Source organism: Ctenopharyngodon idella, chromosome 1 (genome assembly GCF_019924925.1).
Source record: "Ctenopharyngodon idella isolate HZGC_01 chromosome 1, HZGC01, whole genome shotgun sequence".
NCBI lineage: Eukaryota > Metazoa > Chordata > Actinopteri > Cypriniformes > Xenocyprididae > Ctenopharyngodon > Ctenopharyngodon idella.
In genome coordinates this window covers 29131056-29397700 of record NC_067220.1, presented here as the reverse complement: position 1 = coordinate 29397700, position 266645 = coordinate 29131056, and the positions used below count along the sequence as shown (strand labels likewise).

General features: G+C 37.1%; 3 protein-coding genes and 1 long non-coding RNA gene across 7 annotated transcripts in view; 1 reads left to right on the top strand and 3 right to left on the bottom strand.

Annotated features, from left to right (window-relative positions):
• slc5a7a (solute carrier family 5 member 7a) overlaps positions 1-4242 on the bottom strand; it is a 10656-nt gene extending 6414 nt beyond the window's left edge. The window contains exons 1-7 of the mRNA XM_051909422.1: positions 3804-4242; positions 3285-3535; positions 2651-2764; positions 2370-2525; positions 2055-2203; positions 1466-1615; positions 959-1112 (exon numbers count right to left, since the gene is read on the bottom strand). Coding sequence (XP_051765382.1) covers positions 959-1112; positions 1466-1615; positions 2055-2203; positions 2370-2525; positions 2651-2764; positions 3285-3468 — 907 coding nt within the window. The 5' untranslated portion in view covers positions 3469-3535; positions 3804-4242. The remainder of the gene's footprint in view (positions 1-958; positions 1113-1465; positions 1616-2054; positions 2204-2369; positions 2526-2650; positions 2765-3284; positions 3536-3803) is intronic.
• A 4767-nt stretch (positions 4243-9009) lies between these two features.
• arl6 (ADP-ribosylation factor-like 6) lies at positions 9010-17558 on the bottom strand. Of its 3 annotated transcripts, none has more exons than XM_051907717.1 (8): positions 17467-17558; positions 15454-15599; positions 15272-15333; positions 15089-15157; positions 14349-14443; positions 14107-14236; positions 11092-11147; positions 9010-10476 (listed from the first exon to the last, which is right to left on the bottom strand). In XM_051907717.1, the coding sequence occupies exons 2-8, from the start codon at positions 15574-15576 to the stop codon at positions 10451-10453; spliced, it is 561 nt and encodes a 186-aa protein (XP_051763677.1). In that variant the 5' UTR covers positions 15577-15599; positions 17467-17558; the 3' UTR covers positions 9010-10450. The 3 variants fall into 3 exon arrangements, with proteins under 3 accessions (XP_051763677.1, XP_051763657.1, XP_051763667.1); XM_051907697.1 differs by having other exon boundaries at positions 17338-17504; XM_051907707.1 differs by having other exon boundaries at positions 15454-15596; positions 17467-17495.
• A 5954-nt stretch (positions 17559-23512) lies between these two features.
• Positions 23513-164158, bottom strand: epha6 (eph receptor A6). Of its 2 annotated transcripts, none has more exons than XM_051901662.1 (18): positions 163443-164158; positions 141601-141665; positions 124419-125088; positions 64594-64749; positions 61426-61761; positions 37340-37464; positions 37077-37239; positions 36516-36624; positions 35091-35161; positions 34859-34984; positions 34167-34352; positions 32848-32909; positions 30871-31080; positions 30285-30449; positions 28040-28233; positions 27667-27816; positions 24975-25083; positions 23513-24706 (listed from the first exon to the last, which is right to left on the bottom strand). In XM_051901662.1, the coding sequence occupies exons 1-18, from the start codon at positions 163537-163539 to the stop codon at positions 24671-24673; spliced, it is 3030 nt and encodes a 1009-aa protein (XP_051757622.1). In that variant the 5' UTR covers positions 163540-164158; the 3' UTR covers positions 23513-24670. The 2 variants fall into 2 exon arrangements, with proteins under 2 accessions (XP_051757622.1, XP_051757629.1); XM_051901669.1 differs by having other exon boundaries at positions 30285-30434; positions 163443-164157.
• A 48999-nt stretch (positions 164159-213157) lies between these two features.
• On the top strand, positions 213158-225652 carry LOC127521465 (uncharacterized). The gene is made up of 3 exons (XR_007932364.1): positions 213158-213716; positions 213803-213938; positions 225232-225652. It is a non-coding gene; the product is annotated as an uncharacterized LOC127521465 (long non-coding RNA).
• Positions 225653-266645: the final 40993 nt, after the last annotated feature.

Sequence of the window (266645 nt, the reverse complement as noted above, 5' to 3'; positions counted from 1 at the left end):
ACACACACAAACAAACATTTCAGTATTTTGAAAGTGTATAAGGAGATCGACCCAATTGACCCTTTGCAAAGACCCGCCCCCCTTAGTTACTGTTGCTTTGTCCGACAAGCCATGGCGCTGTCACGCCACACAGAGTGAAAAATACATCGCGGAGCAAAGAGGACACTGACAACACGTCGACAGAAAAGACAGAGCAGGTGACTTATGATATTAAACAAAGTTTTTAAAAAAATTTTTTTTTAAGAAATTCGAACAATAAAAAGCATCAAATAAACATGAATGAACATGAGAAGGAATGTTGTTTCAAACGCGGAAAGACGTCAGTACACACCATTTTTCAAGTTCAAGTCCACCGAAGTTAATCTTCTAACTCCTGACTGCTCTGTCGGACAAAATGGTGGATTCGGCATTATGATTGGTTAGATCGCTTGTCAATCAAACTCCCGGCGAAGGGTCAATTACGTCATTTGCTGTTTCATGGGAGTGGGTGGAGCTAAAGAGCTTTTTTTGGTGCGTACTGCTTTTTTTGACTCTCTGATTGCTGTAATTTTCTCTACAGCATTATGGGTAATGTAATTTTTCACCAGAAATTCCACTGTTAAACAACATTATTTAAAAATAAGCTCAAATAATGCAGGCTGAGCAGAAGCAAATACCATGGATTAGCAACCTCGTAGCTCATAGAAGTACTGTCTTTAAAGGTTTATAAGTAATTGTTCAAAATCCTTTTCCTTATGGAGAAAATGAATGTTTTTACTTCCGGAAACCAACTGTTGAGTTTAATGTTGTTTAAACATTATGAAGGCACATTATTTCATATATATATATATATATATATATATTGTATATATGTATAGATGTATTTATTTACCACAGCTGCGCCTGTTAACCATTCCACTCTCATTCAATTATGATATTGTTGTTAAAATATCAGGTTTCTGATGGAGGTTTGTCTTACCTGTGGAAGCCCCTATTGCTCCAATCAGGACGGAGGGAATAGCCATGATGATACATCCAAAGGCAGCCAGGAATGAGAGGACTTGAGCATAGGTAGCTGAAGAGGCAGAAAGAACCCTTTGAAAATACACCTGCCAGGGAATCCCCCCCAACATCTAAAAACAGAAATGTCAATGTAAATACAGACACCAAACATCATGATACAGATGCATTACATCAAGAGTGTTATAAATCTGGCAAAAATTACACTACAAACATTAAAGCTAATTTAAATATGGCAACCTACAAGAGAAGAGTGACATAGCTGGGTCAGTATTACACTTTATCCTCTCTCTCTCTCTCCATTTTTTTTTTTTTTTTTTTGGCCTTATTTAGTTTTCCTCCCTACGAATGATTGCATTGTTCAATAAAGTGAGAAATTAGGTTTGGCCCTTCAGAATCAACAATCCTCCATTGGCAAAATTATTGTGTCTCCATTCCATCATGCTACAGTGAGTTGTCCACTCACCAGAAGGCAGAAGTTGTCAGCCCACATCCATTTGTCAGGGCTTTCTATCTTCCCAAGCCATGCAGTCTGATTAGCATGGAGCTGCTTCACTGCTGTCACTCCGATGTCAGACACAGCTGGGTTTGAGAGTGCAAAAGGGACGCTCACCCACTATGGAGAGAACATATCCCACTCTATTACCATGTAATAAACTATCTATAACATTGTAACACTCCATATTTAACTTAATGTGTAGCTAGTGAATAGATCTGATTTTATGCATTATACATTTTTACATTTTGTGAAATTTTATATATTTTTTTTGTTTTAATAAAATTATAAAATTATTAAATTTTAATTTCCATGTTATTTAGTTGCTAATGTTATATTAGAAATGTTATTAAATGAATGTAGCAATAATAAATACATTTTTTTTTTAATTTCTATTAGTTGTATCTACAAAGGGTGATTGATGAGTCGTTACTCCTAACTGCATAGCTGACAGCCCCTTTGATCAATCACAGAGTGTTATATGCTGCTGAAGACACGCAGTCCTGAATTAAATGACATCACCGCGATGACTTCATCATGTGGCTCTGTGAATCCTTACCAGTCCTAAAAAAATGCAGAAGAGCTGGACAACATCAGTGTAGGCCACTGAGTAGAGTCCTCCCACCAGCGTGTAGAAAATGGCAATAAGAGCCGAAATAATCACAGACATATTGATGTCGATGTCAATGATCACACTTAGTGTGGCCCCTGTGACATAAAGAAAGATATTTTTCATTACGTTTATGTAACCTTTACTGCAGTATTTAAAATGTATTTGTTGAATTTGTCCAACCAAAATATGGAAGAGCTTGCAAAAGGTACTGATTGTTTGAGAAAAGGTCTGTCTAAGATATCATTTCCCTCCTTTTCTTACCAAGGGCAGATAAGATGGCGGCTGACCAGAACATTTCCCCCATTAGAGCAGGGATGAATAGCAGACCACCCATCCTTTTTCCATACAGTTGCTGGAAGGGGTCAAGCATGGTGACGTAACCCCGGGAGCGCATGGGTTTAGCAAAGAAAAGGCCACCTTGACGTGAATCAATTCATAGAAATTATATGATTGACAGATATGTTACTAGTTCTGCATGTCAACTTGAAACACTGAAACATGCCTTTCACCGTTTATCAAAGCTGCATATATACACAACATACCCACGACAAGGCTGAGCGCGTATCCAAAGGGAGCCTGTGCCCAAGCCAAGCCGTACCCGGGAAGATACACATTCTCTGCTGTGCCGTTGATATAACCCCCTCCGACCCAAGTCGCTGGAATGAAAGTGGATTTTAAAATTGTCTGGTCTTGAAAGAATATTGTTCTCTCTCTCTCTCTCTCTCTCAATATATATAAATATATATATATATATATACACACACACACACACACACATATACATTTATGTAAATGGTTGTATATGTGTGGAGATACCATATGTGGTCACATAAAGTACTACATAATTAGTAACACGATACAATACATGCTCAATGGAATATTTATTTATTTTTATATTTAATTTAAAGGTTATAATGCCAAAAACAGAACCATTATTATTCAACTGAAAAAAAGGAAACGATTTTATTAAAAAATTTCGTTTAAAGTAAACGCCTGTCTTTATTTCGCCTGTCTACTTTAATGTAGAAAGACATCAAGAAAACTTTTGTATACATTATATATTATTTGTTTGTCATCTCTAAAGAATGTAAACATAAAACGGCATTCATTTTATAGACTATCACATAAGCCTACATTCAGTAAAGGCTTTTCTATTCATTTCTTTCTGAAACTCACCGGTCATGGTAAATGCGCCGACAAATAATCCAATATCCCTTCCGCCGACCATAATAGTCTCACTGCGATCAGTTCCCTCCACCACTCCGGAATTCTTGTTTTTCCATGCTGCCCAGATTCCCACTACAAGGATCAGCAGGTAGAAGATGACAATCGCCACCAACCCCTCCACATGGATGTTCATCTTCTCTCTGCTAAAGTCGTTGTATCTCTAAAGAACCGAAATACATTGAGACCTAAGGAAAAGAGACCTAAAGAGGTATGTAAGAAAAGAAGGAGAATTAAACTATATATATAGCCTAATCAAACAGTCTATTTTGCTTCTCAACACAAAGAAGATGCAGGATTCAGAAATGTTGTTGCACAAAAGATTTGAAATGCGTAGCCTATATTAGTCTAAATCAGCAGGTTATTTCAGTCACTCCAAGCTTCATGCTCAATTAATGGATTTCATGTATCTTGTTGAGATGGGAAAAAATGACATTTTAATAACTGAAAATCACATGAAAGGTGCCTCACCTTTGTGAATCAGCCACCAGCCACTTAACTGCCACCAACAGTGCAAAAAGAGCCCAACTGTCGCCTCAGGAGAGCACACTACAGCACATTTCAGAGTGAGCCAAACTTACTGTGAATCTTATAAGAGCAGGTTTCGTCAGAGGGTCGATGAACGTCAGAGAGATGTGAATGGGGGCTATTTATGAATAAAGATGTCAGATCGTGCAAATGAGCCGCGCGTCACAGGAGGTTATTAAGTCAACTGAAAATCGCGAGATGGGGGGGAAACCGCTGTAAATCAAGTGTAGTGAAATATATCGGTTCCATTCATGTTTTTCCTGACTGGTATTTTATGGCAGCCTGTTTGAGTATAAGCACACTCTCTCTCAGCAGCGGAGCAGCAGAAGTCAGGCGCTGTCCAGAGTGCTGAGGACCTAACCAGCTCTCGCGCCACACTCAGAAAAGGGCTTTTCAGACGCCACCCAAACGCTCCAAATTCAAGTGTATTGAGAATACAAAATAAAAAAAGTCAAGAGGGTTGTGTTTACTCAAACTGAACAGCACTGGCACACTAATTAACGTTGAACACGACAGTAATCCAGCACAATAGTGCGTTTTTCTTCGTTGTAGCCTTTTTACCCTGCTGTATTTTCACACGTTCTCTTTGTTTTTAACTTTGCTATATACAACTATTTTCATAAAGCGTTTAATAAAACTGCATTTTTGTTAATTTTGTTTCGTAGAGAATTTTGCAAGTAGGGCCTAGGGATTAACCAATCAACGAATTAATTTAATTTAGGTAGCCTATTCAAAATATTAAAAGACTTTTAGAGCATTTAGACCTGTTTTTTTTTTTTTTTTTTTTTTTTTGTAGGAGTGCTCTGTTTTTCTGGGTTCTTTTAATTAAAATTTGCAAAGAACTACAATTCTGACATTCTGCCACCCAGTGGCTAAATTTTACGCTGTTGGCCACTTTCCAAGTGGCTTAAATTGATGCTAATGTTAGTTAGCTTTAATGCATTGTTCCATCAAGGAAGAAAGAAAAATTCCGAGGAAAAACTGTATAAAAATAGCAAAAGAAAAACATAGCCTAGCCTACATAAAATGAATAACACAGTTTGGTCATGTGAGCTTTTATAGACACTGGACATTACTTGAGATAGGCTTCCCGAGAATAAATCTCCAGAAATTTGAGACTTTTTAGACGCTAATTGCACGTTTGACAGCAGGCTATTCTAAATAAAATCTTATCAATTTCCTTGAGAAATAAGAATCTGATAGCTTGCTTAAAAGAAAGAATGCGACTCTCCAAACGAGCCAATTTAATTGAAAAACGAAGCCAGATATCTTCTACCTATAGGCTATCAGACAAGTCGACTAATTTAACTGGTAACATTTTGACAGCTTGCCAAGTGAGTCCCAATTATAAGCAGACGGTATACTTCCTGTACAGATGCTGAAGTTCTTTGTAGTTTAGAAAAGGGCCTGGTCAAGATCCCTCAGCAATTTTTTAACAGCAAATGTGGCACAGGTTATGAAAAAGTAATAGACCTGGCATTTTTCAGAAAAAGTTACTTGTCCGAAGAGACAAGTTAAAAAGTCAGATAAGGAGGATGCCTATAGGCTTTAAATTTAAATTTCTTAAAAAGTTTATCTGGAATCACTTGAAATAAACCGTTGTATCTTGATGTTTTCTTCTAGATCCCTTGGTGCATGGGAACAGTCATGGCGCGCAGATTTTGCTCAGCTAATGAGCTTACTTCACATCTGTTTCGTGTTCTTTGAAGTGTGTCACCGAGAGATGAACATGTAGTTTTTCATGGACAAATGAACAGCAGATTTGACAAAACTGTCAGCAATAATAATAACGAACAGCAAAACAATATAGGCTATATTAAACGTTAAAATGTAGGCTACACCTAGGTCTAGCCTACAACAACGTGCAGTGAACTAATAAAAGGTATTATCTACAAAATGCGACTCGGATACATTTGTGAAGAAACATTAACTTAATAGTTTAAAGGGAAAAAAAATCTAGGAAGGTAAACTAATTTATATTGTGTGTATTTAATCACCTGTTCAGCTACCTGTTGTGGCTTTCAAAAGTGAATTAGAGTAGACTGCTGCTGCCACCTAGCGGCAGAAGGTAACTGCAATGTGAGCGGGTGCTAATTTCATTTGTCCGTATGTAATACGGCTATTGTTGAGTGGAAAGTTCGACGAAAAAGAAACTATAGCCTACTTCTGTTCAGGGACTGTAGCTCAAGCAGCGGAGAAAACTCGGTATTTACCAAGAGAGATGGTAACTGGCAAGCAATGGGCACTTGTAAGCTACAGGGTCCCGCATCAGCGTCACGTCTGTTACGCATGGCTAAACGAGAAGATCTGACACTACGCACGGAAGCTCGGAGTCAGAGTAGAGTCTCCACTGTGTTTTATATCTGCTGTCATTTCTTCTCGGGGATCTGTACAGACTGTCTCTGGCGCTGTCCCTACACTTCTTTGGCACCAGACGGTGATGGAAATGCAGCATTTTCCCTTTGCAGTTAAATTAAAGAGATAGTTCACCAAAAATAAATAAATAAAATCTAAAATTCTTTCATTTACACTCAATTTATATAAAAACAAACTTATAGAAACACAAAAGATGGTAACCAAACAGTTTTTTTTTCTCTCTCTCTCTCAAAATATCTTCTTTCGCATTCCACAGAAGAAAGAATGCCATACAGGTTTTTAACGGCATGAGAGTGAATAAATGACAGAATTTTCATTTTGGGGTGAACCATCCCTTTTTAAATTAACTTAGAATTAACTTATGAACTAGGCAATATGCTTTGCAGTGCACACAGACAACTATGGTTTTTGAGATCTACTTTTGTTAGGTCTAGGTAAGAAATAATTTGTAAATAATATTGTTTTGCTCCTCCACCTGGTCTCAACAAACATACGTTAAACAAAAAGAGCGAAAGAGCTGCTTTCTTTTTATTGGCATATTACAATAGGCACAAAAGATGCCAGATCCAATTCCTGCACAAATGCTGTTTAGACTACAACATGTAATATAAATAGGCCTAATAATTTAAAGTTGTTTCAGGTGTTCAAGTGATGTTCCAAGAGTGCTGATACAGGCCAACAGCACTGGAAATTTTCACTGTTTATATCACTTCGCTTTACCATGTTTGTGGTGTTCGGACAGGCTGTCACTCTGTACATTAGTGGTGAGGATTTTTCAAAGACGTTTCTGCAGTTGACATGATTACACCAGTAGGTGGCGACACTGAGAGCATCATTGAATCATTCCTTCAACCTACTCATTCAGAAAGGAAACACTGTGACGTGCAGTGTTGATCCTGCTTTGTCTGTTTTTCTCTGTCAAAAAGAGAAGCCAAAGTAACTGCCAATATTGTGTCTAAAAAGTAAACTATACTTATCTTTTTGTATACAGAACCACAGCAATATCACACTCGCAATAATGCGGTTGGTAACGCTTAAATAAATCATTCTCATAAACATAATTAAATGAGATGAAACTCCAGCTGAAGTCTCCATTGACAGCACATCACAGTCTTGGCACCACCAAGTATTTCAGTGACTGGAAAAGACATAAATGTGTGTGATTCCATAAAAACGGCAGATGGCCCTCTGATTAGATGAGACTCTGCCATTTTCAGTAGCCTACATGACCGAGCTGGTGTTGCGGTCTTAATGAGCAAGGGCATTGGATTTTCCACAACTATAATTGGTTCAGCCACCCCATAACAGCTGTCCCTCACACAGTTCAGATTCAAAGAGCTCTGGCCAGACTGATTATTTAAAGAGAAAGAAAGATGACGCTCTGTCCACACTCTGGCATTGACTGGTCAGTTGACTACTGAGAAAAAAAAAAAAAAAAAGTATATATACACTGCCATTCAAAAGTTTGGGATTTTTGCTGTTTTTAAAATAAGTCTCTAATGCTCACCAAGGCTACACTGTAAAAAATCAATGCGATTTTAACGGTAAAATATTGTAAAAACAGTACGGAAAAAAATTGTAAATGGGTTAACAGTAAGTTCCAGTACTATATACAGGGAAAAACTGTAAAAGCTATTACCAGACATTTTATGTAATTTTCACAGTAAAATGCTGTAAATTTTAGAAGTAAAAAAGAACAAATCAATGTATAATTTACAGTAAAAAACTGTAAACTGATATTCCCACAATTCCCTGTGTGACACTCCACATTTTAAAGTATTTTGTTTAAATAATCATGTTTCTTAATAGTTTTTGTTATCAGTTATGTACATTAGGGTTTTATGTTACATCTTCTGTTGTTTAATGAATGTTTATTGCATTACTTAAGTGTTGTGGGTTACCATGATGGTGTTTTGCGTTTGCGTGAATGACTCTTTGCACCCTCTTTACATTAGTATATACTTCAGCTCGTGGAAAAGCTACTTGTGATGAACTCTGATTCTTCATGTGGCTTTCTCTTTTACCACCTGCATTATAATGGTGGTTGTCAGTATATGTTAAAGTTACAAAACAGATTTTAGTAGTAGTGTGCATTGTTTAATTTACTGGTTTACATTCAGATTTCTTGTTTGTAAATTACAGTTTTATACTGTAAAATTTACAGTTTGTTCTGTAAATGTGTTTACAGTTTTTTTTTGTATTTTTTACAAAATTATTCTGGCAACCGCAGCTGCCAAAATTATTTTGTAAAAACTACAGAATTTTTTTTTTTTTTTTACAGTGTTTTTATATATATATATATATATATATATATATATATATAATATATATATATATATTCTAAAATATATTTTAAAATTTAATTTATTCCTGTGATCAAACCTGAATTTTCAGCATCATTACTCCAGTCTTCAGTGTCACATGACCCATCAGAAATCATTCTAATATGCCGTTTTGTTGCTGGATCAAAACCTTTCATCAAAGTTGTCCTAAGACCTTCTTCTTATGATGAACTTTTTAGATCCACTTCAAATGTTGACTACTGTATATACGCACACAGTATGTATGTATATACTGTATAATATATATATATATATATATATATATATATATATATATATGCACACACACACACACACACACACACACACACACACACACACACACACACACACACACACACACACACACACACACGTGTATGTGTATGTGTATGTATACAGAGAGAGAAAGAGAGATTATATAGACAGAGAGACTCCCTTCATACAGAGACTAAGCCCCAGAGTTTCTGTTTATTCTTTAAACATTCTATTACAAGATCCCTTGATGATGAATAAAAACAGCAAGGAAAAAAACATTGCTATATATCAGTCAAATGTTTAGAAAATAAATTATTTGGTGAAAATGTACCATCTAGACAAAACACAAGACAAAAAAAAAAAAAAAATGCAGCAACAATTCCTTTACATTTAATTTTAAAACAAAACGTTTATGGAAAATAAATAACTCCAGAACAAAAAGGAAACGTTTCCTTTGTGACGGTTTGAGTTGTCATTTACTTTCTGAAACAAAAAAACACTGTCATTTTTGTACGGTTTCAGAGGCAACATGCATGCAATGCATGAAAAAGTGAATCATAGCAAAATAGTCAGCACCTTACTACATTACTACAGTAACAAGCTTTGACCAATTTTACATTACAGAGCAATGACATAAACACTGCTCGAGAATGATTTCTATTGATAAACAAACATAGCTAAGATATAAAATATTAGCTGCTATGCTTTGCTGTCTGATAAACAGTAAGTTTCTCAACAGAATTAGTCTACAGCATTGGCAGCCAAGAAGAGTAGTGTAAATATTTAAAGTTTAAAATATGTTGTACTTTGACAAATTTAATGTATATAGTATATTTATTGTTGTGGAATATTTCTGAAAGTAAATTCATCAAGAAGGTGCAATGACCAAATACTAGACGAATTGTCACAGACCATTTTACACCTGATATTAACATCATAGCTCAGGTGGTCAAAAGTGGTCAGCACTAAATGCAGGTATAAATCTGGTCAATATGTTTTGTGATTTGATCACTCATTTGGAGGTAGTCAGAAATGCATATGGACACATTGCATTTTTAGTGTAGATTCTAAAGAGTTTTTATGCATCCTGTACAACAGGGAACCTGCCAATCAATCATTGCGCTAATAGGTTAAACGCCTTTAAAAGAAAACAACTGTCCGAATATTGTTTGTGGCAAGATTTAAAAAGAAAAAATGATCGATTAAAGTCTCGATCAGTGGCCAGTTGCATAAACATATTAAGATTGTGTCTTAAGAACTAGTCTGACCCACTAGCAGTTAGTTAGGGGTTATCAGCCCTACTTTTTGGATTCAAATTAGACAAATCTACACACTTATGTAGCTGACTTTTGAAAGTTGAGAAAAAAAAAAAAAGACTGGCTTTTGAAGAAAAAAAAAGGAGATGACTAACTTGTAAGACTAGTCTATGCAGTTTATGCAACCGGCCACTGAGCAACTGAAACAGATGTTCAAACCTAGTGCAAACATGGCCATAATCAAAGCCAAACAGTTTATTACTCTACCACTCGAACTGATTTTAAAGTCAGCACAGACACCGTTATTGTGTGAAGATCCGTTTTGTCTGGCTCCGCCACTGCAGCAGGTGACCTTGACTGTTTATTTTTCAGGAGGGTTTTACGTTTTCATCGCTCTGATTTGATCTGTTAATGAGACGGGGGAAAAAAAGAAAAAAACAGAAGAATGATTTAACTCATACATTTTGATAACTGCATTTAAAGGTTTCAAATAAAGGTAAGACCCTGAATTGCTGGATTGATTGGGATAAACTACTGGGTAGAGGAGAACAGACATCTGTGAACTTCATTTATTCATTACTGACTTGACAGAATATTCAAATGCACCTCAAACAACAAGAAGGAGAGGGGTCTGAAATAGTTTAGCATCAATTTGGGCTGTATCCCATCTTTGAGATATAAATTTTAAAGGATTATTTGCCTTTGAATTTCTCCCAAAAGGCCAAAATGAAATGTAAAAAGCTACAAGAATAAATACAGCCCAAAGGTGAGTTCTAACAGTTAAACCTAACCGAACAATTTACTAAGAATCACAACACATCTGGTAATTTCAACTGCAGTACTTACTGTGCAATTTGTTCTATGGATGAAATGGAACACAAGAATAGAAATGGCATTGAACATTTTAAATGACACAGTTCTTTTAAAACCCTTCTTAAACAGCATTTGAGCTCATCTCTGAAGAAACAAACAATTTAAAAACAAACAGAAAATCAGACAAACCATGGAATGCGTATTTACCTTGCAGCCAGTCTACACCCTCCTGAAGACCTTCTCCTTTCACTGCATCGCTAGCACTGTAAAATTCATTTATTTAATATTAATTTTATGTATGCTTATAATATATATATACACACACACACACGATTACAATACCATTCAAAAGTTAGGGGTCAGTGTGATTTTTTTTTTTTTTTTTTTGAAAAAATGAAAGGGGTAGTTCACTCAAAAATGAAACGCCGGAACTCAACTCCCTCTTGAACATGCGGATGGACGTTACTGGAAGCTAGTGATTATAGTCTATAAAGTTATAAATATGGATATCTTTCTTACAAAAACGAATCGCTTCACTTCAGAAAGCCTTTATTAACCTCCTGGAGTCGTATAGATTACTTTTATGATGGATGCATGTGTTTTTTTAGGGCTACTATTTATAATACTCCATTATAAAGCTTGGAAGAGCCAGGATAATTTTTAATATATCTCCGATTGTGTTTGGCTGAAAGAAGATAGTCATATACACCTAGGATGGCTTGAGGGTGAGTAAATTATGGGATAAAACTAAACCTTTAATACATTTACTAAGCAAGGACAACATCAAGTTTATATATAATTAGATTCTGCTTGGTCCAAAAAAAAAAAAAAAGTTGGCTTTTCATGTTTTATGGGTCTTTACATAGACATAATGATTTTTATACTGTACAAACTGTATATTATATATATTATACAGTTGCAAGAAAAAGTATGTGAACCACTTGCAGAATCTGTGAAAATGTTAATAATTTTAACAAAATAAGGGAGATAATACAAAATGCATGTTATTTTTTATTTAGTACTGTCCTGAGTAAGATATTTTACATAAAAGATGTTTACATATAATCCACAAGACAAAAAAAATAGCTGAATTTATTAAAATAACTCCATTCTTAAGTATGTGAACCATTGATTCTTAATACCGTGTGTGGTTATCTGGATGATCTACGACTGTTTTTTTGTTGTGTGATGGTTGTTCATGAGTCTCTTGTTTGTCCTGAGCAGTTAAACTGAGCTCTGTTCTTCAGAAAAATCCTCCTGTCCTGCAGATTCTTCAGTTTTCCAGCATTTTTTGCATATTTGAACCCTTTCTAGCAGTGACTGAATGATTTTGAGATCCGTCTTTTCACTCTGAGGACAACTGAGGGACTCAAACACAACTTTTAAAAAAAGGTTCAAACATTCACTGATGCTCCAGAAAAAATGATGCATTAATAGATGGGGGGTGAAAACATTTGGAATTTGAAGATCAAGGTAAATTGTATTTAATTTGTCTTCCGGGAAACATGCAATCTTCTGTTGCTTCCGAAGGGCAGTACTAAATGAAAAAAAAAAAAAGATATTCAAGCGAAATAAGAAAAATTTGGACCTCTTCATCCTGTTCAAAAGTTTTCACCCCCCTGACTCTTAATGTATCGTGTTTCCTTCTGAACTATCAGTGAATGTTTGAACCTTTTTTAATAGTTGTGTTTGAGTCCCTCAGTTGTCCTCAGTGTGAAAAGATGGATCTCAAAATCATTCAGTCACTGTTGTAAAGGGTTCAAATATGCAAAAAATGCTGGAAAACTGAAGAATTTTTGGGACCTGGAGATTTTTTCTGAAGAACAGAGCTCAGTTTAACTGCTCAGGACAAACAAGGGACTCATGAACAACCATCACAAAACAAACAAACAGTCGTAGATCATCCAGGTAACCACACACAGTATTAAGAATCAATGGTTCACAAACTTTTGAACTGGGTCATTTTAATAAATTCAGCTATTTTTTTGTCTTATGGATTATATGTAAACATTTTATGTAAAATTTTATGTAAAACATCTTACTCAGGACAGTACTAAATAAAAAATAACATCCATTTTGTATGATCTCTCTTATTTTGTTAACATTTTGCACATTTTCAAAGATTCTGCAAGTGGTTCACATACTTTTTCTTGCAACTGTATATCATCACTTAGTATGATTTATAAGCTGTTTTACTTACGGGGACCAAAAAATGTCCCCACGAGCTCAAGGATTTTAAGATAATTCCATCTTTCCCCATAACATAGGTTTTACCAGGACCACACACACAGGTTCGTTTGCTATCAAAGTGAGAACATTCCATAGGCGTAATGGTTTTTATACTGTACAAACTGTGCATTTTATCCCCCTACACTACCCCTACCCCTAAAACTACCCCATCACAGAATTTTTTTTAATAAAACATTGTTTAGTATGTTTTTAAAGCTATTTTAAATATGAGGACTCATGAAATGTCCTCATATTTCATGTTTACGTCATAATACCAGTGTAATACCCATGTCATTATACAAATTTGTGTCCTCATAAATCACAAAAACAAGCACACACACACACACACGCACACACAGCTCTATTCGGATGAGGCAGGTTTACCCTGAGGAGATCACAGATGTACTTTGTGATTGTGTTATGCCCATCTGAATTGAACACGTCTGTAAAAACCTCATGCAACCTTTGTAAAAATTAAAAAGCAAATTGCCTACCCAGGCTAGCTCAGGGTTCCTCTGAGAAATCTAATTCTGTCCAGATAGGAATGCTTGTCACTGTGGTATGTAAGACCTTTCCTCATTTATTATGACATTTATTGAATACTGTAACTAAAGCTAAATCTCTTAATGTGCTGCCTGGTGCATTAGCTTGGTGATTTATGTACTTCTGACTTCCCATCCAATGTACAAAGAAAATTAAATCAATAATTAAGAGTCCCTTAATTGTGTAATGTAATTAAAGAGTTCCCTTTATTACATACATAATGTTAGAATTATTTCACTTATATAAACCTTGTTTATTTCACATGACCTTCCATTTCGCCCACATCCAGACAAATAGACCCTTCGAACTACAGATGTGCTGGTAATAACTGTAATTCGAACACTGTTTAGAAAATAAATCCTGTCAGAACGGAGCTTTGGACCTATAAATTATTCAAATTATTTCAATGCAAGCAGAAAATTCGAACTGAAAATAATTTAGTTTTCTTACCAGATATGCCATGGCTTGTCCTTAATGTTTTCCAGACACAAGAGCTGAGAGACCTTTACTGCTGATAACGCATCCCTGAGGTCCATCTTGTTGGCGAAAAAGAGTATAGGTATCCTTCTGTGCTTAATATCTGCATACACCCAGAAAAACATATATGGGTATTAGGGTGTTTTTAATTCAGATTTGAAAATTATGACTAAAATATTGATAAATGAAACAGACAGAAATAAAGAAAGATATACCAGGGTGATTCAAAAGGGTATCCAATTCCTCTTTTGCCACCACCATTCTTAGTTTATCTCCACTGTCAATCACAAAAATGATGGCCTGACCCTCCCTGAAAACAACATAACACTGATAAACACAAACCACACAGCTCGATTCCAAAGTGGGCGATGGCACTGCATTATGGAAGCTTGTAAAAAATAAAAAAGGTAATTCTGACTTTATAATTCTAATTTTTTTTTCCTCAGAATTGCGAAATATAATCTCACAATTGCGTCTTATAAAGTCAGAATTGCGACTGACTTTTTTTCTCAGAGTTGTGAGTTTATATCTCGCAATTTTTACTGTCTAACATGCAATTGCAAGTTATAAAGTCAGAATTGTGAGATATAAAGTCTTTTTTCCCTCAGAATTGGACAATATAACACGCCATTGCAAGTTTATATCTCACAATTCTGACTTTATATCACACAATTCTGACTTTAAAACTCACAATTCTGACTTTGAAACACAATTCTGACTTTATATCACGCAATTCTGAATTCATAACTTGCAAATTGACTTTATATCACGCAATTCTCACTTTATAACTCACAATTGTGAGTTTATATCTCGCAATTCTAAGAAAAAAGTCAGAATTGTGAGATACAAAGTCGCAATTACCTTTTTTATTTTTTTATTTTATGGTGGAAACAAGCTTCCATACTCCATTAGCTCAGTAAACATAATAAAATAAGCTTGAACAGGAGAAACTCACTTGTAATAGTGTTCCCACAGATTTCTGTATCTTCCCTGCCCTGACATGTCAAACACTGTGAAAGAAAGACTTTGGGGAGAGGTATGTGTTAGTTACTGTGTTAGTAAGATTTTGAAAAAAGACAACTGGTTTTCAGAGACTAACCCCAAACACTATATATAGTTAGCTCTTTTAAATATTCACCTTGAGGTCCTAAACTTTTCTATGCTGAAGCCTATGGTTGGGACAATGTCTTGAGCCTGAGCCTGCAAAGAGGGAAAAAAAAGAAGCTATATCACAACTGTGAGCTCACACACAAAACAGAAAACAAAGAAGAGAAAGGAAAATACAAAAACATTGGGTGTACAGACAGGACAGTAACATACATTGGATGGCTTTAGCTGGTTGATGATGGTAGTTTTTCCACTGTTGTCCAGACCTAAACACAGCACGTTCACTTCCTTCTTCTTCAGACCCAACCACCCTGCAAGCTTGTCAAAAAGCCCCATTTGCCTAGTTGGAAGGGGCGCTTCTGGAAAGAGATCACATCAAAAGCAAGCTTGATTAGATTATTCGTTAGATGCATCCAGAGGACGATAAACACTTGGGACAACAGAAACATCTCTTTTTTTCCACAGTCTACGTCAGGACACCAACTGCTGTGGGGAGATCTCAGCTGCTTAAATGAAAAAAAATAAAAAATAAAAATTATATATATATGTATAAAATATAGCTGGGAGACTATTATGCTATTAATTCTTTTGATAACACTTTATTATGAGGTTCATTTGTTAACATTAGTTAATGTATTAACTAACATGAACTAACCATGAGCAATACATTTATTACTGTATTTGTTAATCTTTGTTAACGTTAATGAAAATACAGCAGTTCATTGTTAGTTTGTTCACAGTTCATTAACTAATAGTAACAAATAGGACTCTTGATTTGAATAATGTATTAGTAAATGTTGAAATTAACATTAACAAAGATTAATAAATGCTGTATAAGTGCAGTTCATTATTAGTTCATGTTAACTAATGTAGTTAACTAATGTTAACTAAAGAACCTTGTAAAGCGTTACCATTCTTTTATGCTTACAAAGGCTGTAGTGCATTCATTTGATCAGAAAAAAAGAGTGATGTTTTCAAATATTATTACAATTAAAAATTAAATTAAAACTGTTTTTCTATTTTAACATGTTTTAAAATGTAATTTATTCCTGTGATGGCAAAGCCTAATTTTCAGCATCATTACTCCAGTCTTCACTCTTCAAGAGTTTCATGATCCCTCAGAAATCATTCTGATATCCATTGAGAAAAGAAACATTTCTTATTATTATCAACATTGAAACAGTTGTGCTGCTTAATATTTATGTGGAATCAGTGATCTGTAATCTGATTCCCCCCCTATACGTTTTTATATAGTATAGACCTACAATAGTAAACAATTTAACAACAACACTGATTTATTGTTTTAATATTAAAGGCTGTTATAATCTGAAAGTGTTCAAATATTTGATGGAGATGGGGGCACTGTTGGCTCTCAGGGGCCAGAAGTCTGATAAGAAAATAAGCTTATTTGCTTCTTTTTTTTTTTTTATAATAATAATAATAATAATAATAATAATAATAATAATAATAATCGGATTTAAGTGAATTAACTTGAGCTGCGAGCAGACACACAGCTAGTAACATGCACTAAAATCTGTAGTACATGAACCCAATTCTTTACGTGCATATATTAGTCGAATTTGTAAATTCGGGGTATTTGTATACCCGTATCTTGGGTCTAAAAAAACAACCACCTGTTGTGTCGGACTAAATGAAAATGAAATTTCAGTCGCATAACATAGCGTTACACAACCATCTATTCATCAATCAATCAGTCCAATGACAACAGCGAAACTTACACCGTTTAACGTATTTATCCACATCTCTCATAGTGTCGTAACGTTAGGTCAGAAACACATGAACGGACAAGAGTAAAAGCGTAATCTACGACAAGAGCCTGTAATCCTCTGAGCTCATTAGCACACGGGCTAGCGCTTCACATGTACGAGTACAGTTATGCTAAAATAATTCAAACATTTCTGTCTTCTGACGTCTATTCCATTAAACACTCAAAAAATCCACATAAAGACAACACAAGGTTGGCATATTTTCTTATAATTTAAGGTTATTGTTTACATATCCGTTGCGGATGACGACTAGCTGTCTGGCTGGCTAACTTGCTCTATCAGTCTGCTGTACATGGAAAGAGCTTCTTACTTTTCTGCTCCGGCTCGGCTCAAGTTGTATGTTGACTGCGTCTTGGTTAAAAATTAATTTCGCATACAAAAGTCTCACTCATCTGATTGATGTTATGTCCAGTGCAGATGGAGAGACGTAAACACTAACCTGGCGTCGTGGAAACTCTCACACGCCGCTGCTAGGAGACCGATGACGCTTTTTGACTGGGATGATTGCTTAATAGCGCCATCCGATGGACAATGTCAGAACAGTAGAGAACAGTAGCTTTGTGTATAACTTTATACATTATAAACATGATTTAAACTTTCAAAAATATATGGGTATTTCTTCATCTTATGGCACTTTTATGTCCCACGCAGCAGGGGATGATTTTTATTACAAGATAGGCTATGAGACCTTTCTTTCTTTCTTTCTTTCTTTCTATATTAGCCTATAATTAGTAGTACTAAAAATGCCTTTTATGATTTTGTTTTTACCCTTGTCCAATACCCAGGTTTTCAATTATAAAAATAATTTACTTTTTAAACTATGACAATCTAACATAAGAGTAAACATAACCTCAATGTTTATTGTGTGAAAATGGTTTATATTATTGTTTGCTATATATACCCAACAATTCAGTTGTAACTCAAGACAGCGTTGAAAAACATGTTTAAGTTTGAAAAGAGTATTTAATTGTGTGCATTTAGGATACATAAAATATGAGCTGTTTAGATGTGCCTAAGCAAATAAAATGGAAGGGAAATTCATGATGATGTTCATGACTTTAAAAGAAAAATTACAATTCTTATGCTGTATTGTATATCCATGGCTAGGCATTATAAACAAATTAAACATATTAAAGTGTTTTAATAGAGTTTGAGAGTTTGTTGTTAAGTCCACAGGGCTAATCTTCTGAGAGTCGAATAAACCCTCATTATTAAAAATGTTAAGTTTGGTTTATTAAAATAATAATAATAAAGGACTGTAACATAGGTTAACAGAAACAATACGTGTTGCACATGTTGTCATTAATGTATACTTAGCAGACCAAAGCAACTCACGTATTAGTCAAGGTACAGTAGTCATTTGATCAGATTTTGCATTCCCTTGCATCAAGTCCATTACCCCTGCATTCTTAACAGGAATACATTTAGGAATACAATATTACAAGTTAATATTTTGATAGCATTAATATATTTATTATTATTATTATTATTATAAATTAATTAATGAATTTATTTTTCTTCATGGTGTGCATTTTATTCATGATAATCTCAAATCATTATTTTATAACAGCCCACAAAATAGTTCCTGAAAGGGGTGGAGAGAGAATAACAGTTTTTGAAAACCAGTGCACTCATTATTTTATGTCTCACTTGTGTCACAATTGAGTTTCAGCAGACATTTTGAAACGGCTGCTGTTGAAGACAGTAAAGTCTGTTGTTATAACCTGGTCCAGTTGCTTTGTCAGATTGGGCAGATAACAAAGATTTACAACAATGGAAAGAGAAATTCTTTGTAGGCTTAAATGTCCAAATGGAAACTGTATTAGATGTTTGCTTCTCGGTACACATTATACCAACTAACTTGCATTTAGCATCTTTATGATTTTGTATTGTGATATTGGTAACACTTTACAATAAGGTCTCATTTGTAAACATTATTTAATGCATTAGTTGAATTAACAATGAGCAATATGTGTTTTACAGAATTTATGAACCTTTATTTATGTTAAGCCGCGTTCCCTTTCATGGGAACTTCGAGCTGCATCGAGACGCTTCTGCATGATTGCATCATGAAGCACTTGTGAAATCGGTCCAATGGCGTGACGGAACGTCATAGGCGGGTGACGTCACAGACCAGTAAACTATAAAGCATCCCCAGAACAAAGGACGCCAGCTTCTGTGTCTTCAGCAAGCGCTCTGTGTTATCGTGTGTCTTATTTGGTGTTTGTCAGTTACACATACAGAAACAATCTCTTCGTTTGATGACAAGAGTATCAGTGCAAAAACCCACTATATATATATATATATATATATATATATATATATATATATATATATATAAAGACACGATTATTGCGAGCAAACAGCAGTTTTCAAAGTGTGTTCATCCCTGCCTTCGTTTCATCACGGGTGGGGATACACATGACATGTGTGTTGTTTGTTTATAAGTGGAGCATGCCCAGTCATCTCTCGAGGGAGCTGACTGTTTGCATTGCGAAAAACTATCATTAAAAACACTCCGTTCTTGCCAGCCGCTCTTTGATAAAAAGGAGGGCGCCTTGGCTGGTGTTCCCCGCTGATCGGGTCCCGCTTCTGCCGAGGCAGAGAGAAGGCTTCATTCGTGGGGATCACAAATGGATCTATCAGAGGGGTTTGAGATGGGCCCAGCCCTTTCTTTACCCTCACCTGGCAGACCCAGTGTCTCTCCTCTGGTGGCGGAAGCAGGTGCTGTGGTTTCTTCCCCCCAGAGAGAGTCACCGGTGCTTCAACAGTCCAGCTCTGAGGATTTGAATGTTGTGGATGTTGATGCTGGAGATGAGGACTCGCCATATCAATCTCCAGCATATAAGAAGCTGCTAGAGGTTGTGACCAGAGCAGTAGAAAAACTGAATATTGAATGGCCAGCTGAAAAACATGAGACCCATCAGAAAAGTAAATTAGACAAGCATTTTCTTCACGGTCACAACCTCTGCGTCGGGGATTACTGTTCTTTCCTGATCTCCACACCGAGGTGTTGACGCCGTGGAAAAGACCGGTTCAATATAGAGTTTTCAGCACCCAAACATCTAACTATTCCAACATTATAGGGGTGAAACAGCATGGTTATGGGGCGATGCCACGAGTTGAAGAGACGCTTGCGGGCTATCTCTCACCTGAATCAGCATTGTCCCTTAAACCCCCGACGCTACCCACCAAGCCGCTAAGAACTACATCCACGCTGGTGGGTAAAGCATATTCGGCAGCAGGTCAGGCCGCGGCATGCCTTCACACAATGTCGATCCTTCAAGCATACCAGGTTGACCTGCTGGGGGAAATTGATGAAAGTGGGGAAGCGAGCTTTGATGTCATTCAAGAGCTACGTCGAGCTACAGATTTATCTCTCCGGGCCACTAAGGAGATGGCCAAAACAATCGGCCGGTCTATGGCAGCCCTGGTGGCCACGGAGAGACATCTCTGGTTAAATCTATCAGATATAAAAGATAGAGATAAGAACATCCTTCTCGACGCGCCGCTGTCTCCTCAGGGCCTGTTCTGCGATTCAGTTACCTCGGTCATAGAGAGGTTTCAGGAGACTAAAAAACAGTCAGCGGCGTTCCAGAGATTTCTTCCCTGCCGTTCTCAATCCCCCGAGGCTGCTGGGTGGGAGCAACCTTGGCCGTCTGTCAGCTCCTCACACCGAGCGCAACAAAAACAAAGTGTTGCCACTCGTGCTCCCCCCAGAAAGCTTGGGGACAGGGTCGGTTGGCACAACCGAAGCCTTCAAGGGATAAGACAGATCTGAGGACTGTTATTATCGCCAAGAAGGCTTCGAAGAGGTCCTGACGCCAGAAGCGCCAGACCTCTGAGGGCAGCCCCCTCCGAAGAGGGACCTATATCACAGTATATGGTATCCGCTCCTCTTCGGTGCCCTCAGACATCCTGTAGTGGCAGGGGCCGAGGCCCGGGGAATGGAGACTTCACCCCGAGGTGGTGGAGCTCCTATGGAAGAATTTCGGCCGAGCAGAAGTTGACCTATTTGCATCAAAGGAAACAACACACTGTCAGATGTGTCTCTCTCTGTCACATCCAGCCCCTCTGAGTCTGGACGCTATGGTACAGATGTGGCCGAGGCTATGTCTGTACACGTTCCCCCCGATTGCTCTGCCCCCGGGAGTTCTGGAGAGGGTTCGCCGGGACAAGGTCCGTCTCATATTAGTAGCCCCTTTCTGGCCAACCCGAGTTTGGTTCTCAGACCTAGTGTTTCTCTTCGACGGCTGTCCTCTGGAGATTCCTGTCAGACAGGACCTCCTGTGTCAAGCAGGCGGCTCAATACTTCACCCCCGCCCGGAGTTGTGGAAACTGTGGGCCTGGCCTCTGAGGGGGCTAGGTTCATAGAATCCGGTCTCTCAACTGAGGTTGTGGAGACCATACTCCAGTCCAGAGCTCCCTCTACGAGGAAATTGTACGCAACTAAATGGAAATTGTTCTCTTCTTGGTGTAAACAACATCAATCAGACCCTGTCCAATGTCCTGTCAGCTCTGTGCTAAAATTTGTGCAGGATAGGTTCTCTGATGGATTATCTCCTTCCACCTTAAAAGTTTACGTGGCAGCTATATCTGCTTACCACGCTCCGATAGGTGGCTCATCTGTGGGGAGAGATCCTTTAGTGATACGTTTTCTTCGTGGTACTCTGAGGCTGAGGCCTTCACAGCGTACAAGGACTCCGGCCTGGGACTTGGCGGTTGTTTTGGAAGGATTATCATCTGCTCCTTTTGAACCTCTGGAAGAGGTTTCAGAAAGATTTCTTACGCTAAAGACTATCTTCTTGCTGGCTATATCATCTCTCAAAAGGATGGGAGATCTTCAAGCACTGTCAGCTGCTCCTTCATGTCTGGAATTCGCACCTGGTATGGTGAAGGCTTTTCTTCATCCTAGACCTGGTTATATACCTAAGGTCCCCACCAATGTCCCAGGGCCTATTGTGCTGCAGGCCTCCTCCTCCTTTTTCTAATCCAGATCAGGAAAAACTTAATCTGCTTTGCCCTGTTAGGGCATTAGACACTTATGTCCAGAGAGCTGCCCTGTGGCATAAAACAGATCAACTTTTTGTCTGCTACGGGTCTCCTAAGAAGAGAGGTCCTGCGTCTAAGCAGAGTATGAGCAAGTGGGTGGTTGAGGCTTCTCCCTTGGCCGTCCGGGCACATTACTTTTATTAGGTTTTATAACCTAGACTTTGGCTCCACTCCGGGGTCTGTTGTGCTTTCGTCTTAGAGTTACAGACAGGCACTTGGCATTATGGCGTAGTTGGGATAAGGTTCCCATGAAAGGGAACGTCTCGGATTACGTATGTAACCCTGGTTTCCTGAATAGGGAACGAGACGCTGCGTCGCTTTGCCATACTCCCTGCGTGCCTGTGAGCGCATTGCTTCAGCCTATCAGAAGCTGGCGTTCTTTGTTCTGGGTATGCTTTATAGTTTCCTGGTCTGTGACGTCACCCACCTATGATGTTCCGTCACGCCATTGGACCGATTTCACAAGTGCTTCATGATGCAATCACGCAGAAGCGTTCCCAATGCATCTTGACGCAGGGTCTCGTTCCCTATTCAGGGAACCAGGGTAACATACGTAACCCGAGACATTTCCACAACAGGAACTTTCCCCAGGAACTAGGAACTTTGTAGTGGTACTCGGTGTGTTTCCACCACAGGAACCAGGGTCTAAATGAAGTTCCGGGTAAAATAATTCCCCCTCTGTACCGAGTATGAGGTGTCTGCGGAACAAAAGTGGGCATTTCTGTATTTGTGGGTGTTTTCAAACTGGTGGGTGTTTATATATCATGCAATGAAAACGATCCTCTTCACCCGACCCCACCCCTAAACCCTACCCACACTCTGACGTGGGCAAATCAGGTAACGCTCTCAAAAACGCCCCTCTGTTTATGGCCTTGCTCACTGATCATTACTGTCCTGCAGAGACCTGTACTTGTCTGTACCTGCCCACTTTTTTCAAAGTTCCGGAACTTTCGGGGGTGGGACTTGAGCGCTGAACATGCTGATTGGTTGAGTTCACGCACCATTTTGATTGGTTGAATCCACGCAGCTTTTTATTTCAACCATGTTTTTTTTAAGTCTGTTGCGGTGCGTGCAGTAAGGGTTGTTTGCTATTCGAATCAACAATGGATACGAAAAAAAAAGTTCCTGGGACAAATTGTTCTGGGTAATTTCGGTGGAAACACGGCTTTAGTTAATGAAATACTATTGTTCATTGTTTGTTCATAGTGCATTCCAGCATTTGAGTTTAAAAATGTATTAAATGTTTAAATTAACATGAACTAATATTATTAAATGCTGTAGAAGTTCATTGTTAGTTTATGTTAACTTATGTAGTCAACTAATGTTAACAAATTAAATCTTATTGAATTGTTACCGTAACATTTTAGAAAGCAAACCCGCAGTCCATATTTTAATATTCTTTGATTGTGGTAGACTCATAAAAAACACAAAAATATCTGTTATCATTTATTTTTACAAACATTCAACCTATATCACCTTTATCTCTCTGTACTCTTTATAAATTATAAAAAATAATGTACAATTAATTTACTATGAACAATACATTATGACCTGATTACCCAGAGATTTCCCTTGCCCTGCTTGAAGTAAGCACTCTGTTCTCTTGCGCTTTTGACATTTGCACATTGCAACTTGAAGTTTGTCAAGTGGCCTCAGTGTCCCGAACATGTGTTCAGGTACAAAGAGACAGTCAAAGAATGGGGTCATACTGTATATCAGCTAATGAACATGGTAGAGTATTGTGCGTTTGTTTGTCTGGTGGAAGCGAAGGAGACTGCAAATGTGTACAGTATGTTGCCATTGAAGTTATGTGTGTATGTAGGCCTGCTGCGTTGGGAAAAAATACTTGCCAACATGCAGAGTGCTATATTGTCATGCTCTCTATATGAGAACATTTTACTGCAACCTGTTACCTCAATGTTTCTCCACTGACAATAGTTTCATAGTCGCAAGGCAAACTGATAAAATATCAGAGGTGTCTGTAGATACTGTACACCATAGCAGACTGAACAAATGTGTGCAGGTCTCAAATCTCGGTCTGAGTGGATTTGTATAAGTTTGTTCAATTTGACTGTGGTGCACAGGAGTAAGAAAATGGCTTACAGTCTTCTGAAAGGTCAGACTTTTACCACCTCGCTGACAGCCTGAGGAAGTCAATGGTTTGTGTGGCATTTTTTTTTTAAAACAGAGCAAGATAAAGCTCTCAACTCCCTACCTTGGCTCTTTTCTTGGTTATCTAAAGACTGCACATATTGCTTAGAAAAAGAACTAAACAAAAGGCAACGAAAAAAGAAACAAAGTCACATATACATATAAATATCAGGATAAATATCAGATGTGATAAACAATGTATAATAGCCATTTAAAGCTGAAGACATTCAACAGGATCCACAGTCTCTCGTTTTAGAGGCTCAGGAAGAAGCTTGATGAATAAACCAGAAAAATCTCTTAAGACACATAATTTAATACATTAAAATAGCAAATATACTATTCAAAGTTCTCAGATTTGGAGTCCAGTCAATCACAGAACTTGCAGGAAGATTGACAGATGACATCTTCATAACAATAGAATGGGGCCATTGTTCCATTGATTACTGTGGTTCCTCTGGGTAAATGGTCCAATTTTCCTGTTACACACAGTTCATCAAGAAGACAAACAATTCATGACATTTAGCATGTTTCTTCAGGGTCTTTGAGATTGCTTTCTCATGTATGTGTTTCAACTGGAAATCTTCATTGGATTTTGATAGAAACTGACGCTGTGGAGCACTTCTCGTGACAGTCAGTCAGTCCAGACCTCTGAGGTGTGTGTACGCATGTGTTTTGGGGGTCTAGCGTTGCTGGGATTAGCGTTTGTATGAGTGTATGTGTATGTGTATATGTGTAGTTTCATACATGGAAGCCACTCTGTTGAACGTGGAGGAACTGCAGTCGTAGTGCTTGTATGCTGCTCACTATCCTCCTCTGGTGGCCAATCAGAGACACTCCGATTCGTCTTACATCACTGTTTAGAAAACAAAGGGTGTGAGGAATTTCAAACTGGGCTACATAATTGGCAAGATCATGAGATGATTATAAAGGGTGTGAATATGAATATAAAAGTAATTTAATCCATTAAAAACCAACAAGCAATTTTTAAATTTCAAATTTTAGATCTACTCTATGTCTACTGTAAAGTGAGGGAGATAGTTCACCTAAAAATGAAACTTCTCTCATCATTTACTCACTCTCAAGTTGTTTCAAACCTGTATTCATTTCTTTCTTGTGCTGAACACAAAGGAAGATACTTTGAAGAATGTGGGACCATATTCTGGTCCCCATGAACTTTTTTCCCATCATATTTTTTTATCACATTTATATACCATCATATTTTTTTTTTCTATACTGTGGAAGTCAAGTCGAGTGGTGCAGTTATGACATCAATTTGTAGGCCAAAACACAGAAACAAGTTAGCATTTTAGCACTTCCGGTTCCATCGCCCCAAAGTTTTTTTTTTAATGGGATTTTGGTTAAATGGCTGAAATAAGGTCTGTGGTAAACACAAGCTCAAGACACCTTCATGTTTTATTCTACGACATAAAATACATCAGTATTACCCCTCTCATTTTTTTAAGCTGTTACGTGTCTTGAAAAAGGTAGTTGCTAACAAGTGGCTAAATGGGACTACAGCGGCTGTCAAGGATAATCCAAAAGCCTATGGAAAAATCCTACTGGGTTTTTGTCGAGGGAACCAGGGTGATGCTAACTGCTGATTGGCCTACAAAGTGACATCATACCTGCACCACTCTTTGGGGACCAGCAACTGTTGTGTTTCCAACATTCTTTAAAATTTCTTCTTTTTATCTTCAACAGAACAAAGAACTTTAAAACAACGTGAGGGTGAGTAAATTTTCATTTTTGGGTGAACTATCCCTTTAAGTTGAGCAGGTGCTTCTCCTATATATGGAAAGAACTAATGAAAATTAATTAGCTTGTGTTAGGTTATTTTCCGGCTAACCATTCACGTTATTATTTTAATAATTCATTGTAAATAAATAATTACAAATACTATTATTTTAACCCTATAAAACCCTAATGCCTCATTTAATACATGCATTTCTAAGGCTCATAAGACTGATTAAATATTATGTTACAATGTATCTATCAAAGATAATACATTTTTTGAGGACATGTATTTGCACATCTCTCAATCATCATTGTATTGCATTGCATTATATGTTTTGCCCCCCACAACAAAACTACAGAGCTTTGAACATAAAACTAAGAACTTAAATATCATCTTATTAAGAAATATCATTGGGAGATATGGGCTTTTCACACTTGAAATAGTTAACCCTGGGTCATTTTAAACCCCAGGTAAATGGAATCCTGGGTTATCTTGCTTCACGTTTCACACTGCTCACACTGCTACGGGGTTAATAATTAATCCTGGGTATTCATAAGATGACGTTTCGCATTATACATTTCTAAACCCTGGGTTAACCCTGCTTATATTAGCATATTTGCAGTGTCAGTATCATTGATTGGATAAACGCAGCACGCGACCTGTTTACATACAGTAGCTCTAGCATTGCGCATCCTTGTATTGCCGACTGTACTATCGAGTTTATACTGAATGGACATTTCGGACTATAAAGGTAAGAATGAAAAGGTCTCTTCTTCTCTCAAATTGCAGCGTTTTCTGTCAGCATTTGACATTTTTCCTCTCAAACGCTGAATTTGTTTATATACAATGTGCAGTGTTTCCGTGACTGTTCAAAGCAGGCAGCTATGAGTATGTGATTGGTCGTCTGTTGCTAAGCATCTAGCTGTAACATTCTAACACCACATTGTTTTACACTGTACAAGTTTGGCACCACAATGCAGGGTTAACACCACAAAAGTGGTGCTAACCTTGTTCTGGAGCAGGGTTTCATAACCCTGGGTAAAAAGTGGTGCTAACCCAAGCGGGTTACAAGTGTTACAAGTGTAAAATGTTCCTTTACCCGGGGTTAAAAGCAGTGTTTTAGAATAACGATAACCTGGGGTTAAGCACAGTGTTAAAAGCCCTATAGAGTTACAATTGATTTTTTTTTTTTTCATGTAGTCTGCTATACTATTACAAAAAATCTCACTGAATTATAGTGAGACCAAGCTACCAGAATTTCATTTTACTTTATGGTCATATAAATAACAACACCGGCACCAAATTGCACAATTTTGCTCCATTTGGGCCTCTGAATAAAATCAATGAATTTTTTCCTCCTCAAGTGTGAGTTCCATATTCTCACTATATCACACTGTATGGGCCATAAAAGCCTGAGGTATGATATAAAACATAAAAAAAACATATACAAACATTTTTCCTTTTTTTATTTTGTCTAAAGGTTCAATAAACCTGTTTTATTTTTATTTTTTTTTAATTAAGAATATTAAAAGATTTTTCTGACTATTGCTTTATACAGCGGATATAAAAAGTCCACACACCCCAGATTATTTTAACTAAAATGAATTTGAACCCGCTGCTGAGGGTGATCACACTGTACCTAAATGGAGAGTAAAAAAAGCAATGAACAGAACTTCATGCAGTAGTTTTGACTTCACTCACTCAATACTCATGGTGGATATTGAATCCAGGGTTGTGTACCCTGCTGCTATGAAGTTGTTCTTGTATTGACTCATTTTAATGGAATCCAGCCAATCACCGATGGATATGAAGAGAGGGTAGTCTGGCATATCCTCAGGGGATTCTGGGAAACTGTTTAAACAAGCAACACATTCTGTATGTGAAACAACAGTTTGGCACACAAGGAATTTTTGAAATTCATTTATAGGCATTTCCCACGAGGCAAGAGACAGTTTTCTGTACATAAATACTAACAATTTCAGTTTAAAATGGTCATTTCAATACTGGCACTCATTTTAATTCTAGTAAGCAATTAAGTAAAATGTAGATTTTATAATGTTGTTGTGATCGTTACCCATTTACATCCTCCACCAGTGTGAGCAGGCTGCTGGGATTGCGGATCAGCTTGTCTAGAAAGCTGACCACATCGCTAAACCGTGGTCGTCGACTGCGTTCCTTCTGCCAGCAGAGAAGCATGAGCTGGTGCAGGGCCACGGGGCAGCCCATGGGCGCAGGGAGCCTGTAGCCCTCCTCTATAGACAGAATTACCTGCAGAAAGACACACAGAACCTTCCTGGGATACAAATTCTACAAGACCATTTTATTAATGCAATTTTAGGGATGCCATCAGTGGTATGAAATACTTAAGCCAGTTACTGGATCCCCCAATGTTTGGGTGTATTAATTAATTATAGAGAACAGTAATTAATAAACTAAAAGCATAACAAGGAAACTTTTATAACAAGGTTTCACATTTTACAATTTAACAGAATATGTGTTTAAAATTGAATTAGAAGATGATTTAAAATTGGAATTAAAACAAATAGAATTACAAATTCAGAGAAATTTAACAGGAAACAGCATTCTGGGAAATTAAACATATTTTCAGATGTATTTTAGATATATCTCTAAAAATATATGAAAATGGCCAAATAAATACATTGCTAAAGATAGATTTTGAAATATGTTTACATAGTTTCATGTCATTTCCTCATATATATTTATATTGTTACAAATATATTTTAGAAAATACATTTTGCATTTAACCAAAAATTGACTAGAAATGTATTTTCATGGCACATTTTGTAATATAATGAAAATGGCAATATTGTGCAAAAGTCTTAGGCCACCACCATCTTTGTTGTTTTAGCAATGACCATCCATATTTATTTTTTGGTCTTTATTACGATACAAACAGAAAACACAGGAAATATCTACACAAAATGTAAAAAAATTCAGAACAAAATGGCTTCTTTAAAGCCGCAGTCCGTAACTTTTTTTGGTTAAAAATTATCCAAAATCAATTTTAGAGCAAGTACATAACCAGCCTGTGTAAAACTATCTCCTTACCTTAGCCTAATTCACAACAGCAAGCTTGTAATAATGTTTTATAATAAAACTGGTACTGGTGGGTTTCCGTGGGAAATTCGAGCGTGTGGCCGTACCTAGTTGCGTCATTAAGTCACGTCTGTAAACAGAAAGGAGTCCCAGCTAGTAGACTATGCATATAGGATGCTGCTGGTAGCGGATCATTTATAGCGTCTTCTCACAGCAGCTGGAATAATTAAATTTATCATTTTGATGGTGGATTGTAATCCAGAAAGGTCCAAATGACAATCATCAGTGACAACAGGAGATTCACCCGTAGTCAAAAGCAAACGACTTCAGACTGTGGATTGGCTACAGAAATTGAAATCTACAAGTAATGCTAACACACACTAAATACATAGTCATGCAATGCTGATGTTGTTAACATTAACAATTTGAGAAACAAAGTATAACAGTAATAACAGTTTGCACGGTTTGACGTGATCCAAGCTAAGCGATCGTTAGATTTAAATCACCAATGGCAGCGCGATTTATTGTAGGCCTAATCCTTTTTTCCTCAGTTGGTCAGAACAAAAGTGGCAGAGTGGCATGTTACTTTACTTGTTCAGACATTTTCCGGTGAAAATTCTTATTTTGGTCATACTTCCAAGACGTAGAATGTGATTCCGAAGTACAGTATCCACACCGGTGCGGTGACTGACAGCAAACATTAGATTCATCCACTCTGAGGAGCCGTGCCAATGCACAACTCATGTAAAGATGATAATTCCGCATATAACTGCAATTGCAGGTTTCAAGCAGAGATGGCGACAAAGAGGCAAAACTTACGGACAGCAGCTTTAAGCAAAAATCAGCATTTAGTGTGACCTCCTGGACAAAGAAAAAAATCTGAGAAACTTCTCATCATATTTTGAAAAATTTCTTGGGCTTCCAGTCCTTTTCTGTTACATTTAGGTTTAAGAGAGCCAGATTCTTTTTTTTAATTTCTTGTATTTTCTGGTTATATTCTAATAAAGAGACTGAGAAATAATTATATATGGTCATTATACCATTGCTAAAACAACATCGAATGGTGGCCTAAGACTTTTGCACAGTACTGTATATATATATATATATATATATATATATATATATATATATTGGAATTAAGTTGTGGATATGGAGTTGTTTTTTTGTTTTTTGTTTTTTTTTAGGTCAGACCAAAGTCTAATTATGGGGGGGAAACTGCCTGCCTAGAATTTAGTAGAATAAGAATAGCCCAAGTTACTCACATCTTGATTGGACATCTCCCAGTAGGGCCGTTCCCCATATGACATCACTTCCCACATGACAATACCATAGCTCCAAGCATCACTGGCCGAAGAAAACTTTCTGTATGCAATTGCCTCCGGAGCTGTCCAGCGGATAGGGATTTTACCCCCCTGACAAAACAAAATCTATTCTTTTCATGATAATAGCAAGCAGTCAATAGCTTTGTGTTTCCTAGGCAATCTAAGGAGATGCTGATTGCTTGTTATGTAATGATGAGTCATAATTGAGTTTTCTGTGGAATGTGATGTATTGTATGATGGAGTGACACACTAAGACCCCTGTATAAAAAGTTCAGAAGTATTCAGACACATTTAGCATCTTATTATAAATCTAATTACCCAATCACTCCTCAGAGTAAGCCCTTAATCTCATGATATACTGCTTAGATCAACTCAATCCCATTCAATAACATACAACAAGTAGAGTAGTGCTAAGCTCCAGAGATTCTGGATCAGCTTTGGCTGTCTAAGGAGCACAGATTGTTATTAACTCTGAACGCCCCTGAATTTAAATGAACCAATATTGAAGTGGGTGTATGTGGCTTACTGTGGTGGTGTAAGCTGCCTCCGGGTCGTCCTCCAGCACCCTGGACAGACCGAAGTCCGACACTTTACACACCAGGTTGTCATCCACTAGAATATTTCGGGCTGCCAGGTCCCGGTGGACATATCCGATGTCGGACAGGTACATCATACCTGAGGCAATGCCACGCAGCATACCAACCAGCTGGATCACGGTGAAGTGCCCGTCATGCTTCTACAAAAGGCAAAAAGAAGAGCCAAAGGATGGAAAAGAAGAGTTGGAGAGGTCTATATTTTATCACAATGAACAATAAACATATTTAACTTTAAACCAGACCTGACAGCAACAACAAAAAAGAACATTAGTTTGTATTTTTGATGCATAAAATGTTCATTGGCCATTTTTAATCAACATATAAAAGTAACAGGAGTTGAAAACCAATAATACAAAGAATAAGAATCTTTTTCACAACTGGTTCCATTTTTTTCAAATGATTTTAATGACGTTCAGTTCGTTTAAGGTGTGTTTGTGGTGGAATGTGGATGAAACACCATAATGAAATACTTTCACCATTTTTCCTGCACTGCTTTTCAACACAGCTCTGCTACTGAATCTAAAGCCTGGAACATACAGTGACCAGTATAGTCCGATTCCTGAACAAATGACCTGTATTAGCAGGCTTCTGTTTAGTAAATCTAAAGCAGAAACATTTAGTCTGACAAACAAATGACTCTTATGAACTGGATCTTTTTAGTCCATTAAAAATACTTCATCTGTATTTCTTCTTCAAAAGAAATAAAAGAACCATTAATATAACAGTTAAGAAACAAGAATCATAACCAGTTCTCATAGTAACATAATTAGCAAAATGGCGTTTGAAATAGATTCAGTTTTTCTCAACCATTTTGACTCCAAGAACTCCCCCCGTCCAAAACAATTCAAAGACCCCATGAGTTTTCCAGTCATTTGTGATTTACTGTATAAGGATTTTATTTCTACCAGATAAAATATCTTAGAGCTTGGCACAGTTAGAAAAATGTATGTACATATGTTAAAGGGTTCGTTCACCCAAAAATGAAAATTACCCCATAATTTACTCACCCTCAAGCCATCCTAGGTGTATATGACTTTCTTCTTTCAGCCAAACACAATCAGAGTTATATTAAAAATATCCTGGCTTGTCCAAGTTTTATAATGGGAGTGACTGGAGGAGTTTTTGAAGTCTAAAAAGTGCATTCATTGATCATAAAACATACTCCACGTAGCTCCAGGGGGTTTAATAAAGGCCTTCTAAAGCGAATCAATGCGTTTGTGTAAGACAAATATCCTTATTTAAAACTGTTCCGCAAAGTAGTACACAATGCCGTGATGTTCTACGCTACACCATAACGTATTACGCTATGCGATAAGTTATAATGCATAGTACGTCATGTCATTGTGTACTACGTTGTGGAAGTTAACACTTTTTGGGCATACGTCAAATGCATTTGGCTGTCGCGCCAGAAGCTTGTTATTTTACTTTATATTTGTCTTACTCTGATTGTGTTTGGCTGAAAGAAGAAAGTCATATATACCTATGGCATGAGGGTGAGTAAATTATGGGGTAATTTTCATTTTTGGATGAACTAACCCTTTAAATAGTCTTTGATTGAACTCTGTTTGCATCATTGAATCATTATTTTCTTGTTTATCCCTCTAAAAAAAACAACCTATATTGTATAAAGCACTACATAAATAAAGTTGACGTGACTTGACTTTACAAATGCAAATGGAGAGCAAAAAAAAAGGATGTTGAGGAGCGATTTTGTATTATTTTAATGCTTGTTTTATCTTAGTTTGCTTCGGCCCCCTGGTTGAGAACCACTGTTTTAACACGTCAACTTTACAAAAGCATTTCATATCAGCTATCCATCTGCTGGCAAATTACAAAATGCTCTCTGTAGTTAGAAGCTGTTAATGAGGAATGTCAAGTGTGGCATGTCATATTAATGTTGAACGTACCCTCAGAAAAGAGTCCAAGGAGCCATTCTCCATGTATTCCACCACTATCATCACAGGCCGACCTACAAAGATGAAAACAGGACACCTGTAAGTAATGGACTAAGTTACAGAGAAAGAAACAGAGGGAAATGGGACAGACATTGCCACATTACTCATATCTGTCTTTGTATGACTACAAGTCAAACCCAAATGTTCACTTTTGCCTTCATCATCAGTGCTTGGTTTCTATGAAACTAGCGTCTAATGCTACATTACTATCTGTGTCTTTCTAGTAGCGGTAAAACGGCCTGAAAATTTAATTTAAAGTTAATCTCTAGTAGCATGGTAGTGAATCATAAAATAGATGAAAGACATGAGATAAAACTGAGAATTGTTTTCTTCCCTTTTTATTATGGATGTTGAAGGCAGTTTTGTGTGTAGGGGGAAATCATTGATTGTGTGCGTGTCAGACAGAAACTGTGGGTGTAACAAACGTAGCGGAGAAACGTTGGTTTCTTACAGAGAGAAAACAGCTTTTGGCTGATGATGATACAAGTTATTCTGTAATCAATTTCATCCAAACTATTAGTATGCTCCATAAGCAATATCAATTTTTCACAATTTCCTTATCTGTTTTATTTATGAATTTATTTATTTATTGCCTGCCATACTTTTTAGACACAGCTGTGTTTGCATTAAACTCATTACTGAAGGGCATTATTATACTACAGTTCAAAAGTCAGATTTTTTTTAAAATAAATTAATACTTTTATTCAGCAAGAATGAATAAAATTGATCAAAAGTGACAGTAAAGGCATTTAAAGTTTTCTAACGATTTCTATTTCAAATAAATGCTGTTGTTTTGAACTGTCTATTTATCAAAAAAAAAAAGGCATCACAGTTTCCACAAAAATATTAAGTAGCCCAACAGTTTTTAACATTAATGTTTCTTGAGGACCAAATCAGCATAGTAGAATGATTTCTGAAGGATCATATGATTTTAGTAAACTAAACTTAATTTGCTGTGTTTACCCAAGTGATTTTTCCAAATGTATATGAATTGACAAAATTAAAAAGTTATCTTAACTTTTGGAAGTAAAAAAAAAAAAAAAGAGTTGAGATTGTTTTACAGTAGAGTAATGATCACAAAAATAAATTACATTTGAAAAATGTTTAAAATAGAAAACAGTTATTTTACATTGTAATAACATTACATAATATTAACATTAAAAAAATCTTATGGACCCCAAACTTTTGAACAGTAGTGTACATGTTATCAATGACATATTAAATAGCTGTTTGAATCTTCAGAACGCAAAAGAAGGCAGAAAGTTTCTTACTCTTCGTGACCACACCCTCCAGCCTAATGATGTTAGGGTTATCAAACTGTCCCATGATGCTCGCCTCTCGCAGGAAGTCCCGTCTCTGACGTTCAGTGTATCCTCCCTTCAAAGTCTTTATAGCCACAGGAATTTCTTTCTTTCCTGGGATACGGAGACGGCCACTACACACCTCCCCAAACTCACCTGCAGAACACATTCAAGTCCATACTCACTGTTGTAATATTTAGGGTTACTGCTTGCACTTGTATATATTAAACACTAGGTGGCAGTCAAACTATATCAATCAAACATGTTCACTACACAAGGGCTCTCCTCGTGACAATTATTTCCCATTGAATTATTTCCTACTTATCTCACTGAAGATTAGATTCTAATCATTTTGTCTTCTGAGAATAACAAAGTGATTTTTCAGAGAGACATTTAAGAGCTTAACAGTGAAAATGGTCTGAAATATATTTTAATTAGACACATAAGAGAAACCAAAGCCTAGATCTAGAGACTAAAGGAGAGAAAGATAAATGAAGAAATCTGAAGCATTTTTTAAATGTATTTTCGAAGAACTTTATCTTCTAACTATTTTATTTTAACCAATGACACATTTTAATTTTAGATCACGCGGTATAAGTAGCTGGAGTGGATTATGGGCTGCTGAGGCACAGACTGAAGTGAGCTGTAAAAAGAGCTCTGACCTGCTCCGATGACCCTTTCGATTCGGATACGAGATGGATCGATTTCCTTGGCAAACTCATGAACGGCCTGTGAAGGGTCCTCGTAAGTGTCCGGGTCAATGTAAGTCTTTAATCCTGGGAATGGCACTATTAAAACATGTCAAAGGTTGGAATCTGGATTTTTATTTTTTGGGGAAAATCTGAAAATGCAGTATGTGTATATGTGAGTGAGTGGGTAATTAAGGTCTCATACCATGTCCATTTTGATACTGCGTTCTTTTTTTGTCTTCTGACTTTATCTTAGATTTTATGTACCACTGACACCTGTTCAAGCAAAGAGAAATGTAATTGATCAGTGGTTTTGTTGATGTACTGGTTACATATACTGTAACACATTTACAGTAGAGACTTTAGCACTGTCCGTGGTTCTGAATTCAGTATCCCTGTCCATGGTCCTGAATGGACAGCACTTGTGATCGGTAACCATAAAAACTCAAGACATATGGCTGAATGGCTCCTCAGAACCCTCTAATGTTGAAATTAAAATGATGCTCCTCCAGGGAGAACTTCTCAAAAGTGTTCGTTTGTAATTTAATTTCTTTTCTCGACAAATGAGGACACTGATTCTGTCCGTCAGCATGAGCACTTGATTTATTTGAGAGCTGCTCACAACAGCCTCCCTGCAAATCTGCACAAGCAGCTGAACACGGTGCCATCAGCCCCTGCAGCTGTGCGAGGATGTGATGGCACAGGGGCTGGCTGACTGAGGTTTCACACAGCGAGCTGCACATGCTGATATTGCGAATCACAGGACTGTGTGGCATGTTTAAGCTTGCTGTCAGTCTCACAGCAGGCCATTTCATGGCAGCAGACACGGCCGCTGCCGGGAGGCTGCAGCATTCCGACTAATTAGGCAGCGACATGGCTCAGCCAATCGGAAAATAGAAAGGTGCTCCGTGGCCAACAGGCCTATTAGGAGATGGCTGGATAAGCAAGGAGCTAAATTAAGGGTAAATTAGTGAATGAGAGAAAAGACATATCCATGACATCCACAGACAGAAACACAGAGAGGATAAATAGATAGATAGACAGACATACAGACAGAGAGAGAGACAGACAGACAGACAGACAGACAGATAGATAGATAGATAGATAGATAGATAGATAGATAGATAGACAGACAGACAGACAGATCGATAAATAGATAGACAGACAGACAGACAGACAGACAGACAGATAGATAGATAGATAGATAGACAGAAATACAGACAGACACAGACAGACAGACAGACAGATAGACAGATAAACAGACAGACAGACAGACACAGACAGACACAGACAGACAGACTGACAGATAGACAGACAGACAGACAGACAGACAGACAGACAGACAGACAGATAGATAGATAGAAAGACAGAAATACAGACAGACAGACAGACAGATAGATAGATAGATAGATAGATAGATAGATAGATAGAAAGACAGAAATACAGACAGACAGATAGACAGACAGATAGACAGATAGATAAACAGACAGACAGACAGACAGATAGATAGATAGATAGATAGATAGATAGATAGATAGATATATAGATAGAATTTACATATAAACACAACACCTGCTCCTCTATCCTGGAGCGTATTTACCTGCTCTCTCATTATTTGCTCCCTCATTACCTGCCAGTGATGAGAAGGAAGAGGGTGAGAATGACGAGGAGAGAGAAACCCCCCACTGTGGCTGTAACAATCACCAACACCTGGCCCTGATCAGCTGCCTCCTCAGAGTCTGACATAGTGAAGGATAGTGAGTGTGTGTGTTTGTGTGCATGTGAGAGGGAAAGAGAGAGGGAAAGAGAAAGAAGCACAAAACAATGAAGTCACTTTTTCACACAAGTTCATGTTCTGTGATCAGCTGGTCAGTGGGGCTGTGTAACAGTTGCAGACTGTGATGGCCAAAAGCTTGACTCAGAAATAGACTTAATGCCAGGAGAGAGGTTGGTAGGTATTTACATACATTCTGTGCACTAAGATAAGCCAAACAGCAGTTAAAAAAATCATTGAAATCATAGGGCACTTAAGGTCATTCATGGTAAACAGAAAATGTTCCCTTCGAACATTTGTTTAAAACTCTATTCACGCAGCTGACATGGTATGACCACAATTTTAGAAAATTGGACATAACTACAGCGTTTTAGGCTAACAGGTATTGAAATGAGGCATTTTTAGAGAAACACTTACTCTCGTCTCCTGTGGCGAACTCAAACTTTGGGCTGTAACTGCTGTAGCCAGCGAGGGTACGAGCGCGCACATGGAACGCGTAAACCGTTGAGGGCTTTAGTCCTGTCACTATTACGCTTGGAGACTTTGTACGTGTAGAGGAGTAACTTAACTGTTCCTGTTCCTAAACATAAAGAAAGTAAGAAAACATTTTTTTTAATGTAGCATAATGTTCATTATGTAACATTTATTATGTAAAGATGTGTTCAGTCTTGGTGAGTTACCTTTTCATAATATTTGATCTCGTAGTCCAAGATGGCAGCATGTGGCTGTTCAGTTTCCTGCCAGGAGAGGGCGATACTAGTTTGAGATGCCCAGTCCTTTCTCACGACACCTACCAAAGACGGACCTGAGAGGCAAAAACAACTAGTTAGTGAGGTTGACTCACTAACTAAAGCAATGGGGCTTTTCTATACAGGTCACTTTATTACCATCTGTTGCTCAAAAAGATGAACAGCACCTACAAAGCCATTGTCCCATTATTCCAGGTTCTATAATGGGTCTTTTTACAATATACTTAAAAAAAAATAAGGCTATTAATATGTTTGGGTGTCTCTAATACAATTGTATTTTACCGTATTGTTCCGAATATAAGCTTTTTTCTTTTTTTTCGACTGTGCCAAGAAATATGGTGTGACAGAGTATAATGTTAGAAGATTGTGAGCGCAAAAAGACAGTTTTAAAAATGATAACAGTCAAAGAAAAGCTTACCATCTAAGGTCTGCGTGACTGTCATGTTTGTGTGCCTTGCTGACGGGATCGAACTTCCCCCGTACATGATTTTAAAATGTAAGACGGTACCCAGATTTCAAAACTACAATAAGATTTCACTTCTACTGTTATTGAAATTTTGGTAGGCTACATGGTTTTCACTATGAAATGGATAGCCTAATTGTTATATAATTCAGATGGGCTACAGGTTATTTTTATTGTATGCTAAAAAAAGTGTTTACTGTATTTTTAAATGTGATTGTTGGTACATTTTACCAGTATTTACCACACTTTCAATATAAAAATTAAAATATGAAAAATATTCAATTATGATCGAATGATTGATTGATTTATTTAAAACAGTGATTTATTTAATTTTTGTGCTAATACATTGTTGAATTTATATTAAAAACACAATTTAGCAACATTTGTAAGAAAATTTGCTACAGCTACAAGTAAGGGTACATGGTTGGTTGGTTGGTTGATTGATTGATTGATTGATTGATTGATTTAAAACAGTGATTTATTTAATTTTTGTGCTAATACATTGTTGAATTTATATTAAAAACACAATTTAGCAATATTTGCTAAGAAAATTTGCTACAGCTACAAGTAAGGGTACATGGTTGATTGATTGATTGATTGATTGATTGATTGAAAACAGTGATTTATTTAATTTTGTGCTAATACATTGTTGAATTTATATTAAAAACAGAATTTATCAATATTTGCTAAGAAAATTTGCTACAGCTACAAGTAAGGGTACATGGTTGATCGACTGATTGATTGATTGATTTAACACAATGATTTATTTAATTTTTGTGCTAATACATTGTTGAATTTATATTAAAAACACAATTTAGCAATATTTGCTAAGAAAATTTGCTACAGCTACAAGTAAGGGTGCATGATTGATTGATTGATTTAAAACAGTAATTTATTTAACTTTTTGTGCTTAAAACGGATATAACCGGATCAGTTAATCGGATATAAGGAGTTAATATGGTAATATGGTTTTCAGCCAAAAAGCTTTGGGCATCATAGCACCTGTGCTTGCAAAACAAATCAAGCTCTGATACTTTGTTTCAATTAAAGTGAAATGTGTTTTTTCCCCCTTTTAACACAAGCTTTGAAACTTTGAACATCTAGGTAATTAGCCAGCTCTGCCTATGTACTATGTGAAGATAATGCACTCAATCATGGCTTAGTCAGGTGGAAGAACCCAAGAAAAAACACAAGGAAAATCCATTAAGGCTCTGTGTCTGAGGCCATTTACAATTAGCACAATTAGTGAAGTCTATAAGTCTCTACACTTAAGATGGTGGTGCGTGCACATTCATATAACACGCTCGAACAATTACATACAAAAACTGTTTTTTTACTTCTTTTTTAATACTGTACACTTTAAGAGAAACCATTTTGCTTCTTTTTTCCCCTTTCACCTCAGCGACTGAAGTAACGCCCACAGGTAGGTGGAGCTGATCTCTAATTGAATCCTGGAGCAGATTAAAGTAGTGGGTGAATGGCATTAGCCAGCCTGATTGAATTTCTCCCAGGTAAATATTCACTCTGGAAGCCCACAGAGACTGCCAGCACGGTAATCACTACCTCTGTCAAAGTAATCAATCTCTCACAGTTAAAACAGCTGAGAAAATATAAGGGGTGGACAGGGAACGGGAGGGTTTTAGGGATAGCAAGTTGCAGAGAGAGAGAGAGAGGATTTAGGCAGCTGGTAAACAGCAGAGAGCAGCGTTCAGTGATGTGCAGTATTGGCAACACTGCCTGAGGTCCTCTGAGATTTCAGCGAAGTGATTTGGAGAGAAAATAAGAGAATAAGACATTGGTTTTGCTAAGGTTACCACCTGTGACACAATCTCTCTCTCTGTCTGTCTCTCTCGGTAACCACAAGGGCTTTATCTAAATGTGCAATGCTGTCTATCTTCCATCCACTATGTCTTTACAAATTTGCGCATTGGAGAAATATTGGAACGGTGTTTGATGAAACCCCCCATGTTGTTTGTCTTATTTGACTCTGCAGCGGGAGAAGATACGTGCTGAATATCTCTCATGAGAGACAGCTCATCTTTTATTGAGAAAGGACGGGACGGTGCAGCCTGTGACATCTGACTACTTTAGACATGCGTGAGGAGGAAACTCGTAGGTTTGCACAGAAATATTGAAGTCAAAGCGACTGTAGAGAACAGGCAGTGCCTTAATAAATGATGAAGTTTCATCATGTCGCTATTTACAGTGGTAGAGATTGATTTCAGAATGGAATATTATACAGGAACAGAGAGGGCAAAAAAGTCTTTTTCTGATTCTGTGACTGCCTGAACTTAGCTGGAGTTGTCAGCCAGTGAAAGGGCAGGAGAATGAACTTGGCTGCAAAAACAAAATGACATTATGACTCAAAACAGACCCAGGGAAGGACAGCAGAGAGTTTGTTCACAATTTATTCAATATTTGTCTTTATCTATCTTTAAATCATTAATGACATGTTAGACAGTAAGTTGGAAATCATTGTGAAACACGTACACTACCGTTTAAAATTTTGGGGTCAGTAATTTGTTTTTTACATTAAAACTTTTATTTAGCAAGGATGCAATTAATTGATCAAAAATGACAGTAAGACATTTTGTCACCTTGAAATTATAAGGTTCTATCTGATATTTTTGTCCAAATTGTGTTATTGGCATTTTGGAATATTGGATCATGTGGCACTGAAGAGTGGAGAATGGCTTCTGAAAATTCAGGTTTGTCATGAAAGGAATACATTAAATGACATTTTAAATTATATTCAATTAGAAAACAGTTGTTTTAAATTGTACTTGTAAATTATTGTATTTTTTATCAAATAAATGCAGTCTTGGTGAGCACATTTGGTGTCATTTTTTCATTTCCCCCCCCCCATATCTTGAATTTGGGGGGCATTTTTGTTAATTTTTCTTTTGTCATTTTTTCATTTTTTGCCCCCATATCTTGAATTTGGGGGTCATTTTTGCATTTTTTGCCCCCATATCTTGAATTTAGGGGGTATTTTTGTTAATTTTGGTGTCTTTTTTTTTTTTTTTTTTGCCCCCATATCTTGAATTTGGGGGGCATTTTTGTTAATTTTTTTTTTTTTTTGGTCATTTTTTCTGTCATTTTTGCCCCCATATCTTGAATTTGGGGGGCATTTTTGTTATTTTTGGTGTCATTCTTGCATTTTTTGCCCCCATATCTTGAATATAGAGGGAATTTTTGTTAATTTTGGTGTCATTTTTTTTTTTTTTTTGCCCCCATATCTTGAATTTTGGGGGGTACTTTTGTTAATTTTTTGTCATTTTTGCATTTTTTGCCCCCATATCTGGAAGTTGGGGGGCGTTTTTGTTAATTTTGGTGTCATTTTTGCTTTTTTTTTTTTTTATCAAATAAATGCAGTCTTGGTGAGCATAAGATACTTCTTTAACATTAATAGAGGTGTAAAGTGTACCTGAAAACCATAGTCAAGTAAAAGGAGAGATAACATAAAGCAAAATTGACCCCATTTCAAGTTACAAGTCACCAATTCCAATACCACTTAAGTATTTTATTGGTACAGAATGTAGGCTTAAAGATGCACTAGGCCTCAAAAGTGTTGAGGAAAGTTACTTTTAAAAGTAATGCATTACAATATTACGTTACTCCCTAAAAAAGTATTTCTGAGATTGCATTTCACTGTTTTTATTCATTTTGAGAAATACTGAATGTTTTCAAAAGTGAGATGAGTAAATGCATGTTCACATTTAGTCTAGAACTACAATAACCATCATGTTGTAACGACTGAGACAAATCAGACACAATTATTTGTTATAGGTAACCAATAATTGTTTAAAGCACTCTGGGGCCTGTCCCCCATCCCCCGAGAAGTTCTCAGTTACAAGTTTTATTGCGCTAAAGAATGTGGTTGCCACATGGAAGAGCAGAGAAGAGACACAGAAACGTGCATCTTTCCTGCATTTTCCCCACAGAACACAGACTTTCCTGCATTAATTTATAGACAGACCGTTCTATAAATGAACATGCACATCCCTAGGAAATGGTATCCATTATTGCTGTTGTTGTATTGCACTCATTGTATTCGCATGTTTTATGATACATTTAAGGTAACTTCAATTATGCCATGTTTAGTGTCTATGGGTTCGTATCGAGAAGATTTAAATGCTTGTGTATGCGGTATGTCCATACCTGTGCAACACATCAGTATTACAAGAATCTTTAATAGTTCTTCTTCAAAACTCAGCCAGTAAATCTTGCTCGATCATAAAAGCCCCGACAGGAGGCGTGTTATCACCCGGAAATACAACATCTTCATTGGTCCGGTCAACAACTAAGAGGTGTGACTTTGACCAGAGGTTAAAAGCCAGTGAACAATGCCACTCCCTCTCTTTCCTTGCTTCTTGGACGACTGAAGAGACCCCCTTCTTGCTGCAGGCCTGCAGGCCTCGGCCTACAACCCAGCCATGTGCTCATCTATAAGTTTTCATAGTACTTCATCTAACGCAGAAGATACTGGCAACAACTTCAGACCAAACCATCAAGATTACAACCCAGCCGGCAGATCCAATGCTCCTCAGCCTAAATGCATCTTGCAAGTATCGTACATTTGAACACTAAACAGCGATTTAGCATTGATTTGTAAAACTTACCTTTGTCAGCAAAGGTGTTTATTACTGAGGAAACTGATGATTCTTTTCCAGATTGTCTATGACTTTTTCCTATAGCTCTATCAACAGTTCCACTTCCGGTTCAACTCTCATTATCATATCATTGCTCATTCTTACCAATGTATGTGTGTGTGACCTTCGTGTATGTTATGTGTCTGTTAGTTTAGTTATGTGTTTGTGAGTTAGTTAATAAAGATTGTGCACAATACATGTTTGGTTCTGACTCCGTCTGCTAATAAATTGCCTCTTAAGTGATTTAGATCCTGACTACATGCTCTGAGTAGTACTGTACAATACGAATGTTGTTTTTCCATAACCTGGAAATGAACATTTCTTAGAATTATTATAAACAATCAACACTGAGTGTTCACTGGACGAACAGGTTAATTGATTGTAATATTAATGTAGCTACATCCAGTTAATCTGATTAACTGATTTATATATACATAATTAATCATAATTAATAATCATAATGAGTTATGAATAATTATTAATATTTCCCCTTTGAGTTAATTCGCTACAATGTTCACACAGCACACACAACACCTCTGCACTTTATTTCTCTCAACATGAGGACAGGAGAGCTGTCAGTCAATAAATGTGAAAAAGTAACTTGTGTTACTTGTTTGAAAAAGTAACTTAAAGATATTTTGTTGTAAATTGGAAAAGTAATGCGTTACTTTACTAGTTACTTGGAAAAGTAATCTGATTACGTAACTCAAGTTAATGCGTTACCCTGGTCCTCAACACCTAAGAGGCATGCCAGTGAAGAGAGTGGGGAGAGAAATCATTTTCTAAAATAAAAAAATAACTGAACATCTCAATACTGAAATAAATCAAGGTTGATACAACAGCCTCTTGAACATCTCCAAACAGTCTCAGTTAAGCTCAAGTGCTCAAAAAGGGCATAAGTAAACAAATCTTTCAAAAAGTTCTCTTCTGTATAAGGGATAAATAAAATAATGTTAAGTAAAATTAAACAGTCAAAGCCAACTTGCACTGGTCGTTCTGGTTTCGGCCTCATCACTGGCTGAAGCCATGTCCTCATCTCATATATGTGATTCAGCAACTATGTGCTAATGCACTCACATTCGTGTAAAGTAGCCTTGTTGACAAGTTTGGGTGAGTAAGAGCAAAACGCATAAGATGTAGTACCTTTAATGCCCTTTAGATCACCTCTTTTGTAGCAGAAATAAACTGCTGCAGAAAAAGTTAGGTGCCATGCAAAATCTAGGCTGCATCTGAAAACTTAAAACGCTGCCTTCGGAGGACGCATTCTAAGGTAGGAAGGCATCAAGGCGAGTCCGAATCCAAAGCTTCACTTCCTGTCTCCTGAGATACCTTCATCTGTTCGATTTTTGAAAGCAGCATAGATGTATCTTTTACTGCCCTGTATATCCCACAATCCTGCGCTTCCCATTCTTTTTACACAGTTACACACTAAAATAAAAATGCCATCAGAAAGTTGTGGTTGGTGGTCAGTTTGTGTCTAAAATGTACATTTTCAACTTGTGATGTCATTTCTAGTGAGAGATTACTAATGTAGTAATTAAATATTTGCTTAGTTTTCACCAAAGCTCATTCTATTTTGCTGTAGATCATTAAAGCGATACGCTCCCTCCGAAGTCTGTCTGAAATCAGTTTCATGAGGTAGCTTCGTAAGCAAATGCTGCCTACAAAGTAATTGCCTGATAAGGCAGCGAGGCAACAAGTCAGCTGCCTAAGTTTTCAGATGCAGCCCTACTGGCAAAATGTAATGAGTAACTACATTAATCATTAAAAATGTATTGGAGTAAAGAGTACATACTTATTCAAAAATGTAGTCAAGAAGAGAGTAAAAGTTGCTAATATCTTTGATACTCAGTCAAATTACAAAGTAGCCAAAAAGATACTTTTTTAATATTTTGATATGGACATAAAAGTCTCTTTTTGAACTATTGATTGGTTTTGCACACAATCCAAAAAGAAAAAATATGTTTTTTGGCATTATTTTGTCATACATAGTCTTGTTTTTCAATATAATTACATTCAGTTCACACAATTCAACTTAATTTTAGGTTATTTTGGTACTTTTTATTGAGAAAAAAGAAAAAAAAAAAGAAATGAAACTTCCAAGTTCAACATGTCAGAAACTTTCATGCTTACTGCTAGGCCGTGATTCTGAAGTTTTCAAAAAGTTTTGATGATGTTTCTGCCAAAAACATAAGCATTTTTGCTAAATGAATCGTTCATCCGCCTCTGTGGTATGTTGAATTGTCATAACAAGCCTTAGTTAGTAATTAGCCTGAAGCAGCAACGATCCCGCAAAAAGAAACTGAAAGGAGAAACTGCTAACACAAACACTTCCAAACATATACGTTCAAAAAGAAGCAAAAAACTGAGGCGCTAATGTACAGTCATTATGCAGAGCTGACCTGCATTTTTATTTTAATTAGCTTTCCTGCTCCGCTTAAGGGGATCTTCCATTGACTCTTACACCCAAATCATTTCAGACTCTTTATGGATGCTGCACAATGCCTAAATGATGACTTTCCCCCATAATCAGCAATCATACCACACTAGTGAAGCAATCACTAAAGCCAGATTAAGAATAATTGGATGTTGCTTGTTTTCGCAGGATGCATTTTTACATTGCATTCTCTCGGAGAGTTTACCAAAATGACAGTAAAAGGAAATGTGGCACAGTTTAATACAAGAGGCACATAAAAATGCACATGCACACGCTTGTGGGCACACAGTGAACATGCAAGCTAAGTTCTTGTTTTATCGAAGTGGCTCTGGAAAGGATATGCAAATGGAAACAATCCTTGAACCTACATTACTTGGTGATTTCAAAAGATTTCTTACATACAGAGAGGAAGCGAGGTGAAAAGAGAGCTCTGTTAATGCACATTCTTCTTCTATATCCCATTGCTGTTAGACAGATTTCACTCCCCCCACCACTTCCTAGAATTACATACAAGATTAAAAAGAAATGCTTCCCTATAGCTCCTATAATCTTCTCCTCTAAGTGTATCTCATATAGTCATGTTACAATAAGTGAACACACTCTTCTGAGAGTGCGAACCTGAGCTCACCACAGCTAAGCAGAAATGTGTAGGTGGAGTTGTGGCATAGTGGTTAGCGCACAGGCTCCAGACAAGTTGAACTGTGGTGTGCATGTGAGGGTTTTATCAGCAATATTTATGTTTTTGTAAAGTCTCTTATACTCATCAAGGCTGCATTTATTGGATATGTTATTAAGAAGTCTTTCTAATATGGTGATTTGATGCATAAGAAAATAACTTTTTTAACAATTATCAATACTGAAAACAGTTGTGCTCAACATTTTTGTGGAAATCATAATAAAAAAAAAAACTGTATTCTTTGATGAATACAAAGTAAAGCTTTTTTTTTTTTTTGTGACATTCTAATAGTGTTTATGGTCACTTTTGATCCATTTAATAGATCCTTTCTGAATAAAAGTATGAATTTCTTTTAAAAAAAAATACTGACCCCCAACTTTGCAGTTGTGTAAATACAATGAATTGCGATTGATTTGATTAATTAATCATCATATAATGTAATTAATAAAAAAAAAATAAAAAAAATCGATTGACAGGACTAGTCCTAATATTAAGGGCTTGTGCCCTACTATTAAATTGATAGTTCACCAAAAAATGAAAATTCTGTCATCATTTACTCACCCTCAAGTTGTTCCAAACCTGTATGACTTTCTTTCATCTGTTGAACACAAAAAAGTATTTTAAAGAATGTCGGTAATGAAATAGGCATAGGGCCCCACTGACTTCCATAGTTTTTTTTTTTTTTTTTTTTCCAACGGGGTCCATCAACTGTTTTGTTTCACACATTCTTCAAAATATCTTCTTTTGTGTTCAGCAGAAGAAAGAGAGGGTGAATGAACTATCCCTTTAATAAAACAAAATCAAGAATATGAAGTTAATTTTCTAAGTGCGTCAGTAGTCAAGCCATGCATTAACAATCTGGGTTAATCAAGTTTTATAGTGTAAGACTGAATTTAAACATGTGGAATGTTTGCTTTCTGTTTACAGCAGCTGAGGTTTTATCTGTCTGGCAGTGAATGAGTTTACCAGGTGCTCTGAGAGAAGGAAGATCCAAACACAGAGTTTGACAAGGCCATGTTTGATTTGTTCTCAGCAATGAAAACAACTCCAATTCAGATTCAGAGATGAATAATGAGAGACGATCGAGTATTTGTCTAAACACACTCAAAAATCATCCACCCCCAGATACACAAGCGGGTCTCTCAGAGGCTCACAAACAGCAGCAATTAACTGGAGAATGAAGCAGCTGCAGTAAATATGCAGTCGATACGACACAACTCAGGATGAGTGCAGACCATGTGAGATGTGCACACGCTTATTCTTTCTTTAATGACTGTGTGCATGGATGCATGAGTCGTTATATGTTTATAGAGTGCGTACAGGGAGTATAAAAGCCTGGGTGTTTGTGTGTTTGTATGATTTGAGAGTCAGAACAACTGTTTATAGGCCAGTCTGTATTTGTTTCAATTAAACTGGCTTTTTGGTAAACGCAGTGAGGCATTACGACATCGAACACAAGCAGTTTGAGCTGAAGAGAGTCGGGTCATCATAATCAATATTAATTCACTCTTTTGTAGTTCAGGGGTAATTAACAAGCTACAGTGAATTAGCGTCCCACCTCTGTCTCTTCAAGCTCACTGGCGGTGATACGCTTCAGTACAAATGTGAAATTTGTATGTTTCCGATGAATAGGACAACAGACGGTGTGGCAGCAATGTGCTTGAAAACTGGAAAGCCAATCAAAACATCAGCTCAGTTCAGCTCCTAAGCCAGCTTTAACAAGCAAAAATAAGATGAAAAGAGCAAGAGAGAGGCTGGAAGTGAGTGAGAAAGTAATAAAAAAAAAAAACCAGTCGATTGTCTCTAGGAATAATTGTTAGTTCCGGTAACAGATTTGTCTTGGAGTGCGGAAAAAATAGATGATATTCTGTTCCCCTCCCCTGTCCAACCAGATCTTAATTACAGCACCTATATGGGCCATTATGTGCCAACACCTGGCCTCATGGGGAAAATTTGTACATTGCATAATTTTTCACTTCGAGCTGTTCCCACTGCCAGGAAAAATAAATAGCTAAATAAATAAATAAATAAAATCAGAGAGACACGGTGAGAAAGTGAGAGAGTGAGGGAAGGAGGTGGTAAAAATAACATAAATAGGCTCTCTAATCCCCCCTTTCTCTCTACTCTGGGTAAAGACAGAACAACAAAGATTAGAAGAAAATTGCAGAAGTGTAAATACGTTCACAAAGCTAGATGTCTAGAGAATAAAGTGAAAAAAAAAAAAAGCTTAGAACATTATTCTAAGTGAACAGAGAGAAGAAAATAATGACTTGAAAAACAATGTACTCTATATCACTGTAACAGAAGCAGGTTTCCCTTAAACTACAAAGGAATCAAAAAAAAAAAAAAAAAAAAATCCATGTATATTACCCAGGTAGCAATCCTTTGGCCTGCAATGATTAATATATAATTGTAATATACAATAATAACCAAAAGAAGAGTCCAAAGATCAATATTCTGAATTACATGTCTGAATTTACAGACTAGAAAACATGCAACCTGGTCTCATGGAAACACATACCTGTGGGAACGTTTCGCGAGTCGCTAAAATACGTACCAACACGTACATATCACTGCAGTTTCCAACAGAAATGAACACTAGAGGCAGTAAAACAGCGAGCGCTTTTAATCGTTTTCATTTCAGTTACGATTACAGGGTCAGATTATGGATTTATGAAGACTCGTTTTTACGTCTCCTAGCACAATATTATGTTATGACTTCAAAACACTTTTACCAAAGTGCATGATTTGTAAATGAATATATTTTGGACTTTGCATCGCTTGACCAGCTCCATATGTTTCGCTTTTACGACATAACAAGCTTGCTTGGTAGCTTAGCTGGTACGGAGTTGTACTTAGGACGAGGAAGCCTTGGGTACGAATCTGGGGAAAACGAGTCACAGTAAAAGAGCTCAAAGATGAGAGACCAAAACAAGGTAGAACGGCACGATTACAGATGCTTTTTATGTCACATTTGCTTTTGTTAACACTATTGGGTAGTGACCACCAATCAAAACACCTTACACAACTAAAACCAAAAATAGCTTTTGGAAAAGTCCTTCAGTGCATGTCCATGAACAAATGCAAAGTTATTAATGGTAGGCTCACACAGACTTTTTCAGATTTTCTGAGATTATTTTGATGGAGAATTCTACACAGTAAATATGGTAAAATGTGTTAAATGGAACTGAGACTACAACACTGTTTTGTGTAGCTTTCTGCATTATACAGTAGCATTACAAAATTAACTGGTAACCCTTTACAATAACACTGTGTCTACACTGGGCATGACCACTGTCCTGTTACTTTGTGTCATGCCACAACAAATTATGACTGTCTACACTGGATGCGTCAAAGCTGTATAACTTAAATTTATTAAAATAGTTATTGCCTTAGGTATATGAAAAAGAAGTGTGCTTAATTGTATTGAATGTGAACTTGTAGCAAACTTCAAATATTAAAAGTATAATTTAAAAAGAAATCGCAGATAATATAACAAAATTAATGAAAATTTCATTAATGAAATAAAATACCATACATTCATGACTGTATCTTATCGCAGTCAAATGTACCTATGTCATATAAAAATACTTTAAAGTATATTTTAAACGATTACAGGGTCATTCCGTGTCAAATCAACCAAATTTCAGAAACTTTCCCGGCTCAAATTTTTGATTTTGTTAATATTTTTTCTGTAGAAAGACATAAATAGTGATGGAAGCCAAAATAATAATGACACAGATGTATATTTTCTGAGTAATCCAGTATTTTGTAGAGGGAGGTCAAAATGACCATTTTCACCTGAGATTTGGAACCAATTAAAAATGACTTTAGAAAGATGGCAGCATCATTATTTTATTTTTACACAGAGATTGGTAGGTCTATTAGTAAAATCTGTTGACTTTAGCAATCTTTTGTTTCATTATTATGACAATGGTGATGGTTCAAAAATGGCAAAAAGCACTTTTTGTGTTTTTGCCTTAAGTTTACATGACTGTAATTCAAGAAATATTAAAGATATCTTAATATTCTTGTAGATTCTGGTTCTTAACAAACTTAAACAACAGATTTTACTAATAGACCTACCAATCTCTGTGTAAATATCAGTAAATATACATTCATGACATTTTAATATTTTGGCTTTCATCACTATTTATGTTTGTCTTTCTACAGAAAAAAATATTAACAAATTCAAAACTTTAAGATGGGCACCTCTGGTTGAGTTGACATGGAATGAGCCTATATTTTAATAATCTTTTGTTGTGCTTTAATAAGTGCAATTATTTTAATGTGTTGACTAACATACTAAAGATCATGTAAAGCACATAACTTATAAAATACAATTTTAACTGTGGTGTGTTATTCGCTATTACATGCAAAGTTAATATTGTTTGAACGTATTAAATTGCAACTTCATCATTACTAATTACACTTTCATCAAATAATGTTAACATTTTGCAAATAATTAAAGAATAAGTGAATGGTTAATAAACAAATACACAAGGGGCAGGGGATTTGCAGAACTGTATGAATGACAGATGTTCCAGTTTTACAGAAATCTGCAGAGTTCTATGCAGGGCTCAGGTTTGGCGTGGGCCTGCTCACAGGAAATCACACTGAATTACAGAAACATCTGAATAGGCACAACCTGAGGAGGCCAATTTCATATTTTCATAGACTACAATCATAAGGACAAAATCATTATGATGTCTGACAGGATTAATCTGGGCTTATTAAGTTCATAATTGCATATTAATATGCAGTTTCGCCAATGCTATCAGTGGGCTAGCAAATAAATCTTCATTAGAGTTTAAACAGGTGACTGCCATTTCACTCTTATGGTCTGTGTTGTTGACAGAAATTGTACAAGAATTGCAATCCATCATCCTCTTAAATTCGCAATGGAAAACAAAAACAGAAAAATTGGGGAAGAGAGGGAGTAAGAGAGAGAGAGAGAAAGAGACAGATGGCACCAAAATTACAACAGTTCTTGCGTCTCTGTTCTCCAATTCATTGACAATGCTCAGCACATATACATTAGCATTCCACCATTCAAACAATATGTGAGCAATCACCATCAGCCTGCCACTCACTTGCAAAGACACAGTGCAGTTAACTCTCCATTATAAAGCCCTTCAGGGGAGTAAGAAAGCTCTGCACAGTCCCGAGTGCTTTCAGGGCTGCCGTGGGGGTCAGAAGTCTGGATGTCTGTCTCTGTGTTCTGTGCCGCACAATCTGTCAAAATGGAGACAGTCACCCTCCTCTTTCCCCTTTCCCTCTTTCCTTGTATCTTTCTATCTATCTGTCTATCCCTGGGGGACAGCGAAGTGTCAGTCTATGTCTTTGCCCCTGCTTGGCTCAGTAAGGGCTATGGACATTTTGGCCTCAGATACATTTAAGATACATTCTTTCTCCCATACAGTCAAATATATTATTTTCAATCAATTATGAAACTGGTAGTAATAAATGCACACGCTATCCTTGTGGGCACAGGGAATACCAGGTACACGCACACACACACACACACACACACAGCCCAACCCCCTGTCACTTATCTATCCCCTACCGCTGGTCTGAGGTGCTCCGAGCCTCCCAGCTCTGTCTAAAACTGACAATGAAGGGCTCCGTAGAGGCCACTGTGGCTAAAAGCCCCCAAAACACACTGGGATGTAATGTTAAATAAATGACAAACGGCTCAGGGATAAGGGTCTTCGGTCAGTATACTCAGGGGCCATATTGTCTGAATGAGGACAGCTTGAGGAAGTAGTGTAAACATCACAGCATTAAAGAATCTAAATGACTATGGATCTAAATAAAGTAACTTATCTTACGAGAGATTGCCGTCAATTGCCAGCATGCAAAATGCAATAACTTTCAATTTTGCTATTTATTTTCCCTTTTCTTTATTAAAGTTGTGTATGTTTGGAATGGTGTGTATTTGAATTACAATATCAAAGTGCATTATTTGTCATTTTTTCATGTGCAGTCTCATCACTAAAGTAGATTACGCCTGGCTGAGTAATTTTTTGAAATGAGATTTGGCCAGCTAGTTTAATATCTTAGATTGCCATTTTATTAGTGTGGGTCTTATTGGTGACGTACGAAGCTTGAATAATTTACGTTTTTTTTATTTATTTTTTTTTACACATTTTCTTTATGAGAAAGCTTTTTATTAAATAACCTCTATATTTCAGTGCAATGGACATTTTTATACCAGAACATCTGAGAGTGGGACTTTCATCAAAATAACAGACGCCGCCTGAAATTGATTTGGTCTGAAAATCTACGGATAAGTATAGACAGATGAGAGAAAATGAGGAGGCTACAGATATGGACAATCACACAATGACAGCAGAAATATAATTATACTGTTATAATTCCCTATATTTACAGATTTTTTTTTTTTTTTTTTTTTTACAGAACTATTGCTGTGATTTGATTAGCCACGCAAGTTAGTACAGCAAAGCTGTTAGCATTACAAACATTTACCATGGTAACAACCCTACATGAAAAACTGAACAAACCATCATGATTTTTTTTTTTTTTTACTAGTTTATCTTGGATAGTGGCAGACCAACACGACTAATGAAACTGACTGAACAATGAAATCTTGCTAGGTATCAAAACAATATATTACAAATTCTTTAAGAATTATACTTAAGTAAAGTTCAAGTTCAAGTAAAGTTAAAGTATTAATATCAATGTACTAGAAGTATAGTTGTACTACTTGGGACTAAATTGGCCCACTTTTTAGTGTATAAAAGTATACTTTAAGTGTAACAGTACTTTAAGTGTAACAGTATTAAACTTTGAGTGCACAACTAGTTTACAACTAAGTTTTTCATTTGTACTGCAAATGCACACATATAGGTATACTGATAGTTTACTAGTCAAATAGCTTGTAGGTTTTCTTTAAGTGAACATAACATCATATTTATATGTGCACTATACTACTTGTTCCTATGTTCCTATTTAAGTATTAATTTTTCATACTTGAGATATACCTTTAACTGTACTTTAACTCATTTTATTAAAAAAAAAAACCCCAAAAAAACCCATTTTATTCTAGCTTCATACATCCTTTTTATCAACACTTGAATGTGGGTAAGTTTCATGCAAAAAGCAACATTTTAAACAAAAAGCTGAGAAAATCACAATGTCATGTCTAAGACTAGCCTACACAAAAAATCAGATACTTAGAGTTAGTAACATATCTGTTTTCTTTATAAATCATTATTTTCAAACAATGTAAGTTTACAATACAGTGTGCAAAACTATGTGAAAAAATAAAAAATACAATAAAAGGCTACTCAATCAAAAGAGTAAACACATCTACAAGCCAAGTATACTTAATTATACTTTTAAGTATATCTCGATCAAAAGATTGAGTAGTATAGGCCAAATATAGTTAGACTTTTCTGTCAGTATAAGTCAAGTATACTTAAATTGGTAGTTCACCCAAAAATGAAAATTCTGTCATTACTTACTCACCCTCAAGTTGTTCCAAACCTGTATGAGTTTCTTTCTTCTGCTGAACACAAAAGAAGATAGTTTAAAGCATGTTGGTAATCAAGCAGATGACCATAGCCATTGACTTCAATGGAAGTCAATGGAAGATTTTAGGGGGAAAAAAATACTATGGAAGTCAATGGCGACCGTCAACTGTCTGGTTACCAACATTATTTAAAATATCTTCTTTTGTGTTCAACAGAAGAAAGAAACTCATACAGGTTTGGAACAACTTGAAGGTGAGTAAGTGATGTCAGAATTTTCATTTTTGGGTGAACTATCCCTTTAAGTGCAAATGTAAGTATATTTCTGAGAAGTACATAAAAAGAATAGACTGAAGTATACTTTCTTCTTTTTAGTTTAAAAGAAGTATGCTAATAGCACACTTGAATAAACTTCATTTTCATAAGGGTAGGACAAAGTTGACTAATACAACTTTATCACAGATTTATTATAGTATTAGTACTGTAGCAACTATGGTAGTTATGTGAAAATTGTTGTTATTATAATACAATTTTAAAATTCCTGCTGGGGGACAAAATGCTATTGGCTGGTTTTAGAGGGGTTTTGTGTGCTTATCAACTTGGCCAAGCTGGAAGACCAGCTCAAACCAGCTAAGACTAGAAAATCTAACCTGATTTAAGCGGTTATTTTTTTAACCGGAATGGTGTGGGAAAAAGGTTACATAACTACACTGTGGGAAAACAAAACATTAGCACCGCAAGAAACAAGTGGCAGCATTGGTAAGCTGTTTCAGAGAATGAACCTGTTAAAAACCCGCACTGCTGGCAGAAATGCTTGTGAGTGAACGTGTATAAATGCTGGAGGACTCGGGGGGAATGTGTGTGCGTGCTTGTCTTGTCGGCCTGCCAATGTGTCAGCAAAGTGTGCAGGTACACATGGATATGCATGCATTTATCAATCTGTCCAAGCATGTGTGTGTGTGTGAGTGTGTGTGTGTGTGTTGAGTAATTTAGAGTTCCTCTGACATTATGCAAGCCCACAAACATTCTGACAACTTGCTTTTGACGATTCTATCCAAAGCCTAAAAATAATAAATAAATATATATTTCAGAGTTAGGAACTGCACAACATGTAGCCTCTCAGCCCCTGGAGAGAACATTTACATTTGATATGTCTCACACACACGCTCATCCACTCTCCAGAAATACCTCAAACACACATACCTAAAACATGCCATCCACCCACCCATTCAAAAGCAACGCTGTTCAGCATTAATGTCTGTAGCACTTTCAGTTCCCCACTAGTATTTCTAACATAACATTTCAGTCTGACAGTATATTTGTGCTGTAACTTACTCTGGCTGTGGGCTTCTTCTTCAAGACATAGCTGGGTTAAACTACACCTGCCAACCCCAATATTGCTTTATGTTTACAGTGAATGACGGCACAGTGCGTTGACCAAAAAATGCATTGAAAACTCCACCATAGAGCTTAACACATTCACATTACTCTACAGTTGCATCATACTGTGAGCTTTAAGCTCCTATATTGGCTGAGCTTATTTAAAATTGCAGCTTGTGATTTCTGTGCCATTAGCAGGACCAAAGATACATACATACATGAATAAATCTTATTTTCATTTAGTGAACTTGATGTATATATAAAATATATACATCATATAATAACTAAAACTGAAGAAAAAAAAACTATGTAGACATATTTAATAAAAATTGCAAAAACAACAAAATTCCTAAAACTTCAACTAACTGTAGTTTTAATTGGTATACGAAACACTGACAACTTCTGCAAATTGACTGAAGACTTTTGTATTCAACTAACCAGTGCGGGTTAGTTGGGGTTCACAGAGAGATAAAGACGTTACAGATCTATTAAACATGCTTCCATCACTCTGTGAGCAGCTGAGGGTCTGATATTTTTGATGTAATATGAATGTCTCTGAGTGGCAGTGAGAGTTCACCATTAAGGCTTGTTTGGATCTCTTGAATCATGATTCTTTGGCTCAGCCCTCTCCATGGCAAGAACCTCCAGCTCATTAATACTGCACTGGTTCTGGTTAGTATGGGTGGTTGAGCTGGAGGTTTGTTGGCCCCTTGCCTCATCATCACCCTTGTGGGGTTCTCCGCAGAGCCCAGCCCAATCCCAGGGTTACTCCCCTCAATCCGACCTCTATTAACATTTCATGTAAGGCTAAATAGACATCGGAGAGAAATATTCATTGTACTCTGAAACTTACTGAGATTACTATCGTAATGAGTTCTGGGTTTTAACTTTGGCTACTTTGGTGTGATCTTCAGTACAGGATGTTGTGAATTTATAACATTAAGGTTACATTTGTGTAGATGTAGAATAACATATAAATACTGTATGCACTGTCATTACTGAAGCTATTGTAAACATGCCATTGAATACTGCAACATATTATGTGGGACTTTTACATATTTCCTAATATGTAGGATCAGGATCACCTTGCTTACTCTAACCTTAACTTTAACTTATTGCATTAAATAATAAAGCATCGAATCAAGTATTTACAGTATATTAAAGTAGCAGAACTTTCGAATCTTTCAAGTAAACAAAATGAAGTTTGATAGGTTTTAAATTATAAAAAAAACAACAGATATACTCTTCAGAATGACAAAATGTATTTGGATACCAAACCTAGTGGAACATTCATAGTAAGCAAGTAAGTAAATAAGTAAATACATAGCAAATATTTATGGCAAATATTAAACAATGTCAATAATTTAATTGTGTTCATCAGTCTTAATGTAATACCTCTACAACTTAAGCCTAATAAATTATGTGAATATATTAAATGGATAGTTCACCCAAAAATGAACATACTGTCATGATTTACTCACCCTCATGTCATTTCAATTTAAACCTGTATGACTTTCTTCTGTGGAAAACAAAATAAGATATTTTGAAAAATGTATCCATAAATGCAGTCCAAAACAACATTGGACTCTATTGACCAGTGTTGCAGTACTCAAGACTAGACTTGGTCTTATGTCCAACTCAAGTCCAAGACCATATACTCTATTCATGTTCTTTGTCTTGTCATGTCTTGACAACTGTCTAGTCCACAAACTACATTTCACAACCAAACACACGCGAGAAAAGATAAGGAAATAACGTGAGTTCCCGCGCGAGACTGGAATTGTTAATGAAAATGTTAGCCCGCAAGAAGCCTGCTTTTCAAATGGTCTGTGCGCTAACTTGCAGCAAAAAGGAGAAAAAGAAAAAAAGATTATGGAGGAGGAAATGTTTGGGCATACGTGGGTCTATAACTCCTCCCCGAACTTCCCGCTGCCCTGTATCTTGCTCTCTCATTGGCTGTAGGTCATCGTCGATGTCATTTTCAGTCAGAAGGACACATTTCACACATCAGGATTATAAATTGCAGACAGGTCCAGATATTTAGTATGTCAAATATCTCACGGGTGTTGACGACGTATCGTCAATTCTCTCAGATCGCGTCTTTGATAATTCACACTGCGTGATTGTCACTCATGTGAACAAGCACCGATTTGCCTCAGATTTTGGGCATTTGTCGGCAAGTGAAAATCTGGCCTAAAATCGTGCAGTGTGAACTCGGCATTAGGAACTAATGCTGCAGTCCAGACAGATCGGGATTTGGAATTTGGATTTTTCCTACCTCCTTCTTGGAAATAACGTCTGGAATGCCACTCAAAGTCAGACATTCGACCTCTGAACTTGAGGTACATCGATCAACCCCAACCTCATCGAGACGCGTCATTTGAAGTCCTGCTTCTAATGAGCATAAATGTAAAAACAAATTTTAACATAAGACATTAAAGGTAGGGCAAGTAGTTTTTCAAAAAACGCTGTTGAACATTGTTGATATTTGAAATCAACCCAAACAAACCCACCCCTCTCTTCATTGCTCCGCCTCCAAAACTCACCATCCAATACTAAACACTCTGCTCCAAGTGTCAAACCCCAGCCCATTCGCTGCTGGCAGGAGAGGCGAGTGCACTGACAATGGTGCTAAGCACCTCATTCTCTAGCGGTAGTCAGTGTGCAGTGGTTTACCTGCACAACTCTCACTATCAGGCCACTGTTACACACGCAATGCGATAGTGGATGTCTGTTTATCACGGCTGATGTGCAACAAAATGCTTCAAGAAAAATAAAGTGAAGATGATGAACGAACGACAAGGAAGCACAGAAAATGAACGTACAGTACACAAGAGTAAATACAAACAAGTGCTTGTTGTTAGTCGCCAACAGCACAGCAGCTCCAGACAATCATGACACTCAAACCCAGTTTTACTCACATGTGAAGCGGAATCAAAGCAGCCTCCACATCTGTTTTCAGGCCTTCCCGCTTAGCTCTGTCCAGTGCTGGAAAGCTTTTCTAATATTAACGTGGGTCCTAAAGCGCTTGCCCAGTCATAAACCTTCATTCCAGTGATATTCTTTTGAGCTGTTTTGTATTGTCTCATCTCTCTTTCTGCAGTTTTTTTTTTTTTTTCTTCAAATCTCCCTCTTGCTCCCTCGAACGTTAGACCGTTATACTAATGCTGATTGTTTACATGTTTGTTGTTGGTGTCAGCCTGACTAATTTCCAAACAGTGTTTTTGAAAAACTACTTACCCCACCTTTAAGTTTATGTAACGATACCTTTTATTTTGACTTTTGACAGCTGTTTTTAAACTGATTTTGTTATTTTTATTTTGTTTTTGGCATGTTGAGACTGTCATTGTGTCGTGGTGACATCATGTGATCAACATGTGAATGTGACGTCTGATTGACTGGAACTCACTGAGGTCTGAAGTGGGACATTTAATTTGGGATATTCCCATGTCCAACCTCGTCTCGAACGCAGCAAAATTCCTCCCTGTTTGTTACCTTGGTTTGATTAGTCCCACCTGTGACTAGTTTAGTCACTCTGTGTGTTTATACTCCCTGTGTCAGTTATCATCATGTGCATTTGCTGTTTCTGAAGAATCTCATTTGTATTTTGGTTTTGTGGATTAAAGAACATTTATATCGTCATTCTCAGTCATTTGTGCTTGGATTGCACAGCAGCATGTCATCGGACAGGACTCAGACTCATTGTAAGGGCAAAAACAGCAGAAACTCAAAATATTTTATTTTGTGTTCTGCAGAAGAAATAAATTAATACAAGTTTGGAACGTCATGAGGGTGAGTAAATGATGACAGAATTTTAATTTTGTGTTTCTATCCATTTAGGGGTCCCCGCTCTAAATCAGTGAAATTCATATATTTTAAGTCTCAACATCATTGCACGCTAAAACGGCTCTGAATATTTTAGATGCTATATATACACTGTGCAGCTCCATTCCTTCCCTACACTCTGCATCTCCTTCCCTCTCCACAGGTGGTAGATTGAGGGCTTGAAGGAAGGGAAGGGAAGCTCTTCAATGTGATTACAGCTCATGAAGGAGATTGATCATATCAATCAATCATTCTTGGTTTCTCACTGATATTGATGCTGATGAGCTCCCATCTTTACAAAGAATAAAATTACCCCATCAACAGAGTATAAGACCACCTGGTCCAAATATGACTTTTGACCGCTCACACTTCTCCAGACATAAAATCATTCATCATGTTGCAGTACTTTATGCAACAAATCCTGCTTCACACTGTTCTTTTGAAGGAAACATCTGGATAACCCAAAAATGAGGAAACAGTTGACTCGCTTTGCTTTGCCAAAGCACAATTCAGGCAATGAAAGTGAGCAGTAAATCATCAGTTAGAGCTCAGGAAATGGGCACACAGAGAAAAATTGATAAATACGGTGTGAGAATAAGTCCTGAGAGTCGAAAGAGCTGTCCTGTGGAGACTTGGGCAAATTCTAATAATGAAGTTTGGCCATATCTGTGGATACGGAATCCAGATAGAGGAAGACAGCAGGCTTTTAGATAAAGCCGTGTGTCTCTATTAGTGTGAAACTGAGCTTAGGCCAGGAGACATCCCGCATTTGATGTGCTGAGACAATGCCTCTCCAGGATGAAATGAAATTTGCAGTTATCATCATTATCATGATGAACGATGAGAGTCTGGCCAGGATGGCAATAGTTATGAATACGTTGTGCCAATGGTTTGTTTTTTTACAGACTGGGAAAACATGCTAGCAGGTCTATGGCCCAGAACATCAGGAGATAGAGGCTGGAATGAGAGTCTGTAATTTAACCAGTCAAGATGCTGACTGCAAAAAATGATCAAAAACACAGTAATATTGTGAAATATTTAATCAAATGATTTCTATTTTTTTTATATTTTAAAATGTAATTTACTCATTTAGTTGCAAAGTCAATACTCCAGGCTTCAGTGTCACATGACCCTTCAGAAATCATTCTAATATGATGATTTGGTGCATGAAAAACAATTTTTTTTTTAAATCAAATTTATTAAAAAACGTTCAGTTGTGCTGATTAATATTTTTGTGTAAACTGTGATACATCTTTTTTCAGGATTGTTTAAATTGAAAAGAATAGAAAGTTCAAAAGAACAGCATTTATTTTTAAACAGAAATCTTTTATAACTTTATAAAAGTGTTTACTATCTCTGTTGATCAATTTAATGTGTCCTTGCTAAATAAATGTATTCATTTCTTACAGACACCAAACTTTTGAACAGTATACTGTTTCTATCATGACAATGTTAATGTATTTGGTCTTGGCAGAACAGATCTGCTGCTGCTGCTGATATTGTTGCTGCAGAGCAAGTAGAGGAACTTGCCACTGCCAATACATACACCGATAAGCTGCTGTGAGCATGTAAGACATACTGCTTCAGCACATGCAGCATAAAATCACCCATAGCAGATCTATACAGGTGGAGCTGGGGGAGGTGGAGGGTTTCAGAGGAACTCTAAAAAAAAAAAAAAAAAGTGCACTGCAAACTGCTATAGTGAACGCTAACCAGCTATTTAAATGTTGAGCAGCAAGCTCATTGGCTGCAGATGTGACATGAACCAATCAGCTTGTGCCATGTAGTTAAAGACGTAAATATCATCAGCTTGCATTAACCATCAGCCTGTGCCATCTAGAGTTTCATGATAGAGCTTGTTATTTATTTATTTATTTTTTTAAGTAATTTGCCTTAAATACTTGAGCTGGTGGAGGACTTGTCACAGGCTGCAGAACAACATTCCCAGGTGTCCTCCCATGAAGCCCTCCCTACACTATACCAGTTATAACTTTATGTATCAGGGCCCGTATTTATCAAGCTTCTGAGAATTACTCACAAGAACACTGCTAAGAATTGACTTAAGAGTAAAAAAATTCTTGGCTCAAAGCTGCGTTTAAAAGTTAGTTATTAAGCATCTCAGTCATAATTTAAGTGAAGTGTATTACTAAATCTTAAGTGTCAGTCTTAAGATAGAGATAATTCACGACACTTTGCTGTGCCACAAACAGGATTTTGGATGACAACATAAGCATGGACCAATCACTGAATAGATTTCCTTATTTAAGAATATTATCAGATAAATTCACATTGAATGGTTAAATTTCTAAGAGGAGTTTTCATTCAACACACATTTGACAATAAAGAATTTTCAAGAGAATACATTATGATATACACATTGGAAATGAAAGATAAACACGTTTTCCACCATGTTTTAATTGCAAATTTTAAACCAGTGTGCTGTTAACTGACCTGCCTATATATAGCCTAGATTTTATGATATAATCAGTCACCATGGATTCCAAAAGAAAACCGAACTGGCTGGAGGAAGAAGCGCTACTGCTTGCTGAATTCAGCCCAACATTAACCAGCGCTGACAAAGATGATGCCTGCTCTGTCCAAACGATACTGTTTGATTAACTGCTCATCGTCAAACATTTCAAAAACATTCTTGCTCCCCTGAAAGATTTGCGCACATCTCTGTCTCTTCAGTGCCATCACAAGCCCCTACTGGCAACTCCTAACCACTTGAGAGACCTCTCAAGCTGTCTTAAATAACTGGGAGAGTAAGAGTGATTCTTAGCTTTAAGAAATTTGATAACTTGCTTTTATACTTAAGTTTAAAAGTAGGAGTAAATTTCATGAATTCTCAGCACTTAAGACTAAAATGGCACTTTGAGAAACTTGATAAATACGGGCTCAGATTTCTTTTTTATTAATGTATAATTTTTAATGCACCAGAATCACATGCAGAAATCTATTTAGTCCATTCCTATATTCCTCTGTAATGTGAGTCTTGTCTGTGATCATCATGACATAACATTATACACATAAAAAAAGCCTAGAAATTTCTAGAATGATGTCAGTTCAGTGTTAAAACAGCTCTACTCACCAGCCTGCTCTGTGCTGACAGTGATATTGGCAAGCTGTCTCACGGATCTGCCCAAGCCTGACACTCCATTCAGAGCCTCGATTTGGAATGTGTAGTTGGCATGCGCCACAAAGTCCTGGACCACCACAGAGGTGCTTGCGAGGCCCGTGGGTTTGGGTACGAAGCGCACATTGCTGTTGCATGGCTCGCAGGCCTGTCCATCAGCCCCACATCGAAGACATAAGACATTATAGGTTATATCCTTCCGACCACCTGTGTCACTGGGCGGAGTCCACTCCAGGAAGAGGGCAGTCTCATTGATGTTAAAACCCAAATTTCGAGGAGGGGAGGGTGGTCCTGAAAGGAGAGACACCTGACACATTAGCAACCATAATTATCATGCTGACAGAAATTCATCTGCGAGAGAGAAAAAAAGTCTATTTGCGCAAAATATTATGCAGATTAACTGTTTTTATCTTTTTTTCCCCCTCTCTCAAAAACGTGCATATGCTTTAACTAATGAATCCCATTAATGCCTTAAAAATCACATGAGAGCTTTTGCCATCTCTCTTTCACACCCTCCCTCTGGTTTAGCTGATATACAAATGTCTCTGCTCTAGTACCCCGGTTCTGCTTCCTATAGAACCCCGGCTCAGAGCCAGATACAGGGAAGTCTGCGTTTATCTGCTGTTTCCCAGACTCAGCTAATGATGATAATGAGAATATGTCCTAGACATGATTATCATAGTTAATGATAATTGCACCCACTCGTGAATAACAAGGAAGTAATTATTCCTCCTCTCCTGTTTTTAATGCAGATTGCTGCTGGTGTTGAAAAGATTGAGTTTGGTGAATAATTTGAGTAAGCATGATGGGGGGCAGAAGGAGGGAATAAGAAGAGGATGATGAAGCAGAAGACTGAAATAAGAGAAATTCTGATCAATAAAATCAGAAACAATAACAAGAAGACGAAACAGAAAAGAGAATGAGAATGATGAGATACTTATTTTTGCCTTTTGAATCTTATTTTATATGTGTATTTCTCCTCTGGGTAACTCAAACCAGTGCTATAAAAACTTTCACACCTCTTGTATCACAGCGCTGACTTGTTCTCTCACATTTCATATAATACAGCTGGAGTCATCTTGCGTCTCAGTTATAGATGGTATTGAAAATGACTTTGAAGAACTTCAATATTAAAGGGGTCATGACATGAGAAATTTACCTTGACCTTTTGGCATATAAGAGGTCTTTGAACTATTAAAACATCCTGCAAGTATAGCTTAAAACATCCTCCTCATTATAAACAAAGCATTTATTTAATCAAGCTCCAAAAACAGCTTGTTTTGATATTGTAAGATTTGTGATGTTACACTGGCAAATACATGCATAACGACTGCTTCCAGAACAAGACATTGACGAATAGTTATAGATCATCTCACCATAGGCCCCGCCCACTTACTTCAGTCGCTTAACTACTGACATTTGCCTACACTAGATGTGAGTGCCGGGTCGTGACAAAAGCAAATACTAATGACTGAAGCTGTACATTGAATTCAGTATACAGGTACAAGTTCAGTTCCTGTATACTGAAGAGTGCAAGAATGTTTGATTTGATGTGTCCAGTTTGGACAGCTCGTTTGCATCTCTGTACAGACTTCAGAAGGATCCCAGCGTCGGAAACAAGAGAATGGCTTATTTTAATGGTGTCCTGGATCGTGTCGGAGGATTGTATGTTTGTTCAGATCATGTATACATATATATTAGAGATGCACTGATACTAAATTTCTCTGCCAATTATTCAGAATGATATGTTATGAATGATTCAATGCAGATACCGATAGTTTGATTTTTCTTAAGGAAAAAAAATCTTTCCCAAATAATGCTGCAAACTATACAGGGAACCCTCTCCTTTGGTACACTATAATATCAGAGGTTACAATTAACAACAAATGTATTATATTCAGCTGCTATTTATTTTAAGATATAATAATTACACTCAAATAAAAACAGTTTACAATAGTTTTCATAGGCACTTGTCTTCATAAGCAAATTTATTCAAACATGTAGTTAACAGTAAATAAGCTTCTTTCTATTGTTTTTTTTTATTTTATTTTTTTATTTATTCTTTTTTTTATTTTTTTTTATAGTTAACTATGGAACTGTGAGCATTGGAAAACATTCCTGAGGTAAATGTCACATTATGGCCCGGTTTCACAGACAGGGCTTAGCCTAAACCAGGATTAGGCAATAGTTCAATTAGGATATTTAAGTAGCTTTTATAAACGTACTCTAGAAAAAAAACAAAAAAACATTACTGTTATACATCTTGAGACAAAACAATGGCAGTGACATATTTTAAGATATGTCAGTACAAGTTGCTTTCAGGTAAAACAGTTCAAACATGCATTTTAGTCTAGGACTAGCTTAAGCCTTGTCTGTGAAACCAGGGCATGTGACATATTGTTCACAAGCTGTTTTATTGACCTCTTTCCATGGTTGAAACACAGATTAATTGATTATATGAGACATGCTATATTCTGTTAAGTTGTACTATATCTTTCAACCAACATACCTTTTGATGTTCATACATGTTTTTTGAGATATAACTTGTATTAATGTGGAAGAAAAGACTTGTGCTGCCGCATGAACTGAGGCACTACAGCGATCTGTCACGTCACATTTAAGAATGTCAAAATGGCATTTATTGTATGAATTTCGTCATAAAATTGACAGAATTTGAAAATTGGGACTTTATTTCTTATCAGAAATAACAAAGCCCAAAGCGGTTTGTGATTATTGGATGGGAGGCACTACAAATAATGTAGCAAAAAAAAAAAAAAAAAAAAAATCTATTTTTTAACTGTTAATTCGTTATTGTCGTGTTAACTAAATTCAACACGAGAGATTTTCTTCACAGACAGTATGAGTTGCAGTATATATATATATATATATATATATATATATACACAAAAATGAGACCATGCACTGATATTCAGTACAACAAGGCTCTTGCTTGTGTAAAAATGCTTAAATATTATTTGTTTCTTTAAAATATTGTAATTTTTTTTATGCTGTAACCACTTTGGAAACTCAAATGTGCAATTTTTTCATTGCATTTAAAGCACATTAAAATTGACACTGGGAAAAAAGGGATAAGAATGAAAACAAAATAGTAGGCTGACTAACGTGTGCAGGCCATGGTGGGAGGGTCCTTGCTGGATCTGTAGTAGCTCTTCTCGCAGTGACACTGTGCCGAACCCTCTGTGTGGCTGGAACTGTGTGGTGGACACTTTGAACATTTGATGTTTCCTGCAAAGGCTTTGTAGAACCCAGGTCTGCAGGCTGTGGGGAAAACATAAGAGAAAAGTTAAGGCTGTGCATTCCAGGGTTTAGTGATAATACAAACAGACATATTTCTAATTAGGGCTGTCAATCAATTAAACATTTAATTGAACCTTAAAATTGAATTATAAGGTATGGCAGTTATTTAATCAAATAATTCACAGTTATTCACACATATCAATATTTGCTGGAATAACACCCCCACAAATTTGAAAAAGGCTTTAGAAACAGAAAAAAATACAATATATTGTATTATTTATGTGTAGTATTATATGTGAGCACACTACCATTTAAATGTTTGGGGTCAGAAAGATTCTTAAAAGAAATTAAACTTACTTTTACTCATCAATGCATTACATTTATCAAAAGTGACAGTAAAGACATTTATAATGTTAGAAATTATTTCTATTTCAAATTAAACATTCTATTCATCAAACAATCCTGAGAAAAAAAAATAAAAATATCATGGTTTCCACAAAAATATAAAGCAGCACAACTGTTTTCAACATTGATAATAATAAAAATGTGTAATAAAACACAGAAGACTGGGATAATGGCTGCTGAAAATTCTATTTGCCATCACAATAATAAATTACATTTTAAAATATATTACAAGTGAAAACACATTTTAAATGGTAATAATATTTCACAATATTACTGTTTTATTGCATTTTTGAACAAATATATGCAGCCTTGATGAACATAAGAGACTTCTTTCAAAAGCAATAAACAATCTTGACCCAAAACTTTTGAATGGTAGGGTATAAAAATTCACTTTGCAATCATGTTCACACAAGACACATAGCATTCCATCTATGAGAAATGAATTTTCTTTGTATGTTATAAAAAAGTGTTAAATGCAATATTATATTGTTTTAAATTGTTGGTCAAAATACACATGCAGATGAATATGAAGTGAAGTGACATTAAGGCCAAGTACGGCAACCCATACTCGGAATTTGTCCGATGCATTTAAACCCATCCAAGTTAGTGCATACACATTAAGAGCAGTGAGTAGTGAACACACACACACTGCAAACCGTGGACACACACACCCAGAGCAGTGGGCAGCCATTCACTGTGGCGCCTGAGGAGAATTGAACCTGTGACATTCAGGTTACAAGTCTGTTTTTCTAACCATTAGGCCACAACCGCTCCTAAAAATATCCCTAAAAATGACCAATTAAAATATGGACACATGAGGCAGATAAAATGTGAGGTGATGTTTTCAATCTTTGACTACCCCTGTCTGTCTCAATGGAACTGCTAGCTTAAGAGATACATTAAAAGCTTCTCCTTCTCCCTCTTTCTCTCTCTCTCTCTCTCTCTCTCTTTCCCTCCAGTGTGCAGCCTAACTCATTTGATCTTTTCTATGCTCCTAACCATAGCAGTTCTTAAACACTCCGTCTTGGACTTAGACTCCACACTGAAAGACTCGCCGAGGCCCAGGAGAGCAGCCAGACGAGACTGAGTTAAGTGGTACACACACAAGCATACATACACACATCATAAATGTAAGATAGCAGATCTCTTTCTGAAGTCTCTCTCTCTCTCTCTCTCTCTCTCTCTCTCTCTCTCTCTCACACACACACACACACATACACACTAGTTTTACTTTTATTTAAATTTGCTCCTCAGAGGTTAGTAATTCTCTACAGCCACAACATTACAGGCATTGATCTGTTTCTCTCTGACTCCAGACACCTTCTCCTGTAACAAGGCCATTCCCAGAGAGCTTCGGAGCTTCCCCAGCAGCCTTTCGTCCTTATTGTGATGCAGAGAAACAAGTTCTGTGCACAGGACCTCTGTTAGCATCTTTTAAAATCGGTATAGGCGTTTGGCAGCGTTCCTAGCAAGGAAAACAACTCCAATGTATAAATCATTAATGAGGGTTCTTACTTTTATTTAGATCTGTTGTAAACAAAGTCAACTTCTATTTTATGGAAATGGAGAGCATATGTTATGGAAGCACAAATACGACAAGTAGTCAAACAAATGAGCCACCATCCACATCTGAGAAGTTTTATAAAGAAGAAAAAGAAAGATCTTTCATGATTTGCACATTAAAGTCAACATGAAATGCTAATTGCAACCTATTTTATTTCTGCAATAAGACATATTATATAGTGAAACAGGGTTTTACACAGGAGTAAATGTAGGCTGGGTCTTTTATCTTTTGGGAATTGATTGGAAAAGCATGCATTACATCCCAGATAGGACCAGGTGGTTGAAAGGGCGTAGTTAACCCCTTAGCATTCCAGTAAAATTTGCCTAAAATGCCTAAAAAGGGCATACTTTCATTTAAAGTTAATTGCATGCTGTTCTTGAAACATTTGGAGTATATGCTTGGTTTTGGTCTCTTTTGAAAGGTATGTGTACCACAGGCAGTACTAACAGGTTAAAAATTCAGAGAGATTCGTGACATCAGCTTAAAAGGAGGGGTGAGCTAGTTATTATTTTTTGTTAAATAAGTTTTAATGAAAAAAATAAAAACAAATCCAATTTGGAACACTGTTTACTGATGATGTGCACTTTAATGTGAAGTAGAAAACAATAGAGTGATTTTTTTTTTTTTAACCATTTTTTCCCTAATAATGTCAGACAGTGGATTTACATCACAGGAGAATTTTTTTTTTCTTCTTCTTCTTCTTTTTTCCCTCAAAGTCATAAAAAATTCCACTACAGTGTTTTGTCCATCACATCTCAAATTATATATTGTGTTTCAGACATTTTGGAATAAAATGCCAGACTTCTTTGTCTTGTTAAAGGGTTAGTTCACCAAAAAATCTAAATTCTGCCATTAATTACTCACCCTCATGTCGTTCCACAGACCTTTGTTCATCTTCTGAACACAAATTAAGATATTTTTCATAAAATTCTATGGCTCAGTGTGCCCTTTATTGCCAGCAAGACAATTAACACTTTCAGATGCCCAGAAAGCTACTAAAGACATATTTAAAACAGTTCATGTGACTTCAGTGGTTCAACCTTAATGTTATGAAGCAACAATAATCCTTTTTGTGTGCCAAAAAAAAAAACTAAACGACTTTATTCAGCAATATCTAGTGATGGACGATTTCAAAACACTGCTTCATGAAGCTTTATGAATCTTTTGTTTCGAATTGGTGGTTCGGAGCGCGTATCAAACTTCCAAAGTCACATGATTTCAGTAAACGAGGCTTTGTTACGTCATAAGTGTTTCGAAATTTCGGATGTTGAGCACTTCTGTTAATCTATGATGATTTTGCCTGATGTCCCTTGGTCTGTCTGTCTGGTTTTCTTTTCCTTTTTTTCTTGTCAAAAAAGGAATAAAAATAAAGTATAAAAAAAAAAATAAGTGTTTCGAAATTTCAACGGTTCACCACTGGGGGGCGTGACTTTGGCAGTTTGACACACGCTCTGAACCACTGATTCAAAACAAAAGATTTGCAAAGCTTCGAAGCTTCATGAAGCAGTGTTTTGAAATCACCCATCACTATATATTGTTAAATAAAGTCATTATTTTGTTTTTGGTGCACAAAGAGTATTCTCGTCACTTCATAACATTAAGGTTGAACCACTGTAGTCACATGAACTGTTTTAAATATGTTTTTAGTAGCTTTCTGGGCATTGAAAGTGTTAATTGTCTTGCTGGCAATGCAGGCCTTGCTGAGCCATCAGATTTTATCAAAAATATCCTAATTTGTGTTTCGAAGATGAACAAAGGTCTTATGGGTGTTGAACGACATGAGGGCAAGTAATTAATGACAGAATTTTCATTTTTAGGTGAACTAACCTTTTAAAGCTAATTTCGCAGCTAGCTTTTTATGTATCCCCAGCACACAACTAAAATATATTTTTACCCTTTCTTCATAAATTTATCAAAAAAAAATTATTTTAATCCAAAGCATGCTCTCCACTGGCACTGCTGTCATCTTGGTAAACAGGTACAGTAACTTTTGAAAAGAAAAGGAAAAAAAAAAAAAAATGTTACAGGATTTTTTTTTTTTTTTGTGGTGGAAATTATGCCACAACTGTAGGGCAATCATTTTTGAACTCTTTGTTTAGATTATAATAATTTTAAACATTATAATTTTTTTTTTTATAGTTTAAGATTGAAATTGTGAGTTTGAGACAATGGTCAAACAATAAAATATATACAGAAGCAAAAATAAATAACATATATAAACATATAAAACAAACAAAATATAGAAACAAAAATAGAAAAATAATATTGAAATCTTTTTTTCAAAAAAAGAAAATCAACCCCTAGGATATGAGAGTGCCCAAAGTTAAAGAAACACCTATTTATATGCATTCATTAGATACCAGTATTGCTCCAACTATTTATGCTCCAACTATTACTCCTATTATTAGATCAAAACCACAAGTATTGACAATTTTACAAGGCCCATAGCTGCTCTAATTAGGCCAACAGAAGAAGTAGATCTGCCTCAGTGAAGTGAAGACCAGTGATACCAAGAACGGTACGATTCTGCAGCATTTACCTTTCCCCAGAGGATCCACAGGCAGCCATGCTGCAGAACGGTTCAGCTCTCAATATCAAAGGATACAAAGCAGGATGAGGCAGCGCTGGAGGCAGGCGTGATAACAAAGTGGTCGTTTAGATCTAGGAAATTAGTTCAATTTTAATTTGCTCACATTGTAAAATGACTCCCGGTATGGCTCTTTGCGAAGCTTGTAATTACACAGAGGGGAAAAAAAATAACATTGGTATGGGTGCACTGGGAAAATAAAAGCAAAAAAACATAAAAACAATACTACATTCACCTTTAATTAAGCTTCATTTTCAGTACAGTTCATTTGGCTTTATTTGTTTAATGATTTCTGTTGTATTTAGAACAATTAAGACTCATTCATATACCAGACTCATTTTCAGGTGCTAAAAGAGTCGTTTTTGCTACTTTCACCTCAAAGCAGTTGCTGGATCCAGCAATGCCCACCATTCAGGCATCTACCTTCTAAAAAGCCAATTAAATACAACCATCAGTGCCAGTTAATGGACTCCGTAATGGCTATGTCAATATGAATATATATTTTCCCCTCAGACAGACATGTATTGAGTATCAGCTGACATACTGTCTGAGCAGGGGTTAGAACAGCAGGGAGACAGTAATTTAGAAAATCGATCCAATTCCCTGCAACCACGCTTTAAACTTTTCTAGAAAACGGCCGTGGCTTTGGGAACGAACCTGAGGAAAGTTGTTCGGTTGCCTGACCTCCAGTTCTGGTTTTGCCTAATGGTCATGTAGCGCATAATAACAACAGCGAAGAGGTTTAGGTGGTCCATTTGGAAGAAAGTGAAGGGTTTTATTATTCCGAGTGTGTCTGAATTGTTACAATGACAGACAGCGTAGAGAGTAAGTCGTTCTCTCTCTCTCCCAGCAATCATCCCATCTCAATGGCACTTTGCTTGCCCCCAAGGACAAGACCTTTATGACAGGAGGACAAGAGAGTGTCTGTGTGGAAGATATAGTTCTAGAGATTCCTTCCCTCCTCTTCTCTCTTCGTCTTTTCTCGGTGTCTCTTTTCCTCTCTTTCGATGACAGTTTTGGGGCATTTTCCAGCATCGCTGTGTTTGTGTGCATGAGGTGTAAGGGTAGGAGGACATGGGAACTAAGAGAAAGAATTTTAGGAGAGAGAGAGAGGAAGAGATGTAGTCCCACAGGTAAACAACTTCATCGTTAGCACAGGGGACTGCCGGTTGAAAATGCAATTATGATTTCGTATGCGGTTTAAAATTCTCATTCGCCTTTAATGAATGGTCTCAGAGCTAGTGACCTGACGGGGCAATGCAGTCTAGGCCTCATCATCTCTCTTTTCTCTCTCTCTCTCTTGCCTTTTCTTGGTCTCTTTATCTCTATCCTTCATTCTCTCTCTTTGTCCCTCCATCCGCCCACCTCCCTCTCTGTATCTCTGTACTCTCTGTTGACAGTCTATCTGGGTATGGAAATAGGCGATGGAGATTGCCTCTAGCAGTCAGTCCCCAGAGGAGGAAATAGACCCATGATAGCACAATTACTTAATACGCAAAAAAGCTGAAAATAATAGCTTTGGTGTGTGACGGAAAACAAATCGGGAAGCTTTGATAGGCAAAAAAAAAAAAAAAAAAATTCAATCAGAGGTCCATTTCAGGCAGCCCGGGATCCTGCTGATTCCACTAATTTGTGTTATTCCCTCCACCACCTCCTTCCCCTCAGCATTTAGATATACAAATCCTACTGAATGGTCTTCCTGAATGCTAATCATATCTGTCAGTTAACAGTTGGCAAACAAAGGGTAGAGTGACAGATTGCTGGAATATACTCAATGCTTCCTCACATGACAGTTTTACAAAACGCAGAGTATTACCAGTCATTATTCAATTTGGAAAGGCAGTCTATAGTGAAAATTGTAATAGACTGCTAAATGTGCTGCCCGACTCGCCGCCCGGAGCGAATATTGAAAAAAGAATTATAAGCATTGAGTTTTAGGACAAATGATTCATTTTTAATCTCCGGTTGGTATTTAAATGTTATGAATGTGATTTTCTACCTCTGCGAGTGGAGACGCGTGTGTATTTTCTGCCTTATGCAGAGCAGTAGGCACTCATTGAGCGGAGGAGGAATTCTGCTTTCCATTTATTTGTGTCAATTTGATGTACATTTAAATGGCTGCTAATGCAGCAGTTGCAGTTTTGGTTCTATATGTAATGTTACTGTGGTACTGTGGAGTTGATATTGCAATCTTTCTCTATCACCATGTGCCACTGAGCAAGACACTTAACCCTGGGTTGCTCCAGGGGGGCTATGCCTACAAACAGTTTATTCAGTAGTAGCACTGAGTGGAATGACATGCAGTATATAACATATAGAGTTACAAAAGTGTCAAACAGTAGAGATTATGCTACATATAACATTTATTCTATGGTATGTCTGCAGCAAAAAAAAAAAAAATAAATAAAAAATAAACATGCATAAAACAATAGCAAAAAGTGTAGACAGCTTACTTGATTTTAAAGAGAACACATTCATTTTGGCGTATCATGCCACACTTCATACATAAGATATGACATAGACTAGATACATAACAGTGGGTTGTTTACGGTTGCCAAGTAACATCACAGCTTACCTAATAAATAGAATATAATTCAAATAAATTAGAAATAGATTTAAATTGATCTGTCATGCAACTATGATTTCAAACTTGGGGCTCATCCAGTCAAATTGAGCAATTTATTACAGTTTTGAATATTGTCTCTAATTTGAGTATTGTTACAGTGTACTAATGCCAAAGTTAATCTATTATAAATTAATGAGTGGTAAAAAAGGATCAATCCATATGATGAAGTGCCTTTCATTTTGTCAAAAAAAAAAAAAAAAAAAGTTTTATGGAAATTATGGTTCAACACTTCCACATTTTTTGAGCAATATATTTCCACAACTTTTCATTCATTCATGATTACTGTAATGGTGGCTGTAGTAGCGCACAATAAAGAGGGAAATCCAAACTAACAGTCTTTAATGACAAAATTCAAGGAATGCAGGAGAACACGGGAAAGCTATAAACAACAACCAAGTAAAACTAAGTTGACACAGAACAATGAACAGAGGAAACTAAGAGTATAAATACACAGAGATAACAAGGTAACTAAATGAACAACAGGTGAACGTAATCCAATCAGAAACCATAGAAACTAACTAGCAAACAGAAAAGTAGCACAGGGAACAGAATGAAAATGAAACCAAAACAGACCGAGACTTCTAGATTAGAAATTATTTTTGCAGAGCAAAACTAGTAACATTTTTGTTCTCTATAGAAATTTGTCTGCATTTTAAAAACGTTTTCATTACTTTTCATAAATCTTAAAATTACCAGATAGGATTACATTTTTTTAATTAAAATTTAGAATATTTAAAAGATTTCAATGCCGATCAGTGTCACAATTATGGACTCTTATTTTGATATTCTGTTTTGTTTCCATTAGTTCATGTATACCTGCTTTGTTTAGTTTCTGTTTCCTTTGTTTCTGATTATGTCCTCATTTGTTCCTATGGTTATATACTATCTGCACCTGTCTGTCATTATGCCTTGTATTTATACTTCCTGTTATGTTTAGTTCCTTGTTCGTTCTTGTTTACATTTGCGTGGTTGTGTTTTATTGTTACTCTGCGATTTCTAGTGTTTTCCTTGTTTAATTGAAGTTAAAGTTTTTTCTGTGGTAATCTCCTTCATCGTGTGATTTATACAACCATCCGTTACAGTGGGAACCATGTATATTAAATATTTTGGCCTAAAAAAAGCCTAAATTCAATCTGTTCATCATATAAAGCAAACATGTCTCTTCAGAAATTTGGACTAAAATGCTCAATTTGTATGGAATAGTTTTACGATCTCTTTATGAACTTTTTGAAGCATCAAAGTGGTAGTTGCGTTGCTGTCTATGGAGAGACAGAATGCTTTCAGATTTCATCAAAAAGATCTTCATTTGTGTTCCAAAGATGAACGAAAGTCTTACGGGTTTGGAACGACATGAGGGCGAGTAATTAAAGACACAATTTTCATTTTTGGGTGAACTAACCCTTTAACTAACAAGAAACTCTGATTGATTAATTAATTAATTAGTAAGTAATAGCGCTCATTTGAAAAGAGGGTATACACGTGACGTCACTGTCGGCCGGAGTGACTGCGATTACACCCACTGAGCGGCAAAAAGACTGAGAGACACCATGGTTTTCAGGGTGAATGCTGCGAAAAACACAAACCACATCCAAAACAGGAAAGAGCTTTGTGATTAATTGTACAAATAGATTTGTCAAGAAATCTGAGGTGTATTTTTACAGACTGCCGAAAGCTACAGAAAAAAGAAGCAAATGGATCGCTGCAATTCACAGAAACCACTGGATTTGTTGATTTGCAGTTATCATTTTTTGTGGCAATATGTTGGATTTTGGGGTAAAATCATATATATTGTATTGACAACTCATAAATTAAATATTTACCATCTTATATTCTGCATAATTGGGTCTTTTTAAATAAACACTGACAAAAACTACATGAGTTTTAGGGCTGGATGATATGACTATATATATATATATAACATTGATATAAGTGATCACTCGGATTTAGACCTACCTATATTGTATAAAGCGTTCACAGGCAGATTTGCTTTATGTATTTCCCCGGGATCGAAATCAGGCACATCTAAATGTCAGGAAACATGATTCCTGGCTGCATGTCAATATCCATAGATTAGGTTTCTTTGACAAGATGTAAGGAACTCTATCGAGCCCAACCTTTAGTGTAATCGTTTGTTTTACTCGTATTTTTGCAGTTTCCCCTATTAAACCCAGTCATGCATCAGGCTCTTTTGCCACTCAGTCCAGCTGAGGGACTGTGTTCCGGCGAGAAACTGACGTCAATGCATACCCTCTATAACGTAGTTCACTATTAGCTAATCAGTAACAACTATTTTTTTCGTACCTCCCAGAGGACTACTAAGAACTACTATATACAGGTTCATAATTAATGTGAATAATGCATAATGTATAATTAAGATCAATTAAGTGAAGATCATGGCATCTCACTTGTGAGGATTCAAGTATTTCTAAATCCTTCATAAGGAATTACTAATTATTTTGTATAGTTTTTTAAACAGAAAAGCACAATAACTCTCTAGTAATGACTGAAGTTAAGAGGTTTTTGTAAGGTTTTGGATAATATTGCTTCTGACGGATTTGGTAACACTTGAGTCATTACTAGTGGGTTACCATGATCTTTACTTTAGAATACTGATCCAAATAATTAGTCATTCCTTCTGAAGGATTTGGTAATACTTGAGTCACTACTAGTAGGTTACCATGATCTTTACTTTAGAATTAATTATACATTGTGCATTACTCTCATTAAAGGCAGCAATTTGTTGTATGAACACTTTTTTGTTATACTGGTTGAAACTCTCTTCACATCCTGATAGCAATCAATAATAGAAGTGGTCTAAATATTAAAACATGTACATATATCTTCTGTGGAAGTCTCAGGACCAAAAAAAAATGTTTGTCCAATCATTGCATTCTGTCTGAATCTTTTACAGTTCCTCCTGAACCAAAACAAAGCAGCAGCTTATGCCGCGTTCACTCCATTTTGTAACCGTAATTACAAGATGGCTACCTGTGACATTCTACCTGGAGGTGTTCTCATCCTCAGACTTGGATTTATGTGTTTCTTTGCCAACACTACTGTAAACCCAAACAGTACTACTAACTTATAAAGATTGAGTATGCTGCAATTAAATTCTATTAAATTACTGATGCAACTTAAAACAATTACATTTTCTGAATGAGGAGTTTAGTTTTATTTTTGTGTAGCTCTACATTTTTGAGTAAACCCTTATACTTAAATGACCATTTTTAAGTTTACAGAGCGATATAAAGTGACGTCATCCATGTCACGTCGTTGCCGATGTTACCGACATAACCAACGCTATCAGAAGAATTCATTCAACATTACACTGAGTTGCAGCAGATTTCAAGTTCTCAGCATGCTTTGTGTCACACTCTAGGGAGAATAAATGTTGAAATTGAGTGTTATTTTGTGCGTTTTTGCACAAGATTAATACAGGGGAAGATGTTTTATTGTTTAATGTTCTTTTATTGTTGAATGATTTGGCATTTAAAGGTGTTTCTGTGATGTTGAAGTTTTTAGGGTTACCATCGTGGTGAAGAGTAGTGCCTGTGGTTAGGTTGAGAATGGGCTGTGAAACTTCCAACCCGGTCTTATAGGAAAGATGTACCTGTGGGAACGTTTTCGTGAGTCGCCAAAATGCGTACCAATGCGTACATATCACTGCAGTTTCCAACAGAAATGAACGCTAGAGGCAGTAAAACGGCAAGCGCTTTTGATCGTTTTCATACACAGTTGCGATTACAGGGTCAGATTATGGATTAATAAAGACTGGTTTTCACGTCTCCTTGCACAATATTATGTTATGACTTCAAAACGCTTTTTTACCATAGTGCACGATTTATAAACGAATATATTTTGGACTTTGCATCGCTTAACCAGCTCCATATGTTTCGCTTTTCTAATATAACAAGTTTGCTCGGTAGCTCAGCTGACACGGAGTTGTACTTACAACGAGGAAGCCCTGGGTACGAATCCTGTGAAAGGCGAGTCACAGTAAGAGAGCTCAAAGAGAGATCTAAACAAGCTAAAACGACACGATTATGGATGCTTTTTATGTCACGTTTGCTTTTGTTAACACTATCGGGTAGGTTTAGGTGTAGTGTTGGTGGTACGTTATTTTAAAACGCAATGGAGTGCAAATTTCAAATCAGGACTGCGGTGATTCGTATAAAAAATTGCCTACCCTACCTTTAAGTATTTATAGTCATTCTTAGTAGTCTTCTGGGAGGTATTAAAAAAATAGCAATTACTGATTAGCTAATAGTGAACTACCTCATTCAACTGAATGCTGTTATGTATTAATTAATCAGAGTTTCTTGTTAGGTAATAGTAGTTATAAAAATGTTAATATTGTGTTACTCATTTGTTCCTGTGATGTTATTTATTAATGACGGAACTGTATTCTAAAGTGTTACCATGTTACTCGATAAAAATGTTCATGTTCATGTTAGTTAACAGTGCATAAACTAGTTAACAAATACAACTTTTGATATTAAAATGCATTAATAAATGTTGAAATTAACTTTAGCTAAGATTAATAAATGCTTTAGAAGCATTGTTTATGCTAGTTCATGTTAACAAATGTAGTTAACTAATGTTAACAAATGAAACCTAATTGTAAAGTATACTTTACACCATCAGCTTGATATAAAATGACTTTATTGTGATCTGGTAAGATTTTAATATCCCACCCTTATATCATTATTGTATGAATAGGGGCTTTGGATTAAAAAAGTATCTTAAAACTACTATGGCCACATCCACAGTTCTCTGGAACTACCATTGGCAGATGCTGATGGACAATGTTTCTGATGCAATGCTCTTGCACTCCTTCAGATCATAAACATGTCTTCGTCCTTTCTCTAAATTTCTATTCTGCTCTTTTTTCCTTTGTTTCAACACCTCTTTTTCCCTGGTTCCTCTATTTCTACCTCACTCTCTTCCTCTGTCGCTCCTTTCCTCTTCCACCACCCTCACCCCACTCTCCTTCCGTTTCTTTTTCTCTCACCCTTTTGCTCCCTCCATCATTAAACTTTAAGCTCTCGTTGTATTTTTTTCTTCCTTTTTTGACTATGAGTCCCTTTTTTGCTGTGTGGAATTAAAGAGAGGAAAAACAAAGTTAATGAATTCTTAATGAGAAGCACCGAGGCTGGAGGTGACACAGGGGAAAAATACTTCCCTCCCCCTGATTGATGATCATAAGAGCACATTCAAATAAACCAAACAGAGTGATTTATTTCCTGCTGTGTAAGACTTCAGCCACTGGCATATACAGGAAACATATTTGACAGACACTGAGAGACAAAGCGCTCGACTGCAGCCATCAGTTAAGGCTTAACTGCAGGGTCCTTAGGCTGCCGTGGATGGACATTTGCTTTTGGCAGTTCAAGGAAGTGTTCGGGTCATATGGCAGAGCTAAGACAGCTTCAAGGGTTTGAAAGATGGATACACACAAGCCATGGGAATGTAAGTGCGCTTAAGTATGTATGACAGGTTAAACGGTGACCTGATGCTTACCCTATTGCTTAGCAGTCTCCACCAATTAGTTTAATTATCTTAGTGGCCAGCCTCTGACCTAGATGTAAAAGTGCTATCCCAGAGAGAAAACACTCTACAGCACAAAGTTCACCCATCTGACAAGCTTAATTAACATGTAATAGGCTTAATGAGCTCCTCCACACATACTGGCATTCAATCGATTTGGATTCAATTATCATTTATGGTGCAATCAAATCTAAGCCTGCTTAGAGAGTGTAATAGGCTCCTAATTGAGAATGATAGTATTATGCATTGGGCATTTGAACTTTATGCTGTTAAGACATTTAAAGCCACCATTAGGCATGTAAAAATGAGCAAAATACAACTTTAATTAAAATAATCTGAATGTGTGAGCATTGTGATGTTTGGTCTTGAGACAATATTGTACTTTAATGTCAGCTTTTTGTGTCTGCTGAATCATACAGAAGCAATATTTTAAGGATTTTTTTGTATCTGTTTTTATTTACATAAAAAGAACACTGTGCAAAGTTGTAAGTTTCACGCAGCTATATATGATATTTAATGCTGTTCCCTAAACAAGGAACATTCTCTCTTCAGTATACTGAACTGTTTTTTTGTTTTGTTTGTTTTTTTTTGTTGGAGAATTGGGCATCCTAACTGTGGATAGTGAGATAACTGATGTATCAATCAAAAATTTTCCCTGAGGTGCAGAATTGTCTAAATGGCCCCCGTTCTCTGTTTTCATGCCCTGTGCTCAGTACTCTTTACTGCAGGGCTCAATCCATAGAGAACAAGGAGAAAAACAAGATGAGGATGGCAACTGAAATGAGTCCAAATAGATATCTCTGCCTGATGATCTGCAAGTTATTTCTATATAAAAGCAAATGAATAAATGAAACAGAAATGTTTACCTCTAAGCACGGCAAGCTTGAGATATTCCTAGATGTTAAACTTCAAGTATGTTGACTGAATCAGTTTAGTTAGAAGCAAGAAAAGTTTTATGGGGGTTAAAAGCGGTTACAGAAGGATAAGCAATGTTTACAATAACTCCCTTGAGGAGTGAGTGGCTACGTTTACATGCACCCAAAAAATTTGTTTATTGTTACGGTTAGCAGGGAACAGGAGAGGGCAGGATCTAATCGCAAACAGTATTTATTAAATAAACACACAAACAAAGATAATCCAAACGGGGAAAGCCGATGACTATAATCCACACATGAAAAACATAAATCCAACATGGAAGATGAGAATAATCAAACGAGGAAACAGGGGATGCAACAGCCTTGCAGAAACATGTTAAGACAACGACCAACAAACAAAGACTGGAACACAGGGGTATATATATATATATATATATATATATATATATATATATACACACCGATCAGGCATAACATTATGACCACCTTCTTAATATCCTTTCGCTGCCAAAACAGCCCTGACCAGTCGAGGAATGGACTCCACTAGACTCCTGAAGTTGTGCTGTGGTATCTGGCACCAAGATGTTAGCAGCAGATCCTTTAAGTCCTGTAAGTTGCGAGGTGGGGCCTCCATGGATCAGACTTGTTTGTTCAGCACATCCCACAGATGCTCGACTGGATTGAGATCTGGGGAATTTGAGGCCAAGTCAACACCTCAAACTTGTTGTTGTGCTCCTCAAACCATTCCTGAACCATTTTTGATTTGTGGCAGTGCGCATTATTCTGCTAAAAGAGGCCACAGCCACCAGGGAATACCATTTCCATGAAAGGGTGTACATGGTCTGCAACAATGCTTAGGTAGGTGGTACATGTCAAAGTAACATCCACATGGATGGCAGCACCCAAGGTTTCCCAGCAGAACATTGCCCAAAGCATCACACTGCCTCTGCTGGCTTGCCTTCTTCCCATAGTGCATCCTGGTGCCATGTGTTCCCCAGGTAAGCGACACACATGCACCTGGCCATCTACATGATATAAAAGAAAATGTGATTCATCAGACCAGGCTACCTTCTTCCATTGCTCCGTGGTCCAGTTCTGATGCTCACGTGCCCACTGTTGGTGCTTTCAGCGGTGGACAGGGGTCAGCATGGGCACCCTGACTGGTTTGCAGCTATGGAGCCCCATACACAACAAACTGTGATGCACTGTGTATTCTGACACCTTTCTATCAGAACCAGCATTAACTCCTTCCATATAATTTAAACTGCAACTGACAGATCTCACTATCCGAACTCACTTGTTTCATCCCACCACCACCCCATTCTCCTCTTTAGATTTTAGATATGTTAATCCACTCTCATATGTTTGCTATGAATGGGAATTTACTGCAATGGCAAAAGCTGTTTTGAATCACTTTTATGCTTTTCTGAGGTCAAAAAGTCTTGTGTGGGGGCCCTGGAATATTTCCTTATGGGGGGCCTTGGGGGGCAAAAAGGTTATCTTTGGGAAATACATTGTATTTAATGTTGTTGTTTTTTTTATCATTTACCCAACTAAACTAAGAGACAGAGAAACTTTAAAGAACTATACAGGGGATTAACGGGTTCTTTGTATGGTAGTGGTGCTATATAGCACCTTAACCACCCCAAAGAACCGCTAAAGAACCGCTGAAGAACCATACTGGGCTTAACAGGTTCTTTATACGGTAGTGGTGCTATATAGCACCTCAACCAACCCAAAGAACTACTGACGAACCTACATTTTTTTTGTGTGTGTGTAACAGAATATGAAAATAAGAGTGATTGAACACAAAACACACAAGAGAAATTGTGACATTTATAATTGGATTGATGGCTCAATCAGACTGAAACCGGAGGAGCTGAAGCAATGGCTCTCATTGGGTCGGGGAGGATGGGGGGCAGGGGTAGAGGTTTGACTCTCTGGATTGTGCTCACAGAAGGTGGCGGTAATGCATGAGATTTGGTGCAATCCACCAATAAACTGAAGAAGAAGAAGAAGATTTGGACTGAAAAGCCTTCATGTAAACACCTCAATCGATCCAACTGAGCTTGATCCAAACGAAACTTTTATCAGCTCAGACCAAGGGGTGGTCTAGACCTGAAATAAGCTGATCAACAAGAAAAAAAGCATGTAAACACTTGAATCTGAATCATTTTTAAAAAATACCTTGTGGCCATGCACAGTTCCATAATGCATATGTTTACATACAGTACGTTTTACGTCATACGAGCATGCGTATATTTATTTAAGCCTCATGTCTTACAAACTGGGCAGTGGATAAAACAGAATATTTACTAAATATCTGGCAAAAAAGCTAATTTCTCATATTTATCAGCTCTCTTTTTTAGATACGTCATCAAGGCAAAAACATACCTAGTGTATTTGTAAATGCTGGGAAACAGTGACACTTGCCTAGCATCCAAAAATGCCTACTTCCATACTGTCTTTCAATTTTGACTTCAGCAACCAAACACATGTTTAAAACTTTCCTCTCTATTTTTAACATGGTTACCATGTTTAAATCTAGTCCACTGATTTTTCCCTATAGATCAGCACAGATAATGTGAAAACAGTCAGCAGATTCCATCAGAGAAAAAAAGAGTATAAAACAGAAATCTAACCAAGAATTTTATCCAGTAATCAAACAGCTACTGCAAAAGAAACAACCTGTAATACAGAAGAGTAAATACTGCTGCATATTCATCATATTGTTTCTCCCCATTTTAGTTAGAGTACATTGCATTTTATTACTAAAATATAAATAAATAAAGTTGTTGTCCATTATTAAAAAAAAAAAAAAAAAATAGCAAAGAGCCACTGTTAGGCTTATGCTAAACAAGAAAGAAAAAAGTGGACCCTCTTAACACCAAATCCATATCCACAGTCTTAAAATGTTTTTGTGAAGGGCCTGTCTGATGGATGGACAGGTGTAAAAACAGTTTCAAGTGCCCACAGGCAGAACGTATTATAAATACTGTCTTAATGGCAGTTATGAACTAGAGCGAGAGAGACTGGATGACTATTTAAAAGTCAGCAGCGTGTGTAAATGAGAGAGATGTGGAGTGATTCTGCCCGTGTAAAGGTTTAAGAGAAGAGAGGGAGGCAGACAGAGTGATGAGAATGCCTCTAAACGTAATCATTTCAAAACGATGAACTGCCACTCAAAGGAGAGAGAGAGAGAGAGAGAGAGAGAAAGGGGTAAATGGGTGTCATTTGCAAGTAATTAAGTGAATCTGAATGTGTGAATTCAAACGTATGCAGATTTCCTCATTAACAATTGTCACTGGAAGTGAAGAGCTCAATGAATCAGCATTGTCTTTGTGTTTTATATACTTTTAAGCAAGATCTAAGATCCCCAGTCATGCTAAATACCACAAATGAGGTACTGTAATGTGTTTTTGCGCTTTCTTTTAATTATAAATGTCTCTTCAGGCAAAAGGGCAGTACTGGCTCTTCATTTATATTGGGATTTGAGCATGCCAAAAAAGAATGAATCAATAAATAAACTTATATTTATTTATTGATAATTGATGATAATATTAAGACCATGGTGGGGATACGCCTACTGCGATTCTTTCATATTTATCGGCTGTTGATGAATTTGCTGCTTAATTAATCAAATTAATTACTTGCATATTTCAATATTTGCTATGAAAACCCCACAAATGAAGGTAATTTAAGAGATTACACTATTGTGGCAGACACTGAACAAACATTACAACAATATCAGCATGGCTGTGATTTGGCCGTAGGTAATCACCATAAACTGTAAAAAAAAATATGGACGTAGTACGGGTGACGTCCGTGACGTCACCCATAGATTTCTGAAGAGCATTTTTGAAGCGAAAATGAGGCTGCTGCCATCTTAGCAGCGCGTCACCGCACGTCACTCCCGGATAATTGAAAATGGGCAAAGAGGCGGGACGTGGTTGGAACTGAGGTGCCTGGTTGCTGAAACCACGCCCGCCTAGCTCGATGTGATCATGTTAGCAGGCTAAAGAAGCTATCTGTGTATCTTAGACACTATCTAAAATATTAACCCTTAAATGCATACCTCGGGTCCTTAGTGACCTGGAACGTCATTCACTACCCTCCTCCTCGTTTATTTTTTAAAGTTAGACATCAACCTTCTTGGTATTCCTCAATCAATTAATTATAAAGAACATAACAAGAAAAAAATCATAAAATTATAAAAGAATGTCTATTTTTGTATTCATTTTTTGTAAAAATTGTATAGGGTCGCTAACGACCCGAGGTGTGTATCAGTGTATGTATATTTTTTTCTGCACAACAATAACTGAATCTTAGATGATGGAATAAGTGCAATTCACCTTTATTCCACAAGGTGGCAATGTCTGATATACAATGATGAAGTGACGATTCATTCATACAAAAAACGAAAGAATAAGCAAAACATGAACTGGCTCAGCGATTTACTGCAGAGCAAGTACTGAACGCAATCAGATATGACTGTAACTGTCACTGGACGGATCTGGTGAAGCTGTTAGCGATCGAAATATTGATTTTGAAGATGTTGAAAATTATATAGTTTTGAGAATATTATTGAGATCGCGAATGGGCTCATATTCGTGAACTCAAACATAAAACTAGCCTATTATTTCTGAATTTACTGGGAAATGAGCTCTGACGAGGACTGTGATGATGGCATAAAACATCTGCTCAAACTGAGCCCTTTCAAGCTCCAAAAGGTAACAGATATATATAGATCCGGGTCGATAAAGACCCGAATATGTAAGAATGATTGGCGAAATAGTCATGCATTTAAGGGTTAATAAAGACAAGTTATATCATTTGAAAGTTCTAAGGTTTACTATCTACGGTGTCTTTTTTACGATATAGATGCTCCAGCACCAGTAATTGTAATTTGTGTCGGGTGTGCAAATGATAACACGCAAAATTAAAACAGGACTCCATACCTTTGTAATGAAATAGTGATTGCGAGATCAATCCAATCCGTTGCACTTGGGTAAAATGTCCATGAGCATCCATTAAAAAAAATAAAAATAAAACAGCACTTTTTGTTCACAAAAGCGTTAAATCAAGGAAATTGTTTGCATCATATTTCTTCTGAATGATCTGCTCTCCATCATCGTTCTTCAAGAAATTATGCAACCACAATATGGAAAGAGGAAATAAAACATAGTTCGTTAAGAGCATGACTTAAACATGCTATTAATGGGCTTATTCAAGTCTCCTTTGACTATGTTCTGGTCCGCCATCTAGTAGCGAAAATTTTTTTTGGCCCCATGCCAAACTTAATTGCCGACCCCTGCATTAGACTCTCACAAACAAATAAGCCCGTGTCCAAAGAATAATTTTTCAAAATAGTGCAGCAGTTTTAGTTATAATATCCAAGCAGTGCTGTCAGATTTTGTGGTGTCTTGAGAGGCATATTCTCTAGCCATTGTCATAGTAAATCTCACGAACAAAACGTTTAGCCAATGCCAAGACGATCCAACAACGTGTGTTCTGTTTATCTTCCACATATTGTACACAGACACACATTTGTCTCAACCATATAACCGCACAGCAAGCCATATTTGATAATTGTATAAAATAATCCAAACACGGCAGAGATGCCAAATTCAGTGGCTGGAATTAGCTGAGGTAAAGTGACGGCTCACAGACAGCGGCGGCAAACCTGTCACTCAAGTGACAATGCCCTTAATTATGCAGAACTTTAAGGCTTAATATAATTTAAACAAAAAAATTCACCCCCCTCAGAGTTGTCATGAAGGGCAAAATTAGCTGTATAGACCAAAACCACAATTTGATCCAGGCTGTAAACATGTTTTTTCTGCTGTAAAGTTGGGCATTTTAATATGGGACTCAATGAGATTCTGCTCTCTTTTGGAGCCTGTCCCTAGGGGACACTGAATCGCAGTTTAAGTCACTTCAGTATTGGCTTCAAGAGAAACTGGGGGAGGTTGCCACTTGGTAATTACAGAGTGCTGATATAGAGCCGTATAACACGACTACTCGTGTGATATTGCATTTACACAACAGTTCGATGGCACAAGTGAGTAAATCAAGTAAGAAACATCAACGGAATGTCTGTAAAACTCTCTTTTGTGGAGAACCACTTCCTTCCACCATGTATTCAAATCTCAAGTTGACAGATTAACAGTTGAGCCCAAGCCTCTGTTAATAATTCTAAAATGTCACTTTAGAACTAGTAATGAAGGAACGTTGAGTCACTTTATTGAAGCTTATTGGATTATGTAGAGTAGACTATTATGTTATTATGGGAGAGAGATCGACTAAACAAGTGTATCACAAGTGCATCTGATATAGCAAACATTCTTCAGGTCGATGTCCATAATATTACAGTATATCCATTATAAAAAAATCAGTTTGAATGTCCACTGAGGTAAGCGATATCTTTGTCCTTTTAAAAGATTTCCCATAACAGCGCTCAAACAACTTCCTTGTTTACAACCAGTCCCTTTCAATTTGCTACTGACTCATAAAGACAGTCTTTGTCGCCATCTAATGGCATAGTAACTTTCACTGAAATCCATATCCGATCACTAACGAACCCTTTCTCAATATCAAATACAGCATATTGTTTATATAAAATAATATTTATTGAAAAATAATTTAAATTAACAACAATAGCCATTATAAAAGACAATAGGAAATAAACAAAAGCAAACAATTCAAATGTACAAAATCAGCGCATGTAGCTAACATCTCTGAAAGCATCTAAACAAATTGTATATAGGCACTATGTTTATATATATTTGACACATTTGAGGTCTAAATAACTATATTATTGCCTAAAAACTCTTAAAACTACATTCCGTGACACAACAGTAGTATTTGTAAAAAAAAAAAAAAATGGTGGATTTGCTTGACTGTCATGACAGTCGCCGCAAGCTGAGTGATACAAACAGTGAAATGGTTCAGGTGCTGATACTGAATATCGCACGGCTGGGAAAGGCTCTCAGCTAATAAGATTCGCGAACCAGAACGAACTGTTATATAAATGTACTGTCATGGCGGTCGAACAAATCCATTATATTTTTTACAAATACTACTGTGCTATATCAGATGCAGGTAATACACTCGTTTAGTTGATCTCTCGCTCATAATACCATAATACTCTACATAATCCAATAAGCTTCAATGAAGCGACTCAACGTTTCTTCGTTACTAGTTCTAAAGTGATGTTTTTGAAATAGTAACGGAGGCTTGGTCACAATTGTTAAACTGTTCAATTGAGATTTAAATCCATGGAGGAAGGAAGTAGTTCTGCACAAAAGAGGGTTTTAAAGACACTCCATTGTTGCTTCTTATTTATTCACTCACTTGTGCTGTCGAACTGTTGTATAAATGCAATATCACATGAGTAGCCGTACAATATGGCTGTATATCAGAGGCTGTAGGTAATGTAAGTTGGGACATTTTGTAAAATGTAATAAAGTCTATGTAATTTGTTAATTCTCTTTAACCTTTTCTAACTGAGAAAAGTACAAAGAAAAGATTTTCCATGTTTTCAATCACCAACTTAATTATATTTTGTAAATATAAACAAATTTTGATTTTGATAGCTGCAACACACTCCAAAAAAGTTGGGACAGAGGCATGTTTAGCACTGTGTCACATCAACTTTCCTTTTAATTACACATTTTAAATGTTTGGGAATGGAGAATACTAATTACTGCAGTTTTGCAAGTGTCATTTTTGCCCAATCTCACTTGATACAAGACAGTTGCTCAACAGTCCATGGTCGTCGTTGTCTGATTCTCCTTTTCATGAGGGGCCATACATTTTCAATAAGAGACAGATCTGGACTGCAGACAGGCCAGTCAAGCACATCCACTCTATGGTGTAGAGTGGCTAAAAAAAATACTCTGTTGAAGCAAGTGCAGAATGAGGCCTGGCATTGCTTGCTTCCCAGGAAAGATGTCAGCTTGATGGCAGTGTATGTCTCAACGTCAATGGTACTTTCACACATATGTAAGTCACCCATGCCATTTGCGCTGATGCACCCCCATACCGTGACAGGTGTTTGCTTTTGCTGCTTTTGCTGATTAAAGTCTGGATGGTTCCTTTCGTCTTTGGCACTGAGAACTCGATATCTGTTTTTCCCCAAAACAAGATGAAACGTGGACTCATCTGACCACAGCATACATTACCCACTGTCTTTTAGACCATCTGAGATGAGCTCGGGACCAGAGAACTCGGCACCATCTCATTATTGAACAGATGTATAGCTTTCTTCTTGTGTAACAGAGATTTGAGTTGCATTTCTTGATGTAGCGGTAGACTGACAACGGTTTTCCAAAATTCTCCCGAGCCCATGTGGCTATATTTAACACAGCAGCATGACGGTTTCGCAAGCAATGCCATCTGAGGGCTCGAAGGTCACGCACATTCAACGGAGGTCTCCTGCCTTGCCCTACATGGCCTGAGATTTCTCTGAATTTCCTGAATCTTTTCGCAATATTATGTATGGTAGATGGCGAAAGACCTAAAAACTTTGCAATCTTGAGAAATGTGATTTTTGAATTGTTGGACAATTCTCTCATGAAATTTGGCATAAATTGGTGAGCAATAACCCATCTTTGCTTACAAAGACTGATCTTTTGGTGGATGCTCCTTTTATACCCAAAAATGATACCCTCACCGATTACCAATTCACCTGCTAATTGTGGACTGTTTCAAAACAGTTTAACTTGGATATTCTATAATCTTTTCAGTTTTATTTTGCCTCTGTCCCAACTTTTTTGGAGTGTGTTGCAGCCATCAAAATCAAAATTTGTATATGTTTACAAAATATAATTAATTTGGCCAGTGAAAACATTGGAATATTTTTCTTTGTACTTTTGTCAGTCAAATAAAGTTTAAAGAGAATTAACAAATCGCAGATTCTTGATTTTATTACATTTAACAAAATGTCCCAACTTTTCTGGAATTGGGGTTGTATACAACAGTTGATAAACAGTACATGTTATGTTAATGATACATATATCATTAACATTACATAAGTCCACAGTATTTGTTTGTGGAATTTTTCACCATCTTGTGTCAAAAGTGCCACACAACTGCCACACAACAACACATTATATATTTTAATTAATTATTATTAAAGTTTTATTTTATTAATTAACTAAATGAAAATGTTAAAAGTGACAGTTCTAATATTTATACTTTTTTCTCCATTTTGTCTTAATGGTTTGTGTTGTATGATCACAAGCACTACATAGGCAACACAAAGTTGTCTTAAATTCTTAGGTGCTGATCCTGTCTCTGGCTCTTCCTTTCTGACTCGGTTACCCAATAACCCTCCCCACCAAACCCTGGATGCATGCAGGCATGCACAGGGATCATTTCAGCTCCCATCTGCTTTTAGTACTGCAATATGAATTCTAAATATTGCCTGGCCAGGAACAATAAGAAGGGAAAAATCGTCTATATTTACATAAACAGCCTGGACCCATCACATTTCACAATCCAGATATATATTTTACAGAAAGCAATTCCATTTCTTCTGAGAACGACATTAAGGGAAAACTAATCCAAAACCCTACTTTTTAGGTTGCACTTTTTCTAATTTAACAGTTTTAGTGGAAGGGAGGTGACGCAGATGATAATCATTGCTTATTTTGAATATGAGTATGATGAAAGTTATGCATTTAGAAATTGCATTTCTTGTTTATCTTTCCACCCAAAACTCACAATCATCAGTTTGAAAGTCTGACTCTGCGGCAATGAGTGACGGCTGAAGCGAAGCCAAGGCTTCCATCCGGAAAACAAAGAGAACATATGGGACAAGAGGAAAGAGCGGATCATTCATCAAGAAATCCTGATGTATTCTGAGGAATATCCATCATACCCTAAGGACAAAATGCTGCAAAGAAATAAATGGAAAGAAAGAGGAAGGTTGCAGTTGTCTATTCCATAGAGGAGATTTCCCAAGGACATACCTATGGATGTCTCCTAATTTATTGATCTCTGATTCTGATGACAGCTGGATGATTAAAAAAAAAAAAAAAAAAAAAAAAAGAATAAAATGAATCTGAAAAAGCAAGGAGATTATGCTTTGGAATGTTTTTTTTTTTTTCAGCACATGGGCATTTTTCCGTGATGAACAGGTCTGCCTAACAAAATAGTCTGGAGTGCTTTTATTTAATGGCTTGATCATGTAAGGTTGTCTTTGTCCATACAAACATGAGTGAGTGTATGTTATCACAGAAATTTTATTTTAATTATATAATGATCTATCTGATATTCCGATTCTCAAATATGTGTAAGTGAATGTGTTTTGTCTTTTAACCATTTGATGTGTACGTTCACACCGGTGTGACCAGTCTAGGCTGGTCCCTGGAGCATATGATCACAGCGGTGTGATTAGAACATTTAGTGCATCACATGATCAACTGCTAAATTCAAATGTGCTTTCGCATCTTGGCTGGTGCTGAACCAGAGACGGAGCGCTCAGCGCTTGTCATATATATCATAACTATTTAGTGTCTTCAACCACATAATGTTTATTTTAGTTTTCAGTCATTTAAATATACACAAGTACTAGCAAAACAATACATATAGTTTGTAAAACACAAACTGATGTCTATGGAAGCAACAATAACAATCCTTTCAATTATAATTTGATGACGTGTTTTATTCATATCAGATACACATTGTGTAGGTAACTACAAAGTTTACTCTATTCTTCTCCTACTTCACCGGCCACTTACTTAAAGTGAAATGAAGGAATTGATGTGTTGTAAATCCGACAGATATGATTCTCTGAATTGCGGTGCAGACTAACATGGCGTTGTTATGTTATAGATCAGCTAACATGATCATTATAAAGGTTTTTAAACAACAAAACACATGCACTTACACATATTTGAGTGTGTATCTGATATGGATAAAACATGTTGTCAATAATACTTAAAAGCATTATTAGTGCTGCTTTCATAGACATCAGTGTTTATTTAACAAACTTTATATGTATTTTTTGCTAGTAGTTATGTGTATTTAAATGTCTGAAACCTAAAATTTTGATTTTGTTTTTAGAGTCTATTATAATAGACTTTCATGCTAGAATTCACACATTCATTTTCACATATTTTACATTGTTGCAGCACCTCTCTTCCCAGTCTGTAATGCTCTGTTTATTCCTGTCACAGTTCCTGTGAAGCACCTGCTTGAGAAAAGTGCAATGTGCTCCGATCGGCTGGACCAGTCTGTTGTGATTGGTCAATGTGTTTCAGAAAGAAAAAAAGAAAAGAAAAAAAAACAAAAAAAAAAAACAGCGTAACTACTAACGTAACTCAACCAGGCTTTTTTTTTTTTTTTTGTATATGCCAGAGGCAAATTATTTAAATGAGGAATACTGTGACTATTCCGGAAGAAATCTGAAGACAATTAGAGGCGTTTCAGGGTGTTCAGAAACTGAGAGAATTACTCTCTTTGGAGTTTACTTTGTGCTTTGTAATTTTGCAGACATTTTTTTCATACTCAAACAGCAAAATTAAAAGTTAAAAAAGTAAAAAACAACAACAACAACAACAACAAAAAACCCCAAAACAAAACAAAAAAAACATAATAGGTTCTCTATAAAAATATCATGTTAATACTACATATGATAATATCATAACCCAGCCCCAGTAATACTGGTTGACACGCAATGTGGAGCAACTACTGCCACACAACATCATGTCTGAGGAGATGATAGATGAAAGCAAGATACTGTACCTGAAAAAAAGGTTAGCTTGCCAGTGTGGGAGATTTTTGGATTCCGTAAAAAAGACAGGGTGTTAGACACCACAGTCAGCAGAAGCTGCTGGTCAACAGTAAGTTATTTCATGTATTATTCGTCCTACTACAAATTTGACATATCCACGAAGATAAACAGTTTAAGCTTTACAGAAAATCTTTTATTTCCATCTGGAATGTAAGAGCAAAGAGTCTCAGTTACATTTCCACAATAAAAAAACTTTCTTCACCTCTTAATGATACCACTTTGTTATATCTAATTTGGCACTCTCTTGTTCGAGCTTCACTGATTTAAACTATGCTCAAGTGTCACCCTCTGCATTTAAACAGTAGAAATGATGTAACTCTAATCACAAGATACACGGATTATGCAGCATAATAAAATGCTTTTAGAGAAAACAGGACAAAAAAGTTACAGTTCATAATTATCTTCTGATCTGCTGCAAGTGAGAGGATGGGAAAAAAATGTCTAAAGGAATATCCAAATAAGCCTTCAACCAAATCAGACTAAAGTACCCACATAAACCATTTGGCAGGAGAAGTAATGAACAGCAAGTCAGTGAGTACCAGTGATACTTGCAGCTCTCCTTTTTGCAAAATCACAATTTGACTGGTTTTTGAAGGCAGTTGTAAGGCATTGTTCAGAAACTATTGAATTCACAGAGAAAGACATAACATCTCAAAGGACAGAAAAAGTGTGGTGGTAATTAGGCACCATGGTAATAGTCATTAGCACTTGCTGTTTCATTACAATTTAGGAAAGAAAACAAACTGAAGCAATTTCATGAAGCATGGATATTTAATCCTAAAAATTCTGTAGTAACATCCAATTCCATTCAGTAAAATCTAAACAGCAATAAAGAAACATTAACAGTGTATTCAGTAGCCTCAGATCAAGCAATGATATTTATTGATTTTACATTTATTCATTTAGCATTTTATCCAAAGCAAGAACATACTGCGAAAAGACCCAGTATTTACGTCATTCAATTTAATCCTCAAAATATGTTTATCTCTTTTATGGGCCCACAAATTTAGAAATTTCCAAAACTAAACCAATTCTTCATGGTGATTTAGACCAGTCACCAAAATAGATTGAGAAAAAAGAAAAAAGTCAGCTTTGATAATTTCTGTGGATAGGAGAACAGTGATGCAAACTCATCAGAGGTGTAAACAGTGACAAAGATGTGACATGCAAACCTCTCGAGAAGATAATTTTTAAAATACCTGCTTTAAAATGTGGGTTTACAGTAAATTTTAGTATGAGGATATAGGGAAATGCGTATAGATGCAGTCTCTGCCACGGTCTGTACCATGGCATCCAAACCCAGTGGGGCTGGATGCGTAAGGGAGAACCAAAGAGGTCAGTGTGATGTTTCTTGAGAAGTAAACATGTCCACTTACACCTGGCAGAACCTCCTGAACCTGAAATCTGGAAAGAAGCATTCATCAACAGCCATCATCTGGATGCCCTGGAGTCACAGCCAAGCCAGAGCTGGATCTATGCACTTTGTCAAGGTGGGGGGTGACAAGGCTGGGTCGAAAGGAAGAATCCGATACTGGTACACTTCGTCCCCAAAAGTGAACCTGAGGAATTTCCTGTGATGTGGAAGAATGAATATGTAGAAGTATGTGTCTTTGAGATCTATTGTGACATACCAGTCCTCAGATGTGCAACCCCCCAACCCATGAAATACTGGCTGTAAAACCCAGAGTCTCTCTTTCTGGAGGAGGAACAAATTCTATGGCCTCCTTTACCAAAAGAGAATTGACCTTTTGTTCCATCACCTAAGCCTGCTAGGGACCAACCACTGTGGGTAAAATCCCATTGAAGTGAGGTCGACAAGAACCAAACTGGATTCTGTAACCTCTTTCTATAGTCTGCAGGACCCATTGAGACACATTTGGCAGAAGTCTCCACGCTGCCAGATAGTCTACTAAGGGAACCAGCCTCTCGAGACTGGTCTCTGGCATCTTTCGAGTAGTCTGTTTGGTGCCCTGAAGCAGATGACCGGAAGGGAACTCGCTGGAAACCCCTGTGCCCTGAAGCACTGGAGGTGACAGGGTTGTCAAAATGGCTCCCTAAGGGCACAGACAAGTGGGCACCCATTGGTTTGGTGTGAGCCACTTCTCCCTAGAGGTGCCTGCCCTCAGAGGCCTGTCCCATGAAGACTTAGGCCCTGACCCCCATTCTTTTCGCAGTGGGGTGTGGGGTGCTCTGCTGTGCTCTATGTTAGGAGCTGGTAGAAGGCTGGGGCTGTTTAGCCAGGTACGTCTGCAAGGTGGACATAGTATGCAGACATGCACCGGCTTGACCTGTTGCCTGTAAGCCTTACCCACCAAGGCCGAAGCTGTTCTGCATGGCCTGGTGGGTAATGTCAGGGCCTTCAGGGATGATGCAGAGTCAGGGGAGAGATATCTTGCTAGCGTCTCTTCCACCTTAGTCATCACCCCCATACCCATGTTCATTCAACCCCAGTATAGACAAGTAGTTGGAACTTGTGGGTGGAAGACACGGGTGGAAAACGGTTTATTCCATGATCTCGATATCTCAGTATGGAGATTGGGAAAAAATGGAAGGCCCCATCGTGAATATTGTACATTGCTTGGCAGGAAGTATACATCAAGCTTCCTTCTTCGACTAACCTCCTGCCTCTCAGCCGGCCATTCAATATTTAACTTGGCCACGGCTCGAGCAACAACATCTACGAGCTCCTTCTCGGAACTGGATAGCGTCAGTACCAGCGCTGAATCTAGCGGGTGAGGGTTGAGAAAAGGCTGAGCCCGTCTCAAACCCCTCCACTAAATCCATCTGTTATCCCACTGACCTGAGTCGCCGCTCTGCCTCGGTGTATTGTATGTATCCCCACCTGTGAGATAGAGTGGGCAGGGAGGAATGATTTGAAATGCTGTTTGCTTGCCATTCTAATATATATTTATATGTTCTATGGGACAAACAATAAATAGGACAGACAATACCCACAGAGCATTTGCTAAAGGCACAGAAGCTGACATTGTTTGGTCAAGGTCTGCTTTATAGCTTCCTGGTCATTATGTCACGCTAAAAGATGATGTCCAGCCATGCCATTGGACTGATTTTCACATTTTTCTTCAAGACGCAATCACATAGAGGCATTCCCATAGCATCAACATCTGACGCAGTGTGTAGTTCCCTCAAAAGGGAAACTCACCCTCAAATATTGGAGGAAAAACCCCAACATTTATAATATTTCTTTGCTTTCCAACGATAAACCATAGAGCTTTTATTTTGGTAGAAAAACGCAGGGAGAGTTTAAAGCTTCTCTTTGTTGATTGGATTTGTAAACAATTCTCATTACAAATTTGTGAAGATAGTTGTCGTGTGTTGTGTTTTCAAACGCAAATAACCCAAAATCAGTTTTTCACCCCTAATAAAGAAAAAAAAAAAAAAAAAAAAAAAAATGACCTACTCTGGATTCAAAAAAGTGATTTTTGCTGAAGGGTGATGAGTTTGCATCAATGGAGAGAAGGGAAAAAGCAATAAAGAGTTGAACAAAGAAGTTCCAAAAGTTCCTTTCGAATGTAAGACAGTTTAAGAAAAGAAGATCAAGTTGCCCTAATAAGAATCAGAGGAGTTTGAGAGAGTGAGTTTGAAGGACATGAGATGCGTTGAAGTAGGTAGGAGCATCAAGTGAATATTAAGATCACCAAGAAGGATGGGTCTTCTGGGACGAGTGTAAGAAGTGTATCAAGTTCATCTATAATGTATGGCCATAGCATTAAATTCAAAGGAGTGGATGGTTAGATCAGGAAGGGGGAGATATGGAATTTCCAAGATGATGTGATAAGACCTGCACCCTCTCTATGACCTAAAGTGAGAGGCAGTGAGAGGAAATGCAGAAGATATAGTATTGCATGCAGTAGCCAAAGTGACTTGACACTTCATTCTTATTACAAAACAGAAACAGCAACCTTGCACCCTGGTGAATCTCTGTTTCACAAAGTTCAAGAGTATTGTTTTCATTTATTTATTTATTTTTAAAATGACTTTAATGTTATTAAAGGGATATTCCGGGTTCAATTCAATTAAACTCAGCAGCATTTTTTGGCATACTGTTGATGAAGTTACTGTGAAGATACTTACAATGGAAGTAAATGGAGCCAGTTTTTGAAGGATTTAAAAGTAAAAATGTGAAGCTTATTAAATATATACATAAAATATGTATTATAAAAATACATACATTCATTCTTCTGTTAGAACTTGTGTATTGTTTGTTTTGTTCTCCACACTTAAAATATGATAACCTGCATAGATGTTTTTTTTAAAGTAATTTATTTTTCTTTTCTTTTTTTTTTTATCAAAACCGTCACAATTGCTGTTGATTGAATTTAAAAAGATAGCCAACTCACCCTCATGCCATTCTAAACCCATAAGATTTTCTGTCATCTTCAGAATACAAATGAAGATATTTTAATGAAAAAGACATGATCACTTTATATGATGAACATATTTAATAGGCTTTTAATCACATATATATGATCATGCTAAATGATACTGTAATATGAGTAAAAAGGAATTAATTCTGGTTTGGTGTCAATGAAGGGATACTTAAGCCCTACCCAAGGGACTGTGGAGGGTGCATAAGACAAAGGGGTTTTAGATTTTGGCATTTTAAAACAAATTATAATTATTTAAAACAAAGTATCCAATGTTATTTCCTCAGCTGTCATGAGACATATCTTTAGCAGCATGGAAATTTGCCACATAATTTCACATTAAGTATTTGATCACACATTCAACTTAAGTACTAATTTATGTTACTGAATCTGAAGTTGGAGTTGTTAGGATATTGTTTTAATGCTTCTATGGTTGGTTTGAGTCTTTCTTTCTTTCTTTCTTTCTTTCTTTCTTTCTTTCACTTCCAATGTGTAGCTGTTAATCCTAAGTCACCATGTGCACGCACACAGCCAATTGTATTTTTTCTACCAGCCTCAGCTGTTTTTACTTCACAATCACTCACAAGCTCATTCTGCTAAGGCTGCATGAGAACAGAAAAAAAGAAAGAAATAAAGAGAAAAAAAAACAATCCCCAAATATCAATTACTAGTTATAGAGACAGAGAGGGGAAAAGAGAGAGGGAGGAAAAGGGAAATGAAATCTATTGGCTCCGTGTTAAAAGGTCTCCAGCATTCTATGAGAATGATACAGATTTATTGGGTTTAATCCTCAGCTATGAGTAAGGAGGCATTAGTGGAATTATTTGGGCATTAGTGTTAATGGAACAGGAGTCTGAAAGGAGCTGAACTTGAAAAGGTTGAAATAACCTCTACCCGGATAGAGGAGGGGCCAGCGATCACCTGGCTATAGACGAAGTGTATTTCATGATTATAAAGTCAGTGTCCCGTTACGTTCTCATATGATTGTGTCACAATGTATCTTTGCTTTATAGTAGCTTTCTTTTTCTCTTCTATTACATCTTTCTTTATCCTCTACACGTCAGTCTATATATCATGTGCCTTACTCTATCTCTCTGACATGAGGGCAGTGAGAAACTAGCTGAGTAGAAAATTAAGAAATTGCTCTCTATCCCCATTCACTCATGCTCTATCTTTTAAAGGGACAGGGAAATAAAACTTCTACCATCATTTACATGTATATTGCATTCATTTGATCGCAACATACACAGACGATTTACTCGCATAATTTATTTCTGTGGAGCACAAAAGAAGATATTTTAAATGTAAATTGAACCCAATTAACTTTCATTGTATAGAAAAAAAAAAAAAAAAAAAAAAAACAGAACAAAGAAATGCATACAGGTTTGGAACAACATGAGGGTGAGTAAAAGATTTCTTTAAGTAGTTATCCTTTTCAGTCTTCCAACAGAGAGTAAAGAGAAAGAAACAGACCCGAGACCACTGAATCGAGTGATCAATACCCTAGTAAATGAGAATCACATGTTCACAACAGGCTTATTGGTCAGGTTCGTGCAGCTGACCCGTGTTTAGTGATTCTCCTATAACTGTCTTTCCAGGCCTCACTTTACTCTCCAGGGGCCCGTGAGCCTTATTTAAGAGCCCTGTAGACACAGATCTCTCGGTGGTGCTGACCCAGAGGGAAAATAAAAGCTGTGTAGGCGCTTCCATTTTAGGTTTCCATAGGCTGTAGTTCCAGTTTTGTTCTTATTTTACAGTATATTTCAAGTTTACATTTAATAATTTGGTACACTTTCATCCAAAGTCAAATCAACAACAGTATTTCACATAATTTAATATTTCACATAAAATATGCCATTTAATTTTGAATACAGTACATGTACAATTATTCCAGAATATGTTTACTCACAAATAATACATGCCTTTTGATAATTATTGATCATTTCTTCATTAAACACATGGTACTGTCTTTAATAAATGTATTTCAGAGCAATATAAGGTGGGTGATTCATTAAAAATTATGCTAGATCCAGGATTTTCTGGCACAAATTAAACCTTGGAAACAGGTTATGGCAAAAAAAAAAAAAAAAAAAGGTCTCAAGGTCTCAGTAGACAGTGTTATGGAGTCAGTAGGTGAAAAGAAAGCCCTCCAGTACCTGTAACTGGGTCAAAGTCCACAGACAATTCTGGATCAGTTTAATTATGAGGAATTGATGTCCAATATCTGTGCTACTGCTTAACAGAAAACTGTGAGCTCATGAAGACTCCTAAATTACAAAGTTCAAGAGGAACTTTATGGTTAAAGGGTTAGTTTACCCAAAAATTAAAATTCTGTCTCACCCATGTCGTTCCACACCCATAAGACATTCGTTCATCTTCGGAACAAAAATTAAGATGCACTATACTGCCAAAAGTATTGGGACACCCCTCTAAATCATTGAATTCAGGTGTTCCAATCACTTCCATGGCCACAGGTGTATAAAATCAAGCACCTAGGAATGCTTCTACAAACATTTGTGAAAGAATGGGTCACTCTCAGGAGCTCAGTAAATTCAAGCGTGGTACCGTGATAGGTTGCCACTTGTGCAATAAGTCCATTCGTGAAATTTCCTCACTACTAAATATTCCACGGTCAACTGTTAGTGGTATCATAACAAAGTGGAAGCAATTGAGAACAACAGCAACTCAGCCATGAAGTGGTAGGCCACGTAAGATCACAGAGTGGGGTCAGCGCATGCTGAGACGCACAGTGCGCAGAAGTTGCCAACTTTCTGCAGAGTCAATAGCTACAGACCTCCAAACTTTGTGTGGCCTTCAGATTAGCTCAAGAACAGTGCGTAGAGAGCTTCATGGAATGGGTTTCCATGGCCGAGCAGCTGCATCCAAGCCTTACATCACCAAGTGCAATGCAAAGCGTCGGATGCAGTGGTGTAAAGCACGTCGTCACTGGAGTGACGAATCGCGCTTCTTTGTCTGGCAATCCGATGGATGAGTCTGCCAGGAGAATGGTACTTGCCTGACTGCATTGTGCCATGTGTAAAGATTGGTGGAGGGGGGGTTATGGTGTGGGGTTGTTTTTCAGGTGTTGGGCTTGGCTCCTTAGTTCCAGTGAAAAGAACTCTTAATGCTTCAGCATACCAAGACATTTTGGACAATTTCATGCTCCCAACTTTGTGGGAACAGTTTGGGGATGGCCCCTTCCTCTTCCAATATGACTGCGCACCAGTGCACAAAGCAAGATCCATAAAGACATGGATGAGCGAGTTTGGTGTGGAGGAACTTGACTGGCCTGCACAGAGTCCTGACCTCAACCCGATAGAACACCTTTAGGATGAATTAGAGCGGAGACTGCGAGCCAGGCCTTCTCGCCAACGTCAGTGCCTGACCTCACAAATGCGCTTCTAGAATAATGGTCAAAAATTCCCATAAACACACTCCTAAACCTTGTGGAAAGCCTTCCCAGAAGAGTTGAAGCTTTCATAGCAGCAAAGGGTGGGCCAACTCCATATGAAACCCTACGGATTAAGAATGGGATGTCATTAAAGTTCATGTGCACGTAAAGGCAGGCGTCCCAAAACCTTTGGCAATATAGTGTATTTTTGATGAAATCCAAGAGGTATATGACTCGTACATAAACAGCAATATAATCAACACTTTCAAGGTCCAGAAAGGTGCTAAAGACATCGTTAAAACAGTGGACGTGACTGCAGTGGTTCAACCTTAATTTTATGAAGCAACAAGAAAACTTTTGGTGCGCAAAAACAAAACAAAAAAAATAACGACTTTATTCAATAATATCTGATTAACTGCAAAAAAAAAAAAAAAAAAAAAGAAAAAAAAAAAAGAAAAAAGGTGCTTTTTGTGATGATGCCATGTCAGATGAGCATACCTTCACAAAGTATTCAACATTCCACAGAAAGCATTTGCTTTTCTTTTAAAACACATGTACATTATCATTAACAGTCACTTCTAGCATTCATGTCAGGTCATAACTTGGGCAATCTGTTAGGACAAGTGGGCTTGGAAAAAAAAAAAAAAAATCACAGGCTGTTCTACCAAAGAAATATTTTAATTTACCTTGAGCCCTTCATTATTACAACACCCTATAAAGCTCAGAGCCAGATGTGCTCCTTTAAGAGCACAACAGAGTGTCTTGGATCCCATGTTAATTGGCTGTAATTTCCTTCCTATAATCTTGCACGACAGTAGTCATACATTAGTATTCAAAGCTGTCTGTACTCCTTCTCACCTTCTGAGAATGAAAATCAAAGACATCATGACTGTTCACAACTGCCTGTGTGTTGAAGAGGGCGGCATATAAGTGATATATTGTTTGCAAGCATTGTGTGTTCCTATTTGTTTTCTTAGTCTACAGGGAAGCAATTGAAGGAATGCAGCAGTGTTTGATTAAAATGTTCTGATATAGTTATAATTTTAACACTTTTTACTGCTACTTCAGTTTATATCATTTTTTATTTTTTTTACTCAAACACACATATATATATATATATATATATATATATATATATATATATATATTCTTGGCAATACACAGCCCTAGTGTCCACATAGCTACAGTAAACTTTATAACCCGTAAGCTCATGAAAACGTAACGCAATGCACCTACTGCCGCTCTAATGACAAAACATGCCTAAATTAGCCAAAATTTTGAAATTCAAAAACTTCGAAAACTCCAAATGACCTTGGTTTTGATAAAATGTTAATAATATAATGACTCATGCAAGTGACCATATATGAAGTCACAATATCAACTTTGACAAAGCAGTGTTTAATTATTTAAAAAAATACAGTGTTTTTCCATTTCATAAAAAGTAGCATTTTTGGAGATACAAGGTTTGCTATCTCTGGCAATCAGTGAGAAACGAAAGCTACCCTGCCATATGTATAAACGCTGTTCTTCTTCATTTTTAAACATCACCATTTCAAGTTTATCTCTACTGCGTCACAGGCAACATGATGTCTTATTTGGGTCATGATAGAGCTGCTACATTATGCACTCGAGCTTGGGGGTCTGAAATTGAAATGACGACAGGGAGAGAGAGCGTCAATTGAGATGTTGAGTCTGTCTGACAGAAATTTTGCTCTGATGAGAAAAAAGAAGGAGCGAATTTGTGGTGCACTGCTTTTGTTTGTGTAGACAGCCCTGTTTGCGCATTCTTCTGTTCGTTTGGGAGTTTTCATTCGTTTTTTCTTTCCCTGCCTCTGCCTCCCTCCCTTTCTCTCGTTCAGACTGCTTTGATCACTCTGGCCTTTGAAGCAGCGCTCGGGAAAAAAAAAAAAAGAGAAAAAAAGAGGGGGAAGCAGAAGTCATCGTAAGTTCAGGCTTCAACTTGGTGCGACGCAACTGCTGGCAAACTGCAAATCTGCATAAGCTGAATATTTTTGCATATGTTCACCTGGGTGAAGGAGAAAAAAAAAAAAAACAGTTTGCTCTTATTAAACACCTTAAAATTAAACACATTATACGTCGGTTTGTCATTTCAATCAGGAGCGCCCAGGCTCAGGTTCCTCAATGGCACTAAACGTCTGGATTTCGTCTTGTTTTAGCATTTGTCTCTTGCGATAAACGTTACGGTTTCTTCCGCTCTCTTGCATATTCACCTGTCAAAAGACTTTAAGATTATTTGCAGAGAAGCTCTGCAGGAATTGAGCTACTTGCTGAGTAATTTCTCCACTTTAAAGGCTAAAAACTCTACTTCACCCAGCTCAATTAGAGCCGCACAGTTCTCTCATTCCTCTGCCTGACATGTGCATGGGTAACTTGGCTACTGAATTATTCCACACCTCCAATTACTGCACAGCTACAAAAGACTACAGCATTCCTTAACATTTTCGATATATGGCTCTCGAACTCAATTGATGACAAAAACGAGGGTCTTTCTGCACATCCTCCCCATTCTGCTGGTTCTCATAAGCACGAACCATGAAAGCATGAATCACTCTAAAGCTTCCTCCATTTATCCCTTCACCTCTGTCAATGTCATCTACTCAGCAAAGGGATGCCTGCAGTGTGCAATTATCACATTGGAAAGTTCTCCAGCTCTGCATCTTCATTCGCAGCTCTGAAGAGTCTGGCTGAGCTTAACGAATGAGTAAGCCGAAGTGAGAGGATTCTTCCGCCCCCGTGCCGCCTGAAGGAAACAGGTGCCTTGTAAACTGAGAGATTACTCAGTTAAAAAGGGTTTGGGTTCTGTCAGACGGAGGGAGGATCTGGAGCTGCGGGCTGGCATGGTGGTTTGAATACTATACGGAAGCTGAAGGGTCGAGTGGGGAGCGCAGATCCACTCACAGTCATGAAAGCTCTGCAGGGGCAGGATGGAGCAGCACTCCAGCTTGTTTGTGCAATGCAGCGCTGCCTGTGATGGATGGCCCTACAGCAGAGAGTGCAGAACAGGTACAAATGGCGAGAGGAGAGAGGAGAGCAGGGCTTTGAATACTATACGGAAGAAGAGGAGGAAAGGAGGGGAAGGACACAGCCAGACAGTGCAAGTCTATCCGGGAAACATATCCAGTGCTAAATCAATCCATACAAGGTTAAATTCACTCTCACACACTTTTATTCAGTTAAATTCTACTCTAAAGAAGTTAATTTAATGCTGGTACATTTTAGTATGTAGACTCAACTGATCTAAAGTCTTATGTTTCTCAGTCAAAGGTTCTCCACAGCCAGACTGATTAAATGCAGGATCACCTCAATTGGAGGTTAACGCGTGTGATCCAGACATGTTGAGATGTGTTGCTTTTGTGAGTTAGTTTCAGACTGGCTTATTATGTGTCCTTATCGTATTCCCCCTTGGTCCACCAAACAGCATCCTGTACTAGACATACTGGGTCATTGAGGATTTTTTAAGATAAACTCATGGAACAGAACACTAATGGAACATTTATCCTCAACTTACTGAAGGCTATACTAATAATACAGTAAAGCTTGATACGCTTTAAGCTTGCCACTAAGAATGGAAAATTACAAGTTAGCGAGAAATCATCTGGCTAAACAAGAAAGCATTTAAAATAAAGTCTCTTTTAAAGCCAGAATAATTCCAGAACAAAGCAATTAAAGGGATAGTTCACCCCAAAATGAAAATTCTGTTATTATTTACTTGCCCTCTTGTTGTTCCAAGACTATATAACTTTCTTTCTTCTAAGGAACATAAAAGAAGATATTTTGACAGAATCGTCCCGTTGAAATTATAAGGTTCTATCCGGCATTTTTGTCAAAATTGAGTTATTCACATATTCTTATTCTGTGACAACTTATTTACATTATGTGATGGTTTTTTTTTTTTTAATGTTGTGTACATTTTGGGATTTCTTATTTAGAAAAAAAAAGGTTTTATCTACAAAGTCAAATGGAATGCAAAAACTTTGAAGCTCAATATCTCAAAACTGCTCAGAATGCAGATAGAACCTCATATTTCCAAGGGGGCTAAATGTCTCAGTGTTTTTGTCTGTTTGGTTACCAACAATCTTCAATATATATATATATATATAAAATATATATATTATATTCCATAGAAGAAAGTCAGACAGGTTTGGAACTACATGAGGGGGAAAAAATGATGAAAGAATTTGAAATTTTTGGGTGAACTATACTCTAAATATGTCATAAGGTGTAACCATCAAGTGAAAAGTAATAACACATTTTTCTTATTTTCCGTACACCTTACATAGCGTTGCTGTCGGACAGAAACCTTGTATGTCCAAAACTGATACTTTTCAGAAAATAAACACTGTATTTTTTATTTATTTATTTATATTTTTTAAATAATTAAACACTATGTTGTCAAAGTTGATATTGTGGCTTTATATATGCTAAGACATTTGCATGTGTCATTCTATTATTAAAATTTTAACAAAATCAAGCTCAAATGGAGTTGTGAGGTTTTAGACGAGCACATTTCTGAGAATAATGGTTTTGTCCATCATAGCATTATGGTTTCATCAAATTACAGGTTATGAAGTTTATTTTAGCTATGTGGGCACTCAGTTTTTTTCTGTCATTTGGTCAATATATCATGTTTTTAAAGACGAAGTGCTATGCACAGGCTATTTAAGACAGTATTGGCTTTCACTCGATGACAAATGCTGTTCTCCGCTCCTCAAATACATAAAATATTAGCCTTTGTTTTATCTCTTACAACAAGTTTACATGCAAAGTCAAAAAACACTTTTCTCATATTATACATTTAAAGGATTATTTCACTTCTGAATTCAAATTTCATGATAATTAACTCACCCCCATGTCATCCAATATGTTCATGTCTTTCTTTCTTCAGTCAAAAAGAAATTAAGGTTTTTGAGGAAAACATTCAAGGGTTTTTCTCTGTATAGTGGACTTCAGTGGGGTTCACTGGGTTGAAGGTCTAAATTGCAGTTTTTGTGCAGCTTCAAAGCACTATACACGAGCCCAGATGAGGAATAAGGCTCTTATCTAGCAAAACGATCGGCCATTTTAAAAAAATAAATAAAAACAAAATAAAAAATTATATACGTTTTAACCACAAACGCTCGTCTTGAACTAGCTCTCTTCTTCCTCTTCTTCTTGTAGAATTCCAGCAGTGTAGATGCTGCTAAGTGTATTACTGCCCTCCACAGGTCAAAGTTTGAACTAAATTGTCATATACAATATATAAGAATTAGTTCAAACTTTGACCTGTGGAGGGCAGTAATACACTTAGCAGCATCTACACTGCCGGAATTCTACAAGAAGAAGAGGAAGAAGAGAGCTAGTTCAAGACGAGTGTTTGTGGTTATTTTTTTTATTTTTTTTTTTAGAAAATGACAGATCGTTTCGCTAGATAAGACCCTTATTCCTCATCTGTGATCGCGAAGAGCTCTTTGAAGCTGTACTGAAACTGCAATTTAGACCTTCAACCAGAGGCTTATCAATTCTCAAGAAACTGAATACAATGTATGGACAGAAAGATGTATTGTAATAATAAATACGCAGAAAAAAAAACAAAAAAAACCAAAACATTTTTGTTTTACATTCATGTAAGTGAACCGGGCCCACAGCTAAACACCCAAACAATAATGGTACATACGTTAGCCGAGCAATGATGTGAATGACTGATAATGCATTACAGTTTGTAAACCAAAGTCTTGCTTCATCCTTTATCATTACTCCAAGTAATAAGACAGACAGGCAATCTGCATTAATCAACACATTTTTAGACAATAGTGAGCCAACAGCCGGAGAACTACAGCTGCACAACATAACATACAAAACTACGTATTTTGAACAATCGATAGAAACATCAATTATTAATCATACTGACAGGTTGTGATTCAGAGGAGCAAGCTGGCCCATATAAGTGGGTACTGACCCATCTTTCAAGAGCAAGCGTTTTGCAAATTTAGTTGCATTTCCCGAAATTTGAGAAGCAGTCGTCAGTAAAATGACAGGAACAACAAAAGATTGGGATGGTACTGCTGTGGTATCCTTGAAAAAAAAAAAGAATTTTAACCACTGATTCTTTAACTCCGAAGTGAAAATAAAACATATTTACTTTCACAGCATAGGACACAGCTTCTTCTCAACATGATGTTAACCACACAAAAAAGCTACAGTGTTTGAGGGTGGTTCAAGTTGTTCACAGGCAGACAATGTAAAACATAGGTGGGCATTATAGGCAAATGTGCTTCCCAGCAATGTGTACCCATCACGGAAGTGGGATTCGAATTACTGATGACTCGTTTAGGCTGTTCAGAGTCAATTCTTTCTTTTGAGAGACAATAACTTTATTTATCGTGCACTTTCGGCTTCACAACTTTGCAGATCATTTACATTCACAGACAGCTACATTACACATTGCACGAAAGGTAATATTCGATAAAGCATAATAGGGGCACTTTAAACTTGCACTGCAAACAAGCAGAGATGGTCCAAAATGTGTGCAGCAGTTCATTCACGATAGAGGCCGGGTGAAGTTTTACAGTGAGTTTGAAGATCTAATGGACTTATGTGGTTTAGTCACAAGCTCTTTTTAATACTTTTCATTTGTTAAATATTTGCAAAAGTGATACAAGGTTTTCACTCAAAAACAAGGATAGAATTCAAGTGAGTGCACACATCTCAATCTGACATTTTTAAAGACTTACTGACTTTGACACAGTTAGGCCTGCAGGGATCCTCTCTATTATATCATTTTCTGTTTTATGTTTCTTTTTCTACATGATGGTTGCACCTCATGACATTGATTTGATGTTTTTTTTTTTTTTTTCAAATATTTACAATATTTAAAAAAAAAATTCTTCACGAGAAATACAATATGCAAAACATCAATAAATCATGATGCTCAACCTCCCCTAATAAATCAGAAACTGGTGTTTTTTTTCTTGAGTTTTTCTGTCTGTCTGTCTGTCTGTCTGCATCTATGTTTATCTCTCTCTCTCATTCCTGATGCTATTCACCACACCAGCTCCATCCCTAAACACTGCTGCTAATATTTACACATCAGATCAGCATGATGAATGATGCAAGTTTGACGGGGCAATAATGGATGGGCGAGCTATGATGGCCTATGGCCAGCCGTTTATCACTCTGAGGGGCCTGAGTGGGTCTTCTGAATATCAACACGAGCAGCTTTGAAAAGGAGCAGAACTGCTTCACATTCTACGTCAGATGACTATATGGATTTATACAGGATTTATGAGAGTGGCTTCAACAGGATTTGGTGAACAATGTGTAGGAGTCTGAGGGGGGATGTGTTGAGTATGTGCACAAGTTTGGCATCTGTATACATCTGGTTTCCCACGGAGGTGTTAGATAGATGAGAAGAACCAAAACAAACAAGTTATTCTGTAGCTACTGTGTCTTGTGCTTGTGGGTAAACAATGCACAAACAATGTCTGAGTGCACATTTCATTTCATACGCATCACTTCACTTGTTGAGAATTAAAGAGACAGCGTAGACAACAGACAGACATCCTACGGCAATGATATTCCATTAAAGGTAATCAACTTGTATTTTTTTTAAACAGCAGGCCAGAGGGAACATTTACTATCACCTATCAAACATGCCAAGATATCCTCTCCTCCTCATTAGAGAGTACACAGCCGGTCGAAGTTTGTTGACAGCCTTTTAAAAATAAACGAATCCTTATGTAATTTGCATTTCCATATGCAATTGCTCTCCTTACAACCTAAAGCTGTGATTTATTTTCAAATATCTCTGTCTCTGTGAACACCAGTGTTGGAGAAAAACTACTGTACAGTATCTCACAGAAGTGAGTACGCCCCTCACATTTTTGTAAATATTTTATTATATCTTTTCATGTGACAACACTGAAGAAATGACACTTTGCTACAATGTAAAGTAGTGAGTGTACAGCTTGTATAACAGTGTAAATTTGCTGTCCCCTCAAAATGACTCAACACACAGACATTAATGTCTAAACCGCTGGCCACAAAAGTGATTACTCATCCACATTGTATGAACAAATGTTCCCAACCTTTCTGCTAATAAAGTGATTGTAAGCATCCAGACTAGGGGTGTGCAGAGGAGCCACTATCTGTATCTGTATCTGTATTTGTAACAATCTTAAAATTATTCGTATCTGTATCTGTAAAACGGAAGTAGGCGGAGCTTTAACCGGAAGTTTGTACAATTACTTGAAAAACCGTTTTGTCCATGGTATTACAACCTATATATCTGTTTTCTTCGTAGATATCACTTGTATAACTGAAAAAAAAAAAAAATGATTATAACATTTATTTAAATATCTTCTAACTGTCTTAGCCGATAGTCTCGATGGAAGTGCTTCTAGATATACGTGCAGTTTTGCTTCTGATGACACAAGTTTGAATCCCAGCTCGGGGACCTTTCGTGATTCGATAAATAAAGAGGCTATTTAAATATATTCAAAATAAAACAGTAAGGATTCCTACGTATTTCAGAAAAGTATGGAAATTGATTTAAGTAATTTTCAGGCCTGGAAAGTATGGAAAAGGCAACAGGAACGGGGCTACTTGATTTGCGTTCAGTTCATTCATAGAATTTACACTCATTCACTTTACACACTCATTACGAATTGATTTTAGAGGTTTGTGTATAATATCGTGCTTTCCCTACATTCTCACCGGTTCCTATGCAGTTTGTAAATTTATGAAATTTGATTTATGTAATGTCCAGGTCTGGAAAAGTCTGGGAAAAGAAAACAGCATGGAAAAATATTTGTTTCAAGACTATTTCCCGTATTCAGTTTTCTAAATATAAATTAGCTAATAATTAAAATAATAATAATAATAATAATAATAATAAATGATCGTACAAGCAGAGTGATTTCATGGCAAACGTTTAGTGATTTAGTGATTGTCGTTCATGAGGCGCTGAACAGTAGAACATGTGTATGATGTAGTATTTTAGTCAATATTACTCCTGTCAAGCTCTGATTTTGGATAGATGCACGGAGAGGCAACAGCAACACGGTTATTTGATTTGCGCTCATTTCATTTATAAAGTTCACACGCATTCGCTTCACACACTCATTGCATAGTGACTTTAAAGGTTTATGTATTACACTATGATCCCCTGGCTCACCAGTTATCCAGCAAACACTAGAAATGGCTGTTTCAGTCTCAGCCGAATATTATTCGGCAGAATTATTCGTTATCCGTTTTGAAGCCATTATCCGTGCCTTTCCGAATAAGGATATTGCCTATAAAATATCCTTTTACCGCATAGATGCATGCAGTATCAACCTGATAATGATTGACATCTGGATAAGATACTTCAGGTAAATGTTTAATGTTCTGTGTGAAAAGTTTGTGCCTCAAAGTCTTATTTAAATCGTCCAGTAATGCAGAATGACACAGAAGAGAAGAAATTGTTGAATAAAGTTTTTTTTTTTTTTTTTTGCGCACAAAAAGTATTCTCGTCGCTTCATAAAATTAAGGTTGAACCACTGCAGTCACAATTTTATCGATGTCTTTAGTACCTTTCTGGACCTTGAAAGTGGTAGTTAAATTGCTGTATATGGATGAGTCAGAGAGCTCTCGGATTTCATCAAAAATATCTTAATTTGTGTTCTGAAGATGAATGAAGGTCTTACGGGTGTGGAACGACATGAGGGTGAGTAATTAAAGACAGAATTTTCATTTTTGGGTGAACTAACCCTTTAACTACACACAACCCCCCTAAATTAGTAGACCACATTCAATTTCAGGTGGCTGAAGTAGCTCTGATTTTAAATTTAAATTTTGACGTTCAGCGGCGCAGCACATTGTTAATGTATTAACGCTGTATATTAAGTGAATGTTGACGTTAGTTGCAAAACACAGACAATTAAGAATAAAGGGGGTTGCACAAAGGCAGAGATGTTCAAAATCCTGCCACACAGTGCCACTCACATATTTTTTACAGCAAAACACATTGAAGCCACTCTTTTCGTTCTTGAAGTGAACTTGTTACCTGTATAGTGATTAGATTCACTGTTTTGCACAGTCACTTTGAGCTTGAGAACGCGACACGTATGGTCTGTGTCAGCAGATAGACAAAGGACACAGAGGTAAGTGTTACAAGTAACAGCAGGTTTTTTGACAATGAGGAAGACAACACAGGCATGAGGACAGTCCAGGTAAGCGGGAGGGGAGTGGGAAAGTCTTGAGCAGCTTATCTGAGTCTGATCGTGTCTTTGTGTTTTCCAGGTGATCCGAAGAGAGCTGAGTGTGGGCTGAGTCCCAAACCCTCTCGCTGGCTCAAAACCAGTGGTGGACAGCTGGAACGTCCGAGGGTTCTTCTGTCCAGGGAAACAGAGGGGGTTGGTACCTGAGTATGCACTGAAACGGGGTAAGGCCGGTGGTCGTTTGCCTGAGGGAGTTTTGTGCATACTCGGCCCATGGGAGGAAGCGGTTCCAGCTATGTTGGTTGTCATGACAGTAGGCCCGGAGATATCTCCCTATCTCCTGGATCTTCCGCTCAGTCTGGCCGTTGGTCTGGGGATGATACCCGGAGGAGAGGTTGACGGAGACATTGAGGAGTTTGAAGAAGGCTGTCCATACCCGGGATGTGAACTGGGGCCCACGGTCAGAGACAATCTCTTCTGGTATGCCAAAGGTGCGAAATAGATGATGAAAGAGGGTCTCAGAGCTGTTTCGAGGGCGGTGGGTAAACCCCGGAGGGGAATCAACTTGCATGCCTTGGAGAATCAATCCACTGCAACAAGGATGCAGTTGTGACCATCAGACTTTGGCAGGTCTGTTACAAAACCGACTCCGACATGGGACCAGGGACGACGTGGGATGGGTAGTGGTACTAGTTTATCAGCGGGTAGGTGACGTGGAGTTTTGGAGATGGCACAGACTGAGCATCCTCGAACGTACTGGGAGACATCCCGGGCCATACTGGGCCACCAGTATCGAGCTTGGAGGAGCGAGAGGGTACGCTGGCTGCCTGGGTGCACAGAGCCCGGGGAAGCGTGAAGGGAGCCCAGAAGGGTGGTTCTCAAGGAGGTGGGTACGTAGATCTTACCCTCTGGGCCTCCCAGCGGAGCAGGTTCTGACGTGGTGGCAATGCGGATTTGTTCATCTAAGTCCCACTGGATGGGGCTTACGAGGACGGCTGGAGGGAGTATGGGTTCAGGTGTGGATGGTTCTCCGGGAGCATGGATGCGTGAGAGGGAGTCTGCCTTGACGTTCTTTTCTCCGGGTCAGTACGTGATGGTAAATTGGAAGCGTGTGAAGAAGAGGGCCCAGCGGGCTTGCCGGGGATTTAACCTTTTGGCGCTGCGGAGGTATTCCAGGTTCTTGTGATCCGTGATGACAGTAAAGGGGTGTTGGGCTCCCTCCAGCCAATGCCTCCATTCCTCCAGCGCCAGTTTGATGGCGAGTAACTCTCAGTTACCAATATCGTAGTTCCGCTCCGCTGGGGAAAGCTTCCGTGAGAAGTAAACGCAAGGGTGGAGTCGGGGAGGCTCTCCGTGGTACTGTGATAGCACTGCTCCTACCCCGGTGGTGGAGGCGTCCATCTACACGACGAACGGGAGCTTGGGGTCAGGGTGTGTGAGGATAGGAGCAGTGCAAAAGGCCTCTTGGAGTGCTTTAAAGGTGGCTCGAGCTTCGGGGTTCAAGGACAGAGACTTGGGCTTCTGACGGAGCATAGAAGTGAGTGGGGTCGAAAGTATACTGAAGTTCTGGATGAATCTACGGTAGAAGTTAGCGAAGCCGAGGAATCGTTGAAGTTCTTTAACTGTCTGTGGTTGAGGCCAGTCCCGGATGGCTGGTCCATCTGATACCATCGGCGCTCAGGATGTAACCAAGGAACTGGACCGTGGGGAGGTGGAACTCACACTTCTCGAGCTTCAGGTAGCGGTGGTACTTCCTGAGTTGTTGGAGGACATGCGTTACGTGGTGGCGATGTTCGGCCAGGTTCCGGGAGTAGATCAGGATGTCGTCAATATACACAATGACGTTCATAAACCCCTGGAAGATGGACGGTGAGTTGGCCAGGCCATACGGCATAACCTGATACTCATAGTGGCCGGAAGGGGTGATGAAAGCCGTTTTCCACTTATTGCCCTCCCAGATACGAATGAGGTTATAGGCGCTCCGCAGATCCAGTTTCGAGAAGATGCGGGCTCCATGGAGTTCCTCGAGGGCGGCCAGGACCAGGGGAAGAGGGTAAGGGAGCTTGATGCTGACAGGTGAATGTGATCAGTACTCAGGTGATTGGGATCTGGTGACGGTAGTGGGTGGTGACTGTGGTGACTCCCTGACAGTCTGAGGCATATCATGGCGCTTCATCCGTTAGCGTGCACACGGAGAGCGCTTCTTGCGCTTGAATGGACAAATACACATAAAAGTATGTCAAAATAGCTGTCTTGGCGAGTATCAAAGTAGACACAGTCAATTATGTCTGTAAAATGTATGTAAACAAAAAGAAATTGGATGTGTCAATATATGGGATGCAATATATTGCATTCGGTCTTAAAGGGTTAGTTCACCCAAAAATGAAAATTCTGTCATCATTTACTCACCCTCAATTTGTTCCAAACCTGTATGAATTTCTTTCTTCTGCTGAACACAAAAGAAGATATTTTGAAGAATGTGGGTAACCAAACAGTTGATGGGCCCCAAATTGTTAGTAGGTAATTGCTCTTTTTTTAACTACTTTAATAGTAAAAAAACTTGTAGCTTGGAAAACTTCAAAAACCTTCCCAACAATGACAGTTATTCCCTAGGGGAATACTATCATTGTTGGGGAGGTTTTTGAAGTTTTCCACTATGGTTAGTGAAGTTTTAATATTTTATAGTTTTATGTTTGTAGATGACAGCTTTAATAAAGATCACTTCATCCTATAAAGACAAGGCAGTAAAATGTCTACATTGCATTTGGCACAATCAGTTCTGTGGTACGTTTTCTCACTGCACACTGGCACAATGTAGATAAAAAATTTCCAGAATATTGATGTGAGATTTTTGTTTTATTCTCTATAACCTGAAATACTGTCTGTTGCAGATCTCTAGAGTGATGGCACTTACTAAAATGGTAGGCTTTTCCTCATTCCCCTTCACCTTGGCTGCACTACTTAAACAAAGAAAAAAGTTTAGAAGAATATTTGAAAAGAAAGCGCCCCCACCTTCAGATTCTGAGCAGTGTTTGAAGCTTCATGTGCCTGAAATGACTAAGCAAAAAGAAAAGTGGAAGGAAAGGAGAGAAACACTATGCATCTCCTGCTGTGCGAGTGTCCACTCATCTGCTGTTTCAGTAATAGAGAAGAAGAGAAAAAACAGCAAAGTGGGACAAAAAGAACAAATAAAGGAGGTCTGTAACTCTTAAGTTTGTCTCTGAGTGACGGGTGTTGGAAAGATTCTGAATTGTCTGTATAATTGGGGAAAAACAGTAAAAGGACAGCAAGTTTAAAGTTTCTGCTTTGCTTCTGTTCTGCTGTATAATATGGAATAGTGTCCATAATTCAGTAGGAGGTCTGACTGAGGTCTGAAAAAAAAGAAAGAAAAAGAGAGTGATGCAGTGAAAAGAAAACAAAACACAATTACTGTATAAAAATAAAGCAGCCCCAGATGACTGTGGCAAACTTAATTAAGTGCATTTTGTACAATTCATCATTGTGTCTTTAGCCTCAGTGACCTCACACGGAGGGGAGGTACAGAACATTTGATGCTGTGAAAACTATACCAGAAGGAAAAAAAGAAAAAAAAAAAAAAAAAAAAAAAACTGTCAGCGATAGCTTGCTTCTGCAGAAAGGATTTAGAGCGCTTAGGGTCAAGCTTGTGTGCTTGAATGCCAGGAATGGCTTTATTTAGCAGATGGTTTAATTAAAATGCACAATGAGGGAAAGAGAGACAGAGACAGACTGGCAGAGGAAGAAAGTTAGAGGGAGAGAAAGAAAGAAAGAGGTAAATTAGCTGTGAATCTAACAAATGACTGTAATTAGCTGGTAGCTGCATGCCGAGATGCAGAAATGGGGCCAGTTATAACTGCAACTTAACTGGAACACAACAATACTGAAGTCCATATTGAAAACAAATGGATTGAAATCTTTCCAAACAGTCGGATGTCTTTGTTGTTCTGTTCAATGGCGCAGGAATCTGGTACAGCACAATATAGGGACCTAACTAAATGAATGTTTTTTGTTATGTTTTTTAATTCAACTAAATATTATAGGAGCTGGTTTAGTTTCATTCATTCTCTATACGCTTTATTGCACTGTTACATGTAAAGCAGTAAAACATCCCTGCAGAAATTCCAGCACTGGACCCACTAGGCAGTGAACTGGATCCACTCTGCATTGTCTGCACTAGAAATTAATGCCACCTCAAAGCATAGAGACACCTCATAGCGGGGGTTCTAGCATTCAGAATGCTCTCAGTGATATCAGACAAAAGGCCGGAATGTCTAAAATCAGTTTAAACTCAAAATTGTGAGATTTTGTTATTGTCTAGTAATTAACACTAAATAAAAATCTAAATTAACAAATAAAATTGACAAATTAATAAAATGTTGATATTAAATAAACAAACAAACAAATTAATAAATATGCAAACAACAAACAAACCTATGCCAGAATTGGTAACAGAGTTGCAAATTAAGCAATCATTCGGTAGGTGATAATTTGGAACCAAATGTTGTTGTTTTTTTGTTTTGTTTTTTTGTTTTTAATTCCTAAAAATTAAAAAAGATGGATATTTTTTACTTACAATTCATTAAAACAGTTCTGAAATTAACTTTTTGCAGTTTTACACCAGCATTTTTTTTTATTTTTATTTTCCAATTTTATTTACTAATTCAAATACACAGAATAGTTCAGTGTACATGAAACTGAAGAAACATGCAATAACCTCTGTAAATGGACTCCCCCATTTACACTGACACTGCGCCAGTAGCTGATGCTATGGGAACGCTATACCATCATGCCATAGCTGCCAATTAATCAGCCCATGAGAACAAACTTGCACAGACTAACGAACATCATTTCAAACAGATAAGAGGAGTCGAGTCGACATCAAGATAAAAAGTCTGGTAAAAGTGTGCCTGCCACCACACAAATGTCTTCCAATGATAGGCTACTCCTTTGGTCAAACCTTCGATGATGCAACACTTCTTGCGTGCACAAATGCTTAAAGGAGAAGTCAAGCGATGCACCTAATAAGCCTTTGATACAGCATTCCTCACTCAATGTCATCCTCTTCTTCATAGGATTAAAACCTTTGCCATCAAAGCAGACAACTGGTCAGATTTACGCTGCTGGCTTGAATGGTCAACATAAATCCTCAAAACTCTAACAAGACTATGCAACCTCTCTTTCTCCCGCAAGAGACTGCAAAACAACAGTCTGTGAGTGAAACAAAGAAGAAACCACCTTGGGAAGATAACCAAGTCTTGGCCTCAGTAAGACCTTAACTAGACCGGGAGAAAAATGCAAACAGGTAAGGCTCAACAAATTCTCTTGAGAGAAGTGAGGGTCCAGCAAGAGAAACTTCTTGAGAGTCAAAAGGTCATTCAAGGCTGATGGCTCAAAAGGGCCTGTTAAAGCCTCCGGACAGAAAGGCCTTAGCTGTCTTGTCCCACACATGAACCGAGACACATGAGAGTGTCTTTTGAGATGAACATGTTCAGCAGCAATAGCTGGCCTCCATAACTCCAAAAAGGTTTCTCTAGAAGAGAGACCAGACCTGAGAACCACACATGATATGGGCAAAACAGGACCTCTAAGAAAAGATGGACCTTGTCCTTCTAAACTCTCCACAGAACAGTCAGAAGTAAGCACACTGTTGGAAAGGCATACAGATTGCCCTTGGACAACACCTGCACCAAATAATTTATTCCCAGAGGTGCTGAGGGAGACATAAGGTGCGTCCTAATTCGTGTACTTATGCACAATTCTATGACGTTTATTCTATGAAGTACAAATAGTGCGAGTAGTGCGTTCACACAGAAAATTCCAAAAAGAAAAAATGCACATTAAATACCGGATGATGCACTAAATTAATGAAAAAACAAAGTGTGGAATGTAGGACACTTCATGCACTCAGCTGTCGCAGCTTTAAGTACGTTGCGGAGTGGGAGGGGGGGGGATCAGATTTAATGACAAATGTTTAATGACAAAATAAATGTATAAAATTCATACAGTACACTACATGGATGAGTACAAAGTGTCTAAGTGCATAGTGTATAGTGTGTCATTTGGGATGCAACTATAGTGAACCAGCTCTGATCAGCCAAATTTTTCTCTGAGTGTGCAACCTCCACTCCCAGGGCCTCAGCCCGTGTCTCAAAAGATGGTCCACTCCATGATTCAGACTCCCTCGGAAATTAACTGCTCTTAAGGACAAAATCTTGTTTTGCGACCAAAGCAGAATGGACCGCACTAATCTGTCCATATTGTCCATCCTCTCCACAACATGGGAGCCCTTCAGGTCTGGGACAAAGTAATTCATCGCTAGGCTGAATGGAAGAACTTGAAAGTAACCCTGAGAAATGAACCAGTCTCTATATAAGTCTGAGCATCAACATCTTGAAACTGCACTTCCTGAGTGCAGAGTTCGGGTTAAGATGTAACCCTCTTTCCTTTTTCAGCACAAGAAAATGCCGGCTGTAAAATCCGAATTCGGTATGGGAAGGAGGGACCACCTCTATAGCTCCTTAGGCCTGCGAGCAGACAGGCAAATGCACGATGCAGTCTGTAAAATTGTCAATGACAGCAGTTACTGCGTCGCAAACAACCCAGACTGCGAAATCAGAGCATCTAGCAGGAAGGTTCCTTTTCACAGAGGTAATATTTTTTGAATATTACCTTTCATGTAGTTTGTAACATAGCTCTAAGTGAATGAAAACATCCTGCAAAGTTTTAAATCTGAAAGTACACCGTATATAAAGTTATTGTCTCTCAAAGAGGCGACTCTGAGTCAATTAAACGAGTCATTTGTAAAATGAATCCCAAGCCATTTCACTGTGACGTCAAGACAAAACATTAGCACATTGCCCGCCCACTTAATGCACGCGCAGACACCAGGGAAAACGTGAAACCCCTCAAACACTACCAATACATGAAGAATCAGTGGTTAAAGTTCATCTTTACAACAATACCACAGCAGTATAGCCCGAACCTTGTGCTGTGTTCCCGTCATTTTACTGATGACTGCTTCTTCAACCTAAATGCGTTCATTGAGGGATTTGCAAGCCGGTTGTTATTGAAGGATGAGTCAGTACCCACTTTATTTGGACCAGCTTCTTCCTCCTCCAAATCACAAATCAAAAAAAAAACTGTAAGTATGATTAATAATTGTTGCTGTTATGTTCTTTTTAGCATGCACAATACGTATTTAGTTGTGTGTGTTGTGTTATCTGACCAATCACCGCAGATTAGCGTCACACAAAGGAGGGGTTTGGAGAAATGAATCGTTGAGCGAATCGTTTGGGAGCTGCATATTATAAGTCAATGAAAGTGTTTTTTGACCTTGCATGCTTGTAAACCTGTTGTTGGGGACTCCCAAAACAAAAATAGGAACCTTTCAAATGCCATAATAGGGGCACTTTAAATTCAGCTAGAAATGGTGTTTGGTTGCAACCAAACCTGTCATCGAACAACCAATAGCACGAGCCGTGTGCTTGGTAGCACGAAGCGCTAAATCGGTTGCCCACCTCAGCCTCATTTCCTTACGGACATCCACCTGGAACTTCTGCAGAACTGACATAGTGTGCAGCGTTTAGATCCTGGAAGAATAGCAGCAGCCTGCGAAACAAATGCATGCCACAGCCTGCTAGAAAACGCTCATACAACTTGAACTCTGGCTGGACAGCTTAAGCTTGTCCACAGCATGAGAAATTACATCCGAAAGCTAAATGTAGGCTACAAAAAAAGGGCAAGCGTCTTGACCACTTGGGGGAAGCTCTACAATCTGGCCAGCAGTGAACTTCTAAGAGTCAGATGTGGCAGTGGACAACACATCATCAAATCCAAAAGAGATTGTTTCGCGAGCTTCTGAACTCGGACATCCTTAAGTGCAAACTCAACCGGAGACACGATAAGTAGAACGCGAAAAAGAGAAATTTGTAGACACAATCTCCATAGCTTAAAGTTCAACATCAGATCCACAGGATGCAAGCCCATGCACTGGCTCAACGGCTGCGGAGCAAACAACACAGGTAAGAGCCGATTTGTCTAGAACAAAGCACCTGTGGGTAAGTGTGCCTTGAGCATGACTGAAACCAAGACACTTAACACACTTATTATGTTTGTCCTCAGTCATAATAAAACGAGAACACAGAGCCACACACTTATGGAACGCCATCGTATCTGCTCTGAGCAGCGAAGACCACTCAAAGTGAGTAGCTGAATATGATGAGAAAAGAACAAAAATCTATCCATGCCCAAGCATGTCCGTGTAAGGTGTTAGTGAAATTATGCCGCAGCAGGTTTTTCTAGCTTTATCTGCTAATATGATACTGTATGGGCTTCAGACAATTGTCACACCAGAGGCTGTTCTCATAGCTCCAGCTACTAACGTAGCGTCGAAGTAAACCTATAAAAGAAAACTCTGTTTGGTCCATTTTAGTAGGTCTTAACAGCAAATATTAGCCACAAAATTTGGAATCAGGCAATGTCAAAAAAAACATGCAGAACTTTGTACATTATAAGCAAACCACATCATAGATTTAAAGTAAACTAAACTCTGAGATGGTTTATTTAGAGTGTTCAAATGTAGAATAAAATCTTGCAAAAAAAACTGTGTTGAGGCTGTTGACACAAATGAAAAAAAATCCTTACATTTGTTTGTTCTAGGTAAACCATGGCATGCTTGAGTGGCAGAACACCACTGAATCCTAATAAACAGGAAATTACAGATTGATGGCTTTTGTTTTGTCTGCTGAAGATATGATCAAATGTGTTTCTTCAAGCGTGCATCTTTGTGTGGATGCAAAAGCATTTCTTGTCAAATGTCAATCTGAAATGTCTTAAAAAGTCACCTGCCACATTAGCTTAACTTTGCCACATGTGGTAATAAGAGAAATGCTGAGATGCTAATGCTTTGCAGCTGAATTTGAATAAGCTATCTGGCATTTACTGGATTGGTTCAATGTCTCCGTCTTGCCTCCTTCAGTCCCGGGGCAAAGTAAACTTAAAGTCAGAACACACATTCAGTATGTACCTTTCCAACAATCCCTCACAGCTGGCAGAACAGAGCATTGATGCAACACAGTAGAGAATCAGAACACAACAGGGAAGGAGAGCAAACAGCAGACAAGTGTTGATATAACGGATAAAAAATATTAATAAAAAAAACTGGTGCATGTAGGTGACACCTGGCAAAAGTAAAGGGAAAGAGAGAGAGAGATGCCAAAGGAACCTAGTGTTTATGATCAGAGGTGTGGATAAAGATAGTTACAAGACACCAATGTATTAATGCAATACAGATAAAATAATATTTGCCTTGCTTCCCGGTTGCAGTCAGCGCTGATTAGGATCAAGACTGAAGAAAGCTCCTTCCAAGGCCCAAGTAAACAACAGGCTTTGAGGACAAAGCGCCTTTTGCGGGCTTAAAAATCAGCTCAGCTTGTGTTTCCATCATCCATATCAAAATATATAAATCCAAAAGCTGGTTATTACATTTCCCAGACATAATATGTGTACACACAATTTGGATAATTGCACATCCTGAGTAGAGAATAATGTGACATATTGGTATAGATGCAAAATCTCTACAGAAAAAGAAAGAAAGAAAAAAGTGACAGGGTGTGTAAAAGACAAATTTATATAGAACCGACAATTCTTGATTTACTGGTGCAAAATGAATAAGAGAACTTCATGTTATGATCAAGGTATGCCACACACTCTAATGATAAGATAACTAGTTTAATTAAAAAATTTGAGCACTGTGAGGAATATTGTATTCCACAATACTATGCAAAAATAATATCAACTCTTCCCATCTCTCATTATTTGATCAATCTACCAAGAATAAAACCTTTTTTTAACACAATTAAAATCCAAAATAATGATACTTATCTCCAAGATGACAATTGGACTACACTCACTGAATTAAAAATTCTATGTTGTGAGTTACAACAATGTATGTCATGTGACAATAATGTAGCACAATATAGCTTCTGAAATGCTTTTCTGTAAATGCATACTGCATATTAGAGTATTTAAAAATACTTAAAAATAGTAAACAGTTTACAGTGCAATGTGCCAGTATCCCATTCTAAACTTAGCATTAAAAAAAACACTCCTACCATCCTTTTCACCCTGTATCCCATCTGCCAAACTGCCAAATGTCAATGGCTGAACCAGAAGCTGAAGTGTTGTATTGCTTTAACAGAGAGGACAGTGTACTGAAAGAGTCGAAAAACCACAAACCCTTTAGCAATACACCCAAAAATGGCTAGTTGTCTCTGTACATTAAACCGTGACAGGATTAAGTATTTTAACATTAAAAAAAAATGTCACACTTCATCTTTAAGAGATTAGAAATGTACAATGGAACTATTGACTTATCTCTAGGCTTTTAAGTTAAACAACTTGCTTGGCAAAAAGAGCAACACAAAAAGAGAACGTGATAAGCTTTTTAAACCCTTACGGCTACAATCTCTAATATAGCAGAGCTGCGAAACACAGGCTAGCAGCGGGCAGCGAGATTCTAAAGCGCCACAGCAGTGGGAGGCGCCCCAGAGCATTAGCCCAGCAACAGACAGTCTCTCCAGGCAAATGTCAAATGAGTAGAATGTAAAAATCATTCATGATACATTAGGCAAACAATTCAAGGATGACGTACTGCATCTGCTGGGATTCTGAAGTGTGCAAACAGTGAACACTTCTGATGTCCCATAATGCCAAGGGAGCTGAAGAGCAAACAAATTCAGAAAGTTGGCAGAGAATCATGTGAGGAGTTTATAAGAGCTACTAAGAAAGTTGTTTCTTGTAGTTAAAAATAGCTTTTTAATAGGGATGCACAGTACATCGTCACCATATTGCTTATCAGCCAATACTAGATTTTTTTTTAAATGTATTTTTATTGGTATCATTTGATATTGGATATTTAATTGTGCATGCTATTTTACTACTTTCACATAGACTACCTTTGCCATTATCTAATGTTTATTTAAAGCTCACCTTTAGCACTAATAATTTAACAACATTATTAAATGTAATCTTTAGCAAATCTCAAAATGAAGTTCCTAGTTGTTACAGTCATGTTTAGTTTGTCTTAGTTTTCATGGACTTTGAGTTTGTTGTCATTTATAACATTTATGAATATCATCTTTGTTTGAGTTTCCCGCCACTCATCTGTTACCATGGACACTAACACTAATCATCACAGCTGTTCTTCTTTTAGTTCCTCCTGTTCCCTCAGTGTTTGTCTGGTCATCGTTACATTTAGTAACGAAACCCTGAAGACGCTGTTCTGGATCGGGGCGAATTACCATCAACCCGTGGACCTCCGCCTCCCACCTTCAACCTCTTCGCTCCACCACGGCCTGTCGACTTATCGGCTCTGCCCAGGCTCCTCCCACCTTCGGCTCCACCGGAGACCCTCAGTCTAGCGGCTTCACTGGGTTCCCTCGTCCCACTGGCTCCCCCTTGGTCTATTGTCACTCTACTTCCGCACGGACTTAAGGGTCGTCTGCTGCACTCCGTCCCTCCACCCCTAGAGCTGCAGAAAGTTCCTCCTTCTCCTTATTGTCTCCTCTGTCCTCAGTCACACTTGCTCCACCTCAGCCCTTGAGTACTCTGTCTCCACCTCTGATGTTCGTTACCACGGCATCGCCAAGATCTCCAGAGCCAGCGATGCCACTTGAGTCCATAGGCTCTCTGTCTATGCCTATGGATCCATCTGCCGAGTCTCTGTTGGTTGTCCCCCAGATTCTGTCAGTCACCGCTACACCATCTTGGCTCCTTCCCTCCTCGACTCCACCGTGGGCTGTAGGCACTAGTGAGCTCTGGGTCTGCACCACCTGGCATCCTACATCTGTGCCTCAGGGACTCGTCCTCCCATCACCATTCCGTCACTTCAGCCACTTCGCCATCTCCTCGTCCACCTCCAACACCCCCTCCTCCCTCCCTTTATTTTTCCGTTACGGAGGTCACGCTTTGCTGGAAGGGGGTGTAATCTTTAAATGTAATCTTTAGCAAATCTCAAAATGAAGTTCCTACTTGTCACAGTCACATTCAGTTTTTCTTAGTTTTCATGGACTTTTAGTTTGTTGTTCATTCATATCATGTGTTCCTTTGTTTGAGTTTCCCGCCACTCATCTTTTACCATGGGCGCTAACATTAATCATCACAGCTGTTCGTCTTTTAGTTCCTCCTGTTCACTCAGTGTTTGTCTGGTCATCGTTACATTTAGTAACGAAACCCTGAAGACACTGTTCTGGATCAGGGCGAATTACCATCAAACCGTGGACCTCCACCTCCCGCCTTCGACTTCTTCGCTCCATCGCGGCCTGTCGACTTTTTGGCTCTGCCCTGGCTCCTCCCACCTTCGGCTCCACCGGAGACCCTCAGCCTAGCGGCTTCACTGGGTTCCCTCGTCCCACCGGCTCCGCCTTGGTCTATCGTCACTCTAATTCCGCACAGGCTGTCTGCTGCGCTCCGACCCTCCACCCCTACAGCTGCAGAAAGTTTCTCCTTCCCCTCGGTGTCGCCTCTGTCCTCAGTCACACTGGTGCCACCTCAGCCCTTGGGTACTCTGGCTCCACCTCTGATGTTCATCACTGCGGCATCGCCAAGATCTCCAGAGCCAGCGATGTCGCTTGAGTCCATCGGCTCTCCGTCTGCGCCTATGGATCCATCTGCCGAGTCTCCGTTGGTTGTCCCCCAGATGCCTTCAGTCACCGCTACACCTTCTTGGCTCCTCCCCTCCTGCGCCACCAGGCATCCTACATCTGCACCTCAGGGACTCGTCCTCCCATCACCATTCCGTCACTTCAGCCACTTCGCCATCTCCTCGTCCACCTCCAACACCCTCTCCACACCTCCCTTAGTTGTTCCTTTACGGAGGTCATGCTTTGCTGGAGGGGGGTGTAATCTTTAAATGTCATCTTTATCAAATCTCAAAATGAAGTTCCTACTTGTCACAGTCACATTCAGTTTTTCTTAGTTTTCATGGACTTTTAGTTTGTTGTTCATTCATATCATGTGTTCCTTTGTTTGAGTTTCCCGCCACTCATCTTTTACCATGGGCGCTAACATTAATCATCACAGCTGTTCATCACCATTGTGTATTTAAGTTCCTCCTGTTCACTCAGCGTTTGTGTGGTCACCCTTATGTTTAGTGTGTGTTGCCCTGCTTTGTAGATTATTGTCATTAAATGCTGGTGTCTTCTTCTGTCATTAAATGTCTTCTTCTGTCTGCCTTTAACAACCTGTGACACTAGTGTCCATATATGGTAATGTGGCCCTGCACCTTTAGCAGTCATTACAAAAAATAATTATCGGCTCATCAGTATTGGTCAAAATTTTAAATTCATTGCATCCCTAATGTTAAAAATACTCGAGGACTTTTTTTTCATGATGGTCATTAGTACATTATTGGTCAAGAATATACAATGCTAACCTCAAACTGACACAGCTGGATCCCTAAAGATCAAACATCACCAACAGTTTAGAAGTTTTTCATTGAATTTGGTACATACTCTGAAAGTACGGGAATTCGTCTGCCTCTCTATTCCTTTGCTTCTGTCCCTGACACAAAGACACACACACACACACACACACACACACACACCATGCTGAGCAACTGGTCTCTGATGGGCAGGGGAGAGCTGATTATGGATTCACTTTGCAGCAGGAGCCGCCCTGACGCTGGGGATTTGATTATGGCTTTGACAGGTGCCAGTGCGATTGCAGCCTTAATCTGAGGAGTGATCTGCTTAGATAATGTGCAAAAAGGAAGAAAGATACAGAGGTGGCAGGAAATGGGAGGAGGCAGGTTGTAGAGATGCACTGAACGCCCCTGTGACAGCAGAGCTTTGCTTTTGATGTACTCACTAAGTCTAAATCATATCGCAGACAGCATGCTATCTTAAGAGTGATACTTCATCTGGTGCATCTGGCAAATCCTGAGAAAAAGCCTGAAAACTAGTGCCTTTCACACTACAGAATCTTTAAAGCACTTGGAGAATGGTTGAAATGCTCTGTTACTGTATGATAATGAGGGGAATGTAATGATGCCTCTGACTGCCGTTGCCATCTCCTATTCTCTCACATGTACAGAAAACCTCCCCACAGGCTGCGGCAGTATGAACCGGGTCAATCACTGATGTCTCTATCATGGCTGTCCCTTCCTCTTTCCATACAGGAGATGTACTTGCATCATTGGATCACAGCAGGATTCTCTCATCTACTTTCATCTACTGTCAGGAATGGGGCTTTTCTCAGTCAATCAAAAATGAAGTAGGAGTGGGCGGTGTGACCAAAATCTTAGGTATGAGTAATTTTATACCTTGTTAACTGTTTATTTAAGCAATGTCCCACCAGCAAGTGCTGTTGTACTGAATATCACTTTGATGTTGCTTTTTATACAACTATACAGGAGCTGATATCGAGTGGCACCTATTTCAGACAAAATCTGGCCTGTTAGTGCTTATACTTGTTCTCCATCATGCAGTTACAAGAGGGAAAAAAAGGTAAAGTATCAAGCTTTGTGCACTGGCAAGCAACGTTCAGACTGGAATACAATATGCGAGCGGAATGAGTGACAGTAATTTTCCCTTCCAGCTCGAATCATTCTGTAATCACTCCGCTTTTTACTCCAGGATGCCCGTTTCTGAGCGAATCTGAAGCCAGAGAAAATAGACACTGCATTTGCTCCTGGCCCCTGGCAAAATCAGCTCACATACCCTGATATGAATTAAACACCGAGAACACAGGCAAGCTGAGTGATAAAACAGTGAAACGTCCCAGTGTTACATATTATCAGTCTTGGAAAAACACTCATTATATGTGACAAGTTATTTTTCAAAACATATTATACTGTATTCATTATTAATTAATTGATTTATTTGACCTTGATTGACACTGATCAAAATGTAAAATTATTCATAACAAATAACAGCAGCTTTGCATTAGGCTATAATAACACTCTTAAATGGATAGTTCACCTAAAAATGAAAAGTCTGTCATCATTTGCTCACCCTCAAGTTGTTCCAAACCTGTATGAACTATAACACAAAAGAAGATATTTTGAATAATAATAGGTATCCAAACGGTAACCAAACAGTTGATTGTAAACCTGCTTTGAAACAATCTGTATTGTATAAAGCGCTATATAAATAAAGGTGACTTGACTTCCATAGCATGGAAAAAAAAAAATACTATGGAAGTCAATGGGGTCCCATCAACTGTTTGGTTACCAACATTCTTCAAAATAACTTATTTTGTGTTCAGCAGAAGAAAGAAATTCATACAGGTTTGGAACAGCTTGAGCATCTGTAAATGATGACAGAATTTTCATTTTTGGGTGAACTATCCCTTTAAGACCAAAAGTCTCAACACAGTAATACACTTCAGTTCTTCTGACTGAGTCATGTTAAAAGCTGTTGCAAGCAGATATGCACACCTGTGACCACATCAGTTGAATTCTATGATAATGTGACAAGTTGCTTTGTTGCTTGTTAACCATTGACAACCCACCGTTACACCACATCCATACTGAACACGAGTGGCATGTCAAAATTAATCAGTCCCTTTATAATCAATAAGGCTGTACTGCAGCACTTGTCCACCATACAGTTTGCAGACAGAGAAATCTTTAGGTTTCTGCTAGGTGACATATTTTTAAAAATATAAACAGATGGTTTACAGATTCCTGCGGTTGAATATATATATATATATATATATATATATATATATGTATATGTATATATATATATATATATATATATATATATATATATATATTATCATTCCAAACTTTAGGCTCAGTTAGAAATATGACAGGAAATGTTTCAAAAGATTTCTATTTCAAATAAATTCTGTTCTTTTTAACTTTCTCATCAAAGAATCCCCCCAAAAAAGTATCACGATTTCCACAGAAATATTAATCAATTTGTTAATGTTACATGAACACGAAATCAGCATGTTAGAATGATTTAAGGATCAAGGACACTGAAGACTGAAGAAATGGCTGTGACAACAGATTTGCCATCACAGGATATATATATATATATATATATATATATTCAAATATATTCAAATAGAAAACAGTTATTTTTAATTGCAATCTTATTTTTGATCAAAAAAATGCAGGCTTGGTGAGCATAAGAGAATTCTTTCAAAAACATTTAAAAGTCTTACGACCCTAAACTTTTGAATGTAGGGTATACATATATACATATATGTATAGGCCAATTACGGGCTAACCCTATAGTGGAGAGAGAGAAAGAGAACAAAGCAGGATTTAGTGTTAGAACTCACCAAGGCAGAGACCGTCACTTTCCTCATAGCCTATGCTGCAGACACAACGGCCCAGCGGCACCAGCCAATCACCATCAGCGCCACAGTACAGCTTGGGTGTGTCACGTTCCTCTGCGTTCTCAACACACGCACCCCTGACCTCCACCAATGAAGAGGAATCCACCCGCGGTACAGTGTCGGGGAAGGCGGCAAGGTTTCTCAGGGTAGAGGGACATTTTTTGTAATAAACTCTCACAGACACCAGGGCGATACATGCGCCCACATCCTGGAAGGCCAAGTAGAAACCCTTACGAGCTATTGGTCCCACTTCCCGCACTTCGGTATTCAGCCTCAGAACACGATCGCCCAGGTCTGTCTGTGTGAAACTCTCATCGGCGGCAATAGTATCGATTTTAGCATACTCGTTAGGATGAAAATGAGCATTGGCACCATGTGGCTCATCTGTCTCAAAGTAGAGGAGGTTAAAAGTCTCCTTACAGGTGCCAGAGACCCAGGGGATGCTGTTGCAGTCCCGCAGAGTGAAGCGAAGCTCCACGTAGATCTTCTGTGCAGCCTGACGGGGTATCCAGTTTGTACGGAGCCAGTTGTTCTGGTTGGGTTCCATTACGTGGCACACCTGGAAGGTGTGGATGGGCCGGTTGTGCTCATCCATCTCCGTGATGGCGTCCCACTGTGGAGAGCAAAGGACAAAGGAATGAGAAGATAGATAGTGGGATAATAGGAGAAAGCAATAGAAAGGTGTGAATGCTCAGGAAGGGTGCTCTGCTTATTGAGTTCTCTATGGGACTCAGAGCAGCTGGAGCCCAGACAAATCCAATTGAAGTTAGCTTTATAAAATTAACATTTTTGTTTCACTGTAAAATAAAACATACATGAAATCTAATAATTCATTTGTCAAGTAAGGTGATAGCTAACTTTTTTGACAAACTCAAAAACAAAATAAAATACATAATCAATAAAATATGAATAAATGCATACAGGGTATCTTTTTAATAATCAGATTTTATTATCCTGTCTCATATTAAATACTGAGAATTTGCAAGTTATATATTATTTAAAATGAAATAATGCTGCCTTCATGTGCCATGTGAAATTATCTACTTCCCACTTCTGAAGTCGTAATTACAAGTTTTTCATGTTTAAAGGGTTAGTTCATCCAAAAATTAAACCCTCATGTTGTTCCACACCTGTAAGTCCTTCGTTCATCTTCAGAACACAAATTAAGATATTTTTGATAAAATCCAATGGCTCAGTGAGGCCTCTATTGCCAGCAAGATAATTAACACTTTCAGATGCCCAGAAAGCTACTAAAAACATATTTAAAACAGTTTATGTGAGTACAGTGGTTTAATATTGTAAAGCGAAAAAAAAAACTTTTTGTGCACCAAAAAAACAAAATAATGACTTTTCAACAATATCTAGTGATGGCCGATTTCAAAACACTGTTTCGAAGTTTTAGGAATCTTTTGTTTCGAATCAGTAGTTCGGATCGCATATCAAACTGCCAAAGTCACATGAACTATTGAAATTGCGAAACACTTATGACGTAACGAAGCCTCGTTTACTGAAATCACATGAATTTGGCGCTCCGATCCACTGATTCGAAACAAAAGATTCGTAAATCTATTGAAGATATTTAGCTAATATCCAGTGGAATTAAATAAAATTAGGCGTCCCATTTTTTTTTTTTTTTTTGCCAACCATATAAACATTACCTTTGCTATTATTACTAGATACTAGATACATTGCTGATAATTTTGGAATTTCAGTTAAATAAATGCTGTTTTTCCTGTGTAAAATATATACAATATACATCAAATGGTTATTTATATACGTACTGTACATAAACCAATGTAGTGTTGTGGGAAAAACAAATAAAACTTAACAGTCTTAACAGTTAACACTTAACAGTAACAGTCTTAACACTTAACAGTCACTACAGCAATAGTTCTCTCCCGCAGCATGTTTAAAGTTTATGGCCCACCAAACTTGGAAACTCAGTATCAAGAAAATCTCAGAGCTTGATCCAAATAAAATTTCTATATTATTGCAATGGTTGTGCAGATCTAATTTTCGCATCTATTTTATTACTTTCAGACTGCACACTCTCTATAACCAATCTTTGCTATGTACTCTCACCCAGAGTGGTCTCGTTATTGGAGGAGGAATAAGCATGAAGCTTAGCAACAAACTTAGCAACATGAGAAGAAAGTTTACTTGGAATATTTTTAGATATGTTAAAGGGGGAAAAAAATGCTAATTATGCTCTGGAATGCCATCTCTGACAGGACCACTGACAGCTCACAAGCGTCTAACTGCATATGTGGAATACATGTCACTGACATGTAAATGGACATTTTCATTGGATTGCAGAGTTTGGAGTACACATACACAGAATCTGCAATTGGACTGAACTTATTTGACATGTCTGTAACTACTAATTGCCATTCTCAAAATAAATGAATTATCTCCATGATAAATGTCATATAGCACTTGAAATAACACACAGTAAGCTTAAATAAGACATTGGGTCTCATTAAAAATGGCTTGGATTATTTTTATTTATACACACAGGAGAACATCTCATGAGAAACTGACACCTAAGTCACAACACGTGGATTTGTTCTTAACCTTGTTCTAATTTTTATGAATTTGGATTATTCTAAATGTGGTTAGGGTTAGCCATCACCATGTAAGGGCTTTACACACAACCTTTCATTTTCCTGTCTTTTGTCACTCATATGCCACTCTTTAAATATGCGCTCTCTCCAGCAAGATCCTAAAGCAATGCTAAGCGTGCCACTCTTAAAACTGCTTCAGACAAAATAAACACCTTTCATACAGACCCGGCCTACAGGATAAACATGATTTCACCGAGTACAACATGATCCTGGAACAACATTCCAATCAACCAATCAGATTTGAGAGACAAGCTTACAGTTTATGTCTAGTTTAGGCTTACAACCAGCGTTAGGTTCTTCTACATTGATGTTATTCACCTATCATTTCCCACAGATTTTAGGGATCAGTTATGGGTAGGATTAAGTTTAGGGCAAAATCACAGTGGCCAGATTACAGACCTCTCATTAGACAGCTATACACTGATTTAATGCAGAGGAATCACGCAGCTCAGCTATTATATTCTTATTCATCACGGCTGCATTTATTTAATTAAAATTACAGTAATTTTAATTGAAACTGTATTTTGTTTGTGAAAAATACTGTGAATATAAAAAATATTGTGAAATATTGTTACAATTTAAAGTAGCTTTCTATTTTAATATATTTTAAAATGTCATTTATTCCTGTGATCAGCGGCCATTACTCCAGTGTTCAGTGTCATGTGATCCTTCAGAAATTATTCTCATTTGCTCCTCTTGTTAACACATTTTAGTATGAAAGTTATTGATGAATCATGATTTGTTTGTGAAAACATTCGCACACAGATTTCACGCACAAATTGTGTGTAAGGACAGTAAGTGAATGAGAAAATATACAAAATATCACTGCCCATTTACTTCATTGTCACATCCAGGCACCATGAGACTCCTTACTGCCATTTTCAATAGACTTACATCATTTTTCAGGCAGTACCTCTAGGTTGTGATGTGCTACACATATACTGAATAATGCTGAGGTTGTGGACAAAAGGCAAAAGAGGCTAATAGAGTTACCAAAGCCACGAGCTACAGCTGAATCAAACAGTAATGACAGGACGTCTGGCCATCACATTGCTGCTGTGCTTTGAGCAACTTTCTACATTGTTCTCTCTTTTACACTTCTTCTTTTTCTTTCCAAATACATTCTCTTGCAAACATTTACTTTTTTTAAACACTTCCAATATCTTGTCAACATGCTCTCACTTTCTTTTCCATGTTCTCACTTTCTTTTTCACAAATTCTCGCTATGTTCTGGCCTTTTTATTTTCCACGCATTCACTCTCTTTTTTCTCACTCAGTCCTTTTCTTCTACTTTTTTTTTTTACACTTTACTCTTTTCTTCGCTATTCCTCCTTTTTCTGTCTCTACCTCTATCCTCCAATCATCTCTTTCCTCTTCTTTTTCTTTTATTACTTATCTCCCTAATCTTTCTCTCTCTGATAATTAATTAGGAAGGACGCACTTCATTAGCACTAAAGCCTCCACTTATTCACTTTCATTATTGCAGTGATAAGCTAAGCCTTCCCTAATAGCCTCTCAATCAGAAACTTGCTGTATCATAGCCCTGATGTGTGCCGATAGATCCTCACAATAGACTTCTGTTTGCAACCATAACGTTTGACTGAAAGAGCATCTGCAGAGTTCCATTTCACAACACAACAGGTCAAGTCAACGCAAGTTTAGTTTATACTGTATGTCATTTGCATAGCTTAAACAGGATATACTGGGTATTAAAATGCTTCTGGCAAGATCAGGTCACAAGAACACCAGAACAACTGCACAGAGACCCACAGACATAAGATATGTAAGCATCTCTGAAGAAAATAATGTATAAATAAAGTAAACAGGGGAGACTGGGGCAAGATGTCACACATGGAAGTGGTCACAAGGGCTAAATCTATCATCTGTAATATCTATATACTGTATAATCTGTATAATGTAGTAGACGTATGCTACACAGATATTCTTTCTTTATATAGTTATTAAATTATTAAATATCATTATTTAATTATTAAATATAATTATTTTGGTTATGTCCTCCAAACTAAATTCCAATGTTCTCATATTTCTTATACTTAAAATTCCAATTTTATTTTCATTTTTGCTACATCTGACAGATTAAGAAAATTGAACACCCATAAATGTTTTAATGGCCATTAAATGGTATTTTGCAATTTTTTAACAATATTATTATAATTATCATTATACCTCTTTAAGTTTTTTTTTTATTTTTTTTTTTCAGAACATTAGCAACATCATACAGTATGTGAGACGAGACTGCAGCTGCAAACTACAAACTGCAGCTATCACATATATATTCATATGTGACCCATTTTGACTTTGTACTTTATATTTCTGTTCAGACAACTTTAACGCAAGGAATATATTCCATTTACAGTTACCAGCCAACTGGCAAGTAACTGATTTATTTACTCACCACAGCCAATTGTTGCTCACATTTGACACTTGTTGAGTGTTAATTTTGGACCCTGTAAGTAACTTTTAGCCTATCTATTTTTCCCTTATATATATATTTTTTTTTCAGTAAATGTTGAAGCAGTGGAATTCTTAGTTGTAAATACTTTAATTACTGTAAAAGCCTATTTACACCAAGCCTGCATTTTCTGTAAACCACAAGAAAACTACATATACTACAATCAGAAAATACTATACTACAATGATTTAAGGACTTTAATTTTTCAGATGTCAAAAAAAAAAAATAGGTATACACATTTGTAACAATAATGTGTGACAATTGAGTGGTGAAGGAATGGCGTCAAAACCCGAAAAAATAATTTGCCACTGGTACCCTTGAGATGTTCCTTTGGGTCTTTGTAATGGGGTTTTTACATTTATGAGTAAAATAAGGTCTGAGGGTAAACATAACTTCACAATACTTAGAAGTTTTGCTCTACAGTGTAAATGTCTCATAACCATATTGAAAAGGTCTTGGGTTATGACTGTAACCCTGGTTCCCTGAGAACAGGGAACGAGACACTGCGTCCTAGAACGCATATGGGGGAACGCCCTCGCGTGACAGGTGTCTGAAGCGATAGTCGAATCACGCCAATCCTATTGCCCGGGGACAGCCTATGACGTCATACTAGTGTGACCAGACAGAATAAAAGGGGCGAATAGAGAACATGTCATCCGCTATTCGTCTGAAGTGACTGTAGTAGGCAGCTTATAGGCATGGCAACGAGACGCAGTGTCTCGTTCCCTGTTCTCAGGGAAACAGGGTTACAGTTGTAACCCGAGATGTTCCCTTTCGAAAGGGAACTCGTACTGCGTCCTAGAATGCATATGGGAAACGAAATACCCACGCCACCATGCTGAGGGTAGTGCATGCCAAAATGGCTGAGAAGAGTTTTCTTTTTAGCTAAAACACTCAACCCCTGGTCACAGGCTGTCAGTGACATAACTCCTTACGGCCACTGCCCAAGTTAAAAAAAGCCCCAAAAAGGTCTCCACAGAGTGAAGGCCTGCCAAGGCCGCTCAAAGGCTTGGAACCAACAGCTTAAAAAGAAGGGGTTCCTTTACCAGGCCAACAACCTGTCTGAAAGAACAGAATCTCTACAAACTTCCTCAGAGAGGAAAATCCTGTGAGAGGGACTGCAAAGAGGCAGTCCCGAACTCACCGGACCAGAGATGGGCATCTCTGGGAGTAGAGCTCAGCAAATTGTTTTAAACCCTGAAAGAGGGGAACAACCTACTCAACCTAGAAACTACAGAGTGAGACTGAAGCACTCTGGAGGCTGGGCACTCTACCTAAGCCAGGGGAGTAACAGAGACTGGAATATAGTAGGAGACAGAAAACACTCCTAACATATAGACTGAACTCAAACAGTAAGGGAGTATCAACAGCCTAATACCGATCCTTCAGGCGGTCTCAAAAGAGTCCTTCTACCTTCTGACCAGTCTTCAGGAAAAAGTCCTAACAACCCAAAACATAAGGGGAGAACTAAGTTCGACCGGGACGAGCAAAGCCAAACTTGAACAATAAAGAGCTGTGAAACAGCACCAAAAACGGTGAGGAAATGGTGAAGGGCCTGCTACTCCCAAAAAACACGGCCGCGGGCCCGGGTTGCCAATGCTAGAGCTCTAGGGGAGTGAACTCCAATTACCAATAGGAAGGAGAATAACACATTCGACCCGAGCAGTATAGGTGTAAAGCATGCATGGGGCATAGAGCTTGAATATAAAGAAAGAGAGATCCAGGGGATCCCAGAAAGACTCAAAGGAGCTAGCTCCGGATGAATAGCGGTGTCAACAGGGAGAAACCCAAGGAGGCCAGCCATTCAAACCAAAACTTGAAACAAATCAAGGGGCCACTTACAGTGAGACTACCAAGCTCAGAGAGCGGAGGCTTCAGCAAAGAGCACTCTCTCGAAAGCGAGAGGAGGCCTACAACGCTTAAAGCGACCACAGGGAGGCTAATAACAAAAGCTCACCGCTTGTCACTATGCTAAATGCTAAACACCACCAGGGAACCACATACTCAAACACTGCTAAAATTCAGTAGCAGTGGAGTAAAGGAACAACCTGAACAGAGGAGAGGAGGCCGCAGGGCCTGCTACTCGCATTCTTAGCCTAATGCAGAAGGCGGGCCCCCGACCAGAAGCAACCCTACAATTATAATAACAAAGAGGGCCAACACACTCGAGAATGTCAAGGCAGCCTCAAAAAAGGCCAACGCTAAGACAAACGTAAAGCTCGACAGAGCAAAAGCACAAAAACCACTACTCAAAAAACAGGCAGCCAAAAAGCCTCCACCAAGGTCAAGGAGTATGACTTCTCGATCTCAGATTGGAGATCAGGAAGGAATGGAAGGCTCACGGGACCTGGAGGAGTATGGCTGGAAAGAAAGCGTTCGTCTAGCCTCCCACGAACCGCTTCTTCCCGAGCGCGTGCCCACAGCAGCTTTAATCTGCTCCATAACGTCCAACAACTCAACATACACGGGGCAGGATGGTCGCACGGGTTCAGATGAAATACTCTCACTGCCCTCAACAACCATCGTCTGCTCTTCAGTGTGGCTTGAAGCCAAAAGAGCACTGTCTGCTGAACCAGAGGATGCCAGAGAAATGGCATCCTTGTCGAGCAGATCGCTCTCGTGAGCCGCCGAATCGCGAGAAAGAGAAACGCCTTTCTCAAACTTTTCGGCGAGCTCCACCTGCGAGCCCCACGACTAGAGTCTCCTCTCGGCCTCAGCACGAGAAGGACCCGAGCCACCAGGTGCAGATGCCTGTCCCTCTTCCCTCAAGAAGATTGGCAGGCAAGAGCGGAGCGTCCGCATAGGCAGATGCTCACAATGAACGCAAACAGATCCCTCGAGAACTGCTCCTCACCCAGGCAGTGAACACACAAGTCGTGTGTGTCATCCGGTGTCAGATATCTCGGACACAGATCAACACAACGCTTGAAACACTTCTCAGACATGATCAAAAAGGATCTTACCTTGAAACAGTCGCAACAAACAAAACAGTCCCTGAAGACGAAAAAAGCGGATGACATGTTCTCTAGGCGCCCCTTCTATACTGTCTGGTCTAACTAGTATGACGTCATAGGCTGTTGCCGGCCAATAGGATTGGCGTGATTCGACTATCGCTTCAGACACCTGTCACGCGAGGGCGTTCCCCCATATGCGTTCTAGGACGCAGTGCAAATTCCCTTTCGAAAGGGAACGCAAATTTGGAGCTGTTATGTTTTAAAAAAGTATGTTTTAATAAGAAACTAGATAAGAACATTAAACAAAACTTTCAAGTATTGTCAAGTGATTTTTACCACAGACATCATTTTATTGATAATTGAAAAACCCCATTATGTAAACCCATAGGAAAATCTAGAGAGAATCAGTGGCAAATTAGTCTTCCAGGCTTTTATGTCATCTCTGCTGCACTCTATAATTCAGTATCTGACCTTTTTTTTTTTGGTTTTGTGTAACAGAATTGGTTTTGGTGTGACCATGATTTTATTAATGTATATAAATGTATTTAATAATATTTGTTTATTGTCATTGTCTTGTACATTTGTAGGTTTATAAAATACCCTGGAACCTGTGGAGAGTGAACAAACATTATTCTGCAGTTGTAAAAAACAAAACAAAAAGGGAATAATACTCTGATGTTGATGATAATGTTTAGCAAACTTGTCATTATCCCCAGACAGGTCATATAATGTCATTCATGAAGGCATGAAAGATATAAATTGACCTCAGTGCAGTACACTGACTCTGGGTAGTTTGATACATGTCCTAATGCTATAATCTCCTCTCACCCTGCCACTGCCTTCCAGCTTTTTGTTTCTCATCAGCTTTTTTGTTGGAGGTAAAATGAGGCATTTAGAAGAACAGGGAGGCAGCAGCGTGCTTTCAATCTCCTGCTAGAAAGTGACCAGATACATCTAGGAACACTGCAGCGGGGATGAGATATCAGCACGCGGCTTAAGATGCTACACGCACTGATAAAAGTGGCTGAGATGGATGAACCTAAAATCGCTGGCTACACATCACATTAAGTTGGCAGGGGTCCACAGAGGAGGATTCAAAAACGGCACAGATCCGTGTGATAGAGACAACATAGAGGAAATGCATCTTGGGGCTGAGGGGGGATTCATTGCTTTTAAAATGGTTTAAAAATGGTTTCTATCAGCAGACGTCTAAGATGCCTGACTCTCCTTTGATATCTGTCATCATTTCTCCACTTGGAAACTGACTGCGAAAAAAGGCATATCGCTTGTGCAGTCGCTGGGAAGTGCCCACACGCAATCATCAAGACATAGGATATTTTAGATAATGCCGGTACACTATAATGCATATGAAAAGCAATATGCTTATAACAACACACACATAAAAACACAGTTGAATCTGTCAGTGGTGGTCCTCTGTTTGGAATACAGCTTGTTTCTGACTGTATTTGGCCTCCCTGGCTGTAAATGAACCTTTTCAGCAAGCGCATCTGAACTGACTAGCATGTCAATATGCACGCTCAATAGCTTAAAAGCATCTATTATCACCATTGATTACTGTTTGTCAGATCCAGCTTAGGATTGATCATTAAAGCTTTGATTTTTTTGCTCGTCTTGCATTGAAAGTGCACACTTCGAGACTCCATAATAGAATTTATACAACCAAAATAAAGGTCTTCTATCAGGGGAGTTGTGGGGGTCTATCAATTGCAAACGAGCCCTGGGCAAATGAAAATACAATTAGGCTTGAGTGTGAGTTTAATTATCTTTTAATTATTAAGTACACATTAACCTTGGGTAATGGAAGTGCTTTGTGAGAAAGATAACGGTACTACCTTTGACTCTATAATTGATTAATTGACTTCCACTTCAAATGGCATCAATGAAAACACCAAGTGAATGACAAACATTCATTTCTGTGTCATGGATCTCTTCAACCTTGCGCAATGCCTGTGGCTCAAATACTGTATTTATTTGTTCATTTGCTTTCTTGTTTGTATAATCTATATATTGTTTATTATTTATTATTGAAAGTTATTATACAGTGTAACCAATACAAAAAGTTATGTCACTCCAAAATTAAATTAAAGTGGTTTACTTGATCACAGAGAGAAAAATATATATGAATGAAAAACAAACAAGCAAACAGGGCATGGAAATGAAAAATACAGAAAAAAAAAAAAATCACAAAGGTCGAATACTGTAATTTTAGAATCTCACCTACTCTATGATTAGTTTCAGTGATAATAATACTGATTCTTTTGCAAGATATCTCAAGGTGTTGAAATCTCATTTTGAACATGCAGTCTGGATTACAAAAAAAGGACATGAAAAATGTCTAATTTAGCTCTGGGTAAAGTCAGACATACATCAATATACCCTTAGGTCTATTCCTGCTTAATCTCTCTTTTGTCTTATTTTGCTTTCATTATCCCAGACTGTTTTACAACCTAGACTCAGATACAATCTCTATTCTGATATGACTTTATTTCCAATTGGAAAAAAAGGAAGAGCAAATCAAAACCTTGTTTCTCATAAGAGAAACAAAAAGGAGAGGAAGGAAAAAAAAGTGACAGAGAGAGAGTAAGATAGAAAGGAAAATGTCATCTACCCTCAACAAAGAAAGTAAGTAAGAGGGACAGTGGATAAAGATGGAGAAAGATACTGTTCAAATCTAACATATAGAAGCTGCAACACAAAAGGTGGACAGTGATGAAAGACTGCATTTATGGCCTGTGTCATTTAAACAACAAAAAAGGTTTCTCTTCCATCATGCACCAGCAAAGGACAAAGTGAACAAGAGCAGGAGAGGCCAACGGGACCTGTGACATCAGGGTCACTCTGGACGGTCCAGAACAACGCTATAGAATGACCTACTTCTACCCTGAATCCTTCTGCACAAAGAACTCTCTACATTCTTTTGTTATTATGACAGTACAAGAAACATCACAAAAAAACAGCAAAGGGACACATTTGACATTTCGTTCTGTCTGTTATCAAGGTTCCCCTCCCTAGTGACAACTGGAATGGCCACAGCCAAAGTTTCCTTTAGGAAACAATACATAATGGGTGGAATTCCCTAATAACTGTGATATTCATCCATACTGTCTGCATTGTTTTAGCACCCAATTTGCTACAAGAATTATGCAAATACGTTAATGGCACAAACACATCCAAAACTTTTGCTGAATGCAATTTGCATGGTGCAATTCCTCATCTCACTGAGTTTTGTGAAAAATCGCAATATAAAAAAGCCTAATTTACATAGAAAGAAGGTATACTGGCTTGAATTAAATACTCATTTAGCACCTGGTTGAACTGGATTGCAGGTCCTTAAACAAGATTTTTGCGCTGAAATACCGCATGCAACAGTGGTGCAACTGTTTGGTTTCTTGTGCATTCTGGTCACTTGTATTCAGCACAAATCAAACAGATTGTTCAATGTTTTGTATTACCTGAAAAGCATCATGCTGTTCTCTAGAGCAAACACAAGATACAACATGTACCAAGGCCGACCAAGCATGTAAATGAGAACCAACAGCAATTTGTCACTGCCTGTGAAGCAGAGGCTGCGTTACCTTTCGAAGTCGAACTCAACACTGCATCTTGGATCAAGGCTATGGGGAAATGCCATCAGCATAACCGGTGTCTGAAGCACGTGTAAACACACTCCAATTTCACTGGCTGGTGACAGCCCGTGACGTCATAAGCGGAGTCCCCGGTAGTATAAGAGGGTGCCCATAGCACACGTCATCAACCTTTTTTGTCTTCATGAGATGCTTGTTTGTATGCACTTGTAAGGCAAACACTACAAGTGAAGCGTATTCAACTCCTCGAGGTAGCTGGATGTGCACATTATGATGCATTCACAAGACTGACTGAAAAAGACTGGTAAGAAGTGACGGAAAGAGACTGGTAAGATAGCGTCACACTATCTTTTCTAGTCTAGAGCAATGATGTGGTTCAGTATGCTCCTCTGAGGCCCAGGTCCAGGGCCGGATTGATAGATTGTAGAGATCCTTGATGCTTAGACCCTGCCAAAATGGCACAGGTTTAGAGGCTTTTGGCAAATCAGTAATCTGAAACCACTCTTTCTGTTGCCCGTTTCATATGTGGGATATGCGGTGCTTGACTGCAATTTATGCGTGCTGGCGCATTTTCTGCAAAGATACATGTATGAGGACATCCTGCCCCAAACTCCCTGTTTCAGGCATTTCTTGAGAGCTGTGTAAAAAAAGCATTGTTGCAGCTTAGCCATGTTTTCTGTAAAAGCTCTGTGGGAGACATTGGCATAAGGATATTACCACTACGGCTTGTTTACATCTACTTTTGGACGCTGTCCTTGGTTGATGCTCTGAGTAATCCGTTGCGTCAAGGTATGTTATGCCCACTATGTTTGTGCATATTCTCACCTAGTGAAGCAGGCATCCCGGTGGCATAGCGGAGTAGGTATTTGTTCCCCACAGTGTCCATCCAAGATGCAGTGTTGAGTTCCACTTCGAAATGGAACGTCTCAGGTTACGACTGTAACCATGGTTCCCTGAGAAGCGGAACGAGACACTGCGATTCTTTGCCATGCCATTGGGTCTGCCTGCACATTTCCTTCAGACAAATAAGTTGATAATGTGTGCTGGCCCTCTTATACTTCCGGGCGCTCCGCTTCTGACAACACAGGCTGTCGCTAGCCAATGAAATTAGAGTGTGTTTACACATGGCGGGTGTTACATTCAAAAGTGGGGGCTGAACATGAATGTGAGCTTGCAGGGGTGAGTTAAAGTGGACTAATGATTGGAAAAGTCTGTTGCATGGATGAAATGGTTGACAATAGGATCTGTGACATACATTTTTAAAATATTTACAATGAATTTTCATTTCATGCTCACCTTAAATGTACTGATAACCATCATAATAATACAGAGTTCATAAATCAGAGTTCATCAGAAGTGGCCTGTCTATAAACATGGCCAATGCTGATGTATAGACGTGCAGGTCATACACACAAAGACAAAACACCATCAGGGTAACACGAATAACACTAAAATAATGCAATAAACATTACCAAAAAACAGGAAATATAACATAAAAGAAGACTTATTCTATTAATAAGTCCGCTTACTTAAACCCCTTAAGTGCATTAATCTGATTTCTGCAACACGCTAACAACCGTCCAAAGATTTCAATTGCTGGCACACCTGTTTGATAACATGCTGTCTCAAAGAAAATATATTGGAAAAATTCAACTCTGTCATGTACTTACATTCCCTGCTAAAAAATAATCACATCATGAAAACAGAGATTTGTGTAGAGCACATCAGTCACTCTTAGATCAGGACTGTGAGTGTGAAACGCTGCAGCTTCAAATAGCAAAAGCTAAGTAGAACAGAAGGAAAACTTGCTTGTGTTAAATAAGATTTTCTCAGGATGTGGGCGAGAGTTAAAATCGAGCTTTGTGTTTAGTGTCAGCTGCAATGATGAAAACAAAAGGTCCTCTAAATCAGTGGGAGCTCCTGTTTTTTTAATGTGAATTAGAAGTAACACTCTCTGAACTCAATCAATAACCACTGAATCAGCCGCAGATATCAGAGAGCACATGCTGGTGTTAGATTATCAGACTAGTACTATGGTGTTAACATGTTGTATGAACTGGAATCAGGGGAGTGCATGGGCCAGTCAGAGACTATATGTAAAGGCCCCGATATACTCACAGTGAAGTTCTTTTTCATTCTTCACTTAGGGGTGGGGGTTACACTTTTCATTCGATTGATTAGAATTAAACGCATGTGAATGTGGGAGACCAGAAACACAAGCTCATGGAAAGACGTTTGGGATTTTGCTGCATTCCAAAGTTCATTTTTGGTGACCTGCAAATTTGTATCACGTGAAGACACATGACTAATAGAAGATCAATATGTCATGGCGTGACCTCTTACCTGAATTACTTTTTTTTTAAATGGGTATAACCTAATTCATAAATCGTAGTGTGCTCTTAAACCTGCTTAAGTACTGCGTGGGGTACCCTAGTTGAACTCACTGGTATAAAACATCAACCAGCTGAGCTTGAATGGTTGAGGTCTAGATTTCATTGTGATCTATCACTAAATACCAGATTTGTCCTACTGAAGGTCACTGAAAGTCCCATTACAGATAAAGAATTAACACTCAAAAGTTGGCTTTCTGTCTCATCTTGACACAACTTCTAAAACAGCATGTATTAATCATTCACGTCCCAGTGCTGTGCTCCCTTTGAAAAGAGACGGACAGGCCTTTTTAGAAAAGGTCAACCTTTCAAATGGCCGACAGGGAACGAGAGAGCGTTAAGAGATCATTAATCACTCTTTGATTGACACAGAAGTCTTTGTATCGTAACTACAGCAATGTAACCATGCTGACTGTTTTTTAATTACACTCATTTACAATGAATTGACCATCTTTGATGATTGTCACAGCTTTTTCAACTTGAAAAGGACAGCACTACCTGAGCCATGCTAAATGAGGTTAACATTTGGCAGTTTTTTTTATTTTTTTTATTTTTTTATTAAAAGCACAATATGTAATTTTTGCCACTAGAGGTTGCTTATTCAAAACAAATGCATAGCTTGAAGACGCCGTGAATGAACGTGGAATCATGCGAGTTGTCGTCTTCACCTCCACTCGGGCAGAAATTATGTTAATTAATAAGCTAATGTATTAAAGTTTCACTGACGTTACAGTGGTATGAAGCAGGACGGGTCGAGAGCCATGGGAGCAGAACGAGGCCGCTAGAGTAAATGCTAATGAAAGACGCCAATGCTAATGAAGAGTTCAGCTGAGCTTTTATTATGCTTTTGATGCAGTCGGCCGCTTATGCTCTTTTCGTTGCATATGGTGAGTAACGCAGCACTGTTTTACATGGTTAAAACAATCATACTAAATATATTTGAGTGTGTTGAAAGTTATGTTATAACGTTACTCTGTGACTTGTTGCACTTTGCAGTATCTAGATCGATATTAGTAAAACTGGAAATTGAGGGTAGCGCGTATAAGACGTCATTGACAGGCGACGCAATAACATGGTCCGTGTCCTGGTTAAAATTGCTGATTTCTCTGGATTTAAATATTGTTGGAAATGTTTGGGATAATGTAAGGACACAAGTCAACAAAATAGCATTGTTCTAGTGGCTTTTGGATATTTTAATCTAAAAATCTTACATATTGTGCTTTTAAGCCTAACTTCTTACAGAAAAAACGTATTTTGTCAAAAGATATTTGCACTTTCTTTTTTGGCATTTTTCTTTTAAGAAATACTTTTATTCAGCAAGGATGCATTTTGATCAAAAGTAAATGTAAATTTATGATGTCATAAAAATTTTCTATTTCAAATACATGCTGTTTTTTTAACTTTCTATTTATCAATGAATCCAGAAAAACATGTATCATTGTTTTCACTAAAATATTAAACCTCATCATAATAAGAAATTATTCTTAAGCACCATATAAGCATAATGTATCAGAGTGATTTTTGAAGGATCATGTGATACAGAAAACAGGAGCAATGGGTGTTAAAAATTCAGCTTTGCCATCAAAGGAATAAATGACATTTTAAAATATATTAAAATAGAAAAGTTATTGAAAATTGTAATAATGTTTCACAATATTAATGTTTTTATTGTATTTTGATTAAATAAATGAAGCCTTGGTGAACACAAGAGACTTTATTTCAAAACAATAAAACAATAAAAAAATATAATATAATATAATATAATAATATTTCTTATATTATAATATTTCTTATATTAATATGAGGGTTAGCATGAACATGTAATACTTTCAAAGGAAGAGAAGTGCGTAAACTACGTGAGGACACCAGGTTTCTGTGACACATTTGGTAATTACAGCGCAGAATCTGAGAGGTTTACAGTGGAGTGGAGCCAAGAGAATAGTCAACGAAACAATGGAACAGCACAAACAAACCTGTTCCTTCAAACAGAGAAGGTAGAGGAGCGAGAGGCAGAGAGAGAGGTAGAAAGATAGAACCCCCATAGGATATGTCTGTGCCAGAGTAAACAAAACACACACGCTGGTCTCCTATCGCTAGAAAACAAATTAAATGGCGGGTAAAGTCTCCCCAGACTGAAAAAGGTGTGTTCCATCTGGCTATGGGAGAAGAACGAAAAAGGCTTTGATTAACATGACATACCCTGACCTAACAGAAAGAACCAGGAAAAGACATTGTGGTAAATACTAATAGGAGAGGTATGTGACCCAGGATATTATAGCATGAATTATTGATTTGATCGGAGGTATGCACCAGCCTCTTACTGCAAGAAAAAAGAAACCCCAAGAGGTGTTTACTGTTGAGATGAACTCGCTTTCTTTGACATCATGGGCACCTGTGTAAGAGCAGAACTAATATGAAGATGTGCACAGCAACTCCATTGGGAAATCATTTTATGGGCTATAGGTCATTTTACACAACCTCAAAATAAAAAATAAAAAACACTCTGTGGGCTGACAGTGGTTCCTCCACTACAACACTTCCACTCTAGAGCAGCTCAAGACAGGACTGGTACTTATAGTCAGCCTCGGAAAAAGGGCAGTGATTGAGCATCAATCATTCTATTCTTTATCATGAAATTGATTTAATAATAGTAGCTCTACTATTAGAAGCTCTTTTGGGCTGTGAGATCACACTTGGTTGCTCCTTTCAAATTGCTTCTAGCCCTTTGACTGGTTTTAATGTCTTAGAATATCTCTCTATAGTATTCACATAATTGAAAGGAGGTGAAATTGAATTATTAAGACCTGTGTTAATAATTACCTTTTAAGAAATTATCTGCATACATTCTGGATCGCTAATGCCGTCTCAGTGGCTTGTTTTGATTAAATTTCATTATAAGAACCTTTTTTTTTTTTTTTTTTTTCACACATATTGTGTGGATTGGATTAACCTGAGATAAGTAATGTTTGAATGGGCATGGTTGGAATTTTTTTAATAACTGTTGTACATTCACCTTACGTTACATAGTGCAAGTGGAATTGTGTATAAAGTACAATGGTCACAGGAAAATATTACTTACCCCATTTATTGGGTAGGTCTTCCAGCTTAGTTCTCCCAGCACAGCAGTAGTGTCCAAGAGAACCACTATAGATAGAGAAAGAGAAAAAAAAGATGACAACTAAGTCAGCTATAAAGTCTCCAAAAGCACAATGAATCAATGGACCAGTTGCATAAACATAGTTGCTAAGTTGTGTCTTAAGAACTAGTCTAAACAACTAGCAATTAGTTAGGGCTAATCGGACTTACTTTTCGGATTCAGATTAGACCAATCTACCTTTTTATGTAACTGACTTAAAAAAGTTATGACCAGTCTTGAAGAAAAAAATCAGATGACTAACTTGTAAAACTAGTCTTAAAAGCAGTTTATGCAACCGGTCACATATCAAAACAATACGGTCGGCCAAATGAAAAACAAGTTTATGTAGAACATTTTATTAAAATATGTATAATATGATTTAGGATTTATTATAGAATAATAATACATGCTAAAGAAATAGTTCACCTAAAATTGAAAAGTAAGTCTGCTAACGATAAACACAAAATGACAAAAATGCACCACAAAATATCATAAAAATGGAACTATAATCAAAAACTTAAGAAGTCAAGCTTATCATAAGATAGCTTTGTGTGAAAAACAGTTCTAAATTTAAAATGAATTAAATATATATATATATATATATATATATATATATATATATATTATTTATTTTATTTTATTTTTTTTTAATGTATATAATTTTGACATTTTCACTTGCTCTCACTGATGCATTCATGAAAATTCATGAGAGAGGTAACATTGTTCTATTTGTGAACAAACTGATCTTTTAAGTAAAGATCTTTTCAATGAATCAATGAAAAAAGCAGTATGAATGATTCGTCACAAAAACCAAGCTATGGCGTATGACTTCAGAAGGCTTGAAATATAGTGCAAAAGTTGTATGTGTAACGGAGGCCAGGTAGTAAGAGATGTGAACAAACCTCACTACCATGGCCTTAAGAGATGCACTAGTGACTGATGCTAAGGTCTTTAGTGTCTGTTAATGCGCCAGCCTCCTGTACTGGAAACGCCAGTTCAAATCCCGCTCAGGGGTGCGTTTCCCAAACAACGATGTAACTCGCTGCAGAACTACCACAGTACGATGCATCATTCAACAAATCAAATAGCTAGTCACGACTGTTTCCCAAAACCTTATTGTCGCAAACCTGTCGTTCAACCACATTAGTGAATGACGTCACGCAGGTTGTAGAGTAATAACTTCTTTAAATGAATGTTTGAAATCGAATTAATGCTAGATTTTTTGCTATAAATTACGGACATGGCATCTGAGGACTAATTCTCATTTTCCTCAGTTATTTTGCTTTATTTCCAGATTGAATCAAATGCTTGTTCTTACGTACTAGAGCACGTACACACATGCGCACTCTTCAAAAACTAAAATATGTAAATGACATTTGTATATATTCGAAATAAAAGATATACATCGTACTTAATGTCAGCTTGCTTATTTTGCTCAAGATAAGGATTTATTAAGTCCACATGTCATAAAAACAAGAAACTGTGCTTATAACCACAGCTTGAGAGCTGTAGTTCCAACCACACAAGTTTGCGATGCAGTTTGCGAATGTTCGTTTGAACTATGGTTTCGGAAAACACCAAATCGTTGAAGAGAAACGCACATACAGCAAACACATTACCAACCAGAAAAAAGCAATTTCTATCATTGAGTGTCGTCACGATCGCACTCCCTTCTTGTGATATAGCCTATACCGGATGATCAGTAGCGGTTCACTAAATAATATTCAATAAATACCTATTTACAATAAGCACTTAACTCAAAAATAACTAATAAATAATAAAATTACTAGAGAACTTGCTGACTAAAATCAGCTTGAAATGCTATCTCTTGAAACAAAGGTGAATCCGTAATCTTTTTATAATTTAAAGATAGGCCTACACTGAGTTATTTCATCAGTCATTCATGAAAGTCTGGTGGTTGAGAGCTTCTGGCAACGTTACTCTGCCAGAAGTCCAGGAGAGAAGACAATTCTAGAGAAAGAGCAAGTAGAGATTCATAAGTGCAGAGGACAAAGTTTGAGCACGCACACTTAAAATCTGATCACTTAAAATAAGATCACTGTATATTTGAAAGTGCGCGTCCAGTTTTGTGTGAGAATGAAATAAATCCACCTGCGAGTGGAGAGATTTGTTACATGGATGCACTCTCGTGTTACAATAATGCGCTATCAACATTTGTCATTAAAATAATAACATAGAAATGGCAAATGAACTATAAAAATGGGAAGAAAGTTGTGTCTGAAAGCTGCAATTGTTTTTTTTTTTATTATTTGAAATGAACGGAGAATATGTCGTATGACTTCTATGATACTTTTATGGTGATTTTCTTTTTGAAGCTTCAGTTTTGTCTCCTTTCACTGTAAATGCATGGACAAAAGTGGCAGTACATTCAAAATACATTCAAAATTTACCCTTTTGATTTTACACAGAAAAAAAATTATAAAAAAATAACAAACAGCTAGAGTATGAAAAGAATTTTCAGCAAAATCAATAAGCAGCTAAAAAATACACCCAATCACAATCAAGTTGTTTATGCCACCTTAATGCAATTGATTAAGATTCAAAGAAATGAGAATTACAAGATTAAAGTGCCAACAATCAGGCAACGAGACTCTTAATGGATCCCCTGAGTTTGACATCATTAACAGAGACAAAAGACACTATGGCAAAAACCACAGCAGAAGAATACACAAATTAAACTATCTACCATCAATCACAAATGAACACACCGCATTTAGCCTGCATGCTAATACAATTTCCTCTTTGAAGTCACATCTACTGCCCCCAGCAGGTGATTCAACTGTTACTCAAAAAAAAAAAAAAAAAGAGTAATTTGCTCACCCACATATGCCAGTTTGATATGATGAATGTGCAATTTCCTTTGTCTTTACAGCAGGACTTAATTACAATGTCTATCAATAAAACTGTGTCATGGGCGTAATATACTTACGACACAAAGTCTGGGTATGTGTCATTCTCTCTTCTACTTAGTCACAATTCCATATTTAAAATTTTAAAAAACAGACTTCAACAGAGAGTATGACTGTTGATTTTGGTCTATGTGCAAGTGATCATTATTCTCACTCAGCACAGCGGTCTTTGTGTAAGACAGCTTCTGAATATGTGTTGTAATACTGAGCTAATAATCTGCTTATCTGTCTATGTGTTGTCAAAGAGTTAACGTAATGATCCTCGATGAGTGCCTGTCTGTAGAGAGCCTGCAGACAGGCTGAGCACTACTGTTCGCCCTGATCAAATTTGCTTGACAATCCCTGATAATTCTGCCTGGAAGTGATGGATCTGTGCTACTAACACACCCAAACAGAAAAATGTGAATTAGAGGGTTAGGCACTTTGGCCACTCGTTCTAAATCGCATTACACCTCTGTCTAGACCCAGTGTCTCTGTCTTGAGTCATATTATCCCTAAATTTCCGCACTTACTTTCTCCTTTACAATGAAGGGAGATTAAACATGTCTGCAAGCATATTGGGACAGAATGATCAATTTGTAATGACTTTATTAAGAGATATTTACCAGATTAGGCCTAAAGCCAGTCTATGATGCACACTGAATTGGTGAAATTCAGTTTTTGAATAGGAATTAAACTAAAAAGACATAATAAAGAGATATTTTTGTCAAGCTTGCATAGACAGCAGTGTATTTTTAGAAATTATAAATGTTTTTGCTAGTTCTTATGTTTTGAAAAAGGACCTAGATCATGTGAGACTCAGATCTATATCTATAGTATGTGCAGTCACCATCATTTACTGTACAGCATATTTCAATCCCTGTCTCATCCCCCTTCACAGGAGCGGTCATATGATCCTGTAGGCAACTGCCATTAACCCACAGGCATATTTAGTACCTGGTATTCCTGTAGCACAACCATCATCAGAGCCTCAATGATGGACATGTTGATTGCTAGTTCAACATAGAAAACCTGAACCTGCTCTTCCCAGATTTGACAGTGATAAAGAGTCTGATTTAGCCTTCCCGAAAATGGCTCTGCATTTGTCTCTTACGGGGACATGTTCATCTCACTGAGCAGTGACTACAAACTAGCTCATTGTACATGCATGAGCCAACTCCACAACAAATACTGAGAGAATTCATTCCAAAAAAAAAAAAAAAAGTTTTTAAATAAATAAATACAGTACAATCATAAATCATGGTCTTAAGATTGTTTGCAGTCTTGTGGTAAGCCACTGCATTATGTGTAGACATGTGCATACAGTATGTGCGAATGAAGAGAACAAAAAGAAAAACTAACATATGTATTTTCCCACATTTTTTGTACAAACATTTACTTTTAAGGTCAAAAGTGAAAGGCTTCAATTGGTGATATGTTGGTATTTTTTAGATTAGTGGTTCTCAACCAGGGGGCCTCTGCAAACTTCCAAAGTGGGCCTTAGGATGACAAAGGAAGTTTTTGATTTTGTAAATTATCATTAATGTATTAAAAAAAAAAACTCTAATCTAAAATAAAGAACATACAGATACTGAAACTTGCGCTTAAACAAGTAAATAAACTTTTTTTTTTTTTTTAACGTTTATTTTTCTGACCCCATTGGCAGATTTTCTTCTCTGACAAAAACACTGACTAAGATTTTTTTTTTTATTATTATTTTTTAATTAAAGTAACCATGAAACCAGATTTGAAAATTCTTTTTTTTTTTCTTTTTTTTTATGGAATGTTGCAGTATTTATTGTAATCGATCCTTCTAACCTTTCAATCAGTCAATTAGTCAAAAGAACTTCCCGTCTCTCTTGTATAACCTTCTCTGATGAAATGTTCGCTGGCGTTTGTTACGTTCTAGTTCTGTTTTGGTCTGTTTTGTTTTCATTTTTATTCTTTGCAATGTTCCGGTTTGCATGAGTTCTGTTTTCTAATTAGTTTCCATAGTCAATGATTATATTATGCACCTGCTCTTAGTTTTGTTAATCAAGCTGTGTATATTTAATCCCTTAGCTTCCTCTGTTCATAGTTTAGTCTCGTTTATGTTGCTGTGGTGTTCTACGAGTCCTATTCCTGTATTCACCAGCGTGTTCCCAAGTAAAGACTTTCCTGTGTCGTGTGATCATTACAGCTACACGGCATTACAGAAGACTGAACCCTAGAAAGTAGGGCTGGGGGATACAGCTAAAAAAATTATCACGATATAATGTTTCATATTGATCGGTATCGATAATTATTGTAAAAAATTTAGTAGAAAAAAATGTTTGAATTTAAACAATGCATTTTTACTTAAGGCAAACAACAAATAATTTTTAAAACAAAGCAAAATAAAATGTAAACAAATATTTCTTATATTTTATATGAAGATTAAATAAATAAGTGTTAAAGAAACTTAGAGCTGCACAATTCTGGATAAATTGAGAAACTTTTTTGTTTGTTTCCAACCAAGATCACAATTCTGAATGACAACTAAAAGAGATAACATGTAATTTAGAGGTTCTGACAAAATATTAAGTGCTGCAGTCTATTTTAAAATTTTAAATATATTTGAATTAAAAAAAAAAAAAAAAAAAAATCTTCAATGACACGCTCATAAATACTCTCGTTTCATTACTGGATGAATCAGTGTATTTGAAAGAACCTGTTAAATGAAGATTCAACGTCAAATACATTTACAAATACAACAGTCACTTATCGCCACCTGGTGGTGAACCAATGTAATCGATAAATGCGTAATTTTCAGCGCATTCAAGTTTCTTTCAAAAGCTGATTTGCTCTATTTTGATTGATAACATAGACATTATTGTTTTATCTGAACTATAAACTTTTATCTCAGTACTTCTGTGATAACCTGAATATTTGTAGCACAGAAATAAAGATACTGTGTGACTGAAAACACTGTTTGTGCAGCTGTTAATACCGACATAACTGCTCTCTCAAGACGAACTTTGAAGTAGATCAACTGTAAGACGTAAGGAAACCATGAAACTGCCACAATGACGAGCTGACATGTCCTTTTTTATTCACAATCTCCACGTCGCCGGTAGGTACAGCATTCATTTTCATGTGTTTGTGTTCTGATCTCACGTGCCGATTGCGCACCTGAACTCCACAGCAACTTGTTGGCGTGTCACTCATAGCGCGTCTGTGAGAGTTGTTCATGCAACCGAACTTCATGTCTGTTTATATTTTAACGCATTTAAGTGAAACTATATCGAGAGTTATATCGAACATTTTTCTATCGTTATCGATTAAGATGTACCGTCGATAAATATCGATACCATTTTATCGCCCAGGTCTACTAGAAAGGATTTAAAATATGGACTTACCTGCCATCCACTTGCTCTGCTTTTTCTATCTAAACAGCCTTAACGAGCAGTCTAATGGTGCGTTCACACCAGACGCGAATGAAGCGTTAAGCGCGAGTGATTTACATGTTAAGTCAATGCAAAGACGCGAATAGACATCCTGCGACGCGATTCGAATGAGGCGGCGCGAATAGAGCGTTTCGGGCGTTTGACGCGCGTAACGTGTGATTCGCGCGAATCGCGCGAGTTGAAAAATCTGAACTTTGGCGAAAATTCGTGCCGCGTTAACCAATCAGGAGCTTGCTCTAGTAGTGATGACGTAGCGTGAGGAGGCAGAAATCCGAAAAAACATGGAGGACAAAATCATCCTCGCTGTATGATACATCTTTGTACTTTTTTAGAAACAGGAATAAAAAGGATTTTGCTTGGAATAAAGTGAGTGAGGAGGTCGGACAATCTGGTAAGTTGTAAAAAACGCTCTGTACTCAATTTGAGCTATATATACACATATTGAGACTACAAGCTAGCTAAAGCCGGCAAATTGAGCTTATTCGCCGTATTTTACAACTACTTTCCCGCTGACGAGTTGATGTGTTTATTCAGAGGAAGTGTGCAGAAACGAGATGAGCCGCCTGGCAGAAGCCCCTCTCATGACGCGAATTTGCGTCTGTTGTGAAGTGAATTTCACACGCAAATGAAGAGAGTAATCTCAAAATGTTCAAGCGTCCAACTACGGGTGAATAGCGCGATTTATTCGCGCAAGTCGCGTCTGGTGTGAACGCCCCATAAGGTATGCCTGCTTGTGGAAGGTCCTCTAGTTAGTTTTGCAGAGTACATGGAGTGAGTGCTGGTGCAGTGCGAGTCACAGTTCACCATATGCCCCGCTGAGGAGGACATCACCAGTCCCACTCTAGACCCTCCTCGAAGCAAGTGCCAGAACCAAAGCCTGAGCCAAACTTCGCCCTGGAGCCTAAGGGCCAACACTGAGGTGCATGACCAGGTGCATGAACCGGCAACAACGTCCTGTGAAAAGGGCCCTTTAGTGGAGTACGAGGGCATGGAATGGAGCCCTGTCCATACTCCTGCCGCAGAGAATGAGCTGTGCAAGGCCTCAATGAAATGGTTCGAGGAAGAGGTTATTCCCTCTAAGTCTCCCGTCACCGTTGGTCCCGCCCAGCTCCAAGTCACCTGCATCTCTGGTGGACCCACCCAGTCATTTCCTCAGCTCCGCCAATGCTGGTTCCCTTCAATTCCTCGGCTCCTCTCCTGTTTGCTCCACTCTGCTCTGTGAATCCGCCTTGTGTCTTCTGGTCTCCAGCTGCGCCTTGGCATGTGAATCCCGACTCCGCCTCTAGTCGCCGAGCTTGTCACTCCACCTAGGCCCGTCGACCAGTCGGCTCCACCTCGTACCTCCACCCCTTCGGCTTCGTCGTACTCCACCTTCCCTCTGGCTCTACCTTGGTCCTTGGTCCCATTGGCTCCTCTTCGGTCCTGCAGCACCCTGGCTCCACATCAGCCTCTCATCACCACTGCTCCACCTTGACCTCTAGGACCTCCGGTGTCGCTCCGTCTCTGTGTCTCCTTGGCTCTGCCTGCGTCGCCACCTCCATCAGCTCTGTCTCAGTGTTTCGTCTCCATGGTTCTGCCAGCCAAGTCTCCACCATGGCTTCTCCTTCCCCTGACCTCACCTTTGGCCTCCGTCCTGACTGTGTTCTGGGTCCCCACCTGGCTCCACCTGCTTTTGTCTGCTTTCTGGCTCCTCCCACCATAATCGCCATTCTGGTTTCTCCTGCCATCATCTACTCCTATGTCCTGTCCTTTGCCAGCCCACTCATCATCCTCCAAAGCCCCCTTCCTCCCTCCTCAGTTTGACTTGTTACGGCACAAGGACGTGCCTGCCGGGAGGGGGGAGTTCCTGTTATGTTCTAGTTCTGTTTTGGTTTCATTTTTATTCTTTGCCATGTTCCGATTTGCCCGAGTTCTCTTTGATAGTTAGTTTCCATGTTCATTGATTATATTACGCACCTGTTCTTAGTTCTGTTAGTCAATCTGTGTGTATTTAATCCCTTTCAAGTTTCCAAGTAAAGACTTTGTTATTGATTTTTCTGCATCATACGATCATTACAACCACACAAGGTTACAGAGTGAGGGTGGGACAAAATGTCACTCACATGAGATCACAGCAATAGCACAGCACAATGATCCAACGGTCCAATCTATATACCTATTACCTATTTCTATTCCTATGTAATTACTATTTCAACTTAAAAACTTAAGTTCAGTTGCTCCCTTAAATTTTTAAATCAAATTGGTTAAAGCCATTTCCACTTAAATTTTACTAAAATTAAGTAAACAATTGAGTTGAATATCGTATAACTTATAAAAAAAACATTGAATTTTACTTAAATTATTTTGATGAGTTAATGTAAAAAAACAAAACAAAAACAAAACAAAAAAAACAACAACAAAAAACAATGTTGTTGTGACTTACTGATCTTTTTTTTTTTTTTTACAGTGTTCCCAATGGACAAAATGAAGCCCAACATTTTTCTTGTTTGAGAAGCGGTTTCACTCAGATATACGCCACAAATGGGAAGAAAAGACTTTCACAACTTCCGTTTCATGCCAACTTTGTTTCAGTGAATTGTGATTAATTAATGTGTTGTATATACACTCCCAGTTTCAGCTGAATTCAATTACAGTAGAAATACCAGAAATATACATATTGTAGGTGGGCCTTTAAATATTGATGGTGGGGGGCTGAGTCAAAATGGTTGAGAACCACTGGTTCTTGATGTAACAAATTTTTGCTCTCATATCCAAAACTATGTGGTATTTATAGTGAATTTCATAATGAAGTCATTTGACAATGAAATGAGGGGGAGAAACGTTCATTGAAAACTGTACAACAACTTGAAATTGCCATAAGACAGTATGGCAAATTCAAATTACCAGCCATTAGAAGTAGATAGTAAGACTGGCAAGGGTAATGCTGCAAATGGCAAGGCGCTTTCCAGATGGGGCAATTATTGATGGTCTTATTAGAAAAAGCAGAGCGGGTTGTCTTGCTGCAGCTGAATCTTTATAACTAGTGTTGACAAGATCCGCAAGCTTCATTTCAAACCAAATCAACTGCTGAATGTTTGTTGTCTCTCTCCCTCCGCCTCAGCATGGAGAGTGAGACATCAACAGAGACACATCAGAAGTGGCAGCTAGCGCCTATGTCTGTCTGTAAAAATCTAGAGTCCCTAAAGTAGGCCACATGGAAAGGAGGAAAGGATAAAAAAAGAAAAGAAAAGGCAGATAGAGAAAAACCTTGAGTATCTAGGCTGCTAGTTTAGATGTTTCTTTGATGTGTCATATCAGAAGATCTGGATCTTGGTGTTTTTAAGCTCTATGAGATGATGAATGGATCCTAGTAGAACATCCCATTAAGTGACACATTTAAATGTAAAAAATCTAAACCCATTCAGTGTGAATTCAGTTTTACGATATGCAAAGATTTCTTCTAATCTACAGTAATTACAGTGAAGTACGTAGATCTTCAGGATAATCAAACAAAGGCACCAAAGACATGTAAGGTTTATTGTTGAATTATATTCAACAATGGAAAGGGATGATATTTGCAAATGATCAAATGTACCAAACACTGATGTAAAGAAAAGTATTGTGTGTATATATATATATATATATATATATATATATATATATATATATATATATATATATATATATATATCTCAAGCAACATCAAACATAGAGTCTGTAATGTTAGCTGAAATGTCATTCCTGAGTCTCAGCTGGATGGCTTTCATGTTGATAGAGACAATGGCGTACTTTACCTACTGTGGCACTGATGAGAAAAGCATTCTGGGATATGAATAGATTCGGATGCTTGTCTATTTCTGCTTTTGGTAGCAATGATGTAGTATTGATTGGTCATCGATCTTCAGTCAAGGAGGAATAAATCCAGATAGCATGGTGTAGCTACTGCCATTTGTCCTTAAATAATCATGGCCATGCAGACTGATTCAGGCTATAAATCAAATCAGTTTCATATCCAGTATTGGCCAATACTGACAGGGTTACTAGAAACTAAAACTTTTTAAATTACAAATAAAACAACTGCTTGCTATTTAAATGTATTTTAAAATGTAATTTATTCCTGTGACGGCAAAGCTGAATTTTCAGCAGTCATTTCTCCAGTCTTCAGTGTTATATGATCCTTCATAAATCATTCTAATATGCTGATTTGGTGCTCAAGAAACATTTATTCTTCTCAGTATTTGTGCTGCTTTTTTTTTTTTTTTTTTTCAGGAGACTTTGATGAATAGGAAGTTCCTCTAAATACATAGGGTTAAGTGCTTTACCCAAAGTCACAATGGTGATAGTGGATGTCAGTTTTCCAGATGTAATTCTCCAGTTCATGAGTCAATCCTATTTAGTACTCATTACTTGAAATTTTTGTGTTATGACATTAAAGGGGAACTATTATGCAAAACTCACTTTTATATTGTTTTTGAACATATTTATGTGTCCGCAGTGTGTGAACACAACCACCCTATGTGGTAAAAATCCATACACTCCGTTTATCATTTTCCCCATTAATCTGAAACAGTGTCTCAAAATGAGCTGTTCAGGAATGTGTTCCAATGTGACGTCTCATTGGAACAGGCCCCGCCCACAACTGGCATGGAATCTGCCCTATTTAGCTCCTAGCTCCTCCCATCAGTGAGCTGTACACAGTCCGCCATCTCCTCGCCGGAGCATTTAAAAGCAGCATTCAAGTAATAAAATGTATTGTTATTAAAGCAACTAAAATTATTCAATCAAGAGCAGTGAGTGAGTTTTTCTTTTGTTGTTTGATTCATATTAACAGCATATTATAGCAGTAGGTGCTGTATATTATGCTGCTTTCACTTTAATACGCAGATCTAATATATACATGTGATTTCTTTACTTGCTGTTTACATTCACAGACATAACAGTGTTTATGTGTACTTTGTGTGTTTTTGACATAACCTTGTGTGTATTTGACAGCTTAAGCACAAAAAGACATGAAACAGAACTTAGATTAATGCTCACGGGACCTGCTCAGAAAACCATATATCAGAAGTTTAGACCGATATGGATTTAATGCAGATAATAAACTTGTGATGATGATGATGATGATGATGATGAAGAATTGCAATGTCACGTGAGCATGACCAATCATGTGTTTTAGTTTTTGGCAGAGTTGTTCAGGCTCTGCCCTCTTATGGAAAGTAGGGTGGGGAGCAGCAGCTCATTTACATTTAAAGATACATGCACGAAAACAGCATGTTTTTCCTTCCACTCAAAAAATGGGCATTTACAACATGGTGTAATAATGATCTGTGGGGTATTTTGAGCTAAAACTTCACAGACACTTTCTGGGGACACCTGAGACTTATATTACATCTTGTAAAAAGGGTCATAATAGGTCTATATTGGACTCGGCAAATCAGGCATGTAATGACACTTTTTCATAGTACCGTTGAAGTACTCTTCACTATTATCATACTTCAACAAGAATGAGCATGAGCTCATGAAAAAAAAAAAAAAAGAACTTAAGCACTTTTTATCATTGAATATTCATTATATAATACTCTGGACTAGAACCAACAGTGCACTGCCTTACTAAGCTCTGACATTTATTCAAACGATCTAAACAAATTCCTTTGAATCTTGGCTCAAGGAGATAATGGTTGGTAAGAGAGAGAGAGAGAGAGAGAGAAAAAAAAAAAAGATGTGTGTGAGAGTGTGACAATAAAGCAGAGATCCATGCAACTCATGTTCTCTCTTTTTTTTTTCTATGAGATGAGAGATGAAGACGAGAAAGGTGACATTTGGAATTTGAATGTCACAACCGGAGAAAAATGGCCCTTTGTCGAACGCTTGAGATAAATTGATCTGATAAGGACAGCACTGCATGCATTAGTGGTCTTTAGCCAGGCATTTAGTGTGTCTGAGATGATGTGGAGGAGTAGGAAAAGGAGGCACTGAGGTTAAGGCTAAGATCACATTGCACAGACAGGCCCTGGAAATGTCAAGGTGCAATTTACAAATTGATTCCAGCGACAATATAAAGTCAATGGAGAGGCGCAAGCAGGTCTGTGTGCCACACAGGGTTGGGGAGTAACGAAATACATGTAACTTAGTTACGTATTTAAAATACAAAATATGAGTAACTGTATTTCATTACAGTTCAATTTTAAATGGGTGGTAATCAAATTACAGTTACATCTGAACAAAAGATTTTATATTACCAAAGTGATTAGTTTGAACTTTAATGTTATTTATTTCATTTAAACATTAATGTAAACTGTAACGGGCAATTAATGTAAACAGCAAATGGTGATTCTCTGACTCTGACACTGCAAAAGCATCCTAAGCTACAGTTCTGCTCATATTCATACCCCTTGAAGAACATTTTAACAAAATAAAAGGTATCATACAAATTGCATGTTATTTTTATTTAGTACTGCCCCATTCAAAAATGTATATACCCTTGAATCTTGAATTTAACCACCACTTTCAAGGTCCAAAAAGGTACTAAAGACATTGTTAAAACCATCGACGTGACTGCAGTGGTTTAACCTTAATTTTATGAAGCAACGAGAATACTTTTTGTGCGCAAAAACAAAACAAAAATAACGACTTTATTCAACAATATCTTCTCTGTCATTCTCATACGCTGTTTATGTTCAGTGCTCCCAGGTTCTACATCAGAACACCACTCATTATTAGCCGGCTCCTGTGATTCGTGTGATGCTGACGCAGGAGCTGGCCAATAATGAGTCGCCATTCTGAATCAGTGGTTCGGAGCTCCAAAGTCACGTGATTTCAGCAGTTTGGCACTTTGGTACGCGATCCGAAACACTGATTCGAAACAAAAGATTTGTGAAGCTTCGAATCAGTGTTTTGAATCGGCCATCACTAAATATTGTTGAAAAGTCGTTATTTAGTTTTTTTGCTGCACAAAAAGTATTCTCGTCGCTTTATAATATTAAGGTAGAACCACTGTACTCACATGAACTGTTTTAAATATGTCTTTAGTACCTTTTCTGGATCTTGAGATGTTCAGGGACTTTGCTTGCAATAGAGGTCTCACTGAGCCATTGAATTTCATTCAAAATATCTTAATTTGTGTTCTGGAGATGAACGAAGGTCTTACGGGTGAAGAATGACATGAGGGTGAATAATAAATGACATTATTTTCAGTTTTAGGGTGAACTAACCCTTTAAAATGCTGTCTATGGACGAGTCATAAACCTCTCGGATTTCATCAAAAATATCTTAATTTGTCTTCCAAAAGATAACAGAAGGTCTTATGGGATTAGAACGACATGAGGGTGAGTAATTAATGACAGAATTTTCATTTTTGGGTGAACTAACCCTTTAAGTGTCTGTCATAGGGCTGGGCGATACAGCTAAAAAAATTATTACGATATAATGTTTCATATTGATCGGTATCGATAATTATTGAAAACATTTTTGTTAAAAAAAAAATGTTTGAATTTAATCAATGTATTTTTAATTAAGGCAAACAACAAATAATTTTTAAAACAAAGCTAAATAAAATGTAAACAAATCTTTCTTATATTTTATATGAAGATTAAATAAATAAGTGTTAAAGACACTTTCTGGATAAATTGAGAATTTTTTTGTTTGTTTGTTTGTTTGTTTGTTTCAAACCGAGATCACAATTCTGAATGTCAACTAAATGAAATAACGTAATTTACTAGAGGTTCTGACAAAATATTAATTGCGGCAGTCTTTTTTAAAAATTTTAAATATATTTGAATTATTATTTAAAAAAAAAAAATCTGTTTGGATGTATGATTCAATGACACGCCCATAAATACTCTTGTTTCATTACTGGATGAATCGGTGTATTTGAAAGAATCTGTTGAATGAAGATTCAACGCCAAATACATTTTTTAACAGTCACTTATCGCCACCTGGTGGTGAACAAATGTAATCGATTAATGCATCATTTTCAGCGCGTTCAAGTTTCTTTCAAAAGCTGATATGCTCTATTTTGATCGATAACATAGACATTAGTATTTATATCTGAACTATAAACTTTTATCTCAGTACTTCTGTGATAACCTGAATATTTGTAACACAGAAATAAAGATACTGTGTGGTTGAAAACACTGTTTGTGCAGCTGTTAATACCTATAAATGACAACTGCCCTCTCAAGACGAACTTTGAAGTAGATCAACTGTAAGACGTAAGGAACGTAAGGAACATGAAACTGCCACACTGACAAGCTGATATGTCCTTTTTTATTCACAATCTCCTCGTCGCCGGCAGGTACAGCACTCATTTTCATGTGTTTGTGTTCTGATCTCACGTGCCGATTGCGCACCTGAACTCCACAGCAACTTGTTTGCTTGTCACTCGTAGCGCGTCTGTTTGTGATCCAGGGACGGAGCGAGCTTGAGAGTTGTTCATGCAACCGAACTTCATGTCTGTTTACATTTTAATGCATTTAAGTTAAACTATATCGAGAGTTATATCGAAAAAAATTTTCTATCGTTATCGAATAGACGTACCGTCGATAAATATCGATATCGTTTTATCGCCCAGGCCTAGTCTGTCGTTACCTGAACGATTCACGAGTGTTTTCATGTTTTGTGATAGTTTGTGAGTCCATTGTTTGTCCTGAACAGTTAAACTCCCTGCTATTCTTAAGAAAAATCCTCCAGGTCCTGCACATTCTCAGGTTTTCCAGCATCTTCTGCATATTTGATACCCTTCCAACAATGGCTGTCTGATTTTGATATCCATCTTTTCACGCTAAGGACAATTGAGTGACTCATACACAACTATTACAGAAGGTGAAAACATTTACTGATGCTCAAGAAGGAAACAATGCATTAAGAGCATGGGGTGTTAACTTTGAACAGGATGATGATGGTGATGATGTGTAAATTTTGTTTAAAGATCTTTCTTTTTTCCATTTAGTACTGCCCTTCAGAAGCTATGAGCTTCTTAGAAGAAAAAATAATTACAATTTATCTTGTTCGTGCAATTCAAAAAGTTTTCACACCTCAGCTCTTAATACATTGTGTTGCATCAGTATTTTTTGTCTGCATTTTTTCCTTCAAGAACTACTGTGGAAAACTGATGTTGTTAAAAACTAATATGCAGAGGAAAACCAAGTCCTATGTGTTTGGTGGACCCTTATTAGTATTTAAAGTATTCTAAAGTATTTAGATTAAGTTACATATCTGTAGTGAAATACATTTTAAAAGTTACCTTCCCAACCCTGGTGCCACAGTACCCAAAAGAAGTTCATCTCTTTCATCACTTTCTCTATAACAAATCTTTGTTTTATTCAGCTTTTGTAAATGTAATCTATGAGCAAAAGGAACAGAGCGTGTCCAGGGTGTCAATGCGATGCAGGTGAATCACTCAGACGTCTTTAAAACCAATACAAAAATGACAAAATAAAATAATAAAGATGATTTTTCTATGACCTTGATATGATGAAGAGAACAAGAAAACAGGCAGACACACATAGACACACATAAATACCGCTGCTGGCGGCACAAAGCTTTATCCTGCTTCTTTCGCTCTCTTTGAAGAGCCAATGAAGTGTTGAAGGTATAAAGAGAGAAACCTCAGAGGTTCGGCTCCACAGTGTCTATAAAATCAATAAGAGCACTCCACGCGGCAATGATAGCAACACAAACAGGGCGCTGGGCATTAACAGGCCTCTGTTACAGCACACAATTACTGTTTACATAGCACTTTCCTGACACACACACCCGTGTAGCCTCAGAGTCGCTGTAACACGCTTTAAACTGCAGCTCCCTGGAGAAAGAAACGTAGAAGCGTATACTTTAACCTATATTTCCTTTAAAGTGAAACATTGCTCTGAACAAAAGAACAAAAGTCTGAGGACACCTCCTCAAGAAAGCCAACTGTCTGCATCAGAATGGAGGCCAAACTAGCAAACTTTCACAAACTTTGTTAATAAAAACTATGAAGAAAAATGTTCATTGACAACTTTTTTTCCACGAACAAGACGAGACGACGATGATCATTAAACACTAACTGTGTCTATATCAACATACAATATTGTTGGCGAAAAAAAGCCAAAAAAAAAGCCAAAAAAACAAACAAAATCTCTATGATTTCTTCAACAAAAAAAGGAAAAAAAAAAAAAAAAGAGGAGAAAAAAATATTACAGACTGTTTTTAACAAGCCTCCATGAGCGTTCATGATTGGGGTTTCCAGATCTCAGGAGTTTAATCAGAGCTTTCAGAGCTTTTCTCTTGTGTGCAACCATGCACACAAGCTCTCTCTACACTGCAGAAAAAGTGCTGTGGATCTGAAAACGGACAAACATGCAAGCTGGAGTTTAGCTATATACATTGAGATGTTCTCTCTCAAATAAAAGTGTAATACAGTCACTCTGTGTTCCTTTACGTGTCTGCTGTGACAAACCATCTCAATGATGAACTGTAATAAATGCAAAAATGGATATGACTACATTGCTTGCAATTGTTGTTTCAGAATAAATGCACTTATGAAACCTCTGTGTGACAATACACATTCTTTTTTGTTGTTGTTTTAACATAAAAACATACGTAATTTAGAATTACTGGAATTACAATTGGGAATTTCACTGTTTTGAGTTTTAGCATTTTTAATTATACAGAGTGTGTTAATTTATATAATAATATTGTAAATCAGGCAAATCAGGTTAATCAGATAACAATCATGATTAAAATTTTGAGCCAAAAAAATACGATTATTAGTTTAACCATTATACAGCATGACTAAAATAGTTTCATTGACTAAACTAGAATCCCTTTTATATTTCCATTCAACTCCTGAATTGGAAATGAGGTAGCAAACAGAATGCAGAATTGCAATTCGAATTTAAATGTAAGGGGGAAAAAAAATTCACTGAAACAAACTGAAATAAGATTCAAAGTCGAAGGACGAAGAACTTACTCTAAGATAAATAAAAATTTAAAAAAAAAAAAAATCTCTGGATCAAAACACAGGCGACAAATAAGCAGAAACAAGCGATAAAAGCATTGCTTATGCACATGTAAAATATTACGATCATCAAGCATCAATTAAGCAGCATATAAATCAAAACTGCCTAATATTATCAAATGAAATGTCGACCCAGGACGAGGTATAGGACTGTGCAAGTTTTGAGGGTGTTAATGGAAGCGATCTACTCCATCTGTTTTAATCATTGTTCTGACAAAAATGCAATTTTCTCAGATTTTTGTTCAAAATGTTGCTTTTTTTTCTGAAACGTACCCACATTTAAGTGTTGATAAAAAAAGAATGCATGAAGCTACAATATAATGTTTTTGTTGATCAGAGGCTCTGTTCTTTCTTTTTAACCCCCGGTTTCACAGACAAGGCTTAAGCTAGTCCCAGACTAAAATGCATGTTTGAGCTGCTTTAACTGAAAACAACTTACACTGACATATCTTAAAATATGTCAATGCCATTGTTTTGTCTCAAGATGCACACCAGTAATGTTTTTTTCTAGGGCACGTTTATAAAAGATACTTAAATGCCCTAATTGAACTAAGGCCTAATCCTGGCTTAGTCTAAGCCCTGTCTGTGAAACCGGGCCTGAATGTTTAGTAGGGATGTAACGATTCACTCAACTCGCGATTCGATACGATTCAAGATACTGGTTTCACGATTCGATTTTCTCACAATTTTTTTTTAACAAAATGAGATTTAAATGCGAAAGTCTCTTTTTATTATTTCTCAGACAAAATACTGCATATTTCTTTGTGAAATTGAAATATCTTTATAACAAAACTAAATTGAAATTTTAAAACAAATCCTAAATCAAATAAATAAATAACACTAATAAAAGAAATCTCTTCATATGAGTACATGAACACAATGTCTATTTGCTTTATTACAGGCTGAACTATCTGTAGCCATTTAAAATTAGAGGCAACCACTGCATTTTAATCACGATCCCAACAAAGATGCTACATACATGCAGCATAAGCAGTTTTTAATTTAAATTAGACTGTATAATTTTTAACATTGAAGCAAAAACACAATGTTCAGACTTTAGCTTTGGCTAACTTAATCACGTGTGGCACCTCTCAGCCTATTGATGGCAGAGACATCAGTGCCTGCCGTTCAAAACCCCTTCCCTGCGTACCGCCACAGCCAGAGCATTAGCATTAACCGTAACGTTTTTTTGACTAAAGGTTGCAGGCTTGCCTTCCAGTGGCTTTGACACAACATCTATTGTTCCATTTGTTAAACAGTAATGTGGCACATTTGCTGTTGGTAATGCCGTAAATGAGTCCTACCTGTTGCAACATTCCCTAGTCTGCCTTCTCTTAAAAAAATACATTTTTATCTAGCTAAAATCTACATATAGTTCCCAACGAAAGTATTGTTTAGTGTAAAACATGCTGAAGATTAGCAAACAGGCTGTCGATTAATTAAATGATTAGCTATTTCCCCACAAAAGCTGTTTAGTCAGCATAGTGAAGCCTCTCATCCATTGACATCCATTCAAAAAACAGCCTCTGGTCTCCTTCCTTGCGTACCACCAGAGGCGGAGCGTTAGCATTAGCCGTTACGCTTGCCTTCCAGTGGCTTTGCTAAAACTACTTTAAAATGCATTGTACGGAAGTAAGATGAAAAGAAAATACCGACTAAACTTTTCTGAACACAGTCAGTTCCCCTCAGCTATACATTCATATAAACCCCCGCCCCCAAATGTATCGCAATTCATTTATCATCTCAACCGACTTGAATCGTCACATGTTTTAATCGATTTTCAACCGGTTCCGGATGCATCGTTACATCCCTAATGTTTAGATATTCATACAACAAAAAATTCTGGGGGTCATGAAAGTTTTGTGAAAATGATCAAAACTTTTTTAAAACGCTGGAGGGGAAAGAGTTGATAGTCTAATAGTACAAAAAGAATACTAAAATAACACTGGTTTGAAGACCAACTTTGATTGTTGGCTTGACAAATGCTTGTGCTAACATTGTGAAGAAATAAATTCCAATTCAGTCATGAACTGAAAGACAAAATTCCTAAATTCTGAATTTTGTTCAACCCTGTTACAGGAAACTATGCACACCAATATAAATTCCAAAGTCAAAGTCACATGAATCAATATCCTACATCTAAATGGATTATGCATACTTTATCTACTCACATTTTGACCAATGACAGGCAAATACGAAAAACCAAATGGTATCTGAGGAAGAAGAGGTTAAAAAGCCCTTGTGGAACACTTAAAATCCACTCTGGACTGATTAGAGTATAGGATTTGAGAACATTGCTATCTTACAGCGATCTGATATCCATTTTGAAGTTTTTCTTGGTGCGAGATGACAGTTGAGCATGATTGGCAAGAGCAGCCCGTCAAGCATCAGTGCAAAAAGGTGGTTTTAAGCGGGGCTTATTACAGACCTGCGCTTAAATAGTGACTGGTTTTACAAGGGGGTCAAAGAGGCATTTGAGATTCAGCTACGAGTATGAGGAGGAGAGAAGACAGGAGATTGCGTGATAAGCTTATTCAGAGAACAGTCTTCTTTTAAATGGATTTTAAAGGCTTTGAAGAGTTCTACAATGAATGCCATGCAAAATGTTCCTTCCTTTTTTTTCTTCTTTTTTTTTCTGAGGTAAAGAGAAGCATATGAAATTCAAAGCAGTTTGATTCTTGTGCTACAGTATAAAGCAGGGAAGAGCAGACTATTCTTATACGGCAGTACAACAGATGCATATATCGCGAGGTTGTGTAGGGCCATCTCTGTATGCATACTAATTGGATATTATCATCAGTGTTAATCACAAGGAGGGAATTGTGTTCGAGTGTACTGCAAACCCTCAATTTCCATTTTTATAGGTTCACACTGGAAAGGACTGTATCCAGATCTATCGTTTAATTTGTGATGGTTTAAACTGAGAAAACAGTGACCTGTTAAATAACTGCTTTCCATCCCAGCTCGGGAGAAATAAGATGACTCATAACTAGGAAAAAAAGTTTTAAATGCCGCGCAAGCCAACTCAGATGGTTTGAGTGTTCTGTCTCTATCTTCTGCACATCCCACACAAATATGCTCCCTCTTTCACAACACACAGACATAACATAAGAGTCACTTGTTCTTGTAATGTTCGTATTCAAAATACTGCCATTTGCCTAATTTGTTGTGTGGATGACCACTGCGAATTGTGAGTGTAAACAGAAGGGAGGAGTTACGTGAACAAGCAGGGGGGAAAGGAAATACAGGTTCGATGAGGAATTGATATCACTGCAATTCAGTCCCTTAGACAGGTGAGACCCGGGAGTGTTGTAATACAGGATGAGTTGTAACAGCATCAGTTTATAAATAATATTAGGGTGACATCACAATCACACATTTCTATCACCCTCCTGAGGTGATTGCAGAAGTTTCTGTGTAAAAATATAAAAGATTTACTGGACAAAACACAATTTTGAGGTAAGAAGTTAAATTTTATGTCTGGTATGACTTACCTTAAGATACTAAATTTACATTTCAGGCTGATGTTAAAGGGTCCTACAGGTGTACCTCTGAGGCTACTGTGACAAGCTGTACCCCTTTTTGGAATTATTTTCTGACAGTTTATCATTAGAACCACCCGGTTCTCTTTTTTATAACAAGCTTTTGACAAGGAAGGTAGCACTACTTTTCATTGTGTATTTCTACTGGACCCACAAAGATTGCACAAAATGAGACTGTCACAGTTGTGAGAGTGACTAACACGCACTCACAAACAGTTTTAGAATTGTTAGCATATGCTTTGTATGTATTTCTGTATTGGTTGCAGTTTTATTTGCTGTTAGTTTTGAATTAAAATGTTTCATATAGGCCTATGTTTACAGTTTTACTAATGAAATGTATAAAATGAAGCAGGTTGGGTTGGGTTGGAAGTGTATTTTTTAACAAATACATTTTATTTCCACAAATTCATAGATAGAGTTTTTAAATTCCCATGTTTTCAATTGTTATAACAACCCACTCAGGTAGTGCTAACAACAACAACAACAACAACACTCTTTGTACTTGACCTTGATTTACAGAGTTGTAAATTTATAACCTACTTTAATATGGCAGACCTACTTTATCAATTTCATATCAATGTTTCAGAGCGCAAAAAACACTGAGTTATAGGCTTTGAATGTGTTACAGAATTCCCCGGTCTTCCCGACCTTATGGGTTTGTGTGATGCTGAGCATAAGCCTGCAGAACTACAGAACGACAGTAAACATTGCGTTTATAATCTTTCCTGCACTGAGCAGCCAGTCAAAACAAAGAGCAATGTTCTGAATTGTGGGTATAAAGTGTCATTAGCTAAATAAATATATAGCCTAGTATCCTGGCCAAATTGAAAGACTGAATGAGATTTTAGCGTCTCCTGTGCACACAATACGCACTGTAAACATACACAATATACATATGAATAGGCATTATGCTATGATATAGTATCAAACTCACCTTGGTTTGGATGGCCGGGGTCCGTCAACATCAATCCCGGTAAAGCAAACACGAAGAAAAATCTTTGAAAAGTCATCTTTTGTATCCAGTTGAGCATGTAAGTCGGTGACAGTTACTAAAGAAAAGAGTCCACGACGAAATATCCAGTAATAAAATTCATTTAACTATTATTAACGATTTTGCACGTCAGCCGCCTCGTTCCCCACACCGCGAAAACGCGGACACAGAGCGACAGAAATGCCAGCCCATTACGCACAACTACCGGCGGCACTTGAAAAACTTACAGAATTTACCCCATAAATAGGGCAGAAGCTGTGAGATAAGTTATCACTAACGATGTCTGGTTGTCAACACTTGGAATAACGGCAGACTAGTTATGTTCTCCAGTCGTCAATATCCATTAACGGGCTTTCCCCTACTCTAAACGTTAACGCTGTGCCGTCGACACGAGCCTGGCGAGTATCACGCGCATAAACTTATCAAGTCAGTCTCGCGCACGCAGACAGACCTGGCTGGAACGAGAGCTTCCACGACGCTTTAAGTCTCGGGCGCGCGAAACGCGATCTTGAGGTGAAAAGCCCAAGTGAGTTTTGAGGATCTAGACGGAAGACCAGCTCATCAGCACTAGAGGGTGTTCGTTTCCACTCTGTGCTGTCTGTGCTGTCCCGCGGTTCTTTCAAGGCTAGGGAAGTCCGGCTTGCTTAACATGGCACATATAAGTCTTCTTCGGTCTGCATCTCCTGTAAGGCTGATGGAACAGACCGCATAAGTTATATGCGATGCGTTTCCATCATTATTGACACATCTGCTAGTGTACTTAATTCTACTTTTAAGATGTTGAAACATTTATTCAGCCTGTTTGAACCGTTGCAATTTCACTAAGTTTAGTTTATCACCCTTTAACTATATTAATGCAGGAAACCCGCGTACCAAAATATTAGCTGAAAGATACTGTGCGCTGTAAAATTTTGGCAGTATTTTGCAAAAATTTACAGCAATTTATTACAACAAAATTCAGAATCTTAATATGAAATCAATGCAGGCTAGATCATTTTCAATCATAACACAACACATTACTGTAAAAAATATATTATATATATTAATAACCATATTGTGCTGCATGTTGGATACAATTGTAAACAGCTGTTTTGTTTGAAGTCACCAATATGGTGATTAGTGTTCCCTTTGGCTGCAAACTTCTACCTTATTTGTTTTAATTAATTTTCCCCTATGCAGCTGATGTAACAGTGCTGCATAACATGTGTGGTTGCACTGTGTTACATGGAGAACAAAAACTAATCTAAATAATGACTCTTAAGACTGAGTGGAAATCTGGACCTGCAACTTAGAAAAAAAGAAAAAAGAAAAGAAAGAAAAAAAATACTATTGTGCTAAGCTAATCATTGTTTCTAAAGATATTGGTCTGCTGTAGCTAGTTTTCAACCAGGCATGCACAAATATAAACACTCAGCATAGCTTACTCAGCAAAGATGGAAATCAAGAAACATAATTTAAGGTAAAAACATATAAATAAACAAAACATCACAGGTAACTAAAAGTGACAACAACAACAACAACAACAGTAACAACAAAACAGAACAGCAAAATGTACAAAACTGCAACCCCATAATTTATTCATGCCACAATGCATGATGGGAATTTAGGCACTAACGCAGTGCTGTAGCCACTGTTAAAGTTAATCTGCAAAAATAGTATAGCAGCATTGCATTAGTTTACTCTATGAAATGCTTCTACATTTTTGCAATCAAATGCTACATTTTTTTACATGGTACAGTTCACCTCTGAATAAAATCTGGTTATAATTCAACTGTGAGCAACTGTGCAAATATGTGACCTGATTTATCTATTGTGTTAGAGATCCTATTAATTGCTTACTGATGTCATGCTTGTGAGAGTCCACTGCTTGTCATGCCTGTGTAATTCAGACATCTAACTGGCGTCTAATGGTCTCAGATGTGAAAATAACTCCCTCCTTCCCCTTCATATCCCCTCCATACAATTCATTCAGGATGGTTATTTTTGCGCAGCCATTTAAAGGTCATCCGATGCCATCATGCATACACAATATGCTGAATGTAATTTATTGATTGACTGGAGACATGAGGTTTTGCGGAAAACAGGTTTTTAATATAGGAGCTCGCTTGAATTAGGTTATGCTGGCTAAGCAGTGGAAATACACAGTGTGTGAACATCCGATATGTAGGCAAAGAACAGATGTTGCCAGTGTAATGTATAGAAGTCATAACTCTGCAGAAGTTTTCTCACTTCTACAGGAAGTTAGTTATTTCACTAGTAATTAAATGCTGGATTTTACTGTTAAATCAATGTAAGGTAGATAATTTTCTGCTATTTAAAAAATATATTTTAATGCACCGAATGGTGGTGGAATTTTTGCAATGCTATTGTGGTGAGTTAAGTGTTTAAAAAATAAAATAAAATTACTCATCCTCGTTCCAAACCCATAAGACTTCTGTTCATCTTCAGAACATAAATTAACATTTTTAACATTGTCTAATCATTTTTGTCCATCCATTGAAAGTCCACTGAACGAAAAACTTCCACGCATTAAAAAAGTACAAAAACATAAAATTAGTCCATAGGAATTTAGCAGTTTAAAAGTGACAAAACAGCAAAATAAGCCAGTCAACAGAACAAAAACGCAATCGCATAACTTATAACATGCTGCAATGCATGATGGGAACACACCAGCACATTACAGTAGCAACCAAACTTTTCGTTATTTTGTGCTATATTACACCTGTGTCACGGTTAGTCCAAGAAGAGGAAGATGAGCGAAGCAGTAAGTAGTTTAAAATACAAAAGTAATTTTAATAAACTGAAGAATCGCCACAACAGTTAACACAAACAACACCAGACAAAGAGGAACTGAAAGAGACGGCATTTACACATAACTAAATAAAGTACAAAGTTGTGCGCTAATTAATGATAATGGAAAAAAAATGGTAACTGATAATAAATGGGAACACAGTAACGAGGAAACAGGAAGCAAAGATAAACATACTAAAAGTCCTTGAAAACAAAAACACATCAAACTAAAGTTGCATCTCAATTCAGAGGCTCGCTTTTACTCTTTATTATATACAGAAATGGACCATGGTGAACATATTTAGACAGTTTATGAACCTTGTCTTGTTTTCAGACAGTTTAATATAACTTTCAAAAAAGTCCAGTACAAACGTCAACTTCAGCTGTCACAGTTGCTAGGTGACATAAACAGTCCTCCTTAGGCTAGACTGTCCTATTTAACAACGCTCAGTCCGACCTTCATGGCCTTCGAAGGCGTGGCCTTTGAAGTCTGAGTCCGTCGAAGGATGCAGTCTTTGAATTGGAACACAGCCTTAGAATAACCGAGGAAGCTCCAGTGGAAGGAACCAAGATGGTGATGATGGTGGGAGGAGCCAGGGAGAAACCAGGAGCAGAGGTAGCCAGGTGGTGATCCCAAGCACAGCCAGGATGAAAACCCACTGCGGAGTCGACGAAGGGAGGAGCCATGGTGGAGACTTGGCTGACGACACCCGGGGGACGACTGACGGAGATGTAGCTAATGGAAGTGGAGCCCAGGGAGCAGAAGGAGAGCAGATGAAACCGATGGTCCTGAAGCCTGAGCCACTGGGGCATCAGGAAGCGATTTTTCATCATCCAGCTCACACCTGAAGCCCTCCAACAGGGTTACGTCATCACACCTTGCTCAGTGGCAGATGTTAAAAAAATTCCTCCACATACTCCTCGATCATGCGGCCACCTTGAAAAATAAAAATAATGGACCCATCTCATCCGTGGTAGCTTCTTGGTGTGACGTTGATTGCAGCTATTTCCATTTTCAAGAGGTCTGTTGTTCTGTCACGGTTATTCCAAGAAAAGGAATATGAGCAAAGCAGTAGTTCAAAATAGATAAGAAACTTTAATAAACAATAGAAGAATTGACACAACAGTGTCCAAGTTAACTTGGAACATAGGAATTAGAAAACATGAAGCAAAGATAAACATACTAAAAGTCCATGAAAACAAAACCAAAACACATCAAACAAAGAATAACTGTGGCAACCTGCTACACCTGGCCTTGCTTGCAGTAAAATATATAGTATATACGTCACAGTATAGTATATACTTTGTACAGCATTTAGTAGCCAGGAATATACTGTAAATTTGTTGTAGTTGGCCAATATTGAATTAAGGTCAAAATGCATATTTTACACAACTCTTGTATTACAATGTGTATACTGAGACGATAGAAGTTATTAGTTATGGATATAGTGTAAATTCACACTTTTTATTACTTTTAAGATTGCAATTTTCTTCAGAGGTATAGACTTTTTTCCCAGAATTATGCAGGCAAAATACTGTATCTGTCAAAAAGCATAAATTATGGGAATATACTGTACATGTACATACTGTATGCTTACACAGTCACTACACATTAAATACAATATTTCAGTACAAGTTTGGTGTTTTTTTGATCGGCTTATGTAAGAATATTACATGTAATATCCACTCAGGGAAGCTCATGACAGAGGGTCGGTATGTGCTGCAATCTCATTTAGCATGCTGTCAAAGTTTATCAGTAAACATATAAAGAGATCTGACACACTGTAATTGGCATGATCACTTCATGATAAACAATCTAAATACCCTCTCATAATCAAATGTTTGTTCATTTCAAATCTTTTTACTGTATTTACTGAATTCCAGATTTTATATTCCATTTATTTATTTTACTTACAATATTAAAGCCGAGCTGTCATCATGACTGTGTTAAATTATTTTGCCATCTGTTTCCATTTATTGTTCGGAAAAGAAAAGAGCTATCACAGATCCATATTTCTGAATCTCTTCAGCAGAAAACAAAAGGACATATACAATAAATTCTTCTCAATAGCCTGCACCATTTAAAGGCTCTGTGTGTGTATGTGTGCGGCAAGGAACAAAAACCTGTTTGTGCTTTTGATTTCAAGAACATCATACCCAACACTGAGAAGATGACAAGATTCGTCTCCTAGATGAAAAATGGATGATTGGCTAGGAAAAGAAAACATCAAATGATGGTTAAAAGAAGCACAGCTGTTTGGTTTTCTCCACACCACGAGACTCCCGGACTCTCATCTATGAAGCTGTCACTTTCAAGATTGATAATGTACATGCACTGGCAGTCTCTTTAAACCTGCCAGAGTTTTCACCCTCTTACAAAAAGATGAAAGCTTACACATTCTGTCTTTCCACTGGCTGCCATAAGAGCATCATTAAGCTTTTAACCTTGGGTCCTTTAAAAGAAATATTTGTATTTGTTATTTGGGTCAGTATTGAATCGAGGTCAAAATGCATATATGTGACCCTGGACCACAAAACAGTCATAATTCGCACGGGTATATTTGTAGCAATAACCAACAATACATTGTATGGGTCAAAATTTTCGATTTTTTTTAATGCTAAAATCATTAGGATATTAAGTAAAGATCATGTTCCATGAAGATATTTTGTAAATTTCCTACCGTAAATATATAAAAAAATATATTTTTGTGAGTGGATATGTGTTGCAAAGGACTTCATTTGGACAACTCACCCTCATGTCGTTCCACACCCGTAAGACCTTCATTCATCTTCAGAACACAAATTAAGATATTTTTGATGAAATCCAATGGCTCAGTGAGGCCTGCATCGCCAGCAAGACAATTAACAATTTCAGTGCCCAGAAAGCTACTAAAGACATATTTAAAACAGTTCATGTGACTACAGTGGTTCAACCTTAATGTTATGAAGCGACAAGAATACTTTTTGTGCGCCAAAAAAACAAAATAACGACTTTTCAACAATATCTAGTGATGTCCGATTTCAAAACACTGCTTCGAAGCTTTACGAATCTTTTGTTTCAAATCAGTGGTTCGGAGCGCCAAAGTCACGTGATTTTAGTAAACAAGGCTTCGTTACGTCATAAGCGTTTCAAAATTTCAATAGTTCTCGTAACTTTGGCAGTTTGATACGTGATCTGAATCACTGATTCAAAACAAAAGATTCGTAAAGCTTTGAAGCAGTGTTTTGAAATCGGCCATCACTAGATATTGTTGAAAAGTCATTATTTTGGCGCACAAAAAGTATTCTCGTCACTTTATAATATCAAGGTTGAACCACTGTACTCACATGAACTGTTTTAAATATGTTTTTATACCTTTCTGGACATCTGAAAGTGTTAATTATCTTGCTGGCAATAGAGGCTCACTGAGCCATTGGATTTTTATCAAAAATATCTTAATTTGTGTTCTGAAGATGAACAAAGGTCTTACAGGTGTAGAACGACATGAGGGTGAGTAATAAATGTGGCATAATTTTCATTTTTGGGTGAACTAACTTTTTTTTGCACCCTCAGAATCCAGATTTTCAAATAGTTGTCTCCAAATGTTCCTATCCTAACAAACCATACATCAATGGAAAGCTTATTTATTCATCTTTCAGATGATGTTTACATCCCAATTTCAAAAAATGTACCCTTATGACTGGTTTTGTGGTCCAGGGTCACATATTACAAAAAGTTTGGACCAAATATGGATATATATTGGCTTTGAAGGTATTTTTGTGAATTATTTTAACACATATCCCTTCTCATATGGAGAGAGAGAGATAGGGAGACGCTAATGTGAAAAGGTCTCTTGGTATTTAGGTCTATAATAGCATGGGTCACGGCACTGAAGTTTGACCACATTCTTCTATACGATAGGCACCGGTGCGAGCTTAATTATGTCTGATTACCTTTTATAAGTCTCTGTGCGCGGGCCTCTGCTCTCGTAATGAACCGGCATGAAATCGTTAAAAAGTAATTGTGCGTTCGTCCCGGAGATAAGCCGCCGCGGCGGGACAAAGCGATCCTGACACAAAGAAGATTTCTCGGCGCGGGATCCGCGCGCAACACCCCACCGTGACTAATGGCGTGTGAACTCTAATCTGCTGCCGCAAAAGAACGAGAAGAGAGGAAGTGCAAATAAATGGAGAGAGCGTGTGCTTGGCATCATTGGACCAAACTCAGCCCACAAGGACAGCGTGACGATGTTGATTAAATAGTCTATCGGTCAATTATTAACACCCTTACACAATCAATGCTTATTTAGATCATTACAACCGGTCGATAAAGAGCGATCTGAATGTGATTTTAGCTTTTCAGTTGCTCACTGACCTCCTGTTTCCCCTGTGGCCGGCTATCACTTCAGCACCACGGACAGCGACACTACACTCATTGGGCCAATCAAGTCACTGTTAATATCGACAAATACAGACAAAAGGATACTGAGTTGATGTTAATTAGTTAATTCTTGCCTGAATGTGTTTTTTTTTTTGTTTGTTTTTTCAAACATCCCACTCATGCCCATATCTAATCAATCCAACATACAACAGCTGTCAAGTGAACGAGAATAATCTATTTTCTGAGTCACAAATTTTCACACAGTGTTACATGAAGATAAAACAAAGCCTTGAACTTCCCCTCATGGTTCTCAGCTCCAGACAGAACACCTGGCGTGTTTGCATTAATTACCGTATTGATTGATTTTGTGGCCTGGTGAAGTGTAGCTAGGGGGGGAAGATTCACTAGAAGAGGTGATACACTGCTCAAGGGGCGGAGGAAGAATCAGACGCACTTAATGAAACAGACACGGGCGGGGAATTTATAGCCTTGTGAGAGTATTGATTGAAAGACTGAGAATAGAGTTCTGAGAGGAAGACTGACATGTAACAACAAAAAGGGCATACCTGAAACCAAAGGATTTCTAAAGAAAGGAGCTCTGTCAGTATGTGGTGGCTGCTGAGGTCAATAAACCAGTCGGATAACCGACAAAAACAGCCTTGTCTCAGATAACCCCTCAACCTCTGTTAAGGGAGAATTGTTAATTAGCTCAACCGTGTTTTGATTCCAATTACACACAACAGTTTAACTACTTCATTCAATTTGAGTATTGATTATATGTGGGAGCTCCTAGATGTAAGGAAGCTAAAGTAACAGCATGTGATTTTCTCAATTTGACCTGCTGTTTAAAGCATAGTGGTGCTGAATGATGTCTGACTGGCATGTTATTTGTGTTGTCTTTCACTAACCTACAAAAGGAGCATTGTAACATACTGTAAGAACAGCAAGTAGGAATGTGAGCATGTTGTAATGTGTTAAAATTAGTGGTGTGAAGTCATCATTCCAAACTAGGTTTGCAAATGCAAACTAGGTGTACCACAAGGATCAATATTGGGTCCTTTGCTTTTCTATTTATATATACATGATTTACCTGAAAGTTGCAAGGAGGCCGGTTGTCAAATGTATTCATATGACACAATTATTTATTTAACAGCAGAAACTTCTCATTTGGCTGCAGAAATATTAACTAGGCAACCAGTCAGTGTTTCCCAGTGGCTGCAGGATAACTGTTACAACAAAACAGTATCAATGTGTTTTTCATTAAAGAACAAAGCATTGGGTGATTGACCAAAAGGAAGTCAAGGAAGTGAATGAATTGAAATATTTAGGTGTCATTGTAGACTCTAAACTTAAGTTTGATGCCCATTTTAAGAAAATGTCTAAGACTATTAAGACAAATTTAAACTGTTTTCATCTGATAAGATCAAGTATATCTCTTAAAGCAGATCAAATGATTATGCATACTATGATATTATCACATATGACTTATTGTGCGATAATTTGGGGTCAGGCTTCTCAATCAGTTGTTAAGCCTGTAATATCATTATACAAAAAACTTTAAAAATAATGGATCAGAAACCAATGAAATGGCATCATTGTCAAATTCTTCAAAAGTGATGTGTTAAGTTTTGATAATTTTTTTAAGTTTTCATTTATAAAAACAGCATTTAAGTGTATATAGGCCTTGCCCCTGCATTTAATCTGTCGGTTGATACAAAAATATAGTAGTGATGGGGCAAAGGCCAGTGGGGCAGTAAGTGGGAATTGTAGAGTTCAGAGATGCAGAACTACTGTGGGTCAATCATCAATCATTTTCAGTGAAAGGTTCACATCTATGGAACACCATGCCTGTAGATTTAAAGGAAAATCTGAAAATCTGAAAATGGCTGAAATCTTTACAGCGATGTTAACATTAGGCTTATTCAGGAAGGTTAAGTTAGCATTTTCTTTCTGTATGTAGGATAACTTACATTTTATGTTTGTGACTTTGTAAAAGTTACATATGTGATTGGGTATGTCAATATGCCATTGTTTGATTGTTTAGGTACAACATATAGCCTACACATAGTTATCTGCAGTGTTGGGGAAAGTTACAATAATGCATTACTCCCTAAAAAAGTAACTAATTGTGTTACTTAGTTACTTTTTTATGAAAAGCAATGCGTTACATTACTTTTGCGTTACTTTTTCTCATCTGGGCTGGGCTTGCTTGTTTAATTTAATATATTTAATTATTACAGGTTTGCATAAAATTCATAAATTGCATTTCATTGTTTTTATTCATTTTGAGGAATACTGAATGTTTTCGTGCAAGTGAGATGAGTAAATGCATGTTCACATTTAGTCTAGAACTACAAAAACTATCATGTTTACACTACGCACAACAATGCCTCTGGGACAGGAGAGCTGTCAGTCAATAAATGTGAAAACAAAGTAACTTGCGTTACATATTTGAAAAAGTAAAAAAGTAATGCGTTACTTTACTAGTTACTTGAAAAAAGTAATCTGATTATTTAATTCAAGTTACTTGTAATGCGTTACCCCCAACACTGGTTATTTGTATATACATATGTGTATTTGTTTTGTTCCTTGTGATGATTGTGTTTTTTTATTTTTTTTTTATTTGGATGTTTTGATTTTATGTAAAAGCTTAACCAGGGACAAGGGCTGCAAACTAGCTTTATGCTATATGCTCTATGTACATGGCATCGGTTGTTTGTGTGTAGCAATGCTTAGTGTATTGTCCATGTTAAATAAACAAATAAAGTAAATTTAAAAAAATATATAAAATTCTTCCTTAGTGTAAAACCCCTAATCTCTCACCATCTGGACCAGTTCTTTACATCATCATCAAACCATCAAAGGTGTTTTTATATTCACTATTTTCGCATACCACACCTGTCAATCCACCCACTCACCTCCCATTAAAAACACATTATATCACATGTTCCTTTGTCCATGACGATACTACCACTTTAAACAGTGTAAATTTGCGATGACTAGCTCTTGAAATCCACTCTCATCTGAATGTGCACACACTCATCCTATCATAAAACAAACACTCCACAACATAATGAACTTATGGCAACAGATTTAAATTGCTTCCCTCTCGCTGTCCCCAAGGACTACTGTGCAATATGCTTCCGCAATCCTTCGTGTAATTTCAAAACAATTTATTCATGCACACTCAAACGCATGTTCACACATATTTAGAACATTTGTACAGCAGTTTGCACACCTTCAGACACGCACATTGACACATCCTCTTGCATTTTAACAGTCAAATTCACACACATATGCACAGTCACTTTGTCAAGCTGCATGTCCACGTGTTTGACTGTTTTTGTATATGCATGATGCAACTCCCAATATGGTGCTGTGGCCATAACAGCTGGACCCGCAGCTGCGGTAAGGACTAGCCACAACATCAGCACCAAGAGGAACGGCTGACTCATTTGGACATATTCTCCCATGTTGCACAAGTATCTTGGAAGCGGAGCTGACTACTGCAAACACTAATGCAGAGGATGCTGCTTTCTTATGTTCATTCATCAGCATATGTCATTCAAGATGTGTGGTTTGTAATGCATTGGCATTTCAATGTGTTATGAATTGAGATGATGTTTGTAGATTTTAAAAAATGTGGTTTGTGAGGGCAGATACATTTTATTATCAGGTAATGGCACATATGTGTGTGGTGAGAATCAGTATGTTTATGAACACATTAGTGTTCAAAAGTAGTCTCTTATGAAAGAAGTCTCTTATGCTCACCAAGGCTGTATTTAATTGATAAAAAAAAAATACAGTAAACAGTAACATTGTGAAATATTATTACAATTTAAAATTATTGTAAATAAATGATTTCTGTTTTAATACGTGATATCTTTTGTAACATTATAAATGTCTTTACTGTCACTTTTGATTAATGAAATACATCCTTGTTGAGTAAAAGTATTAATTTCTTTTTAAAAAATTTTGAATCCAAAATTTTGAATGGTAGTGTATATTTAGGTATGTTTTGGTTGCCTCTTATGTAATATTTATTATATTGATGTGTGTGTTGCCCTACATTCAATCCTCGACAAATACATAAGCCTTAAACCCCTAGTAAATACCTAATCTAGCAGAAGCCTTCCTGAAACTAATGTTGCAGACATCACCTTCTAACTAATATTGTCATCCCGGGAAAGATCTAGCCACACAAAGGCTGTTAGAATGTTGTGGAAATAAATTCTTTATTGGAGAACTGTCCCATAGCCCCCATACTGTCTATAGCTGGCTGCCTGGTCAACCTTATTGATAGAGGACAAAAATCTATACAGTGATGATCAAAATGCATAAGGATGAAGCATATCAAGACTGTAGACATTCAAATCCAGAGGAGGCCTGGAATATATCGATTTATGGCCGAGGTTAAACTTTTGACTTGCTGCTTAAAATCTAATCCTCACTGCAGCTCATTCTGGCCGAGAACCACCCACTACAGGAAGAGAAGGCCTGTTTAACATCTAAAGGGACCAATCACAGGTCATTTTGTTTTTATGTGCCAATTAGGGGGTATCTGAATAGCTAACGCTTTACAATAAGGTCTCATTTGTTAACATTAGTTATTGCATTAAAGTGAGGAATATATATTTTAACAGCATTTATTAAACTTTCTTAAAGGGTTAGTTCACCCAAAAATGAAATTTCTGTCATTAAGTACTCACCCTCATCTCGTTCCACACCCGTAAGACCTTCGCTCATCTTCAGAACACAAATTAAGATATTTTTGATGAAATCTGAGGGTATCTGATCCACACATAGGCAACTTTTTGACATCCAGAAAGGTAGGTAAAAACATGGTTAAAATAGTCAATGTGACTACAGTGGTTCAACCTTGATGTTATGAAGCGACGAGAATACTTTTTGTGCGCAAAAACAAAAATAACGACTTTATTCAACAATTTGAACCATTGTCATACGTAGTGAACAGTCTTCCTTGTTTATGTCCGAATGCCGGCTCATTATTGGCCGGATCCTGTGTAAGCATCATATGCATGCGTCGTTTCTACTGTAAGTCCAAAAGTAATACTATTTATTAAGCAGTATTTACTTAATATCAGTGTTATTTTGTTAATATTTTAAATTAGCTTTTATTTTTATATTTTATGATTATCATTTTAATTTTAGTCTAAGTTTTATTAATCTTTGTCATTTTTATGATTTTTTTTAATATTTCTGTTTAGCGTTAATGTTTTTATTATTATTATTATTATTATTATTATTATTTATTTCAGTTTTAGTTAGTAATTTTAGTACTTTATTTAAAATTTATTTATTTTTATTATTTGCCATGGCAACATTTCCAAATTTCATATATGTTTTTTAAGTTCAAGTTTTTCATCTAATATTTATATTTTATTTCAGCTTTATTTTGGTTACCAAAAATGTAATAGTTTTAGTTTCAGTTTTAGTTAACGATAATAACAACACTGTTAAATATTATTATCGTGACCTACCAGTAAGAAGTGGTAGTAAACATTATTTCACAGTTGTAACAGAAAACAAGCGCAGTTCTGCAAATAGGAATATACTGGAAAACCAGTTTATTTGCTAAATTGCTGCTACTGTTTTTTAGCTCAAAACTTTGATACCAATAACCTTGTAAACTTTTTAAATCCATTTTTTTTTTTTGTAAAATGTTTTAGACAGTCAGTGAACAGACCTCTAACTTGAATGGCTGCAGACTTACTTAAATAAATGGCTGATATGGAATGAATAAGTCTATTGCGTGTGTGATTCTCAAGATCTATTTCATGCATTGATGACAACATCTGTGTCATTTTGTAATATTTGTGCACACTAACCTGTACCAGACAAAGGCAAAGGCCTTGAGTCTAGCCATGTCGTCACTATAAAGTCTCAATGTCAAAGCGTGCAAATATATCAAAGAGCTAAACAGTGTGGTGAGTAGATGCAAGATTAATTTCTCTCTCTCTTCAATCCATCATCAGATAGAGGCTGTATCAAGTTCATGGATACACTCGGCATCTGGCTCCAAATGTTCCTCTAATTGTCCCATTAGAAACATGATGCATGCTTTGCATCTGTGCCACTGTAACTACAGCGTATATGTTTATCATCACTGTTCCATCGCTCACTACCAGACAGGGGACACAGCTTTGACCTATTAAAGAGAAGAAAAAAAAAAAAAAAAAAAAAACGCACAAGTACAAATCAATGGATTCATGATAAAGTGCAAATTGAAAGATCATAGCTTGCTGAAAGTTAATTGGTGCAAAGTTTTAGTTTAATCTAGTGGAGGCCCGAGGGGGTTTACAAAGGACAAACTATAAACAAGTTGTTGAAAAAGACCAATTTTTGATAACCGAGAGAAGCTTCCCTTTTAGAAATGACAATAAAAGCATCATTAGTGTCCTTGCAGGGGTGCACAGTCAATAGTATTGATCGGAAACGGAGACACAAACACACAGACAGACACAGAGCCAAAGACATACAACCCAGCAGTGCACTGATGTTGTCGTCTCAGTTCCAGACATGGCCACAGAGATGGAGCCGGCACCAGTTTTTCCCCCCATATGGGTTATGATCCTGCTGGACCCCTGGGTCTGCCACCTTGTGTCCCCCAGCAGGCTGTACACTTCGCCTCAGTTTCCCCCACACAGCACGACACTAAGCTCCAATCTGCTGCTTCAGCCCTGACAGCTCAAGCACATGTTTTCCTCCTTTCCTCAACTCAAGCTGGGAGAAAGAGAGAGGGAGGAAGAGGGTATAAATGAGGGGAGGAGAGAAAGCAGAGGAGGAAAAGGGAGTCGAGGTGAGTGGTAGATTTTTTATGGTTGGTTTTAATTACAAGCAGCCAGCCTGGTGGGGAGGATATGGCCGCTCACCATTCAGAGGATCCTTAAAACAACACCTGTTCCGGGTGAAAAGAGGTTTTAATGACCTTCTCTACCTCTTCAGCACCTCTCTGCCACCTTTCTCTTTCATCATTTGTATCTTGGCTCAATGACATATAAAAGTCCATGATAAAGATTTTTTTTTTTTTTTTTTTAAACACACGCCAAGTTCTTGTAGATGTACACTTAGATGTACCTTTGTATTTTAAATGTATACATATTTTTTTTTTTTTAAGAGTTTCAATATAATGACCTTATTAGAAAAATATTTACAACTAGAATGTAATAAGATATTTTCCTTACACTTTAAGTATCTGCAAGTGTACCTAAATTTTAATCATTGTTTTCCAAAACATGGAAATATGTTTTTGCAAATATCAAGAATTAACACTTTATTTCCATAGTCCACTTTTTATACATTCTACTAGCTATAGAGGGTATGCACGTGACGTCACCATTGGCGGGAGTGACTGCAGTTACGCCCACTGAGTGGCAAAAAGACTGAGAGAAAGCATTGGTTTTTAGCGTGAATGCTGCGAAAAACTCACAAAACATATTCAAAATGGGAAAGAGCTTTGCAATTGACTGTACGGATAGATTTGACAAGAAATCTGAGGTATATTTTTATAGACTGTAAGCTAAAGAAAAGAAAAGCAAATGGATCACTGCAATTCCCAAAAAAAAACTGGACTCAAGGCAGCAAAACATGGATTGCAGTTATTATTTTGTCCATATGTTGAATTTTGGGGTAAAATCATACCCTATATATTGTATTGTTATATAGTGTATTGACATCTTATATTCTGCATAATTGGGTGTTTTGACAAAAATTCTACAAGTTTTAGGACTGGATGATATATATAACATTGATATAAGTGATCACCTGGACCTACTTATATTATATTTATATAAAGCGTTCACAGGCAGATTTGCTTTATGCATTTCCCCGGCATCGAAATCAGGCACATATAAATGTCTGGAAACAAGATTCCTGGCTGCATGTCAATATCCATGGATTACTGGATCTTTGGTAACACTATCGAGTCCAACCTTTAGTTTAATAGTTTGTTTTAGTTTGCATTTTCTGAGTTTCCCATATTAAACCCAGTCATGCGGCCGGCTCTTTTGCCACTCAGTCCGGCTGAGGGGGTGTGTTCCAGCGGGAAAGTGACGTCAATGCATACCCTTTATAGGTAACTTTGCGACTACAAGTCAACTAGCAGTCATTAGAGTATTAGTAGACTGTCTGCTTAATATCTGCTAACACTTTATTTTGATGCCGACAGACATTCTACTGATTATAAGTAACTTTGCAAGAACGTGTCAACTTATTCTACTAACCCAAACCCTAACGGTCTACTAATACTTTAATGAGAGTGACATAGTTGCAAATTAAAGAAAGATAGTTGACATGCAGTTACTTATAGAGTGTATTGACTATCGAAATAGTATACATTATTAAAGTGTGAATTAGCCTATTAAATTCTAAATATTACGTTTTTGGGGAATCATGACATTTACAGTACAACCTGAAATAACATTCACTGTCATATAAAGGTCAAATTATCTGATAATGTAAGAGACTTACTGACATTGACACCACATTACATGATTTTGTAATGAGTTTCTTAACAACACTCCCCCCATTATTCTTAATTTCAGCTTCATCTGTTCACCACAGGGCTGTAAATAGTTTTGTCATCAACTTGTCAGTACCGTACTCTGTCAACTTGTCAAACTCTGTCATAGTTGATATTAAGTTGTTCAAAGAAAATAACTAAACTTTTGCGTCTTTCCTCTTTCTGCCTACTGCATGCTGAGTAACCATTTAGACAGACATATTTGTTCAGAATTCCGCCATCTGGAGCAACAAAATAAATGAAAAGCTATTTAAATCCCCAGATAACAATGCGTACAAACCATTAGATATAATTAGAAACAAACTAAGTCAGCTATGAACATATCATAAGAACACATAATCATTTAATCTCATGAATGGTCTCTTGTGAATTTCATGCCATAAGCTAAATAAAGCACACATTGCTTATTCCTCAGGACTCAAATTCAGCACTGGGCCTTTCATTGAGTGTTTTCAGTGCCGATCTACACACAGTTCAAGCTTTTTCAGAGCTAAACCTAGCCGGTCTGTGCCAAGGGGCAAAACTGATATGGGGTCAGCGACTTCTGTTCGACTACACAAAGTGAATTGGGGACTAATCTTATGACTGCCAACATTAACTGTGAACTGCTATTACACCCCATCAACTCTCCCTGCCAACAGATAACCAGGGGCCATAGAAATAATCCTCAAAATATTTAATCATGAATTGGCTTTTAAAATTCACTGGCCATAACTGACAGCAATGGAATACTGATTAAGATTAACGTCCAATGACAAGGAAAGTGTGTGAGAGAGAGAGTGAAAGAAAGAAACAGAGAAATGAACCGGCCTAAATAACATTTATTTATGCCACATTTAGAGAAAATATGTCTTTCCCGGGAGAAGACATAATCGGCATGCTGTGGATGAGACCTGTGACCTGTTCTCAGAGCCCTGCACAGTGAGGAGTTTGTCAATTTCTACATTAGGTGGGAAAAATACTGGAGTCATTCCTTTCTAAATAGGCATTAGAAATGTCAGAATTAGTAGTACTAAGTACAGAAAATGTAAATAGCAAGGAACAATGGCAATCAATGGACCACAATCACAAAGTTCATGGTTTGCCTCTTGAGGAGCTTGAACCTTCAACATTTTGAAAAAAAAAATCTATTAAACAGTTAAAACAAAGCATATGTGACCCGTGCTGGCAAAATGAGTCGGAATGCGCACGGGCTAATTACAAGCTACAGGCAAAACAAGTGAAAAATGTCAATTTTAGTCGAATTTGAGGTTTTCACAAAAATGAGTTTATTAAGCCCTTGTCTAGCGATCCCAATGCTCCAAATAGCAATTAAACATCTAAAAGTATCTCTATTTGTTTGCTTTCTGAGAGGAGTACCTTTCCTTTGAACATGAAAAATGCAGTTTTTCTCTGCTCGCTTCCCCTCTCGCGCTTCCCCTCAGCAACTTCCTCATTAGTCCAAGTTTGGTATCATTTTAAAGCGCAGAATTCCAACTTTGTGAATATTCATAGCGAATGAAATGTGATTTTCAAACTCATGCTGATGTAAACAAATCGATCTTACTCGCGATGACTGACAGATCTGAAGCGCGTGCACAAAGATGCCTCAGACAGCGCGCAATCCCGATATATATACATATAAACAGAATTACATTATATATATGCCAAAATAAGTGTTATTACATTTTTTTTTTCAACTGCTTACACACATTTTCAAAACTTTGCCTCTTTTTTCAAAACTTTACTCACAAATCCAAGAATTACACACACAAAATGCCTCACATCTCTTGCAAAGTGAAGAACTGCATTCAAAATATCACAAACACATCTCAAAAGCAAACTTTTGTCTTACGTTGTAAACACCTTTGCATAATATTCTGTTTTTGGATATATCATATACACACAGTTATTCTTTCATGAGGTCCTATGTACATTTCTGTACAAGACTGAAAGTAACTGGCAGAGAGATGTTGAAAAATTCATGGTAAACACGAAAGCAAGATTGAAACCAAACAATTTTTTTTTTTTTTTTTTTTTTTTTACTGTAAGCATTTGTGGTTGTGAATACAGTATTACACAGTATGAAAGAAAATACATCAACCATGTGTAGTTGGACAGAAACAATGGTTGTGTTTGAAAAAGGAAATCAAGATACTTCCTGTTAGATTTTTGTGTGTTACATAGAGAATTAGTGTATGGTTTTGCAGATTTGGTGTGTGGTTCTGGTGTTTGAGTGTCTATTTTCAGAAATTGTGTGACAAGTAAGGATTTTGTGTGTAAGCAGTTGAAAAAAAAACTGTAACAGGGAATTTAAGGTATGAGGGCTGGGTGATTTTGTTCTGGAACCTTCAGAAAACTTTAACTCAATTTTTTCTCAAAATTGACTTTGCTGACTCCATCGACTTCAAACCATTGTAGCTCAGTCATTTTTTTGTCGGATTTCAACAAATCATACATCATTCTGAAGGTTTTTTTTAATAGAGATTGCTAACAATAACTCATTTTTGAAAATTTGCTCATTGCGACCCATTTTGCCAGCACGGGTCACATATGTTTAATGTTTTACTGATTACATTTATCCAACACTCAGCACTCTTGTTAGAAAAAGAGTGTGAAATATGATATCTGAACTGTTGATCCCTCCTTTAGCAGCAATGAAGTGTTTCTAGGATTTCTGCACAGAGGATTTCTTGTTCATTCAGCCTCATAAAGCCGCTTCAAGTCACTTATATTTTTATACTTGTCTAGCAACAACTGTTAGCCACAGTTTAGGTTAAGGTTATTGTTATCTTAATAAAATCTTTGTGCTTTAGTTTATATTATTTAGTTCTAAAAATAAGTCGACACAAACCTTAAACATCGCAATGTTCGGTCATATGAGAACCAGTGAGGTTCAAAGAGGTGTGTCTATATTTTATGTAGTCTGTGTACATGCATTGATCAATGTTTTGATTTGATTTGAGAGTGAAAAAAAAGAATACACTAGTCATGTGGATTCATTTCATACAACTTTTATGTTCTTTCTATAGCTTGGAAGTTCTGGACCCCATTCATTTTCAGAACTGGACAAAAACTGCTGAAACAATATCTTCTTTTGTGCACCGCAGAAGAAAGAAAACCATCATCAGTTTAGAACGACATGAGGGTGAGTAAATGACACCAGGGTTATTAGGTGTTCACAAACTTCCTGTCACCTCTGTGGCACTGATTAAACTGAACATCATCAAGTTTTACGAAGACTAAAACTGTGCCATGTCTATCCGTCATCCACGCCCGTGTGTGTTGCTCACTCTGTCCTTGCCAGTCACTGACACACAGCTATAGATTGCGCCTCCCTCTCAATCAATGCAAACCCACTTAGTCTACAGAGACAAGCACAGGCGCATTTCTCCACATCTGTGCTGACTTCTTTATTTTCATCACCAAAGCAAGGTCATTCAGGCTCATCTAATATAACAGAATATGATGCAAAGATCTGTCTTTTCATACACTGCACGCAGATGAAGAAGATGTCAATTGTTCTGTCATCACTAACGTCCCTGTCAGGTGGGAAGGACAAATTCATGCACTGAGGCCTAGCGGTCTAAAAGCATTGGAATTGCAAAGAGGATTGTGGGGATCTTTTGTATAATCAGCCCCGGGAATGACTATTGATTTCTGTTAGAGCTTTCTGGAGGGGAACCAGGGGCCTGATTGTACATTCATGCCATATAGATATTCTGGCAAGTGTTGAATTGGGAGGGCTGTCTGGTCCGGGCATGTCACAAGCTTCTGGGCCGGGCTTTGCTGGCAGATAAAGAAGAAAACACACACGTACACACAAGCGCATGTGCAAAACACTCCCTGTCACGCATTTTCCCACACATACGCACCCTGTTGAACTTTGTCCAGCAATGGCAGTGGATTGTGAAAAAGCAATTAACACATTCATCAGCTGGAAGACATTCGTAACTCTGAATTGTGCCGCTTCATGTCTGCATCAGCGCCAGTTCTATTGTGTCCGCATGCACAGAGCATTAAATGGGTGTGTAAATGCTGCGAGTGAGGAAGTGTTGGGAATAAAGGACTGTGGAGAGATTGATTTGGCAGAAAAGGTGACTCGATTATGACAGCTGTGAACCGGCACGGAATGTTGAGCTAACAGGCATGTGCAAATATGTCTAAGCACAGCGAGGGAAGAGCAGGTGTGCACGCATATACTTGCTGCTGTTTCTGTGTGTGTGTGTGTGTGTGTGTGTGTGCCAGGACATTTATCCAAAAATTTAACTCTTAACTCTCACAAAATTAGGCAACATATTTTTGCTGCCTCCTAAGATACCTATTTTTTAGCCAAATTTTAAAGGGTTAGTTTACCCCAAAATGAAAATTCTGTCATTAATTACTCACCCTCATGTCGTTCCAAACCTGTAAGACTTTCGTTCATCTTTGGAACACAAATTAAGATATTTTTGATGAAATCTGACAGTATTCTGTCCCTTCATAGACTGCATTTGCAACTTGATTTTTGACACTTCAAAAAGCTCATAAAGAGATCGGAAAACTAATCCATATGAATTGAGCGGTTTAGTCCACATTTTCTGAAGAGACTCAGTCACTTTTTATGATGAACAGATTGAATTTAGGCTTTTACTCACATATAAACCTTGATCAGCAAACCTGTTCCGGAAGCTCAAACATGCTGTGCAATAAGGTTCATTTTTGTGTGTTACACAGCACATTTGGGGCCCTATCATACACCTGGCGCAATGCGGCGCCAGTTGGGACGCAAGTATTTTTTGCTAGTTTCAGCCCAACGCATTTTCACATCCTGCGCCACGTTGTTTAAATTTGTGCACCCATGGGCGTGCCGGTCTGAAAACGAGGTGTGTTCAGGCACATTGTTGGCGTATTGCTATTTTGAGGCAACTGAAATAGACTGCGCCATTGACCAACTGAAACCTGGTCTAAAGTCAATGGCGCAATATTTATTTGTTATTTAAAGAGTGCATTAGTAATATGCACCTATAGGCGCGTGTACACTCTGCTTATTACACACACAGGGACGTGCAGCAGCACACAAACATGCCAAATATTAAAAATAAAAGGATTTCAATGTAAAAGATTATTATTGTGTGCATAAAGATAAAAATGCTTTGGTGAAATCTGGCTTGTGCTGTAGATGGTCTGCTTGCACGCTTTAACCTCGCGCACGAGCAGATCCGTTTCCTCACTAGAGAAGCGCTCAGTTTTTCCGCTTGCAAATTCCGCCATGTAAATAGCGAATCCGCCATAATGCGAATGCAGCTGGCTTTTAAAGGGAATTGGAGAAGAGACTCTGATTGGTTTATTGCACGTTACGCCCAAAACACACCCATTACTCATTAAGAGAATAGGGCAATTGAGCTTCCGGAAGAGGTTTGATCTTGAGCATCTGTTTATGTTCGCTGATCAAGGTTTGTATGTAAGTAAAAGCCTAAATTAAATATGTTCAGCGTATAAAGTGATCATGTCTCTTCAGAAAATTTGGACTAAACCACTCAATTCATATGGATTTGTTTCATGATCTTTTTATGATCTTTTTGAAGCATCAAAGTGGTAGTTGCGTTGCTGTCTATGGAGTGACAGAAAGCTCTCAGATTTCATCAAAAAGATCTTCATTTGTGTTCCGAAGATGAACTAAAGTCTTACATGTGTAACGGAGGCCAGCTAGTAGTTGCTGTGCAAGTAAACCTCACTTCTTTTGATCTCAAGAGATGCTCTAGCGACTGACACTAGGGGTTGCAGCCTTTAGCCTCCTTGTTAGAGTGTCCGACTCCCACGCCAGAGACCCAGGTTCGAGACCTGTGTAGAGGGTAGAGGGGTTACACATGTTTAGAATGACATGAGGGTGAGTAATTAATTACAGAATTTTCATTTTGGGGTGAACTCACCCTTTAAGGCAGTATTGCATGTATTCTTCATTTAGAAGGCAGCAGTTCCAGAATGCATTGCGATAAACAATGTCTAACAATCTTTAAAAAAAAAAAAAAAAAAAATAATAATAATCTAAGAGACAAAGGAAGAGAAAGCAAGAGAAATGTTGATAATAAAAATAAGACTACAACCACATTGCTTTTGGTGCAAAAAAGAAAAGAAACAATGAACACAATATCTATTAAAAAAAACATCAAGAATATATATTAAGAGGCAAAAAGTGATCAGTATAATAACACAATGTTTTCAACCCTGATAATAACAATAATACATTTTTTCTTGAGCAGCTAATCAGCATATTAAAATGATTTCTGAAGGATCATGTGACACTGAAGACTGGAGTAATGATGCTGAAAATTCAGCTTTGTCATCACAGGAATACAATACATTTTAAATATATCTTAAATATAAAGCATTTTCTTTAAAATAGTAATGATATTTCACAATATTACTGTTTTTACTGAACGATCAATTAAATGCAGCCTTGGTGAACATAAGAGACTTCTTTCAAAAACATTAACAAATCTTACCAACCCCAAAAGTTTGAATATCAGTATATACAAATCAAAATGCATAATACACACCATCGATTAGAACACTGATGACAATTTAAATCCAAAACTTTCTGTGCAGCATTGAGCACTTTTTGGCTTCTTAATAAATATTTAAGGATTGATATTTATTAATATAAATGAATAAATTAGGGTTTTTGTGTGTGAATTATAAGTATGATTTATTGAATATGCAAAGGTATTGATAATAAATAATTAAATAATAATTAAAAACTGAATATTTTATGCCCAATTACTGTGTGCTACATATATTTATGGTTAAAGTATTCTGCCATCTTGGGGCACCTGTATTGAAACTTGTATTGTGAGTAATGACATTAGAGTGCTATTGGTATAACATGCAGTTTGCATTTTGTATGACAAGCTATTTGCATCTTGTGCACTAAAGGGATGTTCACACTGAAGGCATTTAGCAGCGACAAAGCAATGGGACATTATTCAGTTACAATGAGAGTTGGAAATAATGTTAATGCAAATGAGTAACAATGAATTTAAACAACTACCAATGGGAGTGCAAACAGGGATCCACCAGCTAATACTGCAAAATAGTAACGCCTACTACAAAGCAACAGCACAGCAGTTCAGAGACCTCAGCGATTTATCGTTGTCAGTGTGAACACCTCATTACAATGCTCCATTTCAGTTAGGATGCTGCCTATACGCAGTAGGCAGTAAGGCAGCTCACTAGGTTTTGGAACAGATTCTTCCTCCTCCACAATCATCCGCACACTACCGAACAGGTAATGTGAGATAATTATACTTGAAAGCACTCAGCTACACACATACACAACTGCACACACCAATACATAGCAGCAGACGGATGAAATGTCCTGCTTAGCATTGACAAGAGCTCTCTGCTAACTCTTTTGCACTACACAGCTAAAAATACACCTGCCTCCATCCCCTAGTGTGTTCTCCATCTCTTCAGCTTCCCACGAGAGCCTGTATGTGCATAACAGAGTGTGTGTATGCATATGTGTGTCTTCGTGTAGGTGGTTGGTGAAAACGCAGCACTAAAACCCAAACTGTGGTACTTGAACTCAGCCCACTGTGATGAAATAAGAGGCTATAAGCATTTACTCCTCCGACGAACATGGGGAGAGCTATTTTTGATGAAACCAAGAACAAATCCTTAAAAGAATCTTGGAAACATGCAGTACAACTGCGGAGTGTTCAGGAGGTACATCTCATGGAGGAGAACTGATTCTGATTGTTCCCTCTTTTGTTCCACAGATCCTAGTAATACAGTAAGTGGCCTCAGCTACCACTGAGAAACTGTGGGTACTTTGCCCCTGAATAGGTTCTGTAGCTCTTCTACAGAACAGCAATTTGCCAGCATTCAAATTATGGTATGAGGAAGTGCCCATGCCACTGCTGTATACTATATTTAGTGTATATATGCACATATATGCATGTTTATTGTGTGTGTATAAATATATGTACACACAAAGTATATAAAGAAATCTTTAAAATTGTAAATGCTATAATTATATTATATACAAACTATATTATACATATAATATAGAAATATATTATACATTTTTATTGCATGTATTGTGTATAAAAAAGTAACAGTATATATTATGTACACTATGATTGGGGTCAGTAAGATTTCTTTTTAAGAAATAAATCATTTTATTCAGCAAGGACACATTAATTTGATCAAAAGTTACAGTAAAAACGTTTATAATGATACAAAAGGTTTCTATTTCAAATAAAAGAATACTGAAAAAAGTATCAGTTTACACAAAAATATTAAGCAGCACAACTTGAGCACTGAATCAGCTTATTAGAATGATTTCTGAAGAATCATGTGACACCGGAGACTGGTGTAACGTTGCTAAAAAATTAGCTTTGCCATCATAAATTTTAATTTTAAATTGTAACAATATTTCACAATGCGGTGAAAGCACAGATGCCGCCTCTCAGATGCATGCAATCCCGAATTCAGTTCTCGTTTAGAGCTCATTGCGCTTACATGGTCAAATACACACACAATTATGTCAAAATGCACGTGTGGAGTATTCAAGTAAACAGTCTGTTATGTCCTACACGAATGTAAATAGTTAGGAGAAAATCAGATGTTTAACACTACCAGTATATTAGATCCGTGCATTCATCCTTAAAGGACAGCAGCCTCATAAACTTTTGCCATTTGTTTTATTAAAGGCACAATATGTAAGATTTTTGCAGTAAAATATCCAAAAACCACTAGACCAGTGTTATATATTTTGTTCAGTTGAGTACTTACAATATGCCAAATGTTTCCAACTTTTTGTAAATCGTGAGAAAATTGCGATTTTAACCAAGGATCTGGGACGTGTCCGGGAGTCGCCTGTCCGGGAGTCGTTACCCTTGGGTTCTGTTTTTTGTTTTTGTAGAAACCATGGAAACAGCAAAGACGCTTTAATATATCATGTTTTATTAGACAAGAGAACAACTGTTTGGTTACATTTATAGACAGAAAACGAATTATTGTTATATAGCTCAACACATTTAGTCTTATTGTTTAAATCTAGTTTTCTTGATTTTCCGAGAGTACCATGCTTTTACCATGCCTCAGAGAAAAACACAATTTTGTCAAGTAGCTAAGTAATACAGCATTTTCTCCATCATACAATATGCTTTAAAATTAATTGCATGCCATTTATCAACAGAAGCCACACAGCATTTATTATTATGATATTCTAAAATCGATCTAGCTTACTGCAGTGTGCAACAAGTGTCTAACAGCAGCTGCAGAGCGAACGCACAGAGTAACGTTATAACATCATTTTCAACACAAATGTATCTAATATGATAAACTGTGCTGTGTTCCGTCATACGCTTGACCAGAAGAAGCGGAAGTGGCAACTGCGGCATAATAAAAGTTCCTCTGCTTTCGAGATGTGTGTCGAGGCTCATCTCTCATTAGCAATCGCTCCAGCAGCCTTGTTCAGCTCCAACATTACTTGGCCCTGCGCTGCTTCTTACTATAGTAACGTTAATAATCTCATCCATGAACATGATTTCTGCTCGAGTCCCGTCCCGATTCTTTTCCACTGGCTGTGAGTTGAAGACAACATCTCCCAAGATTCCATGCTCAAAACTCAGTGTCATCAAGCTATGCCTTTGTTTTGAATAGACGACCTCTAGCAGCGAAAATCGACATATTGTAGCTTTAATGTTAATATATATTGTTCCTATAATATCAAAAATAAAATAAAACTACCCACCTTGCTTTATTACAGAAGACTGTCAGTTGTATGTTGCAGTGAGCTTATAAATGACATATGTTTTATAGTATTGACTAAAATGGGAAGAAAAACTAAATAAATTTCAAGGTTCACATTTAATTCAGTGGGATTTTTCTATTCTTTAAGACCTATTAAACTGTCTACCACAGTTTAATTGGAAAAGTAACACAAAACAGTAAACTAGACTCACATCTATGCATCTATATATCAAATCGTAATTTGATTCAAAATCAAAAAATCGATTTTTAATCGAATCATGACCTCAAGAATCGATTTTAATTTAATCGTGAGGTACCAAAAGATTCCCACCCCTACTGTTTTTACTGTATTTTTGATCAAATAAATGCACCCTTGGTGAGCATTAAAGAAAAAATAAATAAATAAATAAATAAATTAAAAAAATCTTAGCAACCACATACTTTTGAATGGTAGTGCATAGTATATATACATATACATATACATATATATATAGTATATAAACCTGTCCATCCCCTTTAAACAAGGCGTTTACATCTTCATCCTTCCTCCCACACTTCTCTCTCCCCTTCTTTACTTGTATCTAAGGCGTTTAATATTTAATGAAGCAAGGGCTTGTGTGTCACAGGCAACCCTCAACAGTTCATGATTGCGTGCAAATATTTACTTCCACAGCAGTGCGAGGTGGGGTCAGGGGCAGAGGAGCTGGGGAATCGCTAAAGACATGCACACACTTCACATGCAAAGACCTCATCTGACATCATTGCATCTGACATAAGCACTGGCTGACTGTGTGTGTGTGTTTTATGTGTGTGTGTGTGTGTGGCGGTGGGTGACTATGAGATCAGGGGTTGGGGAAGAAACAGAGAAGGACGAAACTGATCGGAAATCGGTTGGACAAATAATAATAGACAATAGTAAAACAGAAAGTGGCATGTATTTGTATGCACCCATCGCATATGGATGTATGCAAAATTGCATGCAAACTTGCGTGTCTGTGAGCTGACAGCAGGTTTGATGTATATTTGAAGAGACAACTGCGTTTGTGTGTTCGTGTGAATGGACAACTCTATGCTGTGTTTGGGCTTGAAAGGGTAGAAGCACCATCACAAGTCTGCAAGAACATCAAAACACAATTAACGGCTGACATGAAGCAAGAGACAGAGGAAAAGAGAGGGAGAGATGGAGAGAGAGAAAGAGCATGAAAATGTGAGTTGTTATGACAAGCAGAACTGCCCTGAAGAGACTATATAGCATCCCTGAATCCTCCACTCCCCACTCAAGTATTCTAGAAACTACATCCATGTATTCTAGAAACACCCTACAGCAGTTTATCATCCCGCAGCAAAGGATTATGGGAGATGCTGAGCTCGATGAGAATCCCAGCTTTTATCTCTAACAGAATAAACAGTGCGGTTCTGCTATGTTACATGTCAGCAACAACAAAAGCTCCAACTGTGTTAAATTTGTCTCTCTTTTTTTTCTCTCATTTTATAAATTCTTTCAAATCTGTTTTGAGCTGTCATCACCATTTAGGACTAAGGATTACAGGATAGAGGGGGAGAGATTGAGAGAGAGGGAAAGGGAGAGATGGATAGGCAGGTTTTAACTGGATCAGAGCTTTGGGTCTCGCTGGGAATCTCTCACAGGTGTGTAGGCGTCCAACATTTTGTTCTCGCTCTGTCCCAGACAGGTTAAATTACCTTCTTTCATCTAAAGAGTTGAGGGAGGATTGAGCACTAATTAAGTTTGATACTTTGGTGGGTTGTCTCCTGTGTAGGGAACTTTGGATAAGTTTCAGACGTTGAATTAGGTTTGACCTTGAATTAACTGGTTTGGCCTTTGAAATCCACTCAGGCCAACCTGAGCAGAAAATTGTGTTGCTAGTCAAGTGCTTCCATGCATTTTGAGTGTGTGTTTGTGTTTTTGGATTTACACTTATATTCATTCATTTTGCAGAGACTTTTATAGAATAAGCAATATAACATAATTGTTTCATTCTAAGAAAGCAATACAAAACTCCAAATTGCTCAGAGAAGTATTGGCTAAAGAAAAGAGTTTTGTTTTTGTTTTGTTTTGTTTTTTAGAAAAAGTTATTTAAAACACGTAACTGTTTCTGGAAGTAATTCGTTGGATTTTATCTGTTTATTTATTTTATTTTATTTTTTTAAATTACATTTCCTCTGCAACACAAAAAAATGTTGTCATGTCATCATGACAATAAAACAAAATTAATTTGAATTTAATATTTTCTATTAACAGGACTGAAACACTTGATTGTTTGTCCTTGTTTTGTGCTTGTTTTCTTATTTAATTTCATATAAAGTTTCAAATTTGTTATTAACAGTACTGAATGAAGGTCTCCCAGTGTCTTTAGACATTTCTTGAAGTGATTCAGGAAGGGTTTGAAAGATCATTCCACCAGCGAGGAACAGTGAAAGTTAAAGGGTTAGTTCACCCAAAAATGAAATTTCTGTCATTAATTACTCGCCCTCATGTCATTCCATACTTGTAAGACCTTTTTTCATCTTTGGAAAACAAATTAAGATATTTTTGATGAAATCCAAGTTTTTTTTTTTTTATCCTCCATAGAAATCAACATAATTACAGTACCTTCATTCAAGGTCCAGAGAAGTAGTAAAGACATCGTTAAAATAGTCGTGACTACAGTGGTTCAACCTTAATGATATGAAGCGACGAGAATACTTTTTGTGCGCAAAAACAAAACAAAAGTAACGACTTTATTCAACAATTTCTTCTCTACACTGTCCGTGTCGCATGCAGTGAACGTGTCAGTGCTTCCTTGTTTACATCTGAACGCTGGCTCAGTACTGACTGACGCTGTTCACGTGAGCACCACGATACGTGCATGTCAAAATATCTGAATTTGTGTTCCGAAGATGAAAGAAGGTCTTATGGGTTTGGAAAGACACAAGGGTGAGTACTTAAAGGTGGGGTAAGTCATTTTTCAAAAACACCGTTTGGAAGTTAGTCGGGCCGACACCAACAACAAACGTGTAAACAATCAGCATTAGGGGACTTATGACGGTTGAGGAGACAGATCGAGCAAAAGGGAGATTTGAAGGAAAACTGCAGAAAGAGAGATGAGACACAATACAAAAGAGCTCAAAAGAATATCACTGGAATGAAGGTTTATGACTGGGCAAGCGCTTTAGGACCCACGTTAATATTAAGCTTTCCAGTGCTGGAGAGAGCTAAGCGGGAAGGCCTGAAAACAGATGCGGAGGCTGCTTTTTTTTACACTCCACAAGTGAGTAACACTGGGTTTGAGTATCATTGATTGTCTGGAGCTGCTGTGCTGTTGGCGACTAACAACAAACTCTTGTTTGTATTTACTCTCTTCATTTTTTTGTGCTTCCTTGTCATTCGTTCATCATCTGTGCTTTATTTTTCGTGAAGAATTTTGTTGCACGTCAGCTGTGATAAACAGACATCCACTCTCGCATTGCGTGTGTAACAGTGGCCAGCTAGTGAGAGTTGTGCAGGTAAACCTATCTCAAGAGGCGCACTGACGGCCACTAGAGAATGCGGTGTTTAGCGTCATTGTTAGTGCACTCGCTTCACCCACCAGCGGCGATCAGGCTGGGGTTCGAGAGTGACTCGGAGCAGGGTGGTTAGGATTGGAGGGTGCGTTTTGGAGGCGGAGCAATGAAGAGAGGAATGGGTTTGTTTGGGTTGATTTCAAATATCAATGTCCAACAGCGTTTTTGAAAAATAGCTTACCCCACCTTTAATGACAGAAATTTCATTTTTGGGAACTAACCCTTTAAGAAAAGTAATTTTATCTATTTTGTTTGCAACTCCACTCACTCACTGACCACAGGCTTCTGGAAGGAATACAGGTTTTGCAATTAAGAGTAGGTAGGAAGTTGCAGAGGCAGGAGTTGTTCCTTGTTATGATCTCGGTTCGAGCAGCAGCTGACAGCCAGTGATGTGAAGAGAGGTTTAACATGTGATCATTTGTAGTGAAAACAGTGGAGTTGTATTGTATTGTGGCTGGGAAAACAAGAAGCTCTTGCTAGATCGAGTTGGAGAGGTTACGTTTTCATCCAAACCAAGATATACCAGACAGGCCAAGATATGTGCAGCTACATTGTTTACATTGATAACTATTAATTATTTAACACTGAACAGACGGACCAAGGTTAAGGCACCCATATCATTCAGTATATGCTGACACAGATGCCCGGTGAAATATATATCTCTAAGATATAGACACAACATCCAGCTATAGATTTATCAGCTCCATCTCTCAATTCAATGCAACAACCTCACACTAAAAGTAAAAGAAAAAAAAAAAAGCCTGACATAATTTCCTGTATGACACAGACATACTTGAGTGATATTCCATGCTTATGACACACACACGCTGCAGTGAATATAAAGTACACTTTATTATCTATTGTGCATCTTTCTGAATTGGCCTGGGAAATCGCTGGGGAGTTTGGAGCAGGCACTAAATCAAGGCCAGACTGTCTGATCACTCAGTTGTTTCAGCGGAACAAGCCTTGAAACACCATTCTGTGTTATTTACAGCTTTGTTTGGAAACTTCATTCTGAATGAAACTTCCTCTGTATTTAATGCCCTGGATTTCTGAAACCATTTCTGTACAGTGTTTCTGCTTTGTTATTCGGTTGATGGCTGGCAAGATGAACGCAGGAACAGTTTGTTGTTTGTTTAGTCAGTTTTATACTTCATTTGCTTCATGTGAACCTGTTAAAACACTGACATGCTGGCATGGCTGACATGTGAGTAATGTACTGCATGTAACTGTGAGATTTAATGCTTTCCTTATTATTCACACCTTCAATCTATGTTAAAGCAAGCAAAATAACACTGTTTTTTATTAACTCCATAAAACACAAATAAGAAAAGCAAATATATATTTGTGTAAATGTCCAGCACAGAAATACGAACACTGTTCAAAATTTATTTTGCTGCTACTGTATGTTAGAGTTAAAGGTTTTTACAAAAGAGACTTGGTTAAAGTTATGGGTTAGGTAGCCCATTATTGTTTATTTGAGTTCCCGTTTGAGCCACATTTGGTCTATATTAGGCAATATTTATACATTTTTTCAGCTGATTTGGTTTATACCATTATGGATAACTGACATAATTGTATAAAACATTTTCAACCAATTGAATAAACTGATTAAATTAAGTATTTCATTTGTTTTATATGATTATATAATAATTTAATATACAATAATAGTCCATGATCCTTGACTTATTTATTTTTATTTACATGTAACTACACAAAAAAGCACTTGCATCACCTTCTCCATGAGCCAAGATGATTGGTGTGTGTGCCTTCTCGCGAATCCTACCTTCGCATTTGAGAGAAAACAAAAAAAAAAGGTCACCCCTCACTCACAACTTGAACATTATCACCTGTGTGTCAAGGGATATAAACTCTCTATCAAGGTAAGATATGTATATTTATTTTTATATTAAACAAGTTTTACTGTTGCTTTTATATAATTGAATAATTTTGAAAGATTTTGGAATTCAGTAACGGTAGAGTCAAGAATGAACTAACTTAACGAAGCCAGCTGAACTACCAAGGTTATTGGCAGTTAACAAGCAAGTTTTGTATGTCTCCCATATCTGACATGCTAAATTGAGATCATGGAGCTCTCTTCTAACAAGCTGATGATCTGAATCAGGTGTGTAAAATAGTGGAGACAAAATGTGCAGAGTGGGTCACCAGAATTAAGAACCATTGGTTTAGAATAAATGTTTTATTTTACATGATGCTTTGTGCACATTTGACAAGCCGGATATTACTAATTGTATGTCACTCTCACATAATGGGACACTTCCACTTATGTAATAAATTAATCATGCCTCAAACTGAGAATTGTCTTCATTGGCATCAGTAACTGATAAATTCTTGCATAATCCTATATCTACACTGCTATCAGCATTGTGTAAACAAAATATTACTGAATGCACCTTTAATGTATTTATTTATTTTTTTTCCAAACCCCTTTTACCTTTTTTTTTTTTTTTTTTTTTTTTTTTTCATGCGTGGATGTTTTTTAATGATGGAGACTGACAGCCATTTTTTCATACAATAAGTGTGAACAGTGACTAAGGCTGTCATTTTGCATACATCTATGGTACTTTTGTGCTCCGCAGAATGAAAGTCATACAGTTTTGGAACAATATGATGGAAATTATGTGATTTATGACAATTTTCATTTGAGGGTATATTCTCTTTAGTGACAACTATTCCTTTACATCAGTGCTCTCAAACTCAGCTCCTGAAGGGCCAAAGCCCTGCAGAGTTTAGCTCTAACCAGCTCCAACTTACCTGCTTGGAAGTCCCAATTCAGAGGCTGCAGCCTTCTAAGGACACAAACTTCAAAGTCCATGGCTTCGAAGGCCACGAAGGTCAGAACGAGCATTGTTAAATGGGATGGTCATAGCCTATGAAGGATTGTTCTTGTCGCCTAGCTGTGGCCCTCCAGAAACTAAGTTTCCACTAAGTTCCAGGAATACAAGCTTTTCATCCTGATGCATTTAGGAGGTTTTATCTTGAAGTTCAATAAAAAAACATGATTTACACATTCCAAGTTATTTTCTTTACAGTTGAAATATTTCATCATGTATTGCTGCATTGCTTAAAGTATTAAATGACTTTTAAATTACTTATTTCTGATTGTCGATTCGGGTAAATGTGCTGTTTTAAATTTTGCTGGATCTCAGCGCGGCATTTGACACTCTCGATCATGGCATTCTTTTCAATCTTTTACAGAAAATTGGGATCCAAGGTCGTGTTTTGAAATTATTTGCCTCCTATTTAAAGGATCAAACATTTTCAGTAGAGATGGGCAATCACTCATCATCTCGTGCACCAGTTTTGTATGGGGTTCCACAGGGCTCGATTCTGGGTCCTGCTTTATTTTCTTTATATATGCTCCCTTTGTATACTATTTTTAGGAAGCATATAATGTCTCATACCACTGTTATGCAAATGATACTCAGTGTTATGTTCCCTTGCATCCAAAGGATGATTCTAGTTTGCAGTGTTTGTTTGATTGTTTAAGAGATGTTAAACAGTGGATGTCTGCCAACTTCCTTCAGTTAAATGATTCCAAGACGGAAGTCTTAATTTTTGGCTCCTCTGCTTTTACAGAGGTTGTTGTCAGTAAACTGGGACCTCTATCTGGTAATCTCCATAGACATGTTAGAAACCTGGGCGTTCCTTTTGACTCTGCTCCGACTTTCGATGAACAGATCAATGCTGTGGTCAGAAGTTATTTTTATCAGTTAAAGAATATTGCGAAAATGAAGTCATTCTTAACACCCAGAGAAATGGAATCTGTGATACACGCTTTTATTTCATCCAGATTAGATTATTGTAATGTACTGTACTTGGGTGTCTCACAGTCTCTATTGTCATGTCTTCAACTTGTTCAAAATGCGGCTGCAAGACTGTTAACAGGAACAAGGAAGAGGGAACATATTTCGCCAGTGCTGATCTCTCTCCACTGGCTCCAGTTAAATATTGTATTGAGTTCAAAACATTATTGTTTGTTTATAAGGGTTAGCATGGACTGGCTCCTCCATACATTTCTGATCTCCTTTCATTCCACCATAATGCATCCAGAAAACTCAGATCAACCAGTAGTTTACAATTGACTGTTCCAAGGACACATCTAAAATTAAAAGGAGACTGTGCCTTTTCAGTGGCTGCTCCACAGATTTGGAACAATCTGCCATTTTATATAAAGACTGCACCAACATACATTGATTTTAAATCTTTGCTTAAAACTAATTTATTTACTGTTGCATATGGTTATATGTAGGTGCAGTGGTATAAATTGCATAAATTGTAGTGTATTGTTTGTCGGTATGTCTTATGTTTACTTATTAGGGTGCTTGTTTAAACTTTGTACAGCACTTTGGCCAACAATTGTTGTTTTTAAATGTGCTCTATAAATAAATATGACTGACTGATGTAATTTGTAAGCACCACAGAAAATCAGCTGATCTTAAGAATTCTTTGTTTGGTCAGGTAAAGTTTTTTTTTTTTTTTTTTTTTTTGTAAACTTTTTAACAGAGTTGCAGTGGTTTGAAAGTTAATTTTGCATAGTAGCTCATTATTTGACCCACTAGAATCAATAAAGAAATTAATAAATGGGGCCCAATTTTCACCCACTGTGGTCACACACAAACAAACAAAAAAAAAAAACCTTCATGGGGCCATTTGTAGGTCCAGTGTAATGAACCATGTGGGCCCCGTAAGGTTTTTGTGTGTGGCCCTCCTTGGCCCCATTATTAGCACCCATTTGGGACCCAAGTAAGCCCATAATGAACATCTAACTAGGCCCCACTTAGAGCTCACTAAGGACCCATCATGGCCCCCTATGGAGCCGATGGAAATATTTTTCTGGGTCCCATTTGGGTTGCCCATGCAGGGCCCAAGTGACAGCCCATCAAAAACCCACATGCGGCCCACATGAAAATGTTAGCTGGGACTGAACCCTTTAGAATCTCTGGCTCAGTGCATTAGAAAAACAATGGTTTTGCCTGTAGCATCTTAATTCAAAATATATATTCTCTGAAATCAAGTCTAAACATCTTAAACAATTTTGTCTTCTCTTAAACTATTTTTCCTGAAAAACAAGACAAAATACTGATTAGGAAAATGTTTTTGCACTCAACCAGCCTAAACTAGGACAGAAATGCATGCTGGGTGAATGCAGGGTCTGGAACAAGGTTTTATGAGAGGTCTTCCTAACTGTGGCTTCTCCGCTGTCCCAAAAGTCCCAGCAGTATTCAGAGTATGTTTAATACAACCACATTTTACAATAAAGAGAGCAAGCCCTGCCTTAGGCTCACACTTCAGCTCTAAGCCAGTGTGGTTTAAAAGAGGATCCAATATGTGTGTATGTGTCTGTGTTATATTTATGGAGCTTACCTCTGCTCTCTCTTTGAGTGGTAAGCCCTGCTCTCCTCTGGCCATTTGATGAATAAATGCTCTGAGAGTCCCAAAGCTGGTGGCTCCTCTGTTTTATCAGCTGGGAGAAGCACATTAATGTCAACATCAGTGAAATGTTTACAGTGGTATACCAGAAATAAATGCAGCTCTGCAAAGTGCACCTGAAAAGAAATTAACACACATATTAACATGAATAAAACAAGTGTTAAATCAAACGATGGCCCAGATAGAAGTTTCACAGACACCCATGAATAACTACACAGCTTAAAGCTTTCACTTAATATAAAACATCTATCTTTAATGTCTGATAAAGAAACAAAAATGAAAAAATGGGAATAGGTGTCTATTAATCAAAAGACATGCGAAACTAATCAAACCCTATGCTTCAGAGAGGGAATAAGAGATTTCCAACAAGCACATCCTGTTGTAAATTTATTCCTGAATGTGAGTTCCACACTTGAAGCTCTATAAATTGCTTATTGTAAAATGTTCTTATGCCATTGCTAAAATAACACTGTCTGTTTTGTTTGCTTTTTGTATTCTGGCAGAGTTCATCAGTTCATCTTCTTATTTTGTCTCGGTGCTGTCAGTTCCCTGAAATAGTGCTCAAAGACAGACAGATATGCGCACACACGCAAAGACACACTGTGGAAGCTTTGTACACTTAAAAGACAATCAAAACTTTTTCAAAAACATTTGCTCACTTTTCTGGCCTCTACAGACTCTAAAAAACAGTAAGCAATAGGTTAAGTGGATTTGCTGACTTGAACATGAAAAGCACTTCAGTAAAAACACACATATACGTAATGTCAGCCAACTCCTCCACAGCAGCCGTTCCTGGGAGCAGAGGATATTCATGTGTGTGGGCTTTAGAAGATGAGTAGGATTTAAAGACAATTTATAGGAATGATACTGAAGTTTTTGCATTACTTCTTTCACCTCAATAATTAATGGTTTAATGACAAATAAGAATGTCTATGATAAAGAGACAGAAAAATGTTTTAAATACTAATTTAAAGCAGTTCTCAGATATCTACTTTCTTTGCATTCATGTTGATTTAATATGTTTTTTTTTTTAATGTTTATACCATTGTTAAGAAAAGATTCAGTTTAATGTCATGTGGTGTAACCATTTTGTAAAAAGTTATAACACAATTTCCACATTTACACATGTATACACATTTATTATTATTATTATTAATTCAGAATTATCAGTACATTTTTTGGGGAGTTGTACCACATGACATTTTATAATGTCATTTGGTACGTATAACTATACAAATTCCTGTTTTTTTTGTTTTTTTTTGTTGTTTTTTTTTCTATGATATCATTTCCAGTTCTTTACTGCAGTTAAGTGGTTTTGTTAAATTGTCAACATGAAATTTAATACAGAAATTGAATACATGCTCATCATCAAAGAGGCTGTATGTGGGTAATTGACAAATAAGGTTTTTAAAAGTGTAAAAAACATAATGGAGATATAATTAATTTTTAAGTTTTATTAAGCGTTAACAATGAGATTGTGGTTTTTTGTTTTTTTGTTTTTTTAATAATCAATTAACACTGCTTTTGTCATTTTTTACAAGATGGACACAATTTGTCACCAAAAAAGTCATTCGGTTTAACCAAAATTTCGGTTTTACCAAATGACACTTCTGGTTATACTGAATGATGATATTTTCAAAAAATGCTAACAGGCTGATATCTAGCTAGCAAAAAAACAATCAAACATTTTATATTTAGTACAAGTTTTTAAAATATTACAACATTTTCCATGTTTTATTGTAGTTGTACCGAATGACCTGATGTTTCGGGACATGCGTATGAGCAAGTGAATACATGAATTTTTCAAATAGTTAAAGGAGAGTTAGTTACTTTGCTTCATGACCATGTGGTCCTTTGCAGGTGTCTGAATGATGTCACATCCTGTTACATGATACTGACCACATGACTTGATCCAAAATGGTCCCTTTATATTGGTTACTCCGAATGACGTCAGTGAAATTTATTTTTTCCGGACATTCTTTCTCATAACAAAGCAATGACTTCTACACATAATTTTAAAACCATTTTGCACTATGTTGATATATGATGTTATAAAATCATGCCAGAATAAAAAAAAATATAAATTTATTACATTTTAAGATATTTTAATCACAAATGAAGTGGCTGCATTGGCCTTTGGACGGTTAAACCAAATTACCTTTTGACCCTTCAAAATCTTTAAAATACCTTTATATGTAGCAAAATATAATTAAAACCTTTTGGATTTGATAAAAGAGATCTAGTTGTACTACCTTACATACTTTGGATGTCATATCTTTGTGTTTTATTATATTTAAGGCCTTTGGACAAAAAAACTGACCTGCCACGTCACTGACCCATGTATGAATTGCATTTTAATGTATTTTTGAATAACTTCATAGATAGCAAAATGTCACATAATTGACCCTAATTTATCTTAAGTCAGAATGTTCTTGCACTAACTATATCTCAGAATCCTTTGGCTGCTTATTGCCAAGTTTACACAATTGTTACAACAAGGTATGTCCAGAGCAGTGAGCCTTAAGTTGAATCCACTGGAAGTCTTTTTACCCAGTCAGAACTGATATCTGGCCTCAACCCCACGCCGCTTCATCATCAAAGACCAAAGCAACATTAACAACCACTGCTGGGAAAAGGACAAGAGACAGCCCTCGGCACAACTGCAGTGCTTAATCACAATCACCCAGATCTTCGGACCTTTGTAAGGGATTCAATCACTCCCGCTTACAGGGGCTGAGCTGCACCACCCTGACCCAGAGAAACCCCCTCCGTCCTGGGGTGCTTCAAACTCAAGAACCCCCTGCTACTGCGATTTCCTCTGGTGCTTAAGCTGGGAAAGCACATCGATAAAAGTGTCTCGGCACACACTTGGGCTCCTGTTGACAGTATTGATCCGGAACGCGAGGGGGGGCTGTGTGGACGGATTTTGCTATCGGATTTTAAAGGAGGCAGGTGAGGAGAGTATTGAAAGGCCTCTTGCGCTCTTCAGAAATATTAGATACGGGGCCACAGGGAGCTGCAGCAAGGCACTGTGGGTGTCAGAAATGACGGCGAGAGATAAGGAAAAAGCAAGAAGTAGGTTGTCATTGGGTTTAACCTCCAAAAAGTGTATGCAAGTTAAAGACTGTGCAAAGCTGGGTTTCCTTTGAAGGCTTTTGAGGAGAACTGCATGACAGTAGTTGGCACAACACAACAGCACAAGGCCAATGAGGCATATAAAAGTGATTTTATAAAAACAACAACGTTGAAAATGAAACTTCTAGGAAAATTATAAAGGTTTGGGTTCAGCGGAAAGACATTTTTAAAGTCAGCACTGCACTCATGTTTATTCCTCTATTGCGACATACACTGTAGTATCTGAGTGAAATGGCTTCACGAACGAGAAAAAATGTAGGGCGGAACTTCATTTTGTGGAGGGGAAGTTAATGTTTTTGATTAAAGATTATGAGTGCACATCAATTAAAATAAATATGAATAATCATGTTTAAAATATATATCATGGCCACTCTTTTTAATATTATCAAAGTCAATGAAGACTTGAGCTGTGAAACCTCAAAAAACGATGAAAAGGACTATAAAGTTTTACCACAAAAGTGTTCTGTGTGAAATGTGCATTATAGTGAAGACTTCTGAATCACAGATGTGTATGACCAGACCATTACATTTATTTGGTCTTTATCCACTACTAATATTCCACTCCTGAAATTTGTTCAAATCATTTAGTGAGTTCAGTCAGATTTATGAAAGAATCTTTAAAGGAATAGATATCCCTAAAATGAAAGTTCTCTAATTTTTTACTTTTAAATAAAGAGTTGTTTCATGAACTGGATCCAGAGATTCATTGATTCGTTCCCACAAAGCTATCACACGCTCTAAAAAATGCTGGGTGAAAACAACCCAAGTTGGGTTGAAAATGTACAAACCCACCGATTGGGTTGTTTTAACCCAGTGAATGGGTTAAATGTTTGAATGTTTAAATAGTTATATTTAACTCAACTATTGTTTAAAAATTACTGTATTGCTTGCCTAAAATGAACCCAATATATGTTAGAAATTAACATTTATTAATTGCTTATTATAAAACGGTTAGTTCCTGTTCTTGATTCTGATTGGTCAATAGCTGTATTTTATTCATAATAAAACAAGGCTATGACTGCTTCAATCAACGGTTCTGTGTATCACTACACAACACCCTTAGCAACCACTCTTAGCAACGTAAACTGTATGTTTTCAATTCTATTGTTCATTGAAGCTTACTGTATTATCAAAGTCCCTTTAAGTGTTATTAAGTGTAAGTAATATTTAAGTGTTAAGTGTTATTCTATAGTCTTTGGTATTATGTAGAAGAGTATTGTGAGAAAAAGAATGAGTGAGCGAGTTTATTACCTGCATTAAAATTTAGCATTTTCCTTCAGGTCAGTCATATGTTCATAATAAAAAAATCTGTTTAATTGTGCGATGTATCATCTTGTCCTTTTAACATTTAAGGGGTTTTCACATGACTAACAGCACTAGTCAAAACATTTCTCAGTTGCGTCTTGTTCCGTTTTCAAAACAATTCAGTCTTTTCAATGTAAAAGTCTTCGCTACTGACTGACACGCTCATAAAGACAGTCTTTGCTGCCATCTAATGGCGTGAAAATGTAGCTTCTGTTGCTGTTCACGGTCAGGGACTATTTTTTTCTGGCGGAAGGAAGGCTTTTAGTGACAGTTTACTTCATGAAAGTTGCATTGATACATATTTCTGGTTTTAATATTTGTATTGTGTGGTAACCGTTTTATAAAAGCAATAAGGTACTCGAGGCTAGTGCTGTATCGTGAATAAGTCACGGCTTCACGTACTGCCTAACAACGGCCTTCAGCCGTGACTTGTTCACGATACAGCACAGCCTCTCGTACCTTATTGCTTACATAATAAATGTTCACATTTTGATCATGTGTCTGATTTTTAATTTCCAACCTGTTTTGGGTTCATTTTAAGCCAGCCATATAGTAATTTTTAAACAATAGTTGGGTTAAATAAAACTGCCCAGCACGCTGGGCAAACATTTAACCCAACTGCTTGGTTAAAACAACCCAATCACTGGGTTTGTCCTTTTTAACCCAACTTGGGTGGTTTTTAAGCCAGCATTTTTTAGAGTGTATGGATTATAGCGCATAAATCAAATGTATTATATACTTTTATAATACATTTATGTTATTCTGAATATTGACACACCTCATTCACTTTCATGACATTGAAAAGAGTGGCCAGGGTATTCTTCAGAAACTCACCTTTTGTGTTCTACAAAGAACAAAATGGGTTTGGAATGAGATGAAGGCGAGTAAATGATGACAGAATTATCAGCCATTTAAATGTATACCAGCTCGATACAGTATAGCCCCGATTCAGAAGTGGCATTAAGCGGTATTAAAGTATTGAAGTGGAAGAAGAGTACAAATATAACGATTGGAATCTTTAAAAAAAGAGCATGAAGTCAGCGAACGACACCCTGATAAAACAATATTTCAGCACACGCTTTCAGACAAGCTGTAAGCCCACGGAATACAATAATTACAGTGCTCTCTAATTTGACAAGTGTTCCAACGATCAAATAAATTCCCGCTCAGGAGATTAAAAGTAGACGCTTAATCGATTCCATCTGCACATTCCGCAATGTGTGCTGTTTTGCCTGACACCGACAACACATCACAAAGCTTCCTTTAACCTGATCTAAGATCAGCCAAATCATAATCCATTACCATTATAAGAAAAGCTGAAGAGCAGGTCTCAGATCAGTCCAAAAGGGCAGCATCTACCAAACACCCATCATGGTTTGTGGGATATAATGGGTTTTCTCCTAGCAGTGGGGGGAAAGAGAAAGGTCATAGAAAGGACAGATGAGGGACAGCAGAGCTCCCCTCTTCCCATTTTCCAGCTTTGTCACGGTCCCTCTCTCTTAACTCATGATCCTGTTTGAGACAGGGGCTAATCCGCCTCTGCCCCAAGGACACAGAAGATTCCAGAAATCATAAACTCCACTCTGCTGCTGCTGCACACACTCATACTCCATTTTCCAAGTCTGTGTGTTTTTGTGTGACCGTGAGAGCAGTATTGAACAATCAGGCATTTTTATCTTATGTTACTCTCAGAGACCACATTCAGTCTTATGACAAAAACTGCTAAAACAAAAACAGAGTCATATTTGACAGGCACTGAAAAGCAGGAACTTCCACACACCTGTTGCCAGACTGAAATTTCTCACTAAGCTTACAAGGATGAAGGCTATGTAGTGCAAAGCGATTATAAATCTGTCAATAACTTTTTGAAAGATTCCTTTCTGACATTTAATTATGTGATGGGGAGACAGGGGCTGGTTGTCACATTTTTTACTCTAGTATATTTCTCAGGGCAAAAGTTTTAAATATACTTTTTAAGGTAAAATACAATCATCATGTATTATTTACTCATAAATATTCATAAACATAATATTTCCTTAAAAAAACGTCAGATTATCTAATACTTTATGAGATTGACTGACCTCAGTCATGAGGTTCTGCAGGGGTCAACAACCCAGCAAGTCAATTTTAGACACTGTGACAACTAGCCCCGGTCTGCCCTATAAAGAAACAGAATGGGAGAAATTCAGTAAACAGATTAATTGTGGCCTAACTTAAGTTCTAACTTTCTGAAATTCACTCTATAATGGGTTCATCCTCTCAATCGTTTCTCACTGCAGCTGCAGACTGTTTAAACCTTGTAAAATATGACTGAGGTGTTTTACAATGAACAAAGCAAACAGTTTTTACAACAATCTGTCGCCATTATTCCTCACTGTCATGTAACATGCAATGAAAGACAAAATGGCTTCGGGTTTAATGGAGCATCTTAATTAGAAACCTCCTTTGCTCTGACCTTTCTCAAATGACCAGGGAGGAACAAAACAATGATTATATTCGTTTTTACCTTAATGTTTACACCTGCAGGCCTCCAATAAACAACTAAAATACAACACAGACATTGATTAAAACAGTTTTGTTTGTCTATGAAAAAAAATTGTTATTGTGTTAGAGCAGATGTGAATTTAATTGAGAACATTATGTTTAGGATATAAAGCCTTAGTCACTTTGTAAGTTTTATTTATTTATTTATTTATTTATTATGGAGTTTGAGTAAATGAATGAATATATTAAGAAATAAATATAAATGTCACATGTTAGGATCTTATGTTAGGACACCCATTTGAGAGCACGCAAAGTTGTGGCTTGATGATACGAAATAAAACTACAAACAGAGAACTCCAGCAAGAGACTCTCAAACAGTGTTTATGAGAGTCTTACAGCCTTTTAAAATTACAGAGAAAGCAAAGTTTCCCCCAGCTGCCCTTCTCTCCTCCTTTTCTCCGACTTTAACCCCCTCCCTCATTTTCTAGTGGCTCATTGACTTTGGAGGCACAAACTCATTAAACTGCTTCTATTGCACTGACTCAGCTTCTATGATATAGGTAGGGTTTGCTTCATTACCCCTCTCTCTAATAATTGATCTTTCTTTTTTTTACATTGAAGGAGCTTTTCACACATTCAAACTTAAGCATAAGAAAATTCTGTCATTCATTTTTAATATAGAAGGAAGAAATTATATTTTATGTTATTAGAGATTGCTTGCCGAATCTATTATTCAGAAGTTTTTGTTTTTTTTAAATAAATTAATTATTTTATTGTAATACAATGTTTCTTGAGCAGCAAATCAGCATATTAGAATGATTTCTGAAGGATCATGTGACACTGAAGACTGGAGTAATGGCTGCTGAAAATTCACTTTTGCCATACACGAATAAGTTAATTTTTAAAATATTTTTAAAAAAGAAAACAGTATTTAAATGGAATTATATTTCACAATATTGTTGTTTTACTGTATTTCTGATCAAATTAATGCAACCTTGGTGATGATAAGAGACTTTTTATAAATAAAAGCAGTGCATATATTTGCAGTCATTCTTCTGTTAAAACTGTGCTGTAACACAAGTTTCTCACAAAGTTTATGATCAATTTAGAGTTTGATGAGTTATGTTGTCATTGTAACATTGGATAAAACTTTACACAAAAAAAATTTAGTAAACTATTATATTTTTACACAATCGTGTTATCCTGCATATTGCTTCTGTCTATACTTTTGAAACAGTAAGTATTTTAATAATTATGGATTGACCCCATACTTCTATTATAGGCTAAGACAACCACATTTTTTGTGGTAATAAGATATTTTGCCACAAGTTCTGAGCTTAACTTGTACTGAAACCGGAATATTCCATTAAAGGGATAGTTCGCCCAAAAATGAAAATTATCCCATGATTTACTCACCCTTAAACCATCCTAGGTGTATATGGCTATCTTCTTTCAGATGAACACAATCAGAGATATATTCAAAAAAATTCTTGCTCTACAAAGATTTATAATGGTAATGAATGGGGGGCCTGTTTAGAAGCCAAAAATAAATGCATCCACCCATCATAAATATAATCCATACAGCTCCAGGGGGTTAATAAAGGCCTTCTGAAGTGAGGCGATGGGTTTTTGTAAGAAAAATATCCATAATTAAAACTTCATAATATAAAATAACTAGCTTCTGCCAGACGACCGTACGCATACTGCGCAAGTCGACTTGCGCCAAATGAGTAACCCCTCACGCGATGTATGTCGCAGGATGTAGGAGTAGCTTAGACGCTTCTCACGGTTCAAACAAATAGGGCTGTGCAACAAACTGAAGCTCCTCTTCTTTGATATCAAAATCCTCCGACATTTCTCTTCAAAATGTCTTGTTTTAGACTTCTAATTTGTGACCAGTGTTTTGTTTTGTTCTATCCTCTGCGCATCTGCGTTCGTCATTGCGCATACGTCATGTCAGAGTTCACTCTTCCGCCATAAATCGATGCAGACGGCCGTCTGCCGGAAGCTAGTTATTTTACTTTATAAAGTTTTAAATATGGATATTTTTCTTACAAAAACCCATCGCTTCATTTCAGAAGGCCTTTATTAACCCCCTGGAGCTGTATGGATTATTTTTTTATGATGGATGGATGCATTTATTTTGGGCTTCAATACATGCCCCCCCCATTCACTACCATTATAAATCTTTGGAGAGCCAGGATATATAATCTCAAATATATCTCAGATTGTGTTCGTCTGAAAGAAGACAGTCATATACACCTAGGATGGCTTGAGGGTGAGTAAATCATGGGATAATTTTCATTTTTGGGTGAACCCTTTAAGGTTGTTAAATGTTATGTATATCAACCAGATTCTTTCAGTCAAGAAACTTTCTGAAAAATCTGAACCTTATCCCTTGAGCTACTCAGCAATTCTCCACTTTTCCAAGTCCACAATAAGTTCTTCTTTTTATCTCAGACAAAGGGATAGCTTTAGCCTGACCATGAGGTTCTTATGATGCCTGAAGTATGTCCCAATAGCCCGAGGATGAACCAAGGACGTTTCTTACAGTGTGAGAAGGGTAAGGCTCACAATTAGATCCATCCTTTCTGATTAACACCTTCATTATATACTTCAAAGGTCTCCTTTGTGTGAGACATCCAAGGCTTTCTGCAGGCTTGATCTCAGTGTCTTGCATGCTGATGACCTGACGTTTAATTAAAAGGTCCTTAATGAGTTTACGGATCACTGAAGCTCAGTATTTACCCTATATTGCCGTGTTTGAGGGCGAGACAGCTACCGCTGAGTCTGCTGGGCAATGCTGAAGGTGACCGCAGCAAGATGTCAACAACTTCCTGTAAAAGCTGTCATCACTTTAACCAGCAGTTGTATTGGGCTCAGAGCATTCACACTAACGGCTGAAGTCTCTTTTTTTCTTTCCAAAGGGTTTCATTATAGTCAGTGTGGCGTTACGTCCAAACACAAGATGCTGTACAAAGACTTTATTATTCGCTCTCATTTAAAATATAGTACATAATTTGCTGGCTTCAAGCTCCATAGCACAGTCTTGGTGGACAGCAAAAAGGTTATTTACTGTAATGAATAAAAGCTGCAAAGCGCAATCTATTCGTCTATCGGCAAAACAGATGGATAGATGCTTTAGCAGGAGATTACATAAACACACACTTATAGTTTGAGAGTGTGAAAGTGGATTTTGACAATGTCTTTCTTCTCCCTCCCAGAGAGAGAACAGCATGGCGTTAAAAGCTTACAATCAATGCAGGCTCCGATCCACAGTTTTATCATAAGTTATAAACTGAAATGACTCACAGATCAATGTCACGTCACACAGTGGAAATCCGATTTACAAGCTTCAATCCCTGAGAAGAGCACGGCTGTGTGTATCCCAGATTTATTCCTGTGAAAAGACTATTGGTGGAGAAAAAAAAAGAGAGAGAGAGAGAGAAAGAAACAGAATATGTTTGTATAGAGGCAGAGAGAATGTGCAAGTATATTTGGATTTCTTCAAAACTGAAGACTGTCTCAGGTGTTGATTTTCATCCGAAAAAGAAAAACTTTCTTTTTTATTATGTGAAAACATTAAAACTGTCTTAAAATATTTTTTCTTTCCATCATTTTTTGCCACTTTTTCAAATGCAATCATCTATTTTTACACGCATTGCTACTGTTACTCTGTTGTGGCTTAATTTCTATAATGACAAACAATTACAAAAATCACAATTTTGTTCTGATGCTATCACAGCTGGACATATAATAATAATAATAAAAACTACTGGGAGTCTTAAGAGTTTATTTTCTAAAAGTCCACAAGGCCAAAAGTGCCTATAATTGCAGAAAGACCTGTATACATGCGATAGTTAGGAGAGAAACCTGTTTGTGTGTCTGTGTCAGTTTTCTTCCTGAGCATCTTTTGCATGCTGATTGTAACCCCCTCCACATCTCATACTGAAATGCTCATTACCATAAGAAGGAACCTTTCTCCTCTCTGTATTTATATGGGTCACTGAAGTCTTGCCAGGGTGACCAATGAGGTTCAATTCAAAGACATGTCATCAATAGCTGAAGGCTAGTGCCTGTTTGCATCAGAGTCTGGATCAGACTACAGACTTTAAAAACTTAAAAAAAGTTTTCTAAACCTGATTGAGTTTTTTATTATAATAATTACTATTTATGTCCCTCACATTGTCAACACCCCCTCCCACAATCCCATCTGTCTCACTGAGAATGTGGCAGGACAGAGAGAGAGAGACTACAGTCTAGACTACAGTAGACTACAGAGCAGACTCCTGTTAATGTAGTCTTTTAATAATAATAGAAAAAAAAAGTTCCAAATATGAACCACTTGACCTATAAACATACACATAAACATAAAAAAACACTGACATATCGTATCATAACATAACCAATGACAATAATATGAATGTCTTATGCAATCTCTCACGTCCTCCTATTTCTTAATAATTTTATGTCAATGTTTCTTTAATTTTTTTTTTCAAAATCCTAAAATGTTCTGTTTATTTTCAAGTGAAACTATGTTGAATCCCAGATGTTGAATGTCTCAGACTTTAGTACCCCACTGTCCATGCCCATGTAACAGACTGAAGAAAACAAACATATGAATGTAGCAAAGTAGGCAGGAGATATCGCAAACTTTCACTTTGCACTTCACATTTTCTATTAGTGTCCTTGTGAGAACACTGTCAAAACACTGCATCTGTTCTTCTTAAGAGTAGTTAGTATGCTTACTGTCTCACTTTCTGGAGAAAAGTTGCTACAGAATTTGCACATGCCAGTAGTTTAAAGAGTGTTGGCACTGCCTTGTGTTTTAATTAGAATTTAACAGTACATATTTAATTGGAGTTGTTTTGTCAAAGTTGTCAAAGTTATCCTAAACTGAAACCGTACAAATGAAGAGGTGTGTCACTAGTTAAAACCTTATTCATAAAGACTGCAACAACTGAAGGTAGAATTCAACAATAAGAACAAAGTAATATTAAAGGTGCAGTAAGTGGTATTTGAACTACGCTGCTGGACATTGTTGATATTTGAAATCAACCCAAACACACACCTCTCTTCATTGCTCCGCCTCCAAAACTCACACTCCAATTCTAACCACCCTGCTCTGAGTCGGTCTCGAACCGCTGAACTCGAACTGCACAACTCTCACTATCTAGCCGCTGTTACACACGCAATGCGAGTGGATGTCTGTTTATCACAGCTGACGCGCAACAAAATGCTTCACGAAAAATAAAGCGCAGTTGATGAACGAACGACAAAAATTGTTATTGGACTCGGCCCGACTAACTTCCAAACAGTGGATTTGAAATATCACTGAGTCCCCCTTTAATCTAAGGAAAATAGCAAGCTACTGAGAGCAGGTATATAAAAGGTGTAGGTGCTTTAAATATAAGTACAAAGTATGCATACAAAAAAGGTATACTGAATCAATTAACATTTAATTATTTACATTTTTATTTACATATTACTAAAGTAAGTCGAAAACCTGTGTTTATTTTATGTCTTGCTGTCTTCAGATGTATACAGATTAAGATCTGTATACATCTGAATACATTCATAGATCTGAATACATTCATAGATCCACTAAGATTTGGATCTATGAATGTGGCTACAAATAGATTATTAAATGTACATATTTGTTTGAATTACCCATTGTGTGATTTCAAGGAAACGTTTAATGTTACACAGGGATATTTAAATGAGATATTTTTTTAAAGGAGATATTTTGTGCGCATTACATTTACATTTGTACTGTGAGACAAACACACCTAAATTAAAATGGGGAATATGAGATACATTTTAAACAAGTTTTTACTGACTGCTGTTATTACATTGTTATAACATTTTCCCAAAACTGGCTTGTACTTGGGTTTTATTATGATATTCAGACACTGCCAGGAACGGATGATAAATTTATCTAATACAGAATCAAATATTGTCTCCAGCCATTAAAATCATAGAGTTGTTCATCTGCTATACTATGTTGAAAGTAATCTGCATGTACTGTAAATGTCACAGCGATAGTAATAACTAAACAGCCAGAGCACAATTTATGAAAGCCATTAAAGAGGATAATGCTGAAATGATGTTGCAGGCCATGCAGAAAGGCCTGACACAGCAGATGGTATAAGTGAGCCCAAATCAAATTAAATGAAATCAAAGCGAAAAAAGGGCTTCACTTGTGTCAAATGTAACATTTAAATTTGTCCCCCATGTTCTACTCGTCTTCTAATCAAATTTGTGTAGATATGAGGCTGTAATGTTAAATAAATGGTGGATAATTTGAAATCTTTGAAATATAGGCCTATGAAATGAAAGAAGCCTTTAACATTTAATCTTTGTATGAGTTTTGATTGTGTTAGAGCTCTTTCAGACCTTTTCTTTCTTTTTTCAGCAGTTTTAGTCAATGTCTGTACAGAACATCAATGATGATTTATGAGAATTAATTAGAAGCAGCATACTAATGCTAATGCTATTACCCTCTTCTGATGGAGTCTGACATTAAAAAAGTGTTTGTCTCTTTTGAATGTGTGTTTGTTTCCAATTACTCTTAAATTTAAAGGTTCTAGTTAGAACCAAAAACACAGATGCCATATTTCAACCTTTTAAGGTGCATAAATAGTTTTTTAACATCTAGTTCTTCACAAAACCATGTACTGGTGTGCATTTCTTAAATGTTCTAATCAAGGACAGCACCAAAGCTACCAAATAAGAAACTGCAATTAACCATAATAATCCACACTTTATTTGAAGGTGTCCTACATGTAACGTGTGAAAAAGACACTGCAAAGTGTTACCGAAAACACTTACTAACACTGTTGTAACACCACATTAACACCTTTCAAATATGTAATTACTTTTCACTCTATTAGGTAATAAAACTTGCTAGAAAAAAAGGCATGAAGCATAAACGTACACTTAATATGCACATTTACATATAAACACAATACCTCAGTTTATCTCTAAGCGCAGTGAGAATGTTTAATAAACAAAGAGAAACAAATCCAAAACAGGGAAATACCAGGAACACCAGAGAGCATGTAAATGCTAGTAACATCAAACATCGACTGACCACAGGGGCAAACAAGCATAACAAGATAACAAAGTAATGAGACACACCTGGACTAATCAAGGGGAAAAAACTACAAAGAACTACAACATGACACTCAACTTAGCTCAGTCACACCTGCCGAGCGTGGTCTATCCACTTCACTTGAGCTATCACCTGAATTCTGAACTCTGCCTGGTTCTAGGGGCAAATTCCAAACGGCATTTTTGCACCCTTGAAGGGTACTTCGAGAAGGGGGCGCCATTTGTAGCGGTGTTCCAAACAAAAGTAACTGAATCCCTTCACGAAGGGCCCTTCCACAAGGCCGTTAGCGAAGGCTACATGCGATGGTCACTTCAAGGAAGTAATTTTATCACTTATGGTCATGTGACCCAGGGAATACTCGGGATTCTTTTTTTAAGCTAGATGGCGGGAGAGTTCGAGTTAACTTACAAACAGAGCAATTCAAGTTGTTTTGTTTTTTCATGATATATTTCACACATTTTTGTCATGTTATGTTTAAATAAGTTTCATGGGTAAGAAATGTGTTTTCTTGCAGTATCCAAAGATGAGACGGCAAGTTTTAAAGCTGAGAACAGAGAAATACACACACACACACATACACTCAAAAAAATGATGTTGGATTTACTTAATTTTTTTATGTCAACAGGTTCCACGTAACTTGGTTATGTTGCATTTAATTAACATTATTTATTTCAGTTAACTTAAATTTATTACATAAGATTAACTCAATGCCATTTAGTTGAATCAGGTTAACATTCTTAATTTTGTCCATAACCATTACATTTAATTTTTCAAAAAATCCAGTTTTATCAATTGGTTTATTTAATGGATGTGTTCAAGAACAATTTTCATAACTTTTACAAAATCTTTACTCTGTAAAGACTCTTATTGTTAGGTGTTAGCCAGAAGATGGTTTTACTCCATCTATGGCATGCCCAAAATAGTTGTTTTTATTATTAAAACAACTTTAATTGTTGTCAGCAGGTCCTCAACCCAAGCACATGTTCTACACTTCACCACAATGGTAACCCCAAAACCATTAACATAACAGAAACTTTTAAATACCAACATAATAGAACAGTAAATATTTAAAAAGTCTCTCCATTTTCTCATCTTGGTAAAAACTGCTTAAAATAACACTTTATTTCAACATTTATTCTCCCAGATCAGCCCCTTTGCAAAGCATGATGGGAAGTGAAAGTCCTGTTTGATTGAGTCCTGGTTGAGTTTACTTGATTGAAAACATCAAGTTAAGTCAAAAAGTAATCGTTAAATTTAAAAGTAAAAGTCAATTTAACATGAGGCAATTAAATTTGAACCAGAAACCTAATACAATGGTGTTGAATCAAAATAAGTTGTTTAAATAAAGTGAACAGCATCAAAAAATCTTTTTTTTTTTTTTTTTTTTGAGTGTAGGTTATATAACGCATATTGTAACACAAAATCTATCTTTATTTGCAACAGTTATGTTAACAGCAATAATAAGAAATTTCTGTCATAAGAACAGCCCTGCTCCCTCCACAGTCCCCACTTCAAGGGTTCTGCCCTTCGAAGGGAGTAGGGCATAGGAATGCTCCCTTCCGTTTGGAATTTGCCCAAGGACTCCCACAATCCCCACACTGAAATCAGCTGTTAGTCATTAGCCATAGGACTATATGCAACCACTGTTGTAAAGCTGTCACGCTCAAGCTTGAACGCAATGACCAGAACGGAGGTAAAACTCAAACATATAGGTTTATTTGCAGATATGGCAGGAACACAGTAAATAAACAGGTAAGTAATGTTACTTGAGAACGCTAGCAGATGAGATAGACTTGTATTGTTAACTTGTAATTGTTAACTGAGTCTTTGTCTTACAGAAACGTTAAAGCAAACATGAGGAAACCACGCTGAGATGAGGGAGGACTAGAAGATGACTTGGATGACGTGACGACTGAAAGATGACTGACGATCGACTTGGATGAAGTAACAGCAGTAGCCAGGAACATAAAGCAGGTAAGTAGTAGCATCAGACAAGGTACTGAGGTAGTGTGTGTGCTCTAATGCTGGTGATGAGGGCTAGATGAATTCCATGTGTGCTTGGTTAGATGCCAGGGAGGATGATGGAGGAAAGAGTCCTTGTCAGTCCAGTCCGTGACAGAAGTCTTGTTTGCGACTGCTAAAATTCTGTGCTTTCCCGCATTTCGTTTCTCTGCCTGTTCCAGTTTTTGACCTTTTTTGCCTGCCTTTAGACCTCTGCCTGTTCTCTCTTTTGGATTGCTTATCTACTGTTTGCCTGTCGCTGACCCCAGCAGATTGTTGTGTTTTCCCATCCTGGTTTGACTATTGCATGCTCTGTATTTTGGCTTTGATCTAATAAATGCTGCACATGGATAGTGAATCTACTGACTTCAACTCTGCTTTGTCCATCCATCCATCCATCCTTCTTTTATATGGTAAACAACAGTGTGAGGTCTTTGCTAAACCTATAAGGAGCTGAAAAAACAAACAAACAAACAAAAAAAACCCACAAAAAAACTAAATCCTTTTAAGGACGTTTTCATTTTTAAGAGTGTAATCTACATTTATTCATTTAATAGATGCTTTTATCTAAAGCAACCTAATGTGTTTTTGGCTGCATTAGTGTGCTTATATAATGGTTGTAAAATGTTTGCATTTCTCTACCTACATGTCAGTTTGAGTGGTGTGTGCATTTATCCATGTGCATGAGTGTAAGTGTTTGTGTGTGTGCGTGACTGACTCAGTCCAGTGTTTGTTTTGCCCTGTTGTGGCTGACTGGGCTGTGAGTGTAGACTTTTGTTTGCTGCTGTTTTGATCGCCGTGTGTTCCCTGCAGGGACGGAATAGAGGATAGAGAAAGAGAGAGAAATGGAGAGAGAAAGAGAGAGAGAGATAGAGTGTTACCTAGCTGAGTGGAGGGGAGTTGAGGCCACTAGCATGCCAAGTGTTCCCTCCAGACCCTCTGCCTGCTGCCTACAGCTCACTCACCACTTAGTGCATACAAGCGTGATGAGAGGAAAGAGGACGCCCTGCATCTTCCATCACTCCATTCTATTTTTCTCCACATCTCCATCTCTCACTGATTCTTAGCCTGTCTCGGTCCAATTCCAAACATCATAGATTTCATCTCTTTATCCATCATTGATCATCTTCTGCTTCTTTCTCTCTTCATATCAAAACTCAGGTTTGGATTTGACTTTTCGTAGTGGGTTACAATGGTGTATGAATTGAGCTCTTCAAAGGAGGAAGTGTGTATCATATGCTTTGAATCCAGATATCAAAAGAGAGGACACATACGACCATGAGGCCTTGAGCCCATAAAAAACAAACAATATAAATCCTGATTAGCTACTGCAAATCTTATTTACTGTTTACAAGCAATGTGTAATGGTTTTCAAAAGTCTGAGATCACTAGCAGACATGCTATTGTGCATTTTTTATTTTATTTTTTATTTTTTTTACATTTCAAATTATATTAATATATTAATTGTATTATAATTTATGCAAATGCCTATTATGAAATGATATGCAATAATGCAACTACATAAGGAAGGGAATGATTTTATGTAGTCAATCTCACAATATAGCCTAAAATTTGTGAAGATTCTTAAATTTATATTCAAAATATATTCATTTTATGTCAAAATATTTTTTTGTTTTAAATCCAAATCCTTTAGGTTATTTCCCGATTTTCACATCGCGATGTTGAACCAGCACCGTGATTACACGTGATTCGAACTAAACCACTGATATTCAAATGGCGGACCAAAGCAACTACATATTTTCCAGTTACTACAAAATTGTTTCTGAGTAAATTATTTAAAAAAAAAAAAAAAAAAAACCTATGTTACACCAACAAAATTCACCCAAATATCGTCCGAAATAATCAAACACAAAATTTCTAAAAATGTTAAAAGTTTGTAGAATGTCTAATGTAGACTATTGAAATAAAGTGTTACCAGATGAGCTCCTAACATCACAACACAACAAATTAATAACAATAATGACATTATGGGCACTATTATACACCCGGCGCAATGCGGTGCCAGGCTCGATGCAAGTGTTTTTTGCTAGTTTCAGCCCGACGCAGTTATCATTTTATCGTCCTGCGCCACATTGTTTAAATAGCAAATACAATTGTGCACCCATGGGTGTGCTGGTCTGAAAATGAGGTGTGTTCAGGCACATTGTTGGCGTATTGCTATTTTGAGGCAACTGAAATAGACTGCAACATTGACCAACTGAAACCTGGTCTAAAGTCAATGGTGCAGTATTATTAGCGTGTTAGTAATATGCGCCTATAAGCGGGTGCACAACACGCGTACACTCTGCTTATTACTCACACAGGGATGCGTAGCAGCGCACAAACATGCCAAATATTAAAAATAAAAGGATTACAATGTATAAGATTATTATTGTGTGCATAAAGATAAAAATGCTTTGGTGTAATCCGGCTTGTGCTCTAGATGGTCTGCTCGTGCGCGAGGTTAAAGTGCGCGAGCAGACCATCTACAGCACAAGCCGGATTACACCAAAGCATTTTTATCCTTTTCCTTGCTAGAGAAGCGTTCAGGTTTTCCACTTGCAAATTCCGCCATGTAAATAGCGAATCCACCATGGAAAGGGAATGGGAGATGAGACTCTGATTGGTTTATTGCACATTATACCCAAAACGCACCCATTGCTCATTAAGAGAATAGGGACAACCCTTTTAGACCATGCGCCGGGCGGGCGCACCAACCATTTTTCCTGTCGTTAAACTAGGAAAAGTGGATTCAGACACGCCCTAAGTGCACTTGCGCCGTGTGATTTAGACCATGCGCTTAGATCGTTAAAATAGGGCCCAATGTCTTTTTTAATATATTCATTGTCGCTGTTCATGTGATTTGGGTCAAATATTGAAATATATGTGCAACTATATCAGAAATATTTTTGCTTTGTAAGGTGAATGCGCCTCTAGCCACCAGATCAATTTGTTGTGTTACTAATTGAAAAACTGTTGAACAACAAATCTGTAATTGCCTTGATAAATTTATTGGCAGAATGAGACAATCCGCATTTAGTAAACAAGCAAATTCAAAGTGAGAACAAAGTATTGATACTTTGGACAATTTTTTATATCTATAGAAATCTCAACGCATCATGTTGTATGGAATTTTTAAATTTTCTCAACAATTCCTTTTCCATCAATTCATTGTAAATAGTCACGTTCTCTCACAAGCTCGGGTTGGTGGTTTCAGTATTTTGGACCTCACTGTACACATTTAACACTTATGCATGAGGAGCTGATATGTACTTAATTTCATGCCACTGATTGTAATATGATATTACAACTGCAGACGCACCAGTGTATGAGTGTGGAGGGAATTCAGGGACATCTACATTCCGAGCACAGGTTTTATTAAAACTTGTGAAAACATGCTCCAGCAGATTAATATTCCTAACAAACAAATTTCAACAGTGCTGCGTAATTAGCATATTATTGAGATGTGAAGGAAGTCACCGCCCAAGAAAATGTCAGATCAAAGTGCCTGAAGATAAAAACTCTAACCAGGCTAATTTACGCTTGCGTCCCTTTTGAGTTCAGTGCCTGTGGTATTAAGTGGATAGGGCTTGTGACAAAATGTTTGCTCACACAAACAAACACATACACACGATACAGACATGTAAACACAAAAGGCATTATCACAAGCATCAGTTCTTATGTATCGAAACTGGAATAAATGTCTCCATGACGGGGGTATGTTCTTCATGACAACAACATGAAAGTAACCGTGTAATGGCCCTTCTCTGTCAGCCACAGCGTAGCCGTGTCATGTTTACCACAATTTCCAATTTCAAGGCTTTCCTGTCCTCACAGACAAGAGCTGCTTATCTGCTGAGCTTACTTCAGAGGACATAATAGATTGTAATTGAGCTGCCTAGTCCCTTTGGTGGTTGACCCCACTTTAACAGCAATTATCATCTTGCCAAATTCCCACCTCTAATGCCTCGGCTTCATACGGACACTTTCACCCCAGTGGATCTCATACAACTCTACAACATCATCTTTATTGCAGCACCATTGCATTTATTGGTGCCAAAAGACATTAGACTGATAAGGGGGAAAAAACAAGATCAAATAAGGTGTGGTAATTTGATTTTTTCAATTACCAAGATATTGGCTCTAGAGTAAAATAACAGATGCTTTTTTTGGCGTGACAAACCTGTTGCATTTAACAGTCCAGACAACCCATTGCTAGGCCAAAACTGAGACTTTAGAAATTCTGTGGAATGGACATGTAAAGTCAAGGAATTGTTATTTGTACAGAACAATCCAAGCCTCAGTAGATCTGAGATTTGGCTCAACGACATTTTTTGTTTGTGTTTTCATAAGCTCTTAAATGTGAAAATTATGTCTATCTGCAGTTCTAGCTGCATTGCCAAACTCCCAGTGAAGGTCTTTTGGCAGAGATGATAATAAATTACTTCAGTCTGGACCCTTTCTAGCATGACAGTTAAAGGGATAGTTCACCCAAAAAATAAAAATTCTGGGTAACACTTAAGTATAGGGAACACATATAAACTATTAACTACGGCTTTTCCCTAAATAAACTCCTAATTTAATGATTATTAATAGTCAGTAAGGTAGTTGTTAAGTTTAGGTATTAGGTAGGATTAAGAAAGTAGAATAAGGCATTAATATGTGCTTAATAAGTACTAATAATATTCTATTAATATGCATGCTAATAAGCAACTAGTTAAAAGACCCTAAAATAAAGTGTTACCAAATTCTGTCATCATTTACTCATCCTCATGTTGTTCAAAACCTGAAAGTCATACAGGTGAACTATACCTTTACAAGTTTATCATTTTGTTCCTGGTACCACCACAACACTTACAGAAATAGCTGTAGTTATATAAGCTTTCAGACATATATGATTGGCCTTCTGATATAGCAGCCTAATCTCATGGGAATTTTTATTGTACACGATTGTGTTTCTGTATGAATTTGTATGATCTGACTCCATGACTCTGACTCCAAAACATAACCATGAAGGCCGGCCCCTAACCCCATGCCTAAACCTAATTCTCAGGGAGATGTGAGCAGATCATATAAATGAGATTTTATGAGAACATCATCCTTTTACCACATCATACAATACATACAAATTGTAATGAGAGTATGTTGAAAACAGATAGCTCATTCAGAAATGAATATAATTGTGACCCTGGACCACAAAACCAGTCATAAGGGAGATTCATATGAGATTTATACATTGTCTGAAAGCTGAATAAATCAACTTTCAACTGATGTTTAGTTAGGACAATATTTGGCCGAGATACAACTATTTGAAAATCTGGAATCTGAGGGTGCAAAAAAATCCAAATATTGAGAAAATCGCCTTTAAAGTTGTCCAAATGAAGTCCTTAGCAATGCATATCTGCTCACAAAAATTGTCATTTTTTGATATATTTATGGTAGAAAATTTACAAAATATCTTCATTGAACATGATCTTTACTTAAAGGATTAGTTCACTTTTTAATAAACTTTTGCTGATAATTTACTCACCCCCATGTCATCCAAGATGTCCATGTCTTTCTTTCTTCAGTCGAAAAAAAAAAAAAAAAAAGGTTTTTGATGAAAACATTCCAGGATTTTTCTCCATATAATGGACTTCAATGGACACCAAACGGTTCAAGGTCCAAATAACAGTTTCAGTGCAGCTTCAAAGGGCTTTAAACGATACCAGACGAGGAATAAGGGTCTTAGCTAGCGAAGCCAAAAAGCTTACGCTGTATGTCCTACACCTTCCCTATTCAACTTACGGAACGAGCGCAGCGCCAGTTAAATTTTTTCCGTAAGTTGAATAGGACATACAGCGTAAGCTTTTTGGAGAATACAGAAATGCGGTTTTGGCGGAGGCACTTAGAAGGCGAACGTTTGTTTATATAAAGCATATACAGTTGTATTTTTTTTTCGAAAATGACCGATCGTTTCGCTAGATAAGACTCTTATTCATCGTCTGGTATCGTTTAAAGCCCTTTGAAGCTGCACTGAAACTGTCATTTGGACCTTGAACCGTTTGGTGTCCATTGAAGTCCATTATATGGAGAAAAATTGAATGTTTTCATCAAAAACCTTTTCGACTGAAGAAAGAAAGACATGGACATCTTGGATGACATGGGGGTGAGTAAATTATCAGCAAAAGTTTATTTAAAAGTGAACTAATACTTTAATATCCCTATGATTTTTGGCATAAAAGAAAAATCGATAATTTTGACCCGTACAATGTATTCAATTACAAATATATATATATATATATATATATATATTGTAGTCCAGCATCACGATTGATAAATCGTTTTGTACTTGATTAATCATTGACTTGGTTTAGGGTTGTTGTTTTTTTTGTGTGTGTTTGTGAAGTGACACAGAATGAGCTTTGTCTAAAGGCAAATTCACACTGTTCAGACAGACTCAGACCAACAGTAACAGTCATCAGATTAAAGTGCAAAGGCAGATTCAACATGTTCAATTGCGAAAACAATGGCTAACCAATGCCAACATATGCAGACAGGGGTAGCATACTGATCTGACAAAACTTGACAAACGTGTCTCTTGCCTTTGATCAGCGTCTGTCAGTGCAGTGTGAATTGGCCTTAAGAAACTGCTCCAAAAGTTTGTATTTTTTTATTGTAATCTGGTTTTATGGCTGAAGCACTGGATGTATCCATTTTCACGCATTTCAAATTCATTTTAGTAGCTACCTGAACTGATCCAGCACACGGACAAGGCAACAAACCCTTAAGCAATCAAAATCTGCAATCTGCCAATAAAGCAGGTCAAGATCATGGACCAGAACCTCAAATCAAGGTGCTGTAATAAAAAATATGTTTTTCTAGAATTCTCAAATTCTTGATAGAACTGCAATGAGGTGCAAAATCAAAAATCTAATTCTCTGTAAAGATGAATGCCCTATAAAAGCCATACTAAAATATGTTAGCTCTGACCCACCTCAAGTGCTGCTTTGGTTTTGTGTGAATGAAATGCAGAATCAGTGCAGTTTTAAACTTTGTCATTATCATACCGGAATAAACAGTATATTTTATCATGTATAATTTAATTTCTAAGAATATATTTACATTGATAATTTAATTTTTATTTCATGCATATGTCACCTCTGTGAAAAAACAAAAATCCTTGAAACATTTATATTTTTCATTGAATGTTAAGGTTCCTTAAATGGTTCCTTTTCCCCCTTCACATTTACTATATATAGCTATATATATATATATATATATATATATATATATGACAATTGGTTTGAGGTTTTCAATACATTCTTTTCTAATGCTGCCAAGACTATCACAAATCATTTCTGCAGTTTCGACAAAACCTCATTTATGCTAGCCAGCAAGATGACATTATCTTGGTAACAAATCAGGAGAATTTGCAACAACAATGTGGAATACATAACATAAAATGTAGATGATGTCCCCCAGGCCACCGGGCCCTCCTTAACGTTGAGCCCTGCAGTGTATAAATGCTGTCTCATTGCGTGACTATGATTTCTGGCCATCTTTTCGGAAACATCAATAAAACATGCTGATGATTTAACTAGTTTTGTAAAACATTTCCATCTTCTACATAATTTATCTCACCCAGTCAATGCATAATGAATAGCACTCAACAGACAAACTGCAGTGTTGCAGTATTCAGATTTAGAGTCATTGAGAGATTAACCTACCATTATGTGTAACAGAGCTTCCACTTCCACCATGGTAACAGTAGAAGCACAAAGAGCTAGTCCTGTGAACACATGGAGATGTGAATTTTCACATCTTTCACAAGGTGACTTTAAATGTATACAAATCTACAAAGCTAAATTTATATGTACAGGAAGAGATCTTTTTGTAGATGCAAAGGTATCTGTGTGTGTTCAGGGACTATAAGATAAGTATATATTCGCACTTCTAAGTCCTAACCCAACAGTAGCTCTGTGAATGTATGAATTTCATTAAAGATGCAATGTAAAACCAATAAAACAGTGTTATTAGAACACCAGGGAGTGATGTTGTTATTTGAGGAAGGGTGAACCTGCCAGGAAAACTGATTTCATACTTTGTGCTTCTGAGAAATGCTTCATTAAAACAGAGGCAAGGTTAGTTTTCTAACACGTGCCACTTTAAACAGTATATCTGACTTAAGAATCCTTTTTTACTGTGTAGCGGCTGTTAATTTCTATTAATTCATAAACAAACCTTTCTATGAGTGAACAAGCATATTCCCTAGACATGTGCATTATTATTGTTTTGATATTGTCTTTTGTATTGCATACTGTTTTGTGCACGCTTCATTATTGAACTACTAGTTAACGTAACCTCATATCATGCTTGATGTCAAAATAATCCTGGTTTAGTATCTTACACATTGGTGTACATCACCTCCTCATAGCGTGCATTGTATGCTTGTTAAATTAACCAGAGCATAAAGGGACACAAAACTGCCAGCCCACTCTGATCATACAAATAACTCAGCTTCCAAACAAAGAAACTTTTGCCACTTGAAAATGGCACCTTTCTCATTGGACAAGCCAAACTCGAGAGGTGTGATTTCTGCAGAAGTTAAAAGGGCACTATGTCAGTGACCCTCCCTCTTCTTCTTCTGGTTGCTGTTTGTGTGGAAAAGACTGGAGATGTCTGGTCCAACTGTGACGCTGTTGGACCTTTGCCCCAGTGCACAGCCATGCAGCCTGAGGGGCCTCAAAGTTACAACCAAAAATTGTAAATTCCCCCAGCCGGGAGAGAGGATTCTCACGACCACAGCCGAGTCAGACTAGCATTGCAAATTCGTCATTTCTTCATTTAACGCTGAAGAACCTTGAAACTTCACCACCTTTGAACTACTGAACCATCAAGACTTTCTTCTGACACTGCATATCCGGATGCTCTTCAACGGCTAAGGCATTATGCAAGTATTGTACATTTAACTAATTAAACAGAGGTTTAGTATAAGCTGTAGACCCCTTGTTGCCAAGGTGCTTTAAAATTAGGAAACTGATGGTTCTATTCAGGTGGTTAACTGACACATTTCCATAGCTTCATTCCCCTGTTTCTGTTTCAGTTTCATTCATTCACGTTCCTTTTTACCCATGTATGCGTGATTTGTGTGTATGTGTTTGTTTAGACTAGTTATGTGTTTGTGATTTAGTTATATAAAACATGCTTTTTGTAGTACTGTACACAGTAAGAAAGTTTTTTTGTGGCCACGAAAATGACCTTTCTGTGTTAGAAGATTAATAATGAGTGTTCACTGTACGAACAGGTTAATTGATTGAATATTAATTCTGCTATATCAAGTTAATTTTTTTTAACTGTTCCAAATATTCATAATGAATTAATTATAATTAGTTATGATTAATTATTTATATTTACCTTGGGCTAATTTGCTACATATTAATAGTGGAGAATGTGGGCATGATTAAACAAAGGTTATGAGCTTAAATCACTGTCAACCTAAAAGTGTGCATCCATTCAGAATAGGACACAACATGAGATACCCGGTTAGGTATTTAGTTGCTGGCTTGTTGAAATGAAGATAACGTGACAGCTTGAATTGACATATCTACTGTAATTGAAAGAGTCAAAGTAACAAAGATTCTTTGTAACTTTGTTTGACTTTGTTTACAGCTCAAAGGAATATAGAGCTTCACTCTAAAATCACTTTGAAACAGACAAATTCACCTTTTTTCTATACAGTCCTAATCCTATACCCTCTATATACAATCACTTGAGATATAATCAATTGTACAATCATGTTGTCAAGGTTAGGCTCTGTTTAGGTTTGGTTCTGTTCTGTTTCTGTTTGTCTGTGTTCCTTGTCATTGTTAATTGACCTAGTTTCCTAGCGTGTGTCAGTTTGTTTCCATGGTTACTAATTTACCTGGTTCACCTGCATTTCCTTTAGCTGTCTTTGTTTGAACTGTGTATATATAGCCCTCAGTTTGCTAAGTTCTTGTGTTTATGCTGCCATGTGTTTTGTCTGTGATCTTCTTCATTATGTATAATCTTTTTTTGTTTTTTTTTATTAATGATGTGCCGCAATTAGATCCCCTTCTTGTTTTTGCCTGACCTACCGTGACTCATGTATCATGTATTTTTCTTTTAAATAGTTTTGTGTATTAATTCAAACGCTACTGAAGGAATGATTCAGAATGGCACACTGTAGTTAACCAATATCACATATATTGCATGGTGGGTATCTGTGAACTGCAATTTTAATTTCCTTTATATTCATTTACATTACATTTTGCAAACTTTGTTACATATTAGTATTATAAATATCTTAAAAGTCTCACCCAATCCACCCAATCCAATTTCATATGCAAAACACCCTGCAAGAAGACAAATGATCGCAAACTCCTTATTGGCTCACTCGCTTCCCATATGGTGTGACATCTTCATGCTTTAAAAGATCACTGATCACAAGATCAAGTCTCTTCCCCTCCTTCCCTTTGCTGATTCTAAATTAATGATGAGCTAGAAGATGAGCTCTTCTAAGGACCCCTAAGTTTGTGCCAGGCTGCAGCCTTGTCTTTCCATTCATCAAAGATCCTCTGACTCAAACTAATTCTCTCTCATCAAGACAACTTCAGCAAAGATCAGCTGGAGCCTACACAAATTGCATTAGGACACTTATATTCAAATGGGTGAGACATACAAGTATCAAACTTAGTCTCATTAGTTGATACATTAATTATCCCCTACACCTTTTAAAGAATGGTGCCTTAGAACCAAACAATGCTATAACACTATAAAGATGGTTCTTGTAACAATAGCAGAACCCTTTTTTGGCGATAAATAGAACCCTCTTTATAAGGTTCCATAAAGAACCATGCTTTGAAAGTGCTATATAGGACTTCGATAGTGTGATTTTTTTTTTTTTTTTTTTTTTTTTTGTTATTGGCCTGGGGCTGTATTCACAAAACATTTTATCTTACCACTAAGAGTTCTCCTAAATAGCAGTAAAAGTTCTTAGCTAAGAGTTTTCTCTTAAAACCTATTCACAAAGCTGCTGAGACCAACTTTTACTAAGGAATAGAGAGAAGTCTTAAGTGAGGAGTAAGGGCGGGGTTGACCTCGTTGCTATGGATGATGTCAACACGCTTACTAACTATGCCCACAGTGATTGGCTGATGGGGGAGGAGTCTCTGTCAGTGATTTAATCATAGAAATATCGTAGAGGTATCATGTTTCCATATTAAAATAAAGGTTTTAAAATACAAATTTGATGTATTTGTCACAGACACGCCAGGCTCCACCATCCACCAATCACAGCGCACCACTTCTCCTGAGTTCTGATCACCGGCACCTGCACCTCATCACCACCTCATCAACACCAGCATGAAGAGCACTCACACTCACAGCCACATTGTCCGGTCTTGTTTGCATCTAAACTTACCTGTATGCTTACCTCAAGGACTCCTACAAAACTATTTACCCGTCTCCAGCGTCTCCTGTTCTCCTCGTGTGATCTCCAGTCCGTGTGTGAGTGTTCTCCGTGTTCTACGTTCATCCATTCCAACGCCATTCAAGATCTCCACATCTGCAACCACAAAAGGACAGTATCACTCATCTTCACTCCAGTTTACCACCTTTACGTTATTACATACTCACCTGCACTGCTGTTAAACTCTGCTGGTATCAATAAACATCCCTGTCTGTGATCTCCTGTCTCCGACCCTTCTGTGTTGTAACAGTATTTAAATAAAGATTTTTTAATAAAAATGTTGCCATATTCAAATAAAGATTTTAAAATGTAGGCTAAGCCTAATTAAACTAGTATATGTTCAGCTAATTGTCAGCCTCTTACATGTCTGCGTCTCGAGAGAACGCAGAATTCAAGCGACAAATGATGCAAAGTTTGGAAGGAGTATGTTTAAACGGTCTATCTAATCAGCTCGAGTGGAGGTATATATACACAGGCGAGAGCCGACTCACCTATAGTTACCTCGACAGTTTTCTGCATCCCTCCGCCACCCCGTTCCCCACATTCTGCTGATACGGTAATGGGGGAGAACTGGGCTAAATAAATTCCAAGCTCGGAGCCCTCGATCCCCTTGGACACCACACCACATACACTTATAATAGTTTTTTTTTACTCTATTCGATCATTTGTAAAAACTGCCACAGGTTATCAGACATTATTTATTTATTTATTAAAGATTTATTTTTGGTGTCTTATCGTAGATTCAAATCTATAAATCAAAATATGTATTGCATTTATGAAAGAAAAGGTTCAGCACCTAAGGCTCTATCACTATTGTCTCATGGTGTACAGTGTCTTTAGGTGGATTAGGATTGTTTGTGATTTAGTCTTAGTGACTTAGGAGTCCTCTTGACTACTCCTAACATTTCACAGATTTAGCAGCTAGTTTTAGCACTAAAATGCTTTGTGAAATACTCTTAGAGCAAAAATTTAGGATGCCCATTATTTTTAAGAGTTTCTCCTAAATCAGCAAGTTAGGACCTACTTTTAGCCTTAAGATGTTTTGTGAATACGGCCCCTTATAATGTCTTGTAGCCTAGTAGGGCTTTACATTTTACAAAAACAGCATGTTGTGTCAATTATGTACTTTTACTTTTTATTGACATGTTAAATTGTATAAAAAATGGCAGTGTTCTACAACAGTTATTAGAATACATTATTAAATGACATTTGACACTGAACATGATTAAATACATAAGGAATTAAAACAAAACAGAAACACAAAATAGATTTAGGCCTAATGACGACCAAGTTCCAGTGAAATATCTTCACAATCCTCGATAATGTCTTTAAGTCCATCATTTCAGTGTAATTGAGTGGCAGTTTCTCTTTGCAGATGATGAGGGTGTGGGATGTGACAGTATCTGAAATACACAATTGAGTTTAGAGTTACAGTGTGTCTCTTCCCGTTGTTTATGTAAAGATAATTATTTTTATGAAGGCCAAAATTAGCAAAAATTGACAGTGCGTTGACATGTGAGCCCTTTACAATGTTAAAAGGAAAAGCAATATAAACTAGATAGTTTTAATGCTTTTTTGTTTTTCTTTGTTTTGTTTTGTTTTGTTTATACATAAACCCAAGTAATAACTAAAAAAATCTAACAATATGGATCATAAAATCAATATCTCTGTTACTTACTTAGTGAAGTATCCTCCACACTTAGGCTGCATTTTCTGTCAAACTAAAAAAAGACAAAGACATGATTGGTAGGAAACCAGTTACAATTTAAAAGTTAAAATGTATAAACATTTTAATAAAGAAATCATTTACCTGTTGAGAGCGTGTTGACAGTCTGTACTCGGATAGCTGAGCTCCAGAAAACCAGTAATGATGTGGCTTTGACAGTTACAGATTTGAAAAACAAAAAGGCGGGAACCCTACTCTTTAACACAAAGAACCATTTCAGCATATAAAGGGTTCTTCAGGGTCATACGGTTCTAAATAGAATTGTTACTATGTGTAAAGAAACTTCAAAGAACCATCATTTTTTTAGCATGTATGTGTGTATATGTTAGATTAGTCTCATTAATAAAGTCATGTTCGAGTCACGTTGTGTGCATATTTTGGCTACATGCTCTGAGTAGTACTGTACAGTAAGAAAGTTAATTTCCATACCCCGGAAATGAACATTTCTTAGGATTAATAAACAATTAACACTGAGTGTTTGCTTAACAAACTGGTTAGTTGATTGTGGTATTAATTCTGCTACATCAAGTTAATCTAAATTTTTATAATTATTTATAACTAGTTATGATTAATTATTCATATTTTCTTTTGAGATAATTTATTACATTGAATGTGCAAGAATCAGACCACATAAGCCATAACAAAGAAATGGGAGAAAAAAAGAATAGTTTTGAATAGCTCTGTAATAGTTTTGCCTTTTCTGATCTCCATCAGTCTCTGCTGATCGCTGAAGATCTGTGGTGGGTTTTGTGAGTGTGTGTTATTACAAGCTTAAATCCCCATTTACCTGGAGGATTACAAGAGAGAATGAGAGGCATGCGGATCGGATCAAAGCAGAAAGCGCTCTATAATTCCAAGAGGGTGCTTTATTAGAAATTAAATAAGAGAATTAAGAATTACTGCAAGGTTCACGGTCAGTGGCTTTCTTAATTTAAACCATGTTACTCCTTATTAGACTTTGCAATTACAATTACAGCCTGAGTTATTCGAAGGAGTATGGTGCATGAAATATGAAATGAAGGAAGCAAATTTATTCCAATTATTCATGATACGGCCGTCTGACTCCATGGCCTTTTCCCAGTGAAATAAGGTGCTTTAAATGAGGGAACATTGAAAAGCAGTGATCTCGAAGCGCTATCTGGAAATATAAGGTAGCCGATATAGTATCGTTTTAAGCAGGTTAATAGCTCTTTATAGAAATGGTGTGGAAACACTAAAGTTGAAGGACCCATATGGTTGGCCTTTAGTCTGCCAGAATAATAAATGACATTATCTTTTATAGGCCTCACCAGCCACAGATTTTGTTGGTCGAATCCAAACTGAATTCTGAAGGGCGAGAGATGTGCCTGAAGCAGAATACTGAATTCAAAAACGCGTTATGCAGGTCAGTGGAATGAAAAAAAGCAAGGTTTACAGATGTGTTTTTTAAAAGATGAACTTCTTGAGCTTCTTGATTTATTTTATTTTATTTTTTTTAGAATGCATTTTCCACAATATGTTGCAAATGGCGTGAGATGAAAGCACAACAATCAAACATGACCATCTAGTGTCAAGTCAATTCACCTTCCTTTATATAACACTCTATACAATAGAGACTGTTTCAAAGCAGCTTTACAGTGACAAAATTATGCATTATGCATTGTTCAGCTGAAGTCAGTTCAGTGTTGATTCAGTTCAGTTATAAAGATTATCAATTATTAAATTAGTCCATTTAATCTATAAGCAGCCCTTGTTGTCGTCCAGCTCTGTTCAGTTCTCATATAACAGCATCAGTACAGTCAGATCAATAATATTGTTGAATATTAAGATTCCCCAACTAAGCAAGCCAGAGGCAACAGTGGCAAGGAACCCAAACTCCATCAGGTGACAGAATGGAGAAAAAAACGTTTTCCTCTGGCCACAAACGAACACTGTGTGCTTTTTATGTTATACAGTATAGTGACAAACACTGGAACAATGGAATCTGATTGATCATTTTAGTAAAATATTAATAATGTTTTAAGAAAACAAGTCCATGACAGCACTGTACTGTAAAACTGACAACTAATCTAATTGTTCTGTCCCTCTGCCATCTCTAAAAGTAGCTGATAAAACGATTTCAATTTAAATCAATATTTCATGTTCATTGAATTAATTATTTGGAAAGCAACTCTATAATAAGAAAGATAATGTACTGTTAGCCAGTAATTATTGCAGAATAAGCATCTTCAAGGTGATTCAAAACATTTATGCTTAGGGTCGAGGTTCTGATCACCCTGTCTAGGTTTATTTTGCAATAATAACTTATTAATAACTCAAGTTATTAAAGGGTTAGTTCACCCAAAAATGAAATTTCTGACATTAAGTACTCATCCACACCCGTAAGACCTTCGTTCATCTTTAGAACACAAATTAAGATATTGATGAAATCCAAGGGTATGACTTTATTCAGCAATTTGAGCCATTGTCATACGAAGTGAACTCAGTGCAGGCTTCCTTTTTTACGTCCGAACGCCAACTCAGTATTGGCCAAAGCTGAACACGTGAGCAGCACGACGCATGCATGTGATGCTGACACAGGATCCGGCCAATAATGAGCCAGCATTCGGACGTAAACAAGGAAGCCTGACAATGGTTCAAATTGTTGAATAAAGTCGTTATTTTTGTTTTGTTTTTGCACACAAAAAGTATTCTCGTCACTTCATAACATTAAGGTTTAACCACTGTAGTCACGCTGATTTCATCAAAAATATCTTAATTTGTGTTCCGGAGATGAACGAAGGTCTTACGGGTGTGGAACGGCATGAGGGTGAGTAATTAATGACAGAAATTTCATTTTTGGGTGAACCCTTTAATAACTTATTAAGGGATAATCTGAGTTTGTTTCTGTTTGGGGTGGGTTTGTCACATGTTTTAGTTCTGTGTCCTAGTTTTGAGTTCATTTCTATGGTTTTTCATGGTTTGTTAATTTGCACACCTGGGTTTCTTTCTGTTTTGTGTGTGTGAAAAAATAAGGGAACATTTTTTATAGGTTTTTATATAAAAAATACAATTCTTTTAGTCATAAAGAGAAAACAAATCAACCTAAATGGCAAATATAGTGTAATGCAAAGTTTTGTTATAAAGGGTCTTATCTTAGGATAAGAACTGCCTACCAATTGGGTAAATAATGTGAACATGATGGCACATGCTGTGACCCTGCTCAGGAACTGACCATTGTGTTTAGTATTGTATATGATTATTCAACCATGTTGATCTAGCATTTGTGGTTAATGGAGGGCCTGTGGCCTCTCTAGACACAGCCAATGAGGAGCCACTGTGATTGTGTCCAGGCATTAAAGCATATAGAGGTCAATAACAAGCAATTTTACTGTGATTACCAGTGAAAACTCACTCCACATACACATGCATGAAAACAAAATGCATGAGAAATGAAATCACACAAGGAAACAAACACAAAAGCTCATGAATTACTGAATGGTGTTAAAGTTTACATTGCTATAGTGGGCTCAACAAAAAGGATGGCCCGGTGACCAGAGAGAGTTTTGAGTCACTTGCCCTTTTGATGTACTGCAAACTTTAACATTTGGTTTTCTCTGATATTTGGATGTGAATTCTGTTTGTCAACTTTTTAAACTTGCCAGCTAGGTAAAATTATTTTAATGAAATGAAACTGTAAGAATCTTGGTAGTATTAGTAAAGGGCTGAACATTTTAAATCAGTCATTAATGTTTTATTAATATTAATAATTACAAAAACATTTCCATCTATTTTTATGAAAAATATTTAAATAAAATTTAATAGTGTTATGTCTGGAAACTTGTTAATAAATATATAATTAAATTTATATGAAAATGTTCTTATCTTATTTCTTATCTTATCATAAAATCTTATATATTACGTATAATTGTATTAAAAAGTTAATTGTGTGATATCTGAAAAAAAGCTAATTAATAAGTACATATATTTGAAAAAGTATGAAATTATATATATAAGTAGATAACAAACAAGTTTACTCCAACAAACAACTTTATTTTTCATTTAACATCCATGAAAAAAAATGAAAAATGTTCACACCTTCATAAATATAGTCACACTCATACACTCAAACCTCCTCACAGTGTGGGAACGCTATTTCTTCACATGAAATCTTGTGATTTCGACTTTGTTGTTTAGCCAGACACAAGTGACAGCCAGCTTCCCCAACAAACCAATTACCAGTGTTAGAATCTTCTAGAATGCACTTCTCTTCCCAGCACGGAAATAACGAACGTTCTGACATTCCAGATTTGTTAAGCTGTATAATGGTGAACTCTAAGAGTGGTGACTGGAATTCAGTCGTGATGTTATTGGACGTCTCCCATCAACATACACATCCACACGAACCCTCAGACAGGGATAACACTTTAAAAGGAAAGACTGGCAAACTAATGAACACTGACAGCTCCCCCCAAGCTGTTTGCATTCCTGTCAAAATGCTAAGCAGTAAATAGATGGTGGAGTCACATATGCTTTTATCTCCACCAGCATGATGGAGGTTAAGAATGAAGCTGGGGACTCCCTTGCAGAATCAGTTATTGTTTAATATCATAAACCTTTTATTTCATTTCCTCTGATGTTATTCTAATCATATCTCAATAATAGCATAAGTAAGGAACTGTCTGATAGAAATAATTTACATTGGAGATAATGAATGTTTGCTTTTTGATCAAGTTTTGTTAATATTGTAATTTGTGAGTGTAATAATCAATGAGGTGTACGGTGTGAAATCACATTAATTAGCTGTCATTGAAAATCAAGCCTGCATGGTACAGTATAGTGCAGGGGTGTCAAACACATGGCCATCGAAGGGTCTCTGATTTGAGGAAAAACAGATTAAAAAAGAAATTATGCTAAACATGTTCATGTTCATTTATTATATAAGGTTACATTCAAAATAATCTGTTTTTATCTGCAGCAGGGAAAAAAAAAATGTTTTAATTTGTCATGCTGCATATTTGTATCTTACAGGGCAGGACCTTCTTTTAATTGGCTTTTTACAGCTATCAAATGGGATATTTTGCAATTACCAATTTTACACAGTATGACACTTATTTGCGTAATATTGAGAAAGAGTTCTCTGATTATCAGCATAGCTATGCTTCGGTCCTTCCTAATAATCAGACCAACAGAGCATTTGCGAGTGTGATATTGCTTTTATACAACAATTGATAAATATTGAGTAATTAAAATTTTATGGTGTGTTCACATAATTGGTGAAATTACTATGACAACCAGGATGTTCTTCTCTGAGCCGTTATGCATTTCTATGGCAACACTCAACGGCAAAATGAATCTGTATAATCAACAGACAAAAGCACAATACAGCAAGTAACAGTTATTCAAATGCATTGTTAATACATTTTACAATTTATTTAGCGGGACATTAGACATGAGATAGTTATCCAATTCTGCGCTAGCTACATTAAACTAACTCTTAATTCAATCTGCGACCTAAAATGACACTCCTGGTTTAAAGCAAACAGGGAGAGAGAGAGAGAGAGAGAGAGAGAGAGAGAGAGAGAGAGAGAGAGAGAGAGAGAGAGAGAGAGAGAGAGAGAGAAAAGATAAACCTAGTGTCCCAATGTGCATACTATTCATTCTAAATAGTATACCAAAGCATAGTATGTTGGAAAGAGTATGCCAAAAGTCCCTGGATGGTCTACCATTTTCGGTAGATGTTCGAAGTGTGGATCAGTGCTAACTCTAAAGGCTAATATGGCCCACAACCCATTGCGCTTTGGAGGAGGATTCAGTTCGGAACTACAAACACAAATAAAAAGTGTTAAACTACAAACATGGAATGGCGGATTTGTGCGAACGATGGTTAAGCAGTGAGGTTTAGATAAAGGTATTTGAGTGACTAATAATCAGCATTTAACCTGATAAAAAATTATGTTATGTTATGGCCCGGTTTCACAGACAGGGCTTAGACTAAGCCAGGATTAGGCCTTAGTTCAATTAGGGTATTTAGTTAGCTTTTATAAATGTACCCTAGAAAAAAAAAAGAAAAAAAAAAAAAAAACATTATTGGGGGTGTATCTTGAGACAAAACAATGGCACTGACATATTTTAAAGGAGTGGTTCATTATGATTTCACTTTTTTAACTTTAGTTAGTGTGTAATGTTGCTGTTAGAGCATAAACAACATCTGCAAAGTTACGATGCTCAAAGTTCAAAGCAAAGGGAGATATTTTCTTTTAAAGAATTCTCTGTTTAATGACTACAACAAATGGCTGGTAGGGACTACAACGAGCTTCTTCCCGGGTTGGTGACATCACTAACCCTAAAATTGACATAAACCCTGCCCCCGAGAACACGCAACAAAAGGGTGAGGCTATGTTATTGCAATACAGTACGCAACACAAATGCAATAGCATGTCATAAAAGCAAGATGCCAACATAAGTTATAGCCGTAATTAAACTAAACTATACCTATTCTATCCTCATGCAGCATATATTCTCTGGCTCTATAGGCATCTTACAACAGTTCTTACAACATTTTCAGTGAGTCTTCGTGAGGTAATCGGAGCTGCTAACACTATGTGCTAACGTGCTAACAGGAGCTCTTGAAACCCCGCCCTCTGCTTAGGAGCAGAAGCTCATTTGCATTTAAAGGGACACACAAAAACAGAGCGTTTTTGTTCACCCTCAAAAAGTGACAAATTTAACATGCTATAAAAAATTATCTGTGGGGTATTTTGAGCTAAAACTTCACATAGACACTCAGAGGACATCAGATACTTATTTTACATCTTGTAAAAATGGCATTATACCACCCCTTTAAGATATGTCAGTGCAAGTTACTTTCAGTTAAAAAAGCTCAAACATGCATTTTAGTCTGGGACTAGCTTAAGCCTTGTCTATGAAACCATGGGTATACTATGTTACATATAGTTTATGTTATGTTATATTTCATCTGCAACAATGTGAACTTTTATAAAGATCCGTTTGGCCATTAATTTTAAATGCAAAAATATGAGGAAAGTTCTTCGCATGAAAGACCCACGACTGGCAGATCAACATGCTACTTTCTTTTCTCTCCATTATGATAGGAAATTAAATGTGGAGGATGTTAACTATGAAAAGATGATTGGCAGGCCAGTTTACAATGACAGGATGCGCATAACTATGCGACAGAGCATCCGTTAAAACACCGTTTTATGATGTGATAGTATGTCCTTATCTCTTCTGCTACACACTCAAAAAAATTTACTTTTTCTTCACAAAAAGAACCCGTATTATAAGTAGGTGAATTGAGATGCAGCAAGAGGTTGCATCCGAATGCATACTGCTTCCCTGTAGGCGAAAGGCCATGGAAGTGAATTTGTAAATGGCAGTAAATTGACGCAATTGATGCTAGGAGGTCACATGACAAATATAGTATTTCCAGATTACATTTGTACTACGCAAATTCATGCTACAACGAAATGTACTTTTTTAATGGTCATGTACCGTGCGCATGATGTAAATCTTACCCTTGGCATATGTATTGTGTGCATGCAGCACAATTTTTCTAACCACACGCACAATGTACGCGCAGCTCACACGTGCTTTGATTTTTTTTTTTTTTCAACTAATTAATTTGTCCACAAGGTGCCAACACTGGCCTTGGCCGTTGTTTCACAGTTGGAAAAGAAACAGAGGAGACAGAACAAGAGCAACAACAAACTAATTGAGACAGCAACAACAACAAACACCTGCATTGATGTGATTGAAAGACATTTTTATCGCTCATAACTTTTAGATAGACATAGCGCATATACTGGACAAAGATGACTCTTTCTAGTGTGCATGTATTGCTGCATCCAAATATGACTTCTTCCATACTATATAAAGATGGTGAAAAAAATATGTGAGCCGATTAGTATGTCCGAATTAACAGTAGGCGAAAAGTGTGCATCCAATAGACACATTATACCATGAGGTATAGCGAATGTCAGTGAAGCAACTAAACCATAGGTCAACTGACAATGACATATTACACACATTACTATATAGAACATAGTTTTAACAGCCGCAAAGTAAGTTTCAAACTAAACATGGTACCCACTATATGCGATTTCAGGCGCAGCTTATGTATTCGATTGTGCACGTACTGTATGCTAAACCGAAGTATACTTAAGGCTTTATTCAAAAGAAGTACCTACTCAAGACAGTATGTGAATTTGGACACAACCAAAGAGATGAAAGATCAAAACTCTGGTCTTAAACTACATCACACCCTTATAATCAGATGAGTGGCTAATGGGGTAATTGTCACAGAGTCTTTACCCTTGGCCTGTGAAGCTGTACAGCAACACATAAACCTCCGTCAAGCTTGATAGGACATTTAAAAGCTAGAGATTTAACATTTGTCACTACCAGCAAACGGCAAGGACTCTTGAGAACCTGACTATATATGCCCGGTCTCATAATTCATACTATGAGAGGCAAAACACGGTGCAAGAGGGACATGATGGACACACACTCGCTCTCTTTGTGGCTTGTCATATGCAGGTAGGCTTCCGACACCATAGCGGTGGCTCTGAAAACAAACGTGGTGACAGAAGAGCGTGGCGGGGCTCGAGAGGTCCATAAATAACGGTAATTACGCGTGACGCGCTCACTGGCGGCTGACCTCGGGAGCTGACGGCCACGGGTGCACATCCGTGACTCGCACACTAGGCAATACGGGCGATTGAGTGGAAAGCAGTCGAGATTACAGGAGGGTGGAGGAGAGGAGAGAGCGAGAGAGAGAGAGAGAGGAGGAGAAGCAGGGGAGGGATATGGGGAAGGCTAATGTATGTTATGGCTCCTGAGTGCTAAGTGCAGCTGTAAGCTTCACAGGAACATCAAAACACAATTGACTGGCTGAGCACTGAGCCCTCAGAGTACAGCTGGAGAAGAGATAGAGAACGACAGAGAGAGAGGAGAGAAAAAAGGATGACTCACATCTCCCTGCATTCATATGCTTTGAATACTTGATGACAGCCTTAACGTTACATTGAAAAGACTGAGTTAATCTCAATAGCTACGTAGTTAGTTAAAAATGTTGATGATCTTGGCCTTTCAAACAGTGTTGTTGTTTTACTTTTGTTTTGTTTTAGTAATAGTTTTTGTCTTCTTGTCTTCTTGTCTTCTTCTCCAATGACTGAAATGGCATCTAATTTTAGTTAATGAAAATGAGAATTTTGACTTGCATGTTACTTAGTTCAAGTTTACTTGTGCGTTTATGTGCATTTTGTGCAGATGTAAGTTGTAATATTATGAAGTATTATGTTTATGTTGTAAGGTGAGGTACGTGGCAGGAGGGGCACAGTAAAACTCTTAGGGTACTACACCAAACTGCAATTGTTATTTCAATGATCCATTTGATTTAACTCATAAAAAAGTGACTTCTGTTGATGTAATTTGTCAGGTTGATATAGTCAGATTAAATGTCGTAATTGATTATATAAATATAAGCCATATTTTGTCAAACTGTTTTTAACTGTGAGAATAAGAAAAAAATGCTTCCTGATCACAAAATTAGCATATTAGAATGATATCTGAAGGATCATGTGACATTGAAGACTGGAGTAATGAGTGCTTTGCCATCACAGGAATGAATTACATATTGAAATATATATTAAAATAGAAAACTGCTTTTTTTAAATTGAAATAATATTCACAATATTACTGTTTCCCCCCCAATATTACTGTTTTATATAAATAAAACCATTCAGTAATTCCTCTGTAAATACATTGATACACTGTAAACCTGAATAAGTTGGGCTAACACAAAAAATTTGAGGTAATCAGTTACATCATTTTTTTTTAAATATGATGTTCCCAATTTTAAGTAATCAGAACTATCAAGTTTGAGTTTGTAGTACTCATGCATGTTAATTGCTCCTAACTTGAAATACTTAGTTAGCTAACTCATACATTTTGATAGCAATTAACATAAAATATTTAGTTAATTAACTTTTTTTTTTTTTTGAGTTCTTGCAAATCAAATGAGTTATTTATTTCACTGTAAACCCTAAGACAATACAAAAAATGTCAACTTGCTAATTTGCTAACATGTTAACAATAGCATGGTATAGCACTTACTGAATGTGTACAGCAACTTAAACATGTAACTTACCTGTTCTCAAACCAAGCCACACGTGTTACTTGTCACCATGATGGTAACTCTCCAAAAACCCACATTAACAGAAACTCTTGTAAATTAGCATATCAAAACATTAATCACTACTAAATCTCCCTTACCATTAATCTTGCACAAAAACATTATATAACACTTAATTTTAGCATTTACTCTCCCTTTTGAGTGCCATGGGCAAAGCATGCTGGGAAATAGAAATCCCAGTCCAGTTTCAGTTAAACTTAAGTTAGACTAAATTAAAATAAATGAGTTCATACAACTCAAAACCATGAAACAGTTCAGTTTACTTGAAATATGTCAGTGCTGTGAACTCAAAAGAAAAAGAAAGTTCTGAATACTCATAGCAGTTACTTTAACTGAACTAACTTGTTCAATTTAAGTTTGTCCTACTCAAACCAATTAAGTATTTTGAGCGTTAGGGTTTACAGTGTACTCTGTGCAATAAATGTTATGTGAAATGATAATTTGGCGTATAATTTAGTATGGGTCTATAGGATCTATAGCTATATGTCCCTACCTATATCCTGTGACGGATAACTAGATTTTTATACATGCCAAGGCTAATTCAGGGGTCCATAGGCCATGATAGAAAACTAGTGTATAACCCTACCTAGCATCAAAAAAGCATGAATGAGTCCTATGATTGCTGATTACTTCATACTACCCCACATTAGCTATAATTCTTATACTGTAACTTAATACACTGTCACTGCACATGAATGTTGTTAGGCTACCGAAACTCTTTTATCTTATAACTTCTTTTATCTCATTAACCGTTTTATCTTTTAACTTCTTTTATCTCATTAAGCATCTGTTGGAGCCAATGATCTAATGTTAACTTATGCAAAGACTTTCGTAAAAGTTTTTTCAGGAAACCTAAAACTTAAACTTACTTCAAAAAGGGCTGCCAACTTGGGAATAATTGGGAATTATTAGGAATAATCATTCATAACCTTGTGATTCAATATTGATTCATATATAATATATATGAAATATAATTCATATAATTTTCCAGCATCTTTTGTATATTTGAACCCTTTACAGCAGTGACTATATGAATTTGAGATCCATCTTTTTACACTGAGGACAACTGAGGGACTCAAACACAAGTATTAAAAAGCTGCAAACATTCACTGATGCTCCAGAAGGAAACATGATGCATTAAGAGCCGTGGGGCAAAAGATGCTGTAAAATCAAATAATTTGCAGGACCTGGAGGATTTTTCTGAAGAACGTTGGGCACTTTAACTGCTCAGGACAAACAAGGGACTCATGAACAACCATCACAAAACAAAAAACAGCCATGGATCATCCAGGTATATAACCGCTTTTGTTTCAATTTTAGCCACATATGAAATAGGTCATACCATTGACATTAGCTGAGAAGTAAAATATGCTAGAAAACCACACACTTTTAAGGACATGCATTGATGGAGCAAGAACAAAACACAAATGTTTAAAATATATGTGCTCCGTTCAGTTAAATGTTTATCCTTTTTAAACTCTTTAATATCTCATTGTCAAACTGCATCTATGAATCAAACTGTTTGCTGAAATATCCACAAAATTATTTATCTCAATCAGATGCACATGAAAATTGTGTTAGTTTTTGTTTTTTTCTTTCAGATTTATTTTTTTCTTTTCAGAAGTAGATGTACAGCACCATTTAGACTAACGTTTGTTGATAAGATTAACATTGCTTTAAAAAAACAATAATTTGTATAAGGTTAATTTAATAAGTCTTTTGTTTATTCTCATGTTTGCTTCTAAGAGCCTAAAGCCAAACGTTCTTTATAGTATATGGCACTTCCTCATTCTTTTGGCCTTAAATAGAAGTGAAGAAATGAATAAATAAAGTGACCTTTGCATAGTAAAGTGCAATCGTATGCTCTTAAAATGGCAGTAGAGGTTATCTGAGTCTTCTCAGGTTGTATAAAGACTTCACCATAGTCCGACAGGGAAGTGCTGTCAAATTTACAGAGGCTTTTTAAAAAAGGTTTTGCTGCACCAATACAGGGGAGACTTTAAGGCTTCCAGTATATTTTAAACCCATGGGTGAGTTATATAAGAACTGCATTAATCCCTCTCTCTCTATCTACCCATCTAGCTATCTCACAACTTCATGCTCAATGTTTTCTTGGCTCTGTCCTTAAGTTCACTGCCTCAGATTGTATGAGAACATTTCAATTCAGGAGAGCTTCCAAAAAAAAAAGAAAAAGAAAAAAAAAGATAACCAGCACAAAATAGCATTTTATTCAATCTGGCCACCCACTGTTTTCTTTGACAGCAGCTTGTCATGTTTCCCAACTGTTCAGTTTCAACCCCTTTGATGAATTGCCATCGTCTTTTTGCTAATTAGCAAACTTCCCTGCCATTCACCTGAGTGGAAAACAGATCTATCACAAAACTGAAAAAAAAAAAAAAAGTTTGACACTTCAAGATAGACTGAGGGACCACTTAATCCTTAACCGCCAAGAGGCAAAACAGAGCTTCTTCAGCCCTAGCGATAATCAAATATGAGACTTGGAGGGTGGTCAAGGTCACACAGGTGAATTAATAGTGAATTGAAAGGTTATCGCTAGAATGTCAGTCACAGTGTGTGAGGCATCATGGCTGACTGGTGGTGTCAGATGGTTGCTTCTTTTAGAGCTCATAACTCATACTATGAGAAAGAAGCAGATCTTTTCAGAGACCATTTCTTGTCAGTAACTCCCATGGGAGAATTTCTATGCAAGGATGCATCAGAATTTTCTGGTCAGAGAATTTTTGTATTTCATCTTTTTCATGCTGTTATGTTGCTGGCTGATTGGCAATAAGAACAATACAGAACGTGTGTATGTGTGCATGCCATAGGGAATCAAATTTACAAGTGTTTAATTTTTATTCTGATTAAGAATGCAAGTCTGTAAGTGCATTTGGTGCACTGTAAAGTATTGCCAGGATTAAGCAAGATTTAACATCAATTGCTTGCAATAAAATACTGTATTCAGAATTTTACTGTGAAATCAATACAGGCTTGGACATTTTCTGTCAACGCACAATAAATAATAAATATATTGCGCTGCTTTGTGGGATAATATTGAAAAAGAGTTTTTTTTAAAGTCACTATTATGGTGATTAGTGTTCCCTCTGCCTGGAAACTTGGACCTAATTTTATTTTGATTACTTTCTCCTAACCGATGTAATATTGTTGCACGACACAAGTAGTTACACTGGGCCTCATTTATAAAGCATGCGTACGCACAGATTTGATCTTAGAGTGTGTGTACGCTTAAATCCACGGCAATGCTCATATTTATAAAAACGGTCTTTGGAAAAGTGCTTAGAGCCACGTCAGGGTCTGAGCAGACGTACGTACTTTTCATTGTCAGATTACTGCAGGTTTTTGGAAATCTAAGCTATTCTTGCAGCTGGATAAGGATTTGAACAATGACTTGATCATGTAAATTACATTAATTAGGTGTCGTTTACAACGCAGAGAACTGAAACCATTCAGCTGCGAGCAAGTTCAAGATCATTCACGATTTATAGATGAATCACACGTACGCACATCTGAGAAATAATCGTAAGATCAAACATTTTATAAATGAGGCCCACTGTGTTACATGGAGTAAATAAGCTAAGCAATTGACTCTTGTGACCCACTGTCCTGCAAATTTTATTTTCAGTCTGTTGCAGCAGATCTATCTTTTGATTTTTCAAGCGATCTTGAAGAGCTTGGTTAACTGAAGTTGGAGCTACGGTGCAGGAGGACTAAGGCGCAGCCGTTGGGACCAAGGAGGAGCCGGAGGGAAGGTGGAGCCCGACAGAGCCCAAGGGGTGCAGGGACGAAGCACAGCTGAAGACCCGGAAGTCCATGGCACAGGCAGAGTGACGATTGACCAAAGCGGAGCCGGAAGGAAGAGGGAACCCGGTGGGGCCGAGAGGACGATGGTCTCAGGTGGACACAAGGAAGGCTAATTAACAGCAGAACAGGGAACAAGTATGTGGTAAATTAACAACCATGGAGACTAACTAGGAACACAGACTGGCAGGCAGACAGGGAAAACCAAAACTAAGAGTGTGTCTCAGTCAGCTCCCTATTTCAGTAGTCAGGGCACTGATCAGGGATTCTGACATTGTAAGGGCTGTCTCAATCACAAAATGCTACCAGTGCACTGAAATGTTCGGTCCTTAAAAAGTCCCACAATGCACCGTGAAAAGCAGGAAGCATAGATGATCACTATGTTCCCTTAACGGAAGTTCAAAACGAATGAAACATAAATCTCGTGAGCCAACTCACTACACATAATGACATGCAATAGATGTTTTTTTTTGTTTGTTTTTTTTTTAAATACAAACCATTGCACATATATGTAAGAAGCAAAGTTTTAATCATAATGTACTTTAAATAACATTAAAAAATAATGTCAGAAAGATATCAGTTCTGCTGTTGTTCTTAAATACCAGTAGTAATGTACACTGAGGACGTCACGTCACCGGAAATAAAGTCATCAGTGTCCCAATGTTTAATAAGCCAGGGTACTTACTGTCCTTACCAGTGCCCAAATTTGTGTACATGATATACTGATTCATCACCTAGGAAGATACGGAGCTGATTGAGACGCACTGTAAAACACAAACAGACTGAACATACACCTGACAAAAGTAGACCGACTCTGCATTCATGTGATTGGTCACGATTTACTGGGTTGCTGTATATACTGGGATTTACTGGTTGTAAGAGTTTTAAATTGTAAAAATTACAGGTTGTTCTTTAAATATGTTTACATTTTAACTGTATTTTTACAGAATTATTCTGGCAACCACAGTGGCCAGTTTTTTTCTTTTCCAGTAAAAGTGAAAGTTTTTTATTTATTTATTTATTTTTACAGTGAACACAGTGCACTGTATGCTTTCTTAATACTGATATAACCATTAAGTTGACGGATTTACTTTTGTAAGCTCTCAGCAGCTAAGATAGGCTCCTGAGGCAAGTGAGAAAGTATGTCTGGTAGTTTTTTTTATGAAATTGATGTATTTTGAGTTGTACTCCCTCTAACTCTGATTAGAAATTGAGCCATCATTCTCAGTAAGACTTAGAGCAAGACCAAGAGAGAGAGAGAGAGAGAGAGAGAGAGAGAGAGAGGCGGAGAGATGTGGAGAAAAGGAACAAAAGAAGTAAGGAGAGATATTGGAGCGCTTTTATGTTAGCATTTAGCCCCTTTAGCTCCTGAGACCTTGCTCTCTTTCACCCCTGAGGTCTCAGCTTATTTTAATAATGCTCTCTTGATGTACTAAGCATTCATGTCACAGAAGGTTAAAAACCAAGGCCCCTCAATGGATTTTTTAAAAAAAATGCTCTTCAGCCTCCCACTTGCAATAATTTGGACTGTGACTTTTACACTTAGAAATCTGTGAAGAGAAACTGGTCTCATTCAGATGCAGGCAATTCAAGTAATTCTACCTCACACACACATGCATTGAAATTTCACATGGCTGTGTATTTCAAAACAGCAGATTTTCACCACAAATCTTTTGCACTGTAGCCACCTGGTATACAAACCTTGTTAATAAAAAGCTCTTACAGTTAACTGTTCATGATTCATCAATGTACTTATAAATGGGTCTGTGACTATGTGTCCATGAAGGAAAATCTTTTTTTTTTTTTGTGTGTGTGTGTGTTAAGTGTTAAGTCTTAGAAATAAGCTCTTTGTATTGGTTTCATAGCGTTTTTTTTTTTTTTTTTTTTTTTTACTTTTATCTAAAACCATTTTAAGCATAACCAAATTAAGTATAAATGCAATGACTCTAAAATATCATGTGGTACCATCTTGATCATTTTTTTCATAAAAGTTTTTTTGCAGTATATAATTCAAGATAAAATGTTTTTTTTTTTTTTTTTTTAATATCATGAATATTTAATTCATAAATACCATTACGTTTTTGGGGAGTTGCACCACATGACTTTTTATAACTTTGCCTTGTCAAAAAAAAAAAAAAAAAAAAGCCAAATTTTATTTAATATAAAATTCTAATATTTTAGGAGACCTACTGACTTTGACACAGTCACGACACGAGGGTCAACTGGGATCCTCTTTATGATATCATTTATATTTTTTATTTATTGTTAGTTGCACCAAATGACTTTAATTCGGCAGTTAAAGTGTTTGGCAGTAAAACTGCTACTACTAGTAATAATGACTACTACTATACTACTATTACTCCTATCTATAATCTTTTTTTGTTTTTGCACAAACTGGGGTACTCATAGCTTAGCATGTAATGGCTACATTATACCTGAATCTATATTATATTTCTCAGTAAAGTGGATATTCTATGTTAATCATTGGCACCCATTGTGCATACCAGCCCACGTTACAGCCACAATTAGCTCTTCGGCAACATCCCCCTATTTCTCCACCAGCTCTGCCATTTCAAACTGCCGGCTCAACACCCACACAGCCACACAACTAACCCCAGAGAGGCCGACACGAGTCTGTGCGTGTGTGTGCAATGTGGTGTCGTGCTTTATGAGGATATCAAGTATAGCTACTGTGAATGCTTTAAAGAGAAGAGGAACAGCCGGGAGGGACCACTGTCTCTGCTCTCTGAGAATGAGAGGAGAGATCAAAGAGAGAGGAAGAGAAAGGGAGTGAGGGATCGGAGCGAGAGAGGGAGGGAGAGAGAATAAAAGTGAAAGAGCTTGAGCTAAAAGCCTTTGATCCTCCAAAATAGTGACCTTTGCGTGAACCAACAGTTTCCTCCCATGGAGACCCTGCCAATATGGCATAGTTCTGATTAAAACGCAACTTCATTTGAAGTTGGATGAGCTTTTGATTGGGCCTCATGAAGAAAATAAGCCATGAAAAAAACAGCTTCTTTAACGCAGAGATAGAGGTTAATCCTAATTTAAGATAATAAACCTTTAAAAATTAATTTGCTCTAGATGGATGAGTCATTTACACTGAAAAGGTCTGTTTTCATGCTCTTTAATAACAGCAATTGTTTGCTAAGAAAAAACCATATAATATGGTAATTTTAGACAATGGAAAATCAGGTGTGGTCTCACTCGAAATGTAAACTTCCATACACACACATCCACATTGAGCCCCACTTATCAGCTTATTGTGAGATGGACATATTGGTATGAAAGTTGGAAAATTGAGTTGGAAAATTTCTTTATATGGACAAAAAAGCACTTCTTAAAAAGTATCTTCTTTTGCACTGTACAGTTTTTCATTATCTTTAACAAGTTGGTAAAATGTTTACTCTGCTCATTACGAGATGGACATGTCAAAACAAATCAGTTAGTGACTACTTGGACCAATTCAGTTAGTCATGAACTAACCAGTTTTATGAACAAGTTCAAAAAATTAACCGACTCAAAATAATTTGCTACTTCTCTCCAAACTTTCTTAGTTAGTTAGAAAGTTAGATAGTTTGGGTACAGGTAAAAATATGCAAAGTTTCCAAATGGACAAAGACTGACCTGTTTGACGCAGTCATGGAACTTTCTTCTTTTATAACACAAGCGAAAAGCGCAACCATACCCTCCCTCCCTCCTCGCCCTACCAACTTCTTTTCTCTTTTTCTGTCTCTCTCTCACTCTCTCTGCCTTCCCTATGGGTATTTCATCGAATATTTATGTCCTCTTCTCTCTCCAGAAGTGTCATTTTAACTTTAACAGGCTTTGAAGCCAGAGAGTTTGACACCACAGAATGTTGTAAAACTAAAATAAAAAGCATCGACCTGTCTCCATATCTACAATAGCTTCATAGCAAGTCAACTGAAGATGCTGTGCTGTTCTTGCCCTTTAGACATACAGTATCATTAAAGCTAGAAAAACTAGAAAAGTACTGACTTATGAAGAACAATGAACAGTTTTAAAGGTTAAGAAGTCATTTCCTCATTGTTTTAAGGTGTCTATCATAAATACAAAGAATATTCTATTAAAGAAAATCTGTAGTTTTTAAACACATTCGCCAAGGTTTTTTTTTTTTTTTTTTTTTTTTTTTTTTTTAAACATCATTCATTTTCAATATGTAATGACTTTACACAAAAATTATAATGTGGCGTAACAAAAGTATAGCAGCGGCTATTTACACTATAGATGCTATTTACGCTAAGTGAAAATAGCATATTTTCTTAGCAATATGCTATTTACATTAGATGAAAATAGCGATAGATTCTATTTACACCATGTAAAAGTATCAGTTCTTTGCAATAAGAGTAAATAGTAATTAGATTCTATCTATACTTTATTGGCAGATACTATTTGCACCTCAGTACTTTTGTACATTAACAGGATGCAATAATATCATATTGTAAATGATTATATTTATTAAAATTATTAAATGGATGCTGCCTTATTGGGAGAATAAAACTCTCCCTACACCTTCCCCTAACCCTACCCAATAAACACTACTAATATTATTAAACACTTGTTCGCAGTTTATTTCCACTTTTAGAACATTATTTTCATTTTTATTAAAAATAAATGCGAGCTTGGCAAAAAGCGGATTCAAACCTGCATTGATCATGTTGAAAGCCAGGTCTGCGAGCCTTATTCGCTACTGCTGCGCCACTGAAGACATTGAATTCTGTGCGTCTTTTTTAAAACTTGAGTGGCCCAACCAAACATTGGTGGGCGGAGCTAGTGTAAATAGCGTTTGCAAACAAGCGCTATTTGCACTTAGTGTATATAGACACTCCGTAAAGGCATTCCATGTGAGTTATTAATTCATAGACTGGATTTTGAGGAGTCGCTCCACATGATTATTATAACCTAAACTAACCTTGATACACAGTCATGAGGGACTATTGGTCCTCTCTTAAATATCACTTCCTGTTTGTTTGGTTTTTGTACAACCCGAATTCCGGAAATATTGGGACATTTTTTAAATTTGAATAAAATGAAAACTAAAAAACTTTCAAATCACATGAGCCAATATTTTATTCACAATAGAGCATAGATAACATTAAAAAAAATGTTTAAACTGAGAAATTTTACACTTTTTATGAGCTCATTTCAAATTTGATGCCTGCTACTGGTCTCAAAAAAAGTTGTCACGATGGCAACAAATGGCTGAAAAAGCAAGAAATTTGGAAAAGATTCAGCTGGGAGAACATCTAGCAACTAATTAAGTTAATTGATATCAGGTCTGTGGAAAAGTGGAAAAGTGTTCTATGGTTCTATGTCTAAATTTGACATTCTTGTTGGAAATCATGGACGCCGTGTCCTCCGGGCTAAAGAGGAGGGAGACCTTCCAGCGTGTTATCAGCATTCAGTTCAAAAGCCAGCATCTCTGACGGTATGGGGGTGCATAAGTGCATACGGAATGGGCAGCTTGCATGTTTTGGAAGGCACTATGAATGCTGAAAGGTATATAAAGGTTTTAGAGCAACATATGCTCCCCTCCAGACGACGTCTATTTCAGGGAAGGCCTTGTGTATTTCAGCAGGACAATGCAAAACCACATACTGCAGCTATTACAACAGCATGGCTTCATCGTAGAAGAGTCCGGGTGCTGGATTGGCCTGCCTGAAGTCCAGATCTTTCATCTATAGAGAGAAATATGTCAAAGACGACCACAAACTCTTCAGCAGCTGGAAACCTATATCAGGCAACAATGGGACCCAATTTCAACACAAAAACTCATAATCTCGATGCCCGGATGTCTTCACACTGTTTTGAAAAGAAGAGGAGATGCTACACCATGGTAAACATGCCCCTGTCCCAACTATTTTGAGACCTGTAGCAGGCATAAAATTTGAAATGAGCTCATTTTGTATAAAAAATTGTAAAATTTCTCAGTTTAAACATTTGTTATGTTATCTATGTTCTATTGTGAATAAAATACTGGCTCATGTGATTTGAAAGTCCTTTAGTTTTCATTCAAATTTAAAAAACGTCCCAACATTTCCGGAAATAGTATTGTATTTTGATTTTCTTATTGCATATTCCTGAATGTTAGTCACACCACATGACACAGAACAGTTCATTCTGTCATTAGACTTTGTCTCTATAAAAATATATATTTTTAAAAAATTATTGAGAAATTAATTATAGATGTGTATTCTAGTCATTGTATGTATGATTTTAATTTTTAATGTCATTTGGTATTTCTCAAAAAAATAATAGATCTAGCAAAATAAAATACACTGTAAACTTGGCATATGGTGCATCTTCTAAAGTAATTCAATAACAAGTGGATACTTCTTCAGAATAGCAAATCTTCTAGGGAAAAAGAGAGAGACAGAGAACTGATCTTTCTCAAAACTATAATTATAAGCCAGTTGTAGGTTAACAAGTAACCTACGTATGTGTGGCTAGTAAGGAAGTCTTCAAATCTCAGACAAGCCAGTCACCTCGAAATTGATTCCACAATTGATTCACTCTGACTGGTCAAAGCCAGATACTGTGTCCACGGGAGAGCTAATATTATCTTTCTGCCGATCAGCGATGGCTCTCCATATTCTTGGAGATGAAGAAATGATTAGGCTGTCCAGTGCGTGTCATCTTTGACAGTGACGGATCAGAGGGAGAGCGTATTCTTTGATGAAACAGAAAAATGGCCTGGGATCATAAAGCCAAAGGTAGGCCAAGCTCAGATTGCACTTCAGTTGACCATCACTGTAACTCATTTTTCATCAGATCATCTACTTCAAGCCTCATATCATTCACAGAACTCTTATTCCCCAAATAGACTTGCCACATATAGAATAAAGTCCAAAAAATAATAAAGTTCTTTTATTTATTTATTTTTCAATATTTGCAGTGCTTTCTCTGCTCCATCCAGGACCTGGCACTCCACAGAGATTGTGTCACCTCCACAAAGGCTGATATGACCTAAGATAACCACCCAAGTGATGATAAAATATATGGCTATTTCTGTCCAGTTTAACAGTAAAACTCCAGAATTTAATAAAACAGAAACATTTTTCCCTCTCTTATTCCCTTTTTTTTTACAGTCGAAACACCTGCATCCCCCAGCTCTTGCATCTTTTAAAGTTGTGTTTCATTGATTAAAATTGAATGTGGGGAATTCAAATGCACCAACTATACAAAGGGTCTTGACTGTTTTATCAAATAATCTCACATTTCCCAGAGCTGTTTTAAAATTCAAAAGACCTTGCTGTACAGACGCATATGGACACAGTATGAAATAGAAATTTACACAATTTTTAAACGCAGCTTATTGATCTTATTGTTGTTAAGTGTTGTGTTGAGTTTTGTTCTGTTTAGTTCTGTTTAGTTCATGTCTAGAGTTTGTTTTTCATTTGTCATATGTTCCCCTTTGTTCTCAGTTTCCCGCCACTTGTTTGTTATTATGGTTTCTGATTTGATTAGTGTTTGAGTTCAGGTGTGTCTAGTTAATTGGTCCTCTGTTCTCCTTGTATTTAAGCCCTGTGTTTGTTCAATTACGTTGTCAGTTCTCTGTTGCATATACCTGGTTGTTCTGTTTGTTTTCTATTGAAGAGTGTTTTTGTTTTAGAGTTATTGTTAATAAAACCTGCTGCACTTAGATCCTGCTTCCTCGACTTTAATTTCAACCACGCGTTACAATTGCGAACAATTCATATGTTTTTTAAATGTTTTTGATCTCATAATTTTTAATCAAAATGGTTAACATATTAAACCCCACCCCTTTCTTACAATCAACTGCAAGCTTGCATTTAGATCCACCTCCATCCAATGAACAACCAATGAATTTGAGGTCCCTATCCTAATTTTTCTTTCTTTTTTTCTTTTCTTTTTTGGATAATCTTTCACTCAGATGTACCTCACAACATGGAAAAACAGATTTTCATTTCATCACAGCACTTTTTTTTATGAATGTCTTTTTATTAAGTGGTCTAATCTACTGTAGGTTTTAGATTTGGCAAAACTAGGTTTATTGTTCAAAATAAAGACAAAAAGTATTTGGACATATTCTGGTTGTGGAATTTTGTGCAACATGTCTAAAGTTAGTGATAAACTAGTGGTTAGGACACTTGAAATTGAAGGGGAAAAAATGGCTTAGAAAAAAAAAAATAAAGCAAAATAAATTAAAAAAGCTCTAGTATCATTTATTTGCAGATACATGGTTTGACATATTTTTTATATAATACAAGGAAAACCATACATCTTTACAGTAAGTGTGACTTGGTCTCCAAAGACGTCCACATATTGTCCATCAAACTGTGAGCCTCGATAATATTTTCTCTTCGGTTCACCAGAATGAGTATTTTATCGTCTTGTAGCACCATAATGAACTTCTTGCCTGAAGCTAGTGTTTTTTTCTGGTCTTTCAATGGACAAAGGGGTAGGATGAAGAATGTGCCCTTCTTCACAAAGCACTCAGTTCACAGAAACAAAAGACTGAAGAAAGAATCCAAAAGACTGCTTTAACACCAGGACCCTAAGACCTCAATTTTCACAAGCTGTCACAGAGCATCAAAAATGAAGGGTGAAATTTAAATTTAGACTTGTACTAATGGTTACAGTCTGTTTTGCTTCCTTTGCACATCCTAACCTGATATGAATATTTACAGTGATGGGAATAATGGCGTTATAAATAAACGGCGTTACTTTTCTCAGTAACGAGTAATCAAACAAATTGCTTTCCCCCCGTTACAACGCCGTTACCGTTACTGACAAAAAAAAAAAGCTGCGTTACTATAATTGAGCTCACTGAAGCGGTTTTCATCCGAGTAGCTCTCTCTCAGCCATAGGACCTGCAAAGTGTTTTCTCTGGTGCTTACTGATGATGATTGGTGTGTGAGATGATAGACCTGCAAAGCGTTTTGTTGTTAAGAAATAGTACAGGTTAGTCATACACACAAATATCATTTTAAACTGATAATAATGCACGATGCTCTCTCTCTCTCTCTCTCTCTCTCTCTCTCTCTCTCTCTCTCTCTCTCTCTCTCTCTGTCTCTGTCTCTCTCTCTGTCTGTGTGTGTGTGTGTGTGTGTGTGTGTGTGTGTGTGTGTGTGTGTGTGTGTATGTGTGTCAGAGCATGCGAGCGGAGCGCAGGTTCAAACCAGAATACCCTTTGTGACATGCTGGATCGAAAATATGTGAAATACGTTTTTTTCTAGTCAACTAATAGTTGTTCATTTAAGCCATTAGTTGACTAATCACATTTATATTAATTTAATTTCTTGAATACTGGAGAGAATAAACCATAAAAATGAGCGTTTATATAATAGGCTAGATATAGCAATCAAGCGCATGCATAAAGCTTGCCATAAAGAATCGGCAAAAGTAATGATTATGAATGTGACAAAAACAGCAAGGAGACATTTTAATTGTTTATTAATAAAGTAATGATTTCTGCATCAGTGTCGGATGCAAAGATGACTCTCATCATCGCTGCAGTGGACGCGCCTTGAGAAAGAATGCACATTTCATTCGGATTACATAATCAGAGTAGCCTATTTCTTTTACATTTCTCATGTCTACGAGGCAAGCAGACTATACGCTGAGTTTCGGTTCATTTAGCTATAAGACGCGCTCCAGTTCACGTGCAAGTGATCGCGCCGGCGCCTCCATGTCATGATTATATTGTCTGCTATATTTGCTTCTTATTTATTAAATCCAGGCAATTGGTTGATGAAACATTGATTCAAATTAAGATACAATTTTTACAAAACGAAATTCACTTCAAAGAAAGTGTCCATATATCCACTTAAAAAAGTGTGAGAATACAGATTTGCCGCTCTTTAATGTGACGCGACAGATCACAGTGCCTCAGTTCAAAAGAAGCGGCTGCCTGACGCGCACGTGAACTGATCCTCTCCTCCGCTTTAATACCAGTTACAGCACGAAATAAACATGAATGAACACCTAAAGGCATGTTAAAGGATAAAGAACAACGACATCCATATCATGTCTCATGTAATCGTTTAATCAGTGTTTCAACCGCGGAAAGTATGCACCATATTACATATTAATTATAATTTTTAATGTTCTTCAATAGCCTATATATGCTTGAATAAATCCATCAAGTTGACAGCCAGCATTTAAATGTTTATATTTAAAAAATAAATAAATAATTAGAGTAGAAATAATTTTAAAGTTAGGCCTATTATAACTTTATTATTATAAAAAAATGTATTACCGAAGTGTAATTTAAGTTTGTATACAAATTGGTTCATTTAACCTTCAATATTAATGTACCAACTGATTACCATGTGTATTATACAGCATTAGTTGAGAGAGATTTTTTTTCTTGAGAAAATTTGCCATGAAGCCTACTGTAGCCTACCTGATATACAGTATACCCAAAGTAACTGACTCGATGCAAGCTTGTGAATCCAAATGCATAACTATGATGACAGACTGGCAGGAAATGGTGCAAAACAGAGTCCAAACAGGGTGATATTGTGACATACTGATAAGCCTCATCTTTCCATTAATGTTAATAATAGTTGCAACTTGCACTCTTGTGCAAATGTGCATTGAAAATTGCTCACTGGGGCCCCCTCCCGGAGATTTGCTTAGGGTCCCCAATAACCTAAACACGCCACTGCTTTCCTTGGAAATTAGTTACTTTTATAATGATGTAACTCAGTTACTAACTCAGTTACTATTTGTGAGAAGTAACTAGTAACTATAACTAATTACTTTTTTTAAGTAACGTGCCTAAACACTGAATATTTATAAGAATCGTTCATTATAGGTGGCCTGCTATTCACTAAAATGTTAGACAACGAATCATGGCTAGCATGAGTCAAGCACCAATCAAAAAAGTCCACCAAGACAAGACAAGTGTGCCCAGACAAAACACTGATATGAAATGAGCAAAATATATCAAGTGAAATTACTACCATTATAGTCGAGACAGACGGTTAGACGGTCATTAGAAGTGAAATCAATTCTTTTAGGGTCTTTGGTCAAGTCTTTGTCCATCACATAGAATATCATGGGATATTTTTATATCTGCTGAGCTTATTTAAACTCACCCTGGACAACCCTCGGCATTCAAGGGAAGCATAAACTGACACATGATTTATAATTGGCTGAACATCACTTCCCATAGAGCTGCTATTTGCATATTTCCCCGCACTCTTGTCAAAGTGGCAGAGTTTTCTGTGCCTTAACATATTTAGCAGCCTGTGGTGTTGACAACTTGAGGTGTTGCTGCAGCTTTAAATATCACACATGCTTTTGGAGTAAGATCAATCCTTTGAGAGCCGTTGGACAAATCTCTTTTCATCACAGTTGAGAGTAGGTTTAGTGTGACACTCATTTCAAGCTTATCAAGCTTACCTACAGAATATAACCCATGATAGCCATTTGTCTTTATCACAATCCAAAATCTAACTGAATAAAGAATAATTTCGCAAAGCCAAGCCACATGCTTTATTTTAATTTCTCTGCTGCATGGCAGGGGGGGAAATGTAAGTAAAAGGCCTTCAAAAAACATCCCTGTTCAGGTTGTGGTACACGTGTCTTTTTGCTGTGAAATGTTTACTGATTTTTATAAAGTAAATGTAAGAATAAACTTTATATTGTTAGTAATATTACAAGATGAATATTTAGAGGACTGAAGTAACTACTTGATTATTCATACATCTTTCATACAAAAAACATGTTAAGATGTATCAAATATGATACATCAGGCTTTTGAGGAACATTTATTTGTACATCTCTCATCATCATATTGCATTGCATTTACCCCACACAACAAAAACTACAGTGCTTTGATCACAAAACTAAGAATTTAAATATCATATATTACTAAGATATTACAAGCTTGAAACAAGCTTGTAATGTAATTGCATACATTACAAACTATCAGAATTTCATCTTACATTTCTTGGTATATAAATGCCAGCAATTGCACCAAATTACATATCAATTTGTGCCTCTGAATAGGAGTTTCAACCTCCCTCCTTGTTTGTTTCTATAGTTACCCCCATTTGTTACCATAGCAACTAATCACTCACACCTGTTCCTTGTTCCTGCCCCTATTCCCTTGTGTGTTTCTTCTGTACTGGTACATTTACATTTTCTGGTACATTTACATGACAACAATGTACTAAGGCCCTATTTAGTTTTCGTTTTAAAATGCATAAGTTTTGCTACGTTCATGCCTGTCATTTACACTACGCTGGCGAAAACACTGCAGACCCCGTTTTAGTTTGAAAACGCTGTGTAAACGGACCAAAACAGAGACTTTTGAAAACGATGGCGTGGCTGCCCACGTTCGCTCTGCGTATCCTTGACGACCGTGTAAACAATAACATGGAGGCTGACCTGCAATCTTTGCTGGCTTTGTTGTCATTTTTAGCAGCCATTGTGCAGTTAAACTCTCCATTTTTTTTAACACTGCCGCTACCTACATGTACAAGAGGCAACTGTTTACACTTGTACGTGCATGGTCATTGTGCATGAACGGTCATGTGACATGCGTTTTCGGTCATGTAGTGTAGACGGAGATTGTTTCTGAAATGATCTGGAAACGCTAGTGTAGACAACGATCATTTTCATTATAAAAGGCCATTTTAAAACAAAAACACACAAGTGTAGATGGGGCCTAAAAATGGAAACATTTTTCTTTTGCGTTTTTTTTTTTTTTTTGCGTACAGGCAAAATGCTGTACTATGCATGCCAGGCTAGTAGTTGCTGATTTGTAAAGAAAAACTTCACACCTATAGACTGAATACATAATACGCATGCTCGTGACGTCACCGTTTTTTTCAAATTCGCATTTTTGTAGTTTACCTGGAGACAATAACGATATAGTTTCCAAAAACTTGCATTTTCAGGCCCCCAAAACGCCGCTGGTATGTAAATGAACGTCCAAAATGCATAAAATCTTTTTAGTTGAAAACAATGTTGTATAAACGACCCCTTAGTCTGATGTTGTCCTGGATGTTTTGTGCGCATTTGTTTTAGTTTCTGTTTTCTCCCGTGTCTAGAATGTCTTGTTCTTTGTCTGAATTTATTTTGTTCTCTGCCTGGATTTACTTTTGTTGTTTTGTTTAAATAAATGTTATACTGCATTTGGATCCATTGCTCCTTCTTTACTAAAACAGCCACGTTACACTCACTAGGAGCTATTTTTAGCTATTTTGCTTTATTTGGAATTATTTCGAGACATCGACCTTATGAGGTGACTGGTATTGCATTAAATGACTGTTACAATGATGACTGCAGACACAATCATAGAAATGAATACTCGAGGCCAACCAAAGTGAGTCATCAGTGTTATCACAAGAGAATTGGTTAAAAAATTATAGTCTCAGCCCGAAGCGTCATGCCGACAGATCGCCCACTCACCAGCTGATGCATATTGCACATAAAAAAGGAAACTACTTTCCCACGATGAGAAGCTTTAATCTAATTGGTTGTTTCTTTTGCATAAAGATATTCAGATATTAGTCAGAGGCATGTAGTAGCTAGTTAACCAGATATCCAAAGGTTGTATATTCAGCTAACTACACTTGTACTTATTTTTTTTAAATCGGTAGAAATTCGAACTACAGACTATATACACATTTTCTGTGCTTTCTGTACAACCATTTGCAAAGACTGTCATGCCATTATTTTAATGTCATCGTGGTATAATCTGAGGATTATTTCAGATAAACCTCTCATACCCCTTGTGAAAAAGAAGTCTACTTTAATTGTATTGAATGTGCACTTGTAGCGTATTTCAAATCTAAAAAGTATTTTAAATATACTTGCAGATAATATAGTATTGATCCCTCTCAGAAAAAAAGGTACAAGAAGTCACTGGGGCAGTATTCAAAAGGTACACCTTTATACCTAAAAAGTGCATATTAGTACCTCAAAAGTACATACTGGTACCAAAAGTGTACATATTAGTACCTAAATAGTACATACTAGAACCTTATGTTAACACTTTAGGGTTAAATTCTCACTATTAACTAGTTGCTTATTTAAATGAAATGTGAATTGTAATGTGTTATGATGACAAAACAGAAGATCTCATTAACTGAAGCTTTTATTCAGGATTACAGCGAATAGCTTCAATCAAAACAATAACAAAAGCAGCATTCTACGTGTTTTCTTCCGTATCCGATAATCCAAAGCATTAACCCCATAAATGCCAGAAAAAGGAAAGAACAGCAAATCACAACTATCACAACTATTCACTATGACTGTGGCGGTAGGCTATAGTATAAATAATACAAATACAATCTGTAAGAGACAAAGCAATAGTGACATATGGTAAAAATACTGTTAATCACACTTGTTTGTTGCAACATTACTGTCAGATTCAAATTGGCACTGCATCATCTTTTATTTTCGAACTGTGAACAAGTCGAACGAATTCACAGCAAAATGAAGTGAACAAACGAACAGTGTCTTACTGATGTGATCTGACTGGAACTTCATTAAAAATAAAGTTCATTTACGCTTTCTTAATGTTATAATCACAAGGATGGCAACGCAAAGACTTTTTCCACAAAAAAATCTTCTTCTGCAGAGGTGGTCTTTTGTCGCACTATGACATCATGATGTGACAAAATCCAAAACCAGTCATTTTCTGAGCTTGGTTTCAATAAAAGCTGTTATTGGACTAACAAGGAAGTTTTGAGTTCTGAAACTTACAGGATATTTGTATAGTACAATGACATCTTATATGTCAAAAGATCAAAGAAAATGTGATTTCTCAATTCATGACCCCTTTAATTGCAAACAACATCTAAGTGTCCGAAAAAATTACATTATACATTACACATAAGTACTCTTAAAATTAATGCTAAAGTGTACTTTCTCACAAAGGACCTTACAGCTAAAATTGCCAACATACATGTTGATTTTAAAACGATTGTACTAGGGGTAACAATATATCGTGTCACAATATATCGCAATACAAATATTCAACAATATTGTATCGTGGATAGTGACAATATGTGTTGTGCATTGTTCACCCAAAATGAAAATTACTGTGTGAGAAAAAATTCAAGTTTACAGAGTTTTAGTATCAATACTATATTAAACAACTATATATAATGTTGAATATAATGTTTAATAATGCAATGGGGGAATATTTGTGGATCCTGATAATGCCAAATGTCTTATGTTACCAGTAAAAAGTGGCCTACATTAATTTAAATATATCTAGTCAGTGACAGAGTGCAAGCATATTCATCTAAAATAAATCTGTTTCAGTGTTAGAATCATGAATATTTTTATTCTGGTGTCACCATTGTCCTGTGCATTGGGTTATCAAGCATCAAGTCCAAGCCTATTCATTTCCACCCCCAATGTAAAACCAAATTTAGCATTTTAATCAACAGTACATTGTTTTTATCCTTTTACCGTATCACAATAATATCATATCGTGAGTTCAGTATCGTGATATGTATCGAATCGTGGCATGAGGGTATCGTTACACCACTACTCAGTACACATCTAATTTATCAATGATTTCTTTACATATCAGTCAGACAGTTTCATACTATCCAAGTATATGAGCTGCATTGTGGACCAGACTGTGCAGTTTAGTTAAAGGTTTGGCTATGCAAATAAAATAAAATAAAATAAATTTCCAAAACAACTTCTTTAAGACTAATACAGATATGCAGCTAACACATTCTAGTGTGACAGGGAGGAGAAGAGGAAAGAGATGAGCGTGTCCTTTGGTGACAGCTTGCTGAAGGTGACTCTTGTTCTGATGGTCTCCAAACTCCCACCTGCAACAGATGCATAGAAAAGAGCAAATATAGCATCGGAGAAAGGTGCGATATAATGGTCGTCTGAAAGTGACAGGAGCCTGGCTGTATGCAAATGGCGTGTGTATGTGGATGCACGAGAGATTGTGTGTGTGCGCCCTGTTTGTCTGCCATACTTTTTACACATCATTATTTCCAAGCTGTCATTCAGTATATGGCCGAAGGGAAAGAGGAACAGTTTTTCGCCTCCAGGGAATATGCCGAAGCTAGAGTCTCTCTGCATGAGTGTGTTAGAATAAACACCAGAGAACTCAATCACACTATTCCCTTGTGCCCTTCACTCTTTCCTAAACACCACAAAGTTCATATGCAGGTCACCAGAAGCTATCGGTTAAAGGTGAAACACAGACAGTTCGAACTAGGATGGTTGGAATATAGTCAGATATTTTTATCCCTTCTGAGCTTGTCTTAATCTCATCCCTGGATAACTCTCAGAAAAACACTGTAATCACAAGCAACCGGGACACGTAATTTATAATTGGCTGAACATCACTGCCCATAGAGCTCCTATTTGCATATTTCTTAGCACTCTTGTCAAACTGGCAAAGTCTTTTTTTTTGCCTCAATGTATTTAGCTGCATGCGTTCTAGACAACTCGAGGTGTTGCTTGTAGTTTATGCGAGCCTGCAGTAAATAACACCAGAGACGCTTTGTACAAACACTGATTAAGGAAAAAGTTACGCTGTATATTTGACTATGCAAATCAGTTTGAGGCATGAAACTTTTCATACTCATTAATCACTCAAATGTTTAGGTTTATATTCAGAATTCTGAGGCCCCTGATTCACATTTTAAAGATGCAGATCAATTGTTGCAGCATATGGATCAATGATACAACATTGAGCTATTAATTTATTAAACATAATTAAATAAATATTTAAATATAGGGTCATTGGAAAAATGCTCATCTTCCTGTACATACAAATCAAAAAGCTCAGGTTGAGTTAGGCAGGTCATTCCACCAGCATGGAACAGTCAAGGTAAAGGTCCATGAAAGAGATTTTGAAATAGTTAACCCTGGGTCATTCTATAGCCCTGGTAAATGGAATCCTGGGTTATCTTTATTCATGTTTCACACTGCTCATACTATGCCCAGGGTTGACAGTTAATCCTGGATATTCATAAGCTACCGTTTCACACTACACATTCCTAAACCTTTGGTTATCTGCATATTCGCGGTGTCAGTGACTGGACAAACGCAGCACGTGACCTGTTTATATAAAGGCTCTAGCATTGCGCGTCCTCATATTACACATTGCTGACTGTAATATCAAGTTTTATTCTGAGTGAACTTTTCGAACTATAAAGGTAAGAATGACGGTCTCTTTATCACTGCAATTGTCGCTTTTCCCAGCGCCGTTTGACTTTTTTTTTTTTTTTTTTTTTGATGCTGTCCGCAAAAACCGATTAAAATCAATCATTGCGTTCGACTGATCGACTGTCTCTTTTCTGTTCCCCACTTAGAAAATCTGATGGTGTGCTTGGTGTGTCCCTGGTGTGCTTGTGTAGATATGCTTGGTAAATTTTTTTTTTTGTTTTTTTTTTTTTACGTTATCTCTGAGCGGCTTTGTCCCGAAATGTGCATATTGTTTTCAGAGAAACATGTGATTAACGAAAAATGAAGCCTCACATTGTTTCCAGTCACGTGAATGCTTCATTTTGCGTGTCAGAATGTTTGAACGCAGACCATTAGCCTACTATATGGATGTTCAAGTCTATTTACTAAACATTTTAAATATAGCCTATAAGCCTGTAGCCTACATTACATCATCATATGTTCTGTCATATAAACAGTATAAAAACAGTACAATTTACTTGCCTCAAACAACTCAGTAGGTATTATTAGTATCATTATAATTATTCTTTTTGTTGATCCATTTTATTTATTGCCAAACTTTAATATGTGAATTATATTATCAGAAAACTAAACACATTTAGCGTCGTCAGGCTTTTATTTGTCCTTAATGGATAAAACAACGGAACTGCGCACTCGGGTTTATGACTGCTGTAAATTTTACTTGCCACAAGATGCCACTGTTTTCGAAACTCTTGATGCTTTGAAACATTTGCCGAAACATTTAGAGAAAAAGCTTCAAAGATTTAAGAGGCTTCATTTCTCCATCCCTACTCAATAGTTTTAGGCCTTTTTGTAAATATTTCAATCGAATTTAGCTGTTTTTTAAAGGGTGTTTACTCATTTTGAGCCAGTTTTTAAACATTAACTATCTGTAACGTCATTTTGCATGTGTGGAAAAAACGACGAAACTAAACTAGCCAATGAGATTTCTTTTCACCCATATCCGCCCACCCACGCACGCACATACACACATTTGACTTTACAACACACAAACGCACACCTTTATTTATTCTCATTCTCTCTTGCTCTCTTATATGTCATGAGTGTACGCAGATAGATTTTAATAATCAATTTAAAAATTATGTAAAAAATAAAAACGGCATTAATTAGCGCCCTCTTATGGTACGCACAGTGCGTACAGCCGTACGGCTGCAGGCGCCACTGATCATATGCAGAAACGACTGTTTATACATCACGCGGTGTTTCCGTGACTGCCTAAAGCGCGTGAATATAAGGCACGCGATTGGTTGTCAGTTGCTAAGCATCTAGTTGTAACATTCTAACACCGCATCGTTTCACACTGTACATGTTTGGCACCGCAAAAGAGCAGGGTTTCATAACCTCGGGTAAAAAGCGGTGCTAACCCCGCATCTAAATTACAACTGTGAAACGCTCCTTTACCCGGGATTAAAAGCGGTGTTTAGAACGACGATAAACTGGGGTTAAGCGCAGTGTGAAAAGCCCTAAAAAGTACATTTCTAAGATTTTGGCACAAGCATGCTAAACTTTTTTTATGCTAAACGGTTTTCATAGACCCTATTTCATAGACCCTATTGCTGATATTTGTCACTGACCCACATGCTGAAGATGCAGTTCAGTTCGGTTACAGCATATTCTCGCAGGGGTCAACAGGAAGGTATTCACTTCACCAAATTAAAATTGTTTCATGACAGTCTAATGATGGACAGCATTATCAGCACACAGTAAAACAACCATGCATTAGACAGAGAGTGAGAGCGGGATCAGGTCAGAGCAAAGTCATCCGAGCTCTATAATAACCAGTAAATGCAGTGCATGCATCCATCAGTGAGGCTGGATTCGGGGTAATGACGGTGGGCTCTGTAGGGAGAGGGTGACTGGCTAAGGGCAAAATGACTTGTATTACCCTCCACCTACATCAACCACACTAAATGCAATCATAACACTCCACTGTACTGTTAATGACACCACCTGCTACCTCCCTGGCACTGGTGTGTGTGAGGGGGCTAGTGGCTGCTCATTTCCCCTGCCAGGTTACATTCTAAATATTAACAGAGAGAAAACAGCCTTGGTTTATATGTAGCTCTGAGAACATATGGGAGGTGGTGCCTCTTAAAAACAATTCAGATGGGAAAATAATCAACAGTACAAACATATAGCAAAACTTGTATAGCTAACATATATAGCCTACATGTATATATGTTATTTTTGTGACACCAGCATAACGTTTCAGATGGAAAGAGAGTCTCTTTTGCATTCCTTCAGCTCATTGTGTTCTCAAAATAAATACATAAATAAATAAAAATACAAGTGAAAAGTCACATGAGCGGAGGCATGATTGCTATACATTATGCTTGTAAACCAATCTGCAAATCTGCATCAATCAATTTAGTGGAAATGGATGGATTAAGGGGTCATTCACACAGAACACATTTTTGCATTTACACACGCATTTTATAAAAGGTAAACTACTTTTAATTGGGTACTGCATTTATTAGAATGTGATGAAAACAATGCGAGATGCAAACGCAATGGTCAAACAGCATTCAGATCGGTTAAATTAAAACTGCACCTCTGTCCGTGGTGGACTAAAACAAACAAATTCCCAACAAAAGCAGATCAGGATGTTAGAACAACTGTCAGACACCTCTTAGAGGACAAGAAGAAGACCCCTATACCAATCCTAGGAAGGACAGGACTTCTCATTGGTCCATATCCAGTTTCTGCCCTCCACCCATCTTGAAATTAATTCCTTACATTTAGGCCGGGACCAAATTCCTTAGGATCTCTGGATGCAGCAGCAGTGGCTGAACCAAAAAGAGGCCACACTCAATCCAAACCCATTCATAATTATGCTTGGAAACCTTAAAATTATGTAAATTACAACACATCCAATCCATACTTATTCAGAGAAATAAGTATTCATTTACACATATGCAGCTGTTAACATAAAAATGAATGCATGCATGATAATTCAGTCTTTTTCCATAATGCTGAGACTCTACGTGTTAAAACATTGTCAAAGGAATTCTGGTGGTGGTTTGAAAAGTGAATAATGCATAGGTGAAACTTTAAAGACACTGTGTGCTTTGGATTATGCAAATGAGTTCCACAGGAGGAAAGATTGGCTCTGATGCCAGCAGCCAGTCACAGAACTGGAATGGAACTCCTCCTCATTGGAAAGGGATAGACATGTCAAGAGAAACTCCTTGTTCTGAGTCTCAGGCCTGTAAGGAGACGTCCATCCAGTCAGGCAGTAAAAGACACACTATGTTTCCTGAGTCTCCAGTCTGTGAAGGGGGAGGCAGCAATAGATACAACCACGTTCTGAGTCTCCAGGCTATGAGGAAAGAGACGTTAACAGACACACTACAGTCAAAGTCTTCCTCCAGTAAGACAACAACAGATACACAGTAGCATATTCTTTTGTCTCTCCATTCCAGAAAGACAAAAGGAGATTGACCAAGTTCTCAGTCTCTTAGAAGCAGACTGACACATCTGCAACCAGGTTAAGCTCCAGTGAGCAAACCTTCACTTCAAGGTACATTCATCTGTGTGTTCAGAATTGCGAGAACCCTTTTGTTTCTCCAGGAGATCAGCATCCCACATCGCTTCATGTTCAGGGCTGTTGAAACAGATTCTAACTCCGTTCCTACTGCACTGTTACCCAGCACAACCAGTGGAAGAATATCATTTACTTAAAGGGTACATAACACACACAGTTTCTGCCAATCTCATGTTAATCTTGAGTACCTATAGAGTAGTATAGAATCCTTCATATCTCCAAAGAGTCTTTAGATTTATCAGATTTATAAAAGACAGATACGCTGTACCGAATCTTTCCGAAAACAGCCGAGCTCCTGGAGGCGTGCCATGGGCAAACCTAAAGAGTCACGAGCATGCACAGCTTTTGCATAGCGATCGTCCGCAAGCTATCGATGGTCAGCTAAACAAATGTATTTAAACACACACAATACACCATCGCATTATCCCTGGATAACTTTTGATTCACTATACATTTGTGTTGTTTACATTATATGCACTTACATGCCGACTGCCAACAAAACAGACATTTGACGCAGTTTTACTTACCACCTGCTGTTCCGACTCATGGCCGGGCTCTTTTATCGCTGGGACCGCTCCATCTTTCAGTTTCAAACGATCTGTAAATCCAGCGTCGAACTGGGCCTTGTTTATAAAACCATAAGCGCCGATCCTGAGGGCTCAAGCAGCCTCGGAAAAACACGAGATATTCTCCATTCATTTTAACCAATTAAAAAAAAAATGATTTCAACTTTCAGAGATGGCTTTATCCTTATTTTGATAGTTAATTTAAGGCAGTTTCTATGGTTATTTTAATGACAAATGTCGAGAGCGCATTAATGTAATGTGTGAGCACAAATCGCTCAGCTCCACTTAATGCTGTGTTCTTTCGGAAGCAAGGTTATCTTTCCCTCACAACCAAAAACACTTCTTTGGTGACATGCAGCAGCAGTGGCTGAACCAAAAAGAGGCCACCACACTCAATCCAAACCCATTCATAATTATGCTTGGAAACCTTAAAATTATGTAAATTACAACACATCCAATCCATACTTATTCAGAGAAATAAGTATTCGTTTACACATATGCAGCTGTTAACATACAAATGAATGCATGCATGATAATTCAGTCTTTTTCCATAATGCTGAGACTCTATGTGTTAAAACATTGTCAAAGGTATTCTGGTCCGCATTAATGTAATGCGTGAGCACAAATCTCTCGGCTCCACTTAATGCTGTGTTCTTTGGGAAGCAAGGTTATCTTTCCCTCACAACCAAAAACACTTCTTTGGTGACATTGTTGATTTCGTGGTCTAAAAACAAAGTGACAAATCTTTCTCGAGCAAGACCTCTGCAGCGCTGTGCAAACAGCTGATTCGTTTTAGAGAAACAACTTTCTATAAGATAGCTTAACATCCAACTAGATCACTTACATTCTCTGCATGCACTTTATTTCTTTATCCATTCATGGTATTCATTTAGTTTAGTGTATACTAAATCAGTGTTAGTTACTCATCTAGCTTTTTGTTATTAGGCTACAATTGTGTCTTGTGTCGATAATACAGTAAGAGGCTCTAAGTTGATATCTCACAAATCCTTCAGATTGGTCAGCTGACTCATTTGCTCGAATTTACAGTTGATTTTTTTTTTTTTAAAGGTGAAATTCCTTAGTGTCCTGAAATAAAAAGGAAGGAGTCAGCTGACACTCTCACACTCACCTAAGAGGTAAAGGGATAGGGATAGGGTCACCGTGATTTTGCCAAGTAAGACATGTTCCTGGATCAACATATTTTGTTGATCCTGGAACAACATTCCTATACGAAAATTTAGTCATAAACTTTTCCCAACCCCTAAACCTAATAACTACCCATAACTTATCCCTAAAATCAGAGGGAAATGATAGTTGAATAACACTGTTGTGGAAGCACCTAACCCAGGTTGTAAGCCTAAATTTGACATAAATGGTAAACTTGTCCCTCAAATCTGAATTGTTGATTGGAATGTTGTTCCAGGATCAACAAAGATGTTGATCCAGGAACATGTTGTACTTGGTGAAATCACGTTCACCAAAGGGGGTCGGATAGTTCACCCAAAAATGAAAATTCTGTCATCATTTTCTCCCCCTCAAGTTGTTCCAAACCTGTATGAGTTTCTTTCTTCTGCTGAACACAAAAGAAGATATTTTGAAGAATGTTGGTAACCATACAGTTGATAGACCCCTCTGACTTCTATAGTATTAAAAAAAATAAATAAATAAATACTATGAAAGTCAATATGGCCCATCAGCTGTTTGGTTACCAACATTCTTCAAAATATCTTCTTTTGTGTTCAGCAGAAGAAAGAAACTCATACAGGTTTGGAACATTTTGAGGGTGAACTAACCCTTTAAGTGACATGTGACCAAAACCCACTAATCTGGTTCCAAGTGTGAGAAACACTACACATTAGTTTGTGGTGTAAGGTAAATTATAAGATTTTAACCTGAAAACATGTAAATATCAATGGAAGTGAAATAAATTTGAGTTCATTTCTCTTAAAAAAAAAAAAAAAAAAAAAATCCCTGAGAGGGTATGTTGCCTCATTTCAGAAGTCCACTACTTACAGCTACTGAAGCTAGTGATAAAAAAAACCTATTAACTTAACATCAGTCTCTCAGTTTCAAAACAATTCAAATCATAGGAAAAGCAGCAAACACAGTGCTTGCTAACTCAATGAATTCAGTTCTTCCAGCCCACATACAAAGTAAATTTGTAGAATAAAGGAAGCAATTTTCTGACCCGTTTAAAGCCCAAGGCTGAAGAGCTTTTCACTGATTATGATGCTGCTGTATTATGTCCAAGTAAAACAGAGTTAAATGGTTAAAAAAAAAAAAAAAAAGAGTTAGAGTCTGCATTCATTGTCTCTTTTAATTGAATAGCGGCGAGTGTCTGGGTCGGTGTCTCAGTGTGCATGGGCTCATTTCACCCGTAATGGCATGTAAAATAAAAGTAGCATAAAAAGGGCAACACACAAAAAGAAAGTCTCATACTTTTGTCAATCCATCAGTATCGTCTGACAGGAGAGGAAAAAGGATCTTCATTCATCATATCTCATAATTTACTCATAATTCTCTGTCACCAGGACAAGAAGAGTGATGAAAGAAAACACACAGGATGAACCGTACTCATAATAGCAGCCGCTTGAGTCCAGGTGTTGAGGGAGAGATGGAGACACAGCGATGAAGGGTGAAGAGTAATGAAAACATATATGTGACCTAGTGTAAACTTTCCCAATAGTCCACAGCTGTTTGGCTTATGTGAGAAATTATAAAATGGGCAGCACAATGAAAAACATGCTTTTCTGAATGCAGTTCATTAAATAAAGCATCTCCCACAATCCCTTCTGAGCATAAATAAAGCCTGTACCAAACATCCAGAGCCTCATTAACATTTATTGTCTCGATAAAAGTTGCAAATTTAATTTGACAAACAGGAGGGGAATTAGACATGGACCCCTGTGCATAACAAATATCAGCTTGTTTTTATTCATTTATTTATTTACGTATTTATTTATTTATTTTCTACCCAGGTACTAAGAAAACAACTCATTTTACAGTCAAATTTTTGGTTGTCGGGCCACCGTTCAGGTTCAGAGGTGTACTACAATGACGCAAAGTTTGTTTATTCATTCAAGAAGAATATTAATTTGTGGCTTGTTCCACTTTGACTTCCTCTGGTCTGTGTAAGGATTTTTAAAAGGATGCTAAATTATTTTAATTAGTAAAAACACCTACCCTATAATCAAAAGGGAAACACAATTTTGATAAAGTTTGTGATTTAATGGACCCATCACACCCTCGTTTCCCTTTGTTACAGGGAAAAAGCACACAGACTAACTGAAGTAAATAAAAGAAGTGATGCTGCTAACTGTACAAATCCCTGTGCAGCATCAAGAATCTGGTAGCATTTAGCAACATATTTATCTGTTCGAGCTTACTGATGTACATACCATTCAAAAGTTTGGGGGCAGTACGTTTATTTTATTATTTTGTTTTTGAAAGAAATTAATTTTATTTAAGGGTGCATTAAATTAATCAAAAGTGACCGTAAATATGTTTACATTGTTACAAAAAAAATCTATTTTAAATATGAATGTTCTTTTCAACATCATTTTCAAAGGACTCTTAAAAAAATTTATCAGTTTCCACTAAAATTTAGCAGCACAACTGTTATAATAAAGCATATCAGAATGATTTCTGAAGGATCATGTGACACTAACGACTGGAGTAACATCACAGGAATAAATGACACTTAAAATATGTATTAAAACAGAAAATTGTTATTTTGCAATGTAATAATATTTCTCAATATTACTATGTTGACTATATTTTTGACCATAACATATCATCACATAACATAACATAACATAACATAACTGCTTTATCAAACTTATAGTGTAGCTGACTACTTTCTCAAAAGAGTAACTGTAGTTTAACTATTTTAATACATAAAGTAGCTTCACAGCAAGTGATTGAGTGACAGGATTAAGTTCCGAGGCCTGAAACCATTCGATGTAAATCAACTGCTCTGTGGGGACTGTGTAACTCCAGCGGGAGGCAAAAGTGTCCTGTGGCGTTACAAAGACGGATTCATTTTAGGTTATGTGTGTGTGTGTGTGTGTGTGTGTGTGTGTGTGTGTGTGTGTGTGTGTGTGTGTGTGTGTGTGTGTTTGTGATGAAATGTGAGAAGGAGAGAAGAGAGACATTGGATTGGACTGAAACTGTAATAGGAAGGGTAAC

Excerpts from the sequence above, each read along its gene's own strand:
- arl6 (XM_051907717.1), bottom strand. The coding sequence starts at position 15,576 with ATGGGGCTTTTTGACAAGCTTGCAGGGTGGTTGGGTCTGAAGAAGAAG. Across the intron at positions 15,334-15,453 it reads ACCAGCTAAAGCCATCCAAT|GCTCAGGCTCAAGACATTGT; the intron begins GTATGTTACTGT and ends CCCTCTTTGCAG. Across the intron at positions 11,148-14,106 it reads GACAAGCCATGGCATATCTG|TGCTAGCGATGCAGTGAAAG; the intron begins GTAAGAAAACTA and ends TGAATTTTACAG.
- epha6 (XM_051901662.1), bottom strand. The coding sequence starts at position 163,539 with ATGCTCAACTGGATACAAAAGATGACTTTTCAAAGATTTTTCTTCGTG. Across the intron at positions 125,089-141,600 it reads AGACCTACCCAATAAATGGG|TGGGACGCCATCACGGAGAT; the intron begins GTAAGTAATATT and ends TGCTCTCCACAG. Across the intron at positions 37,465-61,425 it reads TGTCAGCACAGAGCAGGCTG|GTCCGTCTTTGGTAGGTGTC; the intron begins GTGAGTAGAGCT and ends TTTGCCTCTCAG.